The sequence below is a fragment of the Armigeres subalbatus genome, chromosome 1 (genome assembly GCF_024139115.2).
Source record: "Armigeres subalbatus isolate Guangzhou_Male chromosome 1, GZ_Asu_2, whole genome shotgun sequence".
NCBI classification, from domain to species: domain Eukaryota; kingdom Metazoa; phylum Arthropoda; class Insecta; order Diptera; family Culicidae; genus Armigeres; species Armigeres subalbatus.
Genome location: NC_085139.1, coordinates 286,306,532 through 286,534,452, shown reverse-complemented (window position 1 = coordinate 286,534,452; position 227,921 = coordinate 286,306,532). Strand labels below are relative to the sequence as shown.

The following is a 227,921-nucleotide window of genomic DNA, read 5'->3' as shown; positions in this document are numbered from 1 at the left end:
ACGATACATACAAAAACACTCAAATACACGACGTTATTCGTTGAAATAAACATTTTAAGGTCTGACTGAATTCGCCCTATATAGGTAGATATATAGTAGATATATAGTTTGGGGGTCCATAATAGGAAATTGTTTTCTCATAGTCGACACTTCATTTGATTTTCATGTTCTGTTTCGGGACGTTCTGCTTCCTTATTATGGACCTCCCAAAATATTCCTATAGTGGACACTCTCGTGTTTATTTTTCATAGAATTGTATAACATCATCTAATTTCACTTTCTATAGCATTTTCTAAGCATGTAATCAAATCATAGGACTGTAAGGTAGGTTCTCCCAATGAAATTTCATAGCAAAATGTTTACATTGTGCTATAATTAGGGAATCAATATTCGAGCAACGCCTAAAAATATACTCTTAGTCATCAACAGAGTTTGTTACTAACAAACGCACCTAGCGACAAACCTTTATCAGAAACCGAACACAATATGACAAGAATAATTTGCCTTGCATGCTCTGATATTTCCGAAAATACGATGCTAATTTTGTAATCATTGTAATCATTGTTCGATTCTCGAATATTTCAATAAAAGCAGAAACTATGTGTTGACTTCCTGGTCAACAAGAAAGATAACGAGACGTCTTCTGTTATTTTAATCTCCTTTATTGCGAGAGTTAAAATTATCCTACGAATACAGAGGATCAGTTGAGTGTCATAATCTTCAAAAAAAATACTCACATTTAGTCTTTCTCGTCACTCTTCGTTTACAATATGGACCGCTTATCCGTGGAATTATTTGAATTTGTCGCTATCAATCAATGCATATATATCAATTATAAATAGATAATTTAGGTTAATTGTTTCAACTCACAATTAGGTTTTACTAAGATTGTTTACAATCCGCTCGACAATTGATTCCGTAGAATACTGCCCTATTGTGTTATCTATACGTAGCTAGACAAAATTTGAATTCAATTATATTTACTCCAATTAATTCCAAGCTGTATAATTTACCTCTAGCGACGGTAATAACGAATTTAAATAATATTTGTATAGGTATATAATTAGAAAATATCAAATTTCATAATTCACTGCTTTTCACATGTGTTTAATTTGTTTTCTTTTTACCCGTCTTCCCCCTAACGTAACTGTCATCTATCTCTTTCGCCTGTCTTTATGACATACACGATCATAGTAGATCAGTGGTAATCGCCTTGGTGAGAAGCGCCGACCAAGGGGTCGTGACACTCCCCCCGGGTAACGCCGTACATCTGGCTTACATCCTTATCACTTCGAACATCAAGTACAGCGATCTTCGTTGCAGGGCGCTCGTAGATGCCGGTCACTGTCTGAATTGTAGCTGACCTTACACGGTTGTCCTTTCCTCGATTAACTCCAATCACACGTCCTTTAGGCCAGCAGTTGCGCGGCAGCGCTGGATCCACTATTAGCACTATATCCTTCTCCTCTATTGGTTAAACATCGTCAAACCATTTTGTTCGTCTTGTTAACTCCGGAAGGTAATCCTTTAACCAGCGTTGCCAAAAAATATTCGCTTCCACTTGTGACGCACGCCAAGCCCTCCGTAACACAACAGAGTTATCGTCAAGACTAAACGCTGGTTTGAGTCCACTTGATGATCCCAGGATGAAATGATTCGGCGTTAGAACGGGTGCATCCGGCTCATCCACAGGAACGTGCGTCAAAGGACGTGAGTTGATAAGATTCTCGATTTCCATTAGACAGTTACGTAGTATTTCATCGGTTGGGTTTCGTCCAGGTTTCATCTGCAGTAGATTCGCCTTCACTGTTTGGATGAGTCGCTCCCAAGCCCCTCCCATATGTGGGGAAGCAGGAGGGAGGAATACCCATTCAGTTTGGTGACTAATAATTTCTCTCATCACTCGCTCTTGGTCCATGTCCTCGAGAGCTTTTTCAAGCTCTTTATTCGTTGCCACAAAATTCGTGCCACGGTCGCTGTATATTTTTATCGGAACTCCTCGTCTCGCCATAACATTTCGGATTGCCATTATGCACGAATCTGCACTTAACGAATGGGCTATTTCTAAGTGCACTGCTCTCACTGTTAGACGAGGGGCAGATCACTCACGCATTTTCGAAGCAGTCATACGTATTGCTGAACGCATTCGCGTATTTTTGGTGCATTGAAATTGCATTGAAGCATTGTTGCATTTGAGAACGCATTGAGGCATTTCACTGTGCATTGATGCATTATTGAACGCATTTGGATAATTTTCCACGCATTCCTAATTAAAAGAGTGTTCTTATTGGTTTGACATGCCATATTTGACGTACATTTGTTGTTTCAACTCGAACTTGGATTAGTGTATAGAAACAAACTATTTTATGTTACCAATATTTTAATACCTTCAAAATCGTTGTAAAATATCGCAGCTCGTCATATCAAGCTTTTATATACAAAACATCGTATTTCGGTTGATCCCACAAGCCCTCCCGTCCATTGACAAAGCGTTATTTTCTTTCTTGTGTTAACTTGCATTCCGAGTTTGACAAAATAAAATTTTTGATATGGCTGTTCAAAATAATTTCATGCAATATCAATGAACCGTACTGCCGCTAACCGCAAGTCGAGCATATCTGTATATGGAGCTCCATATACAGATGTGCTCGACTTGCGGTTAGCGGCAGCGTAGTCCTATCTAATAAGCATCTCGAAGTTATTCCCATTCCGCTTGATTCCATTTATTGACAAAAAAGAGCGAGTAGGATGGGAGAAAATTCGAGCTACTTTAACCTGCTCATTGGACAGCACTGGTGTTGATTACACTTTTCTGGGCCAAGAGTTTGGCCATTTATTTAACTGATTTTCAGGTTTTCTCATTGTAGTTCTTATAGATAACTTTTAAATAGGTGCATATTTGAACACAAACATGACTCGGACGTTTTAGATGACAAATTTATATCATGAATGTCTAAAAAGAACAATGAACAAACAAAAACATAAGTCGCTATCCAGGATCCAGATTTGATAGAAAAGTGGCCATTTCAATCGGAGAACCAGCATTTCTGGATGATTAAGAATTTTTTCAAATGCACCAAATAGCCTCTGAACACATAACATTTAGCCAAAACAGGAAGGTTTAAGAAGTAGCCTTTTCTCCTTCGGAATCTGCATTCTGCATTTCAGCAAATTCGGCAATATTTAGGAACGATCTCTGCCAACTACCACCGGGAACAAATGAAGTTCAGCGCCTTTTGTTAAATGGCGACGGAAAAACCGTTTAAAACATCTAATTTTCCTGAAATTGGTGGAAAAATTAATGTTTACGACTATCGCCGCTGCAAAACAACAATGTCAAAATATGGAGCCTACATCTGTCAAATCAGTCAAGCGCACTTCGTGAAAAAACGTATTTTCTAACGAATTGTTGCATTTGTAACGCATTATGCATTTTATACCAACGAGCATTTACTTACGCATTTCGTATTTAGATGCATTTTCGAACGCATTAAGATTTCATTCGCATTTCAAAAGCATTTGTGCATTTTTTAACGCATTATATTAATTGGCATATTTTTGTCGCATTTTTATCAATACGTATTTTGGATTCAGCTAAATTTCATAGTGATCCGCCCCTCGCTGTTAGACATGTTATTAGCACGCCCCATCTTTTTTCACTTCTCCGCCCCACCAGCACGCCTAAAGGACCGAAATAATCTATGCCAATATAGGAGAATGGTCGTGCATACGCCGCCAATCTTGCATCTGGTAAATCTCCCATCAATGGTGGGCGTGGATACGATCGCTGATTTTTGCACAGTTGGCAACTCGTTCTAATTTTTCTGTAGAGTGCTCGTAATCCTGGGATGCGGAATGATTGACGCAGCTCGCTTAACACAGTTTCGTGATTTCGATGATGATAACGGACATGATAATCTTTTATAACCAGCATGGTAATGTGGTTGCCCTTAGGAAGGATCATTGGGCTTTCGGTGTCAGTGGTAACATACTCACAAGCGCTGATCCTACCGTGCATCCGCAGTACTTTGTGCTCATCAAGAAATGGATTTAAAGTGTATATGGAACTCGTTTTTGGTATTGGTTTTCGATCCGTAGTAGACCTCGATTGTCTTGATAGTAGATTTATTTCATCCGAATATGATTCCCTTTGAGCTTCCCGCATAATTCTGAACCATAATTGGACCATCTCTCAGATAATTTATGACGATAAGAAACGTTACACCTACTATTCCAATTACTTTGTATAACTATGATAAACTAACCTCACCATGAATGATTCTCATAGTATGCTATATTGTTTTTGGCAAATCAACCACGTGGGTAATGGGCGGTTAAGTATAATTACTATTTAAAAGACGGCGTTTTCCGGTACATTTTTATTCATACACAATACGTGATACGGTTCAGTTACAATCCTTGTTTTTGTATAAAACAGTATGGGATCTAATTTGGATACAGTAGAATGATAAATGAAAAAATTGTCGGACCGTATCCCTTATCTTTAATACGTAGGAACTGCTATTGGTATTCTTTTTTCATTTATTCAATGAAAACACGACACGAATATGTTACTTGATATATAATTGTTTATTGAGTTTTATTGAGAAGATCACCTGTGAGCCAAGCCGTTCTTTCCTCTTTAAAAATCAATTCTGAAATTTAATTCACGAATGAACGAAAGCAACAACAGTGGTATGGAAAACCGGAAGAGCTGGGGAATTAGCGGCAGATTCCTCGGTGTACTTGCTGTTTTCCTCGGACGCTCATCATCAAGGGCTACGGCGGTCTAGAATCCTTCCGACGGGTAAAAGTTTGCACCGTTCCTTTTCTACAGCTGAATCCTTCCTACGGCAACGAACTGTTTGCGGAAAACCTACATAACTTTGTCGACTTGATTACCTTGCAGTGACCACGTACAAACAGCACTTCGTCATCCTTACAGATTGGCATCGATCGGACGGCGTACTTCTACATCAGATCCGCGAAGAAAAACACCGGTATCAGCTTCCTGCCGCTTGCGGCTTTTGCGAGTCTGCTTCAGATTCAGCGCCTGGGATGCCGCATCTTTTGCTTCGGACCGTTAGACTGGGGAGTAATCAAGTAGTAATAAATTATTCATTAGGAAATCGAATAAATATTGTGTAGATTGTAGATATTTACCTTTTTAGTGTTGCACAAAAAAAAACTGCAAAACTGTGCACAAACAGAAACACTGGCTTCGGCAAACGAGAATTCATCCCATCTAAATAAAAACATGGCAGTTGGACATCAGTCAAGAGATACGCACACTTATCGTAGAAAAAGAACGCTTATCATTGTTTCATCATTGAACCATATGATTAATGAATGTATGTGTGGAGCCACAATAAAATAATCTTAACTTTAGATGATACACTATTATATCAAAGCTATATTCAGTATTGTTACTATATCTGTTGATTACCCATTACTGTCAAATAACATTTTCTTCCTAATGAATATAAAACATGGATTATAAGAAATTGTAAAGAAACAATGTATTGTGAAATTATTGCATATGGTGTCGTAGATTTAAAATGTTGAATAGTATTTGTTCTAGATAAACTTACAATCATATGTTAAACCGATTATAATATAAATTGTAACCGTATTGCTTAATTCATAAGAATAATAATAACAGCAATGCAGATCGTTTTAATTTATGCGGGTTGGCAATAAAGCATATTTGTTGCTCGGTGTAACTCATTTCTGGTGAGTGGGCCAATAACCCTATCAGCTTTATTTTTACTCTGAACGTTGGAAATGAACCTTAAAACCAACGCAGTAACTCGTAGTATCCGTTTCCACGTGGAGAACCTATCCACTGGAAGCAAAGGCTCGGTAGCTACCGAATGGTACAAGAGGCTTGCCCTAAGTTCCTCATTGGTCGAATCCGGCGAGAATGGTTGCGAGGGCCATTGGTCCATAGTTTGTGACAAAAATGCTGGTCCCATAATCCATCTACTGTTACGACCAAAGTCGTGTTGTCGTTTCCACTTTGTTGCTTCATCAGCTACATTGTCTTTTGATGCAACCCAACGCCAGTCTTCAACATTTGTAATATCCAGAATCTCACTAACCCGCCACGCAACATATTGCGAATATCTGCGATGATCGGAACGCAACCAACATAGGACATCACGCGCATCGGTCCAAAAGAAACGTTCACCAATTTTATACGACAAGGCGTTCGATATTGTGTTGGCAAGTCTTGCACCAATAACGGCACTCTGCAATTCAAGCCTCGGTATCGAGACAAACTTAATCGGCGCTACTCGTGATTTGGCGCCGACAATAGCGCACTCCACCGTACTTCCTTGTTGGAACCGTAGATATACTACTGCTGCATATCCTAATTCGCTAGCGTCCACAAAGGTGTGTAACTGGATGATTGTCTGAGAACTTATGGTAATTGAGAAACGGTAGCAGCGAGGTATAGTGACATGCTGAATACTAGGAAGTATGCTTAGCCATTGTTTCCATTTCTGATACAGGTTGACTGGAATCTCATCGTCCCAGTCTGTACAAGATCTCCAAACAGGGCCGGATTTAGCCGGAAGAGGGCCCCGGGGCCGACGGTATGTGGGGGCCCCAAAATGTACAAAAAAGATTGGTTTTGGTACATAAGATTTGTGGGGGCCCGGGGCCACGCCCCCCCCGGCCCCCCCATAAATCCGGCCCTGTCTCCAAATTTCCTGAAAAAGTACTTTCAGGAAGATCAGCACATTGGATAAGAAGCCAAGTGGGTCGAAGATCGACATCAGCGTTCGTAAAACTTCTCTTTTTGTGGGAGCACGTTCTCCAAGTAGTAGATTTGTATCATGTTTGGCCGACAGCTTGTAGATAAAACAGTCTGTTTCCGTGCACCACCACATTCCAAGGACCTTTTCAGTCGCCAACTCCGAGCCGATGTTCAAACTCTTCTGGTTAGCTTTTTCCAGCTGTAAAGCACGCATTACTTCGGATGAGTTGGATATCCAATTCCTAATTTCAAATCCCGCTTGAGCATGGATAAAACGGACATCTTTGGCAAGCTGGATAGCTTCTTCCACAGTTTCAACGCTTACCAACATGTCATCCACATAATGTTGCTTACGAATTGCTTCAACTGCCTTTGGATGACTATCAGCGTATTTCTCTGCATTCACGTTCTTCACATGTTGTGCGCAAGTTGGAGAGCAGCATGCTCCGAAAGTCATAACCTGTGTCACGAAGGTGCTGGGCAGCTCATCAGTTGGATTTTCTCTCCACAGGAATAACTGACAATACTGGTCTTCTTTGGCGATTAATATTTGTAGAAACATTTCCCTAATATCTCCAGTAACACCAATCTTGTTTTCGCGGAACTTGTACAGCACATCAGTTAGCGGAACTAGCTGGTCCGGTCCTTTTAATAGCATTGAGTTCAATGATATGCCGTTCATTTTGGCCGCCCAATCCCACACGATTCTAATTTTTCCGGGTTTGTTCGGATTAAATACTGGAAATATAGGGATGTACCATTTGTGTTCCTTATTTATTTTCTCTTCGTCCTTTGTCAGCTTTCTGATGTAACCCCTTTTCAGGTAGTCGTCGATTTTGGCTCTAACCATGATCCCCAAATTATGGTCTTTCTGCATTCTGGATTCCAGGCAATGAAATCTCTTCAAGGCGGCTGGTTTGCTATTCGGTAAACGGAAACTGTTGTACTTCCAGAGAAGAGGTGTTTCATAATGCCCACTTTTTGTTTGCGTTATTGTAGCAAGAATCTGCTAAGCTCTTTGGTCATCAATAGATACCAACGGTTTTTCGGGTTTGGTGATACCCAACCCTTCCAAAGAAAAATATTCTCGTATGCTACATCCTATAGAATCGGTAGTGCTTTCATTGCAGGCGCACGAATGAATACTATGGAAGCCTAGGAAGGACTCTTTATGTTCCGCTCCTCCATGAATCACCCACCCAAGCCGAGTTTTTGTCGCAATCGGTTCACATATTCGCCCCTCTCTTCCTTTTAGGGGGTAACTTAGGTTTGCGTTGTTAACTCCTATGAGGAGCCTTGGCTGTACGTCCTTGTATAAATCCACCGGGATTCCCCGCAAGTGTCGATAGTTTTCTCGAAGTTCTTCCATGTTGATAGTTTGATAGAATAAGTCCAAACTGGAAACTGTGCGAACTCCTCGAATCGGATATCGTCGGTTATAATCCCTTGTGCCGGAAATCTCCATAGCCAGTTTCGTTGAATCACTCTCCATGCGGCTTTTGTTCGCAGTCCACTTGATGCATAACGGTTCACGTTCTCCGATGAGCTCTAATTCCGCTGCGAGGGTGGCGTCTATAAAGCTGAGGGATGATCCGTCATCGAGAAACGCATATGTCTTCAAAGACTTCCCTGGTCCATGCAACACTACCGGTACGACGCGAAATAAAACTTTGTTGGTTGGCGAATGATGCGTATTGCACTGTATATCAGATCCATTTTTAGATGTGGAGGCTTTTCATTCGCGCAATCTGAATCTGCAGCATTATCGCGTTGATTGTTATGTAACAGCTGATGGTGTTTAAACTCACATCCGTTTTTCCCGCAAACTTGTTGCGATCTACAAGCACCTCTGTGAGGCTTGAGACACTTCCTACACAGACCGTACTCCTTGACCGCGGCCCATTTTGAGTTGTAGCTTAATTCCTTGAATCTCTGACACTTCTCGATACTGGAACAGCTACCTTTGCAGACGTAACACGGCTTGTCAGTTAGCTTAGATGAGATTTTCCTGGCGTCGTCGCGTATATCCTCGGCATGCGTATTCAAATATACCGGATTGCTCCTCGCTGATCGAAACACCTTTGATTCGCTAGGTAATGTAACGAGTGGACAAATCGTTTCGGCGAGCTCATACAACCAGGCAGAGAACATAGAAAGGTTTATGTTAGGGAAGTCTCTTCGATATTTGGCCCATTCGAACTTCATGGATGATGGAAGTTTGTCCACCAGTTCGCGAAGAAGAGCTACATTATATGTATATTCTTCCAGCCGACATGCTTCAATCTTTGCACACAAATTTTGTACGGCAAGAGAGTACTCGATAATGGAATCTAATTTCTCAGCTTCAGGTGCCGGCGTTGAGATGATTTTGGCTATCAGATTGTGCACAATAATTTCAGGATTTCCAAACCGCATCTTTAGCGTGGAAATAATCCGTGTAACGTTGGATGGATGCATTAACATACATTTCACTGCTTCGTGCGCTTTCCCAGTTAAGCACTTTTGTAGACGTACGAGGTTTTCTTCTGGTGTGAATCCGCACATGTTGGTAGTAGTCGTAAAGGATGAAACGAAAAGCGGCCATTCTTCCGGGGATCCGCTAAAAGTTTGCAGCTCGCGTGATACCGCTTGCCTTGCCACGATTTGGCTCCGTGTGATGTTGTTTTCATCGTCTTCTTGCATCGTAGCGTGTGCATATGGGGAATAATGATTTTCGTTGTGTGCGATTGATTCGTCTCTTCTCAACCGTTCATCGTAAAAACCAACTCTTTCACGCGGGCCTGCGTCAATTCTCATGCGGCTGAAATCACGAACCACACTCAACACTGTTGGTCTGCTCGGGCTGTCCATGATGCCTCGTCAGGCTGGAATGTTGTACAATAAATGCCGGAACACGATCCTTTTGTTGATGTATTTTCTCCTGCTGGACGGTGGGGACTGTAGTCGGAGGGTTACGATGTGGATGTTGATGTTCCCCAGATTGTAAATGCATCGTCGGTAAAGGTGCACCAATATTTCTCCCAGAAGTTCCTCCGTCCAACCATTCTCTGACTGCATCATTTTGTTTCCCTTCTTCAAGCTCCATTTCAGATGTTGTGTCACTGGCAATCTCCATTAGCAAGTTGTATCGTTTACGAAGGTATTCCTTTTTTCTCGCATATTCAGCTTCTTGTAACTTCCGTTCTTCGTCGAGCATTTGCAGCTCCAACTGTAACTGTTTAGTAGACTTTCTCGATGATCCAGAATGTTGACTTGGTGTTTCGCCGGAACCTTGCTTCGCGTTGTTCCGCGGCTTAACTGTTGTCGTCTTTGGTGGCTCGTACGAAATCTGTTCAGGTAACGGTCTTCTGGTTGGAACGATGGTGCTCGACGCTAGGGGAATATTCACGATCGAAGATATCGGCTGATGGAGGCTTGAGGGCACTGTCACACACTGGGATTGCCTGGTCGTTGTTTGAAAACGTTGGAAGTGTGTACGTTCACGGTGAAGGGCGTTGTGGTTGTGATATTGCTTAACGCGAAAGTGTTTGGCGGCATCAGCATGGCGGTATTTTCTACTGGGTTTCGTGATACTATTGCACTGGGCGCATTATTGACACTCAAGGGTGGAAACATCTTGCTCGAAGCGACATGGGTTAATATCGATTCATTTGTGTTGCAGCTTGCTGATATACTAGGAAAAATGTTCAACGGTACCGATGATACCCGAACGACTGGGTTGGGAAACGGATGATTACTCACTGACTGACTCGTATGGAGATTATGCACGAAGCAACTCTGTTCGACTCCTTTGGATGGTTGACACACAGGACACAGCCAGTCACGATCTTCTACACCTTGCGTGACCTCGACGCACGCATAGTGGTACCAGTCGTCACATTGGTCGCACTGAGCCATTCGAGTGTTGTCTTGGCCAGTGCATGCCTTGCAGTTGTTGCCATGATCCACCGCTGTCGGCGCTGCATTAGCCGCGCTGGCTGCTGACACCGATCTGGTTTTAATAGGAGTTCGACCGATCATCATTAACAGGTATTAAATGATAATTTTAATTTGTTGACTTCCTGGTCAACAAGAAAGATAACGAGACGTCTTCTGTTATTTTAATCTCCTTTATTGCGAGAGTTAAAATTATCCTACGAATACAGAGGATCAGTTGAGTGTCATAATTTTCAAAAAATACTCACATTTAGTCTTTCTCGTCACTCTTCGTTTACAATATGGACCGCTTATCCGTGGAATTATTTGAATTTGTCGCTATCAATCAATGCATATATATCAATTATAAATAGATAATTTAGGTTAATTGTTTCAACTCACAATTAGGTTTTACTAAGATTGTTTACAATCCGCTCGACAATTGATTCCGTAGAATACTGCCCTATTGTGTTATCTATACGTAGCTAGACAAAATTTGAATTCAATTATATTTACTCCAATTAATTCCATGCTGTATAATTTACCTCTAGCGACGGTAATAACGAATTTAAATAATATTTGTAGGTATATAATTAGAAAATATCAAATTTCATAATTCACTGCTTTTCACATGTGTTTAATTTGTTTTCTTTTTACCCGTCTTCCCCCTAACGTAACTGTCATCTATCTCTTTCGCCTGTCTTTATGACATACACGATCATAGTAGATCAGTGGTAATCGCCTTGGTGAGAAGCGCCGACCAAGGGGTCGTGACACTATGATAGCATAAACCCAAATTTGCTTTAGAAATAATGCAAAATAACGGGATGAAAAGATAGCAACAAGATTGTCTTCTTTTTTGTTTCCCTGGCTATAATAATGCAAAAATTGCTGGAGGGACCACTATTGGTTGGGGGTCCACTATTGGGCACTTTACCTTACTTCGTGTCAACATTCTTCATGAATGATTCGGACGACTTCGGACGCCTAGGAGGATTACCTTCGGAAGCTTAGGAGGATTTCCTTCGAAAGCCCAGATGGATTCTCTTAGGAATAACAGAAGGATTACCTTCTGACTACCAGAAGGATTTCAGTTGGAATCCCTAAAGAGTTCCCTATAAAGACTCTAGGAATGGTTCCCTTCGAACTCGCATAAAGATTTCCTTCGGATACACAGAACAATTTCCTTTGGAATCTTAGAAAGATTTGCTTTGGTATCTTAGAAGGATTCCCTTCGGAATTATATGAGAATACGCTTCGGCACTCGCTTCGACATCCCAGAAGGATCATTAGGCATGAAATCTCTGGTTCAGTCATTTCGGAATCCCAGAACGCTTCCTTTCAATATCTCCCTTAAGGTTCTCAGAAGAATTCCTTTCGACGATCTCAGATGATTTTCCTTTGGAGTCTTTAAAGGATTTTGATTCGGAATCCTAGAAGGATTCCCTTCGGAACCGTGTGAGAATGCGCTTTGGAATCCAAAAGAATTCCGTTTGGATTGCCAGAAGTATTCGTTTTGTAATTTCAGAAGGATTCCCTTTGGACTCCCAGAAGGATTTCGTTTGAAATCACAATCTTTAATCCCTTCGGATTCTCTGAAGGTTTTTTTTGTTTTCTCAGATTATTTACGTATTCTCTGAAGAATTTACTTCAGATTACCAAAAGGTTTCTCTTCAAAATCTCAAATCACAAAAGAATTCCCTTCAGTATCATACATCTCATAATATCGATAATTATCCTTTTACAACCTACTGAGATTACGAGGTTTTTACGTGATAATTGACCATAAGATTTATGCATGTGAAAATAAGATGAGTGGGATTTGACATCGAGATACTCTTTATCATGTTATTCTAATGACTCGTAATCTGAATAGGCCATGAAATTCCGAATGGATTTCTTTCGGAATTAACAAAGAATTCCGATCGAAATATTGGGTAGGGTCTAATCAGAATTGTAGAAGGATCCACATCGAAATTCAAAAAGGATCCCGGTCAGAATCTCCGAAAAAATCCATATGTGTTCCAGAAGAGTTTCCATCGGAATCTGTGAAACATGTTTATTGGAATTCCAGAAGGATATTCATTAAATGCCAGTTAAATTAACTTCTGAAGACCAAAAATTTTTTTTCAGAGTTTCAAAAGAATTTCTTCCGGAATCTCAGAAGGATTATCTTTTAGAACACCAGAATATTTTCCTTTAGGGTCGGCAAAGAACTCCCATCGGCATTTCTTTTGGAATACCAGTAAGATCGTCTACTGAATTCATCTAGGAATTTCTTCGAGATGACATTTGCGTTCTCTATGTTATCTCGCTAAAGGTACGTAAGCGCTGGAATAAAAATTAATCAGCTGGCATCTCAGCCCCAAAGCTCCGCCCCCAATGTATAGCGAAACGGCGACGGAAACGGAAAATTTGACAGAAGATATATGGGCTAAAACTTTCAAATCTGCCGTTTCCGTCACCGTTTCGCTGTATTAGGCGGAAGCCTTAATTATTGATCCATTCTGTGCTGTAGCTAAATATTTCTATGTTAACACCCGCATGCCATCCCTACTAAAAAAAAATTTCCGCAGTTTTGAAGCGCCTCCGAACGTTGACGCCTTCAGTTTCGCTCTGCAGGATATATTTATTTCCACCGATGGTCTGCGGATCGAACTGGATCCTGGATTTCTGATGATTCTTCAAAATGTATCGTCGTTGCATGCGACCTATTGAAGGCGACGGGTACTGGGCAACCCAGGTAACCGGATATATAGAAGAACCAGTATAAAACTTGATAGCTCTGTGATCTCGTCTGTGATAGCATTATTCGGCTGATTCCGAGGCTAATTCCATTCCTCACGATTGGCTGGGAAATGCGCTTGCGTGGCCGATCTGCATCAAGAACCTGCTGACAAAGTAATGATATTCATGTACACAGAATCATAATACATTAAATATACGAATCTTTCAAAAAACTCGACTAGAAATTATTGACGTTAGAAAACAACGAACAGAAAACTCAATGATAAAAATACCATGTACGTCGTAATATTTTACGTAGCTTTATTTCACATCGCCTCGATTACATTGAATATTTTTTACATCGGGAAAAAATTACATAGCTTATTCTGTTTATTACACAGCAAGGGTACATCGTCCAATGTAATAATATTTAACAACCATTCGGCGGCTTAAAAGATATTTTAGTTACTAGATAAAGATTGTCGCTTCGGTTCCCTTTGTTCTGCTGCCGGAACATGTTGGGTAGCAAGCTGTCAAATCGTATGGATTTTCCTTCTTTGACATTTAGCTCCCTATCCTCGCCAGCAAAAGATGATCCGGACAGCGAAAATCTTTATCTGGTAACTAAAATATCTTTTGGCGGGTTGCATCGATTTCGATGTAATATTCAACAACCTTTTTTGCTGTGTACATTTTGTTTTCTGGGATACTGCTCGATTTTAAGTTGGTCATCACCGTTCATCGAGTTCATTTCGGTGGTTCATCTGATGCACTTCGCCACTGGGTTGCCAGAAACTTTTTTTATAACTAGGGGTAATGGCGGCTTTGGCAGGTTTTGTTCTATTATTGGCAGGGGTTTTTTATGACTGATTATGCTCAAATTTGGCCCAAACATTCTTTGCATATCAAAGAATATTGTGGCCAAATTTCATAAAACTCGGTCGACAAAAACCAATAATAGAACAAAACCTACCAAAGCCGTCTGTTCCCCTATTTTTTTCTTATTTCTTTTTACAACTGTACCAATTTTGGCCATGTTCCTAATTTGGCCAGTTTCTCCAAAACTAACGCAATTTGCGAGCTGTAACAGGAGATATATCTCTTACGATTCGTCGCTGTGGAAATAAATGATCGATAGTTTTTGGAAAATATGCATTTTTCAGGATTGACCAAATTAGGCACTACAAAAATATTTGTTCTTAAATATTATATATTTAGATAGATGGCTTGCATCAACAAATTGTCAGACTCAGCGTAGAAAATTATTTTTAATTTTTTATTATCCTAATATTCTATAGTTACTGTTGAATTATCGTTAATCATCTTATCCGGCGCGATAACAATAATACAGAACAAAATAAATTTTCGGCAACCTTGCTGCAGTAACGTCAGCTCGATGCAGTGATGCACCCGATGCACCTGCCCAACCACCCGCGCCTTTGCGTGAACCAAAGTGATATCACTTTTCACTTTGTTTTGGTTTTTCTTTCGTCCTTATCATCAGCCAGTGCTTTTCCTTCGATTTTCGTACGTGATAGAGAAATTGTGCCTACAATCAAAAGGGCGCTGGGAGAAAGGTTTCATATTACTCACATTTAGTTATCTACAAGCCCATAAATTATTGCCTTTTTCATATCGGTTTTCAGATTTTATCCTTGAAAAATACTTTCCAAAATACGTTCACGTTGCATCTGTTCCCTCAACCATCCAGCCTGGGCTACTTAGAGCCACTGAATGGTTCAGGTACCATTCATCGAACTGCTTCGAACACGCAGCGACGACGATCTCTACCCGAAACCATATACATACAACAAAATGATAACCGCTGGTACTGATAAGGATTCGTCACCGGCGACCGAATCGACGGACGAAGACGTCGACGTCTTCACCAGCTTAGCAGCGTGCCCCTGCGCTGCTTAAAATCCTGCGGAACGAAATCAGTCTTAAGTGATTTCCAGCCGGTAGTGGACGTGTGCGAGTAGTTTCGTGTATATTCTGAGTAGTGTGAGAGTGAACCCGCTTTGTTAATCGAGAAGGATATCGGTTCCTTAAAAGTAACGGAAATTTCGTGAAAAGTGCCCTAGCGGAGCAAGCCCCGAAATGGATGAGTTTGCATTGTGTTGGAACAATTTTGCGGATAATATTGCCACCGGGTTTCAGAACCTGTACGATCGGGGTGACCTGGTCGATGTGACCATTGCCTGCGACGGGAAGCTGCTGAAGGCGCACAAAATTGTGCTGGCAATCTGCAGTCCCTACTTTCAGGAGATGTTCGTGAGCAACCCGTGCAAGCATCCGATCAGTGAGTATTGTATTTTTCTACTCCTGTGTAGCAGCATGTCTAATGGCTAATGTGGTTGTCCTTCGGTTAAATCTAATTATGTTTTATGGATTATTGATTGCAATGTGGCATCGCAAAAATAGATAATGTCATTTTTTTCAGAATAGGCGATGGTTATTCGTTATCTGCTTGTTAACCAGTTTCCAACGAATAGAAATGATTGGCACATCAGCAGATTGAATTCAAAATGGGAATTATGATATAAAATAATTTTATTTTGACTGTCATAAAATGTGTTACGGTTTTTTTTTTACATGTTTTCTTTTATTCTGAAGTAGTGGCTTGTGTACGCATGCAATCATAGATGGCTGTGATAACTTGATGTGGCGCGCGCAGACATCTAACAAGACTTAAGAATCACATTACATATCGATGCCACCTATGATTACGTGCCCATATTTCTCAACACAAATAAAATCATAAATAAATACAAATCCAACACTGAACAAAACTATTTTAATAGCAATCAAAGTAATCGAGTAAATTAACTGAAAAAACACTAAGAGGTGTTTCAATCGTATACTAGACCAACATTTGAAAAGGGCGTAACAGCCAAAATTTATACCTTCAGATTCTTTGTCCATATATATAGCTTTATATGTAGATGAAGAATCAGAAGGAATAAATTTTGGCTGTTACGCCCTTTTCAAATGTTGATCTAGTAATATTCTGTGGAATTGTTCTGTTGCATATCAAGTATGCTGCGATTCATGACTCAATATGGGCTTCAAACCAATTCCGGAACAAATTTTCCATTTGATGTAATTTTTGCAATTTCCCATATATTTCTTGCCGAAAACCTCATTTGAAATTGCTATGAATAAATTTCTTATTTAAATTAATGGTCATCTACACAATTTCCCTTGGGAACTCAAGAAACTCTTGTAAATTCAGAAGAGTTTCTCCTGTATATTCAGACCAATTTCACTTTGAAATTCAAATCAACACCTTTGGAATTCAGATGAACTTATTTTTCCCATTATTTCTATCATTTCCTATTTGGTTCCCAACAAACATTGGAGGTGAACAATGCGCTTATATAACTAAAAATAGGGGAAAGTAGAGTAAGTTCGCCATATGGGACAAGATCGCCAACGTTCATTGTGACACTAGTGCGCTTCATATTATTATTATTATTAGGGATGATTAACAATAATTTCGTAGGGTAATTAGAATAAAAACCGCATTTTGGCAACCTAAAAAATTTTTACAATAGTCAATTGAAGTTGGTTTAGTTGAAATTCGGCTTTACTTATAATTTTGAAGTTACATATGTTAAGGTTTACAACCGTTTATTTATTTTTTTTTTATTATTTTTTTTCAACTTTTAATCTTATCTAATACAATTTGTTAAAAAGCAATCTTAAATCGTGTTACGTGGTACCAAAGTTCCGACAAAGCTGTTCCTCCACTACAAATCCATACTTGAGATGGTCGTAATGTGATACTAGAATCAAGCTTTTTTTTCTCTTTTTTCCCAAATAATTTTGAAAGTTTTTTGAATTATGAACTTTTTCTTCTATGTTGATCAGTAAAATATTAACCGTTATTACATAAATTAAAAATTGCTAAGAAATCGCTGAAAGGAGTTTTGGGATATTTGGATTTGAAGTTATTGCCTCAATATGGGGACACTTGATCCCCCATTAGCCACCCATACAAGAAATCAAAAAAATATAAATCTGTTCTTAGGCTGTTCTTAGGCTTAGGCGAAGTCGTTTTGCACCTGGTCTGCCTATCTCGCTCGCTGCGCTCCACGCCGTCTCGTACCTGCCGGATCGGAAGCGAACACCATCTTTGCAGGGTTGCTGTCCGGCATTCTTGTCCTCCTCAACATGTGCTGCCCATCGTACCCTTCCGGCTTTAGCTACCTTCTGGATACTGGGTTCGACGCCACACGCCATCTTCTTGCACAGCGCCAAAGATGCTCCTAAGCACCCGTCTCTCGAATACTCCGAGTGCTTGCAAGTCCTCCTCAAGCATTGTCCATGTTTCATGTCCGTAGAGGACAACCGGTCTTATTAGTGTACATGACACATTTGGTGCGGTGGCGAATCTTTTTCGATCGCAGTATCTTCTGGAGCCCGTAGTAGGCCCGACTTCCACAGATGATGCGCCTTCGTATTTCATGACTAACATTTTTATCAGCCGTTAGCAAGGATCCAAGGTAGACGAGTTCCTCGACTACCTCGAAGGTATCCCCGTCTATCGTAACATTGCTTCTCAGGCGGGCCCTGTCGCGCTCGGTTCCGGTCACAAGCATGTACTTTGTCTTTGACGCATTAACCACCAGTCCAACTTTTGTTGCTTCACATTTCAGGCGGGTGTACAGTTCTGCCACCTTTGCAAATGTTCGGCCGACAATGTCCATGTCATCCGCGAAACAAATAAATTGACTGGATCTGTTGAAAATCGTACCCCGGCTGTTACACCCGGCTCTCCGCATGATACCTTCTAGCGCAATGTTGAACAACAGGCACAAAAGTTCATCACCTTGTCTTAGCCCCGGCGCGATTCGAACGAACTGGAGTGTTCGCCCGAAATCTTCACAGAGTTTGGCACTCCATCCACCGTTGCTTTGGTCAGTCTGGTAAGCTTCCCAGGGAAGCTGTTCTCGTCCATCATTTTCCATAGCTCTACGCGGTCTATACTGTCGTATGCCGCCTTGAAATTAACGAACATATGGTGCGTTGGGACCTGGTATTCACGGCATTTTTGAAGGATTTGCCGTACAGTAAGGATCTGGTCCGTTGTCGAGCGGCCGTCAACGAAGCCGGCTTGATAACTTCCTACGAACTCACTCACTAATGGTGATAGACGACGGAAGATGATCTGGGATATCACTTTGTAGGCGGCATTAAGGATGGTGATCGCTCGAAAGTTCTCACACTCCAGTTTGTCGCCTTTCTTGTAGATGGGGCATATAACCCCTTCCTTCCACTCCTCCGGTAGCTGTTCGTTTTTCCAGATTCTGACTATCAGTTTGTGCAGGCAAGTGGCCAGCTTTTCCGGGCCCATCTTGATGAGCTCAGCTCCGATACCATCCTTACCAGCTGATTTATTGGTCTTTAGCTGTTGAATGGCATCCTTAACTTCCCTCAAGGTGGGGGCTGGTTGGCTTCCATCGTCCGCTGAACTGACGTAGTCATCTCCTCCGCTGCCTTGACTTTCACTGCCTGTACTCTCAGCGCCATTCAGATGTTCCTCGTAGTGCTGCTTCCACCTTTCGATCACCACACGTTCGTCCGTCAAGATGCTCCCATCCTTATCCCGGCACATTTCGGCTCGCGGCACGAAGCCTTTGCGGGATGCGTTGAGCTTCTGATAGAACTTGCGTGTATCTTGAGAACGGCACAGCTGTTCCATCTCCTCGCACTCCGCTTCTTCCAGGCGGCGTTTCTTCTCCTGAAAAGGCGGGTCTGCTGTCTCCGCTTCCGTCTATAACGTTCCACGTTCTGCCGGGTACCTTGCTGCAGCGCAACCGCCCGCGCTGCGTCCTTCTCCTCCAGAATCTGTCTGCACTCTTCGTCGAACCAATCGTTCCGTCGAACTCGACCCATATACCCGACGTTGTTCTCCGCTGCGTCGTTAATGGCTGCTTTAACTGTACTCCAGCAGTCCTCAAGAGGGCCCCATCGAGCTCACCCTCTTCCGGCAACGCTGCCTCGAGATGCTGCGCGTATGCAGTGGCGACATCAGGTTGCTTCAGTCGCTCTAGGTCGTACCGCGGCGGTCGTCGGTACCGAACATTGTTGATGACGGATAGTTTTGGGCGCAGTTTAACCATCACCAGATAGTGGTCAGAGTCGATGTTAGCGCCACGATATGTCCTGACGTCGATAATGTCGGAGAAGTGCCGTCCATCAATCAGAACGTGGTCGATTTGTGATTCTGTCTGCAGTGGTGATCTCCAGGTGTACCGATACGGGAGGCTGTGTTGGAAGTAGGTGCTACGAATGGCCATATTCTTGGAGGCGGCGAAATCAATTAGTCGTAGGCCGTTTTCGTTCGTCAGCCGGTGAGCGCTGAACTTTCCAATAGTCGGTCTAAACTCCTCCTCTTGGCCAACCTGAGCGTTCAAATCTCCTATGATGATTTTGACGTCGTGTCTTGGGCAGCTGTCGTACTCACGTTCCAGCTGCGCGTAGAATGCGTCCTTATCATCATCAGTGCTTCCGGAGTGTGGGCTATGGACGTTGATTATGCTGAAGTTGAAGAACCGGCCTTTGATCCTCAACCTGCACATTCTTTCATTGATCGGCCACCACCCGATCACGCGCCTTTGCATATCGCCCATCACTATGAAAGCTGTTCCCAGCTCGTGTGTGTTGCCGCAGCTCTGGTAGATGGTATGATTACCTCTAAACGTTCGCACCATTGATCCCTTCCAACAAACCTCCTGCAGCGCTACGATGCCGAATCCACGGTCCTTGAGCACATCGGCGAGTATGCGTGTGCTCCCGATGAAGTTGAGAGATTTGCAGTTCCACGAACCGAGTTTCCAATCGCTAGTCCCTTTTCGTCGCAGTGGTCTTCGCCGATGGTTCCGGTCCGTACTCTCTTGTTGATTGTTCGTTGCTTATGATTTTTTAAAGGCTGGCTTGCAGGGCCTGACACCAAACCCCCTAAATTTCCGGAGGACCATTCCTCCTTATTTCCGGTGGACCATGGTGCACAGTTTCACTTAAAGTCCCTCGCTGGCACTCGGACGATGATCAGCCGCCCCTAACATGGAGAACAGACGCTGTTGTGAGCCGATCCTGACATGGAGAACAGACGCTCAATAAGATTTGCACCTCCGAAGAGCATACGACCATAGTTCCCACCGGGGTTTGTTACCCGATCTTCCCTAAGGTTGCTCGTATCCCGGCCAGCACCGCGGGGAGGTAGGGATAGGAGTTGCTGGGTAAGAGGCTAAGGACCGCGAGATGGGGTCTATTTTATTCCTTCAGGTACGCGAAGTACCAATGGTACGCTTTACCCAGCATTTGCCGTGTGTCGTTTACTAATACTAATACGTAATACTAATTGGCCAAGGGATTTTTGAAACAATATTGTTTACTTATAAGCAATGCTGACTGTCAGAACTTCACCATAATTCCAATAGTGTAATCGCAATTGTGAATGAAAAAATGTTCACGTTTTTTTGTGTTTTTCTTGGTTTTTAGTGAATGTGAAGATGAAAATCAATATAGGTATCAATGATGAGGGTATGCAAAACGTTTCCAAGCATGATTCGATCTGAAACCATTTTCAGGTGATCCATAATCATGATTTTATTTGCTAGCTTTTTTCTACCTTTTTTACAATAATATGTTTTACAAAATAAAACTTTTGATTAGGTTCCACACCCGTCCAAGCAACAAAATTGTCAGCGTGGGAAAGATTGTAGTTTCCTTAATAAGCTCCACAAAAAACATTTCACGCATCCTCACGCAATCTTGACTTGTTTGTATTTTAATATAGTCAAGTTTGCTAAAAAAGCTAGATAAAAAAAGAAAGAATCTGGGTTTTGAGCGACAAAGCTCACAAAAATTTTGTTTCGCTTCCAAAAAGAGGGAGGCCAAACATTCAGTAAATGATAATAATGAAATAATAAAAATTAACATAAGAAAGATTATACTCAATGACGGATCCAGCGGTGGGCACCACTCGTTGCAAGCACGCTGAAGTTCTCAAAGACAGCGTGCTTGCGTCAAGTGGGGCTTTATTAAATAACAATAACTGACGCCGCCATTTGCCATACTACACTGCTATGAATGCAAAGAGCATAAAAACCAAAAAATACACTTTGCTGTTTATTTTGAATGCATTTACAGACGAGAAAATGATTAACATAGTTTTAGCCATGCTTTTACACTGCGTACTCCTATGTGCAACGGCGAGATCATCAAGTTTCGATGGTTCAGAAAAGGTATTACAAATGTAGGAACAGCTTTTATCCAACTTTATTCTTCTTTCCGCTGCATAATCATACAATTTAGGAGTAAGTTTCCTGTAACAATTACTCCAAACATTCGTGCTTCATTGTATTGAACGTTTCTTCAGTAAGGCAACTGGACAATTTCACTGATTTTCTTAACTAACATATGCTTTATCTTATAGACCACTTTAAATAGCTTACAACGTTCGCATTTCACAGATATCTTTGGAACCCAATATCTGATAACAAAAAAAATTAATGGGTTCTATCGCGAAGCCATAGCTTTCGTATAAAAATGAAAGCGTGCAAATCACCGACGGCTGAGATCATTATGTGACATTATTTTGTTAGTTTTCTGAAAATGCACCTTAGATTCGTATTTCACGAATATCTCTGAAACTAAATGTCCGATTGCAAAAAAAAATCATTGCGTTCAATAGCAAAGCCATAACTTTCGTTTAAAATAAAATCATGCAAAACGGTTCACAGACGGCTGAGATCTTGATGTGACATTTTTTTGTAACGCACACAAGCACATACACACACATACATGTGCTCAATTTGTCCAGCTTAGTTGATATACGACTTGGGTCTCCGAGCCTCGGATAAAAAGTCGATTTTTCAAGGGATCTTTATACCCCTCTTAGGGTGTAAGAAGGGTAAAAAGGGATATTTGTGGATTTTTGCCTTTCTCGTATACTAATGATGCAAACGTATACATTGTGTTTGGCCCATAAGTATACTTCTTCTTCTTCTTCTCATTGGCATTACATCCGCACACTGGGACAGAGCCGCCTCGCAGCTTAGTGTTCATTAATCACTTCCACAGTTATTAACTGCGAGGTTTCTAAGCCAAGTTACCATTTTTGCATTCGTATATCATGAGGCTAACACGATGATACTTTTATGCCCAGGGAAGTCGAGACAATTTCCAATCCGAAAATTGCCTAGACCGGCACCGGGAATCGAACCCAGCCACCCTCAGCATGGTCTTGCTTTATAGCCGCGCGCCTTACCGCATAAGTATACGTAAAGGCTATATGTTCGCTTCAAAAATGAACTTTTTATAGGAGGCCCGGAGACCCATATGGTGATGTGATGTCTGTGTGTGTTTTATTTTTCTTCCTAAGCAATGGAGGGGGAATCTGCTCAACAGACATCCTGGGTTGTCTAGGAAGTGCGGGGTTAGGGACCACCTCCAACAGCAAACGAGGGAGGCAGGACTGCCGTAATCTGAAAAAGTGACGTATACGCCATTTTTCAAAAATGGTGTTAACGAGTACATACTACTAATCGAGCTCTTTAACAGAAAAATAGAAAACATGCATGTTGTGAAATGGCGGTTACGTCACTTTTCCAGATTACGGCAGAGGACTACCAAACCGTTTCCATTGCCGCCAAGCCCATCGTCCTTTCGGTACAACCAGAAAGTAATGCTTCAAAGGGGGGCCAGTGCACAACGCAACCTCGAGATAAGCTGCGTGTCCTTGCAGCATTTAGAAGAACACCATGGTATCGTGCCAGCGTGTTGCCGGCTTTCCAGGTGGCCTTACCACGCCCTATGTCCTCGGAAGGTGGGAAGGGTCGACTTCGCGCCTGCTTTCCTCTGCACGACTGGTATCAAGAATAATAATGCCGCGTGCACCCCAAATTAACCTCTCTGCGACAGGGCCTATTTGCCAACACACAGAGGGACTTGCCGACGAGGTGCCTACGCCTGCCCCAGCCTTGACGAGGACTCCTTTCCGTCCTCGGGCTCGGAACCCGCCCGGTTGACCGACGCCGCGAAAGCGACGATACCATGTTGTTCTTGGTGTTTGCGCGGCCACTTGTTCGATAAAAGGATCGAGTTCGACCACAGAGCATGACCACCGGTATGACCCATGAAGCCGACTCCGATCCCTTGGACCACCTCTTATTTGCGCCTGAACTAGCCATTCCTTGGGTCCACGCGCCACCTTCTGTGTAGCTCCGAGATGATTTGGACGATAGCCGATAAAACGGCGTTCCAGCCAACTTCATCTTTACACATCCTCCGGTTGTCCTGGGTAGTGTCCAGAGACCACATGTGGCAAGCATGTGGTCACGCATTGTGCGAAAACGTGGGCACACGAACAACACGTGTTCCGCCGTTTCCTCTAAACCTCCGAACCGGTGTAGGTACTGTCTGAAGCAACCATGGCCTGTAAGGACCTGGGTCAGGTGGAAAGTGATTTCCCCATGGCGCCTCTTGACCCACGTACCTATCTCCGGTATCAACAGGTATCAACCTATGTGTCCATCTACCCTGAACTGTCCCACGCACGCTGCCATTTGACCATTGAGGCCAACCTGACAGCCCTACGGATGCCTCTCGTGCCGCGCATTTCGAAGCACTCTATGTCTTCACCGATAACGATGTCAATAGGCATCATACAGGTGATGACGCAAAGTGCATCATGCGACTCGGTACGGTACGCGCTCGCAACTCTTAGGCATATGAGCCTATACGTACTTTCTAACTTCGTTCTATAGCAGTTAGTACGCAGGGCCGTGCCCCAAGCCGATCCCCCATACCTCAGTATGGACAGAGCGACACTAGCCAGAAGCTTGCGCTTGCTGGCATAAACCGCAGAATTATTGGACATCATCCGGGACAATGCCACTATAGCTGTGGAGGTACGCTTGCAGGCGTAATTGACGTGGCTACCAAAGGTGAGCTTATCGTCGATCATTACCCTCTAGAGTTTGATGGAGCGTTCAGAGGTGACCGCGCAGTTGCCTGCCCTTATCACCGATTGTTGCTCCGACTTTCGATTGTTAACAACAACCACCTCAGTCTTGTGGTGAGCCAGTTCTAACTTCCTGGAACTCATCCATTCCTCCACAATTGCGATAGAGTGGGCTGCAGTCAACTCCAACTCTTCATAGACCTGGGCTGCAGTCAACTCGCCATAGACCTCCGCGCCACCCTGGCCCCTGGCAGCTCCACAAAGTGAGGCCAGGGACTTGGGTTATGACGTGGGAAGAGCCCCGCGATGATCCTCTCCAGCATCTCTGGAGACCGCTATGTAGGGGCCATCGCCCCACGTGTGTGCGTTTTTTTATTTTATTTTTTATTTTTTATTTTATTTTTTTTTATAGAGGGATGAAGGCAAATCTGCATACATACACCTAAAATTATCACTCAGGGAGTGGGGTTGACGCGTTAGGCAGAAGGCCGAACCGCCGGACCCACTAAACCCGCCCAAGTAACAGAAGGTTGCTTGAGTTACCCTCTCCCCTAATACCCTGAACCCCCCGGGACTACCTTCTAGTTAGGCTGACCATTCCCAAAAAAGGACAATTTACCCTAAATGAGCGGAAAAGGAGGACATTTGGTTGAAAAAGAAGGACATTAAAAATATCAATCGATTTTTAGTTTTAATATGATTGAGAATATTATATTTGTTAGATTTGAGTACACTAAAGTTTATTGGAGGAAGTTTTGTAAGTCGAGGCAAATACAACATCTTCTTCTATTTATTAACACAACAGACCATTTTATTAACTCCAGATGGAACGTTTCTGACTCTCATTATAGTCTACATAAAGCACTTTCTAATTATAAACTACCAGCAACATCTATTAATGGATAGATTTTAGCTTCAATTAATTTTAAAGTCAGTAGTGAACAAATGTTCAAAATTTTTTTTTTTTTTTTTTTTTTTTTTTTTTTTTTTTTTTTTTTTTTGTGTCTTTATTAAAGAGACTTTCAGCCCAAGGCTGGCTCGTCTCCGATGTTCAATATTATTATGCTGACATTTTCAGCGAATTCTAACAAGAAAAATAACATTGTTTACAATTCTGAATAGGCACTTCATTGCAAAAATTGCCAACTAACCGAGCATTAGGTTCTATAGGGATCGAATACAAGATACTTAGTTATCCAGCGTTTTTTCTTGAATGCCATTGAGAATCGCAATTTAAGGCATGTGCATAAGAATGATACCGTTAACTGTTTCAATTAAACAAATTCTAAACTGTTTAGATTTTGTCTAAAGAAGCTCAAAACTGTTCAGATTAGTTTTAGGTTACTATTCCATTCTAGGCATGGCAAGGCGGCTGCCCTTTGCCTCACATATTCAAGAAGCATACCGTGCAATTCGTTTAAAAAACAATTTGATGGGTATTTACTCGTTGAAATTTTTTGAGAAGCATTTGCATTCTTTTTCCTAATCGATTTCTCAAATTCCGATGCTTCTGATATTTTTGACACCTGTATTACTGTAACTCACGAATTTCGTTTTCTATATTTACTTTGATTATATTCAAAAATTTAATGGAAAATATTTCAGAATTAAAACCAGAAACGCAAATGTGTACAATGTTCTGTTACAGAATGGACTTCTGTTGTATTCTTGTTTGTTAGACCAGATTTTTTTTCAGCAATAGTTATTCATGCAACTGTTTTTTTCAACATTTTCAAAAAGGAGGACATTTTAGCGTAAAAGGAGGACATCTATTTTTGAATGAATAAGGAGGGCATGTCCTCCTTTAGGATACCATATGGTCACCCTACTTCTAGTATCATTTCTGGGGGATAGGCAGTACTAATGTACTCCTCCCAAAATGGCACGTTTCACGGCGCCTCTCTTCGATGTTCTATTTACTTCTAAGCCTTTTGGTTTGTACCAGTAAGCACACAAAAGTCTTGAGCCCTTTATCTTTTCCTCGTGCCATGCAGCGCCATCTACTTTTCGAGCCATTTAGCTCTCAACGTGGTTGCACTCTACTCAGATAATCCCCGATGGCGGAAGCTCCCCCGAAACCTTCGACCCGCATCCGTGGAAGACTATTTCGATATCAACACTACTATTACACCTGGTCAGCAAGTCCTATGCACTTTCTCACGTCAACGGGTTACCGGACGAGTGCCGAAGTCGGTCCAAAGATTTCAGGTGGTTCAATGGTGCCTCAACGACCCGAACCGGCCCTTCAACGCGTTGCGATCTACTCGGCATAGTCCCCGGCCTAAACCGACGAACAAAAAAAAATCCCTGCGGCGGAATCTCCCCCGGATTTGTTCTCCCTTGTCTATGAGCCATTCAGTTCCCAGCCTGATATAGGCCTAATCATAGTCCTTTAACTACATTCTCGTGCCATTCATCACCATATTTTAAAGTTGACGTCCATTTAGCTCCCAGTTCAGTCGCGGACTACTCAGATGATCCCCGGCGGCGGATCTATCCTACTCCGCCAGGGAGTTCCCGGCGAAGGATTTTCCCTCGAAACCGATGACCCGCTTCCGTGGAAGGCTGTTGCGTAGCCTGAACTATTCTTAACATCTAATTTGTCTTCTCCAATTTTCAGTCCTTTCTCACTTCAGCGAGTGACCGGTCGAGTGCCGAAGTCTATCCAGAGATTCCGGTGGGGCATAGCATCCGGTTCAATGGCGCCCCGATGACCCGAAACCGGTACTCTTACGCGTCACGGTCTACTCGGCTTAGTCCCCGACGGTGGATCTAGCTTACACCGACGCACCTCCCCGGCGGCGAAAGTTATTCTGAGATTGATAATCCATAACCTTGAGCCATTAAGCTCCCAGCTTAGTCGCGGACTACCCGGATAGTCCCCGGCGGCGGATCTATCCTTCTGCGACAAGAAGTTCCCCGACGGTATCACTCTCTCCCTATCTTCGAGTGGTCGCTGTCAATTCGATCGGTGGTCCCGTCTCCAAGTTCTTTGCAACTCCGTAAGAATGTGCGATACTACATTTTTGACGACATCCCAAGTGGCTTCATCGCGACACATCTCACCGACTATGTTCTCCGCGCTCAAAGCTGATATTTCTCTTCGTATGGTCTCGAACCTGCGTGTGGTAAGACGCGCGGCTACAAAGCAAGACCATGCTGAGGGTGGCTGGGTTCGATTCTCGGTGCCTGTCTAGGCAATTTTTGGATTGGAAATTGTCTCGACTTCCCTGGGCATAAAAGTATCATCGTGCTAGCTCCATGATATACGAATGCAAAAATGGTAACCAAAATGATAACCGTGTTTAAACAGCTCTCCTGGTAGTTGGTCAACTCCAGGGGTTTTGTTGTTTTTCAGCCGGCCGATCTCCTCCTGGATTTCCTGGAGGTTCGGAGCCGGAAGTCGCATGTCCTGCGCTCGTGCTCCTAGGTTCATTACCATACCGCCACCGTTGTCTGCCATATAGCCATTCAGGTGCTCTTCGTAGTGCTGCCACAACCTTTGGATCACCTCACGCTCGTTTGTAAGAAGGTTCCCGTCTATGTCCTTACACATATCGGGCTGTGGTACGTGGTCCTTACGTGAACGGTTCAACTTCTCATAGAATTTTCGTGCGTTATTAGCGCGGTACAGTTTCTCCGTCTCTTCACGGTCTCGATACTCCTGCTGGCGCTTTCTCCTCCGGAAAATCGAGTTTTGTCTGTTCCGCGCCCGTTTGTATCGTGGCTCGTTCGCCCTCGTGCGGTGTTGCAGCAATCTCGCCCATGCTGCATTCTTCTCCTCAACTAACTGCTCACATTCGCCGTCATACCAGTCGTTTCTCTGATCCGGAGCCACCGTGCCTAGTGCAGCGGTTGCGGTGCTTCCAATGGCGGATCGAATATCTCTCCAGCCATCTTCAAGAGACGCTGCGCCTAGCTGCTCTTCCGTTGGGAGTGCCACTTCCAGCTGCTGCGCGTATTCTTGGGCTAGTCTACCGTCTTGTAGCCGCTCAATGTTAAGCCGCGGCGGACGACTCCGACGCGTGTTGTACACCGTCGAGAGTTTTGAGCGCAGACATACTGCAACGAGGTAGTGGTCGGATTCAATATTCGCACAGCGGTAAGTGCGTATGCTCGTGATGTCGGAGAATAATTTACCGTCGATTAGAACGTGGTCGATTTGGTTTTCCGTTACTTGATTAGGTGATTTCCATGTGACCTTGTGGATATTCTTGCGAGGGAAGAAAGTGCTTCGGACTACCATTCCGCGGGAGGCTGCAAAGTTAATGCATCGTTGGCCGTTGTCGTTCGATACGGTATGCAGACTATCCGGTCCGATGACCGGTCTATACATTTCCTCCCTTCCTACCTGAGCGTTCATGTCACCGATGACGATTTTGACGTCCCGCAGTGGGCATCCATCGTATGTCTGCGCATAGAACGCTTCTTTCTCGTCGTCGGGTCTCCCTTCGTATGGGCAGTGCACGTTGATGATGCTATAGTTGAAGAAACGGCCTTTTATCCTCAGCTTGCACATCCTTGCGTTGATTGGCTGCCACCCAATCACGCGTTGGCGCATTTTTCCCAGCACTATGAAGCCGGTTCCCAGCTCGTTGGTGGTGCCACAGCTTTGGTAGAAGGTAGCCGCTCGATGCCCGCTTTTCCACACTTTCTGTCCTGTCCAGCAGATTTCCTGCAGCGCTACGACGTCGAAGTTGCGGGGATGTAATTCATCGTAGATTATCCTGTCGCAACCTGCGAAGCCTAGCGACTTGCAGTTCCATGTTCCAATCGTGATGCTTTATTCGTCGCCTAGGTCGTTGCCGATTGTATCGAGTCGTATTATCTTTTATGTCGTTCGTAATAGTTGTTTTTAAAGGCGGCTTGTTGGGCCTGCGCAAACCTCCTGTCTCGTCGGAGGGCCGTCGTGTCAGGTTTTATAATGGTTTTATAAAATCAAAACTTTTTCAATTCTTGGCCGATTTTGTGATTCAGCCATCAAACGAACCGGTTAGGTTCCTAGTTTTTATATCTAGGAGATAAAATGAGATTGGCCTCATGGTTCCGGAATAATCCCGACGCCTTTTTTTTTTATGAAGGAACACATTCGGTAAACCTTGATACTCATCCTGGGGCATATCAAACTTCATGATTTTACAAATTATGATCATCAAAGTTTCTTTGGAGGCATTTGGATGGGTTGGACATGCTTCGTGGCATGCTAGGAACCTGGGTCCCGCGGTGAAGTGGTCCCTTTTTAATGGGTTCCGAAACCCCCTTGCGACATATCAAACTTCATTGTTTCACAAATCATGATCAACAGAGTATATTTAAAGGCTCTTTGATGCGGGTATGGCTCCTTTCCCACATTGGTGAGCTTTTTGATTGCTAAGATCCCTTCACCACTCATTCAAACGTATGATGAGTGACGAGCCCGTAGATTAATAACAAAACAGGACCATTAGTCTCCCACGTTGCCACCTTTCGGAATATCTTCAGCTCGATTCTTCAATTCTTCAACGAAGGATCTTTTCACCATGGCATCTTCCAGTCGGCGTGTGTTGAATTGTTGTCCAACTCTCTTCTCCTGCCGACGAATCCGCGTAATGCGCAGACGTCTTTGGGGCGATCCATATACCACGTGGACATTTTTGGGGGAGTGGGGTTATGGCGAATGTCCATGGTTCATACAAAATTTTGAAAATTTATATGAGCAATTGTCCACGCAGGGGGAGGGGGGTATCCCAAACTGACCAAAACCTGTCCAGGTCCACGTGGTATATGGACAGCCCTGGACAGCCGATGAGGAAGTGATGAAAAGACGCGATTTCGGTAACATGTTATTTCCGTATATCAAGAAGGCTCAACAACGTGACGTCAAAGTTGTAGGGAAATAATTCTTCGTAGATGCCTGCCAACCCGAGTTACTCGTAGTTCTATGTTTGAGCTTCTAAACGTGATCCTTTTTCGTCGCTGATATCGAGTCAAGTTATCTCTTATGTCGTTTGTAATAATTGATTTTACAGGCGGGGCGGTCATATCAAGCATCCCAAGTAACATTTTTTGTTTTATAATGGTCATGAAAACCATAATTTGCTCTTAGTGACTTCTATAAAACTAGCATAAAACCAAAATGTTAGTAGGGATGTCTTTAAGCAGCTTTTCTTATTAAGCAGCTATTCTTAGTTTTACATAATTCAAATTTTCAATCTAAAATGTATTAGGGCAATATTCTTCTCCATAATCGAAATTGCAATGATCATAAGCTGAAGAATTCCAACCATTAAAAAACTAAGGTGTGTTTGATTATCTTCCATGATTAAAAAAATAGGTTTAGGTTTGACGAGGGAGATCTATTCTCCACATCACATGAAGTGTTATATAAGCAATAGTACAACAGTCCCGTCTCTATTCCTGTAGGATTAAGAAGTCATTTTACCAGACATTCTAACGTGACGTGACTACCAAAAACCTTCAAACAAACCATTCCAATGAATACTCGTTTCCAGTTTGCATCTTCTTGCCCAAAATTTATCACAAACGTGATTCATCATTTGCTTAGGACAATCGCCGACCAAACAATCGATTGTTCCAATGTAAAGGCGCAAACATACACATTTTCTACACTTCAAGTGACCAAAAATAGGCAAATATGTCTGTCAAACGAGGGCTTAACTCTGCTCGCTGCAGGTATCGGCTGATATCGGTTGAGTCGCGTATCTTTCTCTCTACCACGGGCCAGTGCCGTAGATAAAACCCAATATAATAGCCCGTTCCCGTTGCCCTCAAGTGAACCCCAGGTCGCACTCCTCGCCCCCACCCATCGGCATCGGTGTGATAGGCGATAGAGAACCGTCATCGCATATACGGGAAGATAACTGACAGAAGCAATACAACTCGAATAAGCTGTTTGTGAATCGTCTTGTCGAACACCATGTCCGATATGGGTAACTAACGGCGTGCTACCTGTTGGTTAACAAGACGCAATACAGGCAAAACGCCCCGGGGGGAAACGATGAAGGATGGGAATTATGGTGGTGGTCTTTATCAGAAATAAGCCCAGCAGTTGGTCGGTGGTGCGCATTGGAGATCGTGCCAAATGTGATAGCCGATATATTGTTTCTGATAGTCCGAGGTAAGATAATTGCTGGCGGTGTGCGCACGGTCAGATGTTGAATTTTGGATAGTCTAAGTACATGAGGATACGACACTTTACGATGTGTTTAGGCCACTTGGCTTCGCTGTTTTTTCGACACATGACACATGAAATATTCGGTCGAATTATGTTACTATTTTGTTGTTCTTCGTGTAACAATAGACAATAGACGGATTTAACCAATTAGTTAATTAATTACGTAAAAAATTGACTTCGTCTTGCCTTGAGATAGTTATTTTCTAATACATTCATGAATTATTCTTTTAAGCAGCACTCATGTTCTCACTATTACTAATTATATTAGATCGAATTGTTCGAATAATAAAAATTAAAATCAATAAAAAGCTGCATATCGGCCAATTGTTGTGGTAAAATGAGGTTGTTTTAATCGATCCGTCAGCCATTGACCTATCTCTTGGATTAAGACGATTCGAAATGATATGTCTATTTGATATATCCCTTAAACCACTCTTAAAAGCTTTAACTAACGACAATTAGCTTGGAGTCTTCGCCAACTCAATAATATTCGCCGCGTTTATCTAACCGTGCTTATCTTGGGTTCGATACTTGAATTGCGCTGTTCGCGCCGATATCGTGAACGATTTGTACTCACTCTAATAGCCTTCATCAGGCGTCATCAGGCGTGTTTTTCCTTTTCCTTGGATTTACGACAATGATGTGCCGATAAATACAACCTCTCGAGTCCATCCACGAAAGCGAAAATAGTATCGCGACTTATCGAGTTCCATGAAATGTCACAACGTGTTCGTTATCGAAGTTGGCCGCGATGGCAATCGAAGGCGGACCACGTGCTCATACCACTTTACAACCTTTCCTCACCCATTTTCCATATCTAAATTGGATTTCTTCCTCTCCCTTTCTTCGCAGTCGTCCTCAAAGACGTCTCGGTCAACGTGATGCAGGAGCTGCTGCAGTTCATGTATCAAGGCGAGGTCAACGTCAAACACTCCGAGCTGCAATCGTTCATGAAAATTGCCGAAACCCTACAAATAAAGGGCCTCACAGCTTCCCACAAAAACGAACGCAGCCCAACGCCATCGGTGGGGCCCTCGCCGGCGCCAGCCCACCGCGCCTCCAGCACTAGTCAGTTGGATCCGTCCAAGCTTAACTCCTACCTGGCCGCAGCGGCCAAAGAGAGCCTTAAACGGGCCGCCGAAAGCACCCCGGAAGCCTATCCAAGCATTCACTACCCCGTCAAAAAAGCCATCAAACGGTCGACCGACAGTATCGACCAGGATAGCAACTCAGACTGCATGGACAATCTCAGCTCGGATGAAGCGTTCATCCCCGCTTCGCCGCAAATTTCCATGGTTGAGCAGACGCCTTCGTCGACAGCTTCGGCGCCTGCCCGTCAATTCGATCTGTCGAACGTAAAACGAGAAGCGACCGGCGGCGATAGCCTGTCCTCGCCACAGCAGAGCCCCACTAATTTGGCCACTTCGGCGGCAGCTATCGGGGCGGCAGCGGCCGCCGCAATTAAGTTGGGGTTTTCCAGCACACCGACGCATCCGTCGTCGGCGGCTGCCGCGCTGCATCCCATGTTCGGCGGGTTTGATCACAGCAATGGGAGCTTCAGTGGGATTGCCACCACTTTGGCATCGATGAGTAATAGCGGGGCCAGTGGGGTAGTGTCGGCTTCGCGTGCTACCAGTGGAGTAAGTGGTAGTACAAATGAGCTGAAAATGGGCTCGATGGACTATGGTTCGGATTACGGTTCCGATTACGGCAAGGGTGTGCTGCCTCCAGGGCATATGGACATTCCGGCGGGTGAGTGTTGTTTCATTATTTAACATATTTTATCGCAAATATTTTGTACAGCTTAGTGTGACTTACAAAATGCACTTTTTATGCACTGGCTTTTTGGTACCTAACATTATTGTTTCAATATGCAGAGTTATAATTTTTTATTTACTTATACTTATCTTTAAATATCTATGCCATTGTTGCTTTTATTCTATCGGCAACACATATTGAAATCAAATTGAAAAATGTGTTTTTGCGTGGTTCTACTTAAATATATTCAGCTTTTTTTGTGTGAAGTAGATATGGTTGTACATAAGGCATAAGAACGGTAGGCATAAGGACGATAGGCATAAGTACGTTAGACATAATGGACGTTAGGCATAATGTACGTTAGGCATAATGGACTTTAGGCATAAAATGACCCAAAGAACAGCCCATGACATAAAGAAGGCAGAATTATGCCAAACGTCCATTATGCCTAACGTACTTATGCCTAACGTCGCGGACCCGTTCGAATGTGTGATGGATTTGGAGTTAGCACTTTTTTTTTGTTTATGAAACATCTGAATTTGTTACTCAATCATTCGCAAAGAACCCTGGATCCGTTAAAAAGAGTTGTATAGAAAATAACCCTCGTAAAAAGCGACCCTATTCAGAGTTAATGTTGAACTACCTAGCGAAAGAATTGTTAAATCAATCCATGATCAGTTATGCTGATTCTATAGTTATATAGCTCAAGTATCTGATCCCGCCTATGGTGTCCATGGAGCACCATTAAATGTTGCATCTTCTATCCTTCATCGAATTGTTTCAACAACAAAAAGCAGGGATTGAATTCTAAAGAGAAAGAACAAGTCTCTCACTTATCATCTATGTATACATTATACGATATGTAGCATACCGCGAGAGATTTTTCGCAAGCTGTCATGATAGAGAACTGATTGGGGGTGTTATACCCCATGATAAATTTCTTTTAGAAAGCTCCAAATGCGGGGAGCACTAGCTCTGATGATGCATTTCAACGCGTTTTACACAGGTGTGCAGTAACCAACACGAAAGGAGCAAAAACAAAGCGAGAATCACCATTTTTCTGTGGGGGCTGCCTATCCGATTCTGTGTTTTTCGCACTTGTATACAATTTTGAAAAAGTCATGATTCGGAACAGTTTTTGACTCTCTTTTATAGTTGTTCGTTATCTATTGAGAGCCATTTCTGCAAACCCTGACAAAAAGAAATATTTGGCACATCTTTATGGTTCCATTTAACTGAAAATATAATCAATTTTGGGTGCAAATAGTTGAACTATTGATTTTTGTTCTTTTGTTCTAGCATTTTTCTCAAAGTTTATTTCTTTCTATTGAAATCTTTGAAAACAGTTGTGGCGGGAAAGGATTAGAAAATTCATACAATAGGGCTGTGATCCCATGTAGCAGCCTATGCACCGCAAGTCTTTATTATCTAGTACTTCTGTCTCTTTCTTGTATCAAACATTAGGCTTTCAGCGATCGTGTACGTACACGCACGTTTCACTCACACTTTTACTTGGTTTGTTTGCAACCACGAGCAGCTGTCACGGCAAAATCAAATGGGATTGTTTGCAACCACGAACCTGCGTTTGTGTTGGTGAGAAATATCGGCGAGACCCTAATTACAATCTAAGGAAGTTAGTATTTGTGTGTCATAGCAAGGTCGCGAGACTGCAGTATGGATACGGTTTAGTGTAAATCGAAACTTTAATTTGTTGACGAATTTACAGAAGAAAATGTAATGGAATTTTCTATAAGAATTCGAAGGAAATTTGAAGAAATGTAAAGTGTAAATCGAAACTTTAATTTGTTGACGAATTTACAGAAGAAAATGTAATGGAATTTTCTATAAGAATTCGAAGGAAATTTGAAGAAATCTTCCGACTAAATACAAAAAGTTTATTTGCATACTTAAGATTTTTTGTGGCAATTTAATGTAATCTGTTGTGTAAAGTCGATGGAATATTCCTTAAAAATTAGAAGGATTTTCTTCCGATAAAATTCGAACGAATTTCTTGAAATCTCGTGTGAGAAAACCAGTGACTACGAGATAGCCACTGCTAAATACTCGAAAAGACATGGAACTACGCGGAATCGCGTAACGAGGAAAGACAACATGATTTCTATCTCATGACACTGTGGAAGTAATAGATTTCATTAGAATAATAATCAAAAATACTGAATAAAAGCATGAATTGTTTAAATGAATTTTGAACTTTCGATCAAAGCAACCGACTTTCAAATAGTGGGCTATCCCGCTCACGGTATACAAAAAACAAGGTAGGCTCGTTAGAAAAATGACACTTCAAATGTGACGCATATTTTATCGCCACATGTTGGAGTACAAAAGTAAGCATGCTGCGACCGTAGAGCATCGTCTCGGTCCAGCTTGTGCGAAGATAGCAGTGACGTCACATGTTTACATTCAAACTGAATGTTTACATACGTGATGAGCCTGCCTTGTTTTTTGTATGCCGTGATCCCGCTAATAAAAGTTCAATTGACAGAACGAAACGAAGAAAACGAGCCGATAAATACTAACTCAAATGTTCAGGTGCATCGCCTATGTATCACTAGAACTATTGGTTCTGTCGGGACAAACTTGTGAGTATACAGCCCATGAGAATTCAGACATTCAACGGATATAATAAGACATTCACAGTTTGGCCTTCGGTTCGGTAGCAATATAATATGAAAGCAATGGAAAAGAACGATGGTTCAAGATTTTCTGATCTTGTGATTTGTTTGGTGTTCTTGGGACTGGAAAACTAACATGAAAGAGCGAGATTCAAACCAAAGATAATCATAGAACGCGAGTTAAGTTTATACGAACGGATTTCTCTTTTTATAAAAAGGTTACTTCATCATTCGCGAGTCTAAATCGAACTGATTGCTTTATTCAATATTGAAACTTATTACACCTCAAATGCTTACACTTGCACTTTCCGTCTAGAGATGTCGCAAATTAATCGATTACTTCGATTAATCGATTCATCGTTGTGATAATCGATTAATGTTGAATCGATTATTACCCAACGATTAATCGATTCAATAATCGAGAGGAATCGTGAGTAATCGATTCGTTACTAATCGATTAATCAGAATTTTACGACATCATAAGGATGTCGAAAATTAATTGATTATTTCGATTAATCGATTCATCGTTGTGATAATCGATTAATTTTGAATCGATTACTATACAATGATTAATCGATTCAGTAATCGACAAGAATCAAGAGTAATCGATTAGTAACTAATCGATTAATCGGGATTTTACGACATCTCTATTTCCGTCGTCATCGTCGTCGCACGCCGAAACTGCCAGGTTGCTCAATGTTACCATCCGTTCTGATGCCGTCGTCAGCATTCTGTAATGCCCTCGTTCTGGCGGCCCGTCGCCAAGTCGTTGCGATGAGGTCGTCAGCTTTTTCTACCACCGCTGGGGTAGCTTCGTTGCTAACTCGTCCCTTCCTGAGAGATGAGGCTCCGTCTGAATCACATCCATCAATGTCGTAGGTTTGATCCTGGGTTGAATATCCACTATCGGTTCCTGTTTGATTGTGGCGTTAGATGCTTGTATCTTCAAGGTAGCTGATCTGTTGGAGAAAATTTTCAAAAGAATTGTGATACCGATTATCATGCAGGGAGGGAGAGGATTCCTCCAAAATGGGCCACGAAGGCCACTGGATGCTGGTGTTGTTCAATCGAATGTACTCCATTTCCTTTCTCATCTCTAGATGCAAACTATGTAGATGTTCCAAACTGAGGTTTGCTATTGTAAATTGCTTTTGTATTGCAAGACCGTCCAATGGCAGCTGTATTGGACTTCCAGCTATATTCTGTATGGTATTAGAATAGCTGATGTTGTTGATGATTACTTCGCAATCGTGAAATGATATCAAAAATGTTCCAGATAACGTACGGTTACCGATTCCACAATTTGATGCGAAGGATATGTTTTTGTTTGAGTTCAAAATGATGTTTTCGTCATTTATAAATGTGACTTCCTCCTTAGGTGGGTTCATGGTATAGTTGCAGCTTGCTTGCTGTCCCGAGAGAAGGTTTGGTACACATTTGGATTTGTCCGCTTCTATTTGGTGGACTTTGTATATAGTTGCCTCTAACGAATTCCAGGGTTGTTACGACTACGCGGATTTCGCGATTTTCGCGGATTTCGCGGTTTTCGCGGATTTCGCGGTTTTCGCGGATTTGGCGCGGATTTCCATAACGATTTTAGGGTTTCGCGCGGATTTGGCGCGGATTTAGTTTTAGGCGGAAATTTAATAAATAAAATTATTTAATGGCATGTATTACACTCTCAAGCATTCTTTAAACAAATGTTATGATAAGAGATACGTCACTTGTTGTCATTTTTAATCCATTCTAAAACACGACGCACACAAACCATGTCTATTGAAGGACATAAACACCCATTTTCATCATTCAAACACCACTCAGCATGATATATTATATCATTCTTCAAAAGTTTTCGCAGGATTTTTTATCAAAAGAATGCCGCCTTAAATTTACAAAAGGGTTATAGCGATGATCACAGAAATTTCTGTAATAAATGCTCAAAAATTGCACCGGGAGTTTTTCCGCAGGAAGTCGCTAATCAATTTTTGCAAGAGTTTCTAAAGCGATTTCCGTAGGGGATTTCTGCAAGTAAGCTCTGAAGTTTTTCCGCAGGTTATTTTTGGAGAATTTACTTGAACTCACGACAAAATTCCCAAATGAATTGCAGAATAATTTCCGAGGGGAATTTTTGTAAGAGTACTCGGAGGAATTCCCACAGATGTTCTCGGAAGTATTTCCCCAGACAATTTTGGAGCGACTTCAGCAGATCCAAGGGCAGTTAGATTTCTGCAAACACTTCCCTGAAAATTTCCGCGAGATTTTCCGGAGGATGACCCGTAGCAATTTCTGGGATGAATCGCACGCAAGATAAATTTCTATAAATAAAGTTCTCGAAGTTTTTGGATGAAATTCCAGTAGAATGGCCAAAAAAAATCTGCATGAACTGTTAGAAAAGCTTGTTACAAGAATTGAAGGACTAATAACGGACTTAATTTCTGTTGGAGTTTACTCAAATTATTCTGCCGTATTTCCAAAGAAATTTCTTCTGAAATTTCTGAAAATATTCCTCTGTAAATTCCGAAGGAATTTACGCTTGATTCCGACTTAAAAATCAACGGAGCTTGAGCAACTTTTTTAGAAGATGTATTATTTGTTTATTGATACCAATTCAAATATTTGTTTTACAGAAGTTTTGTTTAAAAAACGGAGCTTCATTGTCTAATGCCTTAATATCTCAGCAGGTTTGTCTTGTGATCAATAACTACAAGAAAGTTGCATAATTAATTACTTCAGAAGAAATTGCGGTTTTGGCAGATTTTTTAAATATTTGCTAAGTTTATCTTTAATCAATTATGATCAAATCTTGCCTTAACATTCATTTGTATATCAACGTATCTTGTACTGAATTCTATAAAGTTCTATCAACAAAAAAACTGACCAACCAACGGAACAAAAAGCAAATCCGAAAAAGCAGTGCTTATTCAAATAGTTTTGACTGATAAGTTCATGTTCCCTTAGGTTCAGTACTTCTAGTGGTGAATAAGGCTATTTAGAAGGGTATTAATACTTACCGCGGTTTTATTAGCATTTTGATACAAACATATGTTGCAAAAAAACGAACTTGAAGAAAAGACGTTCAATAATTTTTTATACAAAAATTGATATTTAACGTGTATTTGCTTAGAATTTAGTCTGGATCGCGCGGATTTGGCGCGGAAATGGATTTCATGTCGCGCGGAAATGGCGCGGATTTGATTTTAGTCGGCGCGGATTTGGCGCGGAAAATATTTCAGGTTCTCCGTAACAACCCTGGAATTCACGATGTAGCTACCAGTTTCATGATGCAAATAGTTTCTTCTAGTCAAATGGATTTGCTGGTGACTAGCAGTGACGGGGAAGACGTGAATCTTGTTGAAAATCCTCGTATCCAAGATGGGGGTTTTTATCAGTAAAGTCAGCTCCTTGCTGTTGGTGGCGATCGTTGTATCTGCAAGGTTTAGTGCTTCCAAGACATTGTGAAGTGTAATATTTTGCTTGGATAAATCTTGGTACAATATTTCAATTTCATCCTGACTTAGTATTTTTTCGTTCAAAATCCCGGCTTTAGCTAAAGATATACTATCAACAATCTGTTCTAATTTTTCCGCTAGATATTTTAAGTTAAGAAAAATATTTAGTGAATAAATCTCTAATGATTTAGCATTCGAAAGTTCTATTGCATTTTTTATTAAGTGCCCTATTTATTCTAATCTGTTGATTATTGTTGCTAACAAGTTCGTTAATGGAAGAGTTTATTATTTTTAAGTCGTTTGCGTCCGGACTTCCTGCAATGAACTTCCAACCTGTTCCTAGACTATCCCAGCGCTTATGTCTCATAGAAGGGGCCAAGTTTTTTAGTGTTTGATGAATTTCATCAAATTTTTGTAAAGTGAGTGGTGTGAATTGGTTGATTTTCAATTGATCAAATTGATTCCTAAGACTGTCGACATGAGCTTTCAGAGAGGTAACATTGAAATGATGAACATAATAATGGGACGTAATTTGAATTCTTGCTAATCCTGAATGAAAGATAACAATCGGTAAATGATCTATTCTTCTAACATCCACTCTTGCTTCTGTCATTAGACACAAAAATATTAACATTCTGCAAAAAGAAGAGAAGAAAAGACACAAATTAAATTTTCCTAACCTTAATGTCATTCTTATGAACTTTTCTTCCATCATCCATAGTTACAGTACTTTTGTTAACTTGCTTAATTTTGGTTTTCTTGAACCGTGGCTTGTGTTTCATTCTTTGTCTTGCATTTTCGTATACTTCCTGGTTACATTCAAGTTCCGTAGCTTTCTTAGATTTGTTATGGAATTTCAAATCCTTTTTCTGCTTTTCTGTTAAGTTCTTAAAAACATTTTCTATGATTTCTGGGGTTCGAGGGGACGGAAGAATTATTTCAAGAGGGGTGTATTTTGTTGCACTATGGATGGAGGAGTTATACTTATTGAGTGACAAAAGGAGTAGGTCATTGACAGGTTTTCCGGGATTTTCATGTTTTGTAATTCTGTAGATTTCTAAGATTGTAGAGTGGAAACGTTCTACAACACCATTCATTTCGCTCCGTCCTGTAGCGGTAACATATGGTTCAATATGATGTGTGTTGTAAAAGTTTACCAAATCTCCGGTCATGAAAGATTTTTCACCATCCATGACTACTATTTCTGGGGGATTGTAATTTAAAAGGAGTTCCTTTACGGCAGGGACTATATCGACTGCTGCTCTTGACTCAATGTGTTTAATTTGCGCAAATTTAGAAAACTTGTCGATATAGGTAAGGAAGTGGTCACTTTCATGGAATAGGATGTCTATATGAGCGATTTTGAAAGGGGCATTTGGAATAGGTGTGGCCTGAAGAGGGAAGTCAATAGGGTTACGATTATATTTATTCTCTCGACAAATTTTGCAATTTATCACGAAATCCTTCAATTTTTGAGCAAGTTTTGGAAAATAAAACTTCCTCAAAATTTGTTGTTTGTTTTCCTCGGCACCACGGTGTGCTCTGTAGTGCTCCTGTCGGATGATGTTCCATTGTTCATCTTCCTCTTGCACATCTTGGAGGATCTTTTGGCTGAAACGGATTTTTAACAACCTCTTAGAACCAAAATGCTTCTTATAAATTTCCTGAATTTTGCCCATCAGTGTTTCGGTTGTTAACAATCCATTTACTTTCGAAAGATCAAAATGTGTTTTAGTACCTGTAAAATAGAATCATCGTTAATATCAGGTAATGTAATTTCGATCCTAGTGTAGTTAGCAAATGGATTTGATACCTTTGTGTTGGTCGGGCCTCCTCAGAATAACTTGATGTTTAAAGCCGTTAATAGGAGCCTCGGTAGACTCAATGTAAAAATCATCGCTATTCTCAGCAGAGTGTTGAGTTGCCGTCATGGAACAAACCATTCTGCTTAGAGCGTCGGCAACTACATTGGTTTTACCTGGTTTATACATGATCTCATAATCATGTTCCTCAAGATACGATTTCCATTTTTTTAATTTAGCATTCGTGTTTTTAGGTGATAACGCAAAGGTGAGGGGTTGATGATCGGTAATTACTGATGGGGTGAGGGGTTGATGATCGGTTTTGCGATTTTTGCAAAATCTTTGACAAATCTTCGGTAATATCCCATCATTCCTAAGAACCCTCGGAGTTCCTTTAGATTTTTGGGTTCTGGAAATTGATTAATTGCCTCGATTTTCTTTCCATTTGGTTTGATTCCCTCTGAGCTTATTATGTATCCCAGAAATTCTACCTCATGAAGTAAAAATTCCGACTTATCCAACTGAATTTTCAATCCAGCCTCATTCAAAGTCCTGAATATTATGTCTAAATTATTTAAATGTCCTTTCCAAAAACGATTACATCATCGATGTAAACGTAACAAATTTTTCCAAAATTTTGTTCTCTAAGAACATCATCGATTGCTCTTTGAAAAGTTGCGGGTGCGTTCTTCAACCCAAATGGCATTCTGGTAAATTCATACTTGCCATTATTGATCGAGAACGCTGTCTTTTCGATGTCACTGGCTTTCATCCGTATTTGATGGAAACCAGATGCTAAATCCAAAGTGGAAAAATATTTATTGCCTTTCAATTGGTCAATAACATATCCAATTTCGGGCATAGGGTAGCGGTCGGAAATGGTCTTTTCGTTCAGTTTCCTGTAATCGATGACCATCCTAAATTTCTTTTCACCGGATGCATCTGCCTTTTTTGGCACTATCCATACTGGTGATGTCCAAGCTGAGCGAGAAGGTCTAATTATTCCGTCAGCTAAAGTTTGTTAACCTGCTTCCGAACTTCTTCGGTGTAAGCAGCAGGATACGGATACACCTTTTGGTGAATTGGTACATCATCAGTAGTGTTGATAGAACATTCTACTGTGGTACCGCAAGTAAGTTTTGTATCCGGTTGATGAAAAACTGCTGAATGAGCGCTCAAAACTTTTTGAAGCTTATCTCTTTCGTTAGTTGACAAGTGAGATATTCTGAATAAATTATTGGATGTTGGGTTTGCGGGGTTATATCGTGAAAGTGGGATACTTAAATTTTCAATACCTTTTTTCAAATGTAAAACATTATTTTCAAGATCTACTATTGCGTTGAGTGCTTGTAAAATACCTGTTCCAATAATTCCTTTGAAAAATGGATGAAACTTGTGAAGCAAAAACTGTGCAGAATGATTGATTTTGGGGTAGAAAAACACAATGTCAATGGCTGAAGTTGCATGAAATTTACCACTAGCACTAGAAATTTTATCAGCGTTGAAATCATAGGGTCTGGAACTTTTATACTTGTAAGCTAGTTTTGGTTCAATTATATTTATATTAGCACCTGTATCTATGAGAAATGGAAAATTTCCGATACTGGTTTTCAGATAAATGTACGGAAGAGTTGGAGTTACCAACTCGGCTTCCATTCTAAAAAATTGGTCTGAGAAGAAGTTGAAGGTTGAGGATCTTCTTCTTCTTGATTGATTTGATTTTCCTCAGCCTTCGGCTCATCGTGATGATGAACATCTGGCTGAGATTGCTCCTCTGGAATTTCGTCTTGATAATAGTAGTTGTCAAAATCTGTGCTGGGGTAGTAGAAATCATATGGATAACTGTATTCCAAAGGATGAGCCATTCGTTTAAAATTTGGTTGTTGATCGTAGGGTGGATGTGGTCTTTTTATTCCCATGGGAGGCCTATTGCCATAATTAATATTCCTAGATCGGATACTAGGATCTACTTCCATGGGTTCCGGTTTGGGAAGAGGTCTGTTAGGTTGCTGGAAGGGATTATTTTGGAATCTTGGTTGTTGGAGATGCTGAGGTTGGCGGACAAATGGAGGTTGTTGGAAAAATGGAGGTTGTTGGAAAAATGGAGGTTGTTGGAAAAATGGTGGTTGATGGGAAAACGGTCGCATCTGGTGCATTGGATAGAAAGGTTGTTGGTGTCTAGAAGAAGTTGGATGGGGTGATGGTCTCCTTGGAGGGATTCTTGGTGGTTCGAGTTCTCTAGGTTTTGGAGCTTGAGCATTATGCTCATTTCTATAAGGAGCAGATCGAGTATCCATATTGAAGTAATCTAAGCAGAATTGATATACATGATTCAGAGTTGTCGGGTTGAAAGTTTTATATGGTGGCACAGAGGTTTTTCTAAACCTCGTATAAAAGAGTCGATTGCTTTTTCTCTAAAATAATCGATATGAGAATTTGCATGCAAAAAATTTAGGTTCCGTTTGAATCTGTGCTATTATTGACGACAACAGTTCATTGACGCGAAAATAATAGGTGCCTAAGCTCTCGTTACTCGCTTTTTTAATTGAAGTGAGTTCAAAATCCAATGTTTTCAAATCTCTCTTATCTCTATAATAGAGAAGCAGGGTGTTCTTAATTTGGTTCCAATTATGCATGATGTTGTTTGCATTTAGAATATCGGCAGCTTCTCCTCTGATTTTCCGTCTTACAGAACGACCAATTAACTCAATTTGGGCATCTGTGGCTCCATGTGCCCGGTACATATCAATTACCCTTGAACGTCTGCTAACGAATGGATAAGGTCAGTTGGGGTGGCATCGAAAGGTTGAAGATGACGCAAAAAGTCGGGGAAGCTACCCAATTCGATAAATTGTTGCATGGTTATCTGAATTGGAGCAGCGTCTTGCTCTGCTCTCGCACCGTTGTTATCGCCAGCTTGAGCCATGTCAAAAACAAAATATAAACTTTTCACAGATTCCAAGTTCACTCACTAATCTTATTTAACACTTTCCCTACTAAACACTAATTTTTAATGTGGCTAAACACTTATATCAAAGTTGCGAAGAATCAAACACTTATTCAAAACTTTTTGGGTCACGGTTTGGGTCTACTTATATGTTCACTTACTCCTTGGATCACTAGTTAAAATATAAACGAAAGAATTACTTACATAGAGGACCTGGTCCTGTGTTTGGCCAACATTAGGGTCGTTGGTCTTGATGATGGCTGTCCTTCCTCAGTCGGGGGATCTGCAGGCAGGCACTTTTGGATTGTTCCGTTTTGCTCCTTCGCTACTCTGGTCCAGCCGTGCCGATCGGGTTTTCCTTTTGGAGTTTGTCCACAGTGTCCTGCAGGTCGCTTTGTGATATGTGCCTGGCTCTTTGAACCAGGGAAACCGGTACTGGAATCCACTAAGATTTTTGCACTTATCACTTTATACTATTCCCGAATAGGAGGATCTCGCCGGAGCCTCCAGTTAAGTTTATACGAACGGATTTCTCTTTTTAAAAAAAGGTTACTTCATCATTCGCGAGTCTAAATCGAACTGATTGCTTTATTCAATATTGAAACTTATTACACCTCAAATGCTTACACTTGCACTTTCCGTCGTCATCGTCGTCGCACGCCGAAACTGTCAGGTTGCTCGATGTTACCATCCGTTCTGATGCCGTCGTCAGCATTCTGTAATGCCCTCGTTCTGGCGGCCCGTCGCCAACTCGTTGCGATGAGGTCGTCAGCTTTTTCTACCACCGCTGGGGTAGCTTCGTTGCTAACTCGCGTTACAAGACTGCTACAGCCGAAAAACTACACATTCCGTTATATATCAAGCATTAATTCGTTGTATAATCATAGAAGAGAGTAGAGGCGCCTCCAGTAGCTTTGAGAGCAAAGACGTAGGATTGTCAATTGGGATTCTCGGTCCGCTCTATGATGTTTTCGGGTTGGAAACTTTTTCGTTACCCTGGGCATAGTGTATCCGTCCAAGATAGCAATTAATAACTTAGGAAATGCTTTTAGAATACTAAATTGAAAAGCACACGAAGTTCCTGTTGGAATTGGAGTTCGCAGACTACGGGACCTGGTTACGAAGTCCGTAATAAGCCATATGGTAGCTACAACACGCCTTTCCACGTCGCGGGTAACATCGTTATCGCGCGTCACGATAACAACGTCAAACTCTAGGCACTCTTCATAGGCTTTATCGAGACATTCATAAAACATGTCCTTCAAGTCGTCGGATTTATCGTTTGCCGGAGAGCAGATGTTTATTAGGCTGTCATTCAAGCATTTTCCGTGTCCTCAACACACAGATCTGTTCGCTAATCTGTTTCCATCTCATTACTCGCTTCATCTGCCTGCATATCACTATGAAATCAACTCCATGCGCGTCTTTTTCGCCGCCGTTGCAATTGATGTTATATTTGAATGCAATGTTGGTCATGAAGGCTTACTCGCCCAGGTTCATTTAGGGCCCTGACATTCCAGGTACCGAGTTTCTAATCGTAGTCCTTATTTCGTTGCCGGGTCGGTTGCCAAAAACAACGTTCTCCTTTTCTTCTTTCTCCATTTTTCGTGGTATTTGTATTTGGTATCTGTCGAATGAAAATGCCCTACCGTTAGAACAGAGAACGAAGCAGCATCATGGATGACATCGAGCGAAGGAATCGGATCAGCTTGCACTACTAAAGCATTAAGAGCATCATTACTGGGCGCGAGTACTTTGATCACCCTTGCAGCGCTGAAATTTTAGTTTAGTCACTCTTTTTCGCATCAGTCACTATTTTCGATTATCATTCTGGTGGCCTCTTGTAAGGAGGCTTCCGAGCCTCTTGAAATGAGGCTTCCGAGCCTCTTAAAGGAGGCTTCCGAGCCTCTTGAAAGGAGGCTTCCGAGCCTCTTGAAAGGAGGCTTCCGAGCCTCTTGAAAGGAGGCTTCCGAGCCTCTTGAAAGGAGGCTTCCGAGCCTCTTGAAAGGAGGCTTCCGAGCCTCTTGAAAGGAGGCTTCCAGCCTCTTGAAAGGAGGCTTCCGAGCCTCTTGAAAGGAGGCTTCCGAACCTCTTGAAAGGAGGCTTCCGAGCCTCTTGAAAGGAGGCTTCCGAGCCTCTTGAAAGGAGGCTTCCGAGCCTCTTGAAAGAAGGCTTCCGGGCCTCTTGAAAGAAGGCTTCCGGGCCTCTTGAAAGGAGGCTTCCAAGCCTTTTGAAAGGAGGCTTCCGGGCCTCTTGAAACGAGGCTTCCGGGCCTCTTGGAAGGAGGCTTCCGGGCCTCTTGAAAGGAGGCTTCCGAGCCTCTTGAAAGGAGGCTTCCGAGCCTCTTGAAAGGAGGCTTCCGAGCCTCTTGAAAGGAGGCTTCCGAGCCTCTTGAAAGGAGGCTTTGAGCCTCTTGAAAGGAGGCTTCTGGAGCCTCTTGAAAGGAGGCTTCCTGAGCCTCTTGAAAGGAGGCTTCCTGGAGCCTCTTGAAAGCAGGCTTCGAGGCCTCTTGAAAGGAGGCTTCCAGCCTCTTGAAAGCAGGCTTCCGAGCCTCTTGAAAGGAGGCTTCTGAGCCTCTTGAAAGAAGGCTTCCAGGCCTCTTGAAATAAGGCTTCCTGAGCCTCTTAAAGGAGGCTTCCGAGCCTTTTAAAGAGGCTTCTGAGCCTCTTGAAAGGAGGTTTCTGAGCCTCTTGAAAGGAGGTTTCCAGGCCTCTTGAAAGGAGGCTTCGAGCCTCTTGAAAGGAGGCTTCTGAGCCTCTTGAAAGGAGGCTTCCTGAGCCTCTTGAAAGGAGGCTTCTGAGCCTCTTGAAAGGAGGCTTCTGAGCCTCTTGAAAGGAGGCTTCCTGAGCTCTTGAAAGGAGGCTTCCGAGCCTCTTGAAAGGAGGCTTCCGAGCCTCTTGAAAGAAGGCTTCCGGGCCTCTTGAAAGAAGGCTTCCGAGCCTCTTGAAAGGAGGCTTCCAAGCCTTTTGAAAGGAGGCTTCCGGGCCTCTTGAAACAAGGCTTCCGGGCCTCTTGGAAGGAGGCTTCCGGGCCTCTTGAAAGGAGGCTTCCGAGCCTCTTGAAAGGAGGCTTCCGAGCCTCTTGAAAGGAGGCTTCCGAGCCTCTTGAAAGGAGGCTTCCGAGCCTCTTGAAAGGAGGCTTCCGAGCCTCTTGAAAGAAGGCTTCCAGGCCTCTTGAAAGGAGGCTTCCGAGCCTTTGAAAGTAGGCTTCGAGGCCTCTTGAAAGTAGGCTTCTGAGCCTCTTGATAAGAGGCTTCTGAGCCTTGAAGGAGGCTTCTGAGCCTCTTGAAAGGAGGCTCTGAGCCTTGAAAGGAGGCTTCTGAGCCTCTTGAAAGGAGGCTTGAGCCTCTTGAAAGGAGGCTTCCGAGCCTCTTGAAAGGAGGCTTCCGAGCCTCTTGAAAGGAGGCTTCCGAGCCTCTTGAAAGGAGGCTTCCGAGCCTCTTGAAAGGAGGCTTCCGAGCCTCTTGAAAGGAGGCTTCCGAGCCTCTTGAAAGGCTGCTTCCGAGCCTCTTGAAAGGCTGCTTTCGAGCCTCTAGAAAGAAGGCTTCCGAGCCTCTAGTAAGGAGGCTTCCGAGCCTCTTGAATGAAGGCTTCCGAGCCTCTTGAAAGAAGGCTTCCGAGCCTCTTGAAATGAGGCTTCCGAGCCTCTTGAAATGAGGCTTCCGAGCCTCTTGAAATGAGGCTTCCGAGCCTCTTGAAATGAGGCTCTAGCCTCTTGAAAGGAGGCTTCCAAGCCTTTTGAAAGGAGGCTTCCGAGCCTCTTGAAAGGAGGCTTCCGAGCCTCTTGAGAGGAGGCTTCCGGGCCTCTTGAAAGGAGGCTTCCGGGCCTCTTGAAAGGAGGTTCCGGGCCTCTTGAAAGGAGGCTTCCGAGCCTTTTGAAAGGAGGCTTCCGAGCCTCTTGAAAGGAGGCTTCCGAGCCTCTTGAAAGGAGGCTTCCTAGCCTCTTGAAAGGAGGCTTCCGAGCCTCTTGAAAGGAGGCTTCCAAGCCTCTTGAAAGGAGGCTTCCGAGCCTCTTGAAAGGAGGCTTCCGAGCCTCTTGAAAGGAGGCTTGAGCCTCTTGAAAGGAGGCTACTGAGCTCTTGAAAGGAGGCTTCCGAGCCTCTTGAAAGGAGGCTTCCAGGCCTCTTGAAAGGAGGCTTCCTGAGCCTCTTGAAAGGAGGCTCTGAGCCTCTTGAAAGGAGGCTCTGAGCCTCTTGAAAGGAGGCTTCTGAGCCTCTTGAAAGGAGGCTTCCGAGCCTCTTGAAAGGAGGCTTCCTGAGCCTCTTGAAAGGAGGCTTCCTGAGCCTCTTGAAAGGAGGCTGAGGCCTCTTGAAAGGAGGCTTCCAGGCCTCTTGAAAGGAGGCTTCTGAGCCTCTTGAAAGGAGGCTTCTGAGCCTCTTGAAAGGGAGGCTTCTGAGCCTCTTGAAAGGAGGCTTGAGCCTCTTGAAAGGAGGCTTCTGAGCCTCTTGAAAGGAGGCTTCTGAGCCTCTTGAAAGGAGGCTTCCAGGCCTCTTGAAAGGAGGCTTCCTGAGCCTCTTGAAAGGAGGCTTCCTGAGCCTCTTGAAATTAGGCTTCCGAGCCTCTTGAAAGGAGGCTTCCGAGCCTCTTGAAAGGAGGCTTCCGAGCCTCTTGAAAGGAGGCTTCCGAGCCTCTTGAAAGGAGGCTTCCGAGCCTCTTGAAAGGGGGCTTTCGAGCCTCTTGAAAGGAGGCTTCCAGGCCTCTTGAAAGGAGGCTTCCAGGCCTCTTGAAAGGAGGCTTCCAGGCCTCTTGAAAGGAGGCTTCCGAGCCTCTTGAAAGGAGGCTTCTGAGCCTCTTGAAAGAAGGCTTCCGAGCTCTTGAAGGAGGCTTCTGAGCCTCTTGAAAGGAGGCTCTGAGCCTCTTGAAAGGAGGCTTCTGAGCCTCTTGAAAGGAGGCTTGAGCCTCTTGAAAGGAGGCTTCCAGGCCTCTTGAAGGAGGCTCTGAGCCTCTTGAAGGAGGCTTGAGCCTCTTGAAAGGAGGCTTCCTGAGCCTCTTGAAAGGAGGCTTGAGCCTCTTGAAGGAGGCTTGAGGCCTCTTGAAAGGAGGCTTCTGAGCCTCTTGAAAGGAGGCTTCTGAGCCTCTTGAAAGGAGGCTTCTGAGCCTCTTGAAAGGAGGCTTGAGCCTCTTGAAAGGAGGCTTCCTGAGCCTCTTGAAAGGAGGCTTCCGAGCTCTTGAAAGGAGGCTTGAGCCTCTTGAAAGGAGGCTTCCTGAGCCTCTTGAAAGGAGGCTCTGAGCCTCTTGAAAGGAGGCTTCTGAGCCTCTTGAAAGGAGGCTTCTGAGCTCTTGAAAGGAGGCTTGAGCCTCTTGAAAGGAGGCTTCTGAGCCTCTTGAAAGGAGGCTTCTGAGCCTCTTGAAAGGAGGCTTCTGAGCCTCTTGAAAGGAGGCTTCCGAGCCTCTTGAAAGGAGGCTTCCTGAGCCTCTTGAAAGGAGGCTTCCTGAGCCTCTTGAAAGGAGGCTCTGAGCCTCTTGAAAGGAGGCTTCTGAGCCTCTTGAAAGGAGGCTCTGAGCCTCTTGAAAGGAGGCTTGAGCCTCTTGAAAGGAGGCTTCTGAGCCTCTTGAAAGGAGGCTTGGAGCCTCTTGAAAGGAGGCTTCTGAGCCTCTTGAAAGGAGGCTTCTGAGCCTCTTGAAAGGAGGCCTGAGCCTCTTGAAGGAGGCTTCCGAGCCTCTTGAAAGGAGGCTTCTGAGCCTCTTGAAAGGAGGCTTCCTGAGCCTCTTGAAAGGAGGCTCTGAGCCTCTTGAAAGGAGGCTTCCTGAGCTCTTGAAAGGAGGCTTCGAGCTCTTGAAAGGAGGCCTGAGCCTCTTGAAAGGAGGCTTCCGAGCCTCTTGAAAGGAGGCTTCTGAGCCTCTTGAAAGGAGGCTTCCAGCCTCTTGAAAGGAGGCTTCCGAGCCTCTTGAAAGGAGGCCTGAGCTCTTGAAGGAGGCTTGAGCTCTTGAAAGGAGGCTTGAGCCTCTTGAAAGGAGGCCTGAGCCTCTTGAAAGGAGGCTTCCGAGCCTCTTGAAAGGAGGCTTCTGAGCCTCTTGAAAGGAGGCTTGAGCCTCTTGAAAGGAGGCTTCCTGAGCTCTTGAAAGGAGGCTCTGAGCCTCTTGAAAGGAGGCTCTGAGCCTCTTGAAAGGAGGCTTCCTGAGCCTCTTGAAAGGAGGCTTCTGAGCCTCTTGAAAGGAGGCTTCTGAGCCTCTTGAAAGGAGGCTTCCTGAGCTCTTGAAAGGAGGCTTCCGAGCCTCTTGAAAGGAGGCTTCCGAGCCTCTTGAAAGGAGGCTTCCGAGCCTCTTGAAAGGAGGATTCCGAGCCTCTTGAAAGGAGGCTTCCAAGCCTATTGAAAGGAGGCTTCCAAGCCTATTGAAAGGAGGCTTCCAAGCCTCTTGAAAGGAGGCTTCCAAGCCTCTTGAAAGGAGGCTTCCGAGCTTCTTGAAAGGAGGCTTCCGAGCCTCTTGAAAGGAGGCTTCCGAGCCTCTTGAAAGGAGGCTTCCGAGCCTCTTGAAAGGAGGCTTCCGAGCCTCTTGAAAGGAGGCTTCCGAGCCTCTTGAAAGGAGGCTTCCGAGCCTCTTGAAAGGAGGCTTCCGAGCCTCTTGAAAGGAGGCTTCCGAGCCTCTTGAAAGGAGGCTTCCGAGCCTCTTGGAAGGCAGCTTTCGAGCATCTTGGAAGGCAGCTTTCGAGCCTCTTGGAAGAAGGCTTCCAAGCCTCACGGAAGGCGGCTTCCGAGCCTCTTAAAAGAAGACTTCCGAGCCTCTTAAAAGGAGGCTTCCGAGTTCCTTAAAAGGATGCTTCCGGGCCTTTTAAAAGGAGGCTTCCGAGCCTTTTAAAAGGATGCTTCCGATCCTTTTGGCAGGAGGTTTCCAAGCCTCTTGGAAGGAGGTTTTGAAGCCTCTTGGAAGGAGGTTTTGAAGCCTCTTGGAAGGAGGTTTCCAAGCCTCTTGGAAGGAGGTTTCCAAGTCTCTTGGAAGGAGGTTTCCAAGCCTCTTGGAAGGAGGTTTCCAAGCCTCTTGGAAGGAGGTTTCCAAGCCTCTTGGAAGGAGGTTTCCAAGCCTCTTGGAAGGAGGTTTCCAAGCCTCTTGGTAGGAGGCATCGACGTGCTTTTGATCTTTTGTCCAACAGCCCTTTATACGCTGTACTGGTTGGGATGGGCAGGATTCAAACATCTTTAATTGATCAATTACCATGCATATTATGTACAATACAAAGTTTTAGAATAAAAAAATGTAATAATCAAAATTGTATCAATATTTTTTTATTGGAACTATAATACATCCGCCATTACGCATTCTAATCCGAGGTACCAAATGGGACTAGCGAAGGTACCCAGGGGTACCCGCTGGACTAAGTCAACAAAACCCGATAAAATTCTTGACGAGAAAGCCCAGTTGATCTTGTTGTTATTATCAATTGAAATAAATGCACACTACACCAGCTTGTAAAATGCTACTCTATTCAAATGAATCCCAAAAGTTTACCTATCTCTTTTTCCAATTTTTTGCTTTGACATGCTCGCATTTCCAATTATTTTTTAACATTGAAAATATCAAATGGTCAGACAGACAATTGAATGTATGTCTTCCATTGCGAGAGTTAAGAACCCGACCTCGATAACAGAAGTTGGTACGAACTTGTCTAGCATAAGAGGTAAAATACCAGAAAATAATACCAACAATTAATATGCAAAATATGTCAGGCATGACATGCTTAGGTATTAAAATACCGACCAAAAAATAATTTGTTATGCGTTTGATATTGTAATAACAGAGTATGTTAAGCCTTAATTTTGTATTTTTGTTTTGTGCTACTCCTTTCCTTTGGTATTTTACCTCTTATGAGAGGAAAGTTCTTAACAGAGTAAGGTATCAATAAAAGAATTAGGTATTATTGAGTTACTTTCTCCTGCTCGGAAATCGCATAAAGTAAGCAAATCGAAGGAGGTAATAAACCATAGAAGAAGATTGTCGCTGCGGCTCCCTTTGATCTCATTTTCAAACATGTTAACAAAACGTACTGTTTCAATCGAGATCCAATCGAAATTGTGACAATTGCATTGGATCCGGGTAATATCAGAATTCAATATTCTAAAATACAAAGCCAGTCTTTGTAAAAAAAAAAAACATTTGATTTTATGTATTTAATCCAAAACTAAATATCTACATATCTGGAAGATAATCAAATATATTAAGAGAACCAAACATTTTTTGCCATGCAAGTTTTGTTGAAATCGATTGACAACATATTTACAACCATCACTCATCAAACGAACATGTTTCTACTGGCATCAAGTAGGTAGCTATCGACTCAGCATTTCCACTTATCGCCAGCAAGTGTCTTCATCGGGCACATTCTCACTATCGCGGATGGGTAAACCATCTCAATGGGCCTAAAACAACAAAGTCCAACAGACAGACAACTGCCGATAAGTGGACGCGCGATAAAGGATAAACCTTAAGACTTTCCGATAAACCTTCGAGTCGTTAAGGGAGCAACCAACCAGATAAGTCGAGCGGAGAATTTATTGCCCCTTACCACCGATGCTTGCTCATCATCTCCTATCGCGTTATCTGCGCCTTCCTCTGACACTGTTGCTATTGACTCGTTCGCCGGCTATCACACAGCCATTACTCGATTGCTTTTGGAAAAATTTGTAAACAAATTATTAATTTGTTCGTTACTCTCTCCCGCTTTGCCCCTGTTTGCGATAATAACTTATTGATCGACCCGGGCTGAGTCGCGGACGTATTCTACGTACTGTGATGTGACTTTCGATCTCTCTGTGTGTATGACGATCATCTCAGCGAAGCATGGCGAGACTATGAGAACATTTTGGGGGTTTTTATCAGCCGCATGGCCATGATGAGGCAAGGTTAGCAGCTCATAATCGGAAATTTGAATGCCAAATGAGACGACGAATGGTGCGGTGGTGCGGTGATCTTTAGTCGACGCATCAGCTAAGATCGGAATGCCCATGCCGCCGTCGCATCGAATGGATGTTACGGTTCTCTTTTTGATAAGAACTCTATTCGTCTGGCTGGGTCGGCGCTCGGTAGCGAAGATGTTTCTCTCTGTCTAAGTCTGCCCGGTGCTATCGCATGTACGCTTCATGAAAACGACCAAGACGATAATACTTCGATCCAGAAGTGAGTTGCCTCAACATCTGAAATGGGTTCAAGACCTGTCATGATTTGGATTTTTCTTGCTTAGATACGGTTTATGACTTTCCGGATTTCAAATCGGTTGAACGACTCATACACAAAATCACGTTCGAGACAAGAACTGATCTTCTCATTCATATGATCGTTTCCCAAAGACGCAATAGATAACCGGGGCCGGTTGTTGACGAGCTTCGAAGGCACTTGTGTCATTAATCGATAAGCATTGATAAACAAGCAAATAGATCAGAGTCGCCGAACGATCATTCTGTGCAGTCTACTTATCTGAACTTTGTACAGTCGCCGCTTGCCGGACGAAGGATGCCGAGCAGATGAGATCGTACGTTCATCTTTTTTTTTTCTAATAACACCAAACTAATAATAATGTTATTGATAACAGCCAACGATCGAGACGGCAACTGATGCGCCTTCTTCTTTGTTCCGTTCCCCAGTTTACATTTTACCCTCCAATTTTACCCAGATAACGTTCGTCTCTATTTATTTGCTCTGCATCTTCTCTGTGCGGCGCACTCTCGGTGCACCGACACTACAGAATTACTTCTCGTGTCCCGTGCGATCGCCGCAGATGAACTGGAGATGCTTGCTTACATTAATTTAGATGTAAGCAATCCTTCGGTGACGACGCCATCATCGTCTCTATCGAAGATTCGTTGCCTGGACATGTGCTTCTCCACCATGTAGCCGCCTGTCCGCCACCTCCAACGCTGACTGTGATCGATTTGGCGCCTACTGCCCCTTACGATTACCTTTATCCTTCTCTTTTCTTCTTCCACTGGCTGACTCGCGCTGAGATAGATGATAAGCGCGAACGGGTACGCGGAGGATGTTTACAACGGATCGGGCTGTTGTCGGTGGCGACTCGCGGCGGCGGTATCGCCTACTTGTCCGAACGCGAGAAGTGTTCTTCGTTTTCTAATAAATATAATTGCCTTCAATATCGCACTCCCAGTCACGATGATACAAGATGGTATGGCATATGGTGATCGGCGGCAGAAAGGTCCCGCCAAAGGTTACCCCACACACAAACGTTTTTAGTGTGCGGTGCGGACGGAGTAAGATGCTTACTAAGCTTTGTTTTGAATTCGGGGTCCGTTGCGCGCATGTTGATCGTCTTCGCTGTGTATTTAGCTCAAAGTCTCGCGCAAGAGATATTGACTGGTCAGTGTGTTTGATTGTAGAAATCCACATGCTCCATTCGATTGAAATAATTACATATTTGAGCTTGTCCACGTAAAATTTTGGACACTGAGTCAATCTTCAATGTAATTTCACTTTGAATTAATAATTTAATACAAATGTAAATATTCTGTAAAGGGCGGAGCTTCAGTGAAAACTTTTTGCAGTTATCAAACATCGATAGTGTATGTGATTTACCGTGGACATGTCGCCAGTTTGCTGTCTTCCTGCGAATTGATCATGTAGCGTAGGAACGCTCGATCGTTTCATCATATCAGAAGCAGAGATTCTTTTACCGGTCATCTTCGGTTCTTTCTTCTAATCAGTGCACTGCGTAATTTAGGTCATCACGTGGTTTCATTTTTTTTAGAACAATGTTACGATAGGCGTAGCTATGAAAGCTATGAAATCCGTGAGTTCCATAACACCATTCCGAATGAGATATTAATTCGCTGGTAACGAGATGTGTATCCAAATGTGTACCGCACAGTACTTATTCACTAAATAGAATAAGAAGTTTTGCATCAAATTGTATTGTTAGTTTGTTTTCAATCTTGAGTTTTTCTTTAATTTTTACCTTTGGTTTAGCTTTTTAATTATTGTCGACTATTGCACTAAAATTATTTCGCTTCTGCACTAAAACTATCAGCACTGCTTGGTCTTGTTCATTCTATAATTCGAAGGCAGAACAATGCCGGCTAATTGACGGTTGATCTTTTCACAGGTCCCAGCATTACCATGCTCTCGTCAACCTCACTTCTGCATAACAATTGCATTTTCAATCGAAACAACACAGTCGCTACCCAGCAAGGTCTCAAGACATACTGGCTGTGCAAATCATACCGGGTTTCGATGTGCCGTGCCCGTTGTATCACCCACCAGGGACAGGTGATCTCGTCCACCGGAGTACACAATCATCCTCCCCACATGAAAGGTCCTCACGAATATTCGCATCAACAGCCGCAGCTCCCTCCACCGCCACCTCCTCCAAGCCTGGGACCGTCGCATGATCATTCCAATATTCCTCCTCCCCTGAACAACGGAAACTATAACGAATATCATTCCAACTCCCACTTTCACTCCGGTCCCAATCATGCGATGATGGGCCCTCCTCCGCACCACGAGACCAACCAATACCAATCTCACCATCAACTTCCTTCCTATCCCGAAACACCAGGCCATCACCACCAATATCATTCCCCACATGTATACCAGCATTCTTCCCATCAGCAACCATTCACAAATCCACCTTCATTGTCGATGCCACCTCAACAAACCGCTATCGGTAATCCCCCACCTGGTGATCCACAACCTTCGTCGTCCAATCAACACGTGCAGTCCGAGCTACCGTCCACTGCCGGCCCACCAATTATCGATCCAAGCAATATTCCCGAACCGGAGGTCCCACCTGACATCAAACTGATACAGCTGCAACCAGTGGTGACATCAGACACAGACTCACTGCATGTCGATACAACCACGTCGTCGGTCAGTATCCCGGATGAGCAACAACTGCAACTCAAAACCGAACAGCTTTCCTAGTACTAAAGTCAACGTATATTTATCGTGATTGTCACATTTACGGTTAAGTTAGATAGGCCCAAAAAAGCGTGATATTGAATAAGTAAGTGCGGTGAATAAATGGCATGTGGTTTCTAATTACAGTTATACGTAGAATTTCTTATCGAAAATTTCACATCCAACGAATCTTGTTTTCCGACAGACGATTACTCAGACGATTACTGTTTTAAATAATGAAACAAAAGTAGAACGAACAGACCAAATAATGAATAAGACAACTTGTCAACAGTATAAGCAGTAAAAGTTTTTTTATTTGCGAGCAAAGGCGTAGGATTGCCAATCCGGAAATGGCGAGTTCGATTATTGGTCTGTTCTAGGCTCAACACCCTGTAAGCTGTATAATTATTATAGTTTTGCTGATATAAGAGCGTCTCTGATAGAGTTTATAAACTGTATGGGAGTTAGAAAATAAAACATACTGACTTTTTTCACATTTCCAGAAACCGAATTAATCCACCTATAGTGAGATTTTGACCCTTCCTTAATCATAGATACATAAAAATATTTTCAAATTATTCCTGTATGTAAATCGAGAGGAAAAAAAACTACTCAACTACCCACGGTGACTGAGTGTGTAAAATGATTGCCTAATAAAAGGCGGATTTAATAGATTGTGTGACAAAAAAAACAAATGAATGCGCAGCTTGTTAAGACTCATATTCCAAACACTGGCATTTTAACGCCCCAAAACTAATTTTTCATCGGTTTTCCGTACTGAGGATGAAGATTACAAACGAATTGAAGATCCTATGGGGACAATTTCACGAATAAGCCCAAAATGGGCATCTAAAAGCGAGTGTTCGGAATATGAGTCATGTTCGGAATTCAAGTCAGTCAAATTTAAGGAGTCAAAACGGTATCTATCAGGCGCCTGTTGGATTCAATCCTTATTAACATGATTAGCCAGAGGCGTCGAAAATGAATAATCCATAACTAACTTAATCGGTCTTTGATTTGAATGAAATTCAATAGTGAAGAGCAGCTGAATGGCGATGTGGCAGGAAACGAGGGCGGCAAGACGTACGTTTTCCAACTCCGGATCTCCAGGAAATCCAGGAGGAAAACAAAGCCGCTGGGGTTGACCAACTATCAGGAGAGTTATTCGAATACGGTGGTGATGTACTGGCTAGAGCGCTGCACTGCACTACCAAAATTTGGTTGGATGAGGTGCTGCCGCAAGAGTGGATGGAAGGTGTCGTGTGTCCCACTTGTCTTGTATTGTCTTAGCACATGCACAGCCAGTAAATGGAAGGTGTCGTGTGTCCCATCTACAAAAAAAAGCGATAAGCTAGAATGTGGCAACTACCGCCTGCAAAGTACTCTACCAAAATGTTACGCCGTCGACTAACTCACCGACGCCACATAGGAGTACGCAGAGTAAAGGCGTGGCCAAAACTATGCATTAAATTAACAGCAAAGCGTATTTTTCTGTTTTGATGCTCTTTGTATTAAACTAGTATTGAAGTATGACCACTGGCGGCGTCAGTTATTGTTATTTGGTAGAGCACCACTTGGCGTAAGAACGCTGCCTTTGGGAACTACAGCGTGCTTGCGACGAGTGGTGTCCTCCTCTGATTCTGCCAATGAGTGCGATTTTCATGTAAATTTTCATTCTTTAATTATTATGTACTAAGTTTTCCGAAAAGATGTGCTCGTTTGTTCACTTCGACTATATGAATTAATCTTCGGATAATGTTAAAATCCCTGGTTATGGTATTGACATGATTGTATGTCATATCCCAGAAACCCATTGCCCAGAAAGTGATTCCCCAGAAATTAATGCCCCTGAATGCACTACTCCCCAGAAAACCATTCCCCAGAATACCACAATCCCCAGAAAACCATTCCCCAGAATACCACAATCCCCAGAAAGACATTCCCCAGAATGCCTCTATCCCCCGAAATACATTCCCCAGAATGTCTTTATCCCCAGAATACCATACCCCAGAATACACCATTTCCTAGCTTAGACTAAATACTTCGTAATTGCTTCATCCTGGGCAAATGCGTACCTTCAAAGAAGGAGTCATCTACTCTTTTGCCTTGTTCCGGGCAAATGCATACTTTTAAAGAAGGAGTCATCTACTCTTTTGCATTATCCCGGGCAAATGCGTACTTTTAAAGAAGGAGTCATTTACTCTTTTGCATTATCCCGGGCAAATGCGTACTTTAAAAAAATGAGTGATTTACTCTTTTACCTTTTCCGGGCAAATGCATACTTTTGAAGAAATAGTTATCTCCTTGTTTGTCTTTTTCCGGGCAAACGCATACTTTTAAAGGAGTCATCTACTCTTTTGTCTTATTCCAGGTAAATACATACTTCTAAAAATGGAAATCATATATTCTTACGACCCATTGCATTTCATACTCTTTTCAACGATTATGCCAAATGGTCATTATGCCAAACCCAAACGGCTTTATGCCAAACGGCATTATGCCATATGGGCTTCCCCCAATATGAACAACGAGTATAATGGATTATATGCTCCTTCGTATTATATGTGAGCCCTAACAAACATATCAAATGGGCTCCATTCCGGGCAAATGCGTGCTGAAAATAAGGCAGCATATGTCGTTTTGCCTTATTCCGGTCAAATTCGTACTTTAATATAAGTATTTTTGCATAGGAATATAGTATCTAGTATTTTTAATTTATAGAAATGACAGCGAAAAACATAGTTTCTTAGACTGATACCTTTTTCTGGGGAACAAGTCATTCTGGGTTTTTGGTTTCTGGGGAATGGGTCATTCTGGGGATTTCTTTTCGGGGAAATAGTGCATTCTGGGGAATATCATTCTGGAGAATTGGTCGTTCTGGGAAATGGAATTCTGGGAAATACCATTCTGGGGAACTGATTCTGGGGATTGGTATTCTGGGCATTGACATGCAACCATTGACATTTCAATCAATAGAGCAGATCAGATAAATACGTTGCACTTTAACCACTAACAACCTTTTACATCCGAGAAATACGTATGCTTTTCATCAAAGTCTAGCTCTTCTTTGAAAGCGAGCCATTTATATCAGGTTTGTCGCTTAAAATTATAAATATTTAATTTTTTCGCTTAGCTTTTCTTAGCAAACTTTACTAAATAAAAATAAAAACAACTCACGATTGCGTGAGGATGCGTGAAATGTTTTTCATGGAGCTTATAAAAGAAACTCCAATCTTTCCAACGCTGACAATTTAAGCAACAAAATCGGGTTTGGAACCTAATCAAAAGTTTCATTTTGTAAAACATTTTATTTGTAAAAACGATTAAAAAAGCTAGCAATTAATATCATCATTATGGATCACCTGAAAACACTTTCAGATCGAATCATTATTGGCACCTATATTGATTTTCATCTTAAAAATCAATAAAAACCCAGAAAAACACGATAAAACATAAACATCTTTTCATGGCCAATTGCGATAAAACTAGCATGTAAATTATGGTGAAGTTTTTATTTATTTATTTATTTGCTTGATCACCTTCATCTGACCTATATGTCTTAATGAAGTAAAAACTAAACCAAATTAAATTACAAAAATATTCGGTACAAACATAAATCATGGAATCAGTCAAAATACATCGTCATTAAAAATAAACAAACAGTTAAGCCAATAATGTTGTCAGAAGGATCATTATACAAATAACACAAAACATTCATGATCAGTATACGGTAACCTAGCCTAGGTAACAAAGTCGAATTGCTGGAACCTTTCGTTGAACCTGGATATCGTAAACCTAATGGGGTCATGTTGTCCATATCGAGTGTTGCGAGCGTCCGTCAGCAGGAAGTTTCGCCGTCTCAAGGATCTCTCCGGGACATAAATATTCATCTCAGAGAGAATAGCTGGAGCATCGAGCTCACCTCTCAGCACTTTACCGATAAAAGCGGCTTGCATTACAGATCTTCTGCTTTCCAGCGATGCCAGGCCAATTAAGTTGCATCGATGTTCATATGGAGGAAGACGCACAGGATCACGCCAGGGAAGGTTCCGGAGTGCCAGTCGAACAAATTTTCTCTGAACAGCCTCAAAACGGTCAATCCAATTCTTGTTGTATGGGCACCACACCAGTACGGCAGATTCCAAAAAGGCACGAACTAAAGCACAGTAGAGCGATTTGAGGGTCACGAAAATCATTGGATATCTTGAAGATAAAACCAAGCTGCTTGTGCGCCCTCGAAATCACATCTTCATAGTGAGACCGAAATGTCAGCTCCTTATCCATCATCACACCGAGATCTTTAACTTCAGTTTTACGCTGAAGTACTTCGCCAGACAGAGAGTAGTCGAATATAATCGGGCGCCGCAATCTACAGAAAGTAATGGTGTTGCACTTTCCCACGCAGAGTTCCAAACCATTCCGTTTGCTCCAGCTCTCAAAAGAATCCAAGGTAGCCTGCAATTCCAGACAATCATCTCTGCTTGTAACGACCATATACATTTTTACATCATCCGCATAAAACACTCGCATACCGCGAGGCAATACAAACGCTGCATCGTTGATGAATAACGAAAAAAGCAATGGTCCTAAATTACTCCCCTGTGGCACTCCTGAAGCGATATGGAAAGAATCTGAATACTCCGAACCAGAGTCTATTATATAGAGTTGCGCAAAGAGGATCTTCTAACTCTTATTCTGAATGATGCTCTTGTTATTATGTTGAAAACTTTCATTTTTGTTCAACCCTTCAAGTGACTTTACGGGAGTGATCACTTCTAAACCTTTTTAATTCGATAACCAAAGTCACCTACAGCGTGCAAACACGTGAGTTTCTTGTTGCAACTTTATTGGGGGGTGTATTGAAGTTTTTTGAAGCTGTTTCTAGAACAAATCTAATACATTTCAATTCATGAGTTTTAATTCGCCATAATAATCATCAGGCGATAACAATACTTCCGCCTTACCAACAAGCATTTGTTTACTTTGCTCAATAGGTAGACGGTTTGACAGTTCAATAGGTAGATTTGGCTTCACTCTTTGCGTAACTCTATATATAATAGACTCTGCTCCGAACCAATTCGCACTTTCATACACCGGTCTGATAGCTAAGGTTTAAACCTGGGAGGGAGAAACAGATTCAAAAAATGTATGTGTCAAGCCGAGCCGAAATCTAGCTGTCATGAAATGTCAGTGCGAGCCGAGAACAAAACTCTCGACAAGAAAATTTTCTAAGGCAATATAACAACAATAACACACAAAACAAAATTTGGTCTTTTTAGGTGCGCCTACGTTGATTGTTTATTCTTGTAGAAAATTTTCTTGTTGCCTGACGACAGTATTTGTTTATTTGATGTGTAGTATCGAGAGCTCCCTCCCAGGTTTAAACCAGGTCACAAGTCCAGCACGCTCATTTGAATCTACTCAAAAGTGAGTCGATATGACTCACTTTAAAATTTTAATGGAAATGTCAAAAAGTGAGTAACATTATATTTAGAAAGTGAGCCAATTTTCACTCACTTCTGATAATTTTAGGGTTTACTCACTTTTGCGTAATTGATCATCTCAACTGTCAAACAGTTTGAAAATTTTCCGTGAAAAATATTCGCGTGTTTTTGAAAAAAGTTTTAAAAGCCGAAAAACTTGTGTTTCTAATTCTAACGACTTGGACATGTTACGGATGTAAGTACGACACTTATCGGAGCATGTGGGCGGATTTGGCGGTGGTGATCCCGCTGTATGTGGCCCGCAAGGATTCTTACTAATCTGGTAGATCCACATCACGATCGATCCGGAGGTGCTGTTCCGTTAGATTGTCGGCGACGGAGGATTCAAGGCTGGTTGCGTGATTTCTCCGATTAGCGGTATTGCATTGATGACGCCCAGGAAGCAATGATGAACTAAAACTTTGTCTCTAGCTTTGTCTTGCAGTATCAAAAATTGTATATTAATATACATATACGATCCTCGATACGATCAAGTGGTGGATATATGCCCCAAATGAACGGACACGGAATGAAATATATTAGCCGTGCCAGGAGAACGTCTTCAAATGGTAGACGGTTCAGCGAAAGCAAGTAATCATCCCATTATTGCCGGCCGGTGTTGAGGAAGAGCAGACGGTGTAAATGATCGTGGGAAAAGGAGCTGTTCATTACATCCAAGTAAGTTGCTAAGAACTGGGATCATTAGTCTATGTTTTGATTTTATATTAATTCACTTTCTAGACAATACCTAGTCGCTTCTTCTGCCACGACGGTGCCGATGTGCATACCGATGGACACATATCCCTGACAAAGGTTTTAAGCGTATCAACAGTTATGGCAGCAACCATTGCGTTCAAGTGAAAATCCAGATCCTGACCAAGCTATATAATAAGCAAAAAGCGATTAGATACAGGTTCAGGTTAGAATGTTTCTTTTAGATAGATGTTTTGATTGGTTATAATTTCTCCTCAACTCTTATTTTTATAGGCGTACGCATAATCGGAAGAAGATACCCCCGATCAAATCATGGGCGTTACATTGTCTTGTACCTTGGCGACGAACGCGAATGAATTTGTCGAGGAAGACATTACTCAGCGCCCGAAAAACGATGATTTTTGCGACTACCAACCCTATTTGTAATTTATACTTAGCATTATTGTACATAACTGTTTAATTCAACTAATATTTATATTAATGATATTAATAAATAAATCTAGTGAGGCGGTTAGCCTTTCTTTCATCAAAATAAAATGCCATTCCATAATCAAGCGCAAAACACCCAGTATTTTCTAAAGTGAGTAAGATCTACTCACTTTAGTCGAAAAAAAGTGAGTAAGAGCTACTCTAATTTTGACATGATGCTACATTACTCATAAGTGAGTAAACATACGGTTACTCAAAAGTGAGCTGTTCCACTTTTTTTCAAAGTGAGTCAATTTTGACTCACTTTTGAGTAGATTCAAATGAGCGTGAGTCGACATTCCGAGTTTTCCAAGTTTGTGAAGGAGAATGCAGTGATTCACGCGATCAAACGCTGACTTAAAGTCTGTATATACCAATACCACGTCAACGTTTTGACAACCAACATTGCTCACAAGTAATCAATATTGATCCAAAAATCCCATGGCAAATTAGTAATACTATTTGAGAGTACAAAAACGAAAAATAATATGAATATATCTAAAAATATTGTTTTTGACTTTTGGTCAGGATTTGGGCTGAAAAACTCCTTAGTGAACGTCGATCGTGGAGTGCTTCGCTCTGCGTGTTTTATCACCATATTCTTTCCCTTTCTCTTTCCTTGTTTTTTTCCAACAGTTTCAAATCGTTCGAACTAAAGACACTATAAACAAAGACGGGAAATGTTCCAATTGGAATTCCAAATTTACTGTCAGTGCTATTCCAATCGAGCAGAAGACCTGTCATTCCATAAAATCACGCAGAACATTTGGTAAGGGCTAATTTAACTTCCGCAAATAAACATGTTTAAATTATTGTTGTAATATTTTTGGATCAATGTAGCCTAATAACCATTGTAGGGGAAATGGTAGAAAATGACTCTCAACTTGTTTATATTGTATTTGCTATCTGATTTGCGTGGGTATAAGCGTTACTAATATTTTTTTTGAAATTATGAAAATCACTTACACCAATTTGAAAACTTTATGCAATATGAGCAGTGTTGCGCATTCAGTGTTGCCTGTCGAATTATTGCTCAGGGATCAGATTTCGCGTCTTTGTATATAGTGTCTTTAGTTCGAACTATATTGTCCTTTTGTACTGTCTGATTCTGGAAGTTTGTCCTTCAGTGCCCTACCGAACATCAATTTGGATGGACATATACTGCCGCCAACCGCAAGTCGAGCACATCTGAGAAAAAATGCAAATGAGAAAATGGCTCGCAAAGATTTTTCATGGTTTTTATTTATTAGGGTAAAACGTCCTATCGTTGTGGTATGCCCTAATGTTGTGGTAGTGTTAAAGTAGTCCATTCTGGATATAATACCATTGAAAACAATTGTGGGTACGCTAAAACTCTTCGAATTAACGACTAGAACGGCTTTTGTTTCACAAAATTCCGTTCAAAATGATGAAAATTCAACATTTCTCGTTAAAAATTTGAATCAATTGAGCCTATTATTGCGGTAGTGCTAAGGTCCTATTGTTGCGGTATCTCTCTCCATAAGAATTACATGCAATACCGCAACAATAGGACTGATTTTCAAAAAATATCGCAACGATAGGCAACTGCGTCCTATTATTGCGGTAGTTTGTTTTTATTGTGATAAAAACAAAACAACATAACTTCAACACAATTCACGTAATATTTACGAAACTATAGTTAACGAGCATCCGATTCAACTACTACAATGTGGAATCCAACCAACTGGTAATTTTTGAAGATTTTTTGTAATCAATTTTATTTTGACACGGTGCTTACCCCTCCATAATAGGTCGTTTTACCCTACTGTGTTTAAATGAATTTCTTCCCAAATTATTGCCCTAACACATTGAAAACATATATGTTCAATGAGTCTATATGAAGAAAGAACTTTAACCTACCTAGCCGCATTGAAAAACTCAATATGACTGACTTGCGATTACAATCTTCATAAATTAGCAAAGTAACCGCAAGTTACTCACATTGCCATGGCGATTTCCATTCTGCTATCAACATCCATTTGACCTGAGTGGCAGTATTTCGCAGTTCGTTAAATCAGTTACAAAATGTCGATATTGGAATATCCTGCCATGTATAGGGGAAGGTGGGTAGACTTGATCCCCGGGGAGACTTGATCACCCCCTGTTTTATCGAAGACTAAAGTAGTTTTGTTCTAGCGTATTTTTTAGTAATAATCCTCTAGACAAATGACCTTTATGTGGTGAGTTATTTTTTGGATTGACAACCTTATTTATTCTGCAGGGCGGTTTGAATGTTTTGACCTTCCTAAAGATTTTTTTATTGGCCAAGCAAAATTTGAACAACTTTTCATAACAATGATCAAATGCTTTCATTTTGTCACAGCACAAAGTCATAAATATGCTTAATGATCTGTACTGATGAAAATGTTAACATTCCATCAAAGTTTTAGGATATTTGGATTTGGCCTCAATATGGGGACACTTGATCCTTCATTAGTCACCCATACAAAAATTTGTCGAAAAAATTCCAAAAAATATAAGTCTATTCTCAGGCTTCTATTTTTTTGTAAATTTGACAAATTTGATGAAGGGTTGTCAGAAAAAAAGTATTTATTACGTAGATATCATAAAAAGGGGATCAAGTCTCCCCAAATTTTAAAATTGCATGTGCTGTCAAATTTGATAACAAAAATCGTTCACGTATACGCACAGCAATTCGAAAATTTTGCGTATTTTGAAGGAAAAATATTTAAAAAAAACCTGAGGGCACCTTTTTTAATTTTATCAAAGCAAGTTCTTGGAGAGGGATCAATTTCCCCCGAATATTTTAAAAGTCGATTTTTGATAGCACTCCAAAAAATCGATGGTGTATCAATAACAACAATAATTTAAGGACTGTCATACATCAGCAAGGATAAATCAAGACAAAATTTTCAAAACGAATTATCTGCTTTTGTAAACAAAAATTCAAACGACGATTTGACGAATCTGATAGCTCTCCCACGCAAACCAACACCATCAACAGGTAGCGGAAACCTTCACCTACCTATTGGTGGTGTTGGTTTGCGTGGGAGAGCTATCAGATTCGTCAAATCGTCGTTTGAATCTTTGTTTACAAAAGCAGATAAGTCGTTTTGAAAATTTTGTCTTGAAATACTATATATTTCTTAGAGAGTCTGTGTGGAAAATGCGTATGTTTATTCATTTTTGGCTGTGAACCATCGGAAATCAGCAAAAGGGGATCAAGTCTACCCAGTCTCCCCTAAATCGGATGAAACCTCGGATGAAGAGGTCCTCCAATATCGTTGATGCGCTTCAAAAAATTGTGAACAAGGGCCGTGTAGTCAATATCAAGCTTTCCTAACACATCTCTAATGTCCTCATTTTATGGTTTCCCTCGGGTCCGGAGGGATGCATATAAATCGGACCTGGCATTACCGTATTCGGGACGGTTCCAGACAACGTGATTGATGTCCTGATAGCCTGCCCCACAACCGCATCGATTGCTGTCTGCGAGCCCTACTCGATAGGAATGCGCGTTTAGTGAGTAGTGGTTGGACATTAGCCGACACATTACCTTAATAAAGTCCCGGCTAAGGTCCAACCCCTTGAACCAAGGTCTTTTCGAAACTTGCGGGAGAATGGAATGTAACTACCTACCCAAATCTCCTTCATCCCATTTTCGTTGCCAACTGAGCAAGGCCTGTTGACGAGAAATTGAGAAAAAAACGTTAAGGGTGATCACCTTCCATAGCGCCCACCTTGGCAAGAGAGTCCGCTCTCTCATTACCCGGGATCGAGCAATGAGAAGGGACCCATATCAAAGTGATAGTGTAAAAGCGATTCGATAGAGCACTCAATAAGGATCGTATTTCGCTCAGGAAATACGGTGAGTGCTGTACCGGCCTCATTGAACGTATAGCTTCTATTGAGCTGGGACTATCCGTAAAAATGAAGTATTGATCAGAGGGAAGAGAGGCAATTCGCTCTAATGCGTAGTGTATAGCTGCTAATTCTGCAACATATACGGAACAAGGATTTTGAAGTTTTCGAGTGGCGCTATGCAATTCGTTGAAGACACCAAATCCAGTGGATTAATTCATTTTTGACCCGTCGGTGAACAACTTTTTGACGCAACTGACATGGCTGTATTTACTTGTGAAAATTGGTGGTAGACACTCCATTCGGAGAGGATCTGGAATTCCATGGATCTCTTCTCTCATGGTCAGATCAAAAACTACAGAAAAACTGGAGGAGTCTAAGAAGCAACCACGATGGGGAACATTCGAAGAAGGGCCAATCTCCAGGCTCATGTACCAGTAGTGCAGTGTCATAAATTTTGTAGGTTTCGTTCGATTAGCTTCTCAAAATTCTCAATTACCAATGGATTTAAAACCTTACACCGCATGAGGAATCTGAACGATATTTCCGCGATGCGATCTGATAAAGGAAGTACTCCCGCGAGTACCTCCAAACTCATTGTATGAGTCGAGTTCATACAGCCTAACGCGATGCAGAGACAACGATATTGAATGCGTTCGAGCTTCAATATATGAGTTTTCGCGGCGGCTTGAAAACAAAAACTACCGTATTCGATAACCGACAAGATCGTTGTACGATATAGCTTTATCAGTCCGCATGAAGTTTATTCTTTGTTGGCATTTCTGATACAGATGTCTAATGTGCATTCCCCAGCCTTTCGAGTCGAACCAGACCCCTAAGTATTTATGTGAAATGCCTTGAGAGAAAGGCATAAATATATCCAAGTACTGAAGCAACTAAATTTGAAAACCAGCTTTATATCTGGATGAATAATGAGAAAAAATGATGTTGGGTGACAACTCGTGCAGCTTCTCAGACAGTTTATTTAAAAATGTGCGTTAATTTTGTTCCTATAAAGTTAATTTATTACTAAATTTCTCAACTAAATTGAAAATTGAGGACAAATAAGTTGTATTGGGATGCAGTATTGATTTTATTAAATCATCCTAAAAAAAGCTTAGTTTGTTGTGGTCAGATCGCCGTTTGAAAGCTAGTAAGAATAGTCAGGCCACTAATTTGAAAGTCAAAGAAAACAATTTAATTAACTTATTAATCCAATATTGTAATCTGGGTTCTAAGCAAATCAATAAAACCTTAAAAGATCAGGGTTGGGCTTCACAGTCTATTTACAACAAACGCAACACCTATGGTTTTCTGAACCTATCAAGGATTTTGGGAATCCTACGAGATTACTATCGAGCATCGATGAACATTATTTGAAATGTTTAAGTCGTCCATGGATACCCAGCCAACAATTCTGTTCATATAACTCATTTGCTATCAAGTTAAGTGGATACTTATTCGGTAAAAAAAGATCATATAAAATGCATAGATTCCACCTATACGTACAAATTTGGAGGCCATATACGTACATGCGGAATTATTTTTCTTGTTTATATGATAGACTTCTTGTTTGTATGAACGACTGTGTCGAAAAAAAATCACAGATCCATGATGAATTCTTATAATGTTTTCTAAAGTTCTTTATTATTCTGCATCCAAAAATTTCGAAATAACGGACATGCCCAGATTCGATTCAAAGATCTTCGAGATGTCAGTCCTCCAACAATCCTCAAAGCCACATACATACATTGCGAACAAAACACACATACATACATTGCGAACAAAAAATTGCACATCACATTATTGTAATATCGGACACCAAAGAAATGAAACGCGTGTGCTTCGATCAACAGTCTCACTAAAAGTCACTTCTTTATTCGTAGTTCTCTAGATATCTTACCAATGCTCACTTGTATTAGTGTATAATATAAACGTGTATCAAAGTGTATGTACTACTCGCAGATAGTGTTCTCTATGGCATTATGCACCCCGTTATAACTATCGGTTGTCGACTCTACAATTATAAAGTGTCCATATGTTTTATTTCTGTTGATTAATTGAGACAGTTTAAATAATAAGCTATCTTCTGCGTGTAAAGATGTCTCAATAAATAAACACAAAATGTTTTACAAGTTTGTTTCGTTCCGGTATTCGACAAAAAATCAATATTTCAGTTTGTTTCGTGTCTTGTAATAAATTCTTGTATTGCAAGCATTAGTTGAATGTGCATTTACGCTGCTTCTTCTCTTCTTCATTGGCACTACATCTCCCACTAGGAAATTGCCGCCCCGCAACTTAGTGTTCATTGAGCACATCCACAGTTTTTACAATATTGTGAAAAGTCATATGTGAATATGTACGTTTTGTGGAAGATATTGATTTGGAAATTGTATTGGAGGTAACCACTTTCCCATCGATGGGACTCGAACCCACACACTTAAATTAAATCGCAGATTTCTGTGAAAGTGTACTATAGACATGTGGAACTGTTGGCTTCAGAAATGAGAACTATGCGTCCAATTTGGGAATCTCGAGCTCGCTCCCCCCCGCCCCCGCTAGGTTTCGAAGGCTGACGGAGGTCCTTCGTAGCTTAGTTGATTAAAGCACCAGTCTAGCGTACTGTAGGGTCATGGGTTCGAGTCCCATCGAAGGGAAAGTGGTTACCTCCAATACATTTTCCAAATCAATATCTTCCATAAAACGTACATATTCACATATGAGTTTTCACAACATTGTAAATTAATGTCCAAGTCGGGTGGTTTAATCCCCGGAAATAGGCAATTAACTTTGATTGAACTGACATCCACAGTTATTAAATGCGAAGTTCCTAAGCCAAATTATCATTTCTGTATTCGTATATCATGATCCAAACACGATGATACTTTTTGCCCGGGGATGTCGAGACAATTTCCAAAGCGAAAATTGGCTAGACCGACACCGGGAATCGAACTCAGTCTCCCTCAGCACGGTCTTGCTGTGTAGCCGCGCATCTTATCGCACGGCTGCGGGTAAACATATTCTATGGTAAACTGAGAAAACCTGAACTTGTAAAAGTTTTACCCAGAGATTAAATATCCATCTCCTCAACGTATTTTCGACGAAAATATTATCATAAAATCAACATTGAACATGAGACCAATCATGCATTCTTGAAATACTTTATTATGTTTGGTCAGTTACAAGCTCGACAACTCGACAAGGACGTGATGGGGTTTTTCAGTGCGCTCTGTTAAACCTCTAAAAAAGCTACATGTGTCCGCAAGCAGGCCCTATCAAAGCGACCGTGAAACCCGAAGAAATTTAGTTGAGATAGACTCTCAGGAATCTTGACCGATGAACTAGTTCAAGCATTTTACCGAAGTTATCTAAGACAAGTGCGTTACTTGTTCCACATTTGATGAGTATTCTAAGTGAGAGCTCCCAGTAACGGTGCTTTAAAGGAGTGACTCCAGCAAGCACCTCCAGGCTCATGTTATGCGTTGAACAACGATACTCAATTCGTTCCAATTTGATCAGGTGGCAATCAGCTGCTGAGAGGAAGCAGAAAGAACCATACTCTAAAACAGAGAGAATGGTCGTTCTATAGAGTTTGATGAGGTCTTCCGGGTGAGCACCCCACCAAGTTCCGGAGATATAATGTAGAAAATGGATCCTTTTCCGGCATTTTTCGATCAAATACTCAAAATGGAATTTCCAGGTACATTTAGAATCAAAGGTGACTACGTTGTCCACTAATGAACGTATTGACGACCAGTACGATCCACTTAGCTTCCCTTTTCACTCTGATGGCTTCCGCCTTTTTTTAGAAGTTGCGTGTCTCCAAATCATTAAACAGCATTTACGAAATCATCACCCCACCGCACCGTAATCCTCTGTGCGTTTCAAAAGGATTCAAAAGTGTCCCTAAAACTCGATCTACGGACATTACCCGACTAATCGTGGCATGGCAAATTGTATTCGCGAGTTTTCTGCAGAAACTGCCCGTTGGCAAATAGCTGGTCCGTGGTAGTGTATCCGTCATAAATCCCCCTCTGTACGGGCCAACTAACTCTAGCAATTGATGTTGGTCGAAAGCATAATATTTGGGACAGTACTTTGCCGGTGGTGCACGGTAATTGCTGCAATCCTGTTTATCACTCTTTTGTAGATAAGGCACATGACACTTTCTGTCCACTCTTCAGTAGAAATTCCTTGTCTTGATAATTATCCCAACGCAGCGCTCTAGTCAATGTCTCATCATCTTGTTTTAGAAGTATCTTCCGATGATGGATTAATTACAAGGGCTTTTTTGTTTTTCAGCGGACCGTCAATCTTTACTTAGATTTCCTAAAGACCTGGAGCTGAAAAACTTATATTCTGATCACGTGCTCTCATCAGGTTCGTGACCATACTGCTTGTCTATCACTGTCACATCAGGTTAGGGTGACCATATGAAATTTTTCCAAAGGAGGACAATTCACCCAAATCGTAGCGAAAAAGGAGGACATTTGGTTGAAAAAGGAGGACATAAAAAACGACGATCGATTTTTTGTTTTAAATATGACTAAGAATATTATATTTAAGATAATTTTGCACATTAAAGTCTATTAGAAGAAGTATTTGTGAGTCGAGGCAAATACGTCATCTTCTTCTACTTTGTTATTATATTTTTAACCTTATTATCTCCAAATAAAACAGTTTCAATATAGTATATATAAATCACTTTCGAGTTATAAACTACCAGCACCTGCTTATAATGGGAAGATTTGAGCTTCAACTAATTTTAAAATCAGCAATGAACAAATGTTGCATATTATTATGGTGGCAATTTCAGCAATTTCACAGAATTTTAACAAGAAAAATTCTTCGTGTATGATTCTGAAATTTTGGAATATATTACTGTCCGAACATTAGGTTCTATTATGTAGAACCGTGTGGGCCCTCCTTAGCCGTGGTAAGACGCGCGGCTTCAAAGCAAGACCATGCTGAGGGTGGCTGGGTTCAATTCCCGGTGCCGGTCTAGGCAATTTTCGGATTGGAAATTGTCTTGAATTCCCTGGGCATAAAAGTATCATCGTGTTAGCCTCATGATATACGAATGCAAAAATGGTAACATGGCTTAGAAACCTCGCGGTTAATAACTGTGGAAGTGCTTAATGAACACTAAGCTGCGTGGCGGCTCTGTTCCAGTGTAGGGATATAATGCCAATAAGAAGAAGAAAAAGATGTTGAACCGAACACAAGATGCTTAGTTGACCAGAGATTATTTTTTTCTTGGAATGCCATTGAGGATGAACATTTAAGGAATGTTATTGAGAATGATATCGTTAATTACTTGACCACGAAGTTCTCAACTGAAGTAACTCAATCAGATCAGTTTTAGATATTTCATTTTAGATATTTCCATTCAAGGCATGGCATGGCGGCTGCTCTTTGCCTCTCATATTCAAGAAACATATCGTACGTTCAAAAGGCAGTTCGATGGGTGTTTACTCGAAGAAACTTATCAGAAGCACTTTTTCCTAATCCATTGCTCAGTATTCCAATTCCTCTTATATTTCTGTATTACTGTAACTCACGCATTTCATTTTCGACATTTTCATTTTTTTTTCCAAAACATGAAAGAAAATTGTATTAATGCGGCTATCTCGGTCTTAAAAACCATTAAAAGGTTAACAGTGCACCGTTGTCAAAAAATAGAGCTTTTTAGCTGATTTTTTTTATTGTCAAATGCAAGTTTTGACAGTATTATTTATGTATGAGTGAAAAACATTCACAAAAGGTTTTCTCTTGAAATAGGCCTTATCCAATGGCCGAAAAAACGTTAACTGTTTAATGGGTCTTAAGACTGAGATAGCCGTAATTCTTACATGAAAACTATTTACAGTCGTCTTTAATACCATACTAAATCATGGATGAAAATGTTTCAGATTTGGAAGCATAAACGCTAAAGTGTGCAACGTTTTGTTTGCGAATGGATCTCTTTTGTATTATTGTTTGTTAAACTAGAATCTCTTCAGAAATGGTTATTCATGCAACTATTATCTCAAAATTTTAAAAAAGGAGGACATTTTAGCCCAAAAGGAGGACATCTGATTTTTTATGAAAAAGGAGGACATGTCCTCCTTTAGGATACCATATGGTCACCCTACATCAGGTGCTCTTCGTAGTTTTGCCACCATCTCTTCTCTAGATCGCCTAACCCAAACACGATCGACAGAAGATTCATATTTGTGTACCTACGCATGGTAGCCTTCGGCATGAGCGTTTCAGGTTTAAAATTTTCTTGCTGGCTTCTCATGCCTTGTTTCCCATCGCGCGGTTTTATATTTCTGTTTGGATTTCAAGAATTATTTTCATTATTCCAATACTGATTACGCAATTGGAGGATATTCCTCGCAGATCAAAGGTGCATCGCGTTTTTTAATAATTTCGAAGTTTCCATTCGGATTATGTGATTATCATTGATTGATTGGAGTGTGGACTTACTCCGGCATATTAATAATCAATTGGTTTGGTTGGATTTTCCATTGTGTCCATGAGCTCACGCTCGAAAGGCCAGGATTTTAATTGAAATCTAGATCTTCTAGATTTCTTGGAAGTTACTATTTTCTGTATAATTCATTGGGATCACGTATCTGTGCTGCAATTTATCACAAAGTTGTCTCTTTGAAAAGTTGTGATAGTTCTGTTTGACCTAGTAATTAATGTACTACTGCGTGAAAAAGGCATACCTATTTAGAAGGTAAATGTAGTTTAAAACTCCTTCACTCTCCTTTCTATTTCAAAATTTCATTTGATGCCGAATATTTATGGCACATTTTTCACAATCTGTTTAAGTACGAAAAGTTCAGTCAAAAGCTGTCCAGATTCCAAAACTGTTACAATTTAAGTATTACATTCTGACCACATTCCTACCCTTTCTCTAATCCCGCAGTAGCTCCCGGAGAAAAATGGTTCCAGGGCCGACTGCAGTTCATGCTGAGCCAACGGGGCAAACCCCTGCTGGTGCACGACGGCCACTCCTTCGGCATCCAGTACATCCGCAAGGACAAAAAGTACTGGCAGTGCAATCTGTCCCGCAAGTACAACTGCAAGGCGCGGGTCACCACAACGGACACCGGCGACATCATCGTGACCAACAACGAGCACTGTCACACGGAAATTCGGCAGCACCTGCGCAAGGACTACAAATCGATGAAGCAGCTGAACGCCAGCCTGGCTGCGCTGCGAGCCCGGCGGGAACACGAAGCCATCGTGGGCCTGGCCGGGATTGGTGCGATTTCGCAGCCGATTTCGATAGCCACCGATCTGAGCAGCTTGAACAGCGTCAATAATAGCGGTTCGACAATAGGGTTGAATACTAATGTTAATAGCAATAACGGTGCTATCGGACCCGGCGGAGTAAGTGGGGCGTTGTCGATGGTATCTCAGCCTGCATCGCAGCCGCCCCAGGAACAGGAAACTAGCCTTAATTTGTCCACCTCGGGTAACTGGCAGCTCAAGAAGGAGTCGACGCCCACGGAGTGAGTAAGTACAATAATTAGACAAACACAAATCAATAATGTTTACAAAGATCAACGATTCCACTATGTTTTTACTTATGATGAGAGATTATCTTGTTGACTCAATTAGGATTTTAAGAATTCATATTGAAACATGGCCAAAGTTCTTTTTAAGTAGGTACTTAGAATAAGCGTAAAGTTTTCTGCTTGTGCAATATTGGTTAAAGCTGTAGTTAGAAATGTTTTTAATTCTTGTTGTTTAACTTTTTTCTACAATACAAACCTCAATAATCAATTGGCAGCCACTTCAGATTGAGCGGAAACTGTTCAGCCTTTTTAATGTTATAATAGCATTTATTTCATTTTTTTCATGTTACGTTTTAGTTTAGTTCTGTTATATGTCGTAGGAAATTACATATTTTTATTTCTAAATAATATGTTTTATTTACAGTTGTGAAATTCCTATATTCACTATTTCAGTGATTCCTGTTAATAAAGTTTTCGTTGACCTTGACCTTTACCTTGGGGGGTAGTAGAATATCAATTCGACGACAAACAAAAACACGAGATTACAAGAATCCGTTCTAATTCAGAGCGAAAAGATAAGTTCGTTAAAAATATAGCGCAAGAAGTGCAAAAGAATGCAAATAAAGAGGCGCGAATATGTGACGATAATGAACCGCTGTTAATCCACTTGTCATGAAGACCGATTGAAGTTACGATTGGTTACGATGCCTTGATGAGAAATGTTCCCGATTTGATGGACATTGTTTTGATCATTTACACTGGAGTCGGTTTTTACGCGGGGGATACGTTCCGCGTAAATCAAAACCGCGTAAATCCCAAAAACCGCGTAAAAAACGACTTCACTAAAAATCTTGTTTTTTTTTGTGGTTTTCACGTGTTTCCGAACCTTTTTTAAAAATCGTGTAAAAAACTTTCGAAAAAATCCGCGTAAATCCCGAAAACCGCGTAAAAACGACTTTTAATAAAAAAAAACGGTTTTTCGCTATTTTCACACGTAACCAAAGGTCTATCGACCTGTTTCAAATATGGTGCATGCTCCTTGTGGTACATATAATAGAATGTGAATGAAGAATAACTTCTTGGCCATCCGAGAAATTCCTGCAGCAAGGCCTTTCGATCTACACGCGTAAACAAAGGTCTGTCGACCTGTTTCAAATAAATTGCTTGCTCCTTGCGGTATATGGATTAAAATCCGAGTGTAAATAGTCACGTAAATAACCACCCAAATCAGGAACGTTGTACGGGTCGTACAGGAGAGCGACATCGGTCCTCGACTCCGAGACCGACTGCCACAGCAGCTGCTGGATAGATGCACAATGGTTAAGATTCAACTGTGTTACTTGCGTGGCTTCTTCTTGTTTTCCTCTCCGATGGGACACGGAGGTCCACCCATAACGTGATTACATGCTTGCTTTTTGCTGGCGCAGATGGACACTTTGGTAACTTATCGCATTCCTGCGCCTTGTGCCCTTCTCAACCACAATGACGACACAGGTTGCTACGGTCTTGGCTCAAGTCGTAAGACTTATGTCCCGACTCTAAGCACCAATAGTACCAGTTCAGTTTGCTTATTGGGCTTACTGACCAGCCGATTTCAACATCCCTCGCTCCATTAACTAGGCTAGGCTAGTTGCGTGCCAAATAGACGACTTCGCTGCGGCAGAGACGACGTCGTCCGCGTTCGTGACCTCGTCCAGCTTGCACTGGAAGGTCACTTCCGTCCCCAACGACCTCACCTCGGCGCCGTCACCCAAGATCTCTTCCCGAGCATCACAAGTCAAACAAAAATGGTTGCAGCAACTTGATTGTGACTAATGAGTTGCAGCAACCTATGTGAAGCATGTGTGCTGCAAGGGTTGGGCCAGTCGTCCCGCTAGCTCCGCGTTTCAGCACTAAGATCATTTCACCAGTCTTGGTGCGTCTGACGCTTCGTGCATCCTGTTCCAGCGCCGAAAGCTTTTCGGTCGCCTGCATCGACGTGGGCGTACTTATGCTTATCGGTTTTGAGCAGCAAGATCTCTACTCTGTCCTTAACTTTCTTTGCGGGTCGAGATGCGCTCGACTTCTGCTTTGAGCTACTGACCAGCTGCCAGGGATTTTCGGTCCCTTATGCCGATGGCACTGGCCGGCAGGTACCCTCTTGCAGCCCGGCGACTTGCGTTTGGTTGGTGCCTTTCGCTTCTTTTGGCCGAGAAGTTGCCTTCTCGAGTCAACGCCCTTCGGGCATCACTACATCCCGATCTGCTCCGTCAAGACGACGTTTGGCCTACTGTCACCTACTGCTTGGCTTTGCTCTGAGCACCTTCGCCGGTATGCTGCCTGAGCCGTTTTTGGTTAGGCGCAATATTTTCCTCGTTGGCCGTCAGGGCGAAATCAATCGCCTCTTCTGCCATAGTCCATGTTCCAAGGAAGGAGAAGGCCTCAGTTATGGCACCTTTGTCGGCCTTCTCGCTTCTCCCGGGTGGCTGATAAAAGCGTCCTGTTCTTGTCTTACGACTCGAACACCAGCAGGTTCTGTTTAAGTTCATTAATGATGTTCTGCCTTTCGCTTGCGAATTCAACTCAATAATATTATCGAGTTACTCGACGACCACCCACATTCCGGGTAGTGGTCTAAATATTGTACCCAAATCGGAGAGTAGTCTAGATTATAGACACTGTAAGTTCTATAAACGAGCTGAGGCGAAGACAAGGGTAACCAAACGAACTCTCAACTAGTGTAGCTAAACGAGCATGACGCCACGATTGTAATCCAAGTAATAAAAAGTGTGACGTTAAATTCGCGACGTATACTCCTCCTTTCTCATTTTTTCACATTTTACATCTCACTTCTCACTTTTCATTTCTCGCCTCTCACTTCTCACTTCTCGATTCTCACTTCTCAACTTTTTGCTTCTCACCTCTCACATCACACATCACACACTTCACTTCTCCCTTCCAACTTCTCTCTTGTCTCTTCTCACTTCTCACATCTTACAAATTGCTTTTTATTTCTCACTCGTCACTTCTCATAACTAATTAATATCACTTCTCACTTGTAGCTTCTCATTTCTCGGCAATCACTTATAACTTCTCACTTTCACATATCGCATCTTTATCTCATTTCTCACTTCTCACTATTCACTTCTCATCTCTCACTGCTTACTTCCCACTCCCCACTTCTATCTTCTAACTTCACCGTTCTTGCCTTCCCTTCTCACACCTTACTACTTTTCATTTCTCGCTTCTGACTTCTCCCACCTCACTTCTCACAACCCAGTTCTCTTCATTCAATTCTAACTTCTTACTTCTCACTTCTCGCTTCTCATATCTTACTTCTTGTATTGAATTTCTCACTTATCATTTGTCACCTCCAACCTATTTCTCGGCTCTCACTTCGCGTTTCTCATTTCTCACATCTTACATCTCACTTCTCGTATTGAATTTCCCACTTTTCAATTTCACCTCTCATTTGTCGCTTCCAACCCATTTCTCGGCTCTCACTTATCACTTCTCGTTTCTCACTTCTCGCTTCTCACATCGTACACCTCACTTCTCGTATCGAATTTCTCACTTCTAAATCTCACTTCTCACTTATAGCTTCTCATTTTTCGGCTGTCACTTATCATTTCTCATTTTTCAAATCTCACATATTTTTCTCAATTCTCACTTCACACTATTCACTTCTCGCCTCTCACTTCTGACTTCCCGCGTCTCACTTTTCACTTCTCACTTCTCGCTCCCCACTTCTTACTTCTCACTTCTCGCTTCTTACTTCTCACTTCTAATTTCTCATTTATGCCTTCCTACTGCTCCCTTCTTGTTTCTCACTTCTTACATCTTACATATCACTTCTCACTTCTCCTTTATCACTTCTGATTTCCCACATCTTACTTCTCACTTTTCACTTTTCAAAAATCACTTTCCACTGCTCACCTTTTACTTCTCACTACTCGCATATCATTCCTTAATTCACACTTCCCAAATCTCACATTTCACTTCTCGCTACCGTATTCTTACTTATCATTTTTCCCTTCCTATTTCTCACTTCTCACTTCGCACATCTTACTTCTTATTGACTTTTTACTTCTTCCTTCTCGCTTCTCATTTTTTGCTTCTCGGGTCACACCATTCGTTTCTTACTTCTCGATTCGTACTTCTCATTATTCACTTCTTACTCCTGACTTCTCACTTTACACTACATACTTACTTCACACTTCTCATTTTTCGCTACGTACTTCCTACTTCTCTCTTCTCGCTTCTCACCCTTTCTATCTTAAATCTCACTTATCGCATCTAATCTCTCACTTGTCACTTCTCACTTATCAGTTCTCACCTTCCTCTTTTTATTTACCACTTCTCGCTTCTCAGTTTTCCCTTCTCACATCTCACATGTTTATCTCATTACTCACTTCTCACTATTCACTTCTCGGCTCTCACTTGTCACGTCTCATTTCTTCCTTCTTATTTCTCACTTCTCGCGTGATAGAGCTCACTCTCCTGACTTCTCCCTTCTTGCTTCTCACTTCTCACAAATTATTTCTCATTTCTCACATCGCACAAATTATTTCTCACTTCTCATTTCTCCCATATCACTTCTCAATTCTCACTTGTCACCTCTCACATCTCACTTCACACGATTCACTTCTCGTTTCTCACTTATTACTTCTCACTTCTCACTTCTCGCTTCTTACTTTTTACTTCTCCCTTCTCACTTCTACCTTCTTGCTACTCACTTCTCACATCTCACATATTACACCTTTTTTTCTCATTTCTCACTTCTCACTTCTCATTTGGCCTAACGGCTGTGGCCAAATGACCTTCAGGATTGACGGCCTTCGCTCTAATGACCCAGCATTGTACCTCCATAAAATATTCTAAGTGTTTTCCCTTGAAAAATGATTTTTTTTAAACCGCCTAAAATACGAAATCCGCTTAAAAAACGACTTTTGAAAAAATCGATAAAAAATCAACTTTTTACAATTTTTACGTGATTTCGAGACATTTTCGAAAAATCGCGTAGAAAATTAAAACCGCGTAAATCCCAAAATCCGCGTAAAAAGCGACTCGCGTAAAAAACGCATAAAAAGAGACCCCAGTGTATTGTACTCTTCCGTACCTTTTCTCAGTTCGTACAACGGCTAAGCAACCGTGATTCAGGTATGTCGGTGACCTTCTGCTGAATCTCGCCCAGGTCTTCGAACACTTATTACCACTTGTTCTGCCTTAATGGACGCGAGAGACGCTGGCACCTACTTATCACGAAAACACCTCCTTCAACAACTAATCATGTGGTGGCCGTTCGAATTCCAGGATTTCCGAACCAGATTGAGTCAAACAAATATTCGATCTCTTCTTCGTAAGCTTCCAATCCTCAATCCGCGTACTTAGGTGCTTAAAGTACCGAAATATCCGCTTCACTGCTGTCTAGTCGTATTCAGACTGTCCACACAACCTACGGCTCGACCTCTTGAATGAGTCTCCTGATATACGACTACACGCTCAAACTGTACACTCCATCGTTACCTTCAAGCCTAATTTATTTATTTATTTCCAACTAAGGCCGGAGTAGCCTGTGCAGTGCATAAAAGTCTTCTTCATTCAGCTCGGTCCATGGCTGCACGACGCCAACCACGCAGTCTGGGGAGGGTCCGCAAATCGTCTGTGCATCTCGCCTTATTGTTCCAGTCGGATCGTTGTCGAGAACCTGTCTGTTATTCAACATCGCTTTGGAAGGGGTAATACGAAGGGCAGGGATTGACACGAGTGGTACGATTTTCAAGAAGTCCGTCCAGTTATTTGGTCTCGCCGACGACGTTGATATTATGACACGTAACTTTGAGAAGATGGAGGAACCCTACATCAGACTGAAGAGAGAAGCGCAACGGATTGGACTAGTCATCAACACGTCGAAGACGAAGTACATGATAGGAAGAGGCTCAAGATAGGACAATGTAAGCCTCCCACCACAAGTTGGTATCGGTGGTGACGAAATCAAGGTAGTTGAAGAATTAGTGTACTTGGGCTCACTGGTGACCTCCGATTACGAGCAGAGAAATTCGGAGACGCATTATGGCAGGAAATCGTACGTACTTTGGACTCCACAAAACGCTCCGATCGAATAGAGTTCGCGTTCGGTGTACCAAACTGACTATCTACAAAACGCTCATTAAACCGGTGTTAGTCCTCTACGGACACGAGACCTGGACGAGGCTCGTGGAGGACCAACGTGCACTGGGAGTTTTGGAAAGGAAAGTGATGCGTACCATCTATGGTGGCAGATGGCGAACGGTACGTGGAGGAGGGGAATGAACCACGAGTTGCATCAGCTTGGGAGAACCATCCATCGTTCACACCGCGAACATCGTAAAACTGCGGTGGGCCGGGCACGTAGCCAGAATGTCGGACTTGCCTTGCCGTAACCCTCTGCGCATTTCAATGGGACTCGAGAATGCTCCTGAAAATCGAATTACGCACATCACCCGATCTATCGTCGCCCTGATCAACCGTATCAGTTTATCCGGAGATCCGTTTTCATACATTAGCTGCCATAGCTGGTCCCGATCGATTGTATCATATATTTCTCCAAGCCTAAGGAAATCTCAACTACCAATTCTAATGTCGCTGGTTTAGTTAGTACATGTGTGGTTTTGCGACCATCTTTCGTCCTTATACAGTGAACGTTTGCTATTCAATTTCTTAACGACGACGAATTTAATCCAGTTATCTAGTTCTTCATGTACATATTTATGCAATTTTCGTTTTGTTTTGCATTTTTTAATTGTTCGGTGGACTCTATGGCATGTGAGATCAACGGAATGACCAACGTAGAGGAAGGAATTCCGGCACTTAATTATATTTGCAGTGCCTACAGGCGTCCAACAACGCAGAATTGCCAATACACCATTCTTCTTTCGGGCGTCCCACGAACACAGAAAAACAAATTCCGACGCATAATTCCATTTGCAATGCTTCCACCACATCAAAAATTACATTATTATACATAGGGCGACCAACAACAATATTCAATTTTTTTTGCATGGCTTGCCAAGAATTATAGCGATACTTCTGATCCACAGTACGCCAGTCTTCTTGCGGGCGTCTTGCCTACTCAGAGGAATAAATTCCGGCACTCAATTCTATTTGTAGTGCATGCGGGATTCCATCCACGTAAAATTGCGATAGTTTTGATCTACAAACACACCATTCTTCATCCGGACGTCCCATCAACGCAAAGGGAGAAATTTCGGCACTCGATTCTTTTTGCGGTGCTTGTGGGTGCCCCACCACGCAAAATTTTGATCATTCTGATCCCTAACAACTCCGCTTGTTGGCGGGTATCCCAAGAACGGCACTCGATTCTATATGCAGAACATACGGGCGTCCCACTACAATGGCGTTTGATTTTATGCACAATTACACCATTCTTCTTCCGGACGTCACACCAACTCAAAGGAAGAAATTCCAGCACTTAATTCTGTTCGAAATCTTTGCGGACAACTCACCCTGCAAAACTGCGATATTCTGATTAATAATATAAAATGCTTTTTGGGGGTGTCCCATCAAATTATAGTAAGAGATTCTAGCACTCAATTCTATTTCCAGAGCTTGCGGGCGTCCCGCTGTGCACAATTGCGATTCATAACACAATAACACCATTCTTCGTGCTAACGCAGAAGAAGAGGTTCTGGCAATCAATACTATTGCAGTGCTTGTGAGCGTGCCACCATGCAAAATTGTGACTTACGTACATTCTAATCCACAATAACACCATTTTTTCTTGCGGGCGTCTCAACAACTTAGAAGAAATTTCGGCACTTGCTTGCAGTTCCTTTGGGGTGTCCCATCACGCAGAACTGCGATTAGTCTGATGCACTATTACACCATTCTTCATGCGGGCGTCCCACCACGTCCCACCAATGCAAAGAAAGAAAGACACGCACGCAATTTGCAGTGCAAGTGGGCGTCCCACCCCGCAGAATTGCGATCGTTATGATCCACAAATACACCATTCTTCTTGTGGGCGTCCAACCAGCGCAAAGCAAGAAATTCCAGTACTCAGTTCTATTTGCAGTGTAGAGTACGATCATCCAAAAAGGCGGAGGGTTACTACCCCGAACAAAGGTAGTGGGGCTGGGAAGCTGAACTCCGACCAGGTACCTCCAAAACCGGGGGAGGAAGGACCTGGAAAGGTCCGCCCACCCAGGAAAGACGGTGGTAAGGGGTTACGGCAGGCTGAGAGCTCTCAGCCGCACCAGACCAGGGAAATAGAGGGGGATGACGCCTCCTGGACACTGGTCAAGAACAAGAGGAAACCGAAGACGTCAAGGGCCGAAAAGAAGGCCCAGGCGAATGAGGGTAGCAAGAAGTCTAGGGTAAGCGTCAATCACTCCAGGGGCGATGCCCTAGTCATCAAGACGGACGACGGCTAAGTACTCGGGCGTCTTGAAGGCGATGAGGAGTGACATCAAGCTCGTTGAACTCGGCGCCGACGTACGTCGAATAAGACGTACCCGGATGGGCGAAATGATCCTCGAGCTAAAGCGGGGCGCCGCCTACAAGAAGTTGGCGGAGGAAGTCCTAGGCGAGACGGTCAAGGTGAGGGCACTCACGACGGAAGTGAATCTAAGGGTTAGAGACCTGGGCGAGATCACCGAAGTCGAAGAGCTCGTCACGGCACTGCGGCGACAGTGTGAAGTGGAGACGCCCACCGTTCGGCTACGGAAAGGTCCGGCAGGGACGCAGGTAGCATTGGTTCGCCTCCAAGGTAGTCAAGTTAGGCAGCGTCAAGGTGGGATGGTCGGTGTGCCCTGTGTGCATATACGAGCAACCCGAAGTTTGCTTCAAGTGCCTGGAACCGGGGCACAAGCAATGGGACTGCAAAGGCCCTGACAGAAGCAATCTCTGCCGACGCTGCGGATTGGAGGGACATAAGGCACAATGCTGCACGAACCCTCCCAATTGTTTGATTTGTTCCAGCAAAGCTGTGAACAGCAAGCACATGGGGGGTTCGAAGTGCCCGGCGTTTAAGCGTGCTGCAAAATCACAGTGCAGGTAACGCAGCTGGCTTGCTCGGCCACGCCCGAATGTTTGGTGTGCGCAGGTTTAGAAGAAACGGCGGAACACGTATTGTTCGTGTGCCCACGTTTTCGCGCAATGCGTGACCACATGCTTGCCACATGTGGTCTGGACCAGGATTCTTATATCAGGGTTCACTCACTTCGACAGCAGATGGGAGGGACTAGCGCGGGGGTAAAAAAAATCATTTTCAGTGCAAAACATAAACAAACTCGGTGGCTGCCCCATATAAAAATCCAAGATGGCTGAATCATGAAATTGGCATACTGCTACACCTGTTTGTATTCACCTTGGTCTGGACACTACCCCGGACAACCTAGTTCGGCGGATGTGTAAAGATGAAGTTGATTGGAACGCCGTTTTATCGGCTATCGCCCAAATCGTCTCGGAGCTACACAGAAGGTGGTGCCTGGACTCAAGGATGGCTAGTTCAGGCGCAAATAAGAGGTGGTCCAAGGGATCGGAGTCGGCTTCATGGGTCATGCCTGTGGTCATGCCCTGTGGTCGAACTCGATCCTTTTAGCGATCCGCGCGAAGAACAACAGGATATCGTCGCTTTCGCGGCGTCGGTCAACCGGGCGGGTTCCGAGCCCGAGGACGAAAAGGGGTTCTCGTCAAGGCTGGGGCAGGCGTAGGCACCGCGTCGGCAAGTCCCTCTGTGTGTTGGCGAATAGACCCTATCGCAGAGAGGTCAATTTGGGGTGCACGCGGCATCATCATTCTTGATACCAGTCGTGCAGAGGGAAGCAGGCGCGAAGTCGACCCTTCCCACCTTCCGAGGACATAGGGCGTGGTAAGGCCACCTGGAAAGCCGGCAACGCGCTGGCACGATACCATGGTGTTCTTCTAAAAAAGCGAGTGCTGCACGGACACGCAGCTAACCTCGAGGGTGCGTTGTGCACTGGACCCCTTTGAAGCATTACTTTCTGGTTGTACCGAAGGGACTATGGGCTTGGCGGCAATGGAAACGGTTTTGCGGGTCGGGTATGTAGTCCTGCCTCCCTCGTTTGCTGTTGGAGGTGGTCCCTAACCCGCACTTCCTGGACAACCCAGGATGTCTGTTGAGCAGATTCCCCCTCCATTACTTGGGAAGAAAAAAAATACCTGTGTCGAGAGCAGACGTCTTATTTATTAACATTCAATCAAAATCATCGTTGTCGTGCCTCTTAGTTGCCATTGCAACTTTGTTTCGGATTAACACTACTGAAAACTTAACAATTTTCCAAGTTTCACAATTCCGCGTGTCGCTTACAAAATGATCGACTTTCTGCCAAACTACCGCCAATCTTCGCGTAGCGTGCTATCACGTTAACATTATTATTAACATTATATATATCAACATTATTACGTTAACGGTCATTCTGTTGGCATATGTTAACGTGATAGCACGCTACGCGAAGATTGGCGGTAGTTTGGCAGAAAGTCGGCCATTTTGTAAGCGACACGCGGAATTGTGAAACTTGGAAAATTGTTAAGTTTTCAGTAGTGTTAATCCGAAACAAAGTTGCAATGGCAACTAAGAGGCACGACAATCGTCATGAAAATATTATCGCCCAATACTAAATTCACTGTGTGTGCACCTGTGTGGACAAGCGGCAACCAGATGGCGGTAGTGCGTCAAACACAAGTAAAATCGATGCAAGCGCCATCAGTGGCCGATTGACCACGTGTAAAAATGGAATCCACAGTTAAAAAGGAAAACGATAGAACATGTGTTGAATGATACGTTTGTTCGTCTGTGCCTTGCTCGTCAATATTTCATTCAAATTAGTATCGAAAACACGTTATGATCTGGGTGGTGCGAATAGAATCGATTTGGTTGTCAAACTGAAGCCAAACTTTTCTATTGTGCCGGAGCCAAACATTGAAGATTGTGGTTATGTTCGTTTCTGATCTTTTATTGAGAAGTATTGTTATTATTTGAGAAAAAAGTTAAAATAAACTTTGTTTGAGTTTTGTATTTTTAGTAACAAATATTTTCACATTATATTTCGAGTGGAAAATTAGTAGGAATGCAGATAAAAAGCACTCCTTACGAAATTTCACGAGATTCAGCAGCTGATTGGAGCAGGAATGTATGTAAACAATCGTAAAGTCATGTAGAGTCTAGAGCATTTGTGCGCCCTCATGCAGCATGGAAAGAGAAATTCGAAGAGCGGGAAATGTTTGACAGCCAAGAATTTGCAATATAATTTTGTTTATGGTAGTGATTTCAAAATATCCCTCTGCTCGCTTGAGCGCAGAAAAACGGCTCTATCCGCAGCACCCAGGTTATGATGCGTTTAGTTGAGAGGATCCCTAAAACCGCAACATGAAAATGTTCATCGTGTGTTCATTGTCATAGGGGTGCTCGAATCCCACAACAAGACGCCAATAAGTAAAAAAAAGGCGTTAGTAAATCTAAAGTTTCGCGATTGTCCTTTTCACAATTTACCTTAATAAAAAAACGTCGTACTAGGCCGGTCCCAATGCTGAAGTTGCAGTTTCAGTTTGGTACTGCTTGATGTTATAAAATTTATAGTTGTCAAAATAAAACTACAACTTGGTGCCCGCAACGCACAGTTGTAAACAAAATAAAACTGGTTTTATTTTTCCAAAAGCCAAAACAAAACAAACTAACATTTTTCGCGGTAGTTTTTACCTCGCATACGAACAATAAGGAGTTTGTCTATCATCTAACACACACAAACATTATTAAATGAATTTGAAACTCAGTTTCTTTCCAATTTCAAATCAGCTCATATTTACAACAAACCAGTCGAGCAGTTGTAAATCAGTTTCAAAAAGTGCTCGAATAATAAAATTACAACTCTGCGTTGCAAACTGGTAGTTTCAGTTTCAGTTTGATTTTTAAACACGCCATACAAAACCCAACAGCATTGCGACCGGCCTAAGGCCGATCCTAATGCTAAAGTTGCAGTTTCAGTTTTGTACACGGAGAAACACGTTTACTCATTAATGGGTACTTTTTCTTTGCTATCTCTTTCCCTCTGCTGAAAAATTTACCCATTTTGAGAGAATAAGTGGATCTACTCATTTAAATGAGTAAATCCACTTATTCTCCCAAAATGGGTAAATTTTTCAGCAGAGAGAAAGAGATAGCAGACAAAAAGTACCCATTAATGAGTAAACGATTTTTACCGGGTACTGCTTGATGTTATAAAATTTCTAACTGTCAAAATAAAACTACAACTTGGTACCCGCAACGCACAGTTGTAAACAAAATAAAACTCGGTTTTATTTTTCCAAAAAGCCAAAACAAAACAAACTAACATTTTTCGCGGTAGTTTTTACCTCGCATACGAACAATAGACTAACGCAAAATGAACTCCCCCAAGAAATTATGACGTTTGAGCGGGTCGCATAATGAACGCAAAATGAACTTTTGTTCGAGAAGACGACCCGCTCAAATGTCAAAATCCATCGGGTGAGTGAATTTGATGAACTCCTGCACAGGTCTATAAGGAGGTTGTCTATCATCTAACACCAGGCTACTGACATCCTATTGTTTAGCCCATCGCCAGATCGTAGCCAGGATGTCCTGGGCTATAATTTTTTTTTCATACTGCGTTTCAATGATGACAGCGGTCTATGTTTATTGATGATGATGACACCGCGCTTGTCACCGGGTCGTCTAACACACACAAACACTATAGACTAACGCAAAATGAACTCCCCCAAGAAATTATGACGTTTGAGCGGGTCGCATAATGAACGCAAAATGAACTTTTGTTCGAGAAGACGACCCACTCTAATGTCAAAATCCGTCGGGTGAGTGAATTCGATGAACCCCTGCATAAGTCTATTAAATGAATTTGAAACTCAGTTTCATTTCAGTTTCAAATCAGCTCATATTTACAACAAACCAGTCGAGCAGTTGTAAATCAGTTTCAAAAAGTGCTCGAAAAATTAAATTACAACCATTACAACTTTTCGTTGCAAACTGGTAGTTTCAGTTTCAGTTTGATTTCCAAACACGCCATAAAAAACCCAACAGCATTGCGACCGGCCTTAGATTTTGCTGTTGGCTACCATGCGTATGTAACTCATTGCTGTCATGTTTACAGAACAAAAGCAGCTTCGATGTTTACATTCCGTCCCATTGTCTCTTCGTAATCAACGTGTTTCCGCTGCAGGTATCCTTTGGCAACTAAATGGGCCATTAAGCGCTCAGCAATCCCGTAAGCATCCGTTTTTAACGCACATGGCACTTCACAATCGTCCAGGTTTGATTCTTCTCCAGAGATCTTAATGCATCATTGATTGCCTTTCTCCATTACAACTCATTTGGATGTCCGTAGACTGATGCATAGCTTGTAGGTACCCGTTGAGATTCATCAGCTGCAGAAAGTGCCCTGCGCTCCCGACCATCGGACCACGAAACGCACACACTTAAAAACGATTCTCGAGCTCGGTAGAAAAAAATACAGATTTCGAACGGTAATCTGAGATTTTGCTGAATTTTCGGCAATCAAAATAGTTTTCCCGAAGTTACCCAAACAAATATGCCGAAATATCAGTAATTAAACATAATATACCAACATTCGGTAATTTTTTTTGCCGAGCTTATCAGTAAATCTAAATGTCACCGATATCAGCAAGTACGTTAACCGAGATTTCGGTATGCGCAGCATCAATTTCGGAAGTTCGGTAATGTTGCTGTCATTTTTTACGCCGCCATTTTCAGAATTCAAGTGAAAATCTAACACGCGAAGCTTCTCGTTTGTAGCTAAATTCAGAAGTTATTTTGTAAGGTGCTGTGAAAAAATGGATAAAGTGCTGGAACAATTACAGAAGGAGGATGTAAGAATCTACGATCTTTTTCGTAAGTACTCATTTTGCATTAATGTTGGGATTTACTTGTTTTTTTTTTAGAAAAATGTGTCTTCCATAACCTGTTTTTTCTGCCGTAAACAAATTTTGGGTTATGTCGAAGAATTCCAAAGACATATCCAAATGCATGTCCGGAACATGCATTTCGTTCCCAACAGCATATTCTATGATTGCATGTTTCCCAAATGTAAATCACGGTACAGCCATTTCAAGTCCTTAAAGCGCCACATAGTAGTTCAGCACCCTGTGGACAAATTCGTTCCCACCGATACTTCAGATCACGATATCGAAGATGCTATGTTGCTTACGTCAGCAGATGGGTCTTCGAAAGAACCAAGTGTTAAGAAACCTCCGTGCGAAATTGTAAATGATGCGCAAAAATACTTCAACAGGCCGCAATGGTTTCAGAGACCGATGATTGCATATTGAGTCAGATCAAGGAATGTGTGTCAATTGGTATTTGTCGCCTTTCAAAAGATGTATCTCTTCCTCAATCGAAAGTGACAGAAATGATTAAATTATGTGAAACATTGGTTAGAATGTTGGGAGAATATTTTCAGAGTACTACAAATACTTTTCTGTGCAAAAATGGAATTGATCTAAGTTCACCAGAGACTATATCTTTCCTTAACTGTTTTCATCTTCCGGATTTATTTTCGCAAGTATCCACAATAGCCAAACAAACACAATTTCTAAAGAAACTTGCTGTGACAATGCCGAGCCCTGTAGAGAAAATGCTACAGACGCGCGAAGACGTTCGACACATAAAGGGATTATCAAAAAAAGTTAGAGTAAAGGAAACATTTATGTATATTCCTATAATAGACACTCTGAAACTAATATTCAGGAATCCAGAGACGAGAAAACTTTTGAATGACATTCAACCGGAGACTCAACACATTAAAGAATACAGCACATACCGAACAGGACAATCATATCAAAGCAGCGATTTTTTCGAAAACTTTCCAAATGCTATTAGGCTTGATTTGTATCAAGACGACGTTGAGTTAGGAAACGCGTTAAGCTCCAGAGCCGGTATAAACAAGGTATCAGTGTTTGATTTCAAGATTCAAAACTTCCCGGACAAATGGAATAGTTCTCCTCGTTCCATTTTCCCTGTTATATATGCTACAGCAATCGATGCAAAAAAACATGGCTACAACAAAATTCTTCAGCCTTTGATATATGACTTGAAACAACTCGAGAATGGCATCACGGTATACTACGGTACAGAAAAATTTGAAATACGGGCGGTTGTTTCAATGTTTTGTGGAGATACTTTGGCTCTACACGAAATTTTCGGTCTTCTTGGCCCCAGTGCAAAATACTTCTGTAGAATTTGCACTATTCCTAGGCCAGCGTTTCATGAGAATCCATTTCAAACATTTCCAATCCGTAACAAACAATGGTATGAAGCAACCTTGAACGCGCTTGAAGCTGGTAAAATTACGTCGTCAGAGTGCGGATTGAAAAAGGGTGGTTGTATTCTAAATGAACTTCAGAATTTTCATATAACTGAAAATTTTGCACTGGATACCATGCATGATATTGCTGAAGGAATAGTGCCATTGACCGTTCAATTGGTTTTAAGCCACTACTACAAATCTAGGGAATTTGGAATGACAGTGGAATTCATAAATCAGCGCATCCATTTATTCTCATACGGTTACGTCGATAAAAAGAATCGCCCTGTGCCAATTTTACCGAAGAAATGCTCTCAAAGCCAGCAACGTATCGCTTGAAACAAACAGCTTCTCAAAACCTTCTTCTGCTAAGGGCTCTACCATTCTTGTTTGCACATAAAGTACCCGTTGATTGTGAATATATGTGCATGATAGGGCACTTGATCAATATTTCGCGAATTTTGATGTCCTCTATAATTTCGGACCATATGTTGGCTTCCTTAGAAGAACATATCAAATTGTACGAAGGTCTGTTCTACAAAATGTTCAAAAGACGCATCAACAAAAATCATCACCTTGATCATTATGTGCATTGCATTAAACAAAGTGGTAATATGAAGCAATTTAACTGCTTTGTTTTTGAACAAAAAAACAAACCGCTGAAAAATCAGGCGTCCACTTGTAGAAACTTCAGGAACATATGTAAAAGCTTGGCCACTCGACAGACCTTCACGATGGTTTCTGATATTTTGGATAACCCGTTCACGGATAAAATAATGTATGGGGCAGGACGCATTGTATCTCGTGAGGATTGCCGGAGCAAAATATTTGTACACGAAACCGCATCTCATGTATTCCTAACGAAAAGCGTTACTATCAATGGAATAGAGTTCCGTTCTAACCTGATAGTTTGTCTCAGAAACATGAATAATGAAAACTACCCAACATACGGTATCATCAATGAAATTTGCGTCATCCAGAGCACAATTTGTTTCCTTCTGCGGCTGTGCAACACCGAGACTTATGATGATTTCTTGCAAGCATATGAAGTAACAGTTGGTTCGACAGAACAGTTGTTTGATTCCCAAGATATCCATCTGCATACAACGTTTTCCTTTTGGACTCCTTATGATAGCAGACAAAAGTATATTTCGAGAAGAAACTATCATCAAGACTATTAAATGTAATTTAAAAAAATACCTGTAACGAAGCAATATGGTCATGGATTTTGTTTTCAGTTCAAGAAGAGATCAACGATTTGGATACACTTTTGATGTTGGACAATAGTGACTTTACCAGGCTGAAACTTACCACTAAAATGGTGAAAACCATTCAGAAAATACAAAGACAATGCGCTGACGATATAATTTTGAAGAAGAAAGGCTAGAGGAGAACAACACTTCCGGTGTTGAGGACGACTTAGTCGAAGAGGATCAGCCTGAACACGAAACCAATACTGACCCGGACAATATATATAAATCAATTAACCTTGACCAAGTGAGTATTTATTCATGTAGCTAACACTACATATACATAAATTAATTCTAAATTGATTGATCAATTCACAGGAAATCAACATAAACACTGTACTCTCTCAAACCCAGAATGGAAATGGTTTGATCGAACTGCTATTGGAAGGAAAAACCCGACCGACAAAATGATCACACAGATTACGCACATTCTGTGTGATTGTTTATTGACACTGTACGGAGAGTAAGTGACCTGAAACAAAAATTACGAAAGCAAGAAAAATTTCTTTTTAATATCTACTTACAAAACAAATCTTTTAAGGAGACCATCAACATTCCATAAAGATGTTATTGCACGATCCCTCGTGAAAACGTATCCCATCCTGGCTTCTTCTGCATCCGATGTTCCACACGTACGTATTTTTCTGTTTTAAAAACGCCTAAAAGATTCGTAAGATTCTCCACTTCACTACCTCGAGACTTTTAATGTTTGTATATAACTGTATAGACGAGTGCATGAGCCGAAAACTCTATAAGCAGTTGTAAACAATGCCCTCGTAAGAATTCACTCTTAATTAAACCTCAATTTGAACACTGGTAAAAAAGTGTAAACATCACCCTTCATTGATGCCATGTGACGTAACGTTGCACTATGAGTGTTTGCTGACGTCTAATCTTCTTCCTCTTTCAAGCGCATAGGAAAGGTAGCAATAATAGCAATGTTTTTAATGGGAAACGTTTCAAAAACAAATCTTATGCTGCTATAAGGCTATCTGACGTTTATCATCTTTCTCTTGCACGCGCATGACGGGATAGGGTTTGTTTTCATATATACGGAAACGCTTCCGAAACCGTATGAAAACAAATCCTATCCTTTCCGTGCGCGTGCAAGAGAAAGATGATTAAACGTCAGATAGCCTTATGTGCTTGAAGGGAAAGATGATCAGACGTCAACAAGCTCCATACAACGGTTTATTAGAGAACCTTACAATTTTCCAAGAGGAGACGTGTTCAATCAACCAAATCGAAATCTAGTTAGGGTTCGCCCGCAAATAACGTAACGCGAAATTTATAGAGTTTTTAGACAAATTCATTGTAAGAAAATACAAAGTGACAACAATTTTATTTTGAAGTTAGTTGGTGAGTAGTATATTAAAATATATGGAAGTAAACGTTAGTGGATTACTATTGAACGTAAGAAGCCTAATATTCAAATTATCGACAAAAGAAATGCAATCAAGATAGCCATATAATACGTTGCAAATCCCCATAGTGCGAACTTGTTATTCGGCTTTTTAAACGACATTCCTTTTGTCGATAATTTGAATAAACATGTATTGCAAATTTGGTTTTACAATCAAAGAGCCTCGATTAATACAAAGAGTCGTCTTTCATTAATTAGTTGATCGTGTAAAATAGTTTCAATTTTTATTTAGACAACAGCTGTTAAAGGCTGGCTTGAGAATATTAGGATTTTGTTTTATTGTTCAATCTTAGGTTGTTACTGAGTGCCATGGTTAAACTATTTATCTGACTTGATATATAAACCTATTTTTAGGCTTTGTGGTTCCATATCAATGGTCGCGGTGAAGGCCGACATGCTGGAAAGATCCATTATCGGATGGAATATTTCGCAAAAAAATCCAACAAAAGGGTTTTTCATCGGCGACAGCAAGCGATAGATGAAGCAGTAAAAACTGAGCAACCGGAGATGACGGAGGGTGTTGAAGAAGACATGGAAGGCATAGTAATAAAGAGTTAATTATTTCTTCTAACAAGTTCGTTACATCCTTATATTTGTTTATACGTAGATCACCGAATTGAAGTTTATCGTGCCGTCGGATCAATCCAAGACCCACATTCTGAACCTTTGGAGCAAAACCATAAAGATTCGGAATGAACATAGGAACGAAGGGAGCTTCTTGACGTTTTTGAACGATTTTCCGGTGGCCTCGGGTTTCGGCGGCTTGCTGGTAAATGAAATAAAAGAAGGTTGTAAATATTATCAAATTATACGGTATTTCTACATTTTTAGATTGCTCAGGATTATAAAATACTTTATCCTAAGGCAACTGAGTTTGAAGAATTTTGGAATGCTATGCAACCCAAAATTTTGAATCGCTACCCTGATGTATACCGCTTCATCAAGAATGATTTTCTAAGAGCCCTCGCAATCGTGCGACAAAAAAATCCAACACGTGGCACGAAACGGACAAGGGAAGAGCAACAGGACCTTCACCTGCGAAAGATGAACCCGCTTCACGGTATAATACAATGGATCAATGTGAGAATACTATTTTAGTACATTAAATACAATAAGTAATGTTATATTTTTGACTTGCAGCCTGATAAGAGTATGCCGATTTTGACCATTCCCCAAATAATTGTTGTTGGAGAGGAGTTTGAGCAAGGTGTTTGCTACGTTGTTTGGAATAATGTTATATTTGAGACAGAGACGAATGTTGTCCAGGCTTTCACTATTTTGTGTAAGCTGTTTGCAGTGGGCAATGTAACATGTGCGCCATCCGACAAGCTTTTTTATGGATTTTTCTCGGCGGCTTGCCTTCGAGTTGAGAAAATGAGTACAACCGCCAACAAGTTTTTGGATTTCCTATAGTTTTGAAGCATTTTTATTGCTTTTTCAACAGGTTATTCTAAATTAGAAAGAAATGCACACCTGGTAACACGTTTTTTTTTATTTCTGTTTAGTTACCGTTGATTTATTTTCGTTTCATTCTTACTTCAAAATTACCTGAAAACACCGTTGATTCATTTTGTTTGTAATAATAATCTTAATAATTATTGTTTCGTAAATAAAAATAAGTATTGAAAATGATCTCGTCTGTGTTTTATATATTTAAAAAACCGCGGAGAAACTATATATTACTTTTTTGCTTGGTTTCCAGCCGAATCAAAATAAATAAGTAATGCCGAAATTCGGTATTTCAAATTTTGTTTGTTTTTCGATTTTGCCGAATGATCAGTTCTTTTTTTCACCGAAATTTTCGGCAGAAAATGACAACTGACGTGTTTATAGATTGCCGAGGTCATCAGCAAAACTATTTTTTGCCGATATGATTGCCGAGCACTCGGCGGTGCCCACCTCGGCAATTGGTTTGCCGAGATTCAGCGAAAAAAAATTAGTGTGCATGCTCCTCACAGTTGTTCCCATTTAATTGTGGTGGGAGTGCTGATGCACCTTCATCGACGTATTCCTGTTCACCATCAGTCTCATCAACTTCTGGTATAACGTTTCCTGGCTTATTAGCTTCTTTCTGTTCTCCGACATCTTCAGGGATGGGGATGACTTCCGGTATCACTAATTTTTCATTTTCTTGTGTCTTGAATGGGAAACTTGACTAATCAAATTTGACGTCTCGCGCTACAAACACTTTTCTCGTTTCCATATTCCACAGACGATAACCAATCGGTAAGTGCCATCACACTACGTTGGCTATTAACATCCAACTTACTTCTCTTCTGCTTCGGAATCCACGCAAACGAAAGTCATTCAAATACTCGAAGCTCATACTCGTACCAATTCTAAGCTGGTGTTACATTCTCAGTCAAGGCTTCGGTAGGACTTCGGTTTGTCGCGTACAGTGCGTTTAGCACAGCTTCCCCTCACATAGACTTAGGTGCGCCCGACTACGCCAACATGACCCTCATTTTCTCGGCAACCGTTCGATTGAATCTCTCTGCAACATTATGTTGCGGGGTATAGCCAACGGTCGATTCCACTTGGATACCTTGCTTCGTGAGATATGCATGTTACTCGCTTGAAAAGTTCTCTCTTCCTAGGTCACATCTCAGGTTTGCAATTTTTAATCCAAACTTCGCGGTCGTTATGGCTTCAAACACATTGAAGTACTCGAAGACTTGATATTTTCGCTTCATCAAATAGACAACAGCAATATGGGTGTAATGGTCAATAAATACCTCAAAGTACTGATACCCATCTATTGTCTTCGGTGTTATCTGACCACAGATATCCGTATGGATACGCTCCAAAGGTACTGTTGTTCTTGGTCGAGTCCCGTAGAACGTTAATCGGATCATTTTGTTCTCAGCACAGCACTCACAAAGTCCGCCTTCACCATTTATTTTGGCAATTCCATCAAATATTTCGTTCTGTTTCAGCCAGGGGGAGAAGGTGGAGCACTGAATCCCTACCCCAACATGTGCGACATCTGGATTTGGTTCTAAACTGTAAACAACAGTGTTAATTCTCTACCACCTTTTTGTTATGGCGAGGAAATTTTTATGCACACTTTTGTTTTCGATATTTTATCAAAATTTAACACTCAATCATGCAGCAATATAACGATATGGTATGCTTGAGATACCTGCTTGATTATAGGGACTCGAAAAAGAATTTATTTGCAGTAACTAACCGAATATAAAAATGTTCACATTAACGATTGCGCCCTAACACCGGTTCTAAGCTTCGATGCAGAGTACACGAGCTTTGTTCGCCAGTGACAGGCGTATGAGGCCCTTGGTTTCAGCCGTAGAACGTTCTTAAAGCTTAGTCCAAATCGTTTGTGCCATAGCTGCAACTCATTTTCATTTCGTTTCGCGACCATAGCTATAGTTTCACCATCCCTGGATAATATCGCTCGATCTGGCTTGAAATCTACATTTACACCAGCTTTCAGCAGACGAGATAACGACAGCAAACTGAATTTAAGTTTCTTCACGAAAAGCACATCTCCCAGCGACACCGTCAGTCTGCTTCCTTCGACTATAAACTTCCCCTTCACCGTACCTTCTTTTGTAGCAGTTAGCTTCTCACCTTTCTTCGCGCTCTCAATCTCTAAAGGCTCGTGGAACTTGCAAAAACCTTGAAAATAATCTTCATTTGACACCATATGCCAACTTGCTCCCGAATCTAGGATCCATTTGATATACGATTCCTTCTTCAGGTCCTTACTTTCTTCCTGAGACAGCACTAACGCAATTTCTCTATCGACCGGTACAGTCGCAACTTGAGCCTTGCCTCTTTTTGGTCTTCGGACAGAAGAATTTCTAAGGTCCAACTTAGCCGCAAATGAAACATTTGCCTTGAAACTCGCTTCTATCCTTCCTTCTCACCGGCTTCACTGCAAAAGCTGATACTGATCCGTCCGAAACACCATCCTCTCTTCCCGAACGTTTCTGCTGTTTAGCCAATAATCGCACCTTTACAGTGTCTAGTTTCAGCTGATTGTCTCCAAGGTTCACATTTCTTTTGCAATATTCTTATCACGCACGTACTCCAAATGTGAATCAGCAATGTACGCCACCAGAAGAGCCTTGGCTTTTACGTCCTTTTCTTGGAAGCTTGCAACTGTGGCGCTTCCGTCCTTTTTTCGAAGGCATCTTTTTTACTCCGTGATCAGACATCTGCATTTCAACGCGGAATTTCCATACGTCGTATCCTTTCGCTGGTAAATTGAACAATCCCAACTTTGCTGCACTTGACATCTTTACGTCTATTTTCCGTGAACTTGTCCCGAGCTTTCTAATCTTGGAACAATTCGCTCAATAGTCAGTGACCTAACGCATCTGGGCCCATAACCTATAGAGAAAGACGTGTGCTCAGTAACAAGATTGATTTATTAATGAATAAGTTTTTCAGCTGTGGTTGGACCTAAACAACATCTCGATAACCAAGGTGGTGATTAATCAATTGCTCCTCCGATTCGACTTTTCAAAATTTATCAAACTTGTATCCAGCTTTCCGCGAGCTGTAATGGCCGCCAACCTGCCTGTGGGTTAGTCTCTGATTTGACGTTTGTGAAGGTCAACTTCTGTTCCATGCATTCTGACCAATGTGGTAAATAAAAAGGTATTGATGATCCTCGCGTTGTTCTCGTTTATTTTGTGTTGGAGACCGCACAACTGAGTAAAACAATTTGGAAAGCATTTGAAGCTTTGGAGTTTCTTACGGTATGCTACATATCGTATATGTAAATATACAGAGATGATAAGTGAGAGATTTTTTTTATTCTCTTTTGGATTCAATCCCTGGTAGAGAATCATGGCAATTTAGGAAAAAGGATTTCTTTCAAATAGTAAATATCATTACAAAAGTTATTACTAATTGTATATTCTGTTTTCCTTCATTACATTGGTTTGCCATATGTTTGATACTGTATATGTTATACTTATTGTGTCAATGTTGTTTCCAGGTTTCTGTGTAAAAATGCTATAGTTTTTTTTTCCACTGGGCGCCATCCGTTTTCATGCATTAGAATACGATCTTAATTTCAGTTTTGTTTGATACGGCTGGTTCAGGTTGTCTGTGTGTATGCTGTGCTGAAGTATGGTGATTTTTTTATTGAATATCTTAATGTTCGAGTGTTGTTTCTTTGTGTAATATTCTTCATAATGGAACAATTTATTTTAATTTTTTAGTAGTATGTAACTTAGTTTTGTTTTATGTGTGTGTGTTTTTTATTTGTTGAGAAGCTTTATAGCGACGGATGAAAAAACATTATACTGAATATTTCCTATAGTCTTGTTTCTTGTGTTTACTTTCGCTCAAAATTTCAATAGCCTATATCAATATTCCGATAATTGTACAATAATGATGAATACAAATATAGTATTGTTTGAATTCAAAGGAATCATATTTTATCAATCAAACTACTGGAGAATCGGTTGTTATCTAACAGCTAGTCCCGAATGTTGTAAATATCTATCCGTTTGTGAACCTTTAATCCTGTGATATCTATATTGAGTGCTGTGGCAAATATCATCCATCAGTTAGCTACTGAAAGACAAGCATTGAAATCATATATATAACGATATAATTGTAAGCACGAAACAGTGAAAGAGAGATACAATGGCACGCCTATAAAACTATCACAATCACAAAACGAAGGTTCCTACAAACAATATGCACGTGTTTGTGTATGCTTTTAAATATGAAATCATCACAATTGTTCCGTAGGGTGAGTTGTCAGAATAATAAATACGTAGCACGATTCAAAACGAACGATTGATTTATAATTTACAAAATATCCAGCTTCTGTGATGCTTCCCCTTGGTATTTTTTTTTCTTTTTGCATTAACTCGAATTTGTGCACCGACTTCGCTTGCACCATGTGTTTTTCTTACGTTCGAATGTGTCCACCCCCCAGTAAGTATTCGGCATTCCTATATGATATCCAATACGCGTTGCTACACCTACGAAGATTGAGTTTTGAGCATTTATTCACTTGACTAGCATCCAATATGATTGGGCGTCACATAACGGGCGCCAACATGCACAAAATCTCAAAGCTTCACCAAAGCAATATAGTTATTAACTCTATTTATTTTGCTAAAAGATAGAGTAGAGTTTGACCGATGAACGAGCAAATGATTTTGTTTAACTGAGAGTGATTCGCTCGATTACTCGATTACACCTATGAACCATAGTTTTTTTTTTTTTGATAGCGGATTAGACCAATATTTCGAAGACAAAAAGGGAAGTATTATGTAGCACATATAATCTTGCTGTTGTTTTGTTCTTGTGTTCTGTTGTTCGATAAAAGTGTTTGTGATGTATCTTGATCAAACGTTGGTCATGGAGATTGGCAGTTGGTTTTTGGATTTGTCACATATTACAGTCTCTGTTGATTTCGAACGTCCGATAAGCAACACAACTACGTCTTTTCTAATATGTTTGGTATTCATCCATTGAACACCGGAGTAAAATCAAGTAAACAACTGCGACCTATCTGGTTTTGTATAAGAAGGACTATAAAATGCGATAGAAAGTGTACGTTGCGGGTTCGCTAAACTATTGATCGTTATAAACGGGTTACTCATGCACTTATATTACATTGCAGTGATAATTATATTGTTAGTTTTGGGACTCATTCCTCCCATTCTTTCTCGTCGACGCCTTCCATGTCATCCTGCTCGAGCTTGCGGTTGACGGGCATCCGAGCGCTGACCGAATTTTTGATCTGAAAATATGTGAGGTAAAAAAAAGTTAGTAACTTCAACACTTGTGTAAAAGTAAGCGACTTTTGTTATCAAGCTTGTTATGCTATCTTTGAAACCAGTTGTACCGTTTTGACTCGAAGTCCGGACACCTAAGCACTGCTCAATTTTCAGTTCAATATTTCAAATGGAATTAAGTAATGGACACTGAGTGATAACACACCCTGTCAAGTTTAACTTATCAACATTTTGTATGCAGGAAATAGCTAATATAATCGAAAACATTGAACATCGCTTGCTTCGAAATCCGGACACAGTATAAGAGATGCTTCAAATATCGGACAATTTTGCTTCGAATCTCCGGACACTTCGAGTTTGGCTATATTGATTCTCAAATAGCCTATTTAATCCGCTCAAACACAACTAGTATATAGCATTCATATTTCTCGGTTAATATAAATCTGTAAGGTAAGGTTTCTATACACATTTGTATGCAAATCTGGCATCCCCCAGTTCGGGACTGATTTGCGATTTGGGCGTAACTTATTTTGTAAACAAACATTGTTTTGTGAATTCCGTAGAATGCAGGCGTTTTTCTTCTAAACTAATTCCATCATCTGCTAGAGGAAGGCCTATTCTGTCGAATACATATCGTGGTTTTCACAGGAAATGCTTGCTTTAGCGAGAATTCGCCTTCCAATGTTTGTTTACAAAATAAGTTACGCCCAAATCGCAAAGTCCCGAGTTTTGTGTACCATCCAAAGTTTCTGCTCCGAGATTGACCAGGACTACCAAAAAACATCATTTTAAATCGAGCGGGAGCATTTAACTGAAATACACAACATTGGGAATCTAATAATTTCATACAATCTCCACCTCTCCTCTTTCAATATAGGACGCTTTTTTGACATTTGACGTGTCTGTGGGTAATGAAATATTTTCTTCAATACTACCTCTCAAATTCAACGTGGCCAAGCTGCAATTAGTGGTATTTATGTGACTTTTGAAAACCGTTCCAGTTTGCTTTTAGAACACAAGGATTGAAAGGCCGATTGAAATAAGTAATTCATGCGTATTGGTAAATCCGGGCGTGTCCGAGAAATGATGAGTTTTTTTGATTTGACGGAAGTCGTTTACAACGTGTCTTTTTATACAATTCTGTTAAAAAAGCTAGTTTTACGAACTTGTATTTTTTTTTCTACCCAAATGTGAATGGTTAAAAAAAATACATTTGAAGACAACCTTTCAATAGAAACTGAAGGCAAGTTTTGTTACTTGTGTACAATTAATAAAGTCATACCATTTACAATATGTGTATAAGTATTAGACCTCTTCATGTTTTCAAAAAGTATCAACAATTCAACCGATCAGCCCACAATCACAATTCTTATGCTAAAATAAGCCTCCTGTCAATTTTTCAGCAACGATTAAAATTTCGAGGTGGCTCAAGTCGTTTTAGTGTTTTTGGGCTATTTCCAATTTTGAAAAAAATCTAACGACAGATATAAACGCCAAAAATTGTCGCAACAACCTCTAAACGGAAGCTTCTGATGTGCTCTACAAGTCTTGTGAACAATGCGATTCGTTCCGTTCACGTTTTGACCATATTAAAGTGATTTTAAAGCTTTTAAGTGCATAAAAACAAAGTATCTCCTAGAAGTCGTTGTTCTACAAAATTCTTGAAATTATTACAAATCATTGCTAATTTATTATATTATTATTTCTCTTCTTTCTCTGGACATTTGAGTATGAAGAAATCCTAACGTGTAAATTTATGACAAATGTTCAGCTTCTGATTTTTAATAATTTAACGGTGAATCGTACATTGGCAATTATATTACTTAAATGTCCAGAGAAAGAAGAGGAATAATAATATAATAAATTAGCAATGATTTATAATAATTCCGTTTAGAGGTTGTTGCGATAATTTTTGGCGTTTATATCTCTCGTTAGATATTTTTCAAAATTGAAAATAGCCCAAAAACACTAAAACGACTTGAGCCACCTCGAAATTTTAACCGAATTAGCTGAAAAATTGACAGGAGGCTTATTTTAGCATACGAATTGTGATTCTGGACTGACCGATTGATTTTTTGATATTTTTTGAAAACATGAAGAGGTCTAATAAGCAGAGCTTAAAATAATCGAAGATTTTTGGTGAAGCCCATCGGCCTTCTTTGTCATTTTCATTTCGTACATATTCATATTCGGCTGAACATTGACAATTTCCGATCAATTATCAGTCAGTGAATATTTATTTAGATTTTGTAAACTAATAAATTACTGTAAAACTAAACACATAAATGATGATTTCAACAATTACTCACATAGATCTGACCCCGACGTTAAACTTAGGGGAAATTTTAGTGCCAAAAGTCAACATAACCAAGGCCAATTATGTTTTCTTTAAACGCAGTGACCATTCTCAGTACCAATCAAATGAATGAATATGTGAAGAAGAAAACTGAGTAAGTCATTCTATGTTTTGAATAGTCATGCGACCAAGATGAATACACCACTAGGTGTTCCAATCTGCCAAATTCAGGATTCAGCCATCTTGGATTTTAGTATGGGAGAGCCAGCCGGTTTGTTTTCGTTTTGCACTGAAAATGAATTTTTCACCCCCGCCTTCTTCTCTTCCATAAACTTGGCAGATTGGAGCACCTACTAGTGTATTCATCTTGCATGCGACGTTTGTCAATATTCGGTCCGAAGTTGCTTCGTGAAAGTGATTATTTTATGCTCTGCTAATAAGTATATATCGATAAGCTGAGAGCAAGCAATGTTCCTTTTGGGGTATAGCAATTAAAATCTAATGAAATTGTAACTATATGATTGCTCATTACGAGTCATTTGATTTCAATTAACTCAACTGATAAACAATTATTTAACATCATTTCAGCATGTCCGGAAATCGAAGCAATTGCACAAACTTGCCTCGAAGTCCGGACATACAGAAAATGTAATAAAAATTATAAAGTTCTCAAGCAATTTCTTAAATTCATGACGAAGAGTGCTATCATACTATGTTAATAAATTACTCATACCCCTCGTAAATGATAGAATATAGAAAATATGAGCTTAGTTTTTCTAATGTTGAGTCTTGAGCTGCATTCTAAGAGAAACGAAATTCACCGTTGATTATGACATGTTTTCAACTTTTACCACTAATTTTCAAGTTTTTACCACAGATCACGGATTATTCACATTTGTTAAAATGGTTTCAAGTCGAAGAATCGTTCCCTGCATTGATAACCCAAGAAATACCTGTTGAGATGGTAAATAAAGTCAAATAACAATTGAGGTGTCCGGCTTTCGAAGCGTCCGGTAATTCGAAGCAAAACGTTATCTTGATCTTGTAAGCTACAAAAAGCAACGAACTATTTTTAATTTGCATTTTAAATTTATATGGGACTAATTTGTTCTTATGTTGCATGGGCTAACTGTCATTCTATAAATGTTAGTGTCATTCTATCGATTGAAATGGCTTATTGTTTGCTGTATAAAAAGGTAAATAAAAGGTTTACAAACAAAATAAAAATATGTTGGAGTTCAGAAAAGCATGCTCTTTATGTTAAACTATAAAAACCTCATATTTTTCTTTGCTAAACAACCCAATTCAATATAGTAACTGTTGTATAATACAGTATCCCCCCCCCCCCCGCTATCCGCTCATCACTAATCCGACGACTCGTTAATCCGGATCTCGCTAATTCGGAATTTACCGGATTGAAAAGTATCGACATCCATTTAAACACATTATGCTGTCTGTTTTCAAATTAGTGCTGTGATTTTGTTTTGATTCATTTGTATGGATTTGACAGTCGGATTAACGAGAGAAACCTCGATAGTCCAGTCATATATTTGTCGGATCAGCGGGGGTATACTGTAGTAACTGTTGTAAGCAATCCGACACATATATTAGGGCCTTTTTTTAGAGCAAGATTAACGGGCACGAGCTGGGTGCAGCGGATAGAGCCACTTTTCTGCTCTCAAGCGAGTAGAGAGATATTTTGAAATCAATCATATACTGCTGTTATACGCATAACTGTCCCATGTATATAGGGAATCCCAGCAAACATGGGACAAATATGCGTATGACGACAGTATAAGCAAACTTATTTTGCAGCTTGGCTGTCAAACATTTCCCGCTCTTCGAATTTCTCTTTCCATGCTGCATGAAGGCGCACAAATGCACGAGACTCTACATGACTTTACAATGGTTTACATACATTCCTGATCCAATCAGCTGTTGAATCTCGTGAAATTTCGTAACGAGTGCTTTTTAATTGCATTCCTACTAATTTTCAACTCGAAATATAATGTGAAAATATTTGTTACAAATAATACAAAACTCAATCTTGACAACAACAAAAACTTGACAACCAAATCGATTCTATCCAGCTTTCCACGCTAAGTAATGGCGGCTTCCCGCATAGAAAAATATCAAACATCAATTTTTCCACTAATCATTTTTCGATTATACACTTTATTATAAGATTATTTATGGTATCGTAGTAAATTATACACCAATTGTACCACGAATAGTTTTGACGATAGCCTCTACAATTTTTGGAATTTGGATGATACGCTGAACGGGTCGTTAAGTATCGTTACCATTCAAAAATTACCTTTTTATGCGAACAAAAAATATGTCTGTATCATTGAGGTTACAATCACTTTATCATGCATTCAATGATTCTATGAATAATAATCGTTTGGTGTATGATCGAAATTTAATTATGAATAGTTTGACATTTTTCATTTGTATCATAGAATCATAAAAGTGCTATTACTTGAAGAATTATCATTCCATGAATAGAAACTGAATAATATTACCGATTTGATGAATGGTTCATTTCTATTCGGGTTGTCGGTGTGTAAAAATCAATCGGTCACTGTACTGTTTGACACTAGCTGGTGGAAAGCCCACTAGGTTCTGCAGCATGACGTCACGAATGAATTCGGTCCTCGTCGAATGAACTTTTTTGACAGTTCAGTAGTACTTTCCACTGACTCCGACAAGGATCGAGTTTGTGATTGGTTGGCTGCCCCCAAGTCCAACGCGAAGTACTACTAATCAGTCATCAGTTTGAGGTTAGATACAGACGCTGCAGAACCTAACTGGCATTCCTGGGTGAGGGGAAGGGAAAAAAGGCCTTTTCGCCAGTGCACTGAAAACCAAAACTACCCAAAAGTGGGTTGTTTGCACTCAAAACCGGGGTTTGGGCCAATAACCCAAATTTGAGTAAAATGATTTTTCTGGCACTAGGTAGTTTGCCTTTAATCCCATGTAAACAATTTACCCAAAGCTGAGTTTAATTTATCCAAAGCGGAGCTTGATCAACCCAAAATAGAGAATATTGAATTTACTCAAATTTGGGTTATTGGGCTGAGCAACCTCGGTGAGGTGTTTGCATCTTGCTCTAGTTTTGATGGCAATCGTGGGAAAGAAAGGGAAAACTACCCAAATTTGGGTAAATTTTTTCTGCTATATTCTCAATAGTGCGTATATTAGGCTTTCTGCGTTCGTGTACGTACACGCACGTTTCACTCACACTTTTACTCGGTTTGTTTGCAACCACGAGCAGCTGTCACGGCAAAATCAAATGGGATTGTTTGCAACCACGAACCTGCGTTCGTGTTGGTGAAAAATGTCGGCGAGACCCTAATTGAACTCAAAGTTTGGGTTGATTTATCTGTCCGTGTGGGTTTTCCTCCACCTAGTGTCAAAAAGTACAGTGACCGACTGATTTTCACACACCGACAAGCCGCCATTACCGAGCGTGGATAGCTGGATTCGCACCACCCAGGGCGCGAGTATTAGTAGTTTGGCAGCGCTTCACTTGACACTTTACTGGTCGCTACTAAATGGGCTTCTATAATAGTAGCGCAATTGACAGGTGATCAAATTTGGTAGTGCGGTGATAACGCTGCTATTTCATTAATTGTCAAACAAAATATTGCAACTAAAACCGAAAACAATGACCGATACAAAAAAGAGCGACTAAATAAAACGACAGCACTGCGAAGGTGATCAAAATACTCGCGCCCATTAATGATGCTCTTATTTTTCTATATGACTACCTACACTCAGGAAAATCGACACATACTTTATGGCAAAAATCCATGTATTTTGAAATGTGCATATCATGCGTCGGCACATACTTATTTGCATACAAATTCACACATGGATACTATGACCCACATGGAAAGTATGTGTGCACGTACATGCAATGCATGTGGACGCATGGAATATATGTGTCGAAAATATGGAATCCATTTCGCTACCCCCATTGCAAAAATCCATGTGTAAACTCATGAATATAATGCGGAGTTTTTTGACTACCCGCATACAAATTTACCGTTCTTCGTACAGTTACAAATATATCTTAAACATAGTTGATATCGTTAACCATTAACATTAAGTTCTATGAACAATACATATTTATGGTAAAACAATTATCTCAACCTTAATATGAAGTTTACGGTCTATAGAATTTCATTGAATATTCTTAACTTGTGCATACGGGCCTGAGTAAAAAAATCAAGCAGTTTGTTCACGCCTCCACAAGTTCATTTGTGTTCATCATTCTTTTTCTTTTCTTCCGTCGCTGCCGAACGAAACAGTTCATCCAACTGTCAAATCGATTATCTTTTGTGTTGTGCTTTTTTGCAAAACGGCGTCCGAGTTTCGCGTGTGTGCATCTTTCACGTTGTGTTATTTGATCTGCCGGCATCTAAATTCGTGGAATTTGCTTACGGCAGCATAAAGTTTAGTAGAACCGCGTGTCCAACATGAGCACACCGTCGGAGAAATCGACGGCGACTACAGTCGTGAACGTGCAGCCACCGTCTTCGGTGGTCGGTCTCCCGCTGGATGACCGTCTGGACCAAATGACCCACGACTATTACGACCCGATGCTGAACCGCTACGACACCGGGCCGGGAGCGGACCTGGATGATGAGCAGCAGCCGGCGGCGTTGGCCGCCGCATCGGCCGCTGCTGCGGCCAGCAAGTCCAGTGATTTGACCCACAGCGATACGCCGGCGGCGGTGCGGATTCGGCTGAAGAACACCCGGGACCTGACGGAGGATGGTCTGCGGGAGCTGTGTCGGCTGTATGGAACGGTGATCAATGTGCACAAGCCCAAACAGGACAAGGGAATGGCGTTCGTGGAGTTTGCCAATCAAAGGTGAGTGGAACTGTTGCCGAAACAGTTCGACATTTAAAATCCTTTACGTTACAAATCAGGGTTTTTTGGGAAATTTGATAAAATAATAATCACTTTAGGAGATAACCCAAATGTTATTCTATTAGAAATGATGTTTCCCTCATTTTTTACGCCTAGTCTGTGAGTAGAGTTTTCATACTTCTGATTTCGTGTGGATGAAATGTTTGGAATTAGCCGAGGGTTACTACATCTAGTCACTGCCAAAATGATAAAGCAAAAATCAAGTTCATAAAATATATTCAAAAGAAAATCCCCACAAATTCCCCAACACATTCTTTTGTGCTATCGTTTATATCATCGATTAAATTAGCCACTCGATGCACAAAGTCAGTAACCGTAATATTTCTAATCTGGATCGTTAATTGAACCAAAAGCATTTGTTGTGCCGGTGAGGAATGTCGATGCTTCTGCATGGAAGGTTGAGCGTTTTACAACGTGGGCTATTTCGGTGGTAGGGTGGTCGGATACCGTGATCGTCAGAAATGATGAGGGGACAGTAAAGATGCCTAAACTAAACTACCTATGCAAGGTTCAATCATACGCAATCGTTTCACACTAGTCTATCGAATAAATGATGAATAAAGTAGCAAAGTTTCTACAGGATCCGATGATGTTTTAATTTAATAGATTTTTTAAAAGTTTTATATGAAAGATGCTATTTGAAACTTCAAAGGCTATTTTCTCAGTATGCGAAAAACAGTATGGGACTGATATGCGAAAGCAGAATAGTACCCCCTGGAATCAACATCCGTTCAACACTCACTGGAAAAACTTTAAAAAAATAGTTCGGTGTCTCAAAGAAAACTAGACAATGAAACTAAAAATTAATCGTTTGCAAAAACCCATCAGCATCGCACCACGGCGTTTGAAAGAATTTGGTTGAAAGGAATATTAGAAGATTTAGTAGATATGCTTGAACAAATTATTATTTTATATAAAGGCTATTGACACGTCAATAATTCATTCTAGTTCTTAAATCTTTTGGTAGATACTTCAGAAGGCTGTCAAGGTGGTGAGAGGGACATCGCCTATGAGTGGCATATGGTGGCTGTGCTCGTGGCGGCATGGTGAAAGGATTTTCGGGGTAGTTAGGATTGAGTTTTCATTTTGATGAGCAATAACAATGCCAATCTCCAATTCAATCTCGATCTTTTAGTAGCATAGGTGATCAGCACTCGTGGAACACATTTTTAACCCAAGTTCGACCTAAAGTGTAAAATTTTGTTGATTTATTTTGATTGATAATTATTCTTTTTAGGCATCAAATGATTAGAAATTTGTTCCCCCATCCATCCTGCCCCCTCCTTTTCTATTTTATGTTTCCGAACTAAAACAAACGTGATCATACTAATCCCGAAATGGACGTACCATGAACGCATCTCCAAAGTTTCCAAACAATATTATAGACTCTATCATATCAATTCGAAACTGCCTGGAAGATCTAAATCATGTCTATAAATTCCAGGGGAGTAATATGCGGAGCATCGCGCCTCCTCAGCATGTACACAGTTAGAAAAAAGTACGTAATACATAAGTATTTTTCACTCAAATCGGGGGTTTAATGTGGTAACTCAAAATTAAGTTTTTTTTTCATTTAATATTAAGTAAAATATACTTAATTTTAAATAGAAACTAATCAAAAGTTAGGTAAATTTCACTCAACTTCTAACTAATTAACAACTAACAACTTCTAAAATTAGGTACTTTTTTCTAACCGTGTAAACACAAGTTAACTACCCTAAAACTGAACTTTTTCGGACCCCTTATGGGTCTGAAGCAGAGGAAGGACCGCTGGAACCTACCAGTCAGTGGATGGAAAGGTCCGTTGTGATAAGGGGTTGTGACAAGCCTCGGATAACCTGGATTCTGGAATAAGTTTTCCACGAGTGGAGTTCACAGATTTATATCAGAACTTGTTATTCTGTTACAGCAGTTTTTAATAAGAGCGGTTTTTATAAAACATGTACCATTAGTAATTAAAATAACAAAAATTGTAACAAAATCTCTTCTAGTTTTAACAAAAATATTACTAAATGTGTTATTAATTGAACAAAAATATTACTCGATGTGTTAGGGGGAATGACGGATTTGGCAGGTTTTGTTCTATTATTGGCAGGGGGTTTTTTATGACTGACTAGGCTCAAATTTGGCCTAAACATTCTTTGCATATCAAAGAATATTGTGGCCAAATTTCATAGAATTTGGTCGACAAAAACCCCCCTGCCAATAATAGAACAAAACCTGCCAAAGCCGTCTTTCCCCCTACATAAATAAAAAATGGTGAAAATAGCTTATACTATAACAAATAATGTTATTGAAAAAAATATGATTATCAATTGTTCAGAAAGAAAGGGAGTAAATTCATGCCCAACGTTGATAGCGCGAATCGAAGCCTGGGATTACAGCAGCATTGGTTCGAGCGCGACTAGAAGTCGTCAACCAATGCTGGGTAGATTATGACTCAGTGCAGCAAACTGCCATCGACGCAGAAGAAGACATGAATAAGGAAGAAGAAGAAGAAGAAGAGAAACATTTAATCACAGACAAACAGACGTAACACTAGAAAAATTACCATCGACCATGACTTCAACGATCCATTTGAATTTGATTGATTGCGCAATTCAAAACTAGAGACGCTAGTGTCGTAATCCTTCGGGTTTGACATTTCACTCCAGCGCCTTCTGGTGACGATGTCATACGAAACATCGTTTCGTGTAACATGCTCGCAAGATGGTGGTAGAGTAGTTGAGCGATGGATTTTTCAGAAAAATGTTCAAGCTGTTACGTCTGTTTGTCTGTGATTTAATCATCGAAAGATTGCAAGGATCAGGACAAATGACCGCGAACAGCAGGCATTCTCTGGTGCGTAATTATTTATGAATCAAAAGTTTGATCTAGTCAATTTTCAAAAGAAAGCAACACACAGAGAAAATCAACCTTTTTGAACCAAAAAATAAAATAATTGAGATATCTTTTAAACTCAAATATTTTATTTTTTAAATCTAAACTAAAATATATTTAATTCGAAAATTTTTAATGTTGTTTCTACTGAAATCCAGTATAAATTAAAGCAGTATATTATAAACTAGTGTGTGAAGTAAATATTTGAAAAAAATACAAATATAATTATTGTGGTTATATTTTTCACTCGAAACCTAACCAAAAATAAAACAATTGATAATCATAAGAAATTTTATATAATATTTAAAATAAATTTTTGATTACAATATAGTAGTAGTAGAAACAACAATAAATTTTTTTGAATTAAATATAGGGGAACAGACGGCTTTGGCAGGTTTTGTTCTATTATTGGCAGGGGGGTTTTTGTCGACCGAATTTTATGAAATTTGGCCACAATATTCTTTGATATGCAACGAATGTTTGGGCAAAATTTGAGCATAATAAGTCATAAAAAACCCCCTGCCAATAATAGAACGAAACCTGCCAAGGCCGTCATTGCCCCTATTTTAGTTTTGCTTTAAAAAAAAATATTTGATTTTAAAAAATATTTCAATAATTTTATTTTTTGGTTCAAAAAGGTTGACTTTCTCTGCGTGAATATTTAATAGTAGTTTGTGCAACTAGTTGCAAAAATCGAGTTTTGCAACGAGTTGCACACGCTATTTTTTGCAATGACGAAAAATAGGCTCAAATATAATAAATCTGTTCCAAAATGGTACAATTTTATTCACTTAACAAGACCAATCTTGCCAAAAAATCACGTTGCTGCAGAAAACAAACGGATTCCATGTTATCGTGCTCCATTGTGTGCTCGACAGATCATAAGGCGATAGATAAACCTGCCTTTGGAGAATTTGATGTCATGTCCTTCAAATTATTTCATTTATTACGTGACACAAAGAATACACTATTTGAACAATCATTCAAGCCAATTCAGCTAAATGTGGTCATGTAATTATTGTTCTAATGCTGGTTTTCCATTATAGCAACCCATTTGAGTTGCATAATGTTCATTAAAGCACCCATGTCATCGGTATGGAAAAGTAGGCCGTTTTATCACTCGAACGCCAACTGTAAACCAGGTATTATGATCAGGAATTGCAAAAAATATTTTTTTTATTACAATCAAGGATGTTAACGATCATTCAGTAATTTGCGTTCGATCATTTAGTAGTTTGTCAATAACACATTACAGAAGCTGAATTTCAAAATATGTTGTATGGTGGACTTCTAGTGCGAAGGTTTTTCTACAACTTTGCCTAATGGTTGAAATGTGAAATTAATCAATGAAAGCAATTTCTGCAATTCTTGTTATGCACCCAAACATATGCGTTGCGTTCTATGTTGGCGAGGTTACGTTTTCATCTGTCGAATGAGCGACTGCTTCATCAGTTTTAGAACCACATTGGATTGATCTAAACATTTTGTCTAAACTGCAACAGCTTACCTACTTGACAATAGGTCAAGTAGTTGCATGGAAGGAAGAGAGAGCAAACGGACTTCCATGGAATGTTCTATATACAAAACACCCCTAGTTCATGTTCATGTAAAATCATGTTTTGTATGAATATAACAGTAATATATTCATTTGAATTCATGAATTTGATATACAAGTCTATAGTTAAATTTCAATATACAAAGCAACCCCTTTTTCAACTCCTCTCCTACAACCTAGATACGTCCCATATTGTTAAAATAGTTATAGTCAATATTATAATATTTACCCCTTTCGGTCTGACCTAGAAATCAAAATTGAAATAACCCGTGTAGGCTCATTTTTCGTCCGATTGCCATGAAATTATCAGGGAAAAAGCGTCATCATGCCTATTCTTTGGTACATTACTTGATTTTACCATGGTGCCAATCCGGCCGGATTTATTAAGGGGGGGGGGGGGGGGGGCCTGGGTCAGATACAGAGCCAGAACGGGGCATTTTTTTAAAACCATTGATAAATGAACGAAAGTGACCAGAATGCTGATGCAAACGTGGTCAATCATCATTGACCAGCATCAGAAGTTAGTTTTGATACAATTGAATCACCAGGACATGGTTCCGGATGTTCCCTGGGGTGGTGGACACTTTTCAAGTGGACACAACCCAGTCTTGCGACATATTAAACTTCATGGTTTTGGAAGACAATGCTAATAGATGAGTTTTTGAGAGGTTTTGGACACATTGGCCACATCCGGAAATGTTCCCTGGAACCTGGTTCGATCAAGAAAGTGGACAAATCTTGCCTAGTACCAAAACTCATCTTGCGACATATCAAACTCCATGATTTTTAGAGACAAGCTCAATAGATGAGTTTTTGGGAGATTTTGGAAACATTGGCCACGTTCGGAAGTGTTCCCGGGAGCCTGGTTCCCTCAGGGAAGCGGACAAGTTTCGATAAGCACCGAAACCCATCTTGCGATACATCAAACTCCATGGTTTTGAAAGACAAGCTCAATAGATGGGTTTTGAGAGATTTTGGACACATTGGCCACGTCCGGAAGCGTTCCCGGGAACCTTGTTTCCTCAGGGAAGCGGACAAATTTCGATTAGCACCGAAACCCATCTTGCGACATATCAAACTCCATGATTTTGGAAGACAAGCTCAAAAGATGTGTTTTTGAGAGGTTTTGGACACATTGGCCACATCCGGAAGTGTTCCCTGGAACCTGGTTCCGTCAAGAAAGTGGACAAATCTTGCCTAGCATCAAAACCCATATTGCGACATATCAAACTTTATGATTTTTAGAGACAACTTCAATAGATGGGTTTTTGAGAGATTTTGGACACATTGGCCACGTCCGGAAGTGTTCCCAGGAGCCTGGTTCCCTCAGGAAAGCGGATAAATTTCGATTAGCACCGAAACCCATCTTGCGACACATCAAACTCCGTGGTTTTGAAAGACAAGCTTGGTGTTCTTGGGAACTTGGTTTCCTCAAGGAAGTAAACAAATTTAGATAAGTACCGAAACTCATCTTGTGACGCAACAAACTCCATGATTTTGAAAGTCAAGCAAAATAATGAAGTTTGATATGTCGCAAGATGGGTTTTGGAGCCAATTGAAATTTGATCGCTTCGCTGAGAGAACTAGGTTCCCGGGAACACTCCCGGACGTGGCCAGTGTGTCCAAAATCTCTCAAAAATTCATGTATTGAGCTTGTGTTTCAAAATCATGGAGTTGGACATGCCGCAAAATGGGTTTCGGTGCTAATCGAAATTTGTCCGGTCCCCTGAGGGAATCAGGCTCCCGGGAACACTTTCGGACATGGCCAATGTGCTCAAAACCTCTCAAAATGTCATCTATTGAGCTTGTTTTTCAAAATCATGGAGTTTGATGTGTCTCAAGATGGGTTTCGGTGCTAATCAAAATTTGTCCACTTCCCTGAGGGAACCAGGCTCCTGGGAACACTTCCGAACGTGGCCAATGTGTCCAAAATCTCAAAAATTCATGTATTGTGCTTGTTTTTTAAAATCATGGAGTTTGACATGCCGCAAGATGGGTTTCGGTGCTAATCGAACTTTATCCGGTCCCCTGAGGAAATCAGGCGCCCAAGAACACTTCCGGACATGGCCAATGTGCTCAAAACCTCTCAAAATGTCATCTATTGTGCTTATTTTTCAAAATCATGGAGTTTGATATGTCGCAAGATGGGTTTTGGTGCTAGGCAAGATTTGTCCACTTTCTTGGGGGAACCAAGCTCCCGGGAACACTTCCGGACGTGGCCAATGTGTCCAAAACCTCTCAAAAACTCATCTATTGAGCTTGTCTTTCATAATCATGGAGTTTGATATGTCGCAAGATGGGTTTCGGTGCTAATCGAAATTTGTCCACTTCCTTGAGGGAACCAGGATCCCGGGAACACTTCCGGATGTGGCAAATGTGTCCAAAACCTCCCAAAAACTCATCTATCAGGATTGTCTCCCAAAACCATGAAGTTTGATATGTCGCATGACTGGGTTGTGTCCACTTGAAAACTGTCCACCACCCCAGGGATACCCCAGGGAATCAGGTTCCCGGAACATCCGCAACCATGTCTTGGTGATTCAATTGTATCAAAACTAACTTTTGATGCTGGTCAATGATGATTGACCACGTTTGCATCAGCATTCTGGTCACTTTCGTTCATTTATCAATGGTTTTAAAAAATGACCCGTTTTTGACTGCATCTGACCCAGGACCCCCCTTTAATAAATCCGGCCGGATTGGCACCATGATAAAATCAAGTAATGTACCAAAAAATAGGCATGATGACGCTTCTTTCCTGAAAATTTCATGGCAATCGGACGAAAAATGAGCCTACACGGGTTATTTCAATTTTGATTTCTAGGTCAGACCGAAACGGGTTAAATGTTATAATATACACTATAACTATAAAACTATAAAATTAAATTTTAAAAAAAATCGGAGAAAAAAATACTCCGGATAATCGAGTCTAAAATTCCGGATAATCGAACCCCAGATAATCGAGTCCCCTGATAATCGAGTCTCCGGATAATCAAGTCCGACCTGTAATCCAAAAGTATATGTTAATTTTATAATATAGCAGATCTTAGGGTCTGTTCAAATATTACATAACGCAAGATATAGGGGGTGGGGGTCCTTCGAAATATTGTTACGCGTAACAAGTTATTTCCAAAGGGAAAAATATTTTTAAAAATTCAAAAAATATTCATTATTTTTGAAAAAGCATGAAATATACAAAAGATAATATGGCACAGTCCTTCAAATTCAACTAATATTAGGATCTTTTTAAAAAAATCGCATTTGTTACGCGTTACGCATAGGGGTGGGGATGAAAATTGTTACGGATTGTTACGAGGGGGTGGGGGGTTCTTAAAAACAACATTTTTCGCGTTACGTAATATTTGAACAGGCCCTTATTATAATTTTAAAACACTTGAATTCGAGGCTGTATATTTGAAATGAATTATATTTTTACGATTATATTTTCTTAATTCATTAAGTGCAACTAATTGAGGGATATTTGAATAATCAAAATGTCAAATCAATCTGTCCAAAAAATGCACGCAAGAGCCGCAGGAGCATGCGCACTGAAAATACACTCTCCATTATTTTCATTATGAAGCGAGCATTTTCTGACAAAATAACGATATGTATCCAACAGAATAAGCTTTGCTCTATCAGACAGAGGAATTAGTTTAAGGGGAAACGTTTGCATTCTACAGAATCGATCCCGAAACGCAAATCAGTCCCGAAACAATGCAATGCTTTGATTAAGGCTCAAGACTCCATCACAATATTTTGAAAATTAATGACTGTATCGCTTGTTTGTAATAGTGAGGCAATTGGTACGGAAAAGTGCAGCAGCAATAGATAAATTTTGTTTACAACTGGGGTGGGTGGAAATGGGGTGTTAAAATATGCCAGCTGATGCATAATGTTGCCAGACTTGACGAAATGTTTATTCTATATCATAACACATGTTCGCGATGCATCAATTATATGGGTATTTATCGGTTTAAAAACATTTATTAACCACTTGGAATGCAACAGAAGCTTACATAACATGTTTAAATATTTATTTCTGGTATATTTGTTCAGTCCGACAAACAACAATGACTTTTTTCAATAAATAAATCTGGCAACGGAGAGGAGATGATTATTTTCTTTTGTATGCACACCTTTGTTTGCGTGCTGGCTGGCGTATACGTTGTATTGTTCGGATTGAATGAAGTTGCATCGCGTAGATTTTGTTCTCACCATTTCACTTATTGCGCTAGTGAATTTGAGTCTTCCGCATTTTATTGCATTTACAATACGGTCGTCAAATTTGTCTCTCACTTCGATTTTCGGAAAGCAGTTTTTGACAGTTTTTGGACGTGAAGTGAATTAATCGGTAGTCAAGATTGAATAAAAAGGTGAAACTCAGTTAGTGAATATGTTTTAGGAGTGATTAAATCAAGGAAACAGTGGAAAAAGATCAAGTGAAAAATCAAGTGCGTGTGTATGTGTTTGCTCCGAACGTTCGGAGTTAGTATGCGTTCGAAAAAATTCGAATGCCGGCAGGAAAGGAAAAAAGGCAGTTTTCAGCGTTTTTTCAGCAATTCCTCAGTAATTGATAATTTAGATAAGTGAAAAATTAATATGAAAATGCAATGAATATGCTATGATGGAGGTAAGTCGGCAAATAGCCCCAAAATATTGAATTTAGTTCAAAACTTTATTAGTATTAGTGCGGATTCAAATAAAATCATCGTCATTATCGAATTGATTACGGTTTATAGAGCCTTAAGTAAATATTGTAAATATTGATTGATAGTTTCTTATAAGTCTTCATCAATATTTAGCCTCTTTGTATTTTGATAATGACTTATAGTAATGCTAGGTCTTCAATCGATATTTAATAAAGTTTTATCGCTTTTTCTCAAATTCCTGCTTATTTTCAAGTGTTTGTTCAAAAAAGTCTTACGAGCTTTAAATAATTTTCTTTAATTTTATCAACAATCCTACTTCCATATTTTCAGGAACTTTTATGAAGTCTATTCTCCTTGGGAGCTTCCTGCAATTTACGCAGATTTCCAGGTACCATTTTTGACACACTAAACTGTTCAACCTTCCTACCTTTATTTCATAATCTTTTTGAAATTAAACAATGGACAGTTCAGTTAAGAAGGTACGCCTACGAGAGATTTACCAAAGGTACTGCAAAAATAAAAGATTTACCGAGTACAGAACAGTGGAGGACCCTTTTTAGAAGATAGGTTTACTGAAAGTAAAGTCTTAGCTTGCATTTTACAGCGAAAGACTGTTAGATCGTTAGAATTAACTTAAAGAAAACATTAGGCATATGAACATTTTTATGTATTTTTTTTAATGGCTTATCAATGAACCATTTTGTAATCTTTTAAATATGTTTTCCCTGTATCAACGGTTTCGTGCAATACAGGCACAACTCGAAATCTGAAAATGTTCAGAAACAACGTTAAAAAATTTCAATAAAAATTCTTTTATGTTTTTGTAAATATTTCGAATTCCATGGATATTTCTGCATGTCTTGATACATCAGGATTACTTTAATGTGTTTCAATATAAAAACTTAAAAAACTCAATAAATTCGATCAATAAATCAGCTTTACTGAGCTGCTTAAGCGAAAAACGTACTCTTAAAGGAACTTTTGGTTACTTGGGTACACTGCTAAAAAAGTTTACACACAAAAGACTTTAAAGTATGCTCTTTTGAATATGAAGTATTCAAATATGACTTCAAAGTACGCTCTTTCGTGGGAGAATGGGACTACACACAAAAAGGAATAAATATTATGCACAGTTATGACTATATTTTATTCACAAAATCACAAATGATTAACTTTTATTCATATAAACAGGAAAAATGTGTAAAACTTATGCTTTTTATGCATCAAATTTTACTCCTTTTGTGGGTAGTCCCATTCTCCCGCAAAAGAGCATACTTCTCCACAAAAGAGCATATTTTCAATTTTGCGTGTAGAAGGCGAGACGAGTATTGGCCCTGACGAAAGCGAGAATACAAAATGGGGGTCGGCTGATGTTTTTTGCTTTCACCCAGCAGGGATATAGGACGTCAATTTTAAAATGCTTATTAAAGCGTTAAAACACATTTAAGCAGAAAATTGTTCATTTTTTGGGTCAAAAATTTAATTTACTTTCATATAGGTAACACGAAAGTTGAATTATTTTGATTAAAAAACATGTGTAGATAAGGAGCCTAACATGTAGTTTTTCAAAATTCTAACCCTGTGTTTTTTTTAGTTTTCAACATATCACTGTTAATAACATTTTAACAGCATTTTAAAATACACTGCCTATACTTCACCATGTTGAAAAACAGTGATTTCACGCACACGTCCGTCGCCGCTAGATGGCAACAGCGCGGCTGCGTCAAAGCGAATGGACATATCATCATCATCATTATCATCAACTACACGCCTAGAATGAGCTACGCTGTGCCAGTTGTTTTGGCGGTACTTATCATTGACTATAGATAGTGGAATATATAGATGAGCGAAGATAAATCCTCTGTCTCCAAACGAACTATCAAACGTGTCTCCAAACGAGCATGACGTCACGATTTCAATGGAGATGTTAAGGGCTGTGACGTCATATGCGCGTCTGCACGGTCAAAACAAGCGACTCAGCCATGCTTTCGCTCATCTATAGATTCTACTATCTATATCATTGACCGTTTTGCTTTGTTGCATTCGACGTGGAATCCGGTCCCATTGTTTCCTATTGAAAATTGGCCAGATCGGCCATTGCGTTCCGGAGTTATTTCCAAATTACTGTTTTTCGCCGTCCTTCCTTGGCAAAACAACTAAATTCGAAAAAAAATCATTTGGAGTAAAAATGTTTAGCAATGAAGAGTTCAGTGCATGTTTTCTCTTGTTTCGGACAGAGGAAACGTCTAATTTCCTCCATAATTCATAAAACAAGAAAAAAAATAGCACTTATATAACAAAATTCAATAGATAAAATTAGAAATACTAGAATAAGAGATCGGCGAAGACGCCATCTTGTTTCCAATCGAACTGTCAAAAGCGGTTCCATTTCGACTTGTTTACTTTTTGCATCCATAAGAAATAAGAAGCAAGCAAAAATTTCAAGTGCTGCCAGTATCATTGTCACGATTTCATGCATTTTCATACGTTGCCATTTCGACAGTTTTTCACTCCGCCGGTCTCTGGTTATAGGGTTGCTAGCTATAACCTCTGTTCTGTGCCCATTGACACCCGCTATTGCAGCGTTTCTGATTCCCCAGTTACCCTGGAGTCATCCTCGAAGGTATTCAACGAAAGGCTCGGATTGTATTAAAGTGAAATTTGAGCTGAATAAAAGTGTTCGACTCGAGTTTTCCCGATGCGTCCGGTTTCGTATGCGATGTCCGATGCGTCGAGCACGAGCTCGATCCACTGGAGAATCTCAATATTAGGGTCTGTTCACAAATTACGTAACGCTTCTGGGGGGAGGGGGGAGGTCCAAGTTGCGTTATACTTTGTTACACTAAAAGGTGGGGGAGGGGGTGGGTAGTACCAAATGTTACGCATATCGCGAATAAAAGTTTATTTGAATGTCTTATTTTTAAATCACTGATTGAAGTTATTGCTGTTTATCGTTATCGTATATCATTATCGAAATCAAGCATGCTGACATAGCGGGACTGATATGCATAAAAATACCAAGTGCATATTGTATTTCTCGACACCACAGTTCCGCAAAACTATGTACATTAGAGTGATTCAAATTTTGACTTTTTCGCTCCCCTATGCTTAAACGTTGACATTTGCTGTTTTATAAATCATCCTAAATTTTTAATTAATTTGGATGTAACTAGACTGAGCACGAGCAGTTTGAAGTTTGTATGGAAATTACTATAGAAATCGTCACTAAAGCAAAATACCGTTCCGAGTTGCAACCCATTAAATATTCAAATGTAATCGTCCCGATGACTTCATAGAATACTTCCTTAGTTATAGGACAGTTGTTGTTGCGAAGTGATCTGACTTTTGTAAACGAAGTTATAAAGAAAACAAAAATGCTCATTATTGATATTGATGTTATTCTATTACGTGTTAAATTGAATTTACCACGATTCAGTATTTCCCCAATTACTTTTCTTACAATCACAGAATCGTTTCGCAACAAAGACGACCAGTTTCATTGCAACATTTTCTATGTTGCCAATGAAGTCGTATATTTTTAGAACTTAATGAGTAACGTTACGGAATGGTTTTCCACGAAAGTGACTGTTTTCATAGTAATTTTCATACAAACTTCAAACTGCTCGTGCTCAGTCTAGTTACATCCAAATCAGCTAAAAATTTAGGAGGATTAATAAAACAGCAAATGTCATCGTTTAAGCATAGGGGAGCGAAAAAGTCAAAATTTGAATCACTCTAATGTACATGGTTATGATCACAAATTATATTTTCGTTTCTGCTAGCTGTATTCTTGATATCCTTGATTTTTGATCATGTGCCGTCCCCATTCTAACAGTGTTAAAAAAATACCAAAACCCAAATGCTTCAGAAAAGGGAAAAAAAATCTGCCTTTAAAATTTTCACAGTTACGCGTTACATGGGGGAGGGAGGGTGTACCAAAAATGTTACTTTTTGTTACGAGGGGGCGGGAGGGGGTCAAAAACTCGGATTTTTGCGTTACGTAATTTGTGAACAGACCCTTACCACTCTAGTTGACTTATTAGGGTGGTCGGGTGGTCCGCTCTTATTGTCTACTCTACGGAGTTTAATGCTGCTTAATGTGTCCAGCCAGATTTTTTTCCGAATGCCCGGCTTGGAATGCAGCCTATGCTGAAGTAACTTCCAACTATCTCAATGACGTCGTTATTGGAGGTACAATAGAAGAAGAACACGATCGCAACATTCAAACTGCTTCGAAACGTATTGAGTGAACGTTTCTATGCTACCGCCTCCTATCATTGTCTCCTCACACTACTATCTAAAGCTGGAGTGCATTGTTTTTTTGCCGACGCCTCAAGGTACCCGATGGGACCATCAAGGTCGTGCAGCATAACTTCAGGATACTCACGAAAACGAAGCAAGGTTACAGTCAACTAGACCATGAAGAAGTGGCCATCGTATTCGCCTTTAAGAAGTTCCACAAGATGCTCCTCGGACGGCACTTTAGTGCCGGATCATCTAATCCCTTCTGTGAAACTTCGGATACAAGAAAAAAATGCCGGTCAACAGTGCGAGCTGTCTTCAACGCTTCGTACTCAATCTGCTGTTCTACGATTTCGACATCGAGTAACGTGCCCAACTTCGGCAACGCAGATCAGCTTTCCTAGTTGATTAACCAATACGTCAAGCCCGATTGTACTAGTTCCGTTTGTGTGTGAAATTAGAAAATCTAACTCTAAAACGAAATCTACATTTCTTAAAAAAAAAATGAGCGATCATATTGTTACCAGTTATACTCTTTTGGACAGATGGGAAGTACACAGTGTTATGGATACAAACACCACATCTGAAACACGTAAACCCATTTTATATTTAGATTGAAAGCCTCATTTATATCACAGGTTTTTCTGGATATCTCATTTGACTACTCATTTTTTTTATTTTACAGCATTAATGTTTCAGCTGTTTGAACGGTGTTACAACGTTGTATGAAAATAGTAAAATTGCTTGGAATTCATATGTTCCAACCATTCATTTAAATTTTCCAAAATAGCTGAACAAAGCTGCTATTGACGTGGTTCCTATTGGTCAGTTGTACAAAATGGCCCTCACTATTATCGTCAGATTATGCCAAATGACGTTCTGTTTATTGGCTGGCCCCCTTATAAGAAAATTCCTTGTTAATAATGTTGGATTACCAACGACGCGACGCCTCGGTGTCGATGAAGATATGCATAAAGCAGGCGCCAGTTAGTTGTAGTTGCTCTCTAGTATTGTTTTGTTCTTCGTGGGGGGTTCCCTTCTTCTGGCCAACAAATAAACGATTATGCTTGAATTATTAGGCTTCATTATCTACTACATACCTCTTTACTTCAACAAATGATTTCACAAACTATACTTTTCCAATTGTTCACAGTGAGGCCGGCTTGGCCATCCAGGAGCTGAACCGCAAGCTGGGCTTTCAATTTTATCCTGCGTTTGCGCACGAAAAGAAAACCCTACCGGCAATGGAGTCCAATATTCATGCACCGCCCCCTCCGTTCGAATCCTCTGCCGGTGTTAATTTGGTTCAGACCATCGAAGCCAGTGGCGACGAGGAAAGTTGGGAACTGACGCTGGCACCCCGCCGCATAAAGAGTGGTTTTTCGATTCCGTTGAAGGTTCGGTTCCCGGAGAGAAGCACCTTGGCCACGGCACCTTATTATCGATCGAAGGAAGACCGGATGTCTCCGCTGTCGCGGGTGGACATCAATCGCATCTTCAGCGTTGTTACACTGGTGGATAGTGAACATCGGGGGTTAAAGCCATTGTAAGTATAGAACCCTGATGTTTGAGATTGGTCAATGGCGTTTTTAATAATCTCGTTCTTTCATTTTCAGATTTGACACCAATATCGAGGATCGGATTACAAACTTTATGAAACGAGAAGGCGTGAACCGAGTGGAACTTAAGGGCAAAATCAATGGAAAACCAACTTTCTGCTTCAGCAGTCTGCCCAAGGAAAAAAGCGCCCTATTTCCAGATTGTTTCTGTACGACATGTGGCCAGCGGGGGTTCTTCAGCTGTAGTCTCTGCGGAACGCAGTACTGCTCGAAGCACTGTCAGCACATGGACTACGATCGCCACAAGGACGCATGTCGGACCAAAACCAGCGACACCGAAACCAGCAGGTGTTCCACCCCGAGCAAAAAAGGTGGATTCCAAGATCTAGACGAACCCTGTTTGGTACAGGAAGACTTTCGGAAAGGATCTCATATCGTAATCCTATCGGTGTTAAGTCAAGAACGAGTCTTTGTGCGATCGCTGGACAAAGAAAGCAACAAAGAGTACTTACAGACACTAAGCGATATCGCCAAAGCCGGATTGACGGCAGAAAAGCTAAGCGCATTTCCCGAACCTGGAGACATATGCCTGGCACTGTACGAACCGTTGAAAATCTATGCCCGCGTTTTAATTGTAAAAATCACCAAACAAGGAGCCCTTTGTGTGTTCATCGAATTTGGCCTAATCCAAGTCATTACTATTGACGACATTCGCCTACTGTCCAACAGTGACCTCAAATATCGCAAAGTCCGCGTCCATAAGGTGCACCTAAAGAGCATCACCGAGGAGTATGGCCACATCGAGAAAGCCATGACCTATCTGAACACCCTCATCGATCAACCGCTCGAAATGAAGGTCCAGCTTGAAATGGGCAACCTGGTGGATGGCGAACTGCGTACAGCCGCCGGAATCAGCATCAATAAGAAAATCAACGATCTCATAACCATTCCCATCTATAAAGGAGCCGAGCATCCGGACTCCTACGTCGACTATAAAACCGTTCCCCATAAAACTCTTCCTCCTAACAAACAACTCGATATTCTGATCCTCAACCGGACGACCATCAAGCTGGACTTCCGCGTGTCTCTCATAGCGTATGACGATCTTCCGTACTTGCAGGACCTCCAAAGCAAACTGCAAAGTTACGGGAAGAAGGTGAGCCGATTCGTTGAACACTACACCCCCCGATTGCACGAGCTTTGCTTAGTGCGGAACATGGACACGTGGTACCGGGCCGTCTGTCTGGAGTCGGTGGGTGACGGCCGTCCGACCGTGTACCTCTGCGACTACGGGTGTCTCATCATGGCCAAGCTGGACAACATTCGGAAGATTCCGCCCTCGCTGGCAATGGAAGTGCGAACGACGGATGCGCGGGTTTTCGGTGTGGAAGAAGCGGAAAAAGCGGGCGTGAAAATCGATTCGGAGTTTTTGGACATCTATCTGGAGGAGAATGAGCGGATGACGGTGCAGACCAGTGAGGAGGTGGAGTTTAAGGAGTTCGAGCTGGCGCTGTCTAAGGATGAGACCTCGATGTTGTCGGTGATCAAGGTGCCGGATTTGATCAGCTTCATGGAGGATCGCGCTCATTGCGGTAAGTCTTTAGAATTTGCTACTTCTAAAAGGGATGGTAAATAGATATTCCGCATTGAGGGAGCAGATATCTGGGTAGATTTCGTGGTAGAAAAAAAGAGAACTCCGAACTTGAAACTTAGCAAAACAAAAGTTGTCTATAGGTCATGTAGTAGCCGCCATTAATTTTAGTGGGAGTCTCAATAGTGTCATAACGAGTAGGATTTCTACAGTCGACTGGAATTTTTTTCAAACCCGGTTGTCAAAATCTGGGAATTGATTTGGATCACTTATGAAAATGTGAGACGCCACTTTCCTCGTTTGTTCAATCAACTCAAATAGATTAGTAATAGATTCCAAATGCTTTGAAGCTATGGCCTATAAGCAACGCTTTTCAATAACAACATTGTAGGGCAGGCTTTCCAAATGTACAGCCTTTCCGCTGCAGTCAGTTTGGAAGAGCACTAACTGTCGCATTGCATGCTATCAGTCGCTCCATGCTGCTTACTTCTCATTCAACCCGAAGTGTCGTAGCGACGGCATGCACGAATGCACGATGGACGCTGTTGCCAAACTTTCGGCATCACAGCAACTAGTTCGACATCGTAGCGCCGTGGATGTAGTGAGTCGGATGGGCTGTTCATAGTAAATGTTGTCTTGTGTGCTTTGACGCTCATTCGTCGTCATGAAGACAGCCGGCATTACTCGAAGAGATTCTTCGGTTTTTTCGTATGAACTGTCAATAAAACAGTTTGCTCGCGGCTGTCATGGGGTGGCTATCTAATGTGTGTTAGTAGAGCTGATTTGACGCTCCAGCTAAATTTGGTACATCCTACTCTTAACCATCCTCAATTTTCTACTTTGCTTATTTCTGTGGTTTTCTGATGCCAAGAGAAACAATTAAATTGATTTCACAAAACAGCTGTAAAAATGGCTATTTGCGCACATAACCCGTTCAGCACGCACGCGGTTCTGAAACGCTCATACAGGCTCGCTCGTGCTGTGTATCACGAGCGATGTTTTCTTGTTAAATAGTGTTGTACAAAAAAAGCGCGTGCTCGAGTGTTAAAATTCTAACTGTCCGGATGTGGGGTACAGCGGCTGGATTCCGAAATTGATTTTACATTACAATTTAACGATATATCCAGCAAAGTTAATTAAAATATAATTCATTTTTACCATCTCCACATAATCATAATGCGTTCAATCAATTTTAATATTATTGATTCAAACCTGCTTGTTTATAACATGTGGATCAGATCTTCCATAAAGGCAAAGGACTTTGAAATAGCTTCCTTTTGTTCTGAAGGGATTTCGGCAAGTATTGTTTTAAGAAGTGTCCCGGTATTAGAAGGTGTTCGGCGTGCGCTGGGCGATCTCCCCCTATATGTTCATGTTTTGTCCGATAAAAAGTATTTAATGTTGTGCTTCTGAGTCACATATAAAAGTAAAAGATAAATTTGAAATGCTACTTAATAACTATTGAATTACTCACAACTCATTTTTCACCTTTTATAAATGATAAATTTTTAATTATTTTAAAACGGTTCACGATTATGTAATATCGATTCTAGATAGAAATGGTTTTCTAATTTGATTTCCCTTCTCTCCGTTGGATGCGTCCCTTTAGAGCTTTTCGGAATTGTGTCATTGGTGGAGGAAGGACGTTTTTGAATGGTTTAATATTACTAACTATTTTTTTTTTTTTTTGAAAAAAAGTCTGATTTGATTTTCTATAAGATTTCTTAAAAAATTTGGTAAGATCTTTCTCGTAGAATTTCTAAAGGAATTACCAAAAAATCGTCCCGGAAATAAATTTTCTGTGGCTTTTCCATAGCAATTTCTTGTAGAGTTCTTTACATAGGATTTTTGTGGATTTTCTGGAAGTGTTTTCTGTGCAACTTGTTTGGCCACTGAAATTCGCTTTTTAAATTCCTGGTTTTTTCGCTTTTCCCGATAAGTTTCGTCATATTTTCCGGGTTTTTATTTTACTTGTAAAGAAATCAGGGTAAGACTTTATGAACTGAAACTTGGTATTTTTATTTGTGACAAAACCGGAGGTCAATACATTTTACTTTTCGATACGAATGCAGGGTACACTTCTCAAGTTTGAAAAACGAGCGCTTCACGAAAAATGATAGACTTTCGTAGCTAATAAGACATTCACATTCCAATCGAATTTCTACACCAATTTTTCGTAAGCATCATTTTTTTTATTCATCTTTAATTTGGAAGGCTAATTTGCCGTGAAGCATTATGGAACACATGTTTTTTAATACAATATTTCAAGATTCCATTACAAGAATCTATGACAAAAGGTCGAAAGACAAATGGTCGGAAGGACAAAAGGTCGAAAGACAAAAGGTCGAAAAGACAAAAGGTCGAAAGGACAAAACGTCGAAAGGGACAGAAGGTCGAAAGGACAAAAAGTCGAAAAGACAAAAGGTCGAAAGGTACAAAAGGTCGAAAGGGACAAAAGGTCGAAAAGGACAAAAAGTCAAAAGGGACAAAAGTTCGAAAAGGACAAAATGGTTGATCAAGAACAAGTTGATAACAAGTTTTGTGTATTTCAAAGGAATTTGTGAAATGCATTTAACTTCAAGCAGAAATTACACACCCATCCCAAATTGAAGAATGAGCAATTTTCAAAGAAGGAGTAATGACTATGAAACAATATTATGAATATCTAGAAAGTTGTGTCAGAAATAAAAAAGATTGTTGAATTAAAACCTGTATTGCGCGAGACAAAGTTGTCCTATACAGTTTGGAAAAAAATGCTGTTTTATGTTTCACTCTTTCTAACAATTAAATAAAATTCATTCAATGAGTGCAAATAATTGATGGATATCTAGGTTTTCTAAATGTTACTTTGATCTGTCAAAATAGTGCACGCCCCAGGCACGCAGACACGTGTATTAAAAATACACCTGCGTGTAATGCACGCCGGTGTATTTGATGTGCGGCGTGCGCCATTTTGACAAATCGAAGTGACATTTAGAATACTCAAACATCCATCTATTTGTTGTACTCACTGAATGAGTTTTATTAAATTGTTAAAAATTGTGAAAAATAAAAAATCAGATTTTTTCACAACTGTGTAGGACATCTCTGGCGCTAGATTGACTCTCTACGTTTCAGTTTCTTGTCTATTTCGACTTTTTGTCCCTTTACCTTTTTTTGATCTCATTGATATATTTTTTCTCTTGACCTTTTGTCCCGTTCGACGTTTTGTCCTTTCGACCTTTTGTCCCGTTCGACGTTTTGTCCTTTCGACCTTTTGTCCCTTTCGACCTTCTGTCCTTTTCGACCTTTTGTCCCTTCGACCTTCTGTCTTTCGACATTTTGTCTTTCGACCTTTTGTCCCTAACCCCCATTACAATATTGGTAGTTTTGGGGAACCGAAAGACTTGCGGTTTTTTTCAAGGTGGTAACAATAAATTCCTCCAATTATTTGAAGGTACGAATATGTTGGATGTTCCATTAGTTTAGGCCACACATTTTATAATAGTTTCGTGTTCTACTTCTACACTGCTGTAATCTGAAAAAGTGATCTATACGCCATTTTCCAAAAATGGCGTTAACGAGTACTACTCATCGAGCTCTTTAACAGAAAAATGAAAAACATACATGTTGTAAAATGGCTGTTACGTCACTTTTCCAGATTACGGCAGTACAGTTTGTACAGTCAATTATAGGGCGAACCTTTGAAATAGATACAATAAATTGGCAACAACGTTATATGCGAAATGCTTTGTTCATCAGGCACACTGAAATTGAGTGCTTCATGGCCATGTAATTAGTGTCAACCAGCATTTGCTCAATATGGTAGTACTACATTAGCACGTAATTACAATGGTTTGATTTATTTCTTAGTTGCAAAACTTTCGTAAGTTTATATGTCACAGGCAATAGACATTGCATGACTTTCTAGTGTGATTCTTCCTTTCTAGAGCATAATGTTCACAGAAAACAGTGAAACGTAGAGTATCTTATAGTATAGCCGGAATATTGTTAATGTTCACCTCTTGGTTTGATCTTACTCAGCAGACTATTTAAGAATTATAATACCTTCCTGACTAGCTGAAGTTTTTCAAATTATCGCAAAATTATGTGAAGAAAGACACAATTATTTTTGATACAGTAAATCAAATTAAATCCACTTAAATCGATGTTTTGAACAGAATTTAGGAATGAAGTAAGTTAAGCAGTGTATAACCGAATCGTAGTAAATGGTATTGCTTTTCTAAAAATCCAAAAAAATATAAAGCAACTAATTTGAACAAATTTAACCCGAAGACCTAAGTCTTTGTTTCCGATCAAAATCATTATTTTGTTTTCTAAATTGAATCTAAATCTAGCAATCCGATGCGTAGATTAATCAATTATTTTTGTGTTTCTAGAATTTTGTTTTCATTTTTTTTCAGTTTTCTATCCATTCGAATCAATATTATTCAAAAGTTTGAACGTTTCCTTCCGTAACAAGTTGAAAAATAAAATAGAGTATATGTTTCACCATCAAAACCTCAAAAAAAATCTAGTGACAACACAAACTAAATTTGAGAAAAAAAAATCTACTTAATTTTTGTACCTCATACACACTATGTACTAAAACCAAATAATTCAGTTAAAATGCGTCTGAGTAATAAACATTAAAGAGTTTTTTTCCTGAAATCAACTTCATTAAAAACTATGAAACGTTTTGAATGTAACTTGACGAAACATTATTGTTCAAACATTTCTAACGAGTCATTCAGTTATTATTTTCATATTCATTCACTAACTGAAATCTGACTCGCTTCCAAAAACTCATTTTTGAATCAATTTCATCTTTTATAGATGAAGTGAAAGTTCTGGATTGCAGTTTGGTCATGCTGGTTTCCAGAAATCGGTTTTTAAGTCTTTCAAGGCTAATTTTTGGCGTAATTTCCTGAGCTTCGAGTTCTGGAAATGCTTCCAACATTCTGTAACAATGATCCCAATAAATGTAATCATTGTCTAATTCCATGACTTATCACATTTCCTGGTTATTCGTCTATTTGGCGTCCTTCTGGAAGATCCGAAACATCATTAAACTTGTTTTGATGGACCTTATTGGGATTCGGGGCATACGTGTAAAGGAACAGTTCATAAAACTCATCCGTCTCTGAATAGCGTATGATTGACGTGGCCCGTTCTCATGAATCTGAGTAGCCACCGAAATTCCTCCGGAAAATTCGGAGCCTCCGTAAAAGTGGTTAATTCACGATACTCATAGCGCCCGGAGACCCATAGTGCTATATACCAATCGATTCAAATTGCACTATGGATTCGGAAGTTATGGCCAATTTGTTACAGAAAAATGACTTAAAAAAGTGTCACTCATTTTTTGCCACTTATCTCTAACAGCTCGCAACAAAATGCATTCAACACAGAATCCTGTCCCATTGTTTCCTATTTAAAATTGGCCAGTTCCAGTGTTGTGCTGAATCATAATCAGACGATAATGATTGCAATTTTCATGTGAAAACTTTTCACGTGAAAACAGTAGGCGAGTTGTCGCCGGCGACAACTTCTCAAATAGTGTACTCAAACGATAATAAGCACAGAATTTTCATTCAAACATTAATCTTTACTATGATCAGCTAATTGTCAACAGTCCAGTTATATCTTCTATTTGGCGTTATGGTTTCATGGTATTAAGGAAAAAGTGTTCAAAATGTAACGGTAAGTGCTTTAAATCAAGATCGATTTCCAAACGATTCTTAATCGCTGGCGAGTTTTTATCATCTGATAACTTAAAAGTAAGATCGCGGGTGAGTTTGATCATCCTCGATTTTTTGAAAATTTGATTTTTCCCAACCCTGGCCAGTTCGCACTATGACCTCGGAAGTTATAGCCAAAATATATTTTATTTACAGAAAAATCACCTAACAAAATATTACTCATTTTTTTGGCCCTTATCGTTCGCCGATATGCTCACAACAAGTTTCGCTCATTCCCATTGAAAATTGGCCAGATCGAACTATGGGCTCCGAAGTCTTGTCTTGTCTTAGCACATGGGCTCCGAAGTTATGAACAAAATTTAGTTTTTTACTCAAGAAATGCGTAAATAATCCTCAATTTTTCAAATAGTATTATCCATTACTCTTGTTGAATTACAGTTATTAAAAGCTTAATACCTTGAAATATTATTCCAACAGTGACTTGTTTGATGCTGATTGCATAGGTCATACTTGGTTTTCTAAAATGTAATGAAAGTATGTTCAGATTAATGCTCGTAAAATGCCATAAATAATCAACTATCCAACTGAATAGGCACTCAAAATAGTCTTATATGCACTCTCAATATTTTGAAAGTATTGTGGATTTTGAGCAGATTTTGGCAATTATATATTAACTTAAATTTTTCATTTTTTTATTTCTTTTTTTAATTATCAACGCATTCAGGCTTTTGATTGATTATTTTTTGCACAATTAAACTTAATAAAATGTTATTTTCAATATGTTACAACGTTATTAAGAACAATTTACAAACAAATATGTACAAGAAACAGTAATGACACGATTTCTGACATGTCTAAGTTTTGACTGCCGCTGAAATTAATTTTAAAAGTTTATAGAGAAAGAATAGGAAATTATAATTTTTTTTAGAAGTCTATATTACAATCACAAACATGTGTCCGGAAGAACGTACCGTATATACACTTTCAGCTCTAAGCCATTAATTGCTTTTTGTGCTGTTTAGACCACCCTAATGATATTTTCTCGTTACATATTATAATGAACGAGAAAGGCATCAACACCAATAGGTGGGATAATCTGTTTTTTAATTCGTTTCTTTTATCTCACAGCTCTGGCGAAAAAAATAACTTTAATACATAATATTTTGTAATGTCAAGAAACCAGAAGCAATGACTAAGAGATCGATGGAAAACTGAGAGATTCGATTAAAAAATCACGGAGATAATGAAAATTTAGTTACACTTTTTTCTACACGAATGTATCCGTGTTAGTTTTTTTTAGCGGATGTATCCTAGTGTTAACCGATCTCTAATAAAATGTTAATAAGACCTTACATTGTTTGACATTTCCTATGAAATTTTTCGTCTTTTGAAATATATTAGCATCCCAAGTCAGTCGGGCAATAGAACATTCTAGCGTATCGGATAAACCTGTCGTTAGCTGTACGGGTACAAAGGAAATGCAAACTCAATTTTGTATATACGTATTAACCTTAAAATAATTATTTACTCTAAGTACTGAAATAAAATGTTAAAATATTCAATACATGTTCGTTAGGTGAATTGATCAATTAATTCGAACTCTTTAGTGTAAATACTTTCATAGCCATACTTCCCATAAACAATTTTAAGACACTCCTCAGGAAACTAAAAGCATGGAAGTGATCCAAGTGCAAGGCAATATTTAACAAATACTTAATTGATACTCTGTTTCGGAATCGAATTACGAACTAATTACGTTCGAAGATGCTAATTACTTTTTTCTGTATTAAAATAAACATCTTCATTTTTTAAATTATTTAACCCGCGAACAAATGACTCACATCTGTCGGTCTACGCAACCGCAGTGATGGAGTACCTAGTACCTTATAACTGGGAATTATCCATACATATCAGCACTACTGCATCGGCCACGGATGGATTCGCAATGAACGAAAAGCAGTCAGCGAGGCAACAGCTACCTCTTTACTGCAGTAGTCAACATCCGTAGCAGCAAACGAAACGCATGTTAAACGCACGAAAAATGTGCCGAACGAACAGACGCTGCTGTCGGGAATAACGAACGACCCGAAAGCAAATGAATGAAACTGTCTTACAACGTCACCCGAGAGCAACGTTACCTCTCGTATGATTGCGTGTATGCGACTGTCGCATATGAACCGATAGCACGGCTGTCATGGTTAAACAAAGGCGACAATCATTGGTGGGCTGTAATGATGCGGTACATTTGGAAAGCCTGATTGTAGGTATTTATATAACTTAATGATAAACCAGTGTCAGAAGTTTATGGATTCAGAGCAAGGAGCTAGACATAAGGTGACGTAGTTCAAGATGATGGTGTACGTAATTTTGGCGAACGATAGAGAAATGTCAAAATAGCACTAATAGTAGCCATGTTGCCTACGTCACTATTTGTGTTTTTTCTTAACAGCTATGAAAAAGAACTAAATTATAAACTTTATTTAAATTTTATTGTGTTTCGCGTGTAATTCATTCCTATTGACAATTGTTTCCGATATATTTTAATGTGATGTCCTGGTTTTTGTATTCCAAGGCATTTGGAATTATGGATTAGAAACTAGGGCCCTCTTCAGGCTAGCGCTAGGACTCGCGGCTACAAAGCAAGACCATGCTGAGGGTGGCTAGGGCAACTCCCGGTGCCGGTCTAGGCAATTTTCGGATTTTAAATTGTCTCGACTTCCCTGGGCTGTGGAAGTGCTGAATGAGCACTAAGTTGCGAGGCGGCAATGTCCAAGTGGGGAATGTATTGCGAAGGGCCTCGGAAATGAGCCCAGGGTGGCCAATGTCCCCAGAATCCTATCTGGATGAAATTTTTTTAACTTGCATTGCAAAATGCTAAAGTTTGATACCCATATCGTCATAGTTTGTGACATTCCGAAAATGGCCGATTTTGATACTTCCTCAAGGAACTGACTCCGAGGGAGCCAATGTCCGGATGTCATAATTCCACTTGTCTTGCAAAATGCTGAAGTTTGATACCAATATTGCTAATATGCAGCGAAAATATTGAACTGATCATTTTGGGACTACCAAAGATACCTGTTGTTGGCCATTTCTGAAACAGGTGTCACCATGATGTTTGGTTCTGATATAATCCCCATATACAAATCTACTGGAATGGTATAAATAGGGACGAAATAGACGTCATAGACTGTGGAATACCCGCTGACACTTCTATCGACTGCTGACCGGTGTCTGTGTCGTATATCAACACCCTATTTTGAAAATAGCAAGAAAGGCGTGTTTAAGGACCAGGTTTGGAATACCATCCGGGCCTGGTGCCTTATTGAGCTTTAGTTTTCTTGCAGCTACGATAAGCTCCTCGTTAGTCACTAGCGGCACCACGTCGACTGACTGGTACGGTGTATCGGACCAGTTCGATGATTCATGTTTCGGAAACAACCTTAATATTTTGTCTAACATCTCTGGAGATCTCTCAGGAGGCGTGCTGTTGGTCATACCCAGCTGCTCACAGCAGGCTCTCTTGCTACATTTTATCTCGTAGTTCAGAGCTCTGTTCGCTGACTGCAATACCCGGCGTCCATCGACCCTTTCAGCGTCTGTCCTAGCACGTCACAATCTTATTTTAGCTCTAAGACAGGTTCTACGGAGATCTGCGATCGTGTTCGACCACCAGTATACTGGTTGATTCCCACCATACCGGACTTGTCCGCTATTCAGCTGCTGTTTCCAACTAGCAGGGATGCGGTATGGGTCGGACAGCAAGGCAACATCAGTTTTGCACTCAATAACCGACTGTTGTAGCAGCAGTTGAGCTGCCTTGCAGTGGTTTAAGCTTAGCTGTGATTCTTGCATGTATGTACCCTTCTAGAGGACAGACAGGCCTGAGCACCGATAAGATGACTGTTGTCTGTGCCCGGGAGACAGATCCAACATCTTGGTGGAATTGTTAAAGATCCACTTCCCTGATTCAATCCCTGAGTCGAGCATCGGCGACCAAGGCACTGGAATTGCTGTCTCAGATCCACAAGAGATCCAATCATGGGTTTCTGGGTCTAAAAAAGACGCAATAAAGGTTGCAAAGGAAGCTTTCACTCGGGCCAGGGTTGAGAGGGCTGTGAGATCTTTCGAGCCATTTAAGTCTCCTGGCATGGATGGAATATTTCCAGCGTTGATCCAAAAAGAGGAGAAAACACTGGTTCCACTCTTGGTTGAGATTTTAAGGCGAGTCTGATTTTGGGGCACATACCTAACGATTGGCGTCAAATCCGGGCTGTCTTCATTCCGAAGGCAGGCAAGAGAGATAAAACCAACCCCAAAGCATTCAGGCCGATAAGTTTATCCTCTGTAATGCTCAAAATTATGGAAAAGGTACTATGCGAGTACATAAATCACAAATTTATGAAAGCAATGCCTTTGTCAAAAAACCAATTCGCTTATCAAAGTGGAAAATCTACGATCTCGGCACTACATACGGTAGTTCAAAAATCGAAAAACACTTAATGCAAAAGAAATTGCTCTTGTAGCATTTCTTGATATTGAGGGCGCATTCGATAACGCTTCTTATTCGTCTATAGGGTCAGCAATGTTGAGGAGAAAATTCGACCCATGCATTGTTACCTGGGTACATGCTATGCTAGCTAATCGGAAAATCTCCTCTGAGCTTAGCGGTTCATACATCACTGTTAAAGCAACAAGGGGGTGTCCGCAAGGCGGAGTGCTTTCTCCTTTGTTGTGGTCACTGTTGGTGGATGAGCTTCTAAACAGCTTAGAGAGAAGAGGCTTCGAAGTGGTTGGATATGCTGATGACGTTGTCATTATTGTACGAGGCAAATTCGAAAGTGTTATCGTGGAAAGAATGCAATCTGCCCTAAATCACACTTTTCCTGGTGTCAAAAGTATCAACTAGGCATAAATCCTACAAAAACTTCCATTATCCCTTTCACCAAACGGAGAAAAGGTACAACTGAAACCCTTTTCTTGAATCAAACACAATTAGTTTATTCAAGTGAAGTAAAATATCTAGGTGTCATACTCGACGCAAAGCTTAATTGGAACTCTCATCTCCAATCAGTTGTGCAGAAAGGTCTCAATACACTTTGGGTTTGTTCAAAAACCCTTGGTAAAAGATGGGGCCTAAAACCAAGTATGATCATGTGGATATATAAAACCATTGTCCGTCCCAGGACAACTTACGCTTCCCTTGTCTGGTGGCCTAAAACTAATGAGGCTGCTGCAAGGGCCAAGCTCAACAAAATCCAACGCACCGCTTGCATAGCCATCACTGGTGCAGTTCGTAGTACACCCACTTTGGCCCTAGACGCAATGCTTCACCTACCCCGGTTAGATCAATTCATAAAGCTGGAAGCGGAAAAAAGTGCTCTAAGGTTAAAGAGAACAAAAACACTGCTGTCGGGAGACCTTACGGGTCACCTCAGCATAATAAATGAATTTGCCATAAATCCCGCAATAGGAATTTGTAGTGACTGGATGGAAACGGTAGTCAATTATGACTTACCTTACGATGTGTTCATTCCTTCCCGCCAGGAGTGGGAAGGAGGTGGACCAACGTTCCAACAGGCTCTATAAATTTCTTCACAGATGGTTCGAAAATGAATAATCTGACAGGATCCGGAATCTATGGCCCTACAACAAAATTTCTGTCCACTTAGGACAGTGGCCCTGATATTTCAGGCGGAAATATATGCAATATTAGAATGCGTGTTATTATGCCTGAGGAGAAAGTATAGATTTGCAAAAATATGTATTTTCTCTGACAGCCAAGCGGCACTTAAGTCGCTTAATAACTACACTTGTAACTCAAAGCTAGTGTGGGAATGCATTCTGGCTTTGAAAAACTTATCCATACGCAATCGAGTCTACCTATATTGGATCCCAGGACATACGGGTCTAGAGGGAAACGAGATTGCTGATGAGCTAGCCAGGAATGGATCTAATGAAAGGTTCATTGGCCCTGAGCCCTTCTGCGGGATCTCAGACTGCTCTGTAAAATGGAACTGAACAAATATATGGTCAGTCAAATCACATCAAACTGGAATGCACTTCCCCATACGAGCCAATCCAAAAGGCTCGTAACGATTAACCCCAAGAAAACCCAACAACTATTAGGTCTCAACAAAGGGATCTCAACATCTACACCGGTCTAATAACTGGACACTGCCCCTGCAGATACCATCTACAAAAGATCAGAGCAATCCAAACCTCAAATTGCCGCTTCTGTGACGAGGAGAGAGAAACATCAGAACACATCCTCTGCTATTGCAGTGCACTCACCCAACGTAGGTTCAAAGCTCTCAGCAAGCCCTTTTAGGGCCTGCTGACATATGGATCTTATCCCCAAGGACGTGGTTGGCTTCATAAAGCTAGTCTCGCCAGAATGGGGGAGTCACATACTGTAACTCAGGATCTCTATTCATCAATAATAGATGGTCTTGAGTTCAGTCGATACCAAGGTATCTCAGTGACAAACATGTTACTGAGATAACTTGCGTATTTCACAGTAAAAGGGTATATCACAATAGTCCTAAAATCTGGACGCAGTGATCTTCACCCGACAAACGAGGAAAAAAAAAAAAAAAAAAACTTCTTGGTGCAGCCTGACAGGTGCCAGCTGGATGGTTTTAAGCTCTACACCTCCAGAGTGGGACTATTTTGGCAACGTCCGGTGGATCATCAAGATTGAGCGAATTAGATACCATCGTTTTCATTGCGTCAGCAGATACATGTTTAGCCACTTTTGTGAAGAAAATCCAAAACTTGCCTGGCGCATCCCCATAGACGTAGTTCGATTATTGCTTCCTACCAGTAATTGGGACGTATTATGTCGGTTGTTCTTCACTGTATGATTTCGTTCCACAGCATTATCGGTTTCTAACGGCGTGGATGAAGACCGTGGATGTACACTTCTGGGACTCGCAATTTGACTAGTGGTTATTAATGACTTGAATTCGGATAAGCTCTGTTTCATTTTTGCAACATCGGACTGTTACAAGTGAATCGTAGATTCCAAACTGCTTTCCACTTGATTGCCAGTATCATTCTCTTTGCTGGGTTCGCTGTCTTGACTATTTGCAGCATTAGAGAGGTTGCGGAAAGACCACAAGCATTGATCACACAGCCATAATAAATTATCGTTTTCTGTGCAACGGCGAAGGTCATACACATTCAACTTGGTGCAGCTAAGGTGGTATTCGGTCTCACAACACCCATCACATGTGATTCGCTCTTCAAGCGCACTGATGGACAAACAACATCTTCCACATGCAATGCGTCCCATACTCGTTCAATATCACGCACTGTTATGCACAAATAGAGTGAACTAGAACAAGCTGTCTATGGAAGCAATGACTGCTTTAGAAATCTTGGCAATTTTGTTTCACTTTTTCCTACAATCGAGCGTCAGATATAACACAATCTCTTATATATTTGGAGCCATTTTTGAATCCGGCTTGACTATTGATTCGCAAGTCAATATTCGAGAGCTAGTCTGTTGTGAAACGACCTCTCCGACGAAAAGGGGATTAGTCGGTCCGGCTAGCAACAATAAACGCCACAAAACATAATTTAGTGTGCAATCATATCATCCTATATTTCACCCATTTACATAACTTCTCAACGTTCTTCTGACTTCCTACTCTCCTACTCGATTAGCATGCCTGGTCTTCTTACATCTTCGTTTCAATTTCTTAAAACTATCACTCACGGCTGCCGCATCCTCAGTGCCGCTCTCGTTCTTCCCACCTGGATTCCGTCGAGCGCATCTCGTATCGCGAGGAAATGGTGAACCCCTGTGCTTCTGAAGTGGCGTGAAGATTCGTCTTGTCATTGGCAGCGATGCGCCAATTGCTCTTCCTTTGGTCGTGCATATAAATGGACAATTGCGCACCCCTTGGTTCCTGTGTCTGATTGGCCGTGCTACTTTGGCATGCACCTACCAGTGGGTGGTGTTTATCGTCCGTATCCTTCTCTTTCCGGTTCAAGCTTCCGTACCTTCTCGCGCAATGCCGAACTCTTCCCAGCACGACAGCTGAATGATGGTTTTGCCGGCTTCGGACTTCGATCCCCACAGTCTTCGAAACGCCCGCGGCGGTTACCTTTCGGGAGGCTAAGGCCGTTCACCGTGACCGATCTGCAAAATATAGAAAAAAGGCCCTGCCGGATTGCATCCGTTAGTTGTTTTGTTGGCACTTCTATTCGGATCGACTTACTCCTTGTGGAGGCCTTTTGTCGTGCGAGCCGCGAATGGAAGGATTACGGTGCTGTGTCCTTGAGCTACGGGAGGAAAAAGTGTGAGCTGGCAGGTTTCTCACATCTGTGCGGAGTGACTCACCTTTGGTTTGATTTCGGGTGTGCTCTTTGTATAGGTACTCAATTAGCTATGATCTGCCCCGATCGATTTAATGCCTTGCCCTTTCTGGTTTACGGTACCGGGAGTGTTCCGACGTGCTGTAGGGAAAGTCAGCACCATAAAGGATCTAGTTTGCGCTTCGTGATGTAAGGTTCAACTCACCTTAGTATTCTTTAGTCCACCCGCCCGTCCGGATTCGTCTCTGGGATTCAAAGCGAGCAGTCTGTTAGACTTTAAATATGTCCCCACGTGCTGTCACAATTACGGTCCGGATGGCACAATCGGTGCGGATGAGGGAAGCAATTTCAATTGCTGTTAATATCTTTTCCTATATCGTCAGGAATTCCTTCCCCGATTCCTTCTTAAGCACTCGCGCCCTTCGTCCGCTTCCTAGGACGATTTTTTTTTCGTTCGTACGAAAAACGGGCACTTTTATTTTTTCTTTTTTTTGCTGCACAACTTTGCTGCTGACGGCGGCGAGAAGAATGCGGAATGACGTTGACGGAAGTAGGTGTTCGCCGATTTTGATGACGTTTGTTTTTCACTGATCTTGTTCGCCGTATCTTAATTAAGCCCATGCGGCATATCTTGTTAGCACAGCTGTCATTTAGGGTGGTATTCAGTGATTGATTGCACATTCATGTAAATTAACTAATTATGTATGCTAATAGGTACTAACGTAACAAGTCTTTAAGTTATTGCAAATAACAAGCAGCAAACAAAACACACGTTCGCGATCAGAATGCGTCACACGTCAGGGTTGAAAATTGGTGGGGTTTGACAGTGGGCTCTGTTAAACCTCTACAAAAAGCAGCCGTGTGCCGCTCAAAGCGCACTAGCCCAAGCCCTGGTGTTAGGTGGGACGCTAAACAACCCTGACACGACGGCCTTCCGACGAGACAGGAGGATTGCGCAGGCCCAATAAGCCGCCTTTAAAAACAACAATTACGAATGACATACACGCAGAAAAATATTTTGTAAACTGAAAAGGATTTCGTATCGATTCAACAAATTTTATTGTTGACTCACGGCTTACCAGTAAATTTTATTGATTTGAAAAAATTTGATCAATTACTTCGAAAATAAATTTTGTTGTTTCTAAAAATGATTTATCTCAGCTACACGCCAGAAACAAAAATTAAATTTTGTAGAAACAAATATTTTTTTTGTCGGCACAAAAATTCCAATTGTTGTTTCAAAAATATTGTATTTTTCATTTAAAACCTTGAATTTTTTGCACATTTCAGTTGTCATGGTTATGTTATTAAAAAACATGGATTGTTTTATTATATTTTTTATTTGGTCCTGAATCAAAGATATGATTTTTATGTCATACTTCTAATGAAGTATTTTTGCCTTCATCCTTCATTCTCAAACAATCTGGATCTAGAAAAAAAAACAACATTTCGTCACACGAATTGGCTATTGAGCTAATAAAATTACCTTCATTATATTCATCCATTCGATGATTTTTTTTGTGCGTTTCACCTATAAGTACAAATCTGATAAAAACATTAGAATAAAATTAGGGAAATATGAAACGGTAGAAAATTGAAAGTAAAAAAGAATATCAACTTACCTTAAATACTTACACACCTATGCTTCACTATTATTTCTTCTTGTTAATATTTATTATAAATAAAACCTTTGTAAAAGAATATTTGTCTAATTGTTTCATACATCTGGTTTCTTTGTTCGAACATGGAGAATAAACAGCAGATTCAAAAGAAAAATATCCTTGAGTTTACAAAGCAAATTCTTGTTTCAACAAAATTATTTATTTAAATCAATCTCAGTTGGAAACAGAAATAACAAATAAAAGCATATTTTGTTTTCAATTTCAAATTTTGTAGATTCAACAAATTCAGTAGATAAATGTAAAGAAATATTTTTATTAGTTTTATGCACACAAAGTTTGTTGATTCTACTCATTGTAATTTTAATTTCTATTAAGCTATATTTTTCTGCGTGTAGAAGATAATACGACTCGATACAATCGGCAACGACCTAGGCGACGAATAAAGGATCACGTTCGGAAGCTTGGAACATGGAACTGCAAGTCGCTAGGCTTCGCAGGTTGCGACAGGATAATCTACGATGAAATACATCTCAGCAACTTCGACGTCGTAGCGCTGCAGGAAATTTGCTGGACAGGACAGAAAGTATGGAAAAGCGGGAATCGAGCGGCTACCTTCTACCAAAGCTGTGCCACGTGGCACCACCAAAGAGCTGGGAACCGGCTTCATAGTGTGATTGGGTCGCAGCCAATCAACGCAAGGATGTGCAAGCTTAGGATTAATGGCCGTTTCTTCAACTATAGCGTCATCAACGTGCACTGCCCATACGAAGGGAGACCCGACAACGAGAAAGAAGCGTTCTATGCACAGCTGGAGCAGACATACCATGGATGGCCACTGCGGGACGTCAAAATCGTCATCGGCGACATGAACGCACAGGTAGGAAGGGAGGAAATGTATAGACCGGTCATCGGACCGGATAGTCTGCACACCGTATCGAATGTCAACGGCCAACGATGCATAAACATCGCAGCCTCCCGCGGAATGGTAGTCCGAAGCACCTTCTTTCCCCGCAAAAATATCCACAAGGCCACATGGAGATCACCTAACAAAGAAACGGAAAACCAAATCGACCACGTTCTAATCGACGGTAAATTCTTCTCCGACATCACGAACGTCCGCACTTACCGCAGTGCGAATATTGAATCCGACCACTACCTCGTTGCAGTATGCCTGCGCTCAAAACTCTCGACGGTGTACAACACGCGTCGAAGTCGGACGCCGCGACTTAACATTGGGCGGCTACAAGACGGTAGACTAGCCCAAGAATACGCGCAGCAGCTGGAAGTGGCACTTCCAACGGAAGAGCAGCTAGGCGCAGCGTCTCTTGAAGATGGCTGGAGAGATATTCGATCCGCCATTGGTAGCACCGCAACCGCTGCACTTGGCACGGTGCCCCCGGATCAGAGAAACGACTGGTATGACGGCGAATGTGAGCAGTTAGTGGAAGAGAAGAATGCAGCATGGGCGAGATTGCTGCAACACCGCACGAGGCCGAACGAGGCACGATACAAACAGGCGCGGAACAGACAAAACTCGATTTTCCGGAGGAAAAAGCGCCAGCAGGAAGATCGAGACCGTGAAGAAACGGAGCAACTGTACCGCGCTAATAACACACGAAAGTTCTATGAGAAGTTGAACCGTTCACGTAAGGGCCACGTGCCACAGCCTGATATGTGCAAGGACATAAACGGGAACCTTCCTACGAACGAGCGTGAGGTGATCCAAAGGTGGCGGCAGCACTACGAAGAACACCTGAATGGCGATGTGGCAGACGAAGATGGCGGTATGGTGATGGACCTGGGAGAACGTGCGCAGGACATAAATTTACCGGCTCCGGATTTCCAGGAAATCCAGGAGGATATTGGCCGGCTGAAGAACAACAAAGCCCCTGGGGTTGACCAACTAACAGGAGAGCTATTTAAACACGGCGGCGAGGCACTGGCTAGAGCGCTGCACTGGGTCATTACCAAGATTTGGGAGGAGGAAGTTTTGCCGCAGGAGTGGATGGAAGGTGTCGTGTGTCCCATCTACAAAAAGGGCGATAAGCTAGATTGTAGCAACTACCGCGCAATCACATTGCTGAACGCCGCCTACAAGGTACTCTCCCAAATTTTATGCCGTCGACTAGCACCAACTGCAAGGGAGTTCGTGGGGCAGTACCAGGCGGGTTTTATGGGCGAACGCTCCACCACGGACCAGGTGTTCGCCATTCGCCAAGTACTGCAGAAATGCCGCGAATACAACGTGCCCACACATCATCTATTCATCGACTTCAAACCCGCATATGATACAATCGATCGGGACCAACTATGGCAGCTAATGCACGAACACGGTTTTCCGGATAAACTGACACGGTTGATCAAAGCGACGATGGATCGGGTGAAGTGTGTAGTTCGAGTTTCAGGGACATTCTCGAGTCCCTTCGAAACCCGCAGAGAGTTACGGCAAGGTGATGGTCTTTCGTGTCTGCTATTCAACATCGCTTTGAAAGGGGTAATACGAAGAGCAGGGATTAACACGAGTGGTACAATTTTCAATAAGTCCGTCCAGCTATTTGGCTTCGCCGACGACATAGATATTATGGCACGTAACTTTGAGAAGATGGAGGAAGCCTACATTAGACTGAAGAGGGAAGCTAAGCGGATCGGACTAGTCATCAACACGTCGAAGACAAAGTACATGATAGGAAGAGGTTCAAGAGACGACAATGTGAGCCACCCACCGCGAGTTTGCATCGGTGGTGATGAAATCGAGGTGGTAGAAGAATTTGTGTACTTGGGCTCACTGGTGACTGCCGAAAATGACACCAGCAGAGAAATTCGAAAACGCATAGTGGCTGGAAATCGTACGTACTTTGAACTCCGCACGACGCTCCGATCGAATAGAGTTCGCCGCCGTACCAAACTGACAATCTACAAAACGCTCATTAGACCGGTAGTCCTCAACGGACACGAGACCTGGACGATGCTCGTGGAGGACCAACGCGCACTTGGAGTTTTCGAAAGGAAAGTGCTGCGTACCATCTATGGTGGGGTGCAGATGACGGACGGTACGTGGAGGAGGCGAATGAACCACGAGTTGCATCAGCTGCTGGGAGAACCATCCATCGTTCACACCGCGAAAATCGGACGACTGCGGTGGGCCGGGCACGTAGCCAGAATGTCGGACAGTAACCCGGTGAAAATGGTTCTCGACAACGATCCGACGGGCACAAGAAGGCGAGGTGCGCAGCGGGCAAGATGGATCGATCAGGTGGGAGATGACTTGCGCACCCTCCGTAGACTGCGTGGTTGGCGACGTGTAGCCATGGACCGAGCCGAATGAAGAAGACTCTTATATACCGCACAGGCTACTTCGGCCTTAGTCTGAATAAATAATAAAATCTTGGAAATATCCACAGAAACTTATTTGGAAATTGCATAAGAAATTCTTCAGAATTTTCCTAGAGGTTATTCCCAATTTCAACGAAAGCGAATTGGAATTCACAAGAAAAACTTTTTGAAAAACTCTGGAGTTTCCAAATGAAATTTCTAAGAATCTGCATGAAACATCCCTCGGTATTTGCAACGGGAACTCTTAGGTTTCTGCGATTTTCTGCAAGGAATTGTCCGTAAAGTCCGAGTAAAATTCTTCTGAATTTCCATTGGAATATTTGCTGAAGTTTCATCGGTAATTCTTTGGAATTCCAGTGAGAAATCTTTGGATATCCACGGGAAAGTCTTCTGAATATCAACGACAATTTCTGCGGGATTACCAATGGAGTTTATTAGAATTGCCAAAGGAAAATCTTCGGGATTTTCAAAGAATTGTTTTCGAGTTTCCATGGATTTTTTTTTCATTCAACCGAAATTTCCACCTTGAATCATTTGGAAGTTCTTGGGAACCCCACGAAAAGTTCTGCTTATTCAAAGTCTCCTTAATAAAGATTAAAACAAATTTCTACTTATTTTTTACATTAGGGGTGATCGGGGCAATATGGGCCACCTAAGCAAATCGTTCCGAAAAGCGCTGAAAAGCTCAAAAAAACATCGTTCAAATGTAGTTAACTTATACTAGAGGATGTTACCTTTCATATAACGTTGATGAATGACGAAAAATGCGTTTGGAAATTGTTGGAATGCACTTTTGAAAATGTATTGATTTCAATGTGTATTCCCGACTATACGGGGCAATACGAGCCACCATTTGGGGCAGTATGGTGTAACATGTGCATCACACATGTTATTCATATTTCTTCTTTAACACACTTTCAGCAGACTCAGTGGGAACATGCTGAGAAGGTCAATTTCATCCGGCATTGAACCGTCAGTTCAATGCCTAGCAACTCTAGCACCGTTGGCGACAAGCAGAAAGTGTCGCATTACAAATGTATCGAGACATGCTGTTACCAAGTGAACAGTCATGTATTTTTCGAGGGTCCCTGTCCCTCGCTCTTTTGCATTAACAACGATCACTTATTGGTGATCGATGTACATAGCTAGGTTCATGTATTGGTGCTTCAAGTATCTCCCGTAGGTTAAATTATATTTCTTTAAATTTCAATAAAGCATTAAGATTCCAACCTTCTAAGAGGATGGTAATTTATTTTAACAGTGAATATAAATACACAACGAAAAGTGATATAACATGGCGACCGTGACAGGACTTCAAATCTTATAATAATTTTGCCTATGCAGCGAAAATTTACATTTTCAAGTGTGTTTTCATGTTTGAAATGGATTTTAATGCGGTTTTCACGTTGATGCATATGTGGAGCATCCTCTTAGAGATCGTATAAATTTTACATGATAAAACTTGTCAATAAGTTCGAAATGAGGGTGGCTCATATTGCCCCGTATGTTCATATTGCCCCTACTGCCCCTATACGAAATTTCAACGGTAAACTGAATGGAATATTTACTTAGAGTTCTTAGTAGTATCAATGGGAGTTTTAGGGTTATCAATCGAAAAATTCTACGATAGTTCGACAAAATATTTTTTTCTAAGAATTCTTCTTCTTCTTCTTTCCTCTGTTCGAAGCTATTTTGACAGCTTCGTCGTTTTTGGCCCAGTTGCTCAGACTATATGGCCAGACATCAATTCGATTCGTTTTGCTTGAACGTGTGACCAAGCGTGTGACGGCTAGCCGTTACGTTCTTTGACTTTGTTTGTTTATAATTTTAACTTAGCTTGTTTTACAAATTCAGTTACCTCTAGATATAGTTCTATGTTTTTCGATTTGTACAGTTCAGTTAGACTCAAGTAATCTTGCTCAAATTGAAATTTGGATCGCAGGAACCCGTGCTTTGGACAGTGCATAATGACATGTTCTGACGTCTCAGGAACTTCACACATTTCGCAGTCTTCCTCGTCGATGATCTTCATTCTCGCCAACCAAAACTTGGAGAAGTCGTGACCAGTCATCAGCCGATTCGTCAGACGGATTTGACTTCCCTCTAAATTCTTCCGATGAAACCATGGCTCCGTTGAAAATTGTGGGCAAATCTCGTAGAACCTTTTGCCTTTGTCCACGGAGTAATCCTGATACCATTGATTGGTACTTTGCTGGGTTTGTATTTTAAATCTAAATAGTGCATCTTTTAAAAACAGCTTATTACCGTAGGTTGGTGCTTCATCCGAGAGTCCGTGTTTGGCTAATTCGTCCGCTATCTCGTTCCCGTCGATTGATACGTGGCTTGGAATCCATTGGATAGACGTACCATGACTATGAGCGATCTGGAGTATACCGCCGGAAATAAGTATAAAGACAAGCATGTTTTTCATACATTTTCATCATGATTGCGGATCGATATCTCGATTCGTAGCGATTCGATTTGGCTGAAATTTTACTAGGCACCTGTTTTTAACGTGAACTTTCGATCTTTGAGTAAATTGTATACATCTCTGTTGATTTTGACTTCAAAATCTGGAAATAATTATAAAGACACCACTTTTTTATATGGAGCTCCATACAACGGAACTGTCTTTATAATTATTTCCAACAGAAACGCGTATAACCAGAATATATGCATAAATGTAACTATCATTGAATAAAAATTCAAGTCATTTTTGGCTTGTTGGCAAAAAATCAGCCCAATCGAATCGCTAAAAATCGAGATATTGACTTCCCAATATGGCCATTTTGTATGGAAACCGAGCTTGTCTTTATACTTATTTCCACCAGTGTATTTCTATCACTATTGCTGGTCCAACTTTCGCATCTATAGCCTCCTCTAACATCAGGCACGCTGATTTGGAGTCAGTATACAATACACAGCACAATGGGGAAATCCGATTCCAAAGGTGGAAAAAATTGATAACTTTCTTCACGAACAACTTACAGAAGAGATCAAGAGCTTATTCGAAAGAGAATTTTGCAAAGAATTCAGTGAGTTCTGTTTCATGGACGTGGAACGCTTCTGTATGTAGTTATCGAGCTCGTTTTGCCCTAATGCCCCATATATCGCGAGTTTCCAAACTATTTGTCATTTTATCTTCAAGACATTGTTCTAAAATTGTGTTTATCTCTTCACTGTGGACCCACAGAAGGGCACTCAATATATTTTGTTGGTAAAAGTTGAAAATTTATGGGATTTTGGGGTCAAATAAGCATCTAAGTGCATTTTATGTGCAATTTTCATGTATTCCGTAAAAAATAGTAATATTTACAGATAAGTGTTGATATTATTGTCTCAAAGTGTTGAACAGATATTAACAAATGTTTGCCGAACAAAAATTAATGAAATAAATCGTTTCACAAATGTTATATTTGGTTATTTATTGAGTAAAAAACGATTTTTAAAAACTTTTGAATAGCACCGATGCCAAACATTTCCAAACCATACCCGATAGCACAACTAGACAAGAATAGTCAAATATTATGAGTCTTGATGTGATCATAGATAGGAGGTGATGGGAGATACTCTTTTTTCTTACCTTTTTGCCCAAATTCCCCTATGAAATAATATAGCTCAATGATTCTGAGCAAGGAAATGATGTAGTAATGTTAATTTAATTCATATTTTCCAATGATATAATGAAAATAACAAATAATCATAAAATTCATTAAAAATATTGAATTATAGGGGATTTAGGGGTCATACAGCTAATTTAATGTAATTTTTTATTCAAATTAGTATAACATTTTTCACGGACGACGCACACAGAAAATTAAGGGCTTATTCGAAAGGGAGTTTTCCAAGAAATTCAGTGAGAGATGTTTTATAGACGTGAGACACTTCTGTATGTAGTTATTAAGCTAGTTTTGCCCCAATGCTATAGATCACAGTTTATCATATTTTTCGTGCTTTTATCTTCCAAGTATTGTACTAAAGATGTGTTCTCCTCTTCATTATAGATCCATAGAAAAGCACTATACATGCTTTGTTGGTATAGTTGGAAATTTAAGGGATTTTGGGGTCAAATAAGTATCAAATTGCACTTTACGTGAATTTTCCATGTATTCTGTAAAAATTAATAAAAGTATTATTATTCTCCCAAAATGTTCTACAGACATTGATGTTGGAATGTTTGCGAAACAATTACCAATGAAGTAAATAACTTCGCAAATGTTTTGTTTTGTGATTTATTGGGTAAAACCCGATTTTTTAAATGCTTCTGAAAAGTGCCGATGCCAATCATTCCCAAACCATACCCGTTTGCACAACTAGATAAGAGTAAATATATTAGTCGATGTGATAATAGATCGGAATAAATAGGAAATATTCTTTTCTCATAAAGTTTCACCCAAATTCCCCTTATGAAATAATATAGCTCAATGATTCTGGGTTAAGAAATGATGGAGTAACAATGATTCAATTATAATTTGTCAATGATACTATAAAAATAACAAATATTCGTAGATTGCATTGAAAAATAAATCCAAGGGTTTAGGGCTCAGAAACTTTTTTTTTAAATACATAATTAATGAATTTTTTCACTTATTTATCCCAAAATGTCCTAAAAATCCATTTTTAATGTAATATATGGATTTTTTTTATGGTATCCATTTCTGTTAAAAAAGAATTATGTCAATAATATGAACTATTATCTGTAAATATATGAATAATCAATAGGCTGTTGATTTCGCCAAAATTGATCAATGTAGAGCTACATCAATGCTTACAAGTTTTTAAATCACCGTATATTAACCCTAAATGATCATTCGACGTAATAAAGTGCAAATGATTTCTTGGTTATTATTATTTTTTACAGAATACATGAAAAATTTGCATAGATGCAGTTAGATGATTATTTGACCCCGAAATCCCTTAAAATTCCAACTTTTTCCAACATAATATGTATAGTGCTATATATGGATCAACAATGAAGAGGAAAACAGAATTTCAGTGTAATTTTCAAAAGATAAAAGTACCAAAATATGAAACATTTTGATGTATGGGACATTGTGGCAAAACCAGCTCAATAACTACATACAGAAGTGTCTCATGTCTATAAATTATCACTAACTGAATTTCTATGGAAATTCGCTTTCGAATAAGCACTTAATCTTATCTGTGAGTCCCTCGTGAGAAAAGTTATCATATTTTGTATAAAAAATTACATTAAATGAGCTGAATGGCCCCTAAATCCCCTATAATTCAATATTTTTAATGAATTATATGATTATTTGTTATTTTCATTATATCATTGGAAAATATGAATTAAATTAACATTACTACATCATTTCCTTGCTCAGAATCATTGAGCTATATGATTTCATAGGGGAATTTGGGCAAAAAGGTAAGAAAAAAGAGTATCTCCCATCACCTCCTATCTATGATCACATCAAGACTCATAACATTTGACTATTCTTGTCTAGTTGTGCTATCGGGTTTGGTTTGGAAATGTTTGGCATCGGTGCTATTCAAAAGTTTTTAAAAATCGTTTTTTACTCAATAAATAACCAAATAAAACATTTGTGAAACGATTTATTTCATTAATTTTTGTTCGGCAAACATTTGTCAATATCTGTTCAACACTTTGAGACAATAATATCAACACTTATCTGTAAATATTACTATTTTTACGGAATACATGAAAATTGCACATAAAATGCACTTTGATGCTTATTTGACCCCGAAATCCCTTAAATTTCCAACTTTTACCAACAAAATATATTTAGTGCCCTTCTGTGGATCCACAGTGAAGAGATAAACACAATTTTAGAACAATGTCTTAAAGATAAAATGACAAATAGTTTCGAAACTCGCGATATATGGGGCATTAGGGCAAAACGAGCTCGATAACTACATACATAAGCGTTCCACGTCCATGAAACAGCACTCACTGAATTATTTGCAAAATTCTCTTTCGAAAAAGCTCTTGATCTCTTCTGTAAGTTGTTCGTGAAGAAAGTTATCAATTTTTTCCACCTTTGGAATCGGCTTTCCCCATTGTGCACAGTTTTGAATCTCCATTTGCTGAACGAGGGACATTGCTATTCTAATTGCCGTTACTTCCGCTGCTGTTATACTCGCTTCCTGGTCTAGTCTATAGGAATATCTTCGTTTGCAGTTCTCTAGATATATTCCTACAGCACATCGGTTGCTATCCTTCGATGCATCTGTAAAGATTCGTCTTCTTCCGCGGTATTTATGGTTCATCGTGAACAGTACCAGCTGCTTCATTTTGAAGGCATTAGTGTCCTTTTTCGCCGTGGTTAGTCCTTCCAGATCAGAACATATTTCCACCGTGACGTGTTGAATTCTTTCTAGGGGCATGATTTCGTCAAAAACCTCTTTGTTCTTGAAGTACATTCTTTCTAAATAGCTGTATTTATCCTTGAATTTACACTTGATAGTCTTCGAAATCCGCTTTGGAAATTCTTCAGACTTCCACGAATTTGAACCGGCATGGAAAGTTATAGATCAGTGTCGTGACAGATATAAAACAGCAGCGCGCTGATGCAAAAATGTCAGCGCACACCTCTACATAGAAGGAATTGAGGATTAAATTTGATTTTGTTTTAAATTGAATTTGTTCTGTTTTTTAAATAAGCGTTTTGTTGTAATGTTTTTATATAAAAATTGATTTTAATAATTTAATAACATAACTTGTTACTGATCTCCGTATTATTTCGACATTTACAACACATACGACATTTTGTATTTTTTTTTTGGAAAAGTCTACGTAGACTTTAAGGGGTTGGGGGAGGGGTTTCTGAAAAGTCCACGAAAGTCTACCAGGGGGGAGGGGGGTTTGAAAATATGAAAATTTGGTCTACGTGGTTTATGGACAGCCCCTAATGAAAATCAAGCAAACTATATCCTTTTACTTCCGGTGAATTAAAATGGTATAAATGCGAATACACAACGAATGCTTTCGAAACACCAGCCCAGTTACCGAACGCCGCTTTTTAACTGGGTTGACGAGGGAATTCGCGATGCATTGTTGTGATCGAGTTTTACATGAAGCTTAAATAATATACCATACAGAATCCCCTCGTCACTGAGTCTTTGTTGTTGTTTTTTGACGGATAACTGCTTTTTAACTGGGCTTTGGTCCAGTTAGCGAGCGCCCAGTTAAAAAACAGTCCAGTTAAAAGGCGGCCAGATAGCGAACTGTTGCTGTAATATGAAATTTTCATAACTTGAAAAGCAAGCCAAGTTCCAGTTGAATATAGAACCATCATGAAGAAGAACTGATCGTAAGGAACCGATTGCAGCAATTTGCAGGAAAATTCTTATTGTATTTGAAAGTTATGCAAAATGTTATTTTGGCCGTCAAAATTGCCCACAGTGTAGTAGCAGCCATACTGGTAGAAAAAAATAATTTTATATCGGCGAAAATCTTTTGCAAAATCCATTGTCATTAGTAATAATCGCTGCATTTCCAAATGATTTTCAAAATTTGAAGCACCCACGAGAAATGTTTCGTTGCAAATCGGAATGCCACCAGAAAAAAGGCAGCATATCATTTACACTAATTAATTGTCCGCAAATCACAGTATTACGACGGCGCACTTAAAGAAACTGATTTTCTTACCTGATTTCACCAGAAATTCGAACGCGCAGAAAAATTTGCAAGCACGCGAACGAATTCTGGGCATCCAATTTCCAATAATTGAACATTATTTTTCATCCATGTCCGTGATGTTGTTTTTTATTTCATTCTTCCATTTCTACGATTATCCTTTTTCTACAATACAATAACAAAAAGCTCCACGGAAAAGAAATTTCCTTTTTTGACAGTGGTTTTATGGAACTCTTATGACCTTAAACTTGCTTTGAAGACAATCTTAAGAGTGGTCCACTTGGTCATAACATAATCTTGTAGTGGTCATGAAGAGGTTGTCATGTAGATTTTAGTTTTATGGCTAGTCTTGAAAATTTGCTCTCCAAAACTGTTAATAGAGTATGATAAAACTCAAAATGTTACTTGGGCTGTAGATGGTGCTTTGGTGCTTAATTAAAAAAAAATCTTAAAAATAACAGACAACCTATTCTCAATATTCCAACGATATACAGTGGCGTAGCCAGGAAATGAGTCTGGGGGGGAGGGGGTCATTACGAACATTCTTTCTCTAAAAAAAATTTCTTCTACATATTTTGTTTCTGTGGGTGGGGGGCGGTGGTATGTTTATTAGTGTAGGCAGGATTTGATAGAAAATATATGGGCTCTAATGGTCAAATCCTTCCGTTACCATTCAACCATTACGTTCAGGAAATACTTCAAGACTCGAAGCCCACGTAGCGTATTTTCATTGCTGCGGGCACGTGGCATTAAAAACACGCAGGTGCGCATCATGAAAAAGCGGAAACGTCGCGTGCACGTCGCGTTCAAAAGATGCTACGTGGGCATCGTTGGCCCAAGTGAGAAGAATGAATAGAAGTTTGAGGTTTGCTTGTTGAATTTGAATGTAATTGACATTATGCAGCATTAATACAAAAATAAATTCTCAATAATATGCATTCTTCCAATTTACCTGGAAAAATCTGGTCGAATATTAAAAAATCTGAATCAGAAAACAGTCTATTTGTATTTCTGTATCTCAGTAAGGAAACGTGGTCTGCAGCTTACTGACAAGTGAAATTTCTCATCGTCAAACTCGACTTACTCGAAAAGCAAGAAATAGTATAGAATAGCATCAGCATCACAACAAAAGTGATTCAGGACCGCACGCGGCTTAGATTTAAACTACAGATCAATTTCAACGATACCGTCTAAGTAAAAAATTGGGTCCCAAAAAAAAAAGATCTGAAAACAGGTCAAAATGATGGTAGACAATACAAAAATTTCACTCACCTCATCCTGCTTCGATCGTACCAGGTCCGCACTCCATGCCTTGTTGAACTGGGTCTGCTGACCGATGATTTGGTTTATGTTTTCGCTCTTCTTCGCCGGCGTTGGTGTCGTTACATTCGGCTGGATGGAGGACACTGCGAACAAACCGTTTGGTAAAGCACATGTCGGACATTCACAGAAAACCAGACTTACATGAATCCATTCCCTCAGGCTGTAAGCTGATTCGGACTGCGGGTTTATCACGACCCGCAAACCACTCCGCCGCTAAGAGCGTCGGTTCCCAGAGCGTCTTAGTCGGTGGGAACAAATCATCCTGGAACAGTTCGCTCTTGATACGCGGCACCGTGAAACTCAACGGCTCCACCGTTCCATTGGTAAGCCTTTGTGCTTTGGCAAATTCGACCGACGCGACATCGCACTGGTTCTTCGGCAGGAAACTCAAACCCTGTGTTAGCGATGAGCACCGGTGATGTGACAGTGGACAAATAAACGGAGACTCCTCAGTTATTTCGAAACAGTAGATCGTGGAATCGCCCTTGCCGGTGGCAAAAATGGTCGAACTGTCCTCGTCGTAGAACGGTATCAGGATGGCAGGGGACACGTCCAGACCTACCATCCCTAGTGGGGCAGCCAGGTCAGATGCTTTGTAGACGTAGATTTGCCGTTCGGAAACTCTGCGGGATGAAAGCAATTAATGGGTCATTTGTTACAGGATGCTCGAATTCAAATCATACTTATCAAATCCAGTCACAACGATGTACTCTCCTTCGATGGCCCACACTAAACGAGCTCCGCGGGTGCCCACAGGTCCGTTTCCCTCCCGGATTGGAGTTTCGGATTTTCTTGGGTTATACACTCTGAGCTTACCGTCTTTCGAGACCGTTGCCACGTACACCCCACAAGGACTCCATGCAGCGCTAAAAATCTGATCCGTGTGTCCCCTCAGAAAGTACTTATCTGACAGTGTGTCCAAGTCCCAGATCTTTATCGTCATGTCATAGCTTGCCGTGAGAAAGACATTCTTCGCCAGCGGGTGATACTTGACTATGTAGATCTTATCCGAATGAGCAACCAGCTCCTTCTCCGGTTCGTTGGTCGGTTCCGTCAAACCTTCCTCCGGTATAGCCCAAATCTTAACGCTGCCGTCATCACAGGCCACGGCCAACCGTTGGTTATCGAACGGATCCCACTGGAAATCCATGATGTTGTTTCCGTTGACTAGCGACGGAATGACTCCATCCGGAAGGCGGCCCGGTTTGCTCAGTTCGAATATTGCAATCTTGCCTCCGGCCCCGGAGATCGGCACGGCCACACGGTCAGAATTCGCTTGGAAGCCGTCGCACTCGCCGGGGATCTGCCGGCTGAGGTTACGGATGTTTTCAATGTGTGTCGATTTGTGACCGGGCGTTCCCTTCAGATGGCGGAACTTAGACACTCTGCCGAATACGGTCGAAGTTCGTTTGGATGTGGTGTTGGCCGAGTTGGCGTTGTTGCGTTTGTTGATGTCCGAAGGGAGATTCTCCTTGCAAAGGTCGCTGCGGTTGCGGGTGAATTCTACGCTGGATGGCGGAGGCATAGCTTCCTCGTCTGTTTTGGACTGTTCGCCGCGGGATTTGAGCGATTCGCGGCGTCTGTAGGAGGAGAAAGCTTGTTATGGGAACATTGTGATAAGTGAGTGATGATAGAGGTTAGACTACCTGAGAGGAACCGGCGAGGCTGGTTTCTCTTCTTGGACGCTCTGCGACCGACTCTCGTACATTCGTCGCCTCTCGGCGATACTCGTACGCTGACCACTGAGCCGTTCGAACTGGCTTGGCTTATCATCCCCTGCGGCGTCAAACTGATCTTCCGATTCGGTGGAAACTCTGGATTCGAAAATCTACACAATAATACCTGGTTAGTTTGATGTTGTTTAAGTCATTAAAAATATCAAATATTAACCTTTTCTCGGTCTCCAGACTACAGTTTTAGATATTAGTTTGCGTTAGAAGGAAATAGTTATGGATTAGTTCTGTTAGTTCCATTATTGATCATTATCGTAGTTACCTTTCTTCGTTCCGCGGTGGAGATAATCTGAGGTTTGTCGTCCTCTTCGGCGACCTTTGGTCGCATGACTACCTCTTCTGTAGCCATCTCTACAAATGCTTCCGGGTCCTTGCCGTTGCCATTTTCGTGCGCTTCTTCCACGCTTCCATTGGATACCAAACTGTTCTCCTGAGTGTTGTCGTTTGAATCTCTCTGTGAATCCCCGTTTTCCGAACCGGGAGCTTGCGGAACGTTGAAAACCTTATCGAAAGAAAATTCTCCCGAAGATCCCGTACTGCTGAATGGCTTCGGACCTAGGCGAGGCTGTGAATGTAAAATCTTTAATCATTAATTGATTCGATTCCTATAACAATCTAAAGAATAGTGAAAAGTCGACAAAACGAAAAATACAGCAGGAAAACTGAAGAGAAACCTAAGGGATCGTGCACAACTAAATGGAAGACGTGACTGTGCAGAAAATCTACCATCATCATCAACAACTTTGTGGAAACAGAAACGAAAAAAAAAATCACTCGGGAACACAACTCCAATCGGGCCAAACCTTGTATCCTGTGGTGGACATTCGAGGTCTTGCCACCGGACGAGGCGCCGGAACAACAGGAACATCTTCACCGGCTCCAACCGGTGGGTCAGTGACTGAGTTGTTTCGAGATGTCCTCGGTAGAGGCTTCGGGGGTGTCACTTCCCCTGTCTGAATCGGTTCATCCGAGCTACCATCCTGATCGTCCGTACCACACTGCTCCGGATGGTTGCCATTGCTTTCGTTCTCGCTGTACAAGGGCTTCGGTTCGATGAATATGTTTGCATTCTCGGTATTCTTGTTCGAGGTCACTTCCTTGAATTTCTGCTCATACTCGCTTTTCTCGCTGTGTGACTGCTGTTCCATTTGTTTGATCTTGTCCTTGATTGGAATGAAGTTGGGTTTCACGATCGAAGCTTCCTTGTCGATCTTGGCCGCAGTGCAATTCGGCGTGGTAGATGCCGTTTTCGACTTGTTGGCAATGTTCTTGACTACTTCGTTCAGGTTACCTCTCAGAACCTGAGTACACGATCGGGCGAAGGTTATGGGTTTTCATAATTTTGAGATTTAGTTTGAAGAGTAGAACCGAACAGGGGGTCAGCAATAGAATAGGAAAGAACGATATATAGAAACATAGATGAGATGCATTGATATGATTCATTCGGTTAGTGACACCAAAGAAAGTAGGACCGTAGAGATATTTAAACTTAAGGTTACTTACAATGATAGGTTGTTCGCCAAGCTCCCGTTTCGCTGGGTCCAGGCTGATTTTTTGAACGGCAATGTTAACTCCGTTAAGCCATTGCGTGGCAGTTAGCTCGGTTTTGAACCCGTTGGTATCCGGGTACAGGTCACTGTGGAAGTCTCTGTAGGTCTACAATTGTATTAAAGAATGTTTATAATTGCTCCGAAGCTCTATTCAAGATTACTTGCCTTCCTCGGCACTTGGTACATAATCGGTATCACTGAGTTCGACGTCAATTGCATAATACGGTTTACCTCGCCTTCCATCACCCTCAAAGCTCTTTTAGGCACCAAACAAGCACCTTTAGTTTGTTCACCAGAGTGACGAATGCCCTCAATCAGATACGGATCCTTGTCCGTCACTTCCAAGTACGATATCGTCGTATCACCCTTGCCCGCAAGGAATAGCATGTTTGTATCCGGGTCAAACAGAGGCATCAAAATGCCCGTCGAACAATCCAACTCCAGCGTCTTTTCCGGCACTGAGAAGTTCCTCAAATCCCTAATAATGACCTGTCGCAACCGAGCGGAGTCGAATCCCGTAGTCAAAATTCTGCTCTGATCACCTAACCACACCACTCGCGAGTCCTTGATGCTTTGATGACTTTCGGCGATCATCGAAATGGGTGTCTCAGCACGCGGATCCAGAATTCGAACCATTTTGTCCTTACAACTGGTTGCACAAACCTTCCCGTCCTGTTTCCAACTTAGCGACTGGATCACCTCCGGGTGCTGGTTGTCCGCTGTATTGCAATCAGAGAAATATGTTTAGTGCACCATCTTCCTTCGAGCTAATGACATACTCACAGAATGACTCCTGTTGACTGGTCAAGTCCCACAGACTGACGCACCCCACAGCCGTCGAATACAGAAGGCAATCGGCCGTTGGATGAAATCCCACCGTTTCCACCCTTCGCTGTTTCGTCGAAAACGAACACTCGGGGTTGGATATCGAGCTTTCTAGGCCCTTCTCCGGAATGTGCCACACTTTCACCAGGCAGTCCTGCGAACCGGTGGCCAGCAGGCCATCGTGAAACGGCGAAAAGTCCAAATAGGTCACCGTGTCGGTGTGTGCGTGCAGGAGCGGCATAGTTTTGCTCTTCCGGCCGCAGTCATCGATGGGCAGAACGGCCACACTGGAGCCCGCATGTTCCCAGTTGAAGGCAATGAACGCGGCCGATGCTGCGATGTTGTTACCATAGGTTTGGTACGATCCCACGCAAATGTCCCGGATGCATACTTCCGGTTTGGGAACGATCGGAGCAGCGTTCTTATATTTGGAGGCCTTAAATCGCCATGCCATGCTTCGCGGGTCTGCGAGTGGTCTTCGGTTTTGGCTGCGGGATTGTCGTTGGTGTTATCTGAGGGAATGAAATAAACATATTTGTTAGAGGATATTTGTTAAGACATTTTAACCTTCGGAATCTGAACATTTATACGTTGACAGTATATTTATTTATTTATTTGTTGACACCGTATTTGATTAAAACTATCTTACAGACTGAACTTATTAAATTCACTAATACTAATAACTTTGGCGTAACCTCGCCCTGATGCCTGTGCGGCTTTAGCCACTTAATCTATTTTCTCTGTTTAGAGCTTCTTTAAAAAAAAAATCTCGAACATTTTACTACCTCAATAAATCATTAGTGATAATGTGATAAACACGGTCTAAGTACCTAAGGAAATTGCGGATCAATCACATTCATCCATATATTCTCTTTTCTCAAGCACGTGCTCTCTGTTGCTGCCCACAGTATCGAAGTGTTTTTGTTTCCAACGTGAATGGTTTCAGTGATTTCATAGGCAATGTTCCAGGGATGTAGAAGCAAATCGTCGAACGATCTCGAAGCAAACCGTCGAGGGATTCCGAATTATCCTCCGTAAAGAATCCTCCAGCGATTCCAAAGGGAATCCGAAATGGACGTTGAAGCAAATCTTAGAGGGATTCAGAAGCAAATCGTCGAATGATTCCGAAGCAATTCGTCGAGGGATTCGGAAGTAAGCCGTCGATGTATTTCGAAGCGAATCGTCGAATGATTCCGAAGCAAATCATTGAGGGATTACGAGGCAAAACGTTGAGAAACTCCGAATTAAATCTTCAAAGGATTCCAAAGCAAAGCAAATCTACGAACTATTCCAAAACAAATTTTCGAACGACTCCGGAAGAATTCCGAAGCAAATCAACGAGAGATGCTGAAGCAAATCCTCCATGGATTATGAAACGGTTCCGAAAGGAATCCAGTGTGATTTTTTCTGGATTCCGTTTGAAATACTTCGATGATTCTGGAAGGAATTCTTTAGAGATAACAATGAGAGTTCTTCTCGGATTCAGATGGGAATTTCTCTATTCCTATTCCCAGATGCTGATGGGAATTGAGGAAATTGTCATGCTACTAGGCAAGCGGAAGTCGTGATGGTTGACCACATGCAGGGTTGTTACGACTACGCGGATTTCGCGATTTTCGCGGTTTTCGCGGATTTACATAACGATTTTAGGGTTTCGCGCGGATTTAGTTTTAGTTTTGGGAATTTAATAAATACAATGCTAAATCTAAATCTAAGTTTATTTGAAAATTAGTTTGATGCCTATCTATAGAAGGGCTTTATTTTCATTCAAATTATTGAGAACAAATTAACGTTACAAAGTTATTAACATTATTTTTCGGGTATGTCCAAGTCCTTATTTATTGGCATGCATTACACTCTCAAGCATTATTTAAACAAATGTTGCGAGGAGAAATACACGACGCACACAAATCATGTCTATTGAAGGACACGAACACCCATTTTCATCTAGTCAATTTCTTTGTTATTCCAAGATATTTGTCAGTTTCTGATCGGTTGTTTCTTTTACGGTGAACCACTCAGTATGATATATTATATCATTATTCAAAAGTCGTCAGGAATTTTTTCATAATATTGGAACATTTTATATTTCCTTTATAACATTCATCTAGAACGAATAAGGGGTTATACAACAATTGAAAACCTAAAAATCTTCTGTGACTTAATGCAGATGTCTCATTTTAATAAGTTATTCCGCAGAATGTTGATCAAAAATTAGAATTTGATTCTCAAAAGTTATTGCTGGCGGGTTTTTTATGATATTTTCGGTTAACTCCGATTTTACAGGATTACCAACAGAAAACGAAGAAACTTCCTAAAGAAGTTTCCACAAGGACCTTATGATAATGCTTGTATAAATTCCATGCAAATAAATTTCCACAGCGTAAAGATGATTTCTCCACCCAGCCAACACAAAGTCGCATATGCTAGCGAATAAGTGTACAAGGTGGAGGCGATATAGGCGTATTCCTCCATTTGACTGCATGCAAAGTGCACGTATATGGCCTCCACTTTGTACACTTATTCGTTATGATATACGATCATGTGTTTGCTGGGCAATCAATTTCTGCAAGAATTTCTAAAGCGATTTCCGTAGGAATTCATGAAGGGATCTCTGCAAGTAAGCTCTGAAGATTTTCCGCAGGTTATTTGTGGAGAATTTATTTGGACTCACGAGAAAATTCCCAAATGAATTACAAAATAATTTCCCAGGGGAATTTTTGTAAGAATACTCGGAGGAATTCCCACAGATGTTCTCGGAAAATTTTGTATTATCTGTTTCTTGATATAAATTCAAATATTTGTTTCACAGAAGTTGTGTTTAAAAACGGAGCTTCGTTGTCTAATTCCTTAATATCTAAGCAAGTTTGTCTTGTGACAGATATTTTAATATTTGCCACGTTTATCTTTAATCAATTATGATCAAATCTGGCCTTAACATTCATTTGTAATCAACGTACCTTGTGCATTTTGATACAAACATATGTTGCAGTTTAAAATAATATTTGAAATCTGTAATATTGTAAAAAAAAGAACTTGAAGAGAAGACGCTCAATAAATTGTTATACAAAAATTGACATTTAACGTGTAGTTGCTTAGAATTTAGATCTGGATCGCGCGGATTTGGCGCGGAATGGATTTCATGTCGCGCGGAAATGACGCGGATTTGATTTTAGTCGGCGCGGATTTGGCGCGGAAAATATTTCAGGATCTCCGTAACAACCCTGTAATTGTAAAATTGTAAAATTTTGCACGGGAAATAAAACTTTTTTGGTGAAGGGTTTATCAGAAATTGGATTTGTGGTTGTCCCCACATTTGGCACATTTAATTTTATTGGAATCTTCTCTCACAGGACAGGCGTCTTTGGCGTGAGAGGTTCCACCACAAATCATGCATTTAGCATCCATGTGGCAATGTTTAGCTCCATATGATCCTACTCTTTAGAGATTATTTTCGGTATTTGTTTTGAGGAATTCCTCGAGTAACTTCTCCGGGATTTTTTTCGGTCATTTCTAGAGATTTTCTCTTCTACAATTTACTTTAAACATTCGGAAATTCTCTTAAAATTTCCATAGAAATTGATTTTGAAATTTCTTCGGGAATCTATTCATAAATTCATTTTGGAATCCTTCTGAGGAATTCTTTGATTTTTTTTAAGAATTAGTTCGATAATACCTTTAGAAATTCTTTTGAAAATTCTTCAGGGAATTCCTTGGAAAATCAATTCGATATTCCATCGAAAATACCTTTAGCAGAAATCCTTCACAATTTAAATTAGGTTTTTTTTTCATGAAGATCTCTTCATATTCTACCTCGGGAATTCTTTAAGGAATCCTTTCGGAAATTCCTCCTGAATTACCTTCAGAAATTCCTCCTGGAATTTATTCGGGGACTCATCTTGGAAATTTCTCCAGAAATAATTTAGAAAATTACGCTTATAATTCCTAGGAGACGTGATTCCTTTGTAAAACCATCCGAAAATTCTTTTGAAAATTGATCCAGAAATTTCTTCGAAAGCTCTTTCAGGAACTGCCTTGAAATCCTTAATAAATATATTTTTTTAATACATTCATGTAGAGTTTCCAAGCGAATTCTCAGAAGATTTTACAAGCAAAACCTAATTGATTTCCCGAATAAATGCTTAGCTTTCTTTAGGTATTGCTTCGGGAATTATTCAGAAATTCCTTTGAAGCTGGATAAACGTTTTTTGTCCATAGATCGGAACAACGATCCATACGTGTTCAATTCTCAAATTTGTTTTTTTTCATGTTTGAAAGTTTCCTGATTGTGTCAGAAATTCTCTGATAATTCCAGCATTTTTCCAGTTTTTTTTTCAGGTAGTAGTCACCCTGTGGAAATTCTGGAAAATTTCGAAGAACTTTCCATGGCAATTTAAAAAAATCTCGTGCCAATTATAATAATTTCCTATGAAAACTCCATTGAAATTGAAATTTTTTTCTCATTTTGAAAAAATTTCCCGGTAAAAATTTCTGGTAAAAACAACAGCGAGTTTCCCGTAAAAAACTACTTATAGCCTCCCGTGGATGTTCCGAAAAATATTCAGTGTAAATTTGACAAAAATATTTTGTTGAGAATTCTGTAGTACAAAATTCAAAACAATTTCTCATGAAAATTCTGAAATGATTCTCATGCAAATTTTGAATTATTTTCCCCTGAAATTCCAAACATTTTTCCTTGGGAATTCCTGTGGAAAATTCGTAAATAATTTCCAATAATGAATATTTTGGAACAAAAATCTGGAAAAGATGCTCCTGTTGATGTCTTGGAAATATCCCGAAAAAATGAAAAAAAAAATCTTCGAGAACGTTATACAAAAATCACCACGCCGATTCACGCCGCCGCCGCCGGTTAAAATGGCTTTCGGAGTGACGCCGCCGCCGCCGCCGACCAAAATTCTGACAAACGCCGCAGCCGTCGTTTTTTGGACCGGCGCACACCTCTAGCCGTGTGAAAAAAGCGATCGCAGCAATCGTTGGCTTCATACTTTCCTCCTGTCATGGAATTTTAGTTTTTCCGGATTTTCACAAATTTTATTTAAAAGACACGTTTAATTTTAGTGTAGAAGAAATGAAGTTCTTTTATGATGTGCTATTGTAATTTATATTAGTTGAAATATGCGTGTTAGGCCGAGTGAAACTGGAGCAATTATTAATCCCTCAAATACTATTTTAACAAGAAGTAACAGAAGGGAGTTAAGAAGATAAGCCAAAGTTGGACCCATGGACCCACCAGAAGCAGTGCTATATTTAACAGATACCTGGAACTTTCGCGAATGGTAGAAGTGCTATAAGTGCAGTGAAAAATAGTAAATACGGTTCAATAGGAAACTCTGGAATCGCTGTTCAACAAATTATTGGCACCGATACGACTAATTTCCGATGTCGACAGCATAGAATAGTGCGAGTGATTGATTGCCGATGGATAAATATCGAACGAATTTGCATCCGTAATTACCAAGATTTCTCGCTTCCACTATCAGGGAATGGATTACTTTGATGAGATTGTTCCTTTATGTTTTTATAATGATTCCTATTCACATATAACACTAGACACACTTAGAAAAAGTTACCAACTGAGCGATTCCAAGCAACAGCATCAAAATTTAAGAAAATTTTTAATTCATGATTTTCTATTGAGTTGAAACTTTGCACAGTTTTTCAATTTCATCTAAATCGTCATTTTTCGATATCAAATCTTCATATTGAGTCACGACTAACTTTTCAAAAGGGTGTATGTGAAAATGGTTCAAAAATATTTAAAAAGCTGCACAGCAAAAACGGAATGTTCGATTGTTATGATTTTTTCAGCAAAGTTAGACAACTAAATGGTGATTCTTAAGAAAATGTGCACAGTAAAAATAAAATTTTTTTGCCTTTAAAAATATCATTTTTGTCACAAAAACTCAAATATCTCAAAACCCTATCTTTTTTCGAACGTAATTTTTTTAGGGAAAACGGTCCATTATATTAGCTATCTACCATAAAAATTTGGTGATGGTAAACTAATAAACAAAAAAGTTATGACATTTCAAACATTTCACAATTTTCACATATAGTAAACAAAAAAAAATTTCCGTGTATTTTTTTTTTTCAAGAATCGCAGTTTGATGCTGATTTTATTGTTAAGGGCCTTGCGTGAGTTAAACAAGTTGTTTGTATGATATTCCATATTTATGTATTCATCGATATTATGTATATTATATGTATAAATGTTATATGTATAAATAAATAAAAATGAATTAATATTATCCTAAGTATTAAATTAAATGTGGCAGTTACACAATGTTGTTATAGAAACTCTAAGAGTTTTGGGTTTGAATTTTGGTATGGGTTATGATATCATGAAAACAGTTTATTAATACTTATTTTTTATTTATTTTTATTCAAATTTTTAAAATATCGAACACTTTTGAATTATTATCAGCACAGTTTGAGTATAGTTTTGCTTTAATTTTATTTTCCGACAATGGAATGAAACAGTGAAATTTTTGGGTTCCTTGGATCGTTTTCGCGTTATTAAATTGCTCGCTGAGCTCTGAAGCCTTTATTTCGTACTCTTCAGTAGTAGTAAAACAAAATGATAATTTGGTTAAATCTTTTTCTTTTCTACGATTTGCCCAATCAAAAAGTTCTTTCGCAGTTTTAATTGGATGCTCACGTTTTTTGGCTAAACTTGCTCTTGTGGCCATGCGCTTTATTGTTCCTCCAATAGCATCACAAGGACCTTTGCCATGTGATGTAGCAAAAAAATGCCATTCTGCATCAATTCCGTACATTGATTTAAATTGACATAGGCTCGAAAAATTCTTACGATTTTTGTACTGCGACGCTGCTCCATCAGACATGAAATATATCTTTTTGACTTCTTTATGCTTATCAACGCGTAAAAAGTTAATCATTTTTTCAATGAACAAGTTTACGGATACTGAATCGTGTCTTAAATCTTCGGAAATTATAATAAAACTTAAGTGTTCAATTTGCGTACTTCCATTAAAATAAATAACGAATGGATGAATTGTAGCTTGTTGTACGTTCCAGTGATGGGACTGCACTTCATCTTGCAATACAAAGCTGTAATTTTCAGAAAAATCACAAATGACTAAAAATTCACCATTTTGTAATGTATTTTTCGTATTTTTAAAAAGCTGGATTGTTCTGTTTTAATGAAATCGTGAGGATTAAACTTTCTAATTTCAAGCAAAAATATGACACAAACTCATCTACAGGTTTTACAATAGTTTCTATGTCACACCTATCCGTGGTCACCCATTGCTCAAATGATAACTGATCAATATATTTTTCTTCAAACTCAGCGAATAAAGTATTTTCCAATGATGAAGAATCTGGACAATCCGAACAAGATCGTAGATAGCAATTTGATGTTGTATTTTCACACAAAAGACTACCAGTTAACATTTTAATATCCTTTGTTAAATTGATTCTTTTCAAACTATGTAAAATAAGATTAATATTCTCATGGGTTGTGCACACACACATTATGTGTTCCTGAATTGGAAAGAAGCTTACATTGCCTTGGCCGAAGGCTTGCAAATGAGGAAAAACCTATTTTAATATTATCGTGAATTTCCTTGAAGCGTGTGTACGCTTCTTTCAAAGTCGTCATCATTAATCGTTTTGGATTGCTTGACGCTTTCCATCTTTTTTACTGATACATAATCTTTTTGACCAGGCATAGCTCGACTTACTTCATCATCTTCAAAATATTGAACTACTATTTCTTTTGTCTCATCTGTTAATGCAGTACTAGACCTAGTATTTTTGGTTGAAAGACAGTTATTCTTCAATTGTTTTGCCTCTTTTACTGTATTTCTATTGGTTTTGAACTCATCAATGGCATCCTGAATAGACCACGAACTTGGCAGCATCGACAAAATCAATAATTTTTCTTTCCTTGTCGTGGCTGCATTCGAGAACCTTTCCTTCATATTTATAATTACCTCATCGTAGTCTGTATTTTCCACATCATCAGGTCCTAATTTGAAGAGGTTTCTTCGTACAGTTTCGTTTATTTCACGGTATTTTTCTCCGGTAATAAACGTAGTCCATCTTACTCCATTTAATCGGAGTCACTTTTTATCCCAGCTATGCCCTCGTTAAAGCGTTCGATGTTGACCTTTTGGATACACTCATCTTCCGATTGATTTGTTGAAACAGATTTCGCTGATGGTACGGTGGCAAGGCTCTCAGCACTTAATACTTCTGGTAATTCCTCAGTTGTTGTCGATACATCTGGCAATTCCTCAGTTGCTGTCGTTTTCGAGCTTCCTGCGCTCTGCTCAACCGATGATATACAGATTGCTCTTTTGTCAACGTTTAGACGGCAGGACGTGCAAATGCGTAAATTTGTATTCAATGTGGACATTGGAGCATAACCAGTCGCTTTCAGTTTATCTATGGTGCTTTCGGTGAGATTTCGTAACTCTTTTGAACACTTTTTTCCATCAAACGGCCTACAACAGTTGAGAAAGCGGCTACTCATGTTGTTCGTAATATTTCAATAAACAAAATCACTTTTAAGTTTTTACTGACTAGTTTGGTGTCATTTGCTTGACTGAAGAAAAAATTACTATAAGATCTTTAACAACCTTAGTAGTAGTAATTTTTTGCTTTTTCGTGAGCATTGTCATGGTATGTACCTATCATGCATTTGTTGTTGTTGAAGATACCCGTTTCCTCCCGATCATAAAGTCTATTCTCTAAGAGGTATATTTTTTGCAGGTAAACTATAGACGTACACGTGTATATAAATCTTTGATTTTGCAGCTTTTGTCTTAAAAATAACATTTCTGATATGTTTCTATCAACGTTATTATCAACAGGTTTCAACACTATTAAAAGAATTTTTCGCCAGTCACGTGCAATGAAAATTATGACACTATCAATACTTTTGATCACAACACTGGATCGTGTCTAAGTTTCTTATAGATGCTATGAATAATTAAATCAAAATATCATGAAAACAACTTGTTTAAATCACGTCCCTTAACAATAAAATCTGCATCAAACTGCAATTCAAGACAAAATTTTCAAAACGACTTATCTGCTTTTGTAAACAAAGATTCAAACGACGATTTGACGAATCTGATAGCTCTCCCACGCAAACCAACACCGCCAATAGGTAGGTGAAGGTTTCCGCTACCTGTTGATGGTGTTGGTATGCGTGGGATAGCTATCAGATTCGTCAAATCGTCGTTTGAATCTTTGTTTACAAAAGCAGATAAGTCGTTTTGAAAATTTTGTCTTGAATTCTCGAAATAACTTACACAGAAAAAAAATTTTTTTTACTAAATGTGAAAATTGTGAAATGTTTGAAATGTCATAACTTTTTTGTTTATTAGTTTACCATCACCAAATTTTTATGGTAGATAGCTAATATAATGAACCGTTTTCCCTAAAAAAATTACGTTCGAAAAAAGATAGGGTTTTGAGATATTTGAGTTTTTGTGACAAAAATGATATTTTTAAAGGCAAAAAAAATTTTTTTTTACTGTGCACATTTTCTTAAGAATCACCATTTAGTTGTCAAAATTTGCTGAAAAAATCATAACAATCAAACATTCCGTTTTTGCTGTGCAGCTTTTTAAATATTTTTGAACCATTTTCACATACACCCTTTTGAAAAGTTAGTCGTGACTCAATATGAAGATTTGATATCGAAAAATGACGATTTAGATGAAATTGAAAAACTGTGCAGAGTTTCAAATATTTTCGAAATGGTCGCTCAGGATCGACTGACATGCCCCCGTGGAATGCCTCAACTTCGGTAATTCGATTACCGAATTCTCAACAGCTGAACGGTCGGTAATGGTTTCGGTAAAATAAAAAACCACCGAAACATCTGTAAATTGCAGGGGGAGAAGGCGGAGCACTGAATCCCTACCCCAACATGTGCGACATCTGGATTTGGTTCTAAACTGTAAACAACAGTGTTAATTCTCTACCACCTTTTTGTTATGGCGAGGCAATTTTTATGCACACTTTTGTTTTCGATATTTTATCAAAATTAAACACTCAATCATGCAGCAATATAACGATGTGATATGCTTGAGATACCTGCTTGATTATAGGGACTCGAAAAAGAATTTATTTTCAGTAACTAACCGAATATAAAAATGTTCACATTAACGATTGCGCCCTAACACCGGTTCTAAGCTTCGATGCAGAGTACACGAGCTTTGTTCGCCAGTGACAGGCGTATGAGGTCCTTGGTAAATTGCCATTGAGAGGAAAGCTGTCAAATTTACTGACTGTTCGGTAATGTCTACCGAAAAACTTAACCAGATCTGTAAATTGCATCAGGCGGCAATCCGTCGCCTGATAGATCGGTACATTTTACAAAAAAAATAGTTCGTAATCACATTTACTGGAAAATTATTATTTGCATTACAAATAAGGGCTGTATTTTACCAATTTATTGTATTTTGTTTTCCTTACAATAATATATAAATCAGTTCGTTCATAATAAGTCATTGAAAACAATGCAGAAATTCGATAGCGGTTGATTCTCCATCCATGAAAAGGGAGAAGTTCTTATCGTCAGGTTTAGGAACTTGGAGAATACGGGGAAGCATCGACATGATCTGCCTCTCCAACATCCCACATCCAACAGCAATCCGCACATCCTTTTGGCACACCGGAAAATTGGCAACAAACCATCATTGAGCCGCTTTCTAAAGCCTACGGGGAGTCTTCTTCGTCCTGTAACAAATGAAATCATTCACTCAGAGTGACTCCAAACAACGAAATTTATATTTTACCTGTATCTTAACCAAACCAGCTACCCGATTTCCAACGCCAACTCCTCTTAATACTTTCGAGGCATGTTTAAATATGACGATTGTGAAATTAGTATTTCTCTGCGGCACTTGAAAAATAACTGAGACATCGTGTGAAGCAGCCATTTTGACACTTGATGCTATGGTGCGACGATCTGCAGCTCCAATTACCGAAACTCCAGCAAAATATGTTACCGACTTCGGTGCTGAAGCTGATTCACAGAATTTCCGGTAGAGATATTTACTAAACTCGGTGAATCAGAACTAATTTACAGAAAATCGGTAATTTAAATTACAGATATGAACACGTCACCCCTAATTACCGAAAAATCTGTAATTTTTTTTAATTACCGTCGATATCCGTGAAAAAAATTACCGAACTCATAACATCTATTTAAGTGTGCACGTATGCAAACATCGCTGCTGGTAGACAAAATTTCTCTTCTCAAAATGAGGTTTATACCCATGTCCCAACGGAAAATAACGGACATGTTGCTATTCAGGTTGGTATAAAGTACACACAAAAAAATGTTATCGGACTCCGTTTTAATGGATCCAAATAATTGTGTGAAAGTTCTAAATTGGAATGCCCGCTCTCTAAAGGGCGAGGAAGATGAATTATCCAACTTCCTTTTAGTTCATAATGTGCATATTCCCATTATAACTGAAACGTATTTAAAACCAGGACTCTCCATTAAAAGAGATCCAAATTATTTTATCTACAGAAATGATCGTCTTGACAGCGCCTGTGGTGGGGTCGCCATTGTCATTAATAGACGTATCAAACATAACTTATTTTCTTCGTTCGAAACCAAAGCTTTCGAAACCTTGGGAGTTTCTGTTGAAACAAATTTTGGACAATTTTCCTTCATTGCAGCCTACTTGCCTTTTCAATGCAATGGGCAGCAGAAGAATTTGTTGAAAGCTGATCTTCAAATTCTGACTCAACAAATCAAAATTCTTCGTAATTGGTGACTTCAAAGCCAAACACCGTTCATGGAATAATGCTCAAAGCAATTCCAACGGAAAAATTTTATTTGAAGATTGTTCTGCGGGATATTATACTATTCAATATCCCAACATGTTTTTCATTCACTCGAAATCCTTCGACAATTGATTTGGTTTTAAGGGATTCAAGTCAGCTGTGTGGCAAATTGGTAACTCATGCTGACTTTGACTCTGATCACCTTCCTGTGACGTTTGAAATCTCACAAGAAGCCATTTATAATCCAATTAGCTCTACTTTTAATTATCATAGAGCTGATTGGGATTTATATAAAACGTATATCGATAGGAATTTTGATGTTGATATTCCTCTCAATACCAAAAGTGATATTGATTATGCTCTCGTATCTTTGACAAATTTAATTGTCGAAGCCAGAGGCATTGCAATTCCTAAATGTGAAATCAAAATCAACTCCATTATTATTGACGACGATCTTCAGCTACTGATCCGTCTTAAAAATGTGAGGCGAAGGCAATACCAAAGAACTCGCGATCCCGCGTTGAAAGTTGTTTGGCGAAATTTGCAAAATGAAATTAAAAACGTTTCGTTATTCTGAGATATACCAACTTTGGGAATAATGTCTCAAAGTTGGGTCCCAGACTGGACTCCCAGTTCGAAACCCTTTTGGAAATTGACGAAAATTAAAAGAAAAAAAACTTCAAAAGCCAATTGCAGCACTCAAAGAGGGAAATTAACAAATGGCGAAAAGCTCAGCAGCTTGAGAGTGCCCATAATTTTAGGTCTAGGTCTCACTAGTCCAATTCGGAGACATTCTCAATCAAGAGAATGTTTTTGACCCTTCGTTGGGAACTAATTTGGATGAAGTGAGATCTATTACTAGAAAATTTAAAAATATGGAAGCCCCGGGTGATGATGGTATTTTCTACATACTTATCAAAAAACTTCCTGAGAGCTCTTAATCCTTTTTGGTTAATTTATTTAACAATTGGCATACTTCATAGATAAATGGAAAAACGCCAAAGTTGTTCCTATTTTGAAGCCGGACAAAAATCCAGCTGAGGCTTCTAGTTATCGCCCAATCAGTTTGCTTTCCTCAATAAGCAAACTGTTTGAAAAGATTATTTTAAATAGAATGATGGTTCATATTAATGACAATTCTATTTTTGCTGATGAGCAATTTGGTTTTCGCCATGGGCATTCAACCACTCATCAGTTATTAAGAGTTACGAACTTAATTCGGCTCAACAAATCTGAAGGATATTCGACTGGAGTTGCTCTTCTTGATATAGAGAAAGCATTCGACAGTGTTTGGCATGAAGGTTTGATTGTAAAATTGATGAATTTTAATTTTCCTCTGTACATTATTAAACTGGTCCAAAATTATTTATCGCTCACTGCATGTAAACTATCAGTATTCTAAATCTGATAGATTACCTGTAAGGGCTGGTGTCCCCCAAGGCAGCATACTGGGGCCCATATTGTATAACATTTTTACTTCTGACTTACCTGATTTACCACCAGGGTGTCAAAAATCTTTGTTTGCAGATGACACAGGTCTCTCAGCCAAAGGGCGAAGCCTTTGTGTCATTTGTAGTAGATTGCAAAAAAGTTTGGATAATTTCTCCACTTACTTGCAAAAATGGAAAATTTCCCCGAATGCTTCCAAAACTCAGCTTATAATTTTTCCACATAAGCCGAGAGCTTCTTATTTGAAACCTTCTAGCAGACATATTGTCACTATGAATGGGGTTCCAATTAATTGGTCTAGCAAACCTAAATATTTAGGACTTCTGCTAGATCAAAAATTAACTTTTAAAAATCACATTGAAGGCCTTCAAGCCAAATGTAACAAATATATTAAGTGTCTATATCCACTTATAAACAGAAAATCAAAACATTGTCTTAAGAACAAACTTTTAATTTACAAACAAATGTTTACACCTGCCATGTTGTATGCTGTGCCAATATGGACTTCTTCTTCTTATTGGCATTACATCCCCACACTGGGACAGAGCCGCCTCGCAGCTTAGTGTTCATTAAGCACTTCCACAGTTATTAACTGCGAGGTTTCTAAGCCTGGTTACCATTTTTGCATTCGTATATCATGAGGCTAGCACGATGATACTTTTATGCCCAGGGAAGTCGAGACAATTTCCATTCCGAAAATTATATAGACCGGCACCGGGAATCGAACCCAGCCACCCTCAGCATGGTCTTGCTTTGTAGCCGCGCGTCTTACGGCACGGCTAAGGAGGGCCCCAGGAGGAAGATGCTACAAATATTTATTTGCATGGATGGCATCAGTGGCTGTGGCAGTAGTGGTACGGTAGTTATTGTATTATTGTGCAACAATGTCAGAGCAGTTATCCTAATCTGATATCGAGGAAGTGCCTTCCACTCAAGGTAAGGCTTTTCAAGACGGAATGGTTTTACAGTACAACTCACTGAAGAAAAGAAATTTCTGAAGTAAGATAACGATCTACTTGTGACGTCATACTTTAGTTATCACTAAAATCTTAACCATAATAAACTACAATGCGTATTGTGTTTCAATAATATCCTTACGTTTTGCAACGTCTACCTTGCGGTCGTGTTTTGTACACAACTCTTCTGTATTTATTTAAATGTTGACAACGCATATCAATTAATGCAAAAACATGCAAAATGATTGAACATATGCGATCTATTCTCCTAAAGTGCTTTTTTGACCTTTATTATGAGGTTGTTCAATACATTTTCTGATCCACAAGAAAGGCATCATCACCGCTAGGTGGATTAGTCTGAGTTTTTTGTTCAACCTCGATCAAACTACACGCTACATTAGGGTGGCTCAAATTAGTATGGGAAAAACTTAGTTCAATTTTTTTGATGGGCCGCCCTCTTATTCGGTTCTATTTGATGCCCTGATGCTCTGGACAAATTTTCAGCCAAATCGGTCAACGTTTGGGCGGTGCTAAATTCGTTGGAAGTTTATATGGAAAAATGTATGCAGAAACATCCAAAAACAGTAAATTGCAGCTGGACTACACAACTTACTTACGATGAAGAACTATGATACTCATTCAGATCTTGGAGAATTTAATACAGAATGTTATGCAGAAAACCGCGAGAAGATTCGAGTTTGCCCGGCTAAGTTATTAACATTTCTCTGCAGTGAGGTTTGAGCAAATTTCGTTTCTTTTACCTTTGAAAAGAAATAAATTCACCCCTACAACACTCCACTAAAATGCTAATAAATTTGCGTAATAAACTCTAATCTTCTCGCGGTTTTCAGCATAACAATCTGTATTTTATTTTACAAGAACTGAATGAGTATCATGGTTCTTGATCGTAAATTGTGCCGTCCAACTGCAAATCACTGTTTTTGGATGTTTCTGCATACATTTTTCCATATAAACTTTCAACGAGTTTAGCACTGCCCAAACGTTGACCGATTTGGCTGAAATTTTGTCCAGAGCATTAGGGCATCAAATAGAACCGAATAAGAGGGCGGCACATCAAAACATTTGAAAAAGTGTTTTTTGAGCCACCTTACGCTACATACAGCATACCGTTTTCCAAAACGAACCCTGCTATACACTCCCTACCCCATACATAGTGATTTCTCGTGGCTTCAAACAAAACGAGTATCGCGTTAACATTTTCCTACCCATTCCTTAATTGACCTGCATTCGGACACGGCCGGCGCTGGTATTGCCAAAATATGGGTCGTCAGTTTTTACACATTGAGGACGATATTATCCCCAAATATCTGTTGGTTCTTTGTGTAATTACAGATGGCCTGGCAATAACGGAGTAGCAACCGTGGGCGGTCAATCACACGTATGCTCATGTTAATTTTACATTTAGATACGAAAGCCTTATATCGTGATCTATTAGTGATTTTTATGAACTTATTATCATATAAAAAATCACAAACATAAAGATAAAAAAAATCTTTTTGCGATTTGTTCGCACATGATTTTGTAACCAAACATTGGAAGGCAAATTCCTATATGATTTCCTCTATCAGATGAAGGAATAAGTTCTGAAGAAAAACGTTAACATTCTACGAAATTAAGGTTAAAAGACTATTATTCTTCCATTTACTTCCACTATTAACTTTTTTATGTATCAACAAGCAGATACGTATGTCGTTTCCTACTTGGAAACTTCTTCAGTGTTTGTTATCGACTGTTATAACACTGAAGAAGTTTCCAAGTAGGAAACGACATACGTATCTGCTTGTTGATACATAAAAAAGTTAATAGTGGAAGTAAATGGAAGAATAATAGTCTTTTAACCTTGTAGCATTTCCCCTAAGACGCTCTAAAATAATTATTGTCGAAATTGTCAAAACAATGTTTGTTTTCAAAAGAATGTACGTTCAATTCAAATTGCAACGTAGTTTAACGTAAGTTCGGATAATATTCATTAGGGTATAACCATGTTTCTGATCCTGATTTCTGATGGGGCGCTCACAAGTATGATTCATGTTTCATTTGGAGATTATTTTTCTTTTGAAATACTTATCTAGAATGCTATCAGAAATCAATCAGAAGATTTCAGTCGAGGATTCCTACTCCTGGCCATGCCAACTGGGGAGAGGAAGGAAGTGTTGATGTGATCGACTTAGCGACCCTTAAAAACTGCCGTGAATCGCATAACAGTCTTATCTTTGCTGGGTTTCCTATTCATATGGGACAAATATGCGATTCACGGCAGTAAAGTACCACGGAGTTGGATAATGGGGATAATATTCGTTGGGTTAGGATTTGGTTACAACTGGTAATGTAGGCATGGTAGATCTTTCTCCGGAACACATTATGTAAAGGTGTCTACCCAGCGGTACGGGAAGCTCAATTGTCATTGAGATTTCACGGCAGTTAGCTTGAATTTTTGAAAAATGTATTCACTTTTTATGGAATTTGAAGGAAGTTAGAACAGGTCACTTACTTACATGAGAGCTATTAACACTTTTATAACTTTGTCACAGATCAGATAAACAACCACATACGAATTTAAGAACTCGCTGGCATGAGGAGCTAAATCATAAGCTTTAAATTATGCTTATACTGACTGCCGGCTAATAACGATTTTCCCCAACCGGATCACGTTTCCCACTAACGGACGCACGCCTACCTTGCTGCACCGGCTTCGAATCGGTCGAGCAAAACGCACAAACACGCTTGATTAATTCACTTGATTACACTTCTTAGCTCTTCGATCTTCACTTGTCTTCTGATGGTTCTGCCTATTTGTTCCTCCTAAAAATCTCCACTACACTGCTCGTGCTCGCTTCTCGTTGTAATACTGTCGGTAACGACAAAACCAGGGGATAAGAAGACCGTCTGTCAGCTGTCTGCCACCACCGGAACCGTTTTTCCATCAGGTTGAACACCACGGGATTAGCATCAGAGCACTCTGCTGTTTGCAGTGTCGTTATGGATGCTTTAACTGATTTAATCACTGTCTCAACACATTTTGCTTCACGTTTAGTCTTTTCAGGTAAATTTTGCTATGACTTCATTCATAAAATTGTTCTTAATAGCATTTTTGATACTTCTGGGTTTTAAGCTGATGTCGGATTTGCATGCTTTTGTATAATTGAAGATTGGAATATCAAGTTACACTTTAACCAGAATAATAACTACCCATTTGTTTGAGGTTTAATCCACTTATGGTTTTTGTGATTTTTGACGTACATTTCTGATTCGGAAGACTTTTTGATCGTAATCAGGTGTTTAAAGCTGCTTAGGAATGCCTTACTTATTAGTATGAAATTATTATCTGTGATGGCGGACGAAAGTTATACATCACTCATAAAATGGTTTAGTATCGCCCATGAAATATTGTGCCAATCGCATAGTGCTTATTTAGTTATTTCCAATATGAATAACAATTAATCTATCTTCTTCTTATTGACATTACATCCCCACACTGGGACAGAGCCGCCTCGCACCTTAGTGTTCATTAAGCACTTCCACAGTTATTAACTGCGAGGTTTCTAAGCCAGGTTACCATTTTTGCATTCGTATATCATGATACTTTTATGCCCAGGGAAGTCGAGGCAATTTCCAATCCGAAAATTGCCTAGACCGGCACCGGGAATCGAACCCAGCCACCCTTAGCATGGTCTTGCTTTGTAGCCGCGCGTCTTACCGCACGGCTAAGGAGAGCCCCAATTAATCTATATGTAACCAACAAATAATATCGCTAACATAACGGTTAAGCCAGGCGGGTGCTAAGGTGTCAAATATTTGTTGCTTCAAATCAAGCGAATGCCGACGGCACTAACACTACGTCGTAGTCTATGAAAAATAAACACTGCAGTGAGTGAGAATGTTCTGAAACGCACAAAGTTTGGATAATGCCAGAAACAACTGTTTCTGCTCAGCACAGAGGTTTTACTACCAACATACTTATTTATCTGCATATTTCGCGTACGGAATAAAGTGAAAACACTACATTTTTTTAGATTTGGTGTATTTTTGTTCGTTGCAATCTTTAATTTAATATGTGCTTTCGACACCACTCTCTCTTGTGAAAATGGTAAACAATACAAATTTTCACAAATACCACACTCAGGCAAATTGGCTATCGAATATCATAATTCTGCCTTTTGGAAATTTGCAATAAGTTTTGGATTCAAAATTCAAAAGGACTCATTATGAAATAAATTTTCATCGTCAATACAAAACATAACATTTTCTTAAGGCACATTTATGAAATTACAATGAAGCATTATAAACGCTGTACGATACACATGAATTAATCCATAGCCCTACCTTATGAATCGCAGAAGTAGTATTTGGAGGTCATAACCATGCCTTATGAATTTCGTATTTCTTTAAGAAGCGTCCTAATTAATTCATAATGCAGATTTATGAATTCATTATTGCATTTTGCGATATATTAAGCGATTCATAATGCTGCATTATGAATTCCTAATTAGCGTATATTGAAAATTTTCTTGAGTTATAAACATGCGTGATTAATGTCAGATGGTAATCAAAATTTTTTGTTCATTCATATAGTTATGCATACATGACATGTGATTTCATATTTGCGTTTCGGTTGTATTCGAGGGGGTATGAAAAAATGGGCGATGGTGAACGCGTTTCAAAATATCTTTGAATCTAGAAAAAGGTTATTATTTTATTCGAATTAAACCCGTTCCTTTTCACATATTGGGCCAATTATTAATTTACCGTTGAACACTACATTGTTCACTGTCGACACTTAAGAACACTTAATATTTTCTTCACACCCCCTCGATGATGAATTCAACCGCACGACTTGAAAACTTTGCAATAAGTGAGAACATGATTCTCTTGACAGAAGCGCCTTCCTTCCGATTAGGGTAACTAAAATGAGCATGATGTCTTTTATAAAATGCCTTATGATTTCCTTCAAATCAGCTTTGAACAAAATTTCAAAAGGTGTCTCATGAAATTCAATCCATGCAACGAATAAACAACATACGTCCGCTAATGAAATCTAAAGAGCTGAAGATGGAAAACATGGGAGACTTATGTTTCAAATATTTCCATCAATCTTGTAGATTCATCATTTGTGCCTTATGTATTTCGCATGTTCATTTGCCTGAGTGCACGACAATTTATGTAAGTATATGAGCATTTTGACATTGGAGTATAAATTTATGCGCCAAATAAGAGGGTACTGTCATACTTGCCAAACTCCATATGAAAAAAATTCGTTGTCCCCCCTCTGGGTTAAGCCGAGGCGGCGCCTCATCACTATGTCGTGATTACGCACTTTTTATGCGGGTTTCGTCTTCCGGTCTAACAATTTCAACTGGGATACCTTTCCGGAGTGAAATCTGATCCAAGGTTCTTCAACTAATGGTGCCCTTCTATAGGGGACTTGTTCGCGCTACCGCTGCCGGTCGGTACCATATGGCGTTGATGATGAAATTGGCAAAGTGTGCCACACAGGAAAGCGAAAATGAAGTTGTAAAAGATATTGATAATAATTATTACGATCTCCGGGTATCCGAGTGTGGACGGTGAATAAAAGGAAGGGAAAGAAGGCTGATTGGCATCACGCCTAGCGCCTGATTCAGCGCTCACACAGAGCTATGCTTCGCGCGAGGAAGTGCGTTTCGCCTCCACTAAATACGTTTTCGACATGGTTCTTTGAGCGATCTAATTATGTTCTTTTATATTGGTCTGTTCGTGGTTCCACTAGCCTGCAAAAATTCGCAGTCTGCCAGATGGGTTTCCATACGTATCGATTTGCAGAATCGCAATTTGCCTTGCCCAACCACTTTTGTGCATTTTGTGCATCTTCGCTGACTACATTAGCAGCAATGTGGAGCAGAACCAGTGAATCGATCGTATTTTATGCGAATTTGAGATTTGGGAGGCAAGGTAATTTATTTGTGAACATCTTCAATTATCGACGAGATTGGTCGTGTGTGTTGATTAGATTAGGAAACTTCAAGTGAATTGTTTTTTTTTCGCACAGTAAGTATTGAAAAATGGAAAAATATTTTTTTCTTAAATTTTTATTCGGCAACAAAGCCAAACGTCATTGATAAGTCATTAGGGTCTCGCCGACATTTCTCACCAACACAAACGCGGGTTCGTGGTTGCAAACAATCCCATTTGATTTTGCCGTGACAGCTGCTCGTGGTTGCAAACAAACCGAGTAAAAGTGTGAGTGAAACGTGCGTGTACGTACACGATCGCTGAAAGCCTAATTCGATAAATAAGACGGATGGACGTCGCCCATCATCTATTCAAAATAAATTCTTAAACCCTTGTTCACTTCCAATTCAAGTTATCTCGAACCTGAAGAAATATCAACTCAATCTAAATGACTCAAACCTTAGCCTAATGTGGTTGAGCACATTTATCGTTGTAAATGTTCATATATAACCAAAATTATGCCACCAGACGGCTTGCATACGTTTGGTTATTATGCCAAGTAGTCAAAAACAACAATAATTGTGCAACAGTTTCGAGCGAAATGGACTTTGTTGGGCATATTTTCCTAATCTTCTTACATTCCGCAGTCTACTAATTTATTACAATCCGCATCTATTTATCAGAGAGTTCTTTAAACTTTCTTGTGTAGGATTTTAAGGAATCAGTAGGAATCTCTGGGGAATCAGTTTAGAAAAATCAAGTTCTTAAGGATTCTGTTCTTCTGGGTTCCTAAATGATTAACACATTTAAAGTTATTGCTCTTCAGGAATACTATTTATCAATTTGTGATTTGTGACCCAACAACTTACTTTGAACCTCGTATTGATGTCAGTTCGAGTGTATAGAATCCAAGCTGGCGGCTTCCCACTTTAGTTCCATCAATAGTTCGAAGTCGCGAACTGTTCTTATCACACATATAATCAAATTCATGCAATTGCAGGCCTCAAAATCCTTCAATTGACTGTGAAATCGAGTATTTTTGCTGAATTTGAAAGTCAGTTCTGCTTGAACGTATCCTATTGTTTCTATTGATCAAAGTTTCGATACATTAAAAGCAACAGTATTGAAATTTTGCATTGAAATTGGTTTTTATGTGACAAGGCCATTATTTTTGTTTGTCGCGGTTTTGCTTTGTCCCTGCCTTCGATTCCACTACTTTATTGTACCATTGAAAGATACGTACTTTGACCTGCACAGTAAAGCCGTCTTCAGTGTCTCGTACTTAACTAGACTTGGAATGGATTAGTACAAACTCGTCGTATGAAAAGTGAATACGTTCCACTAAAAGATTAACATAATTTTCTTATCGAAAACTTAGGTTTTATCTGAAAGTCCGATTTGTTTTGCACTTTGAGCTTTTTGTTGTATTTTAGTGATTTTCATATGATACATTAGTTACAGAAACATTCTCGGACTCGTAAAACATTTTAAAATTCTCTACGTGTTACCATAGATTGCTTCTGTATCTCCGAGTTTCACACGGAGTGAATATTTAATATTTAATGTTTAATTAAAGGTAAAGTTTTCCTCAAATACTGTTATTTTCTTTAAAAAATAAAAAGTCCTTCTATTAATAGTCGAGGTCTTTGAAATATCCCAACATTGTTCACATTTCCATTCTAGCTTACCGGACCCAGGTGAGTGTCATCCATATCTCGCACAATGGGCTTGTTTTGCAGCCAACATTGCGCGACTGGTCCCCACTGACATTTCTGGATCCCAATGGGAATCAAATCAGAAACACAAATACTACCATAAATTTTACTTCTAGATGTTGGCTGCCAAAACATGGCGTCGCGCCAGGTGGCTGACCGGACCCTGCCTTACATGGGTTGGATAATTGATTTTCGGAGTTAAATGTCCAATCTAAGGTTATTAGCAGCGCCGCACCCTAGATCGATTTTGACACGATTGGAATTCTACACAACGTACCAGCTTTATATTGTACCTTGCAACAAAATGACAACTTTTGTGATCATTGTCCAAGGCTCTCATAGATATGTAAAATTTATTCTCAATACAAATAGCACGTGCTATCAAAGCATTCATTGCCAGAATCCACCACGAGGCGGTAAAATTTTCAAAAATATCAAAGTAGCTTTTTTTTTGTAAGTATGTTTTTCTTAAGCGACTATATGGCATCTTGAAAGGAGGCTTCCGAGCCTCTTGAAAGAAGGTTTCCGAGCCTCTTGAAAGGAGGCTTCCGAGCCTCTTGAAAGGGAGCTTCCGAGCCTCTTGAAAGGAGGCTTCCGAGTATCTTGAAAGGAGGCTTCCGAGCCTCTTGAAAGGAGGCTTCGAGCCTCTTGAAAGGAGGCTTCCGAGCCTCTTGAAAGGAGGCTTCCGAGCCTCTTGAAAGGAGGCTTCCGAGCCTCTTGAAAGGAGGCTTCCGAGCCTCTTGAAAGGAGGCTTCCGAGCCTCTTGAAAGGAGGCTTCCAAGCCTCTTGAAAGGAGGCTTCCGAGCCTCTTGAAAGGAGGCTTCCGAGCCTCTTGAAAGGAGGCTTCCGAGCCTCTTGAAAGGAGGCTTCCGAGCCTCTTGAAAGGAGGCTTCCGAGCCTCTTGAAAGGAGGCTTCCGAGCCTCTTGAAAGGAGGCTTCCAAGCCTCTTGAAAGGGGGCTTCCGAGCCTCTTGAAAGGAGGCTTCCGAGCCTCTTGAAAGGAGGCTTCCGAGCCTCTTGAAAGGAGGCTTCCGAGCCTCTTGAAAGGAGGCTTCCGAGCCTCTTGAAAGGAGGCTTCTGAGCCTCTTGAAAGGAGGCTTCTGAGCCTCTTGAAAGGAGGCTTCTGAGCCTCTTGAAAGGAGGCTTCCGAGCCTCTTGAAAGGAGGCTTCCGAGCCTCTTGAAAGGAGGCTTCCGAGCCTCTTGAAAGGAGGCTTCCGAGCCTCTTGAAAGGAGGCTTCCGAGCCTCTTGAAAGGAGGCTTCGGAGCCTCTTGAAAGGAGGCTTCGGAGCCTCTTGAAAGGAGGCTTCCGAGCCTCTTGAAAGGAGGCTCCGAGCCTCTTGAAAGGAGGCTCCGAGCCTCTTGAAAGGAGGCTTCCGAGCCTCTTGAAAGGAGGCTTCCGAGCCTCTTGAAAGGAGGCTTCCGAGCCTCTTGAAAGGAGGCTTCCGAGCCTCTTGAAAGGAGGCTTCCGACTCCGAGCCTCTTGAAAGGAGGCTTCCGACTCCGAGCCTCTTGAAAGGAGGCTTCCGAGCCTCTTGAAAGGAGGCTTCCGAGCCTCTTGAAAGGAGGCTTCCGAGCCTCTTGAAAGGAGGCTTCGGAGCCTCTTGAGAGGAGGCTGCCGAGCCTCTTGAAAGGAGGCTTCCGAGCCTCTTGAAAGGAGGCTTCCGAGCCTCTTGAAAGGAGGCTTCCGAGCCTCTTGAAAGGAGGCTTCCGAGCCTCTTGAAAGGAGGCTTCCGAGCCTCTTGAAAGGAGGCTTCCGAGCCTCTTGAAAGGAGGCTTCTGAGCCTCTTGAAAGGAGGCTTCTGAGCCTCTTGAAAGGAGGCTTCTGAGCCTCTTGAAAGGAGGCTTCTGAGCCTCTTGAAAGGAGGCTTCTGGGCCCCTTGAAAGAGGCTTCTGAGCCTCATGAAAGGAGGCTTCTGAGCCTCTTGAAAGGAGGCTCTGAGCCTCTTGAAAGGAGGCTTCTGAGCCTCTTGAAAGGAGGCCTGAGCCTCTTGAAAGGAGGCTTCTGAGCCTCTTGAAAGGAGGCTTCTGAGCCTCTTGAAAGGAGGCCTGAGCCTCTTGTAAGGAGGCTTCTGAGCCACTGCTAAGGAGCCTTCTGAGCCTTTGGAAAGGAGGGTTCAGAGCCTCTTGAAAGGGGGCTTCGGAGCCTCTTGAAAGGAGGCGTCCGTGCCTCTTGAAAGGAGGCTTCCGAGCCGCTTGAAAGGAGGCTTCCGAGCCTCTTGAAAGGAGGCTTCCGAGCCTCTTGAAAGGAGGCTTCCGAGCCTCTTGACAGGAGGCTTCCGAGCCTCTTGAAAGGAGGCTTCCGAGCCTCTTGACAGGAGGCTTCCGAGCCTCTTGAAAGGAGGCTTCCGAGCCTCTTGAAAGTAGTCTTCCGCCTCCGAGCCTCTTGAAAGGAGGCTTCCGACTCCGAGCCTCTTGAAAGGAGGCTTCCGACTCCGAGCCTCTTGAAAGGAGGCTTCCGACTCCGAGCCTCTTGAAAGGAGGCTTCCGACTCCGAGCCTCTTGAAAGGAGGCTTCCGACTCCGAGCCTCTTGAAAGGAGGCTTCCGACTCCGAGCCTCTTGAAAGGAGGCTTCCGACTCCGAGCCTCTTGAAAGGAGGCTTCCGACTCCGAGCCTCTTGAAAGGAGGCTTCCGAGCCTCTTGAAAGGAGGCTTCCGACTCCGGGCCTCTTGAAAGGAGGCTTCCGACTCGCCAAAATATATCGTAATTCAAGGATTCGAGAACACACCTTAATCTTGTTTGTTTAATAACTTTTTGAATAATAGATTTTTAGGCTTTTTTTGGCCTCTTGTTATCGGTTCCGGAAGTCTCAGTGAAACGAAATAGCGATTAAAACTAAGATCACACCACTTGACATGGTAATTAGGGATAGTGTTGTCAGGCGTGACAATGGATCACATGGGGATGAGAATGGGTCACTGACTGTTCCAATTACTTAGAGCAATGGCTCATTGTCGCCACCGATGACGGTAAACAAAAATTCCTCGATTGATTTAGATTTCTCAAAATATCATCCTTTAGACTTTGTCGGTTGGTCATTAATTGACTCTGTATAACTAATAGAATAAATTGTTCTATTTTTCGTGTCCCAGTTCATGATTTCGACGCTTCCCTGAGGATGAACGCCCTTGGTGAAGGCTAACCTGGCCAACAACCTCACGTTACGGCGCTGAGTATAAGAAAACACATATTTTTGCATTTTTACTCCTAGAGGTTTTAGCTCAGAGGTTCCCAAACTTTTTGGATATGCGACCCACCTATCAGAATCCCAAATTGGTTGTGACCTACCAGGTTCAAATGCATTGATTTTTATAAATAGGATAAAAATGAGTTCGCGTAAGATTGAACAAATCATAATAAATATCTTCATATCCCATCATTGTATTTTTTTTCTTTTTGAAATGGATGTGGAATTTGATTGGATTTGGATGGGATTTGGATTGGTTTTGGGTTGGTTCAGAATTGGATTTGGATAGGTTTCAGATTGAATTTGGATTGGATTTGCATTTGATTTGAATTGGGTTTAGATTTGATTTAGATTATATTTGAATTGGATTTGGATATGAATTAGGTTTGAATTGGATTAGAATTATATTTGGATTTGATTTTGATTTGATTTTGATTTGATTTTGATTTGATTTTGATTTGATTTTGATTTGATTTTGATTTGATTTTGATTTGATTTTGATTTGATTTTGATTTGATTTTGATTTGATTTTGATTTGATTTTGATTGTATTTAGATTTGACTTGGCTTTAGATTGGATTCGAATTAGATTTGGATTGGATTTAGATTGGTTTTGGATTTGAATTAGATTTGGATTGTATTCAGATTGGATTTCAATTAGATTTTAAATTGAATTGGATTTGAATTTGATATGGATTGGATTTGAATAAGATTTGGATTGTATTTGGATTGGGATTTGGATTGGATTTTGAAATTGAATTTGATATGGAAGGGATTTGAATTAGATTTGGATATGATTTAGATTTAGATGTGATTTGGATTTGATTATGATAAGTTCTGGATTGGATTTTGATTGGATGTGCATTGTATTGAACTTCATTCTATTTGCCCAATAATCGCACAACAAAAGAAGGCTATTGACCTTGTCAAGTTTGATATTCTCTAATCATCGATTCATTACTTAGATCGTAATCTAAAAGCTGGTGTAGATTTGTGGGACAGCTTACTCGTAAATTTTTCGTTCGATTCTTCAAGATAAATAAAGGTACGACTATTAGTGCATGGGAATAACAATAACCTGACAATAACATAATTCAAATTGCTGTGATAAAAGAAGGCAGCGTTGTAGATCTTATATTCCTATCTTAACATTCAACGTCTCAATCTAACTAATCTATCTAAACAAGATCGGGTATCGTTGCTCAAAGCACGAAACCAGTCAATGAATGTGTCTGGAACAGCTGTTGCAGATGCAAAGCGTTTGTTTGTTCCGGTCAAGTCTCTCACTGTTGTTATAGGCAATGCATATCTCTTATCAGCTTACTTGACTTCATTCGGTCATAAAATTAAAAACAATGTGCATTCCACAATTTGATCGAAACGCTTTATATTCCTAACCGATATTCGTCACCTGCTGCAATTCAAATTGCTGTACGTAGAATTTGGCCTACGTGAACAGCATAGGACAATCGCGAAAGATTTCATTTCTCCACGTACTCATCCAATTGAGTCAGACTATCCTACTCTGACGCTATCGATGTCACGGGTAACTTGAACCCATTATTTCATTATAGGTACCGTCTGAGAGAACAGTACCAGTGCAAGGCGCAAGTACCGGAGACGGCCGTCCAAATCTATCGCATTGTAATTCCGAAAAGGAAAGGAAAAGGAAATATGGGCGCCGCTCATCGGGCACCTTCCATCCAAAGTGTTGGGGAGAGCCGCTGGCGACATTTGTTTGTAATCAAACGCTCGCGTCGCGACATCGCGGAACGCGAACTATCGGCTGCTTCGCAGACCTTCCTACATTGCACACAAGGAACACCTTTCGCGGCCTATAACGCCGCGCTCGTGACAATAAAAGTAAAAGACGAGCGCAGTTTCATTTTACTGTAGCTACATACACAGAGTTGAAGGTTTCAGGGCTGGTAGTGAATTAGAAAAAAAAAACTATCTGTATAAAAGTCGATGTGTCGCCATATAATAACGGAACCATCAATACTGCATATTTGCCTTCAATATACCATTTAAATCATTGGGATTAGCTTAGCTTGATTAACTGTACACATCGTAGTTGCTAGTCGTGATTGGCCGAAAAACAACAAATTATTTACAGCTCACCAATTGAATAGTTTTCTCGGAAACTAGAAAACTGTTCTCACTGTACACGCTTTGTAGTTTCTTTAACCCGTAAAAGTCCAGGACGAACTTTCAATTTTGAAACCCATGTATCTCGGAGGTTTTTTAGAGGTTTTTATTCAGAATTTTCACTAGAATCAAGGAGAATAGTTATACTTTCAAGTACATGCAAAACCTCCCCTCCGCACCTTCCCCCTTTGTATGGTTCTGAAAACTAGGTGGCCTAAAAGTGCAATTTTAGGCAATTATATATAGAACTGGTCATGTTTGACGATTTAATGATTCGTTTATTGGGGTCTCCAGTAGCCTTGCGAGCAAAGGCGTAGGATTGCCAATCCGGAGATGGAGAGTTCGATTCTCGGTTCGGTCTGTGAGGTTTTCGGGGTGGAAACATTCTCGACTCTGGGCATAGTGTATCCATTGTACTTGCCACACAAGATACATACTCATGCAATGGCGGGCATAAACAAATTTTCAATTAATAACTGAGGAAATGCTAATAGAATAATAAGTTCAAAAGCAGGCCAAGTTCCAGTTGGAATGTAGATCCGTTGAAGAAGAAGATGATTCGTTTATTAGCCCGTTTGAGCAGGACTCTTCTTTATAATTCGATTGTATGAGATTTGTGCAAATAATGAAACAACAGTCATAAGGCCGGCAATACCTTTGGAAGATTGTGGTGGAGTTGCTCTAAATAAATGAAAATGTTATTTGAACCTACAGTAATCCAACATGTCCATATAAGTCCCTAGCCCTTGCGAATGTTTCACCAGTCAAATGAGTCTAACGCAGATATTCTAGCTAGGGTCTCAAGTTGCCCGGAAGTTAAATTCATTTGATCTACCAGGTCAACTACGCCTGGCATCACACCGATAGCAACCCAGCGTGTCCATATAAGTCCCTAGAGACCCTGTGAATGTTAACCATTCAAATAAGTCCAACGTAGATATTATTGGGCCTCCAAATTGTCCAGAAGTTGAGTTCAATTCATCTAGCAGGTCAACTGCGCCTGATATCAAACCGACAACAACCCAGCGTGTCCATATAAGTCCTAAGAGCCCATACGCACGCTTCATCGTTCAAATAAGTACAACGCAGGTGTTCTAGGTTCTCCAAATTGTCCGGGAGTTGAGTTCATTTGGTCTACCAGGTCAAGTACGCCTGACATCAAACCGATAGCAACACAGCGTGGCCATAAAAGTCCTTTGAGCGCTTGTGAATGCTTCACCATTCAAATAAGTCCAACGCAGATATGTTCTAGAGTCTCCACATTATCCGGAAGATGAGTTTCCTACCAGCCTTACATCAAACCGATAGAAACCCAGCTTGTTCATATAAGTCCTTAGAGTCCTTGTGAATGCTTCACCATTCAAATAAGTCAAACGCAGATGTTCTAGGGTCTCCAAATTGTGTCTACCAGGTCAAACTGATAGCAACCCAGCGTGTCCATGTAAGTCTCTAGAGCCCTTGCAAGAGCTTAACCATTCATTCAAGACAAACGTAGATATTCTAGGTTCTCCAAATTGTCCGGTAGTTTAGTTCAATTGATCCACCAGGTCAACTACGCCCTGGGCCCTCCTCAGCCGTGCGGTAAGACGCGCGGCTACAAAGCAAGACCATGCTGAGGGTGGCTGGGTTCGATTCCCGGTGCCGGTCTAGGAAATTTTCGGATTGGAAATTGTCTCGACTTCCCTGGGCATAAAAGTATCATCGTGCTAGCCTCATGATATACGAATGCAAAAATGGTAACCTGGCTTAGAAATCTCGCAGGTATTAACTGTGGAAGTGCTTAATGAACACTAAGCTGCGAGGCGGCTCTGTCCCAGTGTGGGGATGTAATGCCAATAAGAAGAAGAAGAAGAAGGTCAACTACGCGTGACATCGAACCGATGGCAACCAAGCGTATCCATAAAAGTTCCTAGAGTTCTTGTGAATGTTTCAGAATTCAAATAAGTTTAACGCAGATGTTCTAGGGCAGCGGTTCTCAACCTGGGGTACATGTACCCCTGGGGGTACTTCACACAAGAATGCGTTATGGCGGATGTATTGCAAATGGAATCAAAACTTGATCAAATTTTGATAATTGTGTAATTTTTTGAAACTTTTTCTTGCACTTAATTTGCATTGTAATTAATCAATAGCTAATCGAAGCCTATCGAATATTGCCCTCCAAAACCAGCATAGTATATAAAGAGCTGTGAGACAAAAGACCAAACGGACAAAACGTTGAATGAACAAATTTTAAAAATGTTCAATGCAATCTACCTTTTTTAAATACAATATTTAATCATATATTAACAACATGCTTCTGAACTAAAATCTAGAGTCTTAAGCCCAAGCAGCACAAATTGTTTCACCACTAAACATTTAACTGTGTTGCAACCATTCGGAAAGAAACAATCTTTGCGTATGTGCCATCAAACATTACTCTCTTGCAATCTAAAAAGAGCAAGAGGTGGAGCCTACGGAAACATGCTTATTGCAGTAAAATTGCAATAATGTTGCAAAATACTACAGCTAATAAAAATAAAATAAAAATATAAAACTGGATTCGATTTATGAATCTTGTGATTGATAGTCCTTCACTCTACCACAGCACCATTCAACACTTCGAAGGGACTGCATGCTGATTCACCATAAAAACCATACCATTACGAAGTTTTGAACTCGGGTTTCCTGTTACTTGATTGCACCATCACAGGAAAAAATGTGAGTTGCTAAAACGTTGAACGATGCTATATTAAACATGAAGACACATTCAACATATCTGCAACTTAATTCAAACAAACAATTAAATTTTGAAAGACGCGTTGAAGTTACATGTTAAAAAATATGCAACTTAATGATTTTGTTTCGTGTTTGCAACATGAAGTGCAGTATTCTTTGTTTGTTTGTTTCCAAATGTCAAACACGTACTGCATTGCAATTTTAATGAAACATTGATCACAATTCGAACGCTTTTGACATCTTGATGCAACTTTTTCGTGCTTTTATGTTTTCCAATGCCTTTAATGAAACGGATTAGAAACAAGATGCTTTTAGGGAGATGTTTCGTGTGCTACTTGGGAGGTACGAAAGCCTCCATTTGAGAGGCAAGAAGGCTGATTTCCAAAACGCTCAGTTGCTTCGTTGCAAGAAAATTCAAGAAAAGAAGCATCCTTCTACTCTTCTCGGAAGCCTTCATCCAAGCTGCTCGAAACCTCCTTTCAAGAGGTTTGGAGGCCTCCTTCAAGAAATTCGGAAGCCGTCATTCAAGAGGCTCGTAAGCCTTCTTCCGAGAGGCTCGGAAGCTTTCCTTCGAGTAGCTCGGAAGCTTCTTTTAAAGAGGCGCGGAAGCCTCCTTTATATAGGCTCAAAGGCCTCCTTTCAAAAGTCCCAGCAGCCACCTAGCAAGAGACTCGGAAGCCTCCCTTCAAAAGGCTCGGAATTCTTTTTTCAAGAAGCTTGGAAGCATACTTTCAAGAGGCTCAGACGCCTTTTTTAAGAGGCTCAAATGCCTCCTTTTAAGAGGCTCAGAAGCCTGCTTTAAAATGGGTTGAAAGGCTTCTTTTATGTGGCATGAAAGCCGTCTTTCAAGAGGCTCTGAAGCCTCCCTTCGAGATTTTTGAAAACCTCCCTTCGAGAGGCTCGGAGGCCTTCCTCACAGAAGCTCGTAAGAATCCCTTAGAGACACGAAAGCCTCCTTTCAAACGGCTCGGAAGCTTCCCTTCAAGAGGCACAAAATTCTTCTTTTAAGAAGCTTTGACTCGAAAGCCGATTTTAAGAGGCATTGAAGCCTCCCTTAACCTTCTGTCTGTGCTCAAAAAAACTTACGATGTCTGTGCTCTGGGGTTGCTATAACTTTTTTATTGTTTGGCCGATTTTTGATTTTTGGGGCTGTTTCGGAAGATAATTTAATCATCTTTCAGATCGTAACCAAATATTGACTGTTGGTGGGCGGGTACATCGCGGGGAGGGGTTTTAGTGAACAAGGGTACACCAGTGATTTTTCATGATTATTTTACTTATATCCGAAAATCCTACCCATTTTGAACTGCACATTTTTTATATAATTAAATATAAAATATAATTAATATTCTTATCGCACAAATTTAAAATTTGTTAAAATGGCGTCTTGAACAAAGGTCTTCCAGTGGGAATGGACTGTCTTGTAACGGAAGTAATAATTGGGAATTTTACAAATAGGCAGCAAATTGGCTGATCTTTGGTTACGCATGTAGACCCAAAAGCCTTAATTCCAGGGTTTTCTTGGATGACCTAAAACATATTCTGTGAACACATTCTATTATTTGCAGTATCGCTGGAGCAGGTTGAATACAAAGAAAACTTTTGATGAGTTCTACCACAACATTCATGTTTGCCAAAAATGTTTTCAAACCAAAATACATCAGATCTCACATGGAACAATATGCTCAAATATAACAGCTCACTAGCGCCGCATCTTGGAAGAAGTGCTCATTATATTGAGCACCGCTTGGTAGTCCTGGACATCCTGAACAATGTTGCCGAATACAACTTGGGTGTAGGTATGAGGAATCTCGAGCTAAAGTAATATTTCATATATGCAAGAATATTGCAAGTACACAAGGAATGTAAAATAACAACATTGCCAATAACAACAACATTATCCTCTCTTATAATTGTTGGGACAAACTCAACTCGCAATAAGCGTTTGTCCCAAACTGCAACAGAATAGGACAATGATCGCCTGCCACGCATTTTGAGAAGTAGTCGGTTTCCGATGATGTTTTTGGTTAAATTAGTATCAGTTATCATAGATTAGACATAAACTTAACCATCTGTTGACATGATTTGCGTTTTACTTCTAAAATAGGGTAACCGGCGGTAATGTTGACCCTGGATGTAACATTGGCTCATCACGCAAATTAATCAATATTTCAGCGATAATACGTCGATTTGTAGGGAGATATTAACCACTGCTTCTTTAGAAAAGTATATCAAACATATATCTGCTTCATAACTCTAGATTTATACACTTCTTAAATTATTAAAAACAATTATCTTGCGTGAAAAATCACTTTGGCTCGGTTTTTTAGCAGCCATGTTTCGTTGACTTATGCAGGCTGGCTGAGTTAGAGTTTTTCTTTTGCCCAATAAAAGAGTTTTCTGAATGAAAATACCTGCTTTCGCACATCAGATGAATGGATAACAACCACACTATGTCAGCTATCATTTTTATTTCACAATTTCCATTAGTATAGCGACATAATTAACCGAAACTTTTTGGACAATACTGGGGGCACCCGTAGCCAAATGGTGGCATGCGCGTTCGATTTGTAGCACTACGTTAGTATAGGTGAAACTCTCAAATCAAAACATTCTCACCAATAACCCGTACTGGAGAAAATAACCGAAAGCTGCAGATAGAATATCCGATGCAAATTTTTGTAAAAACAGGTTAATCCACTCAGCGGTTAAGTTTCATTCGCAAATTACTTAACGATAAACTCAACCCACACCACGCCTCTAGTAATGCTTCATGTATGGTAGGATTCTAAAATTTATAAAGTCCTTAACGCTCAGACAAGAACCTTCCCACAACCTAAAACGTCATGTAGTAAATGGGCCCTCATGATGCTTTTCTCGAATCACGATATTGTGATTCTCGAGATATTATAGCATTTTGCTTATTCACCTCAGCCTCGCTTAGTTGTGCGCCGCTAAGGTATTTTATCATATTGTGGTACTTACTCATTTCAAGTGAAGAATATTACATCACGAATTAAATTCAATTGCACTAATAAGATCCACTCAAACAATATACCAAACGCAACGCAGGCAAAAGAAAAGAAAAAAGCTACTAAAACTCGATCAATTTCACTAAAGAATATCTTTTTGTATAGGGACGACAATATAATGCGTACCTTAGAAGCGAATGTGGAAAAGCTCACCGAAAGCTCACATCTGTTTGACATTCGTTTATTTACTTTTTGCATGGCGCACAACTCGGCGCATGGGACCCGGCGCGTAACCGTTGGGCCAGTATGCTAATTTTAGAAAAGAATCGCAATATAATCGCTTTCATTCGCAGAACATACCAAAAATAATTGCCTACCTTACGGCTTCCAAACACGATTCAAGCATCAACCTTTCGTGGTTCGATACACCATTTTCTTCATAATTTCACAAATAAATGATTCAATTAGTATAAGAATATTTAGTTTTATCATCTTTCGCACGAATCTTTCAAACATTTTCTCATTTAATAATGGAAAGATACAATGGATCGTATGTTTTATTAGATAAACTTTCAACGTCATTTCATGGGAATAATTTCAAGTCAAATTACTTGACAAATACCTTCATCATAATTTAGATTTATTATTGCTTGCAAAAAGTATTTTGATCTGTAAAATGATACCGAAAAAGTATTCTTTCAACTCGGGAAGTTAAAACACGTGAGAGTTTTGAGAGGATTCACAACAGCTGATCGATATAGAGAGGAGTGGAATCAAACGCACGTACCAATCATGAAATTTCAATGCAGGCAGAGTTAAAAACAAGCATCCAATAATTGTATTTATGAATAATTGTGTAATAATATTAGGTAGTTGGCACAGTTATAACTGTTTATGCACAGTACAAAGCAAAGAATTGCCTAGAATAAGTTTTACAGTTGGCTTTCTTCAATAGTGCGTTATGCATCATCCCCACCTAAAGCATTGTTTACGTTTTGGAAAAAAGTTTCTTTGAGAGTATCGCGAGAGCGAGAGCAACACAACTGCCATGGTTTCAACTAGCAGTAAATCTCAAAATTATGCGGCAGCCAATAATTAACGTATGCAATTTGTTTGAAGGCACAACATGAGGGCTAGAGCATGTAGCCTTTTTGGAATTGCAGTTTTAATACAGTTTTCATTTTTCTAAACTTCTTCACTTACAAATATGGTAAATATTTGGGAAATAAATGATTCATATAATAGTATTTTCGTTAGCATGTCCTTGGTAAGCGTGCTATTGGGGGAATCGGAAACGCACTCTCACAATCAGTGTGGTAGTATTTTACATGCAACCAATTAGAATTCACGCTCAATAAGATGATTTGATTTTCTCTATTTGTTTGCATGCTGCCTTTATTCAACGCAAGCAAAATGACTGGTACTATAAACAGCAACCCATCTTTATCTCTCGTATGTTCGAAATCAACAATCACTCGTCCCAAGTGGGCTGAAAAATTATCCACCTGATAGGGACAAGGAGGCTGACATTTTGTCCATTTCTCTCGAGACTTTCGCTGGTTTTAATGAGATATTGCGGACATTCATTGTCGTTTTTTGCTATTTGGCGTCAAAACCAAATGTAAGCAAGCCGGCTGGTGGAATAATTCTGGTTGGAAATGCAATATATAAAGATTAATAACGATAAATGTGCTCAACCGTAGCATAATGGGCCAAGGTTTGAGCCGTTACCCCTATACAAGTTATCGCAGTTTGGAAAGTTCACAACAATTACCTCTCCATGTTTGTTGCAAATAAAATGGAACACAACAATGTCTTTATCCTCTGCAGATGGGGACAAAGAGTTATCGCTATTCTCTTTTGTCGCTTGTTTTTTGCATTTTTCAGCGACAATTACATTCCTTGCAAGTACACTAGCGCCGCCTAATTGTAAATTTCCTAATTATTTATTCCGTCAAATGACAATCCATTCCCACCAGACGTCATCTTTACAAATTTCAAATTTGTGCGATAAGAATATTTACAATGAGGAAAATTCCATATATCGGAATTACTATAGTAGTCTAAAATAATGAATTCAAATATACCGCCACCTAGCGACCAAGCTCTAAACTAATCAATGCCTCATGTGAAAGCACACGCCTTCCTGCATAACCTTTTTGAAAAGGTGTAGTTCCAAATGGGTAGGATTTTCAAATATAAGTAAAATAAGCATGAAAAATCGCTGTTTTTCTACCCTTTCTTACGACAATCCCTCCCCGCGATGTACCCGCCCACCTAAAGTCAATCTTTGGTAACGATTTAAAAGATGATTAAATTATCTTTCGAAACAGCCCAAAAAATCTAAAATCGGCCAAATATTAAAAAAGTTATAGCAATTTCAATTTGGGGTCAATTTGACCCCAGAGCACAGACAACGTAAGTTTTTGGAAAAAAGTACACTGTAGCGAATATTTTCAAGATTTTTCTAGCGAATTTGCACCTAGGAGACAGATCTCGGCGAGTTTTACCAAACTACCAAAAATTAGGAGAATCGGTTGAAAACTAAAAAAATGGCAGCCACTCAAAGTGGCCTGGGGTCATATTGACCCCAGAGCACAGACAAAAGGTTAAAGAGGCTCGAAAGCCTTCTATCAAGATGCTCTGAAGCACCTTTTCAAGGGCTTGAAAGCCGCCTTCAAAGATGCTCGGAAGCCTCACTTCAAGAGCCACGGAAGTCTTTATTGAAGAGGCTCGTTAGGCCTCATTTCAAGACGGTCGGAAGCCTCCCTTGAAAAGACACGAAGTTCTTTTTCTAAGAAGCTTGAAAGCGTTCTTTCAAGAGGCTCAGAATCATTATTTTAATTGCATCAAAGCCTCTTTTAAGAGGCTCTGAAGCCTCCTTTCAAGAGGATCGGAAGCCTCCTATCAAATGTCTCTGAAGCCCCCTTTGAAGGGCTCGAAATACTCCTTCAAGAGGCCTAGAAGCTTCCTTTCAAGAGGCTCGTAAGCCTCCTTTTAAGAAGCTTCACTTGCAGAAGCTTGGAATTCTTCTTTCAAGAGGCTTGGAAGCATACTTTTAAAAAGCTCAGAAGCCTCCTATAAAGTTCCTCAAAAGCCGCCTTTCAAAAGGCTCCGAAGCCTCCCTATAATAGGCTTGGAAGCCTTCCTTCGAGAAACTCCTCCAAATAATAGGATTGGCAAAGGAAGTTGGAGGCTCGGGAGCCTCCAATAGTAAAAACAGTCCTGAAGGAAGCTTGGTGTATAAATTCACTTTGAACTGGAAATTTTCACTGAATGATGAAAATGTTATCCAACTTCATGAAGACCCATATTTCCCGTTAGTTTGCAGGTACGTTTTTCATATCTCTTATCTACGATTATTTTCATTTATAGCAAATTAGTGTTATTAGTGAAATTCAAAGAACGAACTGTTAGACAGAGTTGTAGAAAAACCTTCACACTAGAAGTCCACCATACAACACATTTTAAAATTAAGCTTATGGAATGTGTTATTAACAAACTACTAAATGATAAAATGCAGTTTACTAAATGATCGGACTAAATGGCATCAAACCGATAGTACCCCAACGTGTCCATATAAGTCTTTAGAGCTCTTGTGAATGCTTAACTATTCAAATAAGTTCAACGCAGATGCTCTAAGGTCCGGGAGTTGAGTTCATTTGATCTACCAGGTCAGCTACGCCTGATATCAAACCGCTACCATTTGAGTCCTTAGAGCCTTTGTTTATGCTGTATCATTCAATCATTCAAATAAACCCAACGTAGATGTTCTAGGGTAGTGGTCCCCAGCATACCTACTATCAAGGGCCGCACAAAAGTTTTGGACTGTTGAAGCAGGCCGCAGTATATATGCAAGATTTGGTGAGGACATTTCATTATACAGATGTTATCGCCGTAGCCGATTTTTAGCCTCGTTTTTGCTGTAGCGGTCTTGACATGGGAAATTGTTTTATCGTAATCGTTTGTAATTTTGATCTTATGTTTTTCACGCTCGAGGTTTATTGTTCGCTATAATTGGTCGTAGCAAATATCGAAGAGGTTCTTTGAACAACTCTATTGGGATCCAGAGCAGTATCCGCTTGTAATTCTGAGCAAAATTCGTTCGAGATTCCAAATAGAATCTGTCTGAAATTATAAACAGAATCCGTTTGGGATTCTACAGATTCGCAATTCCAAACAGAGTCCTTCCGGAATTTAATTTCAAATAAAAGCCGTTTATGATTTTGTTTTAGATTCTGAACAGAATCCGATTGAAGGTTCTGAACAGAATCTGCTTGCGATTCTGAAAATAAATCGAATGGTTTTCTGAACAGAATTCATTGTTGATAGAGATATCCAGTATTTTGCGCTCGGTAATGGCGGCGTGAGTTCCTTTCAATTTGACATTCAAGAGGTAGAAAACATTGGAACTCATCACGTATGTCTTGATCGTTTATTTCTTTGTCGTCAATAAACAAATGTCAACTATTTTCTTTGCCGGTCTACAGAAACAAGTTTGCTAATATCCAAGGCAGTGGCGTAGCCACGGGGGTGGTTTTGGGCATAAAACCCCCCCCAGAGACAAAATTTCTGGAAGAATTTTTTTTTTTCGAAAAAAAAAATGTTCAGAAAACCCCCCCCAGACCAATTTTCTGGCTACGCCACTGATCCAAGGAATGTAATTGTCGCTGAAAAATGCAAAAAACAAGAGAGAATAGCGATAACTCTTTGTCCCCATCTGCAGAGGATAAAGACATTGTTGCATTCGATTTTATTTGCAACAAACATGGAGAGGTAATTGTTGTGAACTTTTCAAACTGCGATAACTTGTATATTTCAGAAGTAAAACGCAAATCATGTCAACAGATGGTTAAGTTTATGTCTAATCTATGGTAACTGATACTAATTTAACCAAAAACATCTTCGGAAACCGACTACTTCTCAAAATGCGTGGAAGGCGATCATTGTCCTATTCTGTTGCAGTTTGGGACAAACGCTTATTGCGAGTTGAGTTTGTCCCAACATTTACAAGAGAGGATAATGTTGTTGTCATTGGCAATGTTGTTATTTTACATTCCTTGCTAATATCACTGAAATTTAAAAAAAACAAATTTACTAATATTAATGTTTCATTATATTTTTAGATTTCCTACTGGATATATTGCAAAATGCCGAAAACCAGAAATGACTGACCTTTTACTGCCTGGATAGACAAAATAATCATTGATTCCAGTTCTATTACCAGGTGTTGATGCTCCAATAAAATGCTAACTCTTTTGCTAGGTTGGATTGTTAGGAATATGCTAGCTATGCTATGGAGCATGCGTTTCAGATACTGGGAACATGGGAACAAAATTACTTTAAATTTTCTAAAAATCAACTTATTCTGCATGAAATTGTTTATCGAACAAGTTTGTTTGATGGAGCAAGTAATTATTATAATTACAAAAGGTCTGATATAGATGATCAAACATAGCTAAACTATTATATTATTAGGTACTCTATTTCGATGTAGTTCTAGTACAAGCTCGCCGCAAAAAATCTTACATGGGGGATAGAGTTGTCGAAAACCCCAAAAAATCCTTACGTAATCAGAGTATTTTTACCCTTCTTACACCCTAAGAAGGGTATAAAGATCGCTTGAAAAACCGACTTTTTATCCGAGGCTCGGAGACCCAAGTCGTATATACCAATCAACTCAGCTCGACGAACTGAGCACATGTATGTATGTGTGTGTGTGTGTGTGCGTGTGTGCGTTACAAAAATCTCACATTAAGATCTCAGCCGTCCGTGGACCGATTTGCACGATTTTAACACTAAACGAAAGCTATGACTTTGTCATTGTACGAGTTCAATTTTTTTGCAATCGGACATTTGGTTCCAGAGATATGTGAGAAATACGAACATGAAGTGCATTTTCAGAAAACTAACAAAATAATGTCACATGAATATCTCAGCCGTCTGTAAACCAATTTGCATGATTTTATCTTTAAACGAAAGCTATGACTTTGCCATTGAACCCATTGTATTTTGTTTTTGCAATTAGACATTGGGTTCCGGAGATATCTCTGAAATACGAACATAAAGCATTAGACGTATCAACTTCACACATTGGTAAAATATGTCCCATCAAGATCTCAGTCGTCCTTGGACCGATTTGTGCGATTTTATCTTTAAACGAAAGCTATGTTTTTGTCATTGGACCCATTCATTTTTTTCTGCAATTGGAAATTCGGTTTCAGAGATATCTGTGAAATACGAATATGAGACATATTTTCAGACTACTAATGAAGAATTGTCACACCAATATCTCAGCCGTCTATGACCCGATTTGAACTCTTTTGGGCTTAAACAGAAGCTGTAATATTGCCATTTAAGGCGGCAAATCAAATCTGCCGTCCTTTTTAATTTTTAAAAATTATTAATTTTCCAGAAATATCTCTTTTTACCCTTCTTACACCCTAAGAAGGGTATAAAGATCGCTTGAAAAACCGACTTTTTATCCGAGGCTCGGAGACCCAAGTCGTATATACCAATCAACTCAGCTCGACGAACTGAGCACATGTATGTATGTGTGTGTGTGTGTGTGTGCGTGTGTGCGTGTGTGCGTGTGTGCGTATGTGTGTGCGTTACAAAAATCTCACATCAAGATCTCAGCCTTCCGTGGACCGATTTGCACGATTTTAACACTAAACGAAAGCTATGACTTTGTCATTGAACGAGTTCATTTTTTTTGCAATCGTACATTTGGTTCCAGAGATATGTGAGAAATACGAACATGAAGTGCATTTTCAGAAAACTAACAGAATAATGTCACATGAATATCTCAGCCGTCTGTAAACCAATTTGCATGATTTTATCTTTAAACGAAAGCTATGACTTTGCCATTGAACCCATTGTATTTTGTTTTTGCAATTAGACATTGGGTTCCGGAGATATCTCTGAAATACGAACATAAAGCATTAGACGTATCAACTTCACACATTGGTAAAATATGTCCCAACAAGATCTCAATCGTCCTTAGACCGATTTGTGCGATTTTATCTTCAAACGAAAGCTATGTTTTTGTCATTGGACTCATTAATTTTTTTCTGCAATCGGAAATTCGGTTTCAGAGATATCTGCGAAATACGAATATGAGACATATTTTCAGACTACTAATGAAGAATTGTCACACCAATATCTCAGCCGTCTATGACCCGATTTGAACTCTTTTGGGCTTAAACAGAAGCTGTAATATTGCCATTTAAGGCGGCAAATCAAATCTGCAGTCTTTTTGTATTTTTTAAAAATTATTAAATTTCCAGAAATATCCCTTTTTTATTTTGAAATCGTTAAAAGCATGATAATATCAGTTATTTTACATTCAATTGAAGGTCATATGCATAGAAATTGTAATATGCACTGGGCACACACAACCATTCAAAAGTGTAAGAAGGGTTGCGTTCACTGTAGGTGGATTAAGTCGGGTTTTTAATGATGTAATAACGTTATACACTTCAACGTTCGATTCGAGTACATACCAGATTCATTAAAATGAACTTTCTGATTAGCGAAAATTTAAGTACATAATTATTATATTTATTTCATATTCCATCAATATTATAAGATAGATGCATTATTTTAGGCGCTTTTCTTATGTATCTTTAACAACCCGTCAAACTGGTATCTGAAACGGGAGCTATGCATATTCCTAACAATTCAACCTAACGTAAGAGTAAACATTTTATTGGAGCATCATCACCTGGTCATAGAACTGGAATCAATCGTTATCCAGTCAGTAAAACGACATATAATATATGTCATATGATATATTATATCCATAGCTAGTCATTTCTGGTTTTCCTTCTTTTATCCTGTAGGAAATCTAAAAATATAAAGAAATAATAATATTAGTAAATTTGATTTTTTTAAATTTAAGTGATAATAGAAAACTTGTTTCTGTAAACCGGTAAAGAAAATAGTTGACATTTGTTTGTTGACTACATAAAATAAACGATCAAGGCATACGTGATGAGTTCCAATGTTTTCTACCTCTTGAATGTCAAATTGAAAGGAACTCACGCCGCCATTACCGAGCGCAGAATACTGGATTGGTAATGATAAAAGGCTTATAAATGGGTCATATGTAGTGTATTCTCAGAAAACATTCGCGGGCCGCAGCAAAAGGCTTAGAAAGTCGCATGCGACCTGCGGGCCGCACTTTAAGGACAACTGTTCTGAGGTCTCGAATAAAAACCGACAATAAAAAGACAAAAATGACTTTAAAATATTACGAAGTCAGTTAGCATTTGAAAGGAATTATGCAACGGTATCATCAAATAGGTTTTACAAGAAACGTGAAGATTGACCATAAGGCTTCCTAAGCCCATCATCAAATCGAAGGTCATGTAATGTTTGGAAACTCATTATCTATTGAATCTTGTTTGGAGGCGATTCCCATAAAGATAGATAGCCCCGCACGACGGTACCTGTTGATGGTGTTGGTCTTCGTGGAACTGCTGTTGGATTCGTCCGATTGACGTTAGAATTTTTGCCTGCAGAAGCGAGAGGGTAGTTTTGACAAATTGGTATTGGCGTAATAAACTTTCCAAACGATCTTTCTGAGCTTCTTATGATTGGTGGGAATTGGAAATATAATTCAAACACTATTAATGGGAAACTGCAAATTAAAAAAAAAGTCCTCCGGCACAAAATCTAAGTACTGTACACGATGTTCAAGTGGCCATCCATTGTCGGTCTGTGTCCTAGTAAAGGGATCGTAGGGACGGGTTCAACTTTACCAAACTAAGTACCAGGTAGCTCCTACTGAATATCCAAAAAAAGGTGTGTTTCAGTTTATCTTATTAAAGTTTTGTTAAGTATATAACATTTTCTACATTGGTATTCGCTACCAGCCCTGGTATGGCGAATGGTGATGGGCAGAGAACGTACAGTGGCAGACGAGGAAACCGGCTCGTATCATTCAACCGAATAGAGATATCGAACAACTCATACGTATGCGGCCGCGAACCCATAGGAATAACTTTATCAGGTGCACTGCTGCTAATACGCGCTACAGCCCCACCGAGGATTACTCATTCAAAGCATGTAACCACATCATTTCGAGTTCGCGGAATATGCCCATTACCTCTACTTCTCTTCGTTGATGTCACCTTTCATTGATGCGAACGATTGTTTTTATTCATTTTCAGTTTAATCACAAGACGACGGCAACTTACTGCCAATCACTGCCAATCGTTTTTACACCAATCGGACGACGACCCTCCAAACGACAGGATGTGAAAATAACACCCCTGTCTTGTTCCACCGTCTCCGTTCCCATTGCAAAGGTGGGCGGAAGCGGCTCCGTACCGCAGGACATTTACATGCTACTATCATAATACTATCCACCGAAGCAGGCTACGGCACAGACCAATACAGCCGTGGACGCAGGAAGCCAGGACATCCACACACCTTCACCAATACAAACGTTCGCACACCTAAACCAAGTAAGCTATGTGTTTTAAATGTTGCTCCTTTATCACCATCATCACAGATCCCTTTTTATGCTCGCTTTGCTGAGAACTCGGCGTTTTTTTCTGCCGTTCATTTTCGCTTGGTGTCTCATTCATCCCTCCGCGCCTCAGATGGGTGCTTGAGCGGGACGACGACATCGAGAAACCAGCGAGCGAGGAGGGAGTGTATCCAGGAATAACCCCCTCGTCGTCGGTCGGTTCAACAAAGAAGCCGCGACTATTGAAAATTTTCCACTCCTTGCGCCTCACGGCGCCATCAGACACATCGATTTCCGCAAAATTAGTTTTCCCATCGCACAGTTTCGAAGAATGCAACTATTTCTCGCGCAAATATTACTTCCGGTCAAGACGGCACAACACTCCTATTCTTCATCTTCTTCATGCGCACTCTTTTCGATTCGAATGGCCCAAGGGAAACGCCTCAATCTATCGAAGCGTCGTCATCCATCTCCGGTTTTTTTCCACAATCCAAATCACCGTATCCCGATCCGACAAAAAAGAACCGGCCGGTGGTAAGCCATTATCTGCGTGGGAGGTTTGAACGAGTTCAACAAGAAACTCTACTCACTTTTCAACGATGCTTAACACGGTCGTCGAAGGACTCTTCACGATATTGCTATTCTTCGATGCAAGACGGTCGAACACAAAAAAGGAAGATGCACTGAGCACTGAGAGGAGCACTTTAAAGTATTGGGATTGATTCTAAGTAGGATTTCCGCGCGATCTCCCGAACGTTCCAATCGGTCATCTACATTTGACGGCGAGCGAAGATGTACTGGTTGGCTGGCTGTAGCTTCCAGCGGCTCGACTCGACCCACGGTTGAACATCAGTCATGAAGATTCAGTTGTGTTGAGGCGTACGTGAGCGCCTGAGGTTCCGTTAGTATGAGTGCGCGGATGGGCGCTTCGCATAGTGCAAGCATAAATAGGTCCGAAGTGGGAGAGGATTGCAAAAAAAAAGCATGAACATGAGCATAAATTGGCGTGGCAGTGGTAGTGGAATCGTTATGATATGTGGGCGCATGGTAAACATAAGTCAAACAAAACACCCCGCTCTCTGCGATGTAATGTTTGGGTGGAGTGCTGCGTGGTACTAGAATGATGTTTTCTGGAACTGAGATTTAAAGAATCGTTCGGCAGATAACTATATTAGCGACTAGATTTAAATGAGCAGTTGCAGTACAGCAGTAAGTGAAAATACCAAGATTTTATATTTTGTTCATGCGTTCTATTTTAAGTGTATTTGACAAAGAGAAGCAAATTGCTCAAAAAGTGCAAAATAGTTGACATCTGAGTACCGTTGATGCACCATACTTTCACAAATATTAACATATTTCTGTAAACCATGATCTCTTATTTATTGTAGAAAAGGCAGAGTTTTAGAAATGGACTCGGGACTCGCCAAAAAATTTCCCAATGAGGATTTAAGAACAGTCTGATCCATTTTTAACCGAGAACACATAAATAAATAATTTGTTGGGCTGTTTGACAGTATATGAGTTCATCGGAAATCCTATCTTAACATTATCCAGTAAACACTTGACAATTTGTTGTTGAATATAAACTGAAAGAACTGTTCACTCGGGATGAGTAAAATAACGCTCCGATAACCCTTTCGCGCAGAGTCGTGAATTTCGAGAATTTCAAACGCCCTGGCCGAATGGAACTGCTAAGTTTCGGCATTCATATGACTTCATCTATCTTTTGTTGCTCATTGCTCTTACGAGCGGAATTCTTGAAATTCTTTATCTAAATCCATAGGAATAAGGAACATAGGAAACGGAACAATATACATCTTTTAAACTTTTTCGTAGTTTTCACCACTTTAAACCAGAATACCCAACCATTTCTACCAAATTCAAAATTTACAAGACCAACTATATTTCACAATGATCTTTTATTCAAAATAACAAGGTTTTAGTGACTTTCTAACGCATTTAAAATATGTTTTGAAAATGTGTCTGGGCCAAAACGTCCGCATGGTTGTTTGTTCACCGGATTTAACGAAAATCTCACGGGTGAGGTGGAAGAATAGCGAATTGTTAAATTTTAGTAAAAATGAAACAGCTCAATAATGAATAACTAATATTAAATCGTAATGCCAATATTCGTTCAAAAATGTCATACAAAAGATTATATGAGTCATTTTATGAGTTGGGCCATTTCGCACCGTGGGTGCGGTATGCACGGCTTTCTCATATATTGTGTTACTTTTATTTTTAACGTCTTAAATTTATAAAAGACAAACAATGAATTGATAATGCGCTCCCGTTAAGGCACCATATTTGACGCAGTTAAAAAATTGAAAAAAGAAACTCATTGCCGTCCGTCTCCTTCTTGCTCATCTGCGTGCTTGATTTCAAGATTGCTCTCCATACTTTTTATTAAAAGACTTTTATTTACTTCTGCTTGCGTCAAACTCTCTTGACAAACTGATTTATTTTTCCAGAATACCTACTTAGATAAGTTTAACAAGTTCAATAAAAACCTGATCAACTATCAAATAATAAAATAGAATCGTACAGAAGAATTAAAAATTCTTTTTTTTTGTTTATTTAGCTTACATCTAATAACAGATAACACTAAATTAATAATTTGAGGCCGCGATACACGGTTTAAAACCGCACCTCTCCATCCACGGATGCGCCCCACGCTCGCCATGTCGTTTTGTACCTGGTCAGCCTACCTCGCTGCGCTTCACGCCGTCTCGTACCTGCCGTACCTGGAAGCGAACACCATATTTGCAGGGTTGCTGTCCGTCTTGCAACATGCCTTGCCCATCGTACCCTTCCAGCTTTAGCTACCTTCTGGATACTGGGATCGCCGTAGAGCTGGGCGAGCTCGTGGTTCATCCTTCGCCGCCACACACCGTTTTCTTGGTCCTATGCACCCGTCTCTCGAATACTCCGAGTGCTTGCAAGTCATCCTCGAGCATGGTTCAAGTTTCATGTCCGTAGAGGGCTACCGGTCTTTTTAGCGTCTTGTACATAACACATTTGGTGCGGGTGTGATTTTTTTTTAAACCGTAGTTTCTTCTGTAGCCCGTAGTAGGCCCGACTTCCACAGATGATGCGCCTTCGTATTTCACGACTAACGTTGTTGTCAGCCGTTAACAAGGATCCGAGGTAGACGAATTCCTCGACCACCTCGAATGTATCCCCGTCTATCGTAACACTGCTTCCCAAAGCGGGCCCTGTCGCGCTCGGTTCCGCCCACAAGCATGTACTTTGTCTTCGATACATTCAAAACCAGTCCAACTTTTGTTGCTTCACGTTTCATGCGGGTGTAAAGTTTTGCCATCTTTGTAAATGTTCGGCCGACAATGTCCATGTCATCCGCGAAACAAATAAATTAACTGGATCTGTTGAAAATCGTACCCCGGCTCTCCGCATGACACCTCCTAGCGCAATGTTCAACAACAGGCACGAAAGTCCATCATCTTGTCTTAGTCCCCGGCGCGATTCGAACGAACTGTTCGCCCGAAATCTTCACACAGTTTTGCACACCATCCACCGCCATTGCTTTGATCAGTCTGGTAAGCTTCCCAGAAAAGCTCTTCTCGCTCATAATTTTCCATAGTTCTACGCGGTCTATACTGTCGTATGTTCGCTTTGAAATCAATGAACGGATGGTGCGTTGGGACCTGTTATTCACGGCATTTTTGAAGGATTTGTCGTACAGTAAAGATCTGGTCCGTTGTCGAGCGGCCGTCAACGAAGCCGGCTTGATAACTTCCCACAAATTCATTCATTAATGGTGACAGACGTCGGAAAATGATCTGGGGCATCACTTTGTAGGCGGCATTAAGGATGGTGATCGCCTTTGAAAAATTCTCACACGCCAGCCTGTCGCCTTTCTTGTAGATAGGGCATATGACCCCTTCATTCCACTCCTCCGGTTGCTGTTCAGTTTTTCAGATTCTGACTATCAATTTGTGCAGGCAAGTGGCCAGCTTTTGCGGGCCCATCTTGATGAAATCAGCTCCGATACCATCCTTACCAGCTTCTTTATTGGTTATTAGCTGTTGGATGGTATCCTTAACTTCCCTCAAGGTGGGGGCCGGTTGGCTTCCATCGTCCGCTGAACTGACGTAGTCATCTCCTCTGCTCCCTTGACTTTCAATGCCTGTAGTAGTCGCAGCGCCATTTAGATGTTCTTCGTAGTGTACCTTTCGATCACCACACGTTCGTCCGTCAAGATGCTTCCATCCTTATCCCTGCACATTTCATCTCGCGGTACGAAGCCTTTGCTGGATGCGTTGAGCTTCTGATAGAACTTGCGTTTCTTGAGAACGGCACAGCTGTTCTATCTTCTTGCACTCCTCTTCTTCCAGGCGAGGTTTGGCTGATAGGATCTAATTTATTTCTTAAAGGATTTTTTTCTGTTGAGCTAGTTTGCAATCGTTCCTTTGTTCCAGGGTGGCCTGTCAAGCAGAATGTGGAGAACTCGTTTCCTGGGACATGAAATAAAATAAAGTACTTTTTCAAGATGAAAAACGTCCATGAATTTTATGTTTAGAGGGCTTACGTATCCTGAGAAACCCGGTAAGTGTGCTCCATGCAGCCTCTAGCCGCATCAGACTGAATCTGTTTACTAGTGTTTACTTAATAACGAGCAGTCTTGTTTGTGAGGATAAACGCCTTTGTATAAGAAGTGTAATTTCGTGTCTATATTTGTACCTGGAATTATTTCGTTATGAAAAACTGGCTACAAAATAACATTACCCAAATTCTCAAATTCAAAGTCTCATACATACATTGATTTTTATATGTAAACTATTTATTAACACAGCGGCACGAGTGCAGAAAAAATCAGTCAGCGTATCAATCAAAGGTGCTTCATTAGGAAAAATCAGAAATTTTACAAGAAAAGAGTTAATCTTCATGATTTTTCCTTGTGTGGCTCAAAAATTTCCCATGCCTTTTATATTTTTCATTCACATTTTGAAATCCATTTACAAATACCGAGAACTATCCTAGTGTCTATACACCCGATTCTTTTTTTACACGGGGGATACGTTCCGTGTAAAAAAGGTTTCAGTTCAAAATTCGAAAATCCGTGTAAAAAAAGTTATGATTTCTCGACAAATCATACAAAATAGAGCAACTTTGCAAACATTTTGTATGGGATTTTTTTTACACGGCCGTGTAAAAAAAATCCGTGTAAAAACAGAATCGGGTGTATTTATCATAGATTAAATTACGTATATAGTGTCGATGGTCTATTCAAACACAACTTGCATCTGATCCTAAGAAATAAAATCAAATGCATTGATCAAGGACTTTAAATGTGAACAATACACCTGACTCTCTTTTGTCGAGAATTTTTCCACACCGTCGTGTAGAAACTCATAAATATAATAATATAACAAATCCTGCAATTAGGGGAAAATACCTATTCTTGGCAGTCTAAGACATTCGCCAAATTGAATGATAAAAATAATGAATAATTACACTAAAACACAGGTATAGTTCAACTGGTATACATTCGTATGCTCTTCCCTTGATGATTGGTGTTCACTTAATATAATATTTTTTACCACAAACTTAGTAAATTTAATATAAAGTAACAGGTCAACGTTTCTTCTATTGGCATAGCAATTTCTATTATCAGCAATGATTTTGCTCCCTTCAGCAACTAGACGTGGAAGTAGAAAACTAGTAATTTATTGGTGCCAGATGCTGGTTGTTTATATCCTCTAGTAGTAAAATTCATTCATAATAATCGGCCGCACGCTCATCTCGCTTCACTCAATTTTGGAAGAAATTTTATTAATTATCAAAACTGGCTTAAAACAAAACATGAATTTTAGCCTTGGCATCAATTTTATGTCACGTGGAAGATAGGCAAAAACATTTAAACACATTGTAAAACAAATTTTACCCCTTATGCGGCCAACAAAAAACAGACGTGAATGGCAGATAGGGTACCCGTGTACCCAGATATTGACAATTTCATAACTTTTACCATTTTTAACCTATTTGAATAATGTTGGCCATTTCGGAGAAGGGAACTTACATACTTTTCGTCCGCTGCCAAGATTTACATCTTTTGTCCTTTGTAATGCCTTAGAGTCTTCACTCGTAAGCAAAAGTCTATCAACCAGTTTCAAATATACAACTTGCTCTTTACGGTCCTTACATGATATGTTTGTTTCATCAAAATAATCATGGGGGTTGTGTACAACGACGTAAACTATGTAAAACCAAATCTATACACATAAGATTGAGTTGGAGCCACCTCATTCGTTTCACAGTTGAATAATAGATAATACCCTAAAAGTAGGCAATTATTTATGGTTGAAATGCGCTATGTAGGAACGGGAATGGTTATGATTTTTTTTATGAGCTTGGAAAGTATTAAAGTTGCAAAAGGAAAACGGTTCTGTCAGCCACATAAGGCTTAAAATACTACGGTGTGGCTATCACTTTTGATATAATTCATGGTCTGAGTAAAAATCTGAATAGAAGCATTTGTATTCTTTTTTTTAAATAAATGCCAACGCCGGATATTTTGTTCGTAGTTTTGCTAAAATCAAATCACATGGAATTGTGCGTGGTATTTTTTTAGCGTGTGTTTGATATGCTCACAAACACATTCTCTCGCTCTATTCCGAAGTGCGCTGCTGCCAAAGAAAACGAACAGTCCCAATTTTATTTAGTGAAACATAGAGCAAATATTGTATAAATTTGCTATTTGTGGTGATAATCAAGTGGTAATAAAGTGTAAAAAGTAGTTTACGTACCTCATTTGTCGTATCATACACGATAAAGAGAAGAAACAGGTGATCCAAAAAAGTAAGTAACAGTTTGCTTTTCGTCTGCTGCTTTCTTGGGCGATGCAATAATGGCAAGGATTTCGTAGGTGCAAATTTGTTTCGGTGATTAATTCGTCAAATCTTGCTACTTTTACACAAACAACTTATTCAAATGAAAGCCTAGACTTGAAATTGTGTGATTGAATCAAATTTATGTTCATAAATAGTGTATGTTTGCTGGAAAACGCAAATATTGTTGAGGGTGCCAACAAATGTCGCACCCTGCCAAAGCCGTATTCTACCCTATTCAAACGATTGATTTAACTCATTGATGATTTTTTGAAAGATGGGTTCTGTTAAGGCTCAAGACTCCATCACAATGTTTTGAAAATTAATGACTGAATCACTTGTTTGTAATAGTGATGCAGTTGGTAGGAAAAAGTGCAGCAGCGATAAATAAAATGTTGTTTACAACTGGGGTGGGTGGAAATGGGGTGGTAAAAATATGCCAGCTAATGCATAATGTTTCCAGACTTGACGAATTGTTTATTTTATATCATAAGACATGTTCATGGTGTATCAAATATATGGGTATTTATCGGTTTAAAGAAATTTATACACCACTTGGAGAAGCTTACATAACATGTTTAAATATTTATTTTTGTTTTTATTGTTCAATCCGACAAACAGCAATGATTTTTTCCAATAAATAAATCTGGCAACGGTGAAGAGATGATTATTTTCTTGTGTATGCACATCTTTGTTTGCGTGTTGGCTGGCGTATACGTTGTATTGTTCGGATTGAATGAAGTCGCATCGCGTAGATTTTGTACTCACCATTTCACTTATTGCGCTAGTGGATTTGAGTCTTCCGCATTTTATTGCATTCACAATACGGTCGCCAAATTTGTCTCTCACTTCGATTTTTGGAAAGCAGTTTTCGACAGTATTTGAGCTTGAAGTGAATTAATTGGCAGTCCAGATTGAAGAAAAATGTGAAACTCAGTTAGTGAATATGTTTTAGGAGTGATCAAATCAAGGAAACAATGGAAAAAGATCAAGTCAAAAATCAAGTGAGTGTGTATGTGTTTGATCCGAACGTTCGAACGTTAGTATGCGTTCGATGAACATACGAATATCGGCCAAGGAAAAACGCAGTTTTCAGCGTTTTTTCAGCAATTCCTCAGTAATTGCTAGTTTTGATAAGTGAAAAATTAATATGGAAATGCAATGAATATATTATGATGGAGGGTAAGTCCGTAAATTGCCCCAAAATATTGATTTAGTTCAAAACTTTATTAGTATTAGTGTGGATTCGACAAAAATAATCGTCATCATCGGATTGATTACGGTTTATAGAGCCTTAATTTCAACTCATGCATGATTTGCAGTGGAGGCACCCAACAATATTCTTTAAGCTCATTTTAATGCGGTTTATATTATAAAGATCTTATTCAGCAGTCTCGCGATTTTATTCCATATAGCATCAGATTTGAAGGGTTGAATGTTTTTCACCATTGTTCAAGTTATTGCCACTGCGCACCTCAATTCAAAAAATAGATTAATGGGGTACTTTATCTGGGTTTGTTTTTCTATACAAAAATGTGAGTCATAACTACACTGCGGAAAAAATCTGTATATACTATATGTGTGAGCGATATAGATTTTTACAATAGCTTCAATCTAATGTGTTTTATGTGTGGGCCTTATGGAAAATGTATTAGCGATGACACATAGGGGAACTGCTCCGTTTTCCATCTCACTGAACATATATTCATCTCATCGTAAAACAAAGAAATACAGCACCAATATCGTCGCTTCTTTTTGCTAACAAGCGTGCTCACTGGTGAAACAAATCGCAAAAATAAGAAACAAACCAAATTCCTTTTCATTGCTTTGTTTTTGATGGGATGGAAATAGAAGCTATGGGATGAAGTGCCGAACCGTTCCCCTATAATTTATTTATTTTTGCTGATTTGATTTATTGTGAATGTTAATGGATTTAAATGGATTTGTTTTTAAAAATTACGCAATATTGTGAATGAAAATCTTGGAAGCATAGCAAGAAGAAGACAAAGGTTTTGAAATATGGTTTCAAAGAATGATTAAATCAGAGTTCTGTATTTATTACATAGTACTACATAGCAGATAACAGGTCACTATAAAATAATTATACAAGAGGTAGCGGTGCTCGCTGAACCGCAATAAACCGGAACTGCTAGAAATGGATGAAGGGTAACTTTATCTCCTGCTTCAAACATCAGTTCAATATCACCAGAAACCCAAACCAATCTTAGCTAAAAAGGGCCAAACACAATTGGTACGTTTGCGTGCGTTTTGACAGTTTTTCCATGGGAAAACTGTCAAAACGCACGCAAACGTATTAATTGTGTTTGGCCCAAAAGCGACACAGCAGCTGCGTATTTTGGTCATTTTTAATTAGCTGCGTCTTGCCCGCGTCCAATAAACCTTTGGAGTCTACGCAGAAGTATACCAATGCAGCAAGTTGCTCATCACCGTTTTTTTTCTGTAGCATCGTGAATGGCTTTATCATTCGTGTCCTTTTCAAATGTAGGTCTAGATATAAAGTATGTAAAACTTCTGTATGTAAATGATTAGACTTACCTGCAAAAATCCTGATTCGATGCTTCGATTTGTTTAACAGGCGACCACTCACCATTTTGTCTGCTCTCTTCTGGCACATTCGCATCAGTCCTATCTATTACATGTTTGAACATTTTTAAATTTATGTGTGAGATGTTATGGTTTTCAACCATTAGTCTCCACATATATTTTTTAAAAAGGACGCGAGTGTTCGATATAACTTATGATAATTGAAGGCATTTGAAGAATTTTGTAAATCATTAAGGCCACATAAAATATATAGAGCATGGTTTCTAAATGTTTTATGTGTCGCGGCATAGAAAATTATTGTTTTTTTTATAAATGATAATGTGTTGAACTTAGCTCTACATATAGTTTTGCAAATCGTTCACCAAAACGATCCCTACATAATCCTGCCCTATTCCAAACTCTCAATGAATACTCGTGAAAGTGCAGAGGATTCCTCGGCTTTCATCCTAACGAGTTTCATTTCACCAGTTTTCTTCCTGACTGCACTCGGACGCGGCCGGCGCCAATATTTCCTTTTATAGAGTATTGAATTACCAGTGTTTATAAACTGAGAATGTTTACTGCAGCCAAGTATTATCTGTTGCTTGTGTAATAACAGGTAATCCGGCAATAATGGAGTAGCAACCGCGAGCGGTCAATTATGCTCATGCTCAGAGATTATATTTTAACAAATTGAACAATCAATTTAATAGTAGGAACTTCTTGTGCGCAGGAAGATCCCACGATCACCAAAATGTTTTGTTTTGCGTTGTGCGAATGAGTAAATTAATTAACAAATACAGAACGATCACGCGATTTTTGAAATATTTTGTTCTGTTTTGTGTGGGTGAATTAATTAACTAGCAAATGAAGTATTAGTGCACGCCCGATCGTGTTTCCTCTAATAAGCAGAACGATCGTGCGATCATAGAAATATTTGGCTCTGCGTTGTGCGGGTAATTAAATTATTAAAAAATCAAAATTTAGTGCGTGTTCTATCGTGTTTCTTTTATTACGCAGAGAGATTGCGCGATCATCGAAATATTTTGTTCTGCTAAGTGCGGTCGATAAGTCGATTAATTAGTGCGCGTTCGATTGTGTGATTGTTTAAATTTCAAGCTACACGATACACACGGCAAACCGTTTACCAAAACGAACCCTGCTACACTTCCTATCCCATATGTCCAACATCCCAGTGATTTCTCGTGGAAGTGCAAGTGACTCGTCGGCTTCCATGAAAGCGAGTATCACGTCAACATTTCCTACATATTTTCTAATGGATCTGCATTCGGACACGGCCGGAGCTGGTATTGCTTGATTTTGGGTCACCAGTTTTTACACATTGAGGATGATGTTAGTCCCAAACATCATCTGATGGTTCTTTGTGTAATTACAGCTGACCTGGCAATAACGGAGTAGCAACCGTGGGCGGTCAATCCTGCTCATGCTCATGCTTTAATTGTATTCCAGCAGTCCTCAAGAGGGGCCCCATCAAGCTCACCCTCTTCCGGCAATGCTGCCTCGAGATGATGCGCGTATGCAGTTGCACATCAGGTTGCTTCAGTCGCTCTAGGTCGTACCGCGGCGGTCGTCGGTACCGAACATTGATGATTACGGATATTTTTGGGCGCAGTTTTACCATCACCAGAAAGTGGTCAGAGTCGATGTTAGCGCCACGATATGTCTTTGTGATTCTGTCTGCAGTGGTGATCTCCAGGTGTACCGATACGGAAGGCTGTGTTGGAAGTAAGTGCTGCAAATGGCCATATTATTGGAGGCAGCAAAATCAATTAGTCATAAGCCGTTTTCGTTCGTCAGCGTTGAGCGCTGAACTTCCCAATAATATATAATCGATCTAAACTCCTCCTCTTGGCCAACCTGAGCGTTCAAATCTCCTATGATGATTTTGACGTCGTGGCTTGGGCAGCTGTCGTACTCACGCTCCAGCTACGCGTAGAATGCGTCCTTATCATCATCAGTGCTTCCGGAGTGTAGGCAATGGACGTTGATTATGCTGAAGTTGAAGAACCGGCCTTTGATGCTCAACCTGCACATTCTCTCATTGATCGGCCACCACCCGATCATGTGCCTTTGCATATCGCCCATTACTATGAAAGCTGTTCCCAGCTCGTGTGTGTTGCCGCAGCTCTGATGGTATGATTAGCTCTAAACGTTCGCACTATTGATCCTTTCCAACAAACCTCCTGCAGCGCTACGATGCCGAATCCACGGTCCTTGAGCACATCGGCGAGTATGCGTGTGCTCTCGATGAAGTTGAGAGATTTGCAGTTCCACGAACCGAGTTTCCAATCGCTAGTCCCTAGTCGTCGCAGTGATCTTCGCCGATGGTTCCGGTCCGTACTCTCTTGTTGATTGTTCGTTGCATGAGTTTTTTTTTTTTGCTGGCTTGCAGGGCCTGACACCCAAACCCCCTAAATTTCCGGAGGACCATTCCTCCTTATTTCCGGTGGACCATGGTGCACAGTTTCACTTAGAGTCCCTCCTTCACCTCCGGAGATGAGCAAACCCCCGCCCTTCCCTGTCAGCATACGACCATAGTTCCCACCGGGGTTGGTTACCCGATCTTCCCTAAGGTTGCTCGTATCCCGGCCAGCACCACGGGGAGGTAGGAATAGGAGTTGCTGGGTAAGAGGCTAAGGACCGCGAGATGGGGTCTATTTTATTCCTTCAGGTACGCGAAGTACCAATGGTACGCTTCACTCAGAATTTTCCGTGCAAAAGAAAAATTCATACATTCCAGAATAATTTTTTTTCGTATTTTTTTGCCACAATACGTATTTTTGGACAAGGATGCAGTATATATTCTCATTTTGACCAAAAATGTTACATATGCAGTTTCTCAAACAAACGGTTCACTTGGTTTTTAGCTCTGCACCCCTGCACCGCGTGCTACTTCTTTGATCGCTGACATTTGGCATGATCCTCGCTATTGCGATAATATTGCTTTCGGTGACTTTCTACAGGTGTAGACAACGTGGCTGCTGAAACTCAACCGGCTTGTCAATCATCACTCCCAGGTGTTTGCTTTATCAGTGATCGCATCGCTGCTATCGCATGTCATTCGACAATTAACTCCATCCGCCGAATCGTCTTACAGTTGTTGCTGACTAATAGCACGTCCATTTTATGATGAGCTATCTGTAGCCTAACTCAGTTACTCCACTTCTATCTCGCTCATTACCGTTAATGACACGTCGTCCGCAAAACCTACGATTTTCACTTTCCTGGAGATTCTCAGTGTCTACATCATACATCCCATTCTATATGTGAAAGATTTAAATTCGCAACTTAGCTGGTACTGATGAATCCAAATTTCCAACATCGGACATATGGACATTATTTTTCTTTCAAATTTTCAAATTAGGTAGGGTGTATAAGGCTCAAACCTTAGCCTATTATGCTGTGGTTGATATTCATATATTGAAGATCTTACCGAAATTATGCCACCAAACGGCTTTCTTACATTTGGTTATTACGCTAAGTATTCAAAAACAACAATAATGGTTCAAAATCTATCATTTAATCCATCAAAGGTTTTGTGCGAAATGGACTTTACGTTCGACCAATTTTCCTAATCTTGCTCTTGTGTTGGATGTTTTTTCGGCCCATGAAATGTTGGTGCATTATTCATTGTAAATCGTTTGTGAAAGCCGTAAGGTAGGCAATTATAATGCGCTGTTTCAAGTGAAAATCGTCAGCCGTATTTTGGCAACAAGTGTTCTAATATTGTAGTTTTGGTTAATTGTGTCACTGTACTAATGAAAATAGTGAATTTAACATGTATGCTAAAATATGTAGTGGGACGTGAGAAAAATCTCTTGCACTGCCTGCCTATCACGGAGCAAAAACAACCTAGTTTGAAACAACCAAAACGTTGGTTGAATTTCAAACTAAATTTTTTGTTGTTTTTAAGTCCGAGTTATTTGATTCAAAGTTCAAAGAATAGGTTGTCACAAACATCTTTTTTTATTTGTTTCTACCCCAAAACGCATGCTTACTACAACATTGTTTAAGTTTTTTGCAAACTAAAATTTTAGTTGGTTTCTACCATAATTCAGGTTGTTGATGATTGTGTTATGTTTGATATTTTAAACTTCAATATTAGGTTGTTTCAACTAATTTATCATGTTGACCCAACCAGAGATTTTGTTTGGTTTGAAAGTAACCTAAACATGGGTTTGAGATAAACTAAAAGTTTAGTTTTCTTCGTTTTACCGGGATGACGAAGCACAAAAAACCATCAACCAAGTATAACGCGTTATTTGTGAATTTGCGGGTTTTAAGTGTTCCGCAGTTCTGAAATTAAAATGAAGACATGGACAATACCAAGAACTATTCTCGATGTGAGTAAGACTTAATTCTGTGAACCACAATAGATGAATTTACTTTCAATTTTATATTCATTCCAGGCATTCAATATATTTTCAGGTCGATCATGATCCATTACAACGACGAGCAGCGGCATTGAAGAACTCGTTTCCTCGTAACGAACGTCCACTTTTTATTTTACATGCGTAATTATATATTTAATGACGACATTATTATGAATATAAATAAAATAATTATCATATAGAATTTCATTGAATAATAATAAAAAACTGAAAAACCAGCATAGTTATTACAACCAAAACATTGATAGATTCAAACATGAATGCGTTGTTGCTTCAAGGCAGATTTTGGTTGTTTCAAACTAAACTATTTGGTTGAATCAAACAAAATTTTGCTTTGTTTTCGTAGCTGTCAAAATAAAACAACCATAATCATGGTTATTTCAAACAAATATTTGTTAAACCTAATGCTACGTTTAGACAAGGCAAGTGAATTGAGCAAGTCGCTTGAATCCAACGCGAACTGAACGTGTAAACACCTTAATTCAATTCACTTGAATGAAAAGAAAGTTGAACATGTTCAACTTTTGGCAAGTCAATTGAATTCAACTGAGTTGTTCAATTCACTTGCCCTGTCAAAACGTAGCATAACTAAATAAGCTGAGAAATAGCAACCTACAATTTTAGTTTGTTTCAACCAACGTTCACAGTTGATTCAAAGTGAATCATTGTTTGGGCCGAATTCAACCTAAACTTTTGGTTGAAGCAAACTGAAATTTGTTTGTGTTTACCAAATATTTTTCTCCGTGTACCTAAGTGGTTGCTAACAAACCGACTCAAAGCAATTTTTCACGCAGATTTATTGCGTTTATCAGTTGAAGAAATGCATGAATCTTGCGTAACATAAATAAAGTCGGCTTGATACACTTTTTCAAATAAGCATTGATTACCCGTTACCCTATATTAATATAATTCATTGTACGCTTAATTCTGAAAGTAGCTGCACATAACAACGCAAAACATAGTGTAGTGTTGTGTGGATGTTTGACTGGATTTTCTGTGTAAAATAAATTTCGGATAAAATCAAAATTAAGCAAATTTTTACTTGTATCGACCATTCACATTATAATCAAAAAATGTTTCCTCGAAACATATCATTTTCACCATCAAGTAATAAAATTATTTCCCCTGATACAGCCTTTCCATTAATTATCTATCTTCCAGCAACAGTTTCGATATTTACTACTGACTCTTTTTGGTTTCGGGTTCGCCTCCAGCGGCCGTCACCGCCGCCGATTCCGTTCCATTAGCAGCTGATCCGTTAGTTATTTCCTGTTGTTGGCTTTTGTCCTTGACTGGAAACGGACATACACCACCTTTGCACTGGAACGGAAATTCGCTGCCGTCCTTGATCACGTTACCGTCCTTGTCTTTTTTCTCCCATGGATTCCAGAACCGAAGCACGTACGGTTGCACGAACCGATGCCACAGGAACAGCAAAACCGGAATGATAAAGCACGGGACGCAGACCATCGTTGTGAGATTTTTTTTTCTTCTGCGAATAATTAAATTTATACTCGATGATAAAAATGTTAGCAAGGTAGTAGAAACTTCCTTGTTATGAATGTGATGTGAGAAGTATTGAACATGACAATCACAGAATGTCAAATAATATCGAATCGAGCGGTGTTCATGAGTCTTAAATTCATGACAAAATTCATTCAATCATTCATTCGACAGTGAAAACGAAAGAAGATGATTCCCCAGAAAACTGCAATCTACTGTACATGTAAATATGTATATATAAATAATTCTATCCGTTTTGGATATTGAATTCCATCATTCGGGGTGTATTGGGTAAAACAAATTTATGTTCTTATCTGTAATCTAATTTTGTTTTGTTTCGAACTTTTTCTAAATTTCCCGTATGACTCTTATAGACGAATCCAAGTAAAAATAAGAAGAAGACACACGACGGTGTTAACTTTGACAGATCCTACAGCACAGCATAGGGAGATCATTTTAAAATGCTTATAATAAATTCTAGACAAAACGTAATTAAAATCTGATTGATGTATGATACGGAAAAAGTTTCGAACTGTATGATAGATATATTTTTAGAAAATATTAAAAAAAATTGAGATAAGCTTCCAGATATGTAATTCAGAACTTTTCCGTACCGTACATCAATCAGATTTTAATTACAATTTGTCTAGAATTTATTATAAGCATTTTAAAATGATCTCCCTATGCTGCGCTGTAGGATCTGTCAAAGTTAACACCGTCGTGTGTCTTCTTCTTATTTTTACTTGGATTCGTCTATACCAACAAAAAAACACACGTGGATGGTCGACAGGGTACCCGTGTCCCCATAAATTGATATTTTCATAACTTCAACAATTTTCAACCGCAATTAATTGCATATTATTCGGCAACTCGGCCGTACGAAAACCATTTTTTTTGTTAAATATCTTGACTGTGCATATGCACAGCATATGTTTCGAAATGGACAAATTGATATGAAATTTGCGAAAAAGAATCCACGTGTCTTGGAGGGACTCGAACCCTCAACCTCCTACTCTCTAGATAGGCGTGATAACCCCTACACAACAAGACCACTTAAAGGTCACGTTTGCGGAAAAGCCATCAGAATCCAAGCATTGACGAATACATAGACCGAAATGTCCGGTACAAAGCCATCAGAAAATCGGGCACCATGTCTTCTTCATTTTGAAGAAAATACCCCTCGTGGGTGACGAATTACATTACATAAATATTTTACGAGCACTGAGTTACCCCTCTCAACGTTTTGACAGTTTGTCTGTTTGTTTTTCTCCCTCACTTTGCGTCGTCGTTTCCGTCGTTTCGGTTTTGAATTTTTGCTTATTTTTACGATATCCAAACACATCTTCATAAAATCGAAGACCACTTTATCAAGGATAATGTGGTCTTCGCGTATACGGTTGTGGCCATGGCGTCAAATTTGGTGTTAATATTCAGGAAGCAATAGTTTAATTTGCAGATGAAAGGTAAATGGAAATGCTTTGGAAATAATAATTTCGATAATCATTTATCTCGTTTATCTCCCCACAGACTCGAATAGAAACGTCTCCGCAAAGCAACCTGTAAACCACCGTTCAAACTCCGTCGATTGTATCTCATCATTTTCTTGCGATCCTACGTATGTGTTCATCGCCAGCTTCAACCTATAGTATTCCGGTTAAGAACCGATGGTTTAAACATCAGTCGGATATTTAGGATCGCTACCGGTAAATTATGGGATAATTTCTGGAAGTCTGCCCACATATGAAACACCTCCGCATAATCTCCCGCCATCAAACGCCTATACACGACCTGGGAAGACCGCTAGCAGTTGAGCATGCGTAGCGTTCGTACTGGCCTTCTAAAGAGCAACAATTATATCCCATACTTTTCTCCGACGACGCACCATACGATTGTTCCGGAAATGATCATCGCTAGCGTAGAAACAAGGCCAACGATTCTAATATAAAAAAAACAAGTAAGTTTATGATGAATGTTTATTCCATTTTATGTTGATTATGAGCAATGCGCTTAAATAATAATTAAATATAACGTTTGAGCTGAGGAAGCGCAATTTTAATTGTACCTAAGGGTGCGGCCAGAGTAGTGCGAAGCGAAGCATCCATACGATTTGACAGCTCCTTATTATTGATTATTATTCCTTTGCGTGCAGTTTTCGCGCGGCGTCGCGTAGACGCGTCTACTCTGGCAGGCACCTAACTCACATAAAGTACCCAACATTGAAAAAACGGAAAAACATTAAATAATTCATTGTCATATTTATAATCATTATGAGAAAACGTGTATAAAGAATCACGCAATTAGCACACATATTAAATAAGTAAATATATCAAATCATAGTTTTTTCTTGATTCCAGACGTTCATTGATCATCGGAGAATTGAAGATAAGTATATATAGGTACAAATCCTCCTGGGTTTACAGTGGAATTGGTTTTTAAATTTGAACTATTTATTACAGATAAAACCTCGGATACAACTTCCCTTTCTCTCACGGTCGGAGGCGAAGTCGAGGATTGGCCGTGTGGAATAGTGCAATGCGCTGTATTGTAATCCAAAGGATCGGTCTGTTGCTGGTTCTTTTGAAGCTTTTGGAACAGAGGAATCCAGCGAATCAGTTGCTAAACGATCAAAATTAGGTAAGGTATGATTAATTTATGGTAAATCCCTTCATTCTTGCTATAGGAATTATTCTCCGTTCATAGATGTGCTCCGTAAACAAAGATCATTTCTGCAGGAGAAGATGCCGCTATCGCAGGATTCGTCGTTACGAGACGGTGGTCCGTGCAGGTCCTTGCAGCAGGAGTGGCACCCACTGTTGGCAGTCCAGTTTTTTTTTATTTCGGAAGAATGCATCTGACGCCAACTCCTTGGGTAGAACTAATTGCAAATTATTGATTGCGGTGTTGTGCGGTCACTGAACGGTAAGTTAAATATAATGTATTCTGTCGACAACCGAAATAGTCAACTATCGAAGTGCGATTTTGTCATAAACCATAAGTTCAACCTCGGTTCAACCTTCCTTCGGTATTGACGCGCTGTCGGGATTATGATTAACATATGGGTTTCCAGTGGTGGACCATTTCGGTTTGGACTGAATATAATAGTTTGCTAACCATAATAGTATACGGTGTATAATTTTTGTCTCGTATTTCATTTGCAGGATGTTTGATGAAGGTATTTTGAGAAACAGCACGTCGAGTGGAAATTCGTGGAGTGTTTTAGACCTTATGCAGCAAAAAAGTGTTCACTGCCTTCCGCAGCAAACACTAGAGATCACTGAAGGTGCTTCCATGTCGCTACTCGATGACAAAACGGTGTGGCAAGATTTTTGAATGCCGAGGAAGCCGTAGCCGACATTCTGGACAATGCTACGGTGTTGGGTGGCTTTGGACTGTGTGGCGTTCCGGAGAACCTGGTCGGAGCTTGCGCTAAAAAAGGAGTCAAATATTTGACGGTGATGTCGGACAATGCCATAGTATTGAAAATCTCGGTCTGGATCTGTTTTTACAGTAAGCGAATAATTAAACGCATGATCGCGTCGTTTTTTTGATGAGAATGCTGAATTCGAACGCCAGTTCGGAAAAGGCGAGTTGGAGTCTACGTGTCGGTGGTGCTGGTATGCCTTCTTCACAGTCACCGCTGCGCTTATGAAACCCTGGTGCATGAGGGTGGTGCACAGATCAAGTACGGTAAAAACGGAACCGTCGAAATTGCAAGTCAGCCGACGCAGATGCTCAATGGAAAACCGTACATCATGGAAGTAGCCATCATTGGGGCTCTGATCAAGGCTCATATCGCCGAAAAGTATGGAAATTTAATATTCAACAAATCGATTTGTAATTTCAACCCGATTATGTTGGCCTTGGCTGCACCAGTGGGGGACCAATTGAGGGCAGCCCGGAATGCAGACGCCGCTGATGCCAGTGCCACCATTTGGGCACAATAACAAATCATCAACGATAAATGAAGCTGCGTACAGTTTCAAAATCAGCAACGGTATTCGCATGAGCCAGCTATGTCGGACCGGAAGGTGTCGGATACCAAGTGACGTACGAGGCTCTCCAACACATTAATCCCTCGAGGTAGATCAGCAAATCTGTCGGCTGCGAATAACCACATCAGTTTCGGATGGTAATGGTAAGTAGATACGATCTCGTTCGGGTATTCACATCTCACCTTCAATTTTCTGATTAATCTATTTATAGAGGTACATCATAGAACAACATTCATCTACCCTGAAGCCGTAGGTTTGAAGAGATGCAGATCGTAGTTAAAGCCAAGTACCTAGCGAACTTCTATCCAGGTACCCAGTACAGGGAATCCCCAACTAATAAACTTCGGAAGGTTTTTTACGTGAGTGTAGGATTTCGCAAAGGAAGCAAATCAATTTTAACAAGATGTTTAAACTGTAATCAACTAAATTAATCAACCTTTTTTTCTTCTTATGTTACAGAAAAGCCTTAAAATAGATGGCTAAGAGACAAATCTGCAGTATCCGGGGGATATTTTAATTTTCACTTTCCCCTAAGTGGGATTGTTGGTGCGAGATTCATCATCTTCTTATTGGTATTACACCCCCACACTGGGACAAAGCCGCCTCGCAGCATAGTGTTTATTAAGCACTTCCACAGTTATTAAGTGCGAAGTTTTTAAGCCAAGTTACCATTTTTGCATTTGTATATCATGAGGCTAACACGATGATAATTTTATGCCCAGGGAAGTCGAGGCAATTTCAAATCCGAAAAATGCCTAGACCGGCAACGGGAATCGAACCCAGTCACCCACAGCATGGTCTTGCTTTGTAGCGTCTTACCGCACGGCTAAGGAGGGCCCCAAATAGAGAGATTCATAGTGGGTTAATTTTTTCTATTAACATTGTTGGAAATGCACTGTATACCAAGTAATCCCCAACATAAGGTATCGGCAGGTATTTCCGGCTATTGCGCTTCGGCATACCGTCTTTAAGGCCTGAACGTAATGAAACGGAACGGTGAGGGCCCATTCACAAATTACATAACGCTTTAGGGGGTGGGAGGGTGTCTGTCCGAGCGTTACGGCCCATACAAATTTTATAACCCTTCCATACAAAACACGTTACGAGGGGGTGGGTGGGGGTTGAAAATGGTCTATTTCAGCGTTATGTAATTTGTGAATGAACCCTGACGGTAACGGCAAGATTTGACATTTAGCCGATATATTCCCTGTCAAATCCTGCCGTTCCCGTAGCCCTTTTGTTCCATTGCGTTCAGGGCTTTGAGCTCAAATACAACATTGTAAATTCTCGAATGAGCACATAGAATTACGGAGGAGTTATAACAAAAGCAATTTTTGTTAATAAACAAGGGTGTGCCGGGAATACCATCCGTATTCCTACACACCCGTTTCAATCACTCAGAGACTGAGTGAAATTGTATTGCCGTCTCTTTTTTTCTCACTGAAAAGTTACTCAATTTTCGTAAAAAGTGGAACTACTCAAAATTTAAGAAAATTGAGTAACTTTTCCGTGGGAAGAAAAGAGACGGCAATACAATTTCACTCAGTCTCTAAGTGATTTGAAACGGGCGTGTACATTGTTTTAAAACGTTCACATTGAGCGACCAACTAGAGTTGATTTGTATGAATTATCCTTTTTTCTGTTTTATTTTTCGAGCGGTGTGCCAAACGGGAGCATTCAGTACTTAATAATTATTTATGCGTATTATTTTTTACAGCTTTCTATTGTCAAAAAGAGATTTAGGTAGTTGGCTAATAGCAATATGGCTATATCAGCGATAGTGAGTCATCATAAATCCGCAATTCCGATCCGATGTAATAGCACGACGACAACGTAATAGCACGACGGCTTTTCACTTGGACAGTTCCGATTGGATTTCCACTGTAGAAAAAACCTAGCGGCACGGTTAGTCGGCGGTCTTCAGAGACTTCAAATCCTAAAAAAGAGCAAAAAAGTTGCTTGGTTGCTTGATGGGTTGATTAGTTGTTTTGTTAATTGCTTGATTGGTAGATTAGTTGGATGGTTGCCTGATTATTGGTTGGTTGCTTGATTTGTTAGTTGGTAGAATGATTGATTGGTTGGTTGGTTGCTGCTTGATTTGTTAGGTAGTAAAACTGTTGAATTGTTGATAGTTGGTTGGTTGCTTGACTGGTTGATTGATTGTTGGTCGGCTGGTTAGTTGATTAGTTGTTTTGTTGGTTGCTTGGATAGCTAATTGGTTGGTTGCTTGATTGATTGATTAGTTGGTTGGTTGGTTGATTATTGGTTGGTTGCTTGATTGGTTGATTAGTTGATTGGTTGATTGGTAGCATGCTTGAATGGATGGTCGTTTGATTGATTAGTTATTTGGTTGATGAGTTGCTGCTTGATTTGTTAGTTTGTAGAATGGTTGGTTGCTTAATTAGTTGATTAGCTGGTTGGTTGCTTGATTGCTTGGTAGATTGGTAGCTTGCTTGAATTGTTGGTTGGTTGATTGGTTGGTTGCTTGATTGGTTAGTCGGCTGGTTAGTTGATTAGTTGTTTTGTTGGTTGCTTGGTTGATTGGTTAATAAGTTGATTGGTAGCTCGTTAGATCATATGTTGTTTTGTTGGTTGCTTGATTGGTTGATTAGTTGGTTGGTTGAATGATTGCTTGGTTGACTGGTAGCTTGCTTGAATGGTTGGTTGCTTGATTGTTTGGTGGATTGGTAGCTTGCTTGAATGGTTGGTTATTTGATTGATTGCTGCTTGATTTGTTAGTTGGTAGAATGGTTGATTGGTTGGTTGATTGCTTGCTTGATTGGTTGGTCGGCTGGTTAGTTGACATGTTTTTTTGTTGGTTGCTTGGTGGTTGATTAGTTGGTTGGTAGCTTACTTGATTGGTTGGTTGCTGCTTGATTTGTTAGTTGGAAGTATGGTTGATTGATTGGTTACTTCATTGTTGGTTGGTTGGTTGACCGGTTGATTGGTTGGTTGCTTGTTGGTTAGTAGGCTGGTTAGTTGATTAGTTGTTTTGTTGATTGCTTGGTTGATTGATTAATAAGTTGATTGCTAGGTTGCTTGATTATTTGGTTATTTGGCTGATGGGTTGGATTAGATTGCTGGATTAGCCAATCAAGCAACCAATCAACTAAATAACCAACCAAGCAACCAACAAACAATGAAGCAACCAGCCAACTATCAAGGAACCAACTAATCAACAGTTCTACCAACTAACAAATCAAGCAACAACCGACCAATCAACCAATCAAGAAACCAAAAAAACAACTAATCAACCAATCAGCCGACCAATCATTCAATCAAACGGTAAAGCAACCCATCAACCAAATAACCAACCAATCAAGCTACCAACCAACTAATCCAGCAATCAGCCATTCAAGCAAGCTACCAATCAATCAAGCAACGAATCAACTAATCAACCAACCAAGCAACCATTGAAGCAACCAACAAAACAACATATCAACTAACCAGCCGACCAGCCAATCAACCAGTCAAGCAACCAATCAACCAAATTACCAACCAATCAATAAATCAACCAACAATGAAGCAACCAACCAATCAACCATTCTACCAACTAACAAATCAAGCAGCAACCAACCAACCCATCAACCAAATAACTAACCAATCAAACAATCAACAAAACAACTAATCAACTAACCAGCCTACTAACCAACAAGCAACCAACCAATCAACCAGTCAAGCAACCAACCAACAATCAAGCAACCAACAATTCAAGCAAGCTACCAATCAACCAAGCAATCAAGCAACCAACCAGCCAATCAACCAATCAAGCAACCAACCAATAACCAATCAAACAACCAATCAACTAAATAACCAACCAATCCAGCAATCATCTTATTAACCAATCAACCAAGCAGCCAACAAAACAACTAATCAACTAACCAGCCTACTAACCAATCAATCAACCTGTCAAGCAACCAACCAATCAACCATACTACCAAATAACAAATCAAGCTGCAATCAACCAAATAATCAACCAAGCAATCAAGCAACCAACCAACCAAACAAGCAAGCAACCAACCAATCAAGCAACTAACCAACTAATTAATCAATCAACTAAACAACTTATCAATTAACGAGACGACCAACCAATCAAGCAACCAATCAACTAAATAACCACAACCAATCAACCAAATAAGTAACCAACCATCAATCAATCAACTAATCCAGCAACCAACCAATCAAGCAAGCTACCAATCAACCAACTAAGTAATCAATCAATCAACCAACAAGCTAATCAATCAAATAAGCAACCAACCAATTAACCATTCAAGCAACCAACAAAACAACTAACAAGCCGACCAACCAATCAATCAATCAGTCAAGCAACCAATCAACCAAATAACCTACCAATCAATCAATTAAGCAACTAATCAACCAATTAAGCAAATAACCATTCAACCAACTAACAAATCAAGCAAGCAACCAACCAACCAGTCAACCAATCAAGCAACCGAATAACCAACCAATCAATCAACTAACAAATCAAGCAACCAACAAGCTAATCAACCAAATAAGCAACCAACCAATCAACCATTCAAGCAACCAACAAAACAATTAATAAACTAGCCAGCCTTTCAAACCATTCAATCAACCAGTAAAGCAAACAATCAACCAATTAAGCAACCAACCAACTAATCCAGCAATCAGCCATTCAGGCAAGCTACTAACTAAGCAATCTAGCAACCAACCAACTAATCATCAACCAAGCAACCATTAAAGCAACCAACAAAACAACATATGAACTAACCAGCCGACCAACCATTCAATCAACCAGTCAAGCCAGGCCTATGCTAAAAGCTCATGTTTAGCGTAGCCAACACCAACACCAACGCCGAGCAACGGTCAAATCTAAAAAAGCTTAACATCATAAAACATCCAAATTCAGCTTTCTTCAATATGAACTTTAATCGGGAATATTCATTAAATATGACTAATGAGTTTAATTGATTCAAAACTTATCTACATGATCAATTTTGATTTTACTTATATGGAGAACAACAATTTGTCTTTTATTTCACCGTGAAAAGCTTGAGCAGAATTTAAAAATAAATCCTAATCAAGCAACCAACCATTCAAGCAAGGTACCAATCAACTTATTAACTAATCAACCAAGCAACCAACAAAACAAATAATCAACTAACCAGCCGACTAACCAATCAATCAGCCTGTCAAGCAACCAACCAATCAACCATGCCATACTACCAACTAACAAATCAAGCAGCAGCCAACCAAATAATCAACCAAACAATCAAGTAACCAACCAGTCAAACAAGCTATCAATCTACCAAGCAATCAAGCAACCAACCAACTAATCAACCAATCAAGCAACCAACCAACTAATTAACTAAGCAATCAACAAAACAATTTATCAACTAACCAGCCGACCAACTAATCAACCAATCAACTAAGTAACCACAACCAATCAATCAACCAGTAAACCAACCAGTCAACCACTCAAGCAACCAGCCATTCAACCATTCAAGCAAGCTACCATACCAATCAATCAACCAAGCAACTTAGCTGAGTCGATTGATGTGTAACAATATGGATCTTCGGGCCTCTCAACAAAAGTTCGTTTTGAAGTGATCTTAAAATAGGTATGTATTCGTAATCATTACGGTAATTTATTACATACTAGCAGACCCGACAAACTTCGTTTCGCCTAAAATTAGTTCTCGAGTTATGCAGAAATTTCGGTTTCATTTGTATGGGAGCCCCCCTTTCCAAAGGAGGGAGGGGTCTCGAACCATCTTAAGAACCTTCCCTGACCCCAAAAACCTCTGCATATAAATTTTTACGCCGATCGGTTCAGTACTTTCGGAGTCTATAAGGTTCAGACAGACAGAAATTCGTTTTTATGTATATAGATTACGGTAGTGTGGGCAGCAATGCGAGTCACCAAGTCATGCAAATGTATCTCCGTAAATATAATCAATGAAAAATGAAAAATTGAGCGCATCTGGCGAATATTGTTTTCATTAGCTGTTTCACTAATTTTCTGCTCTCGACGAGTTTCCGAATTTGGCGAGACAATATTCCCATTTTGCTTCTTTGGAGGATCTGAGCGCCGGCGTTCTCATAATCTTCTGCATCGGTAGTCGTAGTAAAGCAAATGTTGCATTCATAAACCCCTTTATTGGTTCCAACACAAGGCCGTCGGAGTATGCCACCTTATTTTTAGGTTTGCGACGATCAACAGCTGCTTCCGGTTTCTATTTATTATCGAATGACTAGGTAAAACCGTAACTGCTTTCAGATATTGAACTGAAATTCCGTTCTTTGCAAACCACGAAACTTTGGTAATCAATACCTTCTTCTTCTTATTGGCATTACATCCCACACTGGGACAGAGCCGCCTCGTAGCTTAGTGTTCATTAAGCACTTCCACAGTTATTAGTGAGCTAGCTACCAATCAACCAAGCAATCAATGAACCAACCAACTTATCAACCAATCAAAGAATCAATCAATTCACCATTCAAGCAATCAATAAAACTACTAATCAACTTCACAAGCAACCAAATAAGCAACTAACCTATCGAGCAACCAACCATTCAAGCCCACTTCCAATCACTCAAGCAACCAATTAACCAATCAAGCAACTAATCAATCAACCAACCCATCAATTAAGCAACCATCCAATCAATCAAGCAACAAACCAATCAACCAACCAATCTATCATTTAGGCAAGCTACCAAAGAACTAACCAACCAATAAACCAATTAGGCAACCAACCTACCAAGCAACTACCAATCAAGTAACCAACCATTCAGCCAACTAACAAATCAAGCAGGGGCCCTCCTTAGCCGTGCGGTAGGAGGCGCGGCTACAAAGCAAGATCATGCTGAGGGTGGCTGGGTTCAATTCCCGGTGCCAGTCTAGGCAATTTTCGGATTGGGAATTGTCTCGACTTCCCTGGGCATAAAAGTATTATCGTGTTAGCCTCATTATATACGAATGTGAAAATGGTAACCTGGCTTAGAAACCTCACAGTTAATAACTGTGGATGTGCTTAATGAACACTAAGCTGCGAGGCGGCTCTGCCCCAGTGTGGGGATGTAATGCCAATAAGAAGAAGAACAAATTAAAGCAACAATCAATCGAGCAACCAATTAATCAATCAACTTTATAAGTAAAGAATGAAGTTACCAACTAAACAATCGAGCAACCAATCATTCAAGCCCACTTCCAATCAATTAAGCAAACAATTAACCAATCAAGCAACTAATCAATCTACCAACCCCCCAACTAAGCAACCAACAAATCAATCAAATAACAAACCAATCAAGCAATTAATCATTTAAGCAAGATACCAGTGAACTAACCAACAAATAAACCAATCAAGCAACCAACCATTCAAGCAAGTTACCAATCAAGCAACCAATCAATAAAGTAACCAATTATCCAATCAAGCAACTAATTAACCAGCAAATCAACCAAACAACAAACGAATCAAGTAACCAACTAATCAATCAAACAAACAATCATTCTAACCCACTTCCCATTAATCATGCAACCATTAACCAATCTACCAATCAACCATTCAAGCAAGCTACCAATCAAGCAATTAAACATTTAACCAACTAACAAATCAACTAATCAATCAATCAACCAACCAACTAATCAACCAATCAAGCAACTAAAAAACAAATAATCAACTAACCAGCAGACCAAAAAATCAAGCAACCAATAAATCAACTATTTAAGCAAGCTACCAATTAACTAACCAACCAATAAAACAATTAGGCATTCAAGCGAGCTACCAACCAACCATTCAACCAACTAACAAATCAACCTACCAACCACTCAATTATTCAACCATTCAAGCAAGCTACCAATCAACCAACCAACCATTCAAACAACCTACCAATCCACCAGCCTGTCAATCAACCAATGAAACAACAAACTAATCAAACAACCTACTAATGAATCAAGTAACCCAATCAACTTTTCAAGCAACCAACATAAAAACCATTCAAGCAACCAACAAAACAATCAATCAACCATTCAAGCAAGATACCAATAAACTAAATTAGGCAACCATCCTATTAAACAACCATCCTATCAAGCATCTTACCAATCAACAAAGCAACCAATCATTCAACCATTCAAGCAAGCTACCAATCAATTAAAAATAAATCAAGCAACAAATTAACCTATCAAGCAACTAACCAACCAATTAGGCAACCAACCAATCAAACAACTAACCAATCAAGCAACTAACCAACCAATTTGGCAACCAATCAATCAAAAAACTAACCAATCAAGCAAACAATCATTCAAGACCACTTCCAATCAATCAAGCAATCATTAACCAATCAAGCAACTAACGAATCAAACAAGCTATCAATCAACCAACTAACTTATCAAGCAAATAATCATTTCACCAACTAACAAATCAATCAATCAACCAACCAATTAACCAATCAACCATTCAAGCAACCAACAAAACAACTAATCAACTAACAAGCCGACCAACCAAATAACCCACTAATTAAGCAACCAAATAATCAAGCAGCCAACCCATTAATTAACTAACAAATCAAGCAACCAACCAGTCAACCAATCAAGGAACTCACCATTCTATCATTCAAGCAAGCTACGATCAATCAAGCAACCAACCAACTAATAAAGCAATCAAGCAACTTAGTAATCAATTAGGCAACAAACCAATCAATTAATTTATCGAGCTGAGTCGATTGATGTATTATGTGGATTTCCGGATATCCTATAAAAAGTTCTTTTTTAAGTGACCCTAAGATATGTGTTCGTAATAATTAAGGGCCCTCCTTAGCCGTGCGGTAAGACTCGCAGCTACAAAGCAAGACCATGCTGAGGGTGGCTGGGTTCGACTTCCGATGCCGGTCCAAATATGTTATATTGTACGGGAAAACTTTCACAAATATGACCTGAACCTCCAAGCGGTCACTCCGCGACAAAATGGATTACGATCATCGTCGCCTTCTAGCAGATGTGTGTGTTTTTCTACCGAATTTGATTTGTAAAACATCTTCGTTAATAATTGTATACTTTTTCCGCCTCTTGGTTGATTATTTCAAAGAAAATCCGAATACAGTAAAACGGTCCAGGTAAATCTGAGTAGACGAGCGTGATCGGGGGAGCGATCCAAGCCGGAGGCAGCGTTACAAAAAATGTTTCTTCCTAGCAATAGTCTGAATGTGTGTTCTATTCTTACCCATCAAAAACAACAAAGAGAATGACACAATTCCGCAAAAGTAAAGGTTCTCAACAAATCGGAGATCCACTTTTGCGTACAATCCACCTACACCATACACACAGCCGCTTCCGATGTCGTTGCTGGTGGGGGCAGGGTTCTCCGCCGATTGGCGTTCGTGATACTCCTGGAAGCAGGGCGCAATGCACAAGTTCGTCTGGCACTCGGGACAGTGGTACTTGGTTTTCCGTCGCAGTATCCTCCTTGTGTTCCAGCAGAAATTGCAACCCAGCGCGGGACCCTCCCGTACCACCGGACAGTGGCTAGACCGTTGGCTGTCCAGGCCGGGTATTTCCTTCGATCGGCTGCTCATCTGTATGAGAAGATAGATCAATTCACTGTAAATATTGGCATTTAAGTACAAAACAAACTAAATTAATGATTTCGTGTGTGTTACTTCTACGTGAAGTTAAACGATTTACAATGATATGGAAATGCTAATATCATCTTCCAAACTTGGACGTACATGTTCATGATAGCATTAGAGGCGAAAGTATAGAATTGATAGTTCCGTTAGGATCCTAACGGAACTATCAATTCTATACTTTCGCCTCTAATGCTATCATGAACATGTACGTCCAAGTTTGGAAGATGATATTAGCATTTCCATATCATTACAAAACAAAGGTAAATTTTGATTCAGGGAATGTTAACACTTACCAAAGGAGATGAAGCAGACTGCGACAATTCGTCGCCTTTTATGCGAATTGAACTCAGGTCGGCAAGTAGCACTGCGGCGGTGGAGCTGGTGGTGCTGGTCGTGGCGTGGTGATCGTTGTGATAGGAGCACTAGCACCTCCGGTGCGTGTACCGGCAACCTCACTTCCCGATAAATGGTGCTGGTGCTGCTGTTGGAGCGATTCCATATCGGAAACGAGAACAACCGTTGGACGCGATGTGCGATCGGTTTTCAGATGAAAACAAAAATGAAAATGACAATTGTGCACGTCAGTTTGACAACAGTTGTCATTTTCATTTTTGTTTTCATGGTTCGAATTGAGGGGCTTCTCAATGGTCGAGTGATTATAATAATTGTAATCCGTCACTCCCCAGGGGTATATAGTGGTGCCCGGAAAAATGGCCACCCCTCCGTCTATGTATTCGTCAATGATCCAAGTACCAACCTCCACCGCGGTTAGCCCTTTTTTTGCAAATTGAATATCTTTCGGATGCTTGATTTGCCCAATCTCCACATGTGCTTTACTGTTGTATATCCACATTGTTTATTAAACGAGAGGATCGCACTCCATGCCCCCCAGTAACGGACTGGGCGGGACGGTATAGAATGCGAATTCAATCGCACTCTGCTGTGCCAAAGGCTTTTCCGCAAACGTGACCTTTCAGTGGTCTTGTTGTGTAGGGGTTATCACGCCTATCTAGAGCGTAGGAGGTTGAGGGTTCTGTAGTATTCAGAGTAAGCGGCTAATGATTTTAGTTTGTATAAGTGATTCTAGACTATGAATTGATTCTGCTATTGCGGATAGTACATTAAACATAAGCAATCAAATATACCAATCGTGAAACCACATATTTCGCGTGCCCCAATTTACCGTACAATGTGGCAAGTTTTACATTAGACTTGATTCGAACTCTCAATTTTGCATATGCACTAATATTGACCTCTATCGTGAAAGAATCTGTGCATGATTGAGTATTTGAGAGTATGGAGAGCAACATATTGAATTTTCTGACGAACTTTGCTTCATTTAAGCGTGTGCCAAGGAATCGGTAGCTTGTGAAGGGCTGAGAGAGGTTGCGCGGCGGGGTATGGCAATGCTAGCGCATTGCAGCCACCGCAGTGTGAGATGGTGTTGGTAGCGCCATCGGGTTGCGTAGCAACGACGAAGATTGCACCGTCAGTTTGTTGTCGAATTTTAAAACGAACAGTCGCACCGCTCTTCAACGGCGGATTCGGATTCCATTCAGCCGTTTTCGGATGGAATACGACATGTCGCAGTCGGTAGTGTTTGGTTTTATATTTGTAACTAGCGCATGAAAATGGTGCTTGCCACATCCATTAATGTGCTAGTTACTAAATGGTAAGTATGCTCTCATGTTGTGGATTTCGGAGCGAGCAGGTCTCCGAAATCATAGAAAAAAAATTACCGAAGCGAGTCTTCGAGTGTTTAATAAAACATGATCCCGGAGCGAGCAGGTCTCCCGAGGATATAATAAAAGATACCGGAGCGAGCAGGTCTCCGAGGCATTTTTTTGTTTATTCCGGAACGAGCAGGTTTCCGAGGCATTTTTTTTGTTTATTCCGGAGCGAGCAGGTCTCCGAGGCATTTTATTTTGTGAATGCGATTAGAACTCCGAGGCATGTTGACGTCGAACTACGTCTGTGACCACTTTGCAAATGCGAAGCAGGATTCCGGAGCGAGTGGAAATCCGAGGCATGTTTACGTAGGACTACGTCTGGGTTTTCTTTAGAGGACCACACTTTGCGAATACAGAGGAGGTGTTCGAGACAATTTTTGTTCATTCCGGAGCGAGTAGAACTCCGAGGCATGTTGACGTAGGATTCCGTCTGTAGAGTACATTTTGTGATTGCGAAGCAGACCTTCGAGGAATTTTCGTGTTTATTCC

At 40.2% G+C, this 227,921-nt stretch overlaps 6 protein-coding genes, 4 long non-coding RNA genes and 1 pseudogene across 17 annotated transcripts; 5 read left to right on the top strand and 6 right to left on the bottom strand.

The window, feature by feature from the left end:
* Window positions 1–10,287: 10,287 nt before the first annotated feature.
* On the bottom strand, window positions 10,288–11,329 carry LOC134215327 (uncharacterized). Its single transcript, XR_009980115.1, has 4 exons — window positions 11,224–11,329; window positions 11,081–11,163; window positions 10,948–11,017; window positions 10,288–10,896 (listed from the first exon to the last, which is right to left on the bottom strand). It is a non-coding gene; the product is annotated as an uncharacterized LOC134215327 (long non-coding RNA).
* Window positions 11,330–14,737: 3,408 nt separating this feature from the next.
* LOC134207681 (protein abrupt) lies at window positions 14,738–74,410 on the top strand. Of its 4 annotated transcripts, none has more exons than XM_062683477.1 (4): window positions 14,738–14,932; window positions 15,181–15,707; window positions 32,407–33,306; window positions 55,187–56,126. In XM_062683477.1, the coding sequence occupies exons 2-4, from the start codon at window positions 15,506–15,508 to the stop codon at window positions 56,002–56,004; spliced, it is 1,920 nt and encodes a 639-aa protein (XP_062539461.1). In that variant the 5' UTR covers window positions 14,738–14,932; window positions 15,181–15,505; the 3' UTR covers window positions 56,005–56,126. The 4 variants fall into 4 exon arrangements, with proteins under 4 accessions (XP_062539461.1, XP_062539460.1, XP_062539462.1 ...); XM_062683476.1 differs by having other exon boundaries at window positions 14,738–14,982; window positions 15,052–15,707; XM_062683478.1 differs by lacking the exon at window positions 55,187–56,126 and adding an exon at window positions 73,408–74,410 and having other exon boundaries at window positions 14,750–14,982; window positions 15,052–15,707.
* Window positions 36,693–45,122, bottom strand: LOC134207682 (uncharacterized; annotated as a pseudogene).
* On the top strand, window positions 61,502–62,734 carry LOC134207683 (uncharacterized). Its single transcript, XR_009978405.1, has 3 exons — window positions 61,502–62,141; window positions 62,205–62,382; window positions 62,451–62,734. It is a non-coding gene; the product is annotated as an uncharacterized LOC134207683 (long non-coding RNA).
* Window positions 74,411–92,058: 17,648 nt separating the features above from the next.
* On the top strand, window positions 92,059–93,549 carry LOC134215318 (uncharacterized). Its single transcript, XM_062694535.1, has 5 exons — window positions 92,059–92,261; window positions 92,323–92,511; window positions 92,576–92,737; window positions 92,800–93,048; window positions 93,109–93,549. Exons 2-5 carry the CDS (start codon window positions 92,386–92,388, stop codon window positions 93,379–93,381), a joined length of 810 nt encoding a protein of 269 aa, XP_062550519.1. The 5' UTR covers window positions 92,059–92,261; window positions 92,323–92,385; the 3' UTR covers window positions 93,382–93,549.
* Window positions 93,550–96,839: 3,290 nt separating this feature from the next.
* On the bottom strand, window positions 96,840–198,189 carry LOC134207679 (coronin-7). Of its 4 annotated transcripts, XM_062683469.1 has the most exons (12): window positions 197,391–198,189; window positions 154,388–154,941; window positions 153,770–154,323; window positions 153,558–153,710; window positions 152,858–153,355; window positions 152,317–152,619; window positions 152,212–152,229; window positions 151,968–152,149; window positions 151,005–151,901; window positions 150,463–150,944; window positions 150,271–150,404; window positions 96,840–98,704 (listed from the first exon to the last, which is right to left on the bottom strand). In XM_062683469.1, the coding sequence occupies exons 2-12, from the start codon at window positions 154,881–154,883 to the stop codon at window positions 98,612–98,614; spliced, it is 3,810 nt and encodes a 1,269-aa protein (XP_062539453.1). In that variant the 5' UTR covers window positions 154,884–154,941; window positions 197,391–198,189; the 3' UTR covers window positions 96,840–98,611. The 4 variants fall into 4 exon arrangements, with proteins under 4 accessions (XP_062539453.1, XP_062539454.1, XP_062539455.1 ...); XM_062683470.1 differs by lacking the exon at window positions 152,212–152,229 and having other exon boundaries at window positions 197,391–198,186; XM_062683471.1 differs by lacking the exon at window positions 152,858–153,355 and having other exon boundaries at window positions 197,391–198,181.
* LOC134207680 (uncharacterized) lies at window positions 105,326–196,795 on the top strand. Its single transcript, XM_062683475.1, has 4 exons — window positions 105,326–105,877; window positions 120,420–120,812; window positions 120,883–122,417; window positions 196,499–196,795. Exons 1-4 carry the CDS (start codon window positions 105,480–105,482, stop codon window positions 196,501–196,503), a joined length of 2,331 nt encoding a protein of 776 aa, XP_062539459.1. The 5' UTR covers window positions 105,326–105,479; the 3' UTR covers window positions 196,504–196,795.
* Window positions 135,649–137,086, bottom strand: LOC134215310 (uncharacterized). The gene is made up of 4 exons (XR_009980113.1): window positions 136,628–137,086; window positions 136,448–136,563; window positions 136,326–136,389; window positions 135,649–136,269 (listed from the first exon to the last, which is right to left on the bottom strand). It is a non-coding gene; the product is annotated as an uncharacterized LOC134215310 (long non-coding RNA).
* A 13,450-nt stretch (window positions 198,190–211,639) lies between the features above and the next one.
* On the bottom strand, window positions 211,640–212,190 carry LOC134215301 (UPF0729 protein AAEL015238). The gene has a single exon (XM_062694522.1). The coding sequence runs from the start codon at window positions 212,072–212,074 to the stop codon at window positions 211,784–211,786; it is 291 nt and encodes a 96-aa protein (XP_062550506.1). The 5' UTR covers window positions 212,075–212,190; the 3' UTR covers window positions 211,640–211,783.
* Window positions 212,191–214,430: 2,240 nt separating this feature from the next.
* LOC134207678 (uncharacterized) lies at window positions 214,431–217,011 on the top strand. Its single transcript, XR_009978404.1, has 6 exons — window positions 214,431–214,503; window positions 214,564–214,741; window positions 214,808–215,026; window positions 215,266–216,242; window positions 216,311–216,458; window positions 216,559–217,011. It is a non-coding gene; the product is annotated as an uncharacterized LOC134207678 (long non-coding RNA).
* Window positions 217,012–217,620: 609 nt separating this feature from the next.
* LOC134207676 (uncharacterized) lies at window positions 217,621–226,241 on the bottom strand. Of its 2 annotated transcripts, none has more exons than XM_062683468.1 (3): window positions 225,996–226,241; window positions 225,297–225,673; window positions 217,621–218,035 (listed from the first exon to the last, which is right to left on the bottom strand). In XM_062683468.1, the coding sequence occupies exons 2-3, from the start codon at window positions 225,646–225,648 to the stop codon at window positions 217,866–217,868; spliced, it is 522 nt and encodes a 173-aa protein (XP_062539452.1). In that variant the 5' UTR covers window positions 225,649–225,673; window positions 225,996–226,241; the 3' UTR covers window positions 217,621–217,865. The 2 variants fall into 2 exon arrangements, with proteins under 2 accessions (XP_062539452.1, XP_062539451.1); XM_062683467.1 differs by having other exon boundaries at window positions 225,297–225,648.
* Between the last annotated feature and the right edge of the window lie 1,680 nt (window positions 226,242–227,921).

What these genes read in the sequence shown, in the direction of transcription:
- LOC134207681 (XM_062683477.1), top strand. Translation starts at nt 15,506, where the DNA reads ATGGATGAGTTTGCATTGTGTTGGAACAATTTTGCGGATAATATTGCC. An exon ending in CCCGTGCAAGCATCCGATCA is followed by an intron (nt 15,708 to 32,406) that starts GTGAGTATTGTA and finishes CTTTCTTCGCAG; the next exon opens with TCGTCCTCAAAGACGTCTCG. An exon ending in GCATATGGACATTCCGGCGG is followed by an intron (nt 33,307 to 55,186) that starts GTGAGTGTTGTT and finishes ATCTTTTCACAG; the next exon opens with GTCCCAGCATTACCATGCTC.
- LOC134215318 (XM_062694535.1), top strand. Translation starts at nt 92,386, where the DNA reads ATGGAATATTTCGCAAAAAAATCCAACAAAAGGGTTTTTCATCGGCGA. An exon ending in CGGGTTTCGGCGGCTTGCTG is followed by an intron (nt 92,738 to 92,799) that starts GTAAATGAAATA and finishes CTACATTTTTAG; the next exon opens with ATTGCTCAGGATTATAAAAT. An exon ending in GTATAATACAATGGATCAAT is followed by an intron (nt 93,049 to 93,108) that starts GTGAGAATACTA and finishes TTTGACTTGCAG; the next exon opens with CCTGATAAGAGTATGCCGAT.
- LOC134207680 (XM_062683475.1), top strand. Translation starts at nt 105,480, where the DNA reads ATGAGCACACCGTCGGAGAAATCGACGGCGACTACAGTCGTGAACGTG. An exon ending in GTGGAGTTTGCCAATCAAAG is followed by an intron (nt 105,878 to 120,419) that starts GTGAGTGGAACT and finishes AATTGTTCACAG; the next exon opens with TGAGGCCGGCTTGGCCATCC. An exon ending in CATCGGGGGTTAAAGCCATT is followed by an intron (nt 120,813 to 120,882) that starts GTAAGTATAGAA and finishes TTTCATTTTCAG; the next exon opens with ATTTGACACCAATATCGAGG.
- LOC134207679 (XM_062683469.1), bottom strand. Translation starts at nt 154,883, where the DNA reads ATGGCATGGCGATTTAAGGCCTCCAAATATAAGAACGCTGCTCCGATC. An exon ending in GTTGTGACTGGATTTGATAA is followed by an intron (nt 150,945 to 151,004) that starts GTATGATTTGAA and finishes TTCATCCCGCAG; the next exon opens with AGTTTCCGAACGGCAAATCT. An exon ending in GCCTGAGGGAATGGATTCAT is followed by an intron (nt 150,405 to 150,462) that starts GTAAGTCTGGTT and finishes GTTTGTTCGCAG; the next exon opens with TGTCCTCCATCCAGCCGAAT.
- LOC134215301 (XM_062694522.1), bottom strand. Translation starts at nt 212,074, where the DNA reads ATGGTCTGCGTCCCGTGCTTTATCATTCCGGTTTTGCTGTTCCTGTGG.
- LOC134207676 (XM_062683468.1), bottom strand. Translation starts at nt 225,648, where the DNA reads ATGAGCAGCCGATCGAAGGAAATACCCGGCCTGGACAGCCAACGGTCT. An exon ending in CTCTTTGTTGTTTTTGATGG is followed by an intron (nt 218,036 to 225,296) that starts GTAAGAATAGAA and finishes GCTCTTTTTTAG; the next exon opens with GATTTGAAGTCTCTGAAGAC.